This window comes from Scyliorhinus canicula, chromosome 12 (genome assembly GCF_902713615.1).
Source record: "Scyliorhinus canicula chromosome 12, sScyCan1.1, whole genome shotgun sequence".
Classification (NCBI taxonomy): domain Eukaryota; kingdom Metazoa; phylum Chordata; class Chondrichthyes; order Carcharhiniformes; family Scyliorhinidae; genus Scyliorhinus; species Scyliorhinus canicula.
In genome coordinates, this window is record NC_052157.1 from 138,208,428 (window position 1) to 138,452,220 (window position 243,793).

At 43.5% G+C, this 243,793-nt stretch overlaps 2 protein-coding genes and 1 long non-coding RNA gene across 10 annotated transcripts; 2 read left to right on the top strand and 1 right to left on the bottom strand.

Annotated features, from left to right (window-relative positions):
* Positions 1 to 65,490: 65,490 nt before the first annotated feature.
* Positions 65,491 to 111,879, bottom strand: LOC119974931. 7 transcript variants are annotated; one of them, XR_005462614.1, is made up of 7 exons: positions 111,802 to 111,879; positions 98,585 to 98,642; positions 91,844 to 92,052; positions 91,476 to 91,609; positions 80,794 to 80,911; positions 78,979 to 79,039; positions 65,491 to 66,167 (listed from the first exon to the last, which is right to left on the bottom strand). It is a non-coding gene; the product is annotated as an uncharacterized LOC119974931 (long non-coding RNA). The 7 variants fall into 7 exon arrangements; XR_005462616.1 differs by lacking the exon at positions 78,979 to 79,039 and having other exon boundaries at positions 65,492 to 66,167; XR_005462611.1 differs by lacking the exons at positions 65,491 to 66,167; positions 78,979 to 79,039; positions 80,794 to 80,911 and adding an exon at positions 100,517 to 100,620 and having other exon boundaries at positions 89,814 to 91,609; positions 111,802 to 111,854.
* A 156-nt stretch (positions 111,880 to 112,035) lies between these two features.
* LOC119974919 (LIM/homeobox protein Lhx1-like) lies at positions 112,036 to 122,883 on the top strand. The gene is made up of 5 exons (XM_038814266.1): positions 112,036 to 112,880; positions 115,036 to 115,259; positions 115,988 to 116,265; positions 118,063 to 118,228; positions 122,070 to 122,883. Exons 1-5 carry the CDS (start codon positions 112,711 to 112,713, stop codon positions 122,462 to 122,464), a joined length of 1,233 nt encoding a protein of 410 aa, XP_038670194.1. The 5' UTR covers positions 112,036 to 112,710; the 3' UTR covers positions 122,465 to 122,883.
* Positions 122,884 to 125,959: 3,076 nt separating this feature from the next.
* On the top strand, positions 125,960 to 241,361 carry aatf (apoptosis antagonizing transcription factor). Of its 2 annotated transcripts, none has more exons than XM_038814268.1 (12): positions 125,960 to 126,100; positions 138,410 to 138,592; positions 139,805 to 140,128; positions 144,153 to 144,290; positions 178,595 to 178,709; positions 179,569 to 179,758; positions 181,140 to 181,304; positions 183,088 to 183,171; positions 192,718 to 192,785; positions 195,588 to 195,668; positions 202,643 to 202,714; positions 240,559 to 241,361. In XM_038814268.1, the coding sequence occupies exons 1-12, from the start codon at positions 126,016 to 126,018 to the stop codon at positions 240,614 to 240,616; spliced, it is 1,563 nt and encodes a 520-aa protein (XP_038670196.1). In that variant the 5' UTR covers positions 125,960 to 126,015; the 3' UTR covers positions 240,617 to 241,361. The 2 variants fall into 2 exon arrangements, with proteins under 2 accessions (XP_038670196.1, XP_038670195.1); XM_038814267.1 differs by lacking the exon at positions 240,559 to 241,361 and adding an exon at positions 207,785 to 208,234.
* Positions 241,362 to 243,793: the final 2,432 nt, after the last annotated feature.

Below are 243,793 nucleotides of genomic sequence, written 5' to 3' on the forward strand. Positions count from 1 at the left end.
TTTCATTTTTCAGGACTGTTAACCAGAGGCTCTGGAGCTCTAACACTACCATTGGTCTGTCCTGCCCTGGACTCTCCTGGCAGCTCTCTCCAGCAAGTTCTGTTGTGAGATCCTGTCCAATAGGTAAACTGCCTATTTGAGTCTCTGGTCATCTCTTACTTTTTAGAAAACCATTGTTCTTCACCGTTCACTTGTCTTCCTTGCCAGCAGCTGCAAAATCAAAACATCTCTGCTCCCTGCTTTGGCGCCAAAAGCACATACCTGGACGGCGCCTCACGTCAATTCTATGAGCAAGGTGCGTGACCTGCTCTCTGCTGCCACTTCTGGCCAGAAGACTCCATACAGCCTAACATACTTCCATTTAAAAAGCGGCAGCAGCCGCAATTCTCAATGTAAAAGCCAGTACGGGCTATTGGGCACTTCTCCCCCAAATGGGACCACCACGGGAAAGGCAGGGCTAATTGCCCCACGACCCTCTCGACACCAGCCCACGGGCCGCGACCCTGACTTTGAAAAACTCTGCTGTAGGGAATGAAAGCCACCATTCTTTCCAGTCTTGGCCTATATGTGACTACACACCTAACACGCAACATCGACGTGGTTATTTTATTTTACCGGTAACGTGTCCTCTGAAGTGGCCAAGCATGCCACTCAGTTGCATGAAACTGGCACCAGATCCAAGAAAGCCCTCCATCACTGTCACAGACCAAATAGGACTGAGCCGTAAATACCAGTCTTGCCAGTGATATCCACATCCTGAGAATGATTACAAGACAACTTCTTCTGAGGCCAATGTGAGGCCTCTCCTCCCCACACCACCTTCAGGCGGGTGGGATCTCCATCACACAGAGGGAGCCAAGAAAAGAAAGAAGGAAGAAAGACGTGCACTTGCACAGCATCTTTCATGACCACTGGATGTTGCCAAGCATACTACTGCCAGTGAAGTGCTTACTTTTTGAAATGTAATCAGTGCTGTAACATAAGAAACGCAGCAGGTGGTTTGTGCACGGCAAACTTACAAACATCAATGTGGTAATGACCAAACAATCTGTTTTTGTGGTGTTGCTTGAGGGATGAATAGTGGCCAAGGCATTGAGGATATGTCCCTGGCTCTTCTTCATACTGGTCATGAAATATTTTAGACCCACCTGAGAGAGCAGATAGGCCCTCAGTTTAATGCCTCATTGGAAGATGTCACTTCTGATGGTACAGCAGTTCCTCAGTAATGCACTAGAGTGTGCCAGTCTAGATTGTTGTATTCAAGTCTTGAAATGCAAATAAGGAAAAGTTGCTATTCAAAGTGCAGTATCCTGAAGGTGGGCCCTGAAACCTTTATTAAGATCTCAGAATAAGCCAAGGTAAGTGAGGAGATGGGCCATCAGTGGGATTCCTTCCAACTCCTAGGGTTGGCAGCCATGGATACCAGCCTTTTTTCTAGGCCTCACTTCCATTAATGTAACCAAGTGGTGAAGGGTTAGACGGCCCAGATTGCTCGTGGGGGAGCAGAAAGGAGGTTTTTTTTTGTAGTATAATGGGGGGCAAGAACACACTCAACAATGGGCCTCACCATTTCCTTTTCTTATTTATTTTTTTAAATAAAGTTTAGACTACCCAATTCTTTTTTTCCAATTAAGGGGCAATTTAGCATGGTCAATCCACCTAGCCTGCACATCTTTGGGTTGTGGGGGTGAGGCTCATGCAAACACGGAGAGAATGTGCAAACTCCACACAGACAGTGACCCGGGGCCGGGATCGACCCCGGGTCCTCGGCACGGTGGGGCAGCAGTGCTAACCACTGCGCCACCGTGCCACACACCCCCTTTTCTAATTTATTTCTCTGTTGCTGCACTACCTGAAAGCAGAAGTAAAGAAAGGGGCTTTTGCAATTAACTTTGATCAGTGCATCAAGCCCTACATTTTCTTCCTTTCACCCTAACGGATGTGAGTCATATTAAGGTACAATATAATAATCTTTATTGTCACAAGTAGGCTTACATTAACACTGCAATGAAGTTACCGTGAAAAGCCCCTAGTCGCCACACTCCAGCGCCTGTTCAGATACACTGAGGGAGAATTCAGAATGTCCAAATTACCTAACAGCATATTTTTCGGGACTTGTGGGAGGAAATCAAAGCACCCAGAAGAAACCCACATAGACACAGGGAGAGCGTGCAGACTTCGCACTGAACTGGGCACTGAAGCAACTATGCAATAATTAACAATGAATAAAATGCCACTGACCTCCTGGCATCACAGCAAACACTTCCTTGTTTGGAAAATGACAGATACAGACCCATTCTGTCATTTCTTCTTATCAATGTTTGCTCATTTATTTTTCTTTGATGAATTTTCGTCGTCACCATCGTGAAAAATATCAATATATGCAATACTTTTCTGTTCTTTCCTTCCTGAATCTGCAGTAAACCCTCCCAGGTCAGATAGAACATGAGTTAAGTGGGTCATATTAATATTCACAGAACATTCCCACATCAAGCCATCCTAAGCTTCATATAATAACAAGAGGCATTGTAAGTCTCTCTTTCTCTCTCGCTAAGCAACACCACCAATGCACCTTTGCATGGGGCTTACAAATGTAGCATTCTGCCGCACCTGACTGACATTTTGGTTACCTGCACTGCAAACATTTTTGATTTTGCCAAAACTGCAGAATAATTTGTATCCTCGCTTAGTCAACTACACCTTCATGCTGGAGACCCCTATAGCGCTGAGGACCCGGGTTCGATCCCGGGCCCGGGTCACTGTCCATGTGGAGTTTGCACATTCTCTCCGTGTCTGTGTGTGTTTCACCCCCACAACAAAAAAGATGTGCAGGGTAGGTGGATTGGCCACGCTAAATGGCCCCTTATAAAATAACCGGGTACTCTAAATTTATGTTAAAAATTAAATAAATAAATAATGCTGCAGACCCATTTCTTCAAAGGACAGAAAGAAATTCACTGCAAGTACATTCCACTTAGTTAGGAGTCACGACCAGCCAAATGAGAAGGTGACCACTGAATTTCAACCCAGGTCCTGCAAGTGGAAAATCTCGGTTAAACAGTGGGCACCCAAATGTATTCCATGAAATACCCATCTTAAAAACACACACACACACACACACACACACAATAGATCTATTAAAATTCTTATCATTGTCTCTATTGGCTCCAAAACAGCACTCTATTACAGGAAGGTAACTGTGAGCATCATTTTCCATCCTCCTCAGCTGATTAATTTGATGAATACTATTGGACAGTGCATATTAACACCTTATCAATCAGCCAGCTATATACATTTCTAAATATATATAGAGAGAAATAAGGAAGGGAGCAGTTTAAACTCCTTCACCTTTTGGGAATGGCTTTTAAGGCTATGGGCCATCAGACAGAAATGTTGGGCTGGATTGTCCGCCTCACGCCACAAGTAGCTGACTTCCTGGTGAGGCAGAGAATCCCGCATTGGTGAATAAAACGGCGCTGATCCTTTCTGATGTTCCGGCCCCTGCAGGCAGCAGGATTGAGGTTAGCGCCCCATGCAAATGACTAATTTGCATCCACTTAGCGAGCCAGAGATCATATCATCTGGGTCCGTGTGGTTCTCCAGTCCTCTGGGCCGGGAATCATGTGGGAAAGAATCACTACAGGTATGGACAAATGTGTACCAGGCACGGTGAACCTCGCGGTGGATCAAGGGGGGGTAACTCTTTTGGGGGATTGCCCCAAAGGCCATCCGAGGGACCACCCTCTCCCCCCACAATGCAAGTCCCAACCACCCCCTTCATGCTTGAGTGATTTTGAAGTGCGCAGCTGGAAATTGACAGCACTGAATTCTCTTTGAAGTGGTTGATGTTTATAGGCAGTACGGTAGCACAGTGGTTAGCATGGTTGCTTCACAGCTCCAGGGTCCCAGGTTCGATTCCAGGCTTGGGTTACTGTCTGTGCAAAATCTGCATGCTCTCCCTGTATCTGCGTAGGTTTCCTCCGGGTGCTCCGGTTTCCATCTACAGTCCAAAGATGTGCAGGTTAGGTGGATTGGCCATGCTAAATTGCCCTGCGCATCCAAAAAGGAAAGGTTGGGTTATGGGGATAGGGTGGAGGTGTGGGCTTAAGTAAGGTGCCCTTTCGAAGGGCCGGTGCAGACCCGATGTGCTGAATGGCCTCCTTCTGCACTGTAAATTCTATGATAAACATTGTGGTTACAGCACTTCAGAGTTACTCTACTGTGAAGGAAGATGAATGATGCAAGGATGACAGCTGTGTGTTTGTGGAAGCAGACAATCACAGCCCAGTAAGAGAAATGAATGAACAGTCTGTCGCTCAAGGATCTGAGGGCTGTAAACACACCTGCCTGCTTTCTCTTTCCAGGAATTGACACATGCCGCTTCCTGTGTCTGAACCAGCAGGTGTATTTCCCAGGTGAGTGTTACAACAGTAATTATTTCACTGTCTCTGTCTGGTGGACTACTCTCTAGTTTCCAGGCAAGGGTCACTTTTCTGGGGGGCTTCCTGGCAGGGGTCGCTTTTCTGTACGGTCTCTTTAATTAGGGGTTCTCTGCAGGGTGCCCTTATTTAGAGGGTCTTGAGGGAGTCTTTTATTTAGGGGGTTTCTGGGAGGTTCCCCTTATTTTGGGCCTCTGTGGGGGCAGGGCGGGCCACCCTGTTACCTGGGGGAAGGAGAGGGACCTATAAGATCTGGAGGTAGAGGGCGAAAATGTGATGTGGGGGTGGCTGAATTGCGATGCGGGGGCTGGGGGGGGGGGGGGGGGGGTGAGGCCAGCCTTGGGACCTTGCTATCGGCCTCCGCTCAAAATCCCTCAGGAATCCCTTGCAATCAGGGTACACGGTGGCACAGTGGTAGCACTGCAGTCTCACGGCGCCAACGTCCCAGGTTCGATCCCGGCTCTGGGTCACTGTCCGTGTGCAGTTTGCCCGTGTTTGTGTGGGTTTCGCCCCCACAACCCAAAGATGTGCAAGGTAGGTGGATTGAACATGCTAAATTGCCCCTTAATTGGAAAAAATGAATTGGGTACTCTAAATTTGGGAGCGCAAATCATATGCAATTCAACTCCGATGGGAGAATATAGTCTCCCAAACAAAGAATCTCTCCCCCCTTTGTCTATATGATTCAACATTAATAGCTCTACACAGAATAAATTGAAATGTTTGTTTGTTTTTGCCAACATCTCCTCCTTCACCTTCTCCCCAATCCTCATGGAGTTAATGTTAGCTAATTTACCATGGGCATCTGTTACCTTCTAGAACAAAAAAAAGTGGTTATTCGTCAAATGTAAGCGAAGACAGCAAGCTATTTGAGGGAATGTAAAAACTAGGCCCAATGTTAGCCTCTCTCCACACATACCTATGCATCCAAATGTACATGCAACACACTAACACCCAAATCAGCACATGCACACACACTAATATCTTTGCAAAAACGTACACACATGCATACATGCAAACACATGTACACACATGTAAATATGCATGCAAACATGCAAATAGCCATCAAACATACACATTCATGCAAATATCCACCAAGCGCACACACATAAATGCAAATATCCATGCAAACGCAAACAATCGTGCAAATATCCATGCAAACATGCTCAGAAATGCAAATATCCATGCAAACACACAAATACGCACACAATAATATCCATGCAAATGCACACACAAATAAAAGCACACACATGTGAGGACACGTGCATATATGATGTAATTTAGGAGCAGAAATTGTAGCACTTTCTCCTTGTTTCGTCTGGGGACTCTGAGTTTACCTGTGAGGGCCCCTTCTGCTACCCTGCAATCAGCTAATGTTTAACTCATCACATGCCTGAGATCCTCTGTCGTTTGTGAGTTTCTGACCAAATTCTTAAGAAGAAAGTTTTGGCATCATTAGTCACGATGGAGCCTGAATATTTTCTGTCGATTCCTCTAAATAATTGAATAATGATGGATGTTGATGGCACCATTCGGGAAACTAGCTAGGAGGAGTTACTGAGCCCCTGAGTGTGAGGGAAAATCAGCATACACTCAGTCATAATTCAGAACTGTTAATTACCTTGTCATCTCACTGTGCATTGCCCATTTAGATTTCTTAAGAGTGTTGGATTCAGAAACTCCACTGAGCCAGTTTCTGCCAAAAGAGCTGAAGCAAAAATACCAGCTTTCCCCACCCAAAAAAATAACTGATATTGATAGAAAAATGCCATTGTGTTATCATCCAAACCATTTGTTTGTTTTTGTTTAAATATTTTTTATTCTCCTTTTTCACATTTTCTCCCAAATTTACACCCACCAACAATAAACAATAATCAGTAACAAATATGTCAATCCCCCTCTCAATAACAACAATCCCATCCCCCCACCAAACCCCAAACATTAGCCCGCATGTTCCCACAAACAAATGACAAAAAAGAATTAGGGATCACCCATAGCCGCCATTAACACACACAGCCCCCCCACCCCCCCCCCCCCCCCCCCCCACCCACACGCCCCAACTAATGTTCGATGTTATCCAGTTCTTGAAAGTTTATAATGAATAATGCCCATGAATTGTAGAACCCCTCCATCCTTCCCCTCAGTTCAAACTTAACCTTCTCAAGAGTCAAGAATTCCAACAGGTTCCCCTGCCACAAGGGCACAGGGTGGAGAGGATGCTCTCCAACCTAAAAGGATCCGCCTTCGGGCGATCAACAAGGTGAAGGCTATAACATCTGCCAACGCACCCGTTTCCAACCCTGGTTGATCCGACACCCCGAATATGGCCTCCCAGGGGCCCGGATCCAGTTTCACGTGCACCACTTTAGAAATTACCCTAAAGACCTCCTTCCAGTAATCCTCTAGCTTTAGACACTACCCCCTTCCCCAGTCCCCCTGTCGTCAGCACCTCCTCCAGCAATGTGGAGGCCGGCTCCACCGGGAAGCTCTGTACCTCCTTTCTGGCAAAATCTCAAACCTGAAATGAAATGAAATGAAAATCGCTTATTGTCACAAATAGGCTTCAAATGAAGTTACTGTGACAAGCCCCTAGTCACCACATTCCGGCGCCTGTTCAGGGAGGCTGGTACAGGAATTGAACCGTGCTGCTGGCTTGCATTGGTCTGCTTTCAAAGCCAGATTTTTAGCCCTGTGCTAAACCAGCCCCATGCATGTATCTAAACATTTCTCCCTACTCCCCCTGGAAGCGAAGTATGCTCCAGCCCATACTTCGCTTCCAGCTTCTTCAATCCTGCAAACCCGACCCCTAAGAAACAAATATCAAATCCATTTGTAAGGTTGCATTTTAACAAATCCCATTTGAGCTTTTAGTTTAAGGCTATGATAACTTCCAAGATTGTTCATTCTATAACACACCATCAGACAAAAGTCTTCAGTAAATGATGCGAGAAGGTAATACAAGGAAAAGAACTGTGTCTACCACCATCATTCAAAAGGACTAATATCCTCTGAGGTGATGACTGGTCTGGCTGGCAGTAACCTTTGGAAATGTATTGGTAAGTGATAGTTACCCAAGGGTATAATGAATATAGACTGCACTTTTGGACTGAACCATTTATCTCTGGGTAACAGGAAAGAGTTATATTGTACTCTAATACTCCCATTTGTTTTCTCATAAACAAAAACAAAATACTGATTGCAATTCTTTAATACTATTTTCCGTTGTCAATGCCATTCTCCTCAGCCACTTTTATGTCAATCAAAGGGGTTATGAAAACAACCGAGGAAGGGTAGAATTTAACAGAACAATACACAAGTTCGACAAGTCATTCAATTGATGAATTCTCTCCTGTGTCTGCATTTCTGTACCAACTTATATCTTTATGTACGTTGACAATCTTTTTCTAGCTGTCTCACTCTTACTCTTTATCTCTGAATTGTCTCATCATGAATGTTTCATTCTTACTCTCTCACACTTGCATCCCCCACACCACCCCTCCCATTTCTCTCTCTCTCTCTCAAGTAAATTGTTCTGTGTCTGTCCCTTGCTCTCTCCGGAGGGCTTTTTAAACCTTATTTCTTTTTGCTAGCCCTCATACAATAGGCAGGGAGGCGGAAGACAACAGTGTTGCAGGCCAAGCTGCCCCTGGGAGGCAGAGGTGGTGAGGGGCCAGCAGAAGACATTTGCTCAGCCGCGTAGGATTCAGTCAGCAGATCTGCACATCTGTTCTCTCTTCAGGGGTTCAAACTGGTTTGGCTGTCAGACTAAAGGCTGGAGTTGGTCTTTAGTATCAGCCAACTTGCAGCTTGGCACCTTGCCAGCTTAACTTGTAAAAAATAAAAAGGATATTGGGCTTATGATCATTTCGTATTAAGTTTTTTTTGTGTAACTACACAAAGTCTAAGAGGGTCATTAAAGTTCTTGCAAACAGGTTTACACAAGTAGTTCAATAATCGGTGCTTTTCATACATCGATTAATTAACGCAAACAGTAGGAATTATACACGAGTGAGAAATATCAGTTCTCACATCCCTTTCTCCACGTCTACATTGCACAGAAGTGAAAAGAAGAACCAGCATTGAACATTTATCCATTGACGTGACAACAGCAGTGAGAATAAAATGTTCATGATTGCAAATGCTGACCTTCTACCAAAACATTCTTTGCCGCCTCATTTTAGTTTTTCAAATTGATGTGAGGGTCGAACAAAGGAGGCGTTTTAGTTTGTTCCATTTGCGAAAAAGATCGTGATCATTCGCTCAGGCCTGCAATGGGCTTGAGATGGGAGGGGGGATGCGATCAGAACCAGAAGCAAGCCACAATGGGTGCCTGATCCCAGCAGGTGGCAGTGAACAGAGAGGACTGACACTCAACCTGCCGATGGTATTGACTCCCGTTGGAGTACAGTTCCACACAAACCAGCAGGTGCTGTGTGCGAGTGACCATCTTTCAACTGCACGCCGAAACAGCATTTGTCAGCGAGCTATTCGACTGTGGGGGTCTTCGCAGCCAAGCCCAGTTTCATCCTCGCCCAAAGTTCACACCCAGACACTTTTCAGCAGGTGATCCCTGAATAACAGTCAGGAACATGTGCCCGAGGTGGTGTTTATCCCGTATAGCATTAGGATCCACAAGTCAAATGTAGCACCTCAGCTGCTGTCCTGAGATTCAATAAGTAGAAATTTCTCCCCAGACTATGCACTTGCTGCTTGAGCTGTCGGGAGACAATTGCTCTTCTTCTCTTGTGGTTTGCTTTCTTCCCTCTTCCTTCACTTTGCACCACATGTCACATGGCTGAATTAGGTACAGGTGACTATTCCCAGACTCCTGCCAAGGTTGCTATTACTGGCCGATAGTTATTGCACAACATTCATCCTCTTTCCGCCCAACAACTAACAGCTCAGGCACGGATTTTCGTGGAGGCTCCAAAATTCAGGGTGGAACTCGTATCTGGATATCCCACCTCCATTTCCAACAGAGCTCATTTTCACTGGTAAGGGGCAAGGAGGTGGGACATGACTCACACAGGAGGGAAACCATTAGAACTTAGTGCTGAGTTTAAATTGACCCATTTTTGCTGTAGCAAGCGTTTGAATCCACAATGGAGAGCTTTAAATCTTTAGAGTAGTCGCACATGTTCCTTGAAGGAAGGGTGGGGCCTGCAGAACCATCATGCTGTGAAGCTTATTGAATCCCCAGCACTCTAAATATTTTTGAAAAACAAATAGCCTGGATACATCAGTGAGAGTTGAAAAATATCTGTTATTTTACAACAGTTACAACAGCTGTTTGTTCTTATTATCCAATAGGCTTTCATTATATCATTATCAATGCTTGGCAACTTTCCACAGCCTGTAATTAATCCAGTATGGCGACCCAAATGCTTAATTTGATTGACAGCTCAAATAGGTTATTTAAAGGATTAATTCTCTGATGTGGGTTTACAAGTAGAAGTCGGTTTGTTTTTACATGGGTTTAAGTACTTGAGGGGATTTAAATATTTTGAATGGGCTTTTGCGAATGGGAATGTTTTGTACAGCAAAGGTTGTAATAGATATTTAGAACTTCATTTGATTTAATATCAACTGGCTTCTAAGGTCTGATCATGGTTGCTACTGGGGGAGTTGACATGGAGGAAGTAATGGGAGCAAAGGGTGGTGGGTGAGTTGACATGAGTTGCCATTTTTGGCATAGTGAGTAGACTGGCTCTTGGGGGATGCATGGAAGCATGGTCTTGCATGAAGGATATGAGGGCCCATTGGGGTGGGCAAGAGGGTATGAGTTGATATTAGTTGGCATGGATGGGGCATGAGGGGTGGAGGAGTGAAAGTGTGAGGTGGGGGCTAGCATACCTTATATTTAACAAAGCAACTGGGACTAATAACCAATGTGTGCCATTTAAACAGCCCATCCTGGCTCTCGGTAGCCCCTGCACTGTCTCTGATCTGTGTCTGGGGAGAGTGGGCCCAACTACTGCACCCATTTGGGTGGGTTTCTCCCAAAGCGGGTGTGGCAAGCCAGGAGATTTCTCAACTCCCGCTGCTGACTCAGGAGAGAAAATCTGGGCTTCATTCTCATTTTCAACTTTCGTCCACAATGACTAATGATAAACTCTATCAATATCATGACTGGGCTCTGGGTGTCTTTGATCGGAAAGAGCTGGAAATCATATTGTCGCAAACAAGTGATCATTTATTAGCTATTTCCACTAGGATTGGCAGACTTGAGCACTGTTTTGTTATGCTCTTGACTTAGCATAAGCTGCTTCCTTGATGTGCACTCTGACAAAGGAAGGTTCAGACTTGGAGATAGCTTTAACACATTTATTAAACTGTTAACGATTCTCCTACTTGGATTCGACTCTCCTGTTAATTCTGCTATAGCTACTTAGACTGACGAACCAGTCTGCTACAATCCACATGGTGGGTGTAATGCGTTTCAAATCACCCCTGTGTACTCACTTAGTGTCTCCACTGGAAAGAGGAAGATCATGTGTGCTGTGTCCTTTTATATGGGTTGCTGTAATGCCCTCCTGTGGTAGTGTCACCTCTGTGTGTATCGTGAATGCCCATTGGTCGTGTCCTATCTTACTGACCTATTGGTTGAATGTCTGTGTGTCATGTCTCTGGTGCTCCCTCTAGTGTCTAGCTAGTCTACGTGAATTTACATTAACCCCTTGTGTATTTACAGTGATGCATATCACCACAACCACAACTTCATTGGAACCTTCTGGAGCCTTCATTGGAAACACGCTAATGTGACACCCCAATTCAAAAAGGGGGGGAGGCTAAAAGTAGGAAACTATTCACCGGGAACTACGGATGTGATTTATCTAGATTTCCAGAAAGCGTTTGACAAGGTGATGCATAAAACACTGACCCAGAAGGTGGGATCGCAAGGGATTGTGGAGTACTAGATTGGATTGAAGATTGGCTGACTGACAGAAAGCAGAGGGTAGGGATAAATGGATCCTTCTCCAGCTGGCGAACTGTAACTAGTGGGGTGCCGCAGGGTCAGTCCTCGGTCCTCTACTATTTACAATCTATATAATTGATCTGCAAACAAGGACAGAGTTAATGTGGTAAAATTTGGGGATGATACTAAAGTAGGTGGGAAAGCAGGCAGTGAAGAGACGATAAAGAGTTTGCAGACGGATAGAGATAGGCAAGGAGGTTGGTCCAAAATTTGGCAGATAGAGTTTAATGTAGATAAGTGTGAGGTCATCCGTTTTGGCCGAAAAAATAGAAAGGCAAATTATGTAAATGAAAAGCAGATTCAAAATGCGTCTGAGCAGAGGGATCTGGGTGTCTTTATTCATGAATTGCAGAAAGTCGGTATGCAGGTACATCATGTAATAAAAAAGGCAAATGGGATTTTAGTGTTTATTGCCAAAGGGCTGGAGTATAAAAGTAGAGAAGTGTTGTTGCAATTGTATAGGGTGTTGGTGAGGCCACATCTGGAGTATTGTGTCCAATTTTGCTCTCCTTATTTGAGGAAGGATGTGGTGGTAGTGGAAGCAGTTCAGAGGAAGTTCACCAGATTGATTTCAGGGATGAAAGGGTTGATGTATGAGGAGAGATTGAACAGTTTGGGTTTACACTCAGTGAGTTTAGAAGAATGAGAGGAGATCTGATTGAGGTACATAAAATATTAGAAGGGGGCAGCACTGTGGCGCAGTGGTTAGCACTCCTGCCACATGGCACCGAGGACCCGGGTTCGATCCCAGCCCAGGTCACTGTACGTGTGGAGTTTGCCCCCACCCCCACCTCCCAGGCGCTCTCCGCACAACTCCAAAATAAAATGTTGAAGATGGGGGTCAATTGAGAATTTTAAATCAGAGATATTGTTAGACAGGAGTGTTAGGATTACAGGACAAAGGTGGGTAGATGAAGTTGGGATACACATCAGCCATGGTCTAATTGAAGAGTGGAACAGGTTGGAGAAACTCAATGGGTTCTCTTCTTTCTTTTAAACAGCCCACCCACCCTGGGGCCACGTGTTAGACAAACCTTTTTCTTAATTCTTATTGTTTAAATTTAGAGTATCCAATTCTTTTTTTCCAATTAAGGGACAATTTAGCATGGTCAAGGACAGCACGGTGGCGCAGTGGTTAGCACGGCGCCGAGGTCCCAGGTTCGATCCCGGCTCTGGGTCACTGTCCGTGTGGAGTTTGCACATTCTCCCCGTGTTTGCGTGGGTTTGCCCCCACAATCCCAAGATGTGCAGGATAGGTGGATTGGTCACGCTAAATTGCCCCTTAATTGGTTATTCCAAATTTTTTTAAATAAATTTTGCATGGTCAATTCACCTACCCTGCACACCTTTTTGCGTTGTGGGGTTGAGACCCACGCAGACATAGGCAATATGTGCAAACACCAGACTGAAAGTGACCCGGGGCTGGGATCGAACCCGGGACCTCGGCACCATGAGGCAGCATTGCTAACCACTGTGCCACCGTGCCGCCCCTTCTCCAGTTTCTGTATACATATTTTGAAGATTCATTTATGGGATGTGGGCAACGCTGGTTAGGCCAGCATTTATTGCCCTTCCTCAATTTGCCCAGAAGGTGGTGGTGAGCTGTCTTCTTGAACCTGAGGTGTAGGTGCACCCATACTGCTGTTAGGGAGGGAGTTCCAGAATTTTGACCCGCTGCCACAATTTGAGCAGTGTTTGCCTTTGACAAGGACCCTCATGACAGACTGGTACAAAAGGTGAAGTCACACGGGATCAGGGGTGAGCTGGAAAGATGGATACAGAACTGGCTCGGTCATAGAAAGCAGAGAGTATCAATGGAAGGTTGCTTTTCTAATTGGAGGGCTGTGACTAGTGGTGTTTCGCAGGGATCAGTGATGGGACCTTTGATGTTCGTAGTATATATAAATGATTTGGAGGAAAATGTAACTGGTCTGATTAGTAAGTTTGCAGACGACACAAAGGTTGGTGGAATTGCGGATAGTAATGAGGACTGTCAGAGGATACAGCAGGATTTAGATTGTTTGGAGACTTGGGCGGAGAGATGGCAGATGGAGTTTAATCCGGACAAGTGTGAGGTAATGCATTTTGGAAGGTCTAATGCAGGTAGGGAATATACAGTGACTGGTAGAACCCTCAAGAGTATTGACAGTCAGGGAGATCTAGGTGTACAGGTCCACAGGTCACTGAAAGGGGCAACACAGGTGGAGAAGGTAGTCAAGAAGGCATACGGCATGCTTGCCTTCATTGGCCGGGGCAGTGAGTATAAAAATTGGCAAGTCATGTTGCAGCTGTACAGAACCTTAGTTAGGCCACACTTGGAGTATAGTGTTCAATTCCCGTACCAGCGTCCCCGGACAGGCGCCGGAATGTGGCGACTAGGGGCTTTTCACAGTAACTTCATTGAAGCTTACTCGTGACAATAAGCAATTTTCATTTCATTCAATTCTGGTCGCCACACTACCAGAACGATGTGGAGGCTTTAGAGAGGATGCAGAAGAGATTTACCAGGATGTTGCCTGGTATGGAGGGCATTAGCTATGAGGAGAGGTTGAATAAACTCGGTTTGTTCTCACTGGAACGACGGAGGTTGAGGGGCGACCTGATAGAGGTCTACAAAATTATGAGGGGAATAGACAGAGTGGATAGTCAGAGGCTAGTTCCCAGGGTAGAGGGGTCAATTACTAGGGGGCATAGGTTTAAGGTGCGAGGGGCAAGATTTAGAGGAGATGTATGAGGCAAGTTTTTTATACAGAGGGTAGTGGGTGCCTGGAACTCACTGCCGGAGGAGGTGGTGGAAGCAGGGACTATAGTGATGTTTAAGGGGCATCTTGACAAATACATGAATAGGATGGGAATAGAGGGATACGGACCCCAGAAGTGTAGAAGATTTTAGTTTGGACGGGCAGCATGGTCGGCGCAGGCTTGGAGGGCCTGAGGGCCTTTTCCTGTGCTGAACTTTTCTTTGTTCTTGTTCTTGTTCTTTGTTCTTTGATCTTTGTTCTTTGTTCCAGATTTACCATTTCCCAGCTGTTTATTATCTTATACATATCAGGGCAGCACGGTAGCATAGTGGTTAGCATCAATGCTTCACAGCTCCAGGGTCCCAGGTTCGATTCCCGGCTGGGTCACGTGCGGAGTCTGCACGTCCTCCCCGTGTGTGCGTGGGTTTCCTCCGGGTGCTCCGGTTTCCTCCCACAGTCCAAAGATGTGCGGGTTAGGTGGATTGGCCATGCTAAATTGCCCGTAGTGTCCTAAAAAAAGTAAGGTTAAGGGGGAGTTGTTGGGTTACGGGTATAGGGTGGATACGTGAGTTTGAGTGGGGTGATCATTGCTCAGCACAACATCGAGGGCCGAAGGGCCTGTTCTGTGCTGTACTGTTCTAAATATCCCTCCAACGTTCCTCCCTAATTGCCTATTTAGGTGTTTGGTGTAGAGACTGAGCCTCCTATAAATCTTCAATGAACTTATACCGTCACGTTAATGAAGAAAATGAAAATAGATTAACTGCTTAAAGAGTAACAGGTAGGGCAGCACGGTGGCACAGTGGTTAGCATTGGTGCCTACGGCGCTGAGGACCCAGGTTCGAATCCTGGCTCTGGGTCACTGTCCATGTGGAGTTTGCACATCCTCCCCTTGTCTGCGTGGGTTTCGCCCCCGCAACCCAAAGATGTGCAGGGTACGTAGATTGGCCATGCTAAATTGCCCCTTAATTCGAAAAAATAATTGGGTACTCTAAATTTTTAAAAAAGAGTAACGGGAGTATCTTGTTGATTTGCACACACCTACCTCTCAATTCTGTGCACCCAGACTTATTTTAAACAATCATTCTACAGATGTTTCATACACCTCTCAAAATAGACATCTTTTATACATTTAAATATTCAATAAATGAGGATTAACTTGCCCTGGGTGAGATCGTTTTTCTTGCAGTCGTAAGAAAGCCAAATACGATTATGCACATGAAGAAATTATACTGTCATGAGTAAAGTTTAATGTACGCTAACTATTTGAAAATATATAGTTGAACGTTGATTAGTATTACCTCCTGCCGAGGATGAGCAAGAGAAGCAAGTGTTTGGGATCCTGGAAAAGGAAAGGGCGAAAGACAAGCATTTGATGCAGATGGAAGTGTGAAAATGTGAATCTTTAACAAAAACACAGAAACAGCAGTTTTGTTTAATCGTTTTACAAGAATAAACCTTCATGGAAAACTAAACAAAGTTCCTCCAGTGCTTTAGAATCTTTTGGATCACTAGTTTTATTTCGAATTCATTCAAATTCAAAATTCAAAATTCAAAAGGGGCTGGTTTAGCTCACTAGGGGCTGGTTTAGCTCACTCGGCTAAATCGCTGGCTTTTAAAGCAGACCAAGCAGGCCAGCAGCACGGTTCGATCCCCGGACAGGCGCCGGAATGTGGCGACTAGGGGCTTTTCACAGTAACTTCATTGAAGCCTACTCGTGACAATAAGTGATTTTCATTTTCAAATTGTGTTCTAGGTCGAATTATGTATCTAGAAATGAAGGAAATGTGTCATGAAGATAGTTGAACCAGGACTTTAAATAAAAATTACATATCATTCATGGTGAAGAACTGCATTGGCTCTTAGGACATTGCTAACTCAATGGTATTATCTGCACTTAGTGTCTCAAATAGCCACACGACAGATTGAGTATAGCTAATCAAATGTTGCATGCTTTCTGTTCCATGGCAAATATCCACATGTTGCCTACGTCTAGTAAAGCAGATAATTTAACTTTTTTCTTAGGGGAACTGGGTTTAAATTGAAACAGTGCTGAGGGCGCTTAGCAGAATTGACAGACATGGGGCTGCATTCGCACGCGGCGCCAGGGGCAGAGCATCCCTTTTTCCGCATGAAATCGGGACCAGCGCCTGTTCCGCTATTCTCCGCCCACCGAAAAGCGGCGTACTCCACCGAGTATCCACCGCCTTAGGCCATTTCCTGAGGCCCGCTTCACTATTCTCCGTCCCTGACTGGCCAAATTCCCGACGGCGTTGTTCTAATCTGGTCCTGCTGTTCGGGAAACTAGCCGCCACTAGTCGGGGGAGGGCCAATTGGAGGGCAGGGGGGCCTTATTCGGGCCTGGGGGCTATGTGTGCGGGCAGTCTGGGTCGGGCGAGTGGCCGATGCGGGCATTATTTTGGCCGCTCAGGTCCGCGGGCTGAGTCCGTCATGGAGCATGGCGCGCGGCCCCTGGAGGCCGCCGCCATGCGCAAGTGCGACCTCTGACCTGGAAATGCGGGGGGGCCACATCGACAGCTGGAGCTGCGAGCTCCACAACAGCTGCCAGCAAGCCCCCTGCAAAACGGTGAATCTGTGGCCTTTTGACGCCAGTTCTATCGGCGTAAAAGACCACAGTTTTCACAACGGCCTGGGGACATAGTCCTAAAAACGGAGAATCCAGCCCCAGGTATTTGGTGCAAGAATGTTTGCAGTGCACAGAATGGTTGAACTTGTCGCATGGTTCATGCACACCGGGTTCAATCAATGGCTTACATTGAAAATGCATCCAAATTGATATTGGTGTGAAACCAGTTCAGGTTTGTTTCTGAAAGCATTATTATTGAATTCCAGGTTTCAACATAATTTATTTAGGAAGTCACCTACTTTTGGTAAATCCAACACACTATAATGATTATAATGCCTGTAATCACTTTGTAAGAATGTCTGAATCATTAAAACAGATTTATACGGTGTGTTTAATTGAGAAGGTCATTTGCCACACGCCTGTGTAAGAATGGCATATCGTGTGCGAAATCAGAAAAATAAACAACATTTTCCCTGTCTATAGTGAAAGTATTATCCTTGAGGCCAAGTCAGTTCATTATCTTTGATCAAGTTTGTCTAACATGGGCGGCACGGCGGCACAGTGGTTCGTCCCGGCCCTGGGTCACTGTCCGTATGGGGTTTGAACATTCTCCCCATGTTTACATGGGTCTCACCCTCACAACCCAAAGATGTGCAGGTTAGGTGGATTGGCCACGCTAAATTGCCCCTTAATTGGAAAACACAATAATTGGGTACTTAAAAAATTTTTAAAAGGAATTTTAAAAAATGTTTGTCTAATATGTGGCCCGAGGGCCGAATGTGGCCCTCGAAGCCTCTCTATGTGGCCCCTGTAAAACGTTTTCATGATGCCGGTCAAACAGGTAAGTTTGACTGGGAGAATTAAACTCACCAGTGAGCACATAAGCAGCAAATGTGGGAGAGAAACAATTTGTGAGTGGGGGATCTGTGAAAACCAGCAGCGGTCAGTTTGAGACCTGGGGATCTGAGGACAGGGAAGCCATTGAACGGGGCCGGGAGAGCCAAGGACCAGGCCCAGAGAGCAGAGGTGCCAGGGCATGGAGGCTTAGAGAGGGGAGATGTCAGGTTGTGAGCCCAGAGAATAGAGGTGCCAGGGCGTGGGTCCCAGAGAGCAGACTTGCTGTGCATGAGGCCCAGAGAGCAGAGGTGCTGGGGTGTGGGGGCCTAGAGAGCAGAGGTGCCGGAGTGTTGTGAGACCCAGAGAGCAGACGTGCACCGTATGGGGCCCAGAGAGCAGAAGTGCCAGGGCGTGGGGCCCAGAGAGTAGAGGTGCCAGAGCGTGGGGCCCAGAAAGTGGAGGTGCCAGTGAGTGAGACCCATGGAGCAAAGATGCCGGGGGTGGGGCCCAGGGAGCAGATGTGCCATGCTGCAGGGCACAGAGAGGTGTTGGGGTGGGGCCGAGGGAAGGGAGGTGCCAGGGAGCACAGGTGCCAGTTGCTGAGGAGTGGAGCCCACTAGAAAGTGAGTGAGTGAGTGACTGGAGACTGTGGGAGAGAGTGTATGTGACAGATGGATGTGGAGGGGGGTTGGAGAGAGAATATATGGGGGAGTAAATTTTTGAGAAGGAGAGAGTGCCAGTGTGATTAGTAGCGAGGTGCCCGTGGCCAAGATGATCGAGCAGTTGGTGGGGGAGGGGTCTTTGACCCCTCTCCTGAAGTGGATCGGGCTCATCGGTCATTGAGGAAGAAGCTGAGAGCTGGAGAACTGCCACAGGCGATTGTCATACAGCTCCATTGGCATTTGGACAAGGAAAAGATTCTGAGTGGGCAATGGAGATCTGCGAATGTAGCTGGGAAGGCCATACTGTCCATATGTGGTGGAAATCATAATGAAGACAAATTCCTCGAAGTTCGATTTAAGGAAATTTATTTACACAAATATATTTGCGGAGAGAGGATGTTCCAGCTGCAAAAGCCAGTGCACTGCTCTCTGTGATTCGATTTGAAGGAAGCATATTTTTTATAGTCTGAAATAACAGTTTGAAGTAAACAGCCATGTTTATATTAAATGGACTTTGGAAAGTACGTAAGCTGAAATATGTAGGACGTATGTTCTTGCCCGTGGCTAAAAACAACTCGAGTACACATTTTGTTATCTTTCGGAGGACAATGGGTTATCATAATAAGTCCGAGACCAAAATATTAAGCAGTATATTGTTCATGTTACCTGACCTACTTATTATCGCTAAAGAGCAGTGTTAACTATCGTCAAGCATTTTCCAGCACGCTTCTGAATTGGCAACTCATTAATTTCCCTTCCACAGCATATCTATCAGGACTTGGGAGCGGAGCTGGCGAAGGAAAGGGCCGAGTTCTACAAGGCCAAGGCTGCTCTGTTCAGGGGCAAGATGCAGTAAGGCATGACGTACCCGGCTTGCTTGTGTGTCACGCAATGGGGGGAAGAGAACGTTATTTGACACACCAGAGGAGGCAAACAATTTTTATAAAGGATCATGGACTGGGGTACAATTGAGGATTTTGGATGGGTTAATCTTCACGGTTAAGCTATGTAATTGTACTCGGGGGGCGGGGGGGGGGGGGGTGAGGGCTTGTTTCTTTTTGCTTGCTGTTGTTTTCTATTCACTTTGTACTTTGATCGTATAGATTTACAGTTTTGTGATATCTGCCACCCTGCATGTGGGGTGTAGGCATTGGGGGTATTTGTTAGGTATGGTGGGGAGCATGGGCAGGTGGGGGAGGTGATGTGGGATGAAGGAGTTTGGTGGTGCGAGTTGGAAATAGGGTGGGGCGGGGGGGGGGGGGGGGGGGGGGGAGGAAATGTTGGTTTTGGCATCAATAAAATTTGTTTTCAGCCTCAGGTGGGGGTCACCCTGCTAGCAGAAATGCTGGTTAACAGAAGTGAAGTGGCGAGCCACGGCTAGCTATCTGGGTGGGAGGGGTTTTCTGTTTTCTTTGATTTTGTTTGGGATGGGATAATGAGCCTCGGCCGGTGGGGTTTTGATCGTTTGGGATGGGAGATGGGATGGTGGGGGAGGGGTGGGTTGCTGACGTCAAAGGTTTCTTTATGGAGTTATTGGATGGAGGAGGGTGGCGGCGGCCATCTTGAGTGGGCCCGGGAAGTGGATGAGGTTGGGACCTGAAAGAGTCCATTAGAATTTGGATATGGCTGATCAGGGTCGGGGGTGGTTTGGAAGCCCCCCCCCCCCCCCCCCCCCCCCCCCCCCCCCGCCGACCAGTCTGGTCTCAAGGAATGTGAGGGTACTAAAAGGGCCGATCAAAAGATCTCCATTTAAAAGTTTGTAGGCAGACGTGTTCTTTCTGCCGGAGACTCTCTCCTGAGGGTTAAGGACCAAACAAAATTGAGGCAAAGGTGGGTGGAACAAGTGTTCCTTTCGAGGTTGGATACGAAGACGAGAGGGGCTGCGGTGCCTATTAACAAAAGGGTGGCTTTTTCGGCAAGTAATGTAGTGGGGGATCCAGTGGAAGATACGTGATGGTGCGTGGAGGATTGGAGGGGATTCCCGGGTGCTAATGAATATATAACCTCCTAACTAGGATGATGTGGAATATATGAAGAAGGTGTTGGCGAGGGTTCCGGATTTGGATATGCACTGGTTGATTATGGAGGGGGTGGGGTGGATTTTAATACTGTGCTTGACCCTCGGCTGGATCGGTTGTGCCCCAAGTCCTCGAAGATGCCATGGGTGGCGAAGGAGCTGCTTGGGTTCATGGAGTGGATGCAGGTGTGGACCGGGGAGGTTTGGGAGAAGGAATTTTCCTTCTTTTTACACGGACACCATGTGTACTCCCATATCGATTTATTTGTTATGTGTAAGGCACTGCTTACGGGAGTGATAGGATCGGAATATTCGGCGATTGTTATATCGGACCATGCGTCACATTTTGTGAATCTGTGCGTGGAAAAGGGGGGCAAGCAGCAATTGCAGTGGAGGAAGGATGTGGTTAAGGGACATGCAAGAGGATTGGGTCGACCCTAAGCACATATGTTGAGTTTAATAAAAGCGAGTGTCGTGAATTATAAACCTAGTCATTCACACTGTGTGTGATCATATGTATTGTGTCCCTGTGGGCTCTGCATATGAGCCGTTGCGCGGCTCTGCCCATAGGGGGAGATGAGGAGTTTATACTGGGCTCCACCCTTGGCACCGCCCATGGCTCCACCCATGGCTCCTCTGACTAACCGGAAGTATAAAGATCTGCAGTCGTGAGCCTGCTGCCAGTTCATCTCGTCGCAGGCAGGCTCAGTTGTAAGACTATTAAAACCACTGTTCACTTCCGATCACGTGTCTTGTGAATTGATGGTCTCATCAGCGAGGAGGTCTCTTCTTCCATGTTTTGGGGGGCGTTGAAGGAGGTAATTAGGGGGAGTTAATCTCAATCAAGGCGCATAGGGAGAAGATGGAAAGGATGGAAAGACAGAGGTTGGTGGAGGCCATTTTGGCACTGGATCGGCAGTATTCGGCCACCCCAGGGGAGGCATTGTTGAAGGAGAGGAAGAAGGAGGGGAAGGAGGTGTGTTAATTGCTGGGTAAGTGGCCATTTTATCAGCATGGGGAAAAGGCCAGTACGTTGCTTGCACACCAGTTGAGGTGGCAGGCGGCCATGAGGGAGATTGGGCAGATAAAGGACTCTGGGGGCAGAGTTGTCTCTGATCCCAGAGACGGTGAATGGAGGATTTGAGACCTTCTACTAGGGGATGTACAGGTCGGAGCCCTGGGGCTTGGATTTCCCGGTGGTGGAAGAGGGGAAAGTGCGGAGGCTGGGGGCTCTACTTGAGCTGAAGGAGGTGATGAGGTGCATTGGGTCGATGCAGTCTGGGAAGGCTCCAGTCCCGGAAAGATTCCCAGCGGAATTTTCTAAAAGTTTTGTGACAAAGTTGGGGCCTCATTAATCATAGAATTATCATGGAATTTACAGTGCAGAAGGAGGCCATTCGGCCCATCGAGTCTGCACCGGCTCTTGGAAAGAGCACCCTACCCAAGGTCAACACCTCCACCCTATCCCCATAACCCAGTAACCCACCCAACACTATTTGGACAATTTTGGACACTAAGGGCAATTTATCATGGCCAGTCCACCTAACCTGCACATCTTTGGACTGTGGGAGGAAACCGGAGCACCCGGAGGAAACCCACACCCACACGGGGAGGATGTGCAGACTCCGCACAGACAGTGACCCAAGCCGGAATCGAACCTGGGACCCTGGAGCTGTGAAGCAATTGTGCTATCCACAATGCTACCGTGCTGTCCGTGCTGGGAATGTTTAATTACTTGTTAGCCATGGGGGAGCTCCTGCCCACGTTGGCGCAAGCTTCGATTTCCCTCATTTTTGAGCGAGACAAGGATCTAGAGGAGTGTGATTCTTACTGACCGATATCAGTGTTAAATACAGGTGCATAGTGGTTGGCCAAGGTGCTGTCTACTCGCCTGGAGAATTGTGGGCCGGGATGATAGCTGAGGACCAGACAGGGTTTGTGAAAGGGCGACAGTTATCGTCTAATATTAGGAGGTTATTAAATGTGGTGATAACGCCCCACTGGGTCAGGAAACAGAGGTGATAATATTCATGGGCGGGGAGATGATCAGGTTGAATGGGAGTACCTCTTCAATGTGCTGGGGTGGTTTGGTTTTAGGTCGGAGTTTATTGGCTGGATTAGGTTCTTGTTCAGGGCCCCACGGCAAGTGTTCGCACAAACGCAACAATGTTGGGGTATTTTTGTTTACACTGGGGAATGAGGCAGGAATGCCCACTTTCCCCATTGCTTTTTGCAGTGGTGATTGAACCATTGACAATGGTGCTTCAGGCATCAACGGAGTGGGGGGGGGGGGAATAGAGAGGGGGGGGGAATAGAGAGGGGGGGTGGAACTTCAAGTGTCCCTTTATGCGACGACTTGCTGATATATGTTACGGACTCAATCTCTAGTATAAATGGGATTATGGCGATGCTGACTAAATATGGTTCGTTTTAGGGTTAAATGTAGGAAAAGTGAGGCATTCCCGGTACGTTCCCAAGTACAAGGAAGGGGCCTGGAGAAGTTGCCATTTCGGCTGGTTTGGTCGAGTTTCCGGTATCTGGGAATACAGGTGGCACATAGTTGGGGCTCAGTTGGACCAGTTGAATGTGACTAATTTGGTAGACGAGGTGAAGGAGGGTTTAAAGAGGTGAGATGTTCTTCTGCTCTATCTCGTGAAAATGAAGATCCTTGAAGATCCCGTGAAAATGAAGTTTGTATTTATTTTTCAGAATCTCCCGATTTCCTAACTAAATCTTTTTTGGGAGGCCAATAGGATTGTTTCAGCCTTTATATGGGTGGGTGAGGGGCCACGGATTTGGAGAACATTTTTGCAGAGGGGCAGGGGGTCGAAGGGGTTGGCGTTGCCGAATTTAATGAATTATTACTGGGCAGCAATGTTCGGAAATGGGCCATGGAAGAAGCGTCAGTTTGGGGGCAGATGGAGGAGGCTTCGCGTATGGGGACAAGTCTGAGGGCACTGGTAATGTTCTCGCTGGCTAAATACTCGATGAACTCAGTGTAGGCTGCTTCGGTAAGAGTTTGGAATCAGTTTAGGCAATGTTTAGGCTGGAGGGCATGTAGCTGTGGGCACCAATGTATTCCAGCAGGGTTGGATTCAACAAACGGGGTTTGGGAACGGGAGGTGTAGAAAAGTTTAGGGGCTTGTTCGCGGAAAGTAGATTTGCAGAGATGGGGGACCTGGTAGGGAATTTTCAGTTGCTGAGGGAGAACAGGTTCCGGTACTTGCAGATTAGGAATTTCATGAAGACGGAGTTGGCCACGTTTCCATGGTTACCGCCCCCTTTGTTTCTAGAAAAGAGTGTCTGAGGATGAGATGAGGGAGGGCAAGGTCTCGGATATCTATGGGCAGTTAATGGAAATAGAGAGGGCTTCAATGGAGGAGATGAAGAGGAAGTGGGAGGAGGAGTTGGGTGGTACATTTGAGGGGGGTTCTGGAGTGAGCCTTGTGTAGGATAAACTCGATCTCCTCATTTGCGCGATTCAGTTTAATTCAATTTAAAGTGGGGCACAGAGCACATATGACAAAGATACATATGAGTGCAGTTTTTCCAGAGATGGAGGACAGATGCGAACGGTGTTTAAGGGGGCCAGTGAACTACACACACGCGTTGTGGTCCTGCCCAGAATTGGTGGGGTTTTAGGTGTCTTTTTCGGGGACAATATCAGAGATCTTGGGGGTGATGATGGTCCCAAGCCCGTGGGTGGCGGTATTTGGGGAAGAACATAGAACATACAGTGCAGAAGGAGGCCATCCAGCCCATCGAGTCTGCACCGACCCACTTAAGCCCTCACTTCCATTCTATCCCTGAAACCCAATAACCCCACCTAACCTTTTTGGACACTAAGCGCAGTTTAGCATGGCCAATCTACCTATCCTGAACATCTTTGGACTGTGGGAGGAAAGCGGAGCACCCAGAGGAAACCCACGCAGATACGGGAAGGATGTGCAGGCTCCGCACAGACACTGACCCAGCTGGGAATCGAACCTGGGACTCTGGCACTGTGAAACCAGAGTGCTAGCCACTGTGCTACGGTGCTGCCCTGTATCAGAAGATCAGGGAGTGCAGGAGGGAGAGAGAGGCTGATATGTTGACCTTTGCCTCCCTGATAGCCCAGAGGAGGCTCCTGGTAGGACAGTGGGCTCCAGAACCGCCAAAGTCAGCGGGGTGGGTGAATGACCTGGTGGAATTCTTGCATCTGGAGAAGATAAAATTTGCCATAGGGGAGTCGGAGGAGGGGTTCTACTCGAGGTGGAGGCTGTGCATCTCCTCCTTTAAAAGTTGACAACCATCAACGGCAGGGGGTTGTTTTATATTCTAGTTAAAAAACGGGTTTAAGTGGTGTGGTATGGTGGAGGGGATATTTACAGTGAAAAATATATAAGGATGGATGTAACTTGTTGTGTATATAAAATGAAAATGTCCTCAATAAAAATATATATTTTTAAACTGTATCTTTTCAAAATATGCTGATTTGCCCCTTGACTGGGAAACATTTTGAAATGTGGCCCTCTTCGCAAGAAAAGGTTGGACAAGCCTGTCTTAGATCCTCATCAACACTATACATATTAAGATTGCTGGACTGGGAGCAGGGAGGTCTTCTATAAATTGGATTTACCAGAGTATTCCTCTGTTGTGCGTGAATTGTTCCCCCTATTGACAGATGGAACTTTTGATCTGACACATATTAAACATGAAATGCATTGCAATATGAGACTGGGTAAAGCAAATCACAAATGGAAATTAATATACAAACTGAAGAGAATTGAGAATCAACTGAAATTGTAAAAGCATTGTAAATATATACAGTGGCACACTGACACATGAATGTTTTAGAATTCCTTCTCTCTTAACAACAGCAAATCCATCGAGAGCCTGGGGATGTTTTTCTGTCCCGGGGCCATTTTCATCCCCCCTCCCCCTCCCCACACCATAATCCATTCTCCAGCCAAGAGACTGGGCAATCAAACCTCTGCCAGCTGTTTGCTGATGCCAGCCTGTAATTAGTGCGGGCTGGCATGGAAGAGTGAACTCTGGGTCTCTGATCCTCCCTCCAAAACGTAGGACAGGAACCAAGCAAAGTAAAATTGAAATCCTTTCTTCGGGCATAAATTTTTTTATTTTTTTTTAAATAGATGATTTGTTTAGATTAGGTTAGATAAAATACAAAAAAAATCAAAAGGGATATATTTGGACAACAGGGAGGAATAGACTAGAGGTTCTCAAATGGGGTCCATAGTGTTTTTCCAAGGGATCCGCTCTCTATCATAGAATCAACAGTGCAGAAGGAGGCCTTTTGGCCCATCGAGTCTGCACTGGCCCTTGGAAAGAGCAGCCCACCCTAGCCCACACCTCCACCCTATCCCCGTAGCCCAGTAACCCACCCAAAGTTTTTGGCCACGAAGGACAATTTAGCGTGGCCAATCCACCTGACCTGCACATCTTTGGACTAGTGGGTGAGAGAGGAAAAAAAAACCATAAGGGGGGAAAGAGAAAACAAAAGGCAAGATGCTTGGTTTGTATAAATGATCAGAAGTTCTTGTTGACCTCAGGTTGTCCAGAACAGGAACAAATAAAATTAGTCTGACCAGGTCAACAACAAAAAAATCCCTGAACCTTTCAGCATTCTAAAGTTTTGGTGAAGGTAGAAAGGGAAAATAAAAATGAAATTAAGTCAAACTGTCCCTTAGATTTATTGTTTCGTTATTGTTTAAATTGTACCTCACAACCATTTACAGGCACTCCCCTCGACCACAGGTTTGAAGGGGGTGCTCCACTTTGCAGAGAGGTCTCTCTGTTGATGTCGATTGCTTCATTAGAGAATTTTAAAAGTAGGTACATTGGTAATAGAACATAGAACAGTACAGCACAGAACAGGCCCTTCGGCTCTCGATGTTGTGCCGAGCCATGATCACCCTACTCAAACCCACATATCCACCCTATACCCGTAACCCAATAACCCCCCCCCCCCCCCCCCCCCCCCCCCATTAACCTTACTTTTTAGGACACTACGGGCAATTTAGCATGGCCAATCCACCTAACCCGCACATCTTTGGACTGTGGGAGGAAACCGGAGCACCCGGAGGAAACCCACGCACACACGGGGAGGACATGCAGACTCCACACAGACAGTGACCCAAGCTGGGATTCGAACCTGGGACCCTGGAGCTGTGAAGCATTTATGCTAACCACCATGCTACCGTGCTGCCCTAATCTAGCAGTTAAGATAGTTGCACGCTGTGGCTATGGTGAAAGCTTTTAGTTGCCACTTTGCCAACCACGTGTGGTAATGATTTACACCTGTTGACAACCGGAACCACAGATGGAACACCTTGTGGAAACTGGCCAATGGAACGGCACTCTGTAGAAGAAAGCTGGAAGTTGTTCCGAGCTATATTTATGTAACATAAGAGCTGCAAGAAACAGCAAAGGACTTCCTGTCAGACTGCAATTACGCTATAAAACCAACCTGAGACTGGGAGCCGTAGGCTGTGAGGTACCAGACTGTGAGGTCTGTGTTAAATTACAAATTGTAAAATGCTTCAGCCTGCAAGGAAATGGGGGTCAACTCATGCATGTTTTCATTCCAAACCCAAAAAAAGGTTACAAAGCGTTCAGGATGGCCAAGGATAATTTTGTACCACTCTCCAGGCATCACATGGTGCCAAGCACAGTTGGCTGCCTCACATTCACGCATTCTGATGTTAGATGAGGAATGAGCTCTTGGAGTTATGTTGCCGCTACCACCTCAACACACACCCAAAATCATCACACTGTGGGAAAAGTATTGTTGCACCTGCATTCTGTGATTCAATGGCAGAATTTGGCAAAGTTTCGGTTCCAGTATGCAAACCGGTGCGAATCCCGCCAGCATCGTGGGCAGGAAATCTCAGGGAATAGTGAGCCTTTGTAACAATTTCTTTTAGTCGCGTGAATCACACTGCGCTCATGGTGGCCTCACGCTGATTCGCTCACCCCGGGGAAACTTAATTATTCCAATCAGTGGTGAGCTCCATATAAACACCTCCCCAACACTCCCCAGCACTTGTTCCAGATCCATTGGATTGGATTGGATTTGTTTATTGTCACGTGTACCAAGGTACAGTGAAAAGTATTTTTCCGCGAGCAGCTCAACAGATCATTAAGTACATGGGAAGAAAAGGCAATAAAAGAAAATACATAATAGGGAGTCTTAGAATTAAATTTTAAAAGATTAGAACGTGTATACGCTAAGCAAAAAGTGGATCTGTTGGGGAGAGCTCGCAGAGAGTCGCCTCGCTCCGGCGCCATCTTCTGGAGATCCATTCGAGGAGATAGCTGCCAGGAAGCCAGCATTGATCAGACTCCTGGATGGTGTGCAGCAGAGGTGGGATGTCCTCTATCCATGGTCACGCAGACATCCATCCAACAATGTGACCACCCCAGCCCGGAAGGGCATTGCAGCTTTAGTCAGTGCCAGCTCACTGCAGAAGTGCCGCAAAAACATGAATGACCTTCTTTGCGCAGCCAGGGTATGTCTGCCACCTCCAATCTCTTGCTGCACCCCCTCACACACCCGTTGTGCCTTCAAGGTGACCAGCAACCTCACGGCTGGCCAACACCTGTCACGAGGCCCTCCCCCACACCCCCCTCACACCAATCCCCACGGTCTTCCCCAGTATCTATTCTGCTCCTCACATCCCCGCTCCCTCTCAAGTCCCACGCATGTATACCTTATCACCATCTGAACTGACAGGATTCACACCTAAACTCCCCCCATCTGTCTCATTGCAGGGCAAGCTCAAGCATAACAGACGTGAGTTGGCACAGCCACCTGGAATCAGGTGCGAGCTCAGATGCCTCCTGCCCTTTGAGGAAGGAGCCTTTGAGCTGGCCCAGGCGAAGCAAGACCGTGCCTGTGCAGAGGGTGAAATGGGGGCTGCAGACAAAAGTGAGAACCCTCAGGACACACTGTCATTCTTCAAGCTTCACGTGAGTAAACTTTGTCTCATCATCTATCCCCTGTGATGCACTAATGCCACCTCCCTTCGCTTGCAGGGCAAGTAGTCGACCAACCCGGACCATCCTTGCACCCCTTGGAGCAGCTCCGATGGAGACTTCCCAGACACCACCAGAGAAGAAGCTTCACATCTACCACTCACACCCTCCATCAGTATAGATACTCACAGCTTGGTGGGATTCAGTAGTAGGCAGGTTTAGAGTCATAAAATCATACCGTACAGAAGAGGTCCTTCAACCCATTGAGTCTGCATCGATTAAACTACACCAAATTTACACTAATTCCATTTTCCAGCACTTGGCCCATAGCTTTCAATGTTATGACATTTCAATTGTTCATCACGTACTTTTTAAAGGTTGTAATGTTTAGTGTAACCCCCCACCCTCACCCTCAGCCTTCTCTGCTCCAAAGAAAACAAACCGAGCCTATCCAGCCTCTCTTCATAACTCAAATGCTCCATCCCAGGCAACATCCTGGTAAATCTCCTCCACACCCTCTCCAGTGCAATCACATTCTTCCTGTAGTGAGGTGACCAGAATTGCACACCCTTGTCCAGTTGTGGCCTAATCAAAGTTTTGTACATCTCCAACATAGCCTCCCTGCTTTTATAATCTATGCCACGACTGATAAAGGCAAATGTCCTGTGTGCTTTCTTAACTACCCTATTAACCTGTCCGACTGCCTTCAGGGATCTGTGGACAAGCACCCCAAGATCGCTCTATTTCTCTGAGCTTCCTAGTATCCTGCCTTTCAAAGAGTGCTCCGTTGTCTTGGTACTGCTTCCAAAGTGCATCATCTCACACCTTTCAGGGTTGAATTCCATCTGGCACTGATTTGTCCATCTGATCAACCCATCTATATCTTCCTACAGCCTCCTGCAGATATATGTCACAAACAATAAGGGATCTCACACTGATCCCTGTGGTACGCCAATGGACACTGGCCTCCAGTCGCAAAGTCATTTCCCACCACATTCTGTCTCTTACCACTCAGCCAGTTTTGAATCCATGTGCTTTTACCTTTATCAGTGTCCCATGTGGGACCTTGTCAAAGGCTTTGTTGAAATCCATACAAACTACATCAGCTACACAGCCCTCACCTACGCGCCCGATCACTATCTTAAAAAATTCAATCAAATTTGTTCGGCGTGTCCTCCCTCTGGCAAAACCATGGGGCGAAACTCTCCGCCTCGTGACGCCACAAACGTGATCCGCGATCGAGCCAAAATCGAGGTCCACGCCCGGTGTCGATTCGGGCGCCATGCTCCAGTCCCTCTCTGGTGACGAAAATGAGGTTCGCGCCCCGTGCCGGTGGGGCATACAAAACCGCATGTGCATGCATTTAAATGTCATTCGCATGTTTGACCCACTATGCACCGAGTCTCTGCGATATTCCACCTCTCTCAGGCGGAGGTCATGCGGGCACAATTTACTACAGGCATTTACAAATGGAGACTGGGCATCATGGCTGCTAAAGGGGAGAGAGAAGGTAAGCAAAGTTTGAAAAAAACGTTAAAAGTTATACCTTTTGCTGGCGCGTGGCTGTCAGGGCCGGGGGGATTAGCGGGGTGTGACTTGGTAATAGCTCCATGGATTCGGGGTGTTCCCCTCAGGGTCGGGTGGCCTGGCTCAGGCTGCCATTGCTACAGCATTTCTTTTAAACGCGGCCATTTGGTATAAGTTCCAGTCCCCTGGCTGCTCACTCTGCTGACTGCTCACAGTATCCTGTAAATGTTCACACAGTCTCTGGTCATTTGGGAGCCCACCTTGGCCGCCCCTCTGAAAACCCTCAGACCCCAGCTGACCCATCACTGGGATGGGCGTGGCCAAGCTCAATCAGCGGCACACCAGGTGCTGGCACTCCTCAGTGCACTCATCAGAAGCGCAACCCCACTGCAGGGGAAGCAGGGGAATAGCAGAGCTCACCCCAAACAAAGGGCATAGGCACCGTGACCTTTGGCACCCTCTCTGGCACACTGCCCCTCTCAGGGCAGAGGCCTCACCAGTGACACTATCAGCTTACCAACTCCACGGACCACCAGCTGTCTGCAAGCTCTGCCAGCCCACTGTGCCCCTGCTCCCATCCATCATGCCCCCCCCCCGGTCAGGTTGTCACAACCTGTGTCTCACAGCCAGGACCCGCATCACACTGAAGCAGCTTTCCCAGCAGATGCCTGCTTCATTTGCTCACCCCCGTCTGTAGGGCCTGCACACACACACACACAAGTCTCTAAGCATGGAGGTGATTGGTGGCACACCGTGACCCTCTCCACGGCACAACCAGGTGCCACCCTGCTGGTGGCCAAACAAACAGCTCACCCAATGAGAACACCCACTGTAGACACCACTGGGGAAATAGGACAGGGGCCGCAGAGCCTATCGCTGTCATGGGTTTCGGCAGCCACCAGTACCCCTGTTGACATGGATGGGTGGCGAGGATAAAGTCTTCCCGGTGCTACGCACTGCTGAGGACAGAGGTGCAGTGTGGAAGGCAACATATCGGGGGGAACGGCCGAAGGGTGGGGTTGGGATTTGGGGGGACATGTGGAGGGTTGCACTGAAGTGTTGCCTGTTAGATCTCGATAGTCAAGGGAATAAATATCTTGCTGTCCTGTCTTGTCTCCCCTCCCCTGTGTGTCCCCCAACCCCAACCCGCTCCTTCAGAGAAGTAATTGCAGAGTACAGCTAGGGATGCTTGGCCAGAGCTGCCATTGCGGGTGCAATGAGGCTGGAGTCATAGGGCCTGCACAGGGAGGAAGCTGCCCCATAAGAGCTGGGGCTAGCCGTTGAAGCTGGAGATCTGGCTGGCCAATAGGCTGAGTAGGAGGTACCACATCAAGCCACCTTTATACCTTGGGCATCTGCCGTTCGAGGAGCTGCCGGACCAGTGTGCTGCTACCCGCTCCATCAACGTGATGGTCGCCCTGAACATTTATGCCTCTGGTTATCTGCTGAGGTCATGGCTAATGATGCTGTCCAGAGGCCCCAGATTGATGTGGGCAACTGTTATAACGACACCCATGCAGTGACTAGGAGTGTCATTGAGCGGTGCATCAGCGCCCTAAAGATGCGTGGACCACACTGGTGGGGTGCTCCAATATAATGCCAGGAGGATCTCAAACATCGTGGTGGCCTGCTGCACCCTGCGCAGCAGAGGAGGGAATATGCGGGAGGAGGAGGAAGAATGTCAGCCTCATCCTAAGTGGAGGATGAGGAGGATGGCCAGGAAGAGCCGGGCATGCAGCCTGGGCTGGCACGGCAGGCCGCCGAACGTGTGTTCCAAGGCCACTGTATACGGGAAAACCTCATCACCTCCCAATTTTCCAAGGAGGCCTCGTCGCCAGCAGCTCCTCTATTGTGTCCCACTTCTCCATACTCTCCCCCCCCTCAAAGTGCTGCCCCCTTCCTCATAGCCACTCAGAACCTCCCCTGTTCCTCATACCTTTACTCCATCCCATAACCCCAGCTCCAACACCCCCCTCAGAGGGTCCTACCAGCATCACCACAGGGTGTTGGCGCTGGGTTGGCAGTATCAGCGGGTCTTGTCCACGGGACGGAGGATGATGATGACTCGCTGTGAGATGAGCTCTGGTGCTCCTTATTGTTTCACAAAGTCTGACTCCTGCCTTCAGAACCACATTCCACTGTTCTCCCAGATGATCTCTTTATGTATGATGGCCATTCCATCCCACAGGCTCATATACCTTTTTGGATGGGTGGGTGTGGGGAGGCGGTTTTGGAGATGGTGTGTGTTGATGAGTCACTCCAACACACACCACTCCAAACTGTCCTCCAAGCCGGCCTCACACGTCTGGCCCCATTCCCTGCTGCCTCTGAGGGTGACCCCAGGTGGAACATCCAATTCTCCTGGGGGCCCTGCTCTGTGCCATCCTCCAGCACCCACACCCCATACACCAACCTCCCACAACCCCCCACCCAGCACACTCTCTACACCCAGCCCAGCCCATCCCTCACACCCTTCAGACAGAGGATTGAGGCAGATCGGAATGTTGGTGAAAAGATGTTTAAAAGTCACTACATACATTATTGTGCACTGACCTCTACCTCTGACCTATGTGCTGCACCCGTGCCAACTTAACTGGTGTCTAACTTTGTGGCCTACCGCTCCTTCTAGGTGCGACCCTAAACAGCAGTTCAGAAGTGGAAGTGGCCTGCTGCGTATCTCGCTCTCTGACCCGAGGTGCCTTTGACAACCGTCCTCTGGAGGGCCCTGGGCCTGGATGGGCCTGACCAACTTTCAGGTGTCAGGGGTGATGAGGTGCCTCCATCCTCGGGGTGCTCAATGGCACCCAGGCTACTCCATGGGATGGAGGTGAGGCTGGAGTGAGCTCTAGAGGCTCCACCATCACCTGGCACTGCCAGTCCTGGAGGCCCGCTCTCGTCTCAAACAGGGTCTCGAAGCCCTCAACCATGGAGCACAGAGTCTGGGCCACGTCCCTCAGAGAGTGAGTCATGTCCCTCACTGCCTCAGTCATGTCCCTCTGGTACTGTGTAATGTCCCACTGGGACTGTGCCACTGGGACTGTGCCTGGCCCAGGTCAGTAAATGCGCGGCCAATGCTCTCGACACCCTCAGCCATGGCCCTTTGTGACTGGGCCAAGCTCTGGAGCATGACAGCAATGTCCATATGGACCTGGTACATGGCTGCCTGTGACTGGATTCCCTGTCCTGAGCCTCAGCCATCGATGTACAGTGTGCCCCAAGCCTTGGACCTCTTGACGCATTGCTATGGCTTTTTGACCCAAGACTTCCGCCACAGATGCCATCCATTCAGTGTTGGCCTGGGTACCACACATTGTCGACACTGTCTCCTGTGCCTGAAGGCAGTTGGACACCTCCAGCTGCACCTGCAGGTGCTGGAAGGTGGCTGACATTCCCTGCGATGTCACTGCGACGGTGGAGGGTGCAGGTGAATGCAGTGCTAAGGAGTCGGTGTTGACCCGGAATGGTCCTCCATGGTGTGCTGGGATTATGGCTGGGGCGAGGGACCCCAGATTGGCCGGCATCGTCTGATGTTGATCCGACAAGGCAAAAGACAAGACACATGGTGAGATCTTGGGAAGGAGTGGTCTGGGGGAGAGGGGGTGACGCATTGCTATCGGGACATTACTTTGAATTAGGGGCTCACTTGGTTGCTGCCTGCAGACCTCTGCCTAGGAGCTAACCTCTCCTGGAACTCCCTGGATAATGCCATCGCCCTCTGCTTGGCAGGGATGAGAGCCCGGCGGTCCGGGACACCCCTTCCAGTCTTCTCTCACTCCTTTCTGTTATGGGCCGTCTTTTCCTCGGGGACACATAAAAGACATGGTAAGGCGTATGGAGGCAAATTACACAGGGGCTCTGTAGCTGGTGGCATGTGTGTGCAAGGCACCTGGCCAAAGAGGAAGATACAGGTGTTGGGTGGGATGTAAGGGAGATGCAAGCAGATGGGTTTGATTGGCTTCAAGGGGAGTTGGGGGCAGATGTGTGGAGTGAGGGATGGGATCACCCGAGAAGCCTGGGGCACAGAGGTGGTGACTTACCCGAGCTGCCCAAAGGAGGTCTTTCCTCTTCTTGCGGCGCTGTCTGCCAATCCACCTGGTGAGGCTCACAGCACTGACCACCTTTGCCATGTCCGGCCAGGCCTAGTTGACAATCCCGGATGGTAGCTTCCTACCCACCCTGGGAAGAAGGTGGCCCACCTCCCCTCCACCGTATCCAACATTTGGTCCAGCTCCGCGTCTATAAATCAGGGGGCAGCTCTTTGTGGAGCCATCGTCTTGGTTGGAAATAGAGTGTGTGGGGAGTGGAATGCTGAGAAGCAGCTCCAGCTTGTCAAACTCTCCAGCGCCAATTCTGGCCTCAGCAAATCCGACACCAGCAGGAATGAGTGTTGCTCTAGATTCACGTGAGCGCAGAGTGCTGACATATTAGCATGTCATGACTAGCTCCAGAATTAGCGTCCCCAACGGTAATACGAACCACACGCATCAACACATCGTCTCGAAAACGGAGATTCTTGCCCAAGCCACCTGTCCCTGATCAAACCTTGCCTCGCCAAATGGGGGTTAATTCATTCCTACAGAATTTTCTCCGATAGTTTCCGTACGACTGATACTAGACTCACTGGTGTATATGATGCGACCATTAATTCACTCGAAGACTCGTGTCGAAGTAAACAGTGATTTTAATCAGCTTACAACTTTGCCTGCCTGCGAACGGTACATTACTGAAGGCGGTCCCGCAGGTCTGCTGCTCTTATACTTCCTATAAGGGGCGGGGCCATGGATGGAGCCCGTACATGCTCCATATCTCCCCCTATGGGTGAAGCCACACAGTGGCCCATAGATGGAGCCCACAGGGTTAATAGCATGGTATAATGCAACACAGTATACTCGTGAATTAACAGTATTTATACATTCACCACATTCACCCCCTGTAAAAAGAATTAAGTCCGGCGGGGGGTATGGGTTCACAAATTCAGTCGGTCCGGCGTCCGGATCGTACGTTGCGACTGATGAAGCACTGGTGTCGCAGCCGTTTCGGGCGGCTGCGGAAGTGGGTCTGGTGCGGGCCCAGGGGTGGACTCCGGGGGCGGTTCTTCCGGAGCTTTGTTCCTGCGGACTGGTGTGCCGTAGAAGGGAGCACGGAAACCAAATAGGTGCGGGGGCGCAGGATGGGGGGGGGGGGGGGGGGGGGGGGGGGGGGGGCGGGGTATAGTGTGGGGGGTACATTAGTGGTAGAGGTGGGGGAGCTTGCGGGCGCCAGGTCTCAGAGGGAGACGGTATCCTGCCGGCCGTCGGGGTGTTCGACGTATGCATAATGTGGGTTCGAGTGCAGGAGCTGGACCCTCTCTACCAGGGGGTCGGTCTTATGGGTCCGAACGTGTTTCCGAAGGAGGACTGGACCCGGTGTCCTCAGCCAGGACGGAAGCGAGGCCCCTGTGGTAGTTCCCCTAGAGAGGATAAACAAGCGGTCATGAGGAGTCTGGTTTGTGGCCGTGCAAAGGAGGGACCTAATAGCGTGGAGCGCATCGGGGAGGACCTCCTGCCAGTGGGAAACCAGGAGATTCCTGGACCGTAGGGTCAGTAGAACAGTCTTCCAGACCGTCGCGTTCTCGCTCTCCACCCGCCCGTTTCCCCTGGGGTTGTAACTGGTAGTCCTGCTCGAGGCGATGCCCTTACTGAGCAGGTACTGACGCAGTTTGTCGCTCAAGAAGGACGAGCCCCTGTCACTGTGGACATAATTAGGGAAACCAAACAGAGTGGAGACACTGTGCAGGGCTCTGATAACGGTGGGGGTGGTCATGTCGGGGCATGGGATGGCAAACGGGAAATGGGAGAACTCATCTATAATGTTAAGGAAATAGGTATTGCGATTATTTGAGGGGAGGGGCCCTTTGAAATCAATACTAAGTCGTTCAAAGGGCCGGGAAGCCTTTACCAGGTGGGCCTTATCTGGTCGATAGAAGTGCAGTTTACACTCCGCACAGATTTGGCAATTCCTGGTTACAGCTTTGACCTCCTCGGTGGAGAAGGGCGGGTTGCGGGCCTTGATGTAATGGGCGAGCCGGGTGACCCCCGGGTGGCAGAGGTCGTCGTGGATAGCCTGTAGTCGGTTGTCTTGCGCGCTGGCGCATGGAGGCTCGTTGAGCTTCCCAGGATGATATACTATATCGTAATTATAGGTGGAGAGTTCAATCCTCCACCTCAAGATCTTCTCATTTTTGAGAATACTGGGGGACCCACTGGGCGTAATAGGAAAAAAATCCAAGGCACCTCTTGAGGGCCTTGGGACAGTGAGGGAGAGGGAGTTGTAGGAGGGGGCGCATACGGTCAGGGTCGGGCCCTAGGACCCCGTTTTCCATGAAGTAGCAGAGGATGGCTAGCCTGGTAGTGCGGAAAACACATTTCTCCTTGTAAGCGAGGTTAAGTTTTTGGGCGGTTTGGAGAAATCGATGGAGGTTGGCGCCGTGGTCCTGCTGATCATGGCCGCAGATGGTGACGTTGTCCAAGTACGGAAACGTGGCCCGCAGCCCGTACTGGTCCACCATTCGGTCCATCGCTCGTTGGAACACCGAAACCCCGTTCGTGATGCCAAAGGGGACCCGGAGGAAATGAAAGAGGCGGCCGTCTGTCTCAAACGCCATGTAGTGGTGGTCCTCCGGGCGAATTGGGAGCTGGTGGTATGCAGACTTCAGATCCACCGTGGAGAACACGCAGTAGTGCGCGATCTGATTCACCATGTCTGCAATCCGGGAAAGGGGGTACGCATCAAGGTGCGTAAACTGGTTAATGGTTTGGCTGTAATCAACCACCATCCCGAACTTTTCCCCGGTCTTGACGACCACCACCTGAGCTCTCCAGGGGCTATTGCTGGCTTCCATGACTCCTTCCAGCAAGAGACGCCGGACCTCGGACCTAATAAATGCCCTGTCCTGCAGACTATACCGCCTGCTTCGAGTGGCTACTGGCTTGCAATCAGAGGTGAGGTTAGCGAAGAGGGGAGGAGGGTCGACTTTTAGGGTTGCGAGGCTGCATATGGTGAGCGGGGGCAGGGGTCCGCCAAAACTAAGAGTTAGGCTCCTGAGATTGCACTGAAAATCGAGTCCTAAGAGGAGAGAGGCGCAGAGGTCTGGGAGCACGTACAATTGAAAATTAGTATACTCGGTGCCCTGTATCGCTAAGGTTGCTGTAGTGCGCCCTTGGATTTGTACTGAGTGCGACCCAGAGGCGAGGGAGATTGTTTGTTGCATTGGGAATATTGGGAGCGAGCAGTATCTTACCAGATCCGGGTGGACAAAGCTCTCGGTGCTCCTGGAGTCGAACAGACAAGGTGTCTCGTATCCGTGAACCCGGACGGCCATCATGGAGCTCTTGAGGTGTTTGGGTCTTGACTGGTCCAAGGTGACTGCACTGAGTTGAGGGTAGTCGGCGGCGTGGTCGGCGGTGCTGGGGCAGCCCCGCGATGACTGTCCGTGCAGGTCATATGCGTTGAGTGGCGTAGCGGGTGATGGCCAAGGTGGCGGCCCCCATTGATTGCACGTGGCGGGCGGCAAGGAAGATGGCGCCCAAGATGGCGGCCCCCATGGATCGCACGTGACGGGCGGCGAGGAAGATGGAGCCCAAGAGGCGGCCCCATGGTTCTCACGTGGCCGGCCGCGTGGGGGAGGATGGCCAAGATGGCGGACCCCGTGAGTCGCACGTGTTGTGCAGAGTCGGGGTCGGCAGTCACGCTGCCACATTACGGGGTCTGCGGGCCTGAGAGTCGGTGGATCGAGTTTGTGCGTTCGAGTTCGAGTGTTTAGGCTTGGCCAGGCAGACCTTTGCGAAGTGTCCTTTTCGCCCGCAGCTGCTGCAGTTCGCGTTGCGGGCCAGGCATTGTTCCCGGGGGTGTTGAGGCTGGCCGCAAAAGTGGCAAGATAGCCCCCCGTGGTGGGCGGGTGGCCGCGCGGCGCAGGCCTGGGGTAGTCTCTGGTCAGGGGCCCACGAGGAAGTCGCGTGCTCGGCCGGGAACGCAGTGAGACTCTGAAAAGCGACCTCCAGTGAGGTCGCCAGTTTTGCCGTGTCCTCCAGGTCTTGGGCCCCTTTTTTGAGCAGGCGCTGCCTCACGTAGTTCGATCGGACCCCCGCAACGTAAACGTCTCGGATGACGAGTTCCATGTGCTGAGTGGCTGTAACGGCCTGATGGTTACAGGCGCGCGCGAGGGCTTTGAGGTTGTGCAGATAGTCATCTAGCGACTCCCCGGGCCGCTGGCGGCGAGTAGTGAAGATATGTCGTGCGTAGACTTCATTCACAGGCCGCATTTAGATGCGTTTGAGTATCGTGAGGGCCTAAGTATAGGACGTGGCTTCGTCGAGTTGGGCAGAAATGCGATGGCTCATCCGTGCGTGGAGGAGACTCAATTTCTGTTCGTCCGTGATGGATGATGTCGACAACGTGGCCAGGTAGGCCTTGAAACACCGAAGCCAATGTGAAAAAATTTATTTCGCCTCCGCAGCCTGTGGATCGAGTTCCAGTCTGTCAGGTTTGAGGGCTGACTCCATAGTAGTTCTCTAAGCTGATTAAATTGGTGCGACCATCAATTCACTCGGAGACTCGAGTTGAAGTAAACAGCGGTTTTAATCAGCTTACAACTTTGCCTGCCTGCGACCGGTACAATACTGAAGGCGGTCCCGCAGGTCTGCTGCTCTTATACTTCCTATAAGGGGCGGAGCCATGGGCAGAGCCCATACATGCTCCACATCTCCCCCTGTGGGTGAAGCCACACAGTGGCCCATAGCTGAAGCCCACAGGGTTAATAACATGGTATAATGCAACACAGTATACTGGTGAATTAACAGTATTTATACATTCACCACAGTATAATTCCCTGGTTTATCTCTACAACCCTTCTTGAAAAGTCAAACCACACTAGCTATCCTCCAGTCCTCTGAAACCTCTCCTGTAGCCAGAGAAGAATTAAAAATTTGAGCCAGAGCTGTAATGATATGCAGTAACAGTGCATATAACAGTGTATATAGCCTCCGCCCACTAGGTGTCATGCAAGACGACAGGACACTGGAGTCAGACAAGGAGCAGTCTTGATCAGAGTTACAGAAGCTGTTAGCAGCATGTTTAAAAGAGCCACAGTTTGGTTCGCAATAGTTTAGTTTACCCACAGTTTATTCAATATTAAATAACTAGTCTTGAACTAGTTGTTCTGCCGTACACTGATTCATTTATTATCATAGTACACAAACATAACAAGAGCCCCTGTAATTTCCTTCCTTACCTCCCACAGCAATCTGGGATACAATTTAAATGTTCATTGGGATTTGTCCACTTTTAAGCCGCCAAAACGTCCAATACCTTTTCACTCCTTGGGCGGGATTCTTCAGAAACCGGCGGGGCAGGCAACTCAGGCGCGAAGGAGTGGCGTGAACCACTGCGGCGACGGACCGCCCCGAAGGTGCGGAGTAGTTTGCGCCGGCCGGCGCAGAAGGGGCTTGGCGCCACGCAAACCGGTGCCAATGAGTCTCCGCTGGCCGGCGTGAGTTGGCGCATCCACGGGAGCGCCAGTGTGTACTGGCATCATCCCAGCGCATGCGCAGGGGGCGTTCATCTCCACGCCGGCCATCGCAGACCTATACACCAGCCGGTGCGGAGGAATAGAGTGCCCACACGGCACAGGCCCGCCCGTGGATCGGTGGGCTCCGATCGTGAGCCAGGCCACCATGGGGGAACCCCCGGGGGCCAGATCCTACCACGCCCCCCCTAGGACCCCGGAGGCCGCCCGCGGAGCCAGGTCCCACCGGCAAATACCTGTCGTAACATACGCCGGCGGGACCCGCCGAAAACAGGCGGCCACTCGGCCCATCGCGGGCTGGAGAATCACCGGGGCGGCCGCTGGCGCGCCGCGAATCCCGCCCCCGCCAAATCCCCGGCACCAAAGAATTCGGCAGCCGGTGGGGGCGGGATTCACGCCGCTCCCTGGTGAGTCTCCGACCCGGCGGGGGGTCAGAGAATCCCACGCCTCATATCAAACTGTTCAAGAACCTCACAGACCCTGACCCCAAATTCTGTACCTACATCCTCCTTCTCCAGAGTGAAGACCAATGTGAAGTAATCATTTAATACCCTACCAATGTCCTCCAGCACCATACACAGATTTATCCCTTGCTTCCTAATGAGCCCTACTCTTTTCCCCTTAGTGCCTACCAGTACTTTTTCATGCTCATATTTGCTCTCCTAATTGTTTCCTTTTGTACCCCGTGCATTTTCTATACTCCACAAAGACCCCCACTGATTTGCTCCCTTAATACCTGCTGAAATCCTCTCTTTTCTTTCTTATCCAGCCCTGAATATTCTGAGACATCTGGGGCTCTCTGGGTTTGTTGCTCCTACATTTCACCCCAAAGGCAACATTTTGGGCCTGTACCCTCCCTATTTCCTTTGCGAACACTGCTCTGCTGTGGATTCCCCACAAGAAGCTGTTCTCAGTTCTCATTATTTCATTAAAATCTTCCTTATTCTATTAAAATCTGCCTTCCCCAATCCAAAACTCTTCTTTGCAGACCACCTTTTTACTTTTCCATAACAAACATAAATCATACTGTGTTGTGGTCGCTGTCACTAAAATGCTCCCCACTGCCACCTCGAACACCTGTCCAGCTTTGTTCTCCATAATTAGATCCAGCACTGCGTCGTCCCTTGTTGGGCATTCTACATAGTGACATAAAAAGCTCTTGTGAAAACATTTCAAGAAATCCGCCCCATCCATACCCTTTACACTATGACTACCCCAATTAATGTTGATCAAGTTGAAATTCCCTCATATAATTACCCCTTTATTATTATTTTTGCACACCTCAGTAAATTGTTTACATATTAGCTCCTCCATTGCCTGCTAATTGTTTGGGAGCCTATGATACACTCCCAGCAATGATTGCTCCCTTTGTTATTCCTAAGCTTTATCCACAAAGCCTCATTTGGAGACCATTCCATGATATTTTCCCTCCTTACTGCAGTAAGTGACTCCTCAATTAATAATGCAACATCACCTCTTCTTTTACACCCTCCCCTGTCTCGCCTGAAGATCCTATACCTCGGCCCGTAACTTCCTGCAGGATTTGCCCCCCTGCAGAGATGGGACATACTCCCACTCTACCTGGAGTGCAGATGATCAAGATGAACGCACTGCCCAGGTTCCTGTTCCTGTTCAGATCCATTTGCTCTCCATACTCAAGGCCTTTTTCAACTCGTTAGAAAAACTGATCATGCAGAATGGAGGAGAGATAATGCAGGGGGTCGAGATTAAAGGCGCTAGCAACAGCGCCGCTCCCGATAGCCCCGGGGAAATACTCAGAGAGTCCGGCAATAATAGCTTCATTGAGAATTTGGAGGCAGTTTCGCCAACAATTTGGGTTGGGGCAGGGTCATGGGAAATGCCGATCCAGGGGAACCACAGATTTGAGCCAGGCAAGTGGGATGGAAATTTTCGGAAATGGGAGGAGACGGGAATTAAGGCATTAAAAGATTTGTTCCTTGGGTGTCGGTTTGCCGGATTGAAGGAGCTGGAAGCGAAATATGGGCGAGAGCAGTGGGAAATGTTTAGATACATGCAGGTTCGAGATTTTGCCAGAAGGGAGATACAGAGCTTCCTGGTGGAGCCGGCCTCCACATTGCTGGAGGTTTGGGCTGATACAGCTGAAGGTGGTGTACAGAGCACACCTCACAAGGACGAGGATGAGACGATTCTTTGAAGGGGTAGAAATGTGTGTGAACGTTGCGGGAGAGGGAGGGGGGGCGCAAATCACATTCATATGTTTTGGTCCTGTCCAAAGCTGGAAGATTACTGGAAAGAGGTTTTAAGGGTAATCTCTAAAGTGGTGCACGTGAAACTGGACCCGGGCCCTCGGGAGGCCATATTCAGGGTGTCGGGCCAGCCGGGGTTGGAAATGGGCGCTGAGGCAGATGTTGTAGCCTTCGCCTCGTTGATCGCCCGAAGGCGGATCCTGATGGGATGGAGATCAACCTCTCCACCCTGTGCCCTGGCCTGGCGGGGGGGACCTGTTGGAATTCTTGACTCTTGAGAAGGTTAAGTTTGAACTGAGGGGAAGGATGGAGGAGTTCTACAATTCATGGGCATTATTCATTATGCACTTTCAAGAACTGGATAACATCAAACATTAGTTGGGGGAGGGGGTGGTTGGGAGGGTTGGGGGGAGGAAGGCTGTGTGTGTTAATGGTAATTATGGGTGATTCCTGATTCCCTTTTGTTACTTGCTTATGATATGCGTGCTCATGTTTGGGTGTTTGGTGGGAGGAGGTGATTGTTGTTATTTATATGAGGATTGACATTATATTCGTTATTGATTATTGTTTATTGTTGGTGGGTGCAGATTTAGGAGAAATTGTGAAAAAGAAGGAGAATAAAAATATATTTTTATAAAAAGTAAAACTGATCATGATGTTTGTGTGTGAGTGTGAGCGTGGGGGGGGTGGGGGGGGGGGGAGGGAGAAGATTGCAAGGTTCCCAAAAAGAATGAGATCCATGGGGGGACTAGAACTTCCAAACCTGCAATATTATCACTGTGCAGCAACTGCAGAGAGGGTACAGGGGGAGATAAAAGAGCCAGAAGCCAAGTGGGTGCATACGGAGGAAGGCTCTGCAGGGGGATCTCCCTGTGGGCCATGTCCACAGCGGAACTCCCATCTCCACCGAACAAACACTCAACAAGCCCAGTAGTGACAGCAACAGGCCGGTCATGGAACCCACTGTGACAGCATTTCGGACTAACCAACTGCAATAACCACAGGTTCACACTCGCGACAAGGGTGCCACCTTTAAAAGGTGGAAACAGTATGGATCCAAGTAGATCTCTTCTGAGCAAAGATCTCCCTGGAATTGACGCCTATGTTCCATTTGTTGAAGTAAACCTACACGATGTCTTTGAAGAGCTTCCTTTGTCCTCCTCTTGAGCTGGGTTAGGAAGATTTGCTTTGACAGTCGGGACTCTGACATCCTCAGCATTTGGGCGGCCCAGCAGAGTTGGCTTCGGATGATCATGGCCTCGATACTGGTGCTATTAACTCCTTCAAGGACATGAATGTTAGCACACCTGTCCTCCCAGCTGATTCAGAGCTAAAGTACATTTGGAGTTTGCAATGTATTTTAAGCGGAGTTGTTTACGAGTCTCCCTGATGTAATGTTCACTCTTAGAAGCCTCAGTGATTACACCAAAACCTTTAACTAAGTTTAATGCCTTAGTTGGTAAACGCGTGCTTCCTGTAAGCTATGTGAACAATCTGTCTGACAGGTATTGCAGTGAAGCAATTACCCACCCCGAAGCATGTCCTGCCAAAGGACATACCATAATAATGTTAGAAGAGATGTGCACTAGGACACTGCGCTTCAGTGGCTGCTGCTTTCAGAGATTGAGCTTGTCAATTAACAATAATCAAAACCCTCCCCTTCCCCTTCCCTTCCTCCTCTTCACTCCCTTCCCCCCTCTTCCCTCCCTCCCCTCCTTCCTCTCTTCCCTTCCTCCCTCCCCTCTTCCCTCCCTCCACTCCTCCCTCTCTTCCCTCCCTTTCCCCCTTCCTCCTCTCTACAAATAGACGCCACCATTTTGTTTAAGTGAAAAAATATATTTTGTTGCAAGAAATTTGTAAAAGTTGAGTGAGTTTTATGTCATTGTTCAGCTGATGAAGTTAAATTTCAACTGGTTTCAAAGTTTTGTATTCATAAAATTATTTTCGTTTTCAATGTTTTACATTAAACTTTACAAGTTCTACAAATGTCTTACTGAAACATCAGAACACAACATTTAATTGAGATAATTATAAATTAATAAAATAATTGAAGTAAACAAGGCAGAAGCATATTTAACACAGTGGCACTGCTGCCTCACAACACCAGGAACCTGCGTTCAATTCGGATCTTGGGTGACTGTGTGATGTTTGTACATTCTCCCCATGTCTGCATTGGTTTCTTAGAACCATGGGAAAGAACCATAAAATTCCTACAGCGCAGAAGGAGCCCATTAAGCCATCAAGTCTGCACCAACCCTCTAAAAGAGAGTCCATTCCCCCGCCAATGCCCAAAACGTAACATCTACATCTCTGGACACTAAGGGGCAACTTTGCATGACTAATCCATAACCTGCACAGCTTTCAACTGTAGGAGGAAACCCACATAAACATAGGGAGGATGTACAAAGTCCACACGGTCACCCAAGTCCGGAATTGAACCGGGTCCCTGGCACTGTGAGGCAGCAGTGCTAACTACTGTGCCACTGTGCCACAATGCCACCGACATTTCCTCCGGGTGCTTCAGTTTCCTCCCTTATCCCAAAGATGTGCAGGTTAAGTGGATTAGCCTTGCTAAATTGCCCCTTAGTATTCAACGGTTATGTGGGGTTATGGGAATAGGTTGGGGGCATGGGCCTACATAAGGTTCTCTTTTGGAGTGCTGGTGCACGTTCGATGGGCTGAATGTCTTTCTTCTGCATTGCAGTAATTCTATGAACTCTAATCAAAAAGATCACTCATAATATAGTGCAGATTTAAATAGTTTCACAGATGTAAAACAAATAACTCCGGGCTGGATTCTCCGAGCTTCCGCTCCAAAATCACGTCCGGCGCGGGGGCAGAGAATGGCCATTTACCCGGAAATCGGGACCGGCGCCGCTGAAGCGATTCTCCAGTCCCCGGAGAATCGCTCGGGAGTCACTCGTGCCCGATCTACGCAGCGCGGGTAGGAGGCTATTGACAGAGGCCACCCACCATATTCTCCGCGCAAAACCAGACGGCATGGTTCTAACCATATAGTGGCCATCGGGAACCTCAGATTGGCGGCTGCGGACATTGTCCGCGGCTGCCCTGGTTGGGGGAGGGGGTGATCGAGCAGGGGGGGGGGATGATCGGGCGGCACGGACCCACGGACATGCGCGATCTCCAGGAGGGCCTACATTTTTGATGACGGTCTGCGGTGTGAATCAGCCATGTCGCACAGCATGGTCGCTCAGGCCGTCACCATGTGCATGCACGGACTCCCGACCGGAAGTGCGGGGGCCCGTGTCCGCAGCCAGAGATGTGAGAGCCGAATTAGATATAATGGAACGATTTTGAGCCCACGTTTGCCGTGCACAGGATTGGCGAATCGGGCGCGAAATCCAGAGATAATCAGAAACTGTGAATCTCTCTGGCGAGATCTCAATTTCCGATTTTCAACACTTCTCGGCAGAGTAATGCAAAACACGCTGTGGGAGCCCTCATTTTAATACATTAGCATGTCATTAGCGAGCACTCACTCAGGGAACCCCCTCCATCCCGCTCACCCCACCCAACTGAATATTCATTGGGCGCCAGCCCCCTGCAGGTAGGAGAATCGCATAGGACTTTCTTAAGGAAATTCCAGAGTGAAACGCCAGCGTGGGGACATTGTCCCATTTTTAGAGTTGCGGCAGAGATGCAACCCCCACAGAGTCCCCCCACTCTGCCCTTGCAGCTTGACCTCTCATGGAACCCCACCCAAGAACCTCACAGTCGCCCCCAGTGCTGGCCCTCTGTATTCACCTCCTCCCACCCACTTTTCCACCCCCACTATGGAAAGGCATTCCCTCAGTGTCGATTTGGGCACAAGACAAGCAAATGGGAAGCACTGCCTGCATGCCAGCCTTCAAACCCCTTTAAAGCATGGGTTGTCCCGACATGAAGGGTAGGTAAGGCCTACTAGTGACTCCTGTGCTAAGGATTGCAAAACCCATGCCCGGCACATAGTTGAACTTATCTGTGTCCTCCACATCCTCACCGGTGCCCCCGGAGATTTCAACACCCTGGTGGGTGATGGCTGTCTGAGCACTCTCCTGGGAAATCCCCCTCAGAGATGAGGTCATCAGGTTCACGTTTAGGTAAATCTAGGGCGGCACAGTGGCACAGTGGTTAGCACTGCTGCCACATGGCGCCGAGGACCCCGGTTCGATCCCGGCCCTGAGTCACTGTCTATGTCGAGTTTGCACATTCTCCCCGTGTCTGTGTGGGTCTCACCCCCACAACCCAGCGTTGTGCAGGGTAGGCGGATTGGCCATGCTAAATTGGCCCTTAATTGGAAAAAATTATATAAATAAATAAATAGTGCCATCGTGATGTCACGCTGGCGCCCAATGGATATTCAGTTGGGTGGGGTGGGGGGGGGGGGGGGGGGGGGGGGGGTGTGGAGTCCCTGATTCAGTGCTCGCTAATGACATGCTAATGTATTAAAATGAGGGCTCCCACGGCGTGTTTTGCATTACTCTGCCGAGGGGTGTTAAAAATTGGAAATTGAGAGCTCGCCAGAAAGAGTCATGTTTTCTGATTCTCTCCCGATTTTGTTCCTGATTCGCCAACCCCGTGCACGGCTAACGCGGACTCAAAATCGCCCCATTATATCTAATTGGGCACTAGGAGATTTGATCGGATAGTGCGAGTAGACAAGAAAGTAATTCAGATTGAATTCATGTACACATAAGGGCAGATTAATTAGTTTCCAGGCGACAGTTAAAGAATCATTTCTGTTGAAGCCAGTGTCACCTGGGCTACTTTCCCCAAACATTCACATTGCAAAGGGTGGCATGAATTTGAGTGATAGGGAAGTAAAGAGAAGAAAATGCGAACTGTCAGCTGATTTTCCATCCTGCTTTCAATGTGTGTTTGCCCAGATTCCCGAAACTCCACCTTCCTCCCTCCACCTCTCGCTGTGCTGGCAAATGACAGTTGTTATTCCATTATATTGACTCAGTGCATCTTCTAAATTGGAAGTGAGAGCTGCACAAATAGCCCAGTGAAAGCTTCCTACAATACTTAAAAAGTGAAAAAAAGGAACGGTCCTATTTTGAAAATCTGAATAGCAAGAGGGATAATTTAGTGCTATTTTTCAACACCATGGGGTAGAGTCTCCGCTTTGAGGGTAATCAGGAAGTTGCGCAATCATTTGCATAATCACAAAAGCAAAACCTTCTATGAATCAGCACGATTGGGTTGCATCATCGAATGTCATTGTTTCAGTTTTACTTCTTGCTATTCGGAGGTAATCCTTGATATATTGAAGAGTGATTACCCGGCATAGTTTTATTAATTCGGCTGAAAATGGGTTTATCGGTAAAAATATATACTTTTTTTTATATATAAATTTAGAATACCCAATTCATTTTTTCCAATTAAAGGGCAATTTAGTGTGGCCAATCTACGTAGCCTGCATATCTTTGGGTTGTGGGGGCGAGACCCACGCAAACACGGGGAGAATGTGCAAACTCCACACGGACAGTGACCCAGAGCCGGGATAAAACCTGATATTTTGTTCACCTGATTTCATCTGAATTTTGTTGATATAACTAGCGGAAACAGCAGAAGCTTGGCCCCCCCCATATTTTTTTTTCCTTTTCTATCTTTGATAACTTAACCTTCACGGATTCTACCAACATGTGGATAAGGTAAGTGTGTACCAGACCCCATGGCAATCCGGGAAGTGTGTCAGTTTTCTCCGCCCCCCCATGGTTGAATGACCTTCCAGTGTCCCTGATAGAGTGGCTGAAGTGGACAAAAACCTGTCACACACCTTTGTGGCCGCTAAGAATGTCAATGTTGGAACCTGGCCTTGCTTTCTCAAAGGTGTGACCTGATCAGCATTTACATATATATATGTAATACAATAATGTTTAGCCACTGGCATTCATTGCTAATTGCAATCTTCATTTAAAGAGCTAACTTGTATTGTTATTTTTGGGGAATATCAAAACCCCATGACCCTGGTCTATTAAATTGACTTTCATGTACAATGTTTTACCTTCGCCCTGCAAAGTCAGTTATGCAAATGTATCAAATCCACATGATTTAGTTGATTTTGACAGCTAACTGCAGTCTACAGCAAATCCTGCCCCAGAGGATATTAAGCAGAAGATGCATGAGACCATAATTTTCTGCTTCCACTTGTGAAATGCTATAATGATCAAAAGAAAATTACTTTCTAACTACTAGATCTCTTTGTGCTATTTCCTTCATGCCTTCTGCACTAATTGAATCACCACAGAGCAACTGTATCAATTCTAACCTCAGTATTAAGATTTAATCAGGCATGTTGTAAGACCAGCTTGGAGAGGTGAGGGGTCCTTTGTGAGATGCCCATCTGCCTCTGACACCAGACTTGAAATGGAGTTGGAAAGGGAGGAGATGTGTCCCCCTAGGATGGGGATGGGTGGACAAATGTGTGTGGGAGGGGGGGGTGGGGGAGGAGGAGGTCTGCTGAGATCAGGGTAAAGGAGAGAGGCAGCCACCAGTACACACACATTCTCTGAATCAGGGCCTCTTAAGTGTGGCACCATATGCTGACTCTAGATTTCCTATCAAAATTTTTTAACTGATGTCTGCCACACAAATTGGCACAATTCAAATGTAGAGATCCTCAGCTGGTTTCCACACCCTACTTGACATGAAAATGACCTTCCCTCTGTGTTTCAGAAGAAAACTGACATCACGGGAAATGAATTGTAGACTGCTGTACAATGCATTTAAATTATTTTCTTTCGAGGTTGCCTGTGAAGAGACTAGATGCAGCCATGAATTAAATTGAGGAGGCTCAGGCATACTATAAAAAATAATAAATAAACAGCGTATTACAGCCATACATTTTATTTCAGATTAGCGGCGTGTAGTCAAATCACCCAAAATACTCTTCACCTATTTTTGCTCTATATATACCTTTATGCCCATGCTGTATTCATGTTGTATGTTTAACGGGAGATAGACTGCAGTACAGAAATCTGATTTTAATTGAGCCTATTTTCCCCTTAGGCTTTCACTATCATCCGTGTCATCTGACTTCTGATTTCTAGCTCCTGATTATAAGGGTTCACAGGGGTTGGATTTTCCCCACTATGGGAGAGAAAATTATATATTTTAGGCATTTTGATGGCCTCCATCCCTTCCCCAGCACAATTGTTATTATTGTTAATTGATTCAATTTACTTGACAAGTACCAAAGGAAGGGCTTTCCTCAGTGCTGGCAGCCGTTGCTGTTTACCAGCTGGTAATTGGAAAGTAGGCACAAAGCTGAAGGTAAGGGATCAAAGGCCCATAAATGTGTTGCTAAAATATTTTTAAGAGCTTCCCCTGACCATCCAGTGCAGGACTGAGCTGTACTGGCCACATGTTCCTAAGCTCAAACCTTAGTCTACAATAATCTCCAGCCACTATTAAAGAGTGCTGTGGTTGACCTCTGTGCCTGCGAGGTAGGTAAGAAAAAGCAAACAGCCCTCTACATCGACCCACTGCCCAAGTGTGGAATTGCTTTCCATTGTTACAGCCACCAATTGCAGGTTCTCCACTTATACCCACACCAGGCACGGATATAGAGCACTACAAGTACAGAATGAATGTGTACTTTAGCAACATGTTAAAAGTTTACCTAGGGTGACACATTGGCACAGTGGTTAGCACTGCTGCCTCATGGGCAGCACGGTAGCATTGTGGATAGCACAATGGCTTCACAGCTCCAGGGTCCAGGGTTCGATTCCGGCTTGGGTCACTGTCTGTGGGGAGTCTGCACATCCTACCCATGTGTGCGTGGGTTTCCTCCGGGTTTCCTCCCATAGTCCAAAGATGTGCAGGTTAGGTGGATTGGCCATGATAAATTGCCCTTAGTGTCCAAAATTGCCCTTAGTGTTGGGTGGGGTTACTGGGTTATTGGGATAGGCTGGAGGTGTTGACCTTGGGTAGGGTGCTCTTTCCAAGAGCCGGTGCAGACTCGATGGGCCGAATGGCCTCCTTCTGCACTGTAAGTTCTATGATCTATGGAGCTGAGGACCCAAGTTTGATCCTGGCCCCATGTCACTGTCCATGTGGAGTTTGCACATTCTCCCCATGTCTGCATGGGTCTCACCTCCACAACCCAAAGGTGTGCAGGGTAGGTGAATTGACCACGCTAAATTGCCCCTTAATTGGAAAAAAAAGAATTGGGCACTTCCAAAAAAATTTAAATGTTAAAAGTTTACCTACAGGTGCGGTTCTGCAGCAGTTTGTTTCAGTCATTCTTTCATGGGATGTGGACATTGTTGACAAAGCTGGCATTTGTTGCCCATCCCTAACTAGGTGGCTTGCTGCACCACTTCAGAATTAACCCATATTGCTGTGTCTGGAGTCACATGTAGGTCAGATCAGGTAAGGTTGGTAGATTTCCTTCCCTAAAAGAATTAGTGAATAATCAACAATGGTTTTGTGATCATCATCACTGAGATGAGCTTTTCAATTGCAGGTTATTCCTTGAAATCAAATCCCACCAGCTGCCACGGTGGGATTTGGACCCTTATCCACCAAACATTAGCCTGGGCCTCTGCATTACTGGTCCTGTGACATTACCACTGCACCACTGTCTCCCCATCATTTCACACACAAACTGGTTCTGCTTTGAGTAGCCAGGTATATGTGGTAAGCTCTATGGTTTCTTAGTCCCACCATTAACAGTGAATTTGGATGTTATCGAACTCACTGATAAAAATGCCCTCTGTATCCTGATTCAGAGTGCAATCAAACTCGAACGCATGTCGCTTTATCTCCCCTAATGGTTTCATTCATATTTCATATTTTATCCCACTTCCGATGATAATTCAGTCTTTTGCAAAGATCTGAAAGTTAATGGCAATAAGTGTCCCACTGCTGATGCAAACTAGTATTATTAGCTTAAGCGTTTAGTGTAGTATTTTCTGCACTAACACAGTATATACTTAAGCAACAAGCACTGAGGATGTGTTTACTGATAAATGGATTTAACCCTTAATAGCCTACTTTCTTTCAAGCAGAAATTTCTGTTATCTGGCACAGTTGAAATGATTGTTAATACATTTCTAGCAAGGAATATTATGCAAGAGATTTAGAGAATTGCATGGCAACACAAAAGTGACTTGTTTTAATTATTTCCCGGCACTTCTCGTTGGACTAACCCATCCCAATTGGTTTCTGGTTTACGATACAATGCAGTTGATTTCCCGCAAGTGAATACCTGGTAAGTTAATAGACATTGAACACTGAGATACCCATTGTATCCAGTCTTGTGAAGAAAGATTTGCTCAATTGAATGGCAAGTGGAATGTGTGGAGGCTTTTTGTAGCCCTGGGTGATTTTTAAAGTTTTTTGCTTCATTATTTATGCATAGAATTCCCAGAGCCTATATACTGATAACCAGTGACCACAAACACCTGCCAACACAATTTGAAATCAGTTCCTCGTCCCCATTGAAGTGAGGAGAATGCACGGCTCCAAACTGCCTGGTCAAAAGCACGACTCAGTGTTTTCCTTTGTAGTGGGAAGTATATTTTCTCCGAGCTTTTCTAATAGAGAAACCGATAATGGAAAGGGACTTACTGATTAAGCTGCTTGGTACCATTGTGAAATCTCTATTGACGTTGTGCTTCAAGAAAATAAAAAGTTGATTATCACCATGATCTAGATCTTGCTGAATCAATATGTTAATTTGTCAATGAACTTCATATAAAGTGTGCAATTGGGTTACTGTCACTTTTATCCCACAGTTTCTATAAGCATTATAGTGCGATAACATGTTTACCTTTTAGTATAATAAACAGCAAGTCACACAAATCTAGAAATGATAATGTACGATGCTGGTACAATGTGTGTTTTTCATTTTGAGCTTTTACAATCTGCTTGTAATCATTTTTCTATCATTCAAGCTAAATGGGTGCTTCCCTCAGGAGATAATGCTACTAAATAGCAGCCTCTTAGAAGCCAGTATCAGATACTGGGGCTATATCAAAGTGAAGTGTTGTTATTACCATACAAAATAGGCTTTTAATTTTCAGCAGGGGTGTCAGGAGTCAGTACAAAGCCTACATCAATCATCATCATGAGATTTCAGGTCTGGTGTCTCCTGGGTCCTTTCACCTCAAGCACCCCCTTTCTCTTTCTGACTGCAGGCTTCTCCTGTTTCATGGAAGTGCCAAACACTGCCTAATTGCTGACTATCTATTGTTGTGATGACAAAACTAGTGTCGCTGCAGATCTGCACACGAAAGCAGAAATTCTAAAGATGAGCAGATAATTGTGTTTGGACAGTAAGGCATGTGCCGCAGAAGTTTTGCAAAAAAACAAACTAGCTTGGTGCCATCACAGCTTTCCTTGTGTCCATTTTAATGTTTTTTTCCTAAAATTCCTGGTGTAATTTTTGGCAAAACAGCTGTATCGTGTTTCTTCTGAAGGCACCTCTGGGGCACGGTACCATAGGTTCCCGCAACCTTCTAATATTTCATGCAAGTTGCCATTATTTGAGCCAAGGGAAGAATGTCAATGGGCTGTTCCACAATGTAGAGCATCACAGATTGACCCTGCCCCCCCATGCTCACGCATTTCCCTTGGTGACAACCAGACAGTGACTGAGGAGAGAGCTTTGAGCCAATTTTTAATCTCTTCTTCTTAACCCCGAAACAATTGAAACCATGAAACAATTGCTTTTTCAGCTGTGACTGCCTAACTCAGCACAGGTCAGGAAGCAGACCTGAAGTCTCCTTGACCTGTGTGGCCCAGGATAGGACACAAAGACGTATTCACCCATGAAGCCATCATGGGAGCAGCAATCTGTGGGGATGGGGCAGTGGAGTGGGAATAATTGGATTGCTGCCTCAAAGATCCAGCACATACAGAGTGGACTGAACGTAACCTATCTGTGCTTTATTCTTCTGTGATTCAATTCTACTCTTATATCTTCTGTTGGAAAATGTTAAAATATTACATATGCCGAGTATTACACATTTAATTTTAATTTATCTTGCAGCCACTTACACTGGAAGTGAACACACGGTGGAATCGTTTCCTCTGTTTTTATCTGTTATTCGCTCAGTTGGCTGGACAGCTAGTTTTGTGATGCATGGGTTCAATTCCTGTACCGGTTGAGGTTATTCATGAAGGCCCTGCCTTCTCAACCTTGCCTCTTTACCTGAGGTGTGGTGACCCTCACATTAAATCACCACCAGTCAGCTTTCCCCCTCAAATGGGAAAACAGCCTATGGTCATAGAATCATAGAATTTACAGTGCCGGAGGAGGCCATTCATCCCATCGGGTCTGCACCGGTCTTCTGGGACTATGGTGACTTTACCTGCTTCATATGTTATTCCATCTACATTTAGTACAATTATCTATTTCTATACTACAGGAGGGAATGAAAGTTATTCAATAGACAGTAAATGCTAATGCTATGTAAGAAGTAGCTCACTTTGCAGTGCACTAGGTGATAACCAGTTTGCTATTGGTGAATCATTTTTTTCTTCTTGGTTGAAGTACAGTGTGAGCTTGTGAATCTAGCTAAACTGATAAAATCACTCATTGATAACCCAAACTAGAGTTCCACCCTTACAGCTTCTATCGCAAGGTTTTGTTTTCCTGATTGTGTGACAGTTGTCTGAAAAGAATTGGACCTGAGCACATGTTACGAGTAAATTTGGAATGGGAAGCTTCCACACAGGCTATATGGCTGACTGTCAACAATGAGCTATTTGCACAAATTGCATTGTGCAGTTGTAACATTGTTGTAAGTGTCTCTCACATAATTTAGAGATTTAACCAGGTATTGTGTAAGAATGTGGCAATGCTAGAGAAGTCATTGGCTTTGCAAGTACATTCCTTGGCCCTCAGTGCTCATTGCACTGACCCACTCTATTTACGTAAACAAGAATTTGACCAGTTACCACCTGACAAAAATGCATTAAATGCGAAAAATGTACAAAATGTGATTGTACACTCTAAATGACCTCCAGCTCTGTTGGAAAAAAGAAAGACCTGGTATTTCGAAAGATCCCTTCACGGGGAGAGATTTTAATTGATTAATATTAATCTTTATTGTTATAAGTAGGCTTACATTAACACTGCAATGGATTTACTGTAAAAATCCCCTAGTCGCCACACTCCGGCGCCTGTTCTGGTACAGTGAGAGAGAATTCAGAATGTCCAATTAACCTAACCAGCACATCTTTCGGGACTTGTGGGAGGAAACCGGAGCAGTCGGAGGAAACCCACGCAAACACAGGGAGAAAGTACAGACAGTGATCCAAGCCGGGAACTGAACCTGGGACCCTGGAGATGTGAAGCAACAGTGCTACCCACCGTGCTACCGTTTTTCTGGCCCCTCCCACTGGTGGGGTCTTCCAGTCCCACCAAACTCAATGGGGGATTTGATGGATTGCCGCTGGAAATCCCGCCATGGCGGGGCCAGAATATCTTGGCGATGGCCTCAAGACATTCTTAAGTGCTTTACCTTCCAGTCCCAGTGATGTCTGCGGCGTTTCATGTGGCTCGCTTGTCCTATCGTGGGAGTGGGGGGGGGGTGCACTCGGCGGCACCATCAGTGGGAAAGGCTGGAAAACCCCACCCTTGGTTTAAACACCGCATCCAAACATGCTCTTGCAGACAGCCAGCATGAACTGAATGACCTGGTTCTGTGCTGAAACAATTCTATGATTCTCCAACAATGCAGCACTTCCTCAGTACAACGCTAGAACATCAGCCTGGATTCATGTACTCTAACCTTTGCAATGGGTGTTGAATCCGCAACCACCTAACTCCGAGATGATAGCATTACTCACTCAGCCATGGCTGAGACAGAAGTATAGTAAACTTCATTCTGGGCAAGGACATGGGTTACCCAAATTTTAAATTGGTTGAGCTTGAATTCTATGAACTACCCATCAAATGATGGTGATGCATGTCCTGTGGCCTGAATCATGGTGACTTTAATGGGATTTGATATGTTGTTGTATCAATAAACTTTAGATTAATAGTGAAATGACTGCCATTTAATGCATGTCTAAGATTGCACCTAAACTCCAAATTGTAGGATTGGTAGATCTTTGCCGTCATGTTAGTTATAGATTTGCTAATATATGTTCAACACTGGGGCAGCATGGTGGCGCAGTGGTTAGCACTGCTGCCTCACGGCGCCAAGGTCCCCGGTTCGATCCCAGCTGTGGGTCACTATCCGTGTAGAGTTTGCACATTCTCCCTGTGTTTGCATGGGTTTTGCCGCCACAACCCAAAAGATGTGCAGGGTAGGTGAATTGGCCACACTAAATTGCCTCTTAATTGGAAAAAATTAATTGGGTACTTTAAAATTTTTTAAATATATATGTTCAACACTGTGATGTAGCATTGAAGATAATAGGGCTGATTTATTTTGGTCTGTGCTTAGCAGCAAAGAGTGGAAGAAGAAGCGAAGACCATGGCAGCTGTCACCCAAACCCTCCCTGTGTAGTGGGATACTTTGGACTTTTCCTGAGCCATTCACCAAGACTTTCCAACCACGTTGCGGCAGATGCAGCAATCCATTTAAATTCTCCATTTTCTCCAGCGGGACCAGAAGATCCCACCCATTGGGAGGGACAGGAAAATCCCACCCATTGGCCAAGATCAATTATCTAAGCTAGGTGGGGCCTAATTTCAGGGATTCCATTTTGTTTTTTGGGGGGGTTTTTTCCAATTGAGGGGCAATTTAGCGTGGCCAATCCGCCTAACCTGCACATCTTTGGGTTGTGGGGGTGAAACCCACGCAGACATGGGGAGAATGTTCAAACTCCACACGGGCAGTGACCCGGAGCCAGGATTGAACCTGGGTCCTCAATGTCGTGAGGCAGCAGTGCTAACCAGTGCACCACCGTGCCGCCCTTCAGGATTCCATTTTGCCCTCTTTCTTCATCAGTAGGACACTCATTGTAAGGAGCTTTAGCTCCTCTGCTCAGACTTTACTCACGTTCTAAAGCTACCGTGGCATGGTGGGTATGCTACTGGATTACCTATTTAACTGGCAGCCAATGATTCAGAGAGCTATGAGTTTAAATCCCACCATAGCAGCTGGAGAAGATTAAATTCAATTCACTGAATTTGAAAAATCTAGAGTAATTGTTATCATGAAACTGCCAGATTGGCAGAAAAATTGATGGGGTTCACTAATGTCCTTTGGGGAAGAAAATCCACTGATCTTACGCAGTTTGGCCTATATGTGGCGGCAGATGCACAGCAATGTGGCTGACCCTTAACGTGCCTCTGAAATGACCTACCAAGCAATTGAGCTGTATTCATGAAGGTGGTGAGCCACCATCTTCCCAAGGGCAGTAAATGCTGGTGTTGTAGCCACATCCTGAGAGACAATTTCTTATTTAATGTTCGGCTTAAGAGAAACATGTAACATACTTCTGGAGGCATTGAAAGTTAGGGCTTCCTTTCAGGACTAGTAAGACAACCCTCAGGCTTTGAGGGTTTTGACGGCTATTTTTAGACAATAACTGGAAGGCCCCAACACCACTGGCTACTGCAGCGTATCAACTTTCCCCTGAACCTGAAACCATTTCTGTGGAGGATAGGACTGCACAGGGGAACACCCAATTCATGTAAATGACCTGATCCTAAAGTACAGCTGAATTCTGGTCATAGTGGGCAAAAAAAACTATGAAATGGTCAGTGTCCCAGAACATGAGCCACAGGAAAATTGGTCCTATTATCTAGAAAAGTCAATCATCATGAAATGTGTTGATTGCACCTTTTTTTTCCTTCTTTTAGTTTTTGAAGTGTAACATGCACACATGGGCCAGAATTTTACACTCACCCACTGGCAGGTTTTTAGGGGTGGGGGTAGGGGGGAGTGTGACATTGGAGGGATGGAATTCCCACTTGGTTCCCGTCGGCCCCTGACCACACGGCAATTTTATACTGGGGTGGGCAGGTCCTCGGATGAAAAGCCCATCCTTGCCCCAATTGAGGCCCTTAAGTGACCAATCATTGATCATTTAAGGGTCATGTACGCCCAACCTAAATTTTTATGGTGGCTGGAGGATTGAATGTCCATGGAGGAAGCCCAAAAAAGAAGAGAGTTACAACTCAGGTCGGCAGATTGGTGGGTGAGGAGAGCTTGGGCACCCATCCTGATTGCCTCCTTCGCAACTGATCGATTCCTCGCTCTTAATCAGCTGCCCCTTCTTCCTGCTCACAAACCCCTACCATCTCGCCGTCATCTCTCGTCATCATCTTCCCCTTTCCAAACCCTTTCCAAATGGTCAAATGAGAGGATTTGTTTGATACAATTACTTTATTTCTGAAGAATTCTTGTTACTACAGAAACTTATTCAATACATTGGGTTGAAAAAGGAACATTCTTTTTAGGTTTGAATTGTCACAAAAACAATTATACGCAGGTTAGAGTGTGCTGCAAATGCCTCCTAATTGGCTGCCTCCACCGTTGCCATCCTATTAAGGAAGGGTCGTCGGCCCTCAATTCTGCAAACCCAGTGGAGGTGACCTCAGAGGCACTAACGAAATGCAATAATTATGTGGGTCAAAGCCAGTGGACCCCTCTGCCAGATCATAGAATCCATAAAAACGCAACAGTGCAGAAGGAGGCCATTTCACTGCGGCTTCACAGCGCCAGGGTCCCAGGTTCAATTCCCCACTGGGTCACTGTCTGTGCGGAGTCTGCACGTTCTCCCTGTGTCTGCGTGGGTTTCCTCCGGGTGCTCCGGTTTCCTCCCAAAGACGAGCAGGTTAGGTGGTTTGGCTAGGCTAAATTGCCCTTAGTGTCCAAAAAGGTTAGGAGGGGTTATTGGATTACGAGGATAGGGTGGAAGTGAGGGCTTAAGTGGGTCGGTGCAGACTCGATTAGCCAAATGGCCTCCTTCTGCACTGCATGTTCTATGTACCCAATTCATTTTTTACAATTAAGGGGCAATTTAGCATGGTCAATCCACCTACCTCGCACATCTTTGGGTTGTGGGGGCGAAACCCATGCAAACACGGTGAGAATGTGCAAACTCCACACAGACAGTGAACCAGAGCCAGGATCGAACCTGGGACCTCGGCGCTGTGAGGCAGAAGTGCTAACCACTGCGCCACCATGCTGCCCATTATATTTTTTCTTAATGAGTTTTTTTTCTGCACTAATGTTTGGAGCCCCACTTTCCCTTTTTTCTCTAAGTAATTAAAGCCCCTCATCTCTGACATCATTGTCATAAATTTGTTCCCCACCCTCTCCATAGTCTTGAGATCCTTTACTTAATTTGCCTTCAAAGTATCTTAATATTATTCTTTATTTCATACAATCATAGAATCGCTACAGTGTAGAAGGAGGCCATTCGGCCCATCGAGTCTGCACTGGCCCTTGGAAAGTGCACCCTACTTAAGCCTTCACCCTATCGCCGTAACCCAATAACCCCACCTAACCTTTTTTTTTGGACACGAAGGGCAATTTAGCATAGCCAACCCACCTAACCTGCACATTTATGGACTGTGGGAGGAAACCGGAGCACCCGGATGAAACCCAAGCAATGGAGACTGTGCAGACACCAAGCACAGACAGTGACCCAAGCCGGGTATCTCACCTGGGACCCTGGAGCTGTTAAGCAGCAGTGCTAACCATTGTGCCGCATATTTAAGAAAATGTTATTAATACTAAGGCCGAGTTATTAACACACAAACATTTAACATATTTCAACAAACATTTCTTCATATCCACTATTTTAGCAGAATCACTGAATATTTAAAATTAATGGGTTACACATGGATAAAAAGAGCAGACAGAAGAATGTAACATGAATGAGCAGATGAGTGAGACTGACTGGATTGCTCCACGGGGAGCCAACATTGACATGATGGGCTGAATGGCCTCCTTCTATGCCGTAAATGATTCTGTAATTCATTTCTGGACTTATGATTCTCAAGAACAACTCTCATTTGAAGGATTCTTTTTTTAAAAAAACAAAAGCAAATGTTTCCAAAATCGGTATGGCACAAATGTTACTGCTGCCATCATAGTGACAGTGCAGAGAGTCAAACATAAATTGAATATTTGCCATGATTCAATTTCAACAAAATTTCATATCACCTCTTAGCAAGTTTCCAATTAATGTGTCAGGTTACTCGAAGCAATGGAGAACAGAAATTGGACTCTACTAATGTGAGACTGTACTTTAATTCAGATATTCGCTAGTTTTCGGGCAGCACGGTGGCTCAGTGGGTTAGCACTGCTGCCTCACGGCACTGAGGTCCCAGGTTCAATCCCGGCTCTGGGTCACTGTCCGTGTGGAGTTTGCACATTCTCCCCGTGTTTGCGTGGGTTTCGCCCCCACAACCCAAAGATGTGCAAGGTAGGTGGATTGAACACGCTAAATTGCCCCTTAATTGGAAAAAATTAATTGGGTACTCTAAATTTTCAAAAAAAAAAGATATTCGCTAGTTTTCTGGTGCAGGGGCATTTTAATGATGAAGGCAAGACCAGCTATCATTTTCTATGTTTCCCCTGGCATAAACAAACGCTGTTTGGGGAATGTCTTGAGTGTAGTGCCCACAATCTGCATTTCGTAAAAAGGCTCATCTATCGATTAAACTAAAATGAAGCTGGTGCCGTTGACCATGTCTATTGCCACGGAAGGAACTCTTGCAGCTCTTCTGGAAACAAAGGGTTTCTGTCACTGAGAACAAGGGAGCCCTCGGGCATGGTTAATAGGATGGTTGCTGCTTACAAAGTGACTTCCTAATGTAAAGACGAGGTCACTGTAGTATCACAGTCAATCCATGGCATCTTCAATTGGTCCACCCCAAAACAACACTGACAAAGTAGTGCATTTTATTATTCCACAATAGACTCCATATTCTAATATAATTTTTATATGGCATAGGCACAGCTGTTTACAGCAGCATGAATGTATGTTCAATCATATCTTTAGGCATGATGCATATCTGACAGAAATAAATCCCAAGCAACTCACAGATATCACCAGCGAGGTGGAACACATTAAATTTAATTCACTATAAGTTTTACATTTTACAGTATTAAGCCCAGGGAAATGAACAGGGGCTGGGAGCTTGGCCATCACAACTATACCAAACCCAAATAATAAATGAGCTTGTTTCGTGAAACATTGTTCTTCTGCTTAAACAAATACAAGTTACTCTGCTGAAAAATAAATTATCTAACCATATTCATAAACAAGCTTTTAAATAAAGATAATATAATTCTTTTAAAATCAATATTACATTGAAATAATGGTAGACCTATTGTTAAACATTTATAAGATGCTGTCAGAATTTACTCTTTGATTTATTTTAAGAAAGCTTTAATTCTGAAATATTTATAGGACAAAATGTGAACATGGATTATCTAATTATTTAAGTTAAGGCCCATTTTGTACAATATATTAAACATGAAAGTAATTGGAGTACTTTAAACTTGTTTAACAACATATTCAACATGATATTTGAAAATTAATCACAAAAAGAATTGCTTGGAGTCTGGGTGACTAACTGCACTATAGCCCACTGCAAACACTATAAGCAGCCAAAAGTCAACGAGCCATCAGCAGAGATGACGGACAAGAATCTGAAAGTGAGTAATAGAAAAGACAGAGCAACAGAGAGTGAGAGAAGAAAGGGGGAGGGCGAGAAAGACAGAGGAGGAGAAAGGGTGAAGATTCGCAGAAAAATATGGGAACCTGTTTTTTTATATAAACTTGGAGTACACGATTCATTTTTTCCAATTAAGGGGCAATTTAGCGTGGTCAATCCACGTAGCCTGCACATCTTTGGGTTGTGGGGAAGAAAACCCATGCAAATAGGAAGAATGTGCAAACTCCACATGGACAGTGTCCCAGAATCAAATCTGTGATCTTGGCAACGTGAGGCACCAGGGCTAACCCACTGTGCCACTGTGCTGGGAACCTGTTTTAAAGTGTGCAGTTTTTAGTTTGTTTTTTAAAAAAGTACATTGGAAATCCAAACATGTTTCATATATTTGGCCATTGTTCTCTATAATACACAACAGTTGTAATTCATACAGTATCATCATGCACCTTCATACAGTATCATCATGCACCTTCATACAGTATCATCATGCACACAAGCATTGCTAAATAATGTGTGTAATCTGAAATTCTGCTCTGTAAGAGGAAACAGAATCCTTTCATTTGTTTTTTCTGCTGCTGAAAATCTGAGATCAACTGAAAGGAATGTAAAATAATCGCGGTCTAAATAGGATGCATAAGCAACAAAGATTTGGTGCAGACTATCATGTGGTGTATGTATCCGCCATTATTACATCATTGGCAATACAATGGCTCTAAAGTATGATACACAACCCCAATAAGCACATAGGAGAAGTCTCTATGTAAACTAGAATAAATCACATGTCTTTGTAGTATCAAGTTAAAAGAAAAGCCTTACATAAATGCAAGAAAAGATCAAAATATAGCAGACTGGGAGAACTATAAAGGCAACAAGGCACACAAGGCAGGCATGTACAAGGCATATTAAGAGTGCAAAAAAGGAGTATGAGAAATACTTGCAACGGGATAGCGAAACTAACTTTTATAAATACATTCAGACAATAGTAATGGGAAACGTGGCCTGTTAAGCACTAGGCGATACTGTAATTGAAAATAGGGAAATGGCAGATTTGTTAAATTAATACAATTTTTATGCATCTTCACATAAGAGGAAGAGGATAAGATACCAGCATCACAAAGGAAATAAAAATAAATCAAAGCGGGGGATGGAGATAGGGGGGGTGGGGGGGGGGGGGGGGGGGGGGGGGGCGGTCAGCAGGGGGATTTACCGGATTTAATATTTGTTTTAAAAAGCAATGAAGAAAATAATAGTCCCTAAAACAAACAAATCACCAGTACCTTGTGGTTTCAAAAGAATTTGATGAAGGAATTGCAGATGTGGTGCTTAGCATTTTCCAAAGCTCTCCTGATTTGGAAATTGTGTTGTTGGATTGGAAAATTACAAAGGCCACTTTGGGAAGGCGAGAGAAACCAAGTAACTACAGACGTAGCATTACGACTTCAGTTGTGGGAGCAGTACAGGAATGTATTATCAGAGATAGAGTGATCGTTTGGTGAAGTATATGCTGGGCTAATCAGACTAAATCAGCATAGATTTGGAAATAGTCTGATTAATCAAATTACATTTTTGAGAAGGTCACTAACATCACAAAAGATTAGGGCAGCACGGTGGCGTAGTGGGTTAGCCATGCTGCCTCACGGCGCCGAGGTCCCAGGTTCGATCCTGGCTCTGGGTCACTGTCCGTGTGGAGTTTGCACATTCTCCCCGTGTCTGCGTGGGTTTTGCCCCCACAACCCAAAGATGTGCAGAGTAGGTGGATTGGCCATGCTGGATTGCCCCTTAATTGGAAAAAGTTAATTGGGTACTCTAAAAAAAAAAATTAAATGACAAAAGATTTACTATGGATGTTATATATGGACTTCCAAAAAGCATTTTTATACGGTTCTGCACAAGAGAGTTTAACAAAAAGTAAAATCACAGAATTGGACACAATCTTATGATGTGGGTTGGAGGTTACTTGGAAGTCAGAAGGCAAAAAGGAATGAAGGGAACACAATTCTTTTTTCTTTTTAATTTCAAGTACTCAATTATTTTTTTCCCAATTAAGGGGCAATTTAGAGTGGTCAATCCATCTACCCTACACATCTTTGGGTTGGGTTGTGGGAGTGAAACCCACACAGACATGGGGAAAATGTACAAACTCCACACGGACAGTGACCCAGGGCCAGGAGTCGAACCGGGGTCCACCGTGCTGTAGGCAGTTGCTGACCACTGTGCCACATGCCACCCTAAGAACACAATTCTATTGGCAGGGTATGACATGGTCTTCCTCAGGGATTTGTGGTGGGGCATTACCTTTTCACTGTTTATATCGATAACTTGGAAGAAGGTATAGAGCAATACAGATGACACTAACTTTGGAGGTACGGAAATGAGGTGTTGTAAAAGGATATGGACGGATTAAGTGAGTGGAAAAAAACTACATGGGGAAATGTGAGGCCATTAATTTTGGATCCCAGAAAGTCAAATCAGAATATTTTCTGAATGATGAAAAATTACGAAATGAGGAGGAACACCAATATTTAAACATCTATATAAACAAATCGCTATTAACTACTGAACAGGTACAAAAAGTAACAACAGGGTAATGGAATATTGGCCATTATTTCAAGAGGACTGGAATACAAAGAAGAGGAAGTCATGGTCCAGTTGTGCTAAGCCATGTTCAGAGGCCATCTTAAATTTTGCATTTAGTTTGTGGAACCATACCTTAGGAAGGATATATTGGCCTTGGTGGAGATACAGTACAGATTCACCATAATGATACTGGGGCTTAAAGGGTTAAATTTATAAAGACAGGATGCATATCATTGGTTTGAATTTCCTTGAGTTTAAAAGGTTGAGGGGTGATCTATTTGAGCGTTTTAAATGACGGAGAAACCTGAGATTTCTTTCTCTGATGGGGGAATCCGGAACAAATCATGTCGACACCGTACATGAGTGAAATCAGAAATCCCTTTTTCACATAAAGAGTAGTGAAAGTATCAAACTTATTTTTCTCTTGAAAGATTATAGATGATGGGTCAATTGAAATTTTCACGACTGTGATCCATATATTTTATTTCTTGTGAGGGTGTCAAGGGATAGAGGTCAAAGGTGGGTAAATAGATCTGAGGTGAAGATCAGCTGTGATCTGATTAAATGACGGAGCAGGTTCGAGGGGCTAAATATTCGACTCTGTTCGCACGTCCTATGCCTCTGCTGAGTTAGTTTTCCCAGGGGGTACAGCCTTACATTAGGAAAGGTTTCTCACTCCTGATTAAATAATCCATTAACCCTTGCAGGAACTAAGGATTTCACGTGAGACTGTGATGTCTTCCACAGTTGAATAGCTTAATGGAGTTCGCTGTAAAGACTTTTTCTTTCAATATTTTTTATTGGCATTTGAATTTAATACAAACACAGAGCTTTGCAGGTGAAGAACAATACAAGAACGGTAAAAATAGTTGCCACAGTAAAAATGACAAAATATGAGCCCCATGCTGTCACCGTGTCCGTGACTGAGGTCCCAGTATTATTTACAGTAATGTTTATACAGTATCTTGGTTCTTACTGGGACTACTACAGCTTAGCAGCCGAAGTTGCATCCAGCTTTGCCCACATATTAGCATACATTGCTGGGATCCTTCCCCTCACTTGTCGATTGTCTTTGTTCCGCTGGTGGGGGGGGGGGGGGGGGGGAGTCCTGTTCCCCCCTTGAGTTTTCGTGGGAGGACGGATCAGTCCATTTTCCCGGTTTAGCCCGTGTGTTGAGGGTTTTGTGTTCCCTCCTATGATTGTCCCTCCTCCCGATTCCTTCTCTGCTATTCACAAACTCCCTTCCATCCATGCGACGTTCCCCACCCTCCCTTTTCTGCCTCCCCCTTACCTAACTGTCGCCCCCTGCCGCCCCCCCCCCCCCCCCCCCCCCCACACAACGGTCAGATGCTGGTTGCGACCAGGTCTGTGAAGAGGCTGGTGAACTATTTCCACATGTCATGGAATCTATCCTCGGACCCTCTTATTGCAAATTTTTATCTTTTCTAGCCTCAGGAACTCGGCCAGATCAGAGAGGCATTCCGAGGCCCAGGATGGCGCTGCCGACTTCCAACCTAACAGAAATCAGTGCCTGGTGATCAGTGAGGCGAAGGCTAGGTCATCCGCCCCCTTCCCTGTCCAAAGTACTGGATGCTCTGACACCCTGAAGACCACTACAGATGGGCACGGCTCAATCTCGACCCCCACCACCCTGGTCAAACCCTTGGGTTTGTAAGCTGAGAAGGCGCTGAACTCCCTAAGGAGTACAGTTACCTCTCCCATCCTGGCTAGGGGGTTTAACACGTAGAGGAGCTGGTCATCCGTATAGAGCGAGACTCTATGGTCTCTTTCCCTCCCCGAATGCATGTCCACCAATCCGCCAATCTAAGGGCGATAGCTAGTGCCTCGATTTCCAGTGCGAACAGGAGCGTGGATAGTAGGCACCCTGCCTTATTCCCCTGTGCAGCTGGAAGTATTCAGAGCTGGTGGCATTCATCCTTATGCTCGCCATAGAAGTGCTATTCAGGAGCTTCACCCACATGTTGAACCCTGCTCCGAACCTAAACTCTTCAAGCACCTCCTTGATGCACCTTCATTCTGCTCAATCGAAGGCTTTCTCTGATGTCTTCGCCCCAGAATGGGTCATTATGACGTTCAGCAGGCGTCTGATGTTCGCTGTTACTTTTCTGCCCTTAACAAATCTGGTCTGATTTTCCGTGATCACTTCTGGCAGGCAACTCTCCAGTCGCCTCGCCAGTACTTTCGCTAGGGTTTCGCATCAGTATTTAGGAGAGAGACGGTTCTGTATGATCCACTCTCTGTCGGGTCTTTGTCCATTTTGGGGATCAATGATATCGAGGTCTAGGCCAGCGTGGGTAGCAGGGTCACCTTTGACAGTGAATCATTGAACACACTGTAATGACCCTATGGGCGAGGATGCAATTGAAAGCCTTGCCCATGGAGGCCAACTCCAATGAAGGTGGTAGCAGTGTCAGGAACAAAGGGAAGGATAGAAAACTGATGAGAAATTGGTGGGGGTGTGTGTTGGATAGTCAGTGCACAGCGTATTGTATTTTAGTTTACGACTCGCCCTGAAGCCATCAGCATTAAAGCTACTGGTCGTAAAAACTATTAGTTCTATTTATAAATTTAGAATATCCAATTCTTTTTTCCCAATTAAGGTGCAATTTAGCGTGGCCAATCCACCTACCCTGCAAGTCTTTGTGTTGTGGGGGTGAGACCACGGGAAGAATATGCAAACTCTACATGGACAGTGACTCGGAGCCGGGATTGAACCCAGGTCCTCGGCACCATGAGGCAGCAGTGCTAACCACTGCACCACCCTCACTCGTATAATTTAACCAACTGCTACAAAGATAAACGTAGTAGAGAGGCTGGCCTCTACTAAGCTTTTACTCGAACTGGATTCTTACTCTTGAAGTACAAACATCGACATAGAAGTTGCATTATCTTCTGACGAAAGCTACAGAATTACACTGAAGAAGTGCCCGAATTCTTGGAGAGTGAGGTTCGGGAGCTCAGTCGATCCAGGGAGAAAGCTCAACAAATCCATCACGGTAGTGATGCCAGATTCCATTCTCGGCATTCTTTGTAAACTCCCAGGGGTGTGAAATTCGACTTTGGTGGGAATGCAAAGTGGATGATTGTGAAATCGACAGCTCATTTGCACCCTGCCCGATGTGGCCAATGCAAAAGATGTAAAAGAGCTGCCAGTTGGTTATCATCCATTTTCCACTCCCAGCAAAGCCAAATTTCACTCCTGCGGGCTTGGTCTGATCCTGGGCCTCCAGTAGTACCGACCAGTGGTATAATGAAGATGTTCCCGGTGGAATCTGATGGAAGGCCAAGTAATGTTCTACTATCTACTGTACGAGGTCTTGAATAGGAGTTGTAGTTGAAGACCAACAGAGCACCTTCGTCATTTGGTTTGATGGGAATAATGGTCTGAGGACAATCATCTTCTCAAAGTGGCCTGAAGGACAGAATAGAGATGAGATGTGTTAACATTTTAATAAAACTCTCCCTTGCTCTGTAACCATTTACAATCAGCAGCTGCACCTCTTTGCTCCACTCAGTAAGTCTATTGATACCAGGCACCAAGTGACATATTTCATCGTCTTTATAAAAGCGCTACTGTAAACTGGTATCTAAGTGGTGCACAAAAATCATTCACCCTTCAAATGTTTTCTCATTGGCGAAATAGGTTCAACCCCTCGTGTTGCCAACAGTATGGCTAGGCTGGAAACTAGCTGTGCAAGAAGTAGGGGGGAAACCTGTAGCTATTGTTGTACATTTCCTACCTTATAAAAAAGAATTATAAAATATATTGACATTTCTACATCCAAGACAGGACGCGTCCGTGCCCAAATCTGCTATGTCACCAGGGCCATTTTGAGTACCCATCATTTAATCTTGGTACCTTTGCACCTCACATTAAGTACAGCAATGGAATTTCAGCTCAACATTAAGAAATCCTGGTGCTTATACTATGCGAGAAAAGTTCAAAGAAAGTTATGAGGTATCGCACGGTAATGTGCAACAAGTGAGGGAGGCAGGGCAAGAGAACAATGGAAATTGGTCGAAAGAGAAAATGCTGGAAAATCTCAGCAGGTCTGGCAGCATCTGTAGAGAGAGAAAAGAGCTAACGTTTCGAGTCCAATGACTCTTCGTCAAAGGTTTCAGATTCCGGCATTTGCAGTAATTTGCTTTTATATGGAAATTGATCAATAGGCTTTGTAGTGTTGCCAAATCAGGTCTAGGGAGGGACCCCGATAGGTTTGGGTTTTGGCAGACTGTTCAGTTGTGGCTCAGTTAGTAGGATGCTTGTCTCAGAGCCTGCTGGTTCTGGGTTCAAGTCCCACTTCAGGACTTAGCACAAACAGGGCTGATATTCCAGTATGGTACTGAGATAGTGCTGCATGTTCAAAGGTGCTGTCTTTCAGATGAGGTATTAAACCAAGGTGGAATTTTCCCAGAAAATGACCAAGTGTCAGGTTCAGTCAGAAAACTGGCGTGTTTCCCCGGAGAATCAAGCAGGTTCCTGATGGTACCTTCCCACACTTTGCCATTTTTTGAAGGGGATAAATTTCCGGTCACCTGCATAGCAGCCCGAAGGGTAAGACCCAGAGGATGAGAGGAACACAGGCATGTGGGGGAGTGGTGCCAATCAGGATATTACGGAGTCAGTTGAATAATCTCCTCTCCCTGACTTCAAAATAACTTTATTTTAAATTTCAACAATTTTTTTTTAATGTCAGCCACTGCTTAGGCCTCATTTGCTGAGCCGCTGCTGTCCACTGAAATGCTGAATTTTTGAGAACGGCTCCCAAAACAGGCATTAATCTCTTAATTTGTATACCATATGCGGCCTTATGGCCGTTTTAAGCAACTACCAGAGTTACCTGAAAAATTAGGTCAGAAATATTTCAGGTGTGCCTTAATATTGGACATTAGTCCCTTAAATTGGCTCTTGTTGCATCTAGTTATTACCCTTAAAATGAGAACAATGAGGTTACATTTCTAATATCCCTTCCCCATCGTCACTCTCAAGCTCAGGCGCAACATGGTACTTCTGGCCGAACTCAGACAAGTCCCCTCCACTGACCCAGTGTTTCGCACCCTTTACTCACCTTCATTTCAGCCTTAATGAAGAGAAAAGTAACCATTTTGAGCCTAATAATGAGCACTGGCTGAGGCTTGGGGCTTATGCCGACTTGGAATTTTTTTGAGACACCAACAATAGTTACTGCCTGCAAACTATCATTCCAACAATCTGGGTTGATTCAAAGTGAGATCCCTGGAATGAAAGGCCAATGTCTAACTGTGCCACCTAGTCTCTATATGAATAACTTGTAATTAAGATACTTAATGACCAATAGGGAGGTTGTGTTACAGGCAAATAATTTGTTCTAGCTACTCGGTCATAATACCCCATCCACCATACAAGCAGCATAAATTAGGTGATTTAATTAACTAACAATTGTCAGTGCTTTCAAATGGTTGGCCCCAATGTCTTGCCAAGTGAGATATCAATGTGTTCACTAATCATGAGAGGTAAAGAAATTTCCAGTTCCTCGCCTCTCAGCAAGTCTTGCATTTTTACTTTATTTTCTCATCTTCTTATTAGACTACTTCGACTCTTGTACAATAGTTTGGTGTCTTAGATCAGCTCCAATGGGCTGCACGGTAGCACAGTGGTTAGCACTGCTGCCTCACATCTCCAGGGACCCCGGTTCAATTCCAGCCTCGGGTAACAGTCTGTGTAGAGTTCGCACTTTCTCCCCATGTCCACGTGAGTTTTCTCCAGGTGCTCTGGTTTACTCCACAGTCCAAAGATGTGCAGGTTAGGTGGATTGGACATGCTAACTTGCCCCTTAGTGTCCAAAATGTTAGGTGGGGTTACATGGATCGGGTGGAGGTTTGGGTTTAAGTAGGGTCCTCTTTCCAATCTCTGCAGACTCGATGGGCCGAATGGCCTCCTTTTACACTGTAAGTTCTATGATTCTATGAATTCCGCATATCCTTGCGAATATCTAATCTTGTCTTCAGATATAAGTAATATTTTGACAGCACACCCTGGAAAATCAACATTGAATCCAATCTGCTGCTGCTTTTTAACTACTAGCACATCCTATCCCTTCAAAAGATCTCATTCCAGTCTTTTAAGGTGGCAGAGCAACACATCAGACCTTGGTTTAAGTTAAAGATATACAGAAAGTTTATTAACCAAAAGGTGAACATGTAAATAACAGTTATAATGTAGTTGTATAGAAGGTGGCGCAGTGGTTAGCACTGCTGCCTCACAGCGCCGAGGACCCATGTTCGATCCCGGCCCCGGGTTACAGTCCGTGTGGAGTTTGCACATTATCCCGTGTCTGCGTGAGTCTCACTCCCGCAACCCAAAGATGCGCAGGGTAGGTGGATTGGCCATGCTAAATTGCCCCTTAATTGGCCACAAAAAAGAATTGGGTACTCTAAATTTATATTTTTTTTATGTAGTTGTATAGTTCCACTAAACATGCTTGCTGCCTTACTCTTAAATTGACAAAAGTAGAAAAAGATCATCACTCTATAAATTAACATTTTGTACCTAACTTTTCAAATAATTGCATTTCTTTTCCTCTTCTATACTCCTTCTTGGAAGTTCAAAGCAGTATTCTGTCATCAGATCTCAACAATGGGTCTCTGACACCGACAGCAGGGTCACAACACTGGACGAACTGACAGAGAGATTCCAGCTAGCTAAGGGCAACGAACTCAGATACCTGCAGCTTAAAAACTTCCCGTGGAAGGAGACAAGGATGTATCCGTGACCACCGCGACAGGCGCTACCAGAGGAATTATTGGAAGCAAATATTCTAAGTAAAGGAAACTGTAGCGACATGTACGAACGACTGATAGAGAGGGCCAACACTGTACTGGATGTGCCGAGGAGGAAATGGGAGGAATACTTGGGGCTCAAAATAGGGTGGGGAGTCTGGAGCGAAGCACTACATCAGGTCAACTCCACCTCCACGTGTGCAAAACTCAACCTAACGCAACTAAAGGTGGTACATAGAACCCACTTAACAAGAACCCGAATGAGTAGGTTCTTCCTGGAGGTGGAGGACAGATGCGAATGGTGCCAAGGAGGCCCGGCCAACCACACCCACATTTTCTGGTCTTGCCCCAGACTTGCTGGGTACTGGACAGCCTTCTTTCAGGCAATGTGCAAAGTGGTGGGGATGAGGTTGGAGCCGAGCCCGGATGTGGCGGTCTTCAGAGTATCAGACCAACCAGATCTCTTTATGGGGAGGACGGACGCCCTAGCCTTTGCCTCCCAGATCGCCTGCCATAGAATCCTGCTCGGCTGGTGGTCAGCAACACCACCCAAAGCTGCAGACTGGCTGTTCGACCCTATCGGCATTTCTCCAAACGGAGAAAATCAAATTTGCTATCCCGGAGGCGAAAGATGACTTCCTCAGAACATGGGAGCCATTCACCCAACTGTTCTGGGACCCGTTTGTGGCCAACGAACAAACAAATAGATAATCAAGTAGCCAAGAGCCAGGGAAAAGTAGCCAAGACATGAGAAAAGAGAGGGAAGGGAGGGAGGACTCGGGAGGGGGAGGCGGGGAGGCGGAGCAGTTCAACAGGGGGTAGCAGTAACACAGCTGAAAAGAAAGGAGAGCTGCAGAGAGGGAGTGGAGGGGAGGGGGGGGAAGGGGGGCAGGGAAGGAAGAAGGTCAAGGGGAGGAGAATAAAAGAGAGGAACCAGAGGGGAGGAAAGAGGAGGGAACACAAACTGGAAGGAGAGCACGGGAAACGACAACCACCAGCAGGGCAAATGAAGGTAAGAAAGTACAGGAGAAAGGAATGCAGAGGCAAACGCACAAAAACAAAAAATAGAACCGACCGAGAGAAGCGAATAACATCAGGAGCATCACCCAGGCGCCCCTCCCACCCAGGTTTGATGTGCCTGGGGCAGCACGGTGGCCTAGTGGTTAGCACAGCTGCCTCCCGGCGCTGAGGTCCCAGGTTCGATCCCGGCTCTGGGTCACTGTCCGTGTGGAGTTTGCATGTTCTCCCCGTGTCTGCGTGTGTTTCGCCCCCACAACCCAAAAATGTGCAGGGTAGGTGGATTGGCCACACTAAATTGCCCCTTAATTGGAAAAAAATAATTGGATAATCTAATTTTTTTAAAAAAGGTTTGATTTGCCTGTTCTGTATGTATTTTTTTTAAAACAGAAAAGAAGGGAGGAGAACCCCCCCCCCCCCCCCCCCCCCCCCCCGCCACCATGGCATGTATAATTAAATTTTCTCTTTGTTGCTTCTCTGTATATATACTTCCCATTTTTTTATTTTCCCACCTCTTGGTTTTTTAGTTATGTCGTATTTTTGTTATTTCTTTTTGGTTTCTCTGTGTGTACATCTGTAAATATACCATGTATAAAACCCAATAAAAACATTCTTTAAAAAAAAACAATGGGTCTCTGGGAATATTGGTCATCTGACACATCTTAGTCTAGACCTGAAAATATATCGTTACTACTTATTTATATTTTAACTTACTTTATTGGTAGAAATAAAAATATCATCAACTGAGAGTGCAACTTGGGACGTCAGAGTGGCAAAGCGGTTAGCACTGCTGCCTATGGCGCTGAGAACCCGAGTTCGAATCCCGGCCCTGGTCACTGTCAGTGTGGAGTTTGCACATTCTCCCCGTGTTTGCATGGGTTTCACCCCCACAACCCAAAGATGTGCAGGGTAGGTGGACTGGCCACGCTAAATTGCTCCTGAATTGGAAAATAATAATTTGGTACTTTAACTTCAATAAAAAAACAAATGAGAGTACAACTAATTTTCTTTGAGTCTCTCCATAGGTAGGAGTCAGTTATTATCTCTGACAATCCTACCCTATGACTGGATGATCTGAGGAGTCCATGAGGAAGTAGCATGAATGGGGTCACTTTCTGATTTTCCCACTTTGCCTGCCCTGTTTTAAAACATTCAGAAAGCTTGGTGAGGTGCTGCAGTGAGAACGTTATTCATAACAGCATGCCTCTGAATCAGCAGATTACATTTCCCACACTCCATGGAGCCTTGATGACTGACCATGGAAAGTATGAATTCTGCAACTTAACCATAGATGCAGAGGGTTGTTTCCCTCATGTCAGTGGCTACACCAGAGCACCTCGCCTGCACCCCATGTTCCCACAGTTAACTTGGATGAGATTAGACGTTCCACGTGTGGGAAACTCGGCAAATGCACACAAGGGCACAGACAAACCATGCACCAAGGCCGCTTCAGCAACAGCAATTTTTTTGAGAACCCTGGAAAAATACTAAAACAAAATTGTCAATCTATCAGCAGCAAGAATAGCACTGACAGATAACCTCAATCCTGGACTGTGAATTTCATCATAATCATTCTTGGACAGTTTACGGGTTAATTATTATATTCAGACCATTATGAGATTTTCAAAAGATAAAATAATTTATTGATAAATATTGCTTTAAGGACTTTTGTCCCCCACACATATAGATGGTTAAATTTGGCTTATAATGTTTTTATTATGTGTACCTGCAGTTAAAGTGATCAGATTAATTAAGCTCCTATATCTGCATGCAGTATCAGACTTAAAACCTATTCTGACTATAGACAAAATACATATATGTGCTCCTTGGTTTTAATAGAAATACTCAAACAGTATGCTGTCCCAGGTGCCCATATGAAAAATTAAAAAATGGTGGAAAATTGACACGGTTGCCTCCCAAGATCAAATCCCACTTCAATAATTTCTGCAGGATTCTCTCGTCTCTGGTGCAGATAAATTCATGTCAAGGTGCAGCAACACAGATAGCCTGACTCTATGCATAGTAAACGGCTTTCAGAGAGAGGCAATGCCCAGAGCAAGGCCTTATCAGAGCAAGCTGGCTCCCATTTATCTGATCCCTCGTCGAATGCAAAAACAGGGCTTGATCTGCCGTCCCTGGTTTGCAGGGGAAGGCTGGGGGTGGAATGAAGATATAAACAGAAGAAATGAGTCAGGATAGGGAAAAGGGAAATAAATTTGAAAAAATTAGTGGCCACACAAATCAGCAGATGAGTCCGTCACCTAGGCAGCAGAAGGCCCATCTGTTGAACACTGTTTGACACCCAGGGTGTCCGACACCCACCCCAAAGGCTAACAATAAATCAACTTTACCAGGCAAAAAATGGGTACTGTTCTGGACCCTGCTTTGCATATGGGGACAGAAGCTCGCACATTGGCAGTGCGGCCAGGTGCAGACATACAGATTTAAATCTTTGTGATTTTGTGTGTATTGAATCCTCTCTCAGACCTGATGTTTGCACAAACCTCTCTATTAACTATTCGAGAACTGAAGCATTTTCTGTTTCAATTAAATCTGGGAAGGATTTTTTTTAACAAAAGGCATTCTTTTTTTAAAAAAGCAACATTCAGGAATAAGTACTGCAGAACACGGTGTGAACAAAGCACAGAAGCAAAACGGAAATGTGCCTTTTGCCATCCGTCGATTAACCAATTGCTCTGGTAGGATAACAGAGCGACAGTCACATGCAAACACACACAGATCATTTCAAGCAGGCCTCCCACCTTTCCCAGTGAGCAACAAACCGGGTGCAACATCCCAATTTCCACAGTGGAGCAGGGCAAAGGATATCATGGGATATCCCAACTGAGGATCAATCCCTCTTCACCCCCACTGATCACCACAACCATACTTTTATTCTCCCCACAATGGAACTTGGAAGTTGACCTAGCTTCCCCGCCAGATTGAACAGTGAGCTGAGCACGAAAGTACAACACCACACCCCAAGTATCAGTACCCTTTACCTCAGTCATTGGCAACTGAAAGACAGTCACTGATGGCGTGACCTCGGGAGGCTGACTGATTGGAAGGGCATTGGAAGAGGTGAGCAGGAATGAAAAGTTAAACTGGCTGAGAAGAGAGCCCAGAGAAAGCCGAGGCCAGTGAATCGGGCAACATTTCAGTCCACTGTATCCTCGGCTCCTGAGGCACAGCAAGTGGTGCTTTGCACAGAGTTGACCACCATTGTGCAAACCATCATCTTACAAGATGCAAGCTTCCGCTAGCACCTCAGTCACATCTCTAGTCTGTATTTGCTGCAGAGAATAGCAAAATCTTTATTGGCTCCCACCCCGATTCCACCACCCCATGGAGCAACAGCAGCCTTCTGTAAAAATTCAACTGCCAAGCCTGTTCCACAGTCCAGCCTCACATTCCATTCCAAGTAAACTCACAAAACCACCCCAATTGAAGTATTTAAACCACTGAACAGCTAAACCATCTGTATATCAACATGCCATTCATTCCCAACCCAAGTAGCACTATTTACCTCCCCCACCACACCCCTTTGCCATCAAGGCTCCCACCCACTGCAGTGTAACTGAGCCAGTCGACTTCTCTATCCCATTACTGAGCAGCCTTGCTGAACCCACCTTACTCCATCCCCTCACTGCCCCAACTGAGCAGTGAGCCTGCTCTTGTTGGGCATTAGTGCATTTGTCCAACTGAGAGGAAAGACAGGCCAGGGAAATGAAGAAGAGGTTTCCCAACCTCTATCAGCAGAAACTCCAGCATTGAATATAGGAAAGCACTGCATTTACCATCCCTTGACCAACCACCACCACCACTCCCACAACCCTCCTCTCCACCATTCCCAATCATATGAAAACCCAGAACTAAAAGAGGGTCTACTGACACAGGTTCCACTGTCCCTCCTGCTTTTCTTCTCCTTCCTGCCCCATCCTTTTTTCTATTCATTGGATGTGGGCATCGCAGGCTATGCCAGCATTTATTGCCCATTCCTAAGTGCCCTTAAGGAGGCAGTTAAGAGTCAACCACATTGTTGTAGGTCTGGAGTCACATGTAGGCCAGACCAGATAAAGATGGCAGATTTTCTTTCTTAAAGGACATTAGTGAACCAGATAGGTTTTCCTGACAATCGACGGTGGTTTCATGGTCACCATTAGACTTTTTCTGAAATTCCAGACTTTCATTGAATTCAAATTTCACCATCTGCTGTGGCGGGATTTGAACCTGGGTCCCCAGAGCATTACTCTGGGTCTCTGGTTTATTAGTCCAGTGACAATACCACTACGCCACTGCTACCCCCTCAAAGCCATCTTTGCCTGCTCTACTCTCACACACTTTCCCTTATCCCTCTCTCTTTTCCAACCTGGATCAAGTTCTTCCCAAACCTCTCACCAATTTTGACCAAAGAAAAAAGACTTGCCTTTATTTCGCACCTTTCACTGCCTCAGAGCGTCGCAAAGGATTCTCTAACAAAGAAAGTATTTTTGAGGTGTAGTCACGATTGAAATATAGACAACGTGGTAGCTAATCTACTCACAGCAAGGCCCACAAACAGCAGAGGGATAATGAACAGAGAATTTGTTTTTAGTAATGTTGATTGAGGGATAAATATTGGCGTTTAGAAGAAAGAACTTCCCTCTCTTTCTTTGAAACAACAACTTGGGATCTTTTATGTCCACCTGAGAGAGCAGATGAGGCCTCAATTTAACATCTCATCCAAAGAATGCACATCCAATAGTGCAGCACTCGCTCAAGTAGTGCACTTGGAGCATTAGCCTAGAATATGTATTCAAGTCCATTGCTTGAGAATGCTACCATTGAGCCACAGCTGGCACCAATGACCTTAATCTCAACATGTTGTCTGCAACAACGTGAAGATTGACTAGTATAAAATGAAAATAATTGTTGCATTTTATTTTCTGTTTTGAACTCCTCCACCTTCCATTCATTTCTACTAATCCAAACTTCACTCACTGACGATGAATGTAATGTAAGCCAAGCATTAAAACAAAGACCTTTGAGAGGACAATGTTGTACTGCACGTTGATCAGTTCACTAAGGGGAAAATACTGAAATATTACTGAAAAAGAACAGTGCTCCGACAGGTTTGATTCTCGAGTGACATAGCCATGCCTCGAAAAACAAAACTGTGTAAAGCGAAGTGTAATCAGCGATTTGGACAAGGACTACTTTTTGCATGGCATTCATACGTTGCAGCTACAGGTGATTTATTCAAACCATCAAATGTAGCACATTTTGGTAAAAACAACAATAATTGTGCTCTGAATGGAAGTTCTCATTGATGTGGAAGAGCAGAGGGATTTGGGGATTCATGTTCACAGAATATCAAATGTAGCACTTCACATTGATAAAGCTCTAAAAAAAGAAACAGAATTCTAGTTTTATCACAATGGTAAACACCAAGAGGGAATAATAAGCCACAAAAAACCTCAGAAGTGCCCATTAAAACATTGCAGTAGGCATCACACTATAGGAAGGATATCAAAGCAATTGCAGTGGGCATCACACTATAGGAAGGATATCAAAGCTTTAGAGAAGGTTCAATGCAGATTCACTACGATGTTGCCTAGTATGAAGAAATATCAAACACAAAGAAATAATCGAAAAAATGTGGCTTGTTTTGTCACACTAATGCAATTACAGTGCAGTGTGACTGAAGTCTTTAGAATTGTGAACGTAAGGGTCAGAGTAGCTGGAAGCAAACTTCTTCAGTAGTTGATTGATTTTGAACAAAGGATCATATATAAAAGATTAAATATTAGAAATTTATAACAAAGTGGAAGAGAAACTTCTTTACACTGAGAGTTGTAAAGCTGTAGAATTCATTTTTTAAATTCTTTCATGTTTCACGCGATATGAGTGTCACTGGCAAGCCCAGCATTGCCCTCGAACTGAGTGGCTTGCTGGGCCATTTCAGAGTCAACCACATTGCTACGGATCTGTAGGCCAGACCATGCAAGGATGGCAGATTCCTTCCCATAAGGACATTAGTGAACTAGATGGTTATTTTAAATGACAATTGATGATATTTTCATGGTCATCATTACTAAGACTAGATTTCAGTTCACTGAATTTAAATTCCACCAGCTGCCTTGATGGGATTCAAACCCATGTCCCCACAGTATTCGCCTGAAGCTCCCGATTATTAGGTCAGTGACATTAACATAACAGCACTCTCTCCCCATTTCCAAGGTTAGTGGTTGAGGCAAAAACCATCAACACTGAAGATTAGCTTGGAGAAGTAGAATTAAAATAAAGGTTATAGGGATCAGGGTGCAGAGTGGATAAATATGATAAGGCCTATTTGCTTGCATAGATGATAAACACCAACATAGACTGGATGGACCTGCTTCCATGTTGTAACTTCTAGGTATTTCTATGATAACACATAAATAGGTCTAAGTGATGATGTGTCTCTTGCTTTATGTGGCATGAATGATTACTGTGCTTCCCCCATGGTTTGCCCTTTTCGATAATTGGATTACTTTCTGTAATCAAGATCAGACGTTTCAGATGATTTTTCCCTGCCAAGGGCAAGTAAGCTGTGCTTTTTTTGAATGACATACTGTGGGTTTAAATTAAAACTAATATCAAGTTCTTCTTAAATGTGCTTTGTTTCATTTGGTTTAATGTTCTTAATTATTACACCCCACCTCTTTCCACCAGTTCTTACCAACTCTATCAGCCTTAGGTGGAAGGCAGCAAGATCACAGCCCTCCTACAGAACTTCCGCACCAATGCCTCTCCATGATTCAACTTCTGGAACACCCCAGATGGGAAACTCATCAAGTCTCTTAATTATTGGCTGTGATTAACTGACAAACTAACTTCCATCTTTGAATCAATCTCAATCAAATACGTTTACATTTCTTATTCTGGTAAAATGAGTTTTGGCCCAATCTGAAACATTCTGGGTTTGCTGTCGCTGTCTCTTCCATTTGGCCCTGTATCTTCAGTTTTGTTGGTTCTGTACCATTTGGAAGTTTTCCACTAAAAGACTTCCAAAACATTAATGTTTCACTGCTTTGTGTTGTTTACAGCTGGAGATGGTTCCACTTGTATATTTTAGTTCATTGTTTTAATTTTGCAATGCTGTTTCCAACCAATTTTTTTGAGATTCATGATGCTTTTAGGATGTCTATTTTGTTTTGCATGGTCTTGTGTACAATTTCCAGCTCTCTTCAGAGGTTCCATGGTAGTCTTTAAAGGCTTTTCCTGATAATTTTACAGTTATACATTGGTATTTTGCATTTGGCAGCTTAACAGCAGAACCACTTGATTTTCAGGTGATCTGCATTTTGATCTGAAGTTCAGTGCTAATCATTGTAAATACAGCTGCTATTCTATTAAATGAAATGATCATAAAACCAAAATACTGGAAATCTGAAATAAATACAAAAAGTTCTGGGAAAACCCAGCAGGCATGGCAGCATCTGTGGAGCAAGGAACAGAGTTACCTTGTGAAGTCTGTATGATTCTTCTTCGAGTCATTCAGGCTCGAAATTTTAACTATGTATCTCTCTCCACAGATGCTGCCAGACCTGCTGAGTTTTTCCAGAACTTCCTGTACATAAAGTGATCAAACATGCCGCCCATTATAATGTTGTGTTTAAGCAGGCATCCTCATCTTTTCAGAATTTCACTTTGCTTCCCTGCTAAAGTATACATTTAGCTTTTGCTTCTTTATGCTTTGCTCGGTGATGTAAAATTTTTTTTTAGAGTACCCAATTAATATTCATTCCAATTAAGGGGCAATTTAGCATGGCTAATCCACCTACCCTGCACATCTTTGGGCTGTGGGGGCAAAACCTACGCAAACACGGGGAAAATGTATAAAGTCCACTGGGACAGTGACCCAGGGCCGGAATCGAACCGGGAATCTCGGCGCCCTGAGGCAGCCGTGCTAACCACTGCGCCACCGTGCTGCCCTGCTGTGTGATGTTAAAATATTCAGAGCAGAATGCCCATGCACGTTGAGCAATGTAACTGATATCCTGCTGAGCGAGAAGTACAAAAGAGTTAATAGATATATGCCACGTAAATTTTCATGCTCAAATATGCAAAATGTTAAAGAAATAGTTAAAATAAATAACTGGATAAAAGCAAATGCTGGAATCTGAAACCAAAAAGAAAATGCTGGAAAATCTCAGCAGGTCTGGCAGCATCTGTAGCGAAAGAAAAGAGCTAACATTTCAAGTCCAGATGACCCTTTGTCAAAGCGGTTTGGCTTTGACAAAGGGTCATCTAGACTCGGAACGTTAGCTCTTTTCTCTCCCTACAGATGCTGCCAGACCTGCTGAGATTTTCCAGCATTTTCTTTTTGGTTGCTAAAATAAATACATCCCCATTAATTTAATGAAGTTCCCCGAGACATTTTGAATATAATTTCTTAATGTTTATTTTCAGTGCTTGATACTTACAACTTTTCTGGTGTTGTTCCAATCTTGCTAAATGTAATCTGATCCAGTTTATGTGGCTAAACTGGAATGGAAAGTGTGTAATGTTATGTGGGTTAAATATGTGGAGACAGTTACATTCATTCAATTCAATTATAGCAAAAATGAATATTGCTTCTTTAATATATAATATAGATCTACAGTGGCTTGCTTTTTTAAAAAAAAAAATCCTAATGATATATAGATTAATGTGAGAGAACTTAACTGAAAGGGATCATTGCCTATTTGGCTGAAGCTAACCCATGATGTAAATTGGCAGACGAGGAGCTGAACAGTCAATACAGATTAAAATTATGCTCTCCTTGTACACATTTGGATTTGCATTGATTGAATCACAAAGCCAGAAACCTGTACTTAGCCAAAACAGACAGCGGGAGAATGGGAGATGGCATGGGGAGCTGGATGTATGCCATCTCTCTTCCAGGGTAAAATATTGGCACTGCTACGGATGATGTCCTCTCAGCCAAGTGAAGAAAGTACAACTCGAGAGCAAAGCCAGTCCTAGGAGCTGGGAGCTAACATAAATTCTCAACAAGGCAGCTTTACTTCCCAATTTATTTTTGTGTCGCTGCAAGTACAATATTTACTGAAACATTCTTCTGAATACATATTACACTGACACGAGTACAGAATCTTATCTGAGCAAAATAGAAGTGACAACTTCAGTCAGACTGTTCTGTCTTATCCTTCATTCATTTATTTTTATGCTAATAGCTTTTTTTTGCATCAATCAGCTTCCAACTCCAACAGATCGTGTGTCAAGCTCTGCCTAGTTTAGCTACATTAGAAAAAAAATGGAAAATATACTGAATAATAGATTGGATTTTTAGCAGATGAGGCTTTACGTTTAATCTTTGCACGCCTCACCCCAGTCTGTGCTTTATCATGTCTTTACAGCCAACAGCTTGTTTATGAATAAAAAATGTGGCATGAAACCAAAGAGTGAGTTGTCTTTGTTTTGTCAAGTGTACCGAGACAAAATGCTTGCTCTCACAAGTCTTCACTTCTTACAAGCCTTCTGGGACCCCAGGGGCAGCTGGACCAATGCTACCTGCAGAACGGTTGCTATGGCAAGCATGCTTTACCCCATGACAAGTTAGGAATATTCATGAGCTGAAACTCTGCCGAATCATCTGCATGTCTGAGTGTTCTGAGTTCTAATATGCAAATCAAGTGTTTTGACAGGCAGCCACTTTATTAACTCATTAAGCCCATCTTGTCCCTTTAAAGACGGCATAATTACAAATAAAGCCGTCACTCTTTGTTTACAAATGGTGTTCAGGTCGTGCTAAGGACCAGAGTGACCTGCAATCCGAGCCCAGTCGGTCGGGAGAAGTGCTATGAAGGACTGTCCAATGTTTGGCACCGATAAGGAAAAGGTAGATAAACCGCTGAAATGGTCAGGTTGTACTGCTGTGCCTAACAGACATCCTACACCACACTTGATACCTACTACACTCGTGCTGTTTTGACCTTCTATAATCCAGCATCTTTGACAGTCTGACACCATTTTTAGCATACATTTTGTTATTTGCTGGGTATGCTATACCTTATTAATCCAGAAGCCTTGTTTAATCATCTGGTTCACTTAATAGGCTGGTCTGGCACTCTGTGATAAAGCAGTTACTTTCAAGCTGACTGATTTCATTCATTGTTTATAGTGTCTCCTTCTCCCCAAGCTCCTTATACAGTGATTGGCTTGTGGGATTCTGTCAAACAGCATGATTATTTCTGTTGAAAGCAAGAACAATTACCAAAAAAAAAGAAAAAAAAACTTACATGCGAGTATTATTTATCCTCATTTGTTTTTTCTTCTTCTTTTGTTTTCTACTTGCTCATCTCGCTCTTCTGTCTTCCAGTTGCGAGAATTGGCAAGGACTGCGGGTGACTGTATCTGCTGGTGCCAGTAGGTAAAATGACAAGAGATAGTTTTTTTAATGTTAAAAAAATTGCTCAAATATTCCCTCGAAGAACACTGCGTCCAGTGGCTCAACTGAGAATTAATAAAATATATCCTGTTTAGACTTTGGATACACTGTCGCTTCTGCATTCGAACCTGTCTCCAACAAGATACTGAAGTAAATGGAGTGAAACGTCTCAACAATTAAGACCTCAATGCCATTTTTCCGTTCACAGGGGGACAGTCCCACACTGTTCCCTTAGCCAGGATTTTAAGGCAAGTTTGCATTCTTGTCCCCCAGGCTCGCCCCCTTCCCCTCCCTCCCCCACCCGCACCCCCATGTAAATATCAGGGGTAAGCCCAACCCCAGTTTGCCCCGCAGCCATTTAACAGCAGACCGTCAAGTGGCTTGAGGCGAGACATCTACCTGAATATGGGCAGAAAGAGCCATCCCAGGGACCTGTCGGCCAATCTAAAGGGTTGACCAGCTCTCTGGTGCCAGCCGCGCCAGTAAGAGTGGTGGCCACTGCTGGAACTGCACCCTGCGTCCAACAGCGATTGTCATTGGTGGCTGCCAGGCCCCGGGGTGAGAGGAGTGGGGGCTTGCTGGTGAGGGGAATTGGGGGCCTGGCGCACAGGTTGAGGCAGGAGGTGATAGATGGTGCAGAGGAAAGCACCAATAGTCCCAGGAGGGGTTGGAAATAAGGTACCTCCCCCCTCTCCCACCGGTCCAAGCAGTGAAAGATGCGGGCCTTCTCAATCGGTGTGGCCTCCACCAAACTAATGGCCACTTCAAAGTCTTCGACTGGCCCGTGGGTGGGATAGTTGCAAGAAGTTCGCTGTAAGAATGTAACGGGGGTGAGGGTGATGGACAGACACCAGGAACGGCCCCCATGGAAGTGCGCCCAATTTTGCACCCCCCCCCCCCCCCCCCGGTTTGGTAACCCGACCCCAGGAGCTTAACATTCAGCCCCATGTGTTCAGTGGCATGTTGAGAGAATATCCAATACTAAGACTCAGCACCAACGGGTACTGAGAACACTTATTTTTGTACCAGCAACCTCATATGTTTCTTCCTTAAGTTTCCACTTTTAAATTACCTTGTACTCTCGCCTTTCACGAGAATGGCAGTGTAATTGCACAAAAATGCAATGTATGTGTGATGGCCAATAGGTTAACATGGTTTATGTCTCACTGTTTCACACATTGTATTCAAGTCCTGTTCCACAAAGAGATTTTGTAGAGCAAAAGAGGGAAATGTCCAGTGAATTTCAGCATCTGTGTTGCAATTGATTTGCGTCAATGAGTTCCTGACCTCAACAGTGCTACTGTGGGGGGTAAATCAGAAAGCATGGGCTGGATTCTCCAATTTTCAGACTATGTCCGGAGGATCTGAGGCGTTTTACGTCAAAAAAATCCGCAGCGCCCCAGCACCAATCCTAGAGGATAGCAGCCATGCCACGTAAAACGCCTGACCTCCACGACAAAATGGCCATAGAATCGCCGGGTCCGTGGCCGCGCATGCGGATGGCAACGACCTGCAGCGGTCACACCTTACAACATGAAGCCGGCCGTGCACGTGCCCAACCTGCCAAATAGTGCCCCCCTGGACACCCCCTCGCCACCCGCTGGCCACCCCCCACTAGTCCCCCCAGCCCTCACCTACTTAGCAACTGTCTCAAGAAATGCATTAGCAACTGAGTTTAAGCAGACGATCTGTCCGTTTTCTCAGCTGGGTAACAAGGTGGGGTACAGAGATTGGTGGGGGGTGGAGAGGGGAGGAATCTCACCACCTGTGTAGGGAGGGCAATAACTTTTAAAAATATGTGGCGGGGGAAACTTAACCTGATTATTCCACTCACTGGCTTTGCGAGACCTTATTATTTCCTAATGGATTGGCTCACAGTCCATTAATTAAACATTCTTCTTCCAATTTTTGCTGTTATATAAGCATAAAATGCATTAGGTGGATGCTTCTGAAGAAAAGTCCAACATTAAAAGTTAGTCACATATTCCCATATCTTAGTGGTTTCATCAGGTGTGTCAGATCAGCTTTCATTGGAACCAAGAGCCTCAGCAAGCACTAACTGGTCTGCTAAAGTGAGATATTTTTACGCGTGATTGTAGATAATCTGTGTAGGGTGCCAATGGGTGGGCACAAAGAATGTCTGATGTTCTTCAGTTAATCCGCCTCTCCTCATAATGCACTAGATGGGGCAGTTCCTATTGGAAACCCCACCAGTGCCAGTGACGCTACTGGAGACGTGAAGAAAAAATTCGACCAAATGCCTCGAAGGCATATGTAGATTAAGTATCAACAGACAACAAATGAAGTCAAATATTGCAGACATTGGAGAAATCTATGAACCCTTTGAATTGGCACACATGGGACAATAATAACAGAAGAATTGAACTCATCTACTCCCAAATACGATAATTAATGTATCTTCTATTAAGAAATTCTAAAAGTAAGCCTTAGATATGCACTAAATACTTGCTTTGTATGTTTAGTTAGTTTTGTCTAGGGCACAATATTAACTGGCAAATTATTTTACGATTGAAATGTGTAAAAATAGTATACTTTAACATATTTTAATGCATTTGCCATAATTGGTTTGAAATTTAAAATGTTACTATTGAAGCTAACAATGCTTTCAGTTCATCTCAAGATTGTTTAATTTGAATGGCATATTTTTGCTGCTTGCTACTCTCCTCTGGTATCCTAAAATAAAGTGACATTTGGCAGCTGTTGTCTATCAAATTCATAAATATGAGCTTGATTGCAATAATGCCAGAAAACTGGCAGTAGCAACACACCTGAAATAAAGCTGCTTTAACACTTCACCTGATCTAAATAGTCAGTTAATCCTTAGAAATGCCAAACTTTTTGTGCAGTCAAGCATAAGGTGCACAGAGGATAAGCAAGCTTTTCCATTATGCATGGCCATTTAATTTGCAAACCACAATTCACAGTATGGGTGTCTGTGCTGATAGAGTGCAGCATGGATACTGTGGTTAGTTTCTTCAGGATTAAAGCAGCCAAACCAATGGCCCTTCAAAAATGTTCATGTAACTGAATGTTGAGCCAGAAGGAGAGGAGTGCTTCTCCTGGCTCCACATTGAAGCTGTGTGCTTCTGCCGGCCATCAGGTCAGCAAACCTCACCTCTCCATGCCCGCTGTGCCGCCCCCCCCCCCCCTCCCCACACACACACACACACACACACACAAATCCATCCTCCTCCTGCACTTATCATGGACATTGGGTCCCTATCAGCCAACATTCCTGCTCTTCCATTAGCATGTTACCTCTTGGGGTTTAATACAGTAGTATCCCTTGCATGCAGGTCATCTCCAGGTGACACAAAAAGACCAATTTTGCACAGTCCTCTTGCCCATCATTTTGGTCATGCCAGTAGTTGCCATTGTTGGGTTTGTGCCTGTGATCAAACGGAAACCAAATTTCCAGGTTTGTGCCCAATGTTGTAACGTGTAGATGTGTGGGTAAAAGACCTCCCAGTGCTTCTGATGCCTGGTTAACCGCAGGTCACAAACAATGTGAAGCTGGCAATTAAAACGATTCACAGCACGAGAAAAAAATGTATGCCCACAGCATTACTATATGGAAATGATGACCACATACAAAAGTAAAATTAACTTTTTTATTGACAGAGAAATATGAATGAATTGAAAGTTGCCACCTCGCCTCACCTTAATCCATTCTCTTCCAATATTTTATGAGAATACCAGGATTGGAGCAGGTAGTAAAGGATCAGAGGAAAAGTCTTAACTGGTTCTGACAACACACTTCTGGCTTTAATAGAAATGAGACACTAGATTGTGTTGCTAATGAAGGTTGGAGAGAAGCCCAGACAAAAAAACTGCAGTATTGATTATATATTCTATGATGCCTTCTACATCAATGTATCCATAAAAACCGATGGCGCACGAGTACTTCACTATATTACAATAGTGACTACACTTCAATGAAGTGTACTTCATTGGTTGTCAAATACTTTGAGACAGCCGGTGGTCGTGAAAAGCATTTTATAAATGCAAGTCTTTCTTTACATTCCAGCTTTCAATATTTGATACAACTGTATTTGAAAAATGAAATGAAAATTGCTTATTGTCACGAGTAGGCTTCAATGAAGTTACTGTGAAAAGCCCCTAGTCGCCACATTCCGGCACCTGTTCGGGGAGGCTGGTAGGGGAATTGAACCGTGCTGCTGGCCTGCCTTGGTCTGCTTTAAAAGCCAGCAATTTAGCCCAGTGTGCTAAACCACTTCATGTATTTATATTATTTATTATTTGTTAATGGGGTATGAGTATCTTTTCATATTCTCCTTGAGAAGCAATGAGACATTTTCTTGAACCACTGCAGTCCATGAGGTGAAGGTACATTCACAGTGTAGTCAGGGAAGGAGTTCCAGAATTTTGAAGCAACAATTTAAAAACAAATTTAGATTACCCAATTATTTTTTCCAATTAAGGGGCAATTTAGTGTGGCCAATCCACCTACTCTGTACATTTTTGGGTTGTGGGGGCGAAACCCACACAGACACGGGGAGAATGTGCAAACTTCACACGGACAGTAACCCAGAGCCGGGATCGAACCTGGGACCTCAGCGCCGTGAGGCAGCTGTGCTAACCACTAGGCCACCGGGCTGCCCTTTTCTGAAGCAATAATAATATTGCTTTCCATTAGGATAGTGTGTGACTTGGAGGGGAACTTGCAAGTGGTGGTGTTCCCATGCATCGGCTGCCCTTCTAAGTGATGGAATTCATGGATTTGGAAAATATTGTTGAAGGAATCCAAACCTAGATCATAAATGCTATAAAAAAGCAGAGCTCGCTCAAATCGCTTGACTTTTACTGTACTGAGCATACCGTGGATCGGTTTTAGCTAAATTAAATTGACGAGGCGGGGCAGTTGCTGCAGTGCATCCTAAAGATGGTACACATTGCTCCACATTTCTTAATTGCTAATGGCCTAGGATGTTTTGAGGCCAATTAAGGAGATGAGCAACAAATGTTACCCTTGCCAGCAATACCCATAGGCCATGAAACAATAAAGAGGAAAACATGCAGATGGTGGACAGGTTTTGGAGCTTCAGGAAGTGAGTTACTCCTCACAAATCAAATTATCTCCTGCAGTCAGTAGGAGTAGTCACCACATCACTGACTATTGGAACCTAAAATTTCACCAAGTATCAGCTCATACATATGTATCTGATAACAGTTAGACAACGGCTGAAGAAGTAGAGGATGAAACAAAGTTCAGTGATAATGAAAGGATGGAAAATGTAGGCATGATGTTGGGTGAGCAACTGTAGGACACCACCCTGGCAGGTTGCCTGATTCTCTCTGGTAGCCTCAGAACTCAGACGTTCTGGGGTTGCCTCAACCTATAACACTGTTGGACAAGTCCAGAAAAGGAACTTGAGAAAGGAATGCCCACAACTTAGCGTCTAAGGATCCATCCCACCTCTTGGAAACTCCTCTCAAGTGAGTGATTGAACATGCAGTTTGAGAGGGTGGCACGGTGGCTCAGTTACCACTGCTGCTTCATGGCACTGAGGACCCAGGTTCAATCCTAGCCTCGGGCCACTGTCTGTGTGGAGATTGCACATTCTCCCTGTGTCTGTGTGGGTTTTGCCCCCACAACCCAAAGATGTGCAGGGCAGGTAGCTTGACCACACTAAATTGCCCCTTAATTGGAAAATAAATAATTGGCTATTCTAAATTATTTTTTTTTAAAGGAGTGGGAAATTCACCAAGAAAAAACTTTGAGCTCCTGAGGAACATTCATACAAACAGTCCATGTCCTGACCATGCACACTCCAGGGTTATATGCACTAAAAGATGACAAAACTCAGTTTCTTCAATATATGTTGGAGTTTCTCACGCAGTTAGCAATTGTCAGTCCTGCTAATGTCAGAGAAAAAATTAGTTCCTCGGGGAAGGACAGCAGGAAAATGACTTGCATTACCATCCTTGAAAATGCACCCAATCAAAGGTAAAAGCATTTGATGGGAGAAGAATCAGCCAATGGAAACCAACATGTTAATCATTTGGCTGTATATTGTCTGGTGCTAATACCAGAATGGTGAAATGAATGGTCAAAGTGCATGGAAATGACAGTGTGGAAGAGGGAATATAATGTAGAAATGAACAGCACATAAATCCCCGCTGAAACATTCCTGTGGCATAAAGGTGAAGACAGCCACTACTCAAATTGCCACAGATGCCAATAGTTGTCTGTGCCTCCACATCTCAGTCACAGCCTCACCAATATCATGACAGCAGTGATCCCCCTGGTCCTAAATGTTTCGGAGACTTAGACAACCTATAGCATGCACCTCAAAGCACGAGAGAAATTAAAAATCCTCCAAATCCAGTGGGAAGAATGGGCAGTCCAACAACAATGTCCTCTCCGATGCCAGTCTGTCCACCATCAAGACGCTAATCACTTAAAACCAGCTCCACTGGACAGGGACATGTTCATATGACATCAGACTCCCTGAAATAATTGCTCTTCTCGGAACTCGGTCACAGCAGAAGACTCCCAGGATGACAGCAGAAATGCTTGAGGTTGTCCTCAAAACATCACTGAAGAGGTCAAAAATACCCACCATCCTCTAGGGAGCCCCTAGCTTCTGACCGACCAAAATGGAGGAGGTTCAGTCAAGAAGGCACCAAACACGTCAAAAGACTTAGTCGGCAATGTGTAGTGGGAAGTTCAAGGTGTCGGAGGGAGCACACAGTGCTCAGACTCACCTACCCAACCTTTCAACCACCACCTGCCCCATGTAGAATCCTTACAATGCAGAAGGATTGTATTCAGTTTATCAAGTCTGCGCCAACCCTCCAAAAGAGCACCCTATGTTGGCCCCCTGCCCCACCCTATCCCCGTAACCCCACCTAACCTTGCACATCTTTGGACACTCAGGGGCAATTTAGCATGGCCAATCCACCTAATGTGCACACCTTTGGACTGTGGGAGGAAACTATGGCACCTAGAGGAAACCCACGCAGACATGGGGAGAACGTACAAACTCCACACAGTCACCCAAGGTTGGAATTGAACCCTGGTCCCTGGAGCTGTGAGGCAGCAATGCTAACTACGCACAGTATGCTGATTGTGTATTGAACTTTTTGGCCGTCTCAGAATCCATAGAGCCAGGCTGCAAGCAAGTCATCATTGATCCTGAGAGACTGCCTTAGAAGAAGGAGGAGAAACAGCCTAATGTAATGAACTCCATCATGCTTATGGAATACTCTGATGTGGTATAGTTGATCTAGTTTATCGTGTGCCTGTGTTTTCCAAGCTGTATGGACCGTAGCCCACCCCCTGCTGCCTTGCTTGAGTTATAAAATAGTCAGCATAGAATCTGGAAATAAATATTTCTCTTTACAATTCACTGTAGCAATCCTGTGCCAAAATTTACATCTCTTGAACTAACTATCCACTCTGAATGGAACTGAACAACACAATTGTCCTTAATACATCCCACAGAGAAAAACAGCCTTTAGCAAGTCCGTCAAAATTATTAGCAAGTCTTTTACAAGCATTCTTTTCTTTTCCCCACTCTCACAATACCCTCAGATTGTGAGGAAAAGCTGAAATTTTCAGTAATTGCTGAAAAAATTGTCATTTTCCCCCCAGTTTCTACATACCGGTAGCTTATATTTTATACAGAGTAAATACCCCAGCCTTGATGTTTTCTATTGATAGAATGAAAAACTGTTGTCTGACATCCACACCCAGATATAATGGTAGTATTTTGAGTGTAATTCTATGTTTAACTAGGATTGTACTCTGTGGAATTACTTTGCTATTTTGTTTGTTGATTTGGTGGGGGGGTTTCATCACTAAGAAATTGAATTGAAAAAAATGCTGGAGAGAGAAAAGATCGTTTTGACAGTTTCATTAAGCAAGATTGTAAGTTAAAAGTTGACCTCTTTAGGTTAACCCATTGTACAAATCAAATTTAAAATTATTCTATTATTCTCTGGAATACAAGGATAAATTTCATTTCTCCAAGTGAGGGCTTTGTAATTACTGGCACAGAAGCAAGTGATGTTAAGTAATAATTTAATTGAAACAGTGTAAATAAGCTTGATGTTAAATGGAACAAAAGCATTTTTCTGTTTAATGCTTAATGTTTATTCCACGTTTTGTGCTGCTTAAAGTATTTGAAGAGCAACGCTTTAAAATTTAGCTAAAATCCCTTAATCAATGCTAATTAGCCCTAACTTGCATATGTTAATTAAGACTATTTACCAAAATTATAGGTATGAACATCCCCAGAGGGGTTCCTGTTCATTTAATTAGTCCCAATTAGCTCTAATTAACACGTGTAAATGAGATACTGTTGAACCTAAAATAAACATAGTGCTGCCTGCTGTATTCACATGCAATTTGACTTATTGTATATGTTTGTAGAGGGAAGAGGCAGTTGAAACCCTTTAATTAATGCAAATTGCTGTCAGTGCAGCATTTTCATAGAAGGCATTCATTTCTGGAACTGTAGCAGAAATAAAATCTATTACAATGGACCTGGATATTCCAGCTGCAATCGCAGGGAACAATTTCTGATACTGCAGATTGGCAAAACTGCTGCAAATAAACAAGCTGGTATATATCAGGATTGCTAACAGATTATTAATATTAATTTGTGATTCACATTTTATTTTTCTATAAATCTTATTTCCCAAGATTATATTTTGGGGATAACTTAACACATACATATGCCATATAATAAATAGATTAATTTAGTTGATTCTGTGGACCAAAAAAAAAAATCCCTTTGCATTTTTGTACTATTAATGTTATTAAGTTAACATTTACAACAAAAGAAAAATTCTGTGAAAACAACTAAAGTGATAAAATATATTCAGTTTAATTAAATTAAACCATTTGTTGCATTACATTTGTGTATTTCGCATAAATATTAAGCACTGTTGGATAAATGGAACTTAAATGAAGCAAGTATTATTGTTCATTACCATCAATCATACATTTCTTGTATGTATATCAGTCACAACATTACTAATAAGATCTTTGGCACCAAAACTCACAGGTAACTTAAGTTGAATATAATGCAGAATAGACCTGTAATTAGCAAATTACAGTGTACAAATAACAGCACAGTTCACCCCACTGCATTTTACAGCAGTCGGATTGGGATAGCCTAATTAAGTGGGTAAGTCAATTGCATGAACATCATGAAGGTTGAATCTATCTGACCTGTAAACACCACCACTTTGACCAATTTATGAAATTACATATTGCTTTACATACAAATCCAAGATGAAATTGTACATTCTGCTTACATTCAGTGATTATGCTTCTTGCCCATTTATTGAAACAATTATGGGTAGAAATTTGTCTTTTTGTTAAATGTGGTTGAGTGGTGCATAATCTTTGATTCCTGTGAGTTTCGACTCGCAAGCTCCCATTAACTCAATAGAATTTATGAGTGTTTGAATGTATTAGAACAAACGCCAAGATTTTATGGGAACACGGCCACCATAATGGTGCTGAGCTACTTGTTGGGCTGGATCTTCAAATTGCGGTTGGCAAACAGATGCCCAGATCATTTCCAGGCCCCAACGCCTTCCAGGAACATAATTTAATCGGACCCATGCCCATTCCCAACCTAACCAGCAATTGTAAATCCAGCCCTTTATCTCGAACACTTTTTTAAAAAAACTGTGAGAAACAAATCATTCATGCCTCAAAGGGGACATTGCTTTTCTTTTTAAATCTAGAGTACCCAATTATTTTCTTCTCCAATTAAGGGGCAATTTAGCATGGCCAATCCACCTAACCTGCACATCTTTGGGTTGTGGGGGTTAAACCCACGCAGACATGGGGAGAATGTGCAAACTCCACACAGACAGTGACCCAGGGCCGGGATTCGAACACGGGTCCTCAGCGCCGCAGTCCCAGTGCTAACCACTGCGCTACACGTCGCCCTGACAAAGGGGACATTATACGTTGCCTTTCAAAACCTTAAGATATGGAATACTTTTGAAGTATAGGCAATGTTATACATGGGAAAACTTTGAAAAATACATAGAAAATTGAATTTAATAGAAAATCTTAAAAACTTGGTGATGTGTGTGGCATCTTGAAAATATTTACTATTTTGCACTCTAGGTATTAAGAAGTGACTGTTTGTGGAAGTAATTCTGTGCTAGAATGGAAAATGAATAATCACAGTTTTTCATTTCTACTTTTTCCAAGGTATCGTGCCATCATATCAACATGAGAATAGGGCACAAAAGAAAGAAATAATCACAATTAATTTTTCAGCTTACAACTTGTATATTGCACATCCTACATTGATTTCGGCCTCGTATTACTAAATAACTACCACATGAGGGTTAGCATTTGACACAAGTATTCTTATCTTGAAGCCTATCTTCACTCACACACTTCATAAAATATGACCACCATCATTAAAGATCTAAATTCGATTCCGGGAACATCTGAAAATAAATCTGGCAGAGTAAATTATGCACTTGTCACTAGGATGGTGTCTAACTGCTTACTGTTGCAGTTGCTGTGGCAAGGATAGTTACACTAGTAGAAACCAAATTCTTCTGTCACTTATGAACGCCATTTTGATGCATCACAATCTTTAAATGTATCTGATGCTCAGCTTTTCCTTTCGAATGGTTTTGTCCTGTGGATAATTAAGATGCAATTACCCCATGATAATAGTAGGTCAAATAGCAGCAGGATCAGAATATTTCAACATTCCTGTTAGTTATAAATTGATCCAGTATACACAATTGTTCATATTTAAATGTTAATATATGGAATTATGTAATACTACTCTTCAGATCTGTCTTGCAATGTAAAAACAATTGATATCAAGATACGTAACTGATGATTTGATATAAATGTATCACATTACCTACATGATGCTTGTGATAAGTACAGCAGTTTCCCATCCAAATAGTGTTTTCCTGCTCTCATTTCCACTCAGTCTTTGTCTCAGTTTCCTCAATGTATCAGTTTTTTACAAATTTGTTTCACTTCATCATCTGCAACTTGCCATTTCTTCTGCTGTTCTGATTCCAGTTTTGGACAGGCATTGCCTAATGTTTGGTGGGCAATGCAAGGCTGGGAATTTAACACAAGATATATTTAAATTGGCCTCTGAGCAACTTCAACTACAAAATCTTTGTTATTATCCCAGAACTCAGAGAGGAATTTTTGGCTGATGTTGAAAAATGGGTAAACTGAGAGCTCTTGCTCACACAAGAATTTCTAATCAATAATGAGGCTATGCATAATAGTCAAATCCTTCCTTAGTTTCAGCCTGTAGTGCAGCCATAAATACTCAAACATATAAATTAAAATGCATAAGAATTGAAATTAAACTATTCAGCCAACATCCAATTCAAACATGAACATTATTTATGTTCAGTGTGCACCTAGTTTTGAACTATGTTTTTTCTCAGTAACATATCAATCTAGTTCAATACTGATGTAAAAGTTTAACATCATGATTTCTAGCCGATTTGGGCGGCCCGGTAGCACAGTGGTTAGCACTGCTGCCTCACAGCACCAAGGACCCGGTTCGATCCCAGCCCTGGGTCACAGTCTGTGTGCAGTTTTCACATTCTCCTTGTGTCTGTGTGGGTCTCACCCCCACAACACAAAGAAATGCAGGACAGCTGGATTGGCCACACTAAATTGCCCCTTAATTAGAAAAAAATTAATTGTGTATTTTAAATTTTAAAAAATGATTTCTAGCCGTGTCAAGTCACCATCTTTTCCCAGGGAAAAGGTCATGCTAAACCTATTTCCCAATAGACTATTTCTTAGAAGTCAAAGTTTCTATGCATGCTAGGCAGTTAACAATCAGAACTTCACCCCAGAGCAGTGTCCGCTGTGGCTCTGTTGGCAGCACTCTGGCCTCTGAATCAAGGGGTTCTTGATTCAAGTCTGAGTGTCAGACTTGGGCACAAAATTCAAGACTGATACTCTAATGCAGACTGAGTACGTGCTGCAGGTTAAACCTTTTGGATGACACATTAAACAAAGGTTGTCTCTATTTTCTCAGGTTGATGAAAAAGATCCCATGGTGCTATTTTGGAGAATTTGTTTGTTACAAATAAAAGAGATTATCTGGTCATTATCACATTAATTCACTGCCACTTCCCTTCCAGGAATGCCTACCCTAAAGAAGAACTGATCTTCTCTCCGACAGGACTTCGGTTGCACCATTTAAATTTCCTTTGCCTTTCTATCCATGACCACTTTGTTAATCTCCTCCTATCGCTAGCACTCTATCCAGCCTCATTGCTCCACGCTACACACACACCCCGCCCCACAACAGTATAAATCTGACCCTATTTCCAGTTCTCTCTAGCTTTGAGAAATTAGCCATCTAGACTCAAAACGTTAGCTCCCTTCTCTCTCCAAAGGTGCTGTCAGATCTGCTGAGATTGTCCAGTATTTTCTGTTTTTGTATCACATTGCTGCTGGTCGGGGTGTGCTGTCCATAAATTGCAATGATGGCTACATTTCAAATGCACCTCATTGGCTCTAAAGAATTTTGAGATATCTGGTGGACATGAAAGGCACTATATAAATGCAATGCTTTATTGTTTCTCCACATAGAATATGCAAATAGTCTTTGAATAATTATGCATGCAGGTCACATCAGGAACTGCAGAGGGCAATTGTGCTCGGTGTTGCCTAAACAAGCCATATCTTTTCTGGTTGACAGTGTCACAGCAGCAAAGTCTCACAGCAAACTATATTTAATTGATAACAGAGCAGACGAACAGGAATTAAAGAAATAGCATGTGAAATGGATATATGCAACTAAAACTGCTTTTGGAAGCACAGTCTTTAATTAAACAGTAAAAAAAATGAAAATTTTAATGCACATTTGTAATTGAAGGAAACATATCTCAGAGATGATGATAATTGGTTGAGTAAGCAATTAACAGATATGCAAATATGTGGGACTCGCTATAATACAATACTCCACAATAACGCAACACAATACAACGCTCATGGCAGCCCCTGACCTCCACCATTTCACTGACGAAAACAAATATTATATGCGTTTACATTTAAAATTTATTATGGAGAGCAAATGGTGATACTTCATTTAGGTGTATAAATTGCCCAACATAACCACAGTATCAAAATTAACCACAACAAACCCCATAACGAATACCTTCCGGTTAAGTACAGCTATCCCCGATGAAAATGGAAATGTTTTCATATCTTATCACCAGATTTGTTTCCACCTGGCACCGGATGAGGAAGACCACCAGGTGGAAATGTAAATCAGTCATGGGTGATGTGGCATTACTCTCCCGAAACTTTTCCTTCAGCTTATAAGATGCTTTTAAATTAAATGTTTATCAGCAAAAGGATGGCTGTATTCAACAAGAGGATGCCTCATTACTGGCCTATGTGACAACATTCACAATGCACTGTAAATGAATGACAGTAAAAAAAGAAAAAAAGAAAAAATGTACATTTACATAACCGTGGTTTGAGGATATCCCAAAATGTTTTGCAGCCAATGAAGTACTTTTAAGATGTGGTCACTGGTGTAATGCAGGAAATGCACCAGCCAATTTACTCACAGTAAGCTCCCACAGACAGCAATACGTTAATGAACATTTTAGCTGTTTTAGTTACATTCGTTGAGGGACAAATATTGGCCAGGACTTGGGGATAACTTTCCTGTTGTTCTTTGAATTGGCGGTTGAGATATTTTATGACAACCAGTAAATTATATAAAGTGATGGGATTGGACTCACTACTAGCTATTGTATCTAGCAAGGAGATCATTTTAATCAGTATGGTGTTGATTTGGCTCAACTTAAGTCATTGGCTAGCAAAATACTGGTCAGCGGAAAGATTTCTTCTGCGCGCAGTGTAGAACAAAATGATAAAATAGTTTAATTTTCTGCTGTTCTGGCTGAGATCAGCTATTACGTCAGAGACCAGGATTATAAACTGTAATCTTCCTGGCCTGTGTGACTTGGTTCCAAAGTAAAACATGCACTGACAAGCTGAGCTAATGGGGGAGGCTGTCTGTCATTTTTGTATGAAGTTGTGGACTAAAGAATAAAGTGGGAAGAAGGGACTCCATGTATCTGCAAGGAAAAATGCAGAGTTCTGGTTTCTGATGAAGACTGTTCAAAATGTCTTTCACACTGAGAGGGTGACAGTAATAGAGGCTCCACTTGAGAATATTAAACGGGAAGACAAAAATAATGGATGTCATAGACATATATAAACAGAGATGGAATATTTGCCTTTAGAGATAATTAACCAAACGTAATCCCAAAATCTAGTAATTCCCAATCATTTCAAAGATTTTCTGAATCACACAATAACAAGATGCATGTTTAGACACATTGGGAATGAAGATATGTAGAACGTCTAATATGCACGTCATTCAATCTATACATATAGTCTATTTGGCTATGTGTTTCTTTTACATTATATGGGATTTATATTTTAAAAAAAACACACCAGCTCCAATGGGCAGAACCAGCGCAATTAGGACAGTTTGAATTCAGACTTTGGACTGTTTAAATCTGTAATTACGCTAAAATATGGGATTACAGAAGATAGTGATATCATTCTCACTGATAACTTGTGCAGTCCTATGCTTCAATGTTAACATTGTTGTAGTCAAGATGCTGATTTCATTATATGCCATTGTACTATAGCATGGAACAATAAGATATGGATTTATGCCCATGGTTCTCTAAGTGCCAAATAGAAGAAAGTGATTTCAATGACAAAGTAAAATTGAAGGATGCTTCATCCCAGCCTGTGTTTTGCACCTTCTAACTATCGTTTACAGGGCATCTTTCAGACAAGGAATCAAAGCAGGGTACCTGACGTTCTTCCTTACTCAGCTGAAATTTTGAGTGGCATAAAAGAGAGGGTAACCAGAAAATAATTTTAAAATGTAACACAAAAGATAGAAAATAAGCAGTGAATATGTCAACCCCATCTCCTTTGATGTGTGAAATATTCAATGTGTCTCAGGGTTATCTTTCTAGCTGAATATGTATATCAAAACACATGTCATTCACAGATTCACTAGTGTACTGCAGCCTTCAAGAAAAGTTCTTGTTCTTTGCACTGTTGAAAAGAGCATGAATTGTATAATTGTTTCAAATACAGAGTGGACACACATAAGCATCATCTAAATATAGATACAGCCATTACTTTGGAGGTCAGCTGCAAAGGCTTCATAAATTAACTCATATAACTCTTCCACTACTACATTCCCTCTCTAGGTCCAACACTTGTTCACTATGAAATTCAATGCATTATACTGACTGCTAAATAATTAGATCACTGTAAACATTGCAAAAGAAAAAGGTTTAAATAAAATACAAAGCAACAGGAGCACAACTTCAGGCATCATTCCATGCTTGTAATGTTCTGTCTTGTAATTTCTTCCCATCAAAAAACATGAATGTTCTCCGAAAATTGTTTAAACTTGAACAAGCTTAAGGATTTTGAAAAGATTAAAAGACTTAACCTTAGTAACTAGTGAATCTTCTAATGTTATTAAGTTCGAGACTTCTGACTTGTTGAATCAGTGATCAACAACACTTGCAGTTATGTTATGCCTGTAAGATCCCAAGGTATTTCACAGGAGCATTATCAAACAATATTTGACATCAAGCAACGTAAGGAAATCTGAGCAAAAATTAGTTTCTTTAAGTCATTAATGCAATAGGGAGAAATGTAATTAACATCTTTGGATTCACACAAATATGTCAATGTTATGGTATTTATACCTATCTGCATATACTTACTCACTTACTAACATGAGGCACTTTAAACCAACTTACTAGATGTGAAGTATGATAACACGGTTTGGAAAGGGATGAGAAGGCATTATATTGATCCAGGTGTTGTTTTTTAAAATAAATTTAGAGTACCCAATTATTTTTTCCAATTAAGGGGCAATTTAGCGCGGCCAATCCACCTACCCTGCACATCTTTTGGGTTGTGGGGGTGAAACCCACGCAGACACGGGGAGAATGTGCAAACTCCTCACGGACAGTGACCCAGGGCCGGGATTCGAAACCGGGTCCTCAGCACCGTAGGCAGCAATGCTAACCACTGTGCCACCGTGCTGCCCTTCAAGTGTTGTTTTTGTGAACCTCCTGTAGCATTATTTGTGCTAAGTCAAATGATGTGCTGTTTCATAACAGTATGTTCAGCAATAACCTTCCCTCCTGCTCATAGCAGAGAGGTACCTCTTTGAATGGAAAAATAGTTATTTCCTTGCAGGATACTGCGAGGCCTGGATAGAGTGGACGTGGAGAGGATGTTTCCACGAGTAGGAAAAATTAGAACCAGAGGGCACAACCTCAGACGAAAGGGACGATCCTTTAAAACAGAGATGAGGAGGAATTTCTTCAGCCAGAGGGTGATGAATCTTTGGAACTCTTTGCCGCAATAGGCTGTGGAGGCCAAATCGCTGAGTGTCTTTGAGACAGAGATGGATAAGTTCTTCATTAATAAGGGGATCAGGGGTTTTGGGGAGAAGGCAGGAGAATGGGGCTGAGAAAAATATCAGCCATGATTGAATGGCGGAGCAGACTCGATGGGCTGAGTGGCCTAATTCTGTTCCTATGTCTTATGGTCTCTTTCCACTTTACAACTGGTGTTCTCCTTGCCCCCACCCCCACCCCACCACAGAAGGTTTACAGCCCCCATTCTGAGAACAAAATATATCTCCATCTCTATTTTACCCTCCCAATCCCTGCCCCAATGAACAAAATCCTATTCATTTTTTTATTCAACCAAACAGGATAGACAGCATAAATGCATATTTTCTCTTTGAATTCTGTATTCTATTTTTGTTTTCTATATGTTCCTCCTTCTCTATCGCTACAGTTTCTGGAATGTTTTCTTCCTCTTTCTCCAGAGGTACTTATTTCGCTGCCTATGTACAATTTTGTAATATTTTCTCGCTTTGCCATCTGTCTGCGTTTCTCATTCTCTGCAGTTTCTAAATATTTTTATTCACTTCCTTATTATGTCATGACATGATGTTTTTGTAATGTTTCTCTGATCTTTCTATACGTGTGTGGCTCTGGCAGCACGGTGGCGCAGTGGGTTAGCCCTGCAACCTCACAGCGCTGAGGTCCCAGGTTCGATCCCGGCTCTGGGTCACTGTCTGCATGGAGTTTGCACATTCTCCCCGTGTTTGCGTGGGTTTCGCCCCCACAGCCCAAAAATGTGCAAGCTAGATGGATTGCCCCTTAATTGGAAAAAATGAATTGGGTACTCTAAATTTTTTTTAAATAAAAATAAGTGTGTGTCTCTTACTTCTACTCTATTGTTTCAAAAGGATTTTTTCTTTCTCTCTGCTTCCCTCTTTCTGTGTTTTACTTTAGAGTGATAATTTTCTCTCGGGATGGCACTTTTTATTCCATTCTGTTTGATTTCAATATTTCCGATATCTTTTACTCTCTAGTTTCTTTGCTGTTCTCTATTTCCTGCCATTTTTTGTACCCAGTCCTTTAACTCTCCTGATCCTTTCAACTTTCTACTCCCTCTAAGACTTTCTCAATTGTTCCAGGCTCTCAAATTAAAAACAAAAGGGGAGAATTTCCACCCCCTGATATTTTTTACTCACCAGAAGCGTGTATTTTCAGTCAGCTGCTCTCATATTTCTGCCTCCTCCCAATCTTCTCCTGAAATAATGTTCAGAGTATATTCATTAGAGACAGACCTCTGTACATTGGCAGATTAGGGTTGTTTTAAAATAGTGATTCTTGGAACAGCCTCCCACCTTTTCAATGAAGATTGAACTGCACCAACAAGATCTCATGTTTTTCTTAGATTCATTTTTGTTCTACAGAATAGGTTCTTTCACTTTCTCCTTCACACATTTCTATCAGTCCTCCTTTACTTGTGCTTCTGTGTACATTTATTTTCATTTTTCCTCTCTTTGCTTCTTTTCTCCCTTCTCTTATTAATTGTTATTCCTCCCCAGAAAACAAGCCAAGCAATAATACTTCCAGTCAATGGACCATTGGATATTGAGTCCAGTGACCACAGTAATGGTCATTGAGTAATGACCAAAGAGACTAGGAAAGAGCATCAGTTGGTAAATCCTGGGAATTACAATCTTAAAGATCAGAAGCTGACTCTTGCAATATACACCTTGCTTTCCTTCAGACATTTTACTTTGTTCCAAGCATTCAGCTATCCAGGTGAGGATTGTAAAGTATGGGTCGGGGGTGTACCCCGAGTCCCAAATGTGCAGTGTTTTTTTTGGGAGGTGTGCTTTTTTAAATTCATTCATGGACCTTGCTGACTGCGCCAGCAATCACTGCCCATCCCTAATTGCCCCTTGACCTGAGAGGCTTGCTAGGCCATTTCAGAGGGCAGTTAAGAGTCAATCACATCACTGTGGGTCTGGAGTCATGTGTAGGCCAGACCAGATAAGGATGGCAGATTTCCTTCTCTAAAGGACGTAAGTGAACCAGATGGGTTTTACAACAATGGTTTCATAGTCAACATTAGACTTTTAATTCAAACCCGGGTCTCAAGTGTGTTACTCTCGGTCTTTTGCTTACTAGTCCAATGACTACCACTATGCCACCACCTCCTCCTTCTGCTCATTATAAAAGTAGAAGGGAGTTTTGTGGAGGAAATTAAATAGGTACATTTGTAATCTGGTTCTGTATTTTTGATATGTTATGTGAGGAATTGTATTTGGAAGTCGACGTCAGAAAGTATTTTTTTTACTGAAAGATAGGTTGATTTGGTGGTGGGTGGAGGAGGGCAGGGAAGCTGTTGTGGGGTGAAAATTGAACGAAGAGGCAGTGGCATTGTATAAAGGTGAACAAAAAACAAAACATGAACAATTAAAAAGGAGAAAAACACACAGATTTTAATAATTCATTCGGCAGAAGAATGGGGCCATGGTCGTTTATGTTAGCCATAAGTTATGTTATTGCAAAAGTAAATGCAAGGTTCATAATGAAGATTCTAGAGAGCTAAAGTGGCTGTTCCCCACAAATTATTAGCATTTATGATGGACTCGTCAGTCTCCCTGTACCGAGTGTCCCTCTGGCTTTCGGGATACTGTGTGATTTGCCGAGTGCCCCTGTGGTGCTGTTTACCCTCGCAGCTATTGGGTATTTTTAGGTTTGTAGAGATCATCCTGAGATGCGATTGAACTCTTCTGTCACTGGCTCTGTGGGGCTGCCCCACGGTACGTACCCGAAGCAGCGCCCGAGTCCTTGTGTTGTGAGCAGTAGAAACCCTTCGAAGGCGCTGATTAACCCTGAGGCGGGCATTGGAATTCGGCCTAGTTTCTGGGCTGTTTCAAAAGCCAGCACAGTGCTCAGTAAGAACACTCGGTGACTAGCAGTCGGTGCGAATGGAGTGATTAAGTCAAACCTTTGGTTTTAACTCCACTGGCTCAGTTACCAGCAATTCCGTGAGCTGTATGAAGGCAGGGGGAGTGAGATAACGGAGCACTTCTCGGCACAGGACAGGACCTATGAGTGGGACTACGTTATTCAGCCCTCATTTTCCGTCAGAATTGGCAATTCACCTTTGACTGTACTTAATAGCAACTTGCATTCCAACTAAGCTTGACAATGCGGTCATGCCGTTACCGCCTAACGTCCGGAATCGTCATAGCTTGAGTTCATGCCTCTAAAAAAAAAAGCAAATGTAAAGTTAACAATCTGATATTTCGGAGCAGATACCTGGCTTCGTGTTAGAATTCGTGCCTGTGACCGAGGTGTCATTACCACTGCGGGGCGAGGTGCTGTAGCAACTTGAGTCAGCCTGAAGGGTTGTCACTGGCGATGCAGAGCACAGCCGGGGAGCTAATGGCTGAATAATAACATGCTCAAAGAATTAAATCATTGTAATGATATCCAAAGTAAAGATGACTCCGTTGTGGAAAATGTTGCAAAATTCATACTTTACTCCCAATAATTAAATGCTGCATAAAGATATTTCTACCAACGTATAAAGGCAAGCTTGAAAATTAGATGTTAATTATTATTTGAAATTATCTTTTCAGTGATTTCAGAACTTTAGGTTGTGGGAATATTGCGCTGTTTCTGTTATCAATTTTTATAGCTGTACATCGATTCTGTTTATTTGTTTTATTTCCATTTCTTCTCTCCTGGTCCTCCCTATTTACATTCTATTAATATTCTTCCTCGTGCAGATTCTTTCATAAGGCGTTTTGATTTGTTTATGTCGCTTGGGAGTTGTTCGTTTGGTAAATAAGAGACCAGGAAGGTGAATAAATTAGGACCCTCTCTTTCCTAAAAAAAAGTCTGTGTGTCAACACTACTACTTATAAATCGCCCAACACATCAAAGACGGTGCACCTTTAACCGATTGTTACCAAGGCCAGATTCGAGGCAAAGGCCAGATAAAGGTTAAACTGACGCCTGACATCGCCACCACGAAGTTTGGAATGTCACTTGCTCCACCTCAACACTTTCCCTCAACTTGACACTCATTCAATTCTGGCCAAGTGGCCACAGATCGGCCCTGCAGTTCTCTCCTGTTACCTCGTCATCCAACATTTAGACCAGGCTCCCCAGTCAAGGTGAGAACTACGACCCACCCACAATCCACTCAACAGCCTTTTGTTTACAACCCGCACTGAAGAGGTGTCTGCAAAACAACCAGTCGCACACACGACGCAGTTTATTGCTGGGCGGTGAGAATCAGCAAGTCCTTTTAACTGCACAAATATGATCGCTGTAAATAACTTTTGCAATTAAAGAGACAAAACGACACATATATTTAAGACCGACATAGATAGAAACAATGCTATTAAGTATCCTTTAAAAAAAAAACAATCACGCTGGCTTCTGCACACTTGTGTTGCAGAGGAAAGGCTGCAGAAATCAAGTCCCTCTTCAAATTAATTTAAGATGAATAGTGTCGTTTTATTCCTGGTTATTTTGTTTAAGCCGGCAAAATGTGAAGTTAGACAACATCGTGATGCTATAATACTTCAATGCTACTTTACGCGGTGTGTTTCCTAGTCCGTGCCAACCCTGGAAAATAGGCAGAATTCATTTTACTACAGCACAAAAAAAACATTCGCTAGGCAGATGCGCTATTTTAGGAGGTTGCAGATTAAATTTCAAGAGGTTTAATACAGTCTTTTAGGACAACCACCGCAAATGTCATGCCTATTTGTATGCAGTTATTCAGGTGTGCAGTAAATTCAAATTACCCCTACAGCTCCTTATTTTACACGTATGAAATATGAGATGGAAGCCTTAACAGTTGCAGAACCATTTGTGCGCCTGTAACATTTGGGACACAAATGACAACAGGAGCATGAAATATTGCCGCTGTCTGAAGTTTCCTTGCAGAGAAAGCTCCCCGGCAGCAGCTCAGCTGAGAGAGGGAGCCGCTGTGTGTGTCAGTTGTTGAGTTGCACATGAGTTTGCACTAATCAAGTTGAACAGCATTAAACTTGATCTGACCAGCGTGGGCACATGGCTGAAAGGTGCCCACTCTATGGAGTCGCCATTTTATTTCATTCCTATGCTGGAGTTAATGCATTGTTTTGGGGCCAACCTTCCTGCAAACTGAGTATTTTTGTTAAGGTGTATTAATGGTATGATCTGCATAAATTCCTTGCGATAGCTGTCATTGCTTTTGTGCTGATAGTTGATCGGTAGACTACCCCTACAGTACAGGTGCTTAAACAAGCATTGTGTTGGACTGCAGTCCCGTGTTGCCTCTTGAACGTATGGACACAGTGTCAGGTCTTTACATATATCTATATGTATATAAAGGCCGTAGTCTTGAACTGTAATTTGCATGAATCTGATGGGTTTTGCAAAAAGGATAATTCTTGATAACATAATCACATCATAGGCCAAGGCGAAATCCAGGAGGTATTGGGAATTTATTTTGTCAGCGCCTATTCTTCTGTCAAACTGCCCTTTCTTACCGAGTGTTCCCTCTCTTTTCTTTTAGTAACCCATTCTTTTGCCCTAGGACCAGCACTTTCAAATGCAGTCAGAAAGCCCATCATCAGTCACTGATTTTGTCCAGGAGAGAGTAATTTCCAACTTAAATCCCTCAGAGCCTCCCATCCGTTCTAAATCCCATATCACCACTCCTTCCACACACACACACAGCTGACACGCAGCAAGCCAAAGCAGTCGGGTTTTGCTTATGCATTAGCAATTTATTCTGTCTGTCTGACACGTCGCTAACATAAAACCGTAAAATATAAATAAAATATCTCTCCCCCAGCACCAGTTCTCAGCGAGAGAGAGAAAAAACAGCTCTATCTCTCCCCCCGCCCGCCCCGATGTAGAAGAGATGGAATAAAAGCTGTGACTCCGCCAGTGCCTGTTTTCCTATCGCGGTGGCCACTAACACGCACACACACATTCAGACAATGAAGATGGATGAGCTGGGATTGGGATCAGACTCTTCGGGGACTCCGTTCTCCTCTCCAATATACCCCCCCCCCCCCCCTCTCGCTCTCTCTCTCGCATTCCCCTCACTCACTCTCTCCGTGTAAAGCCATTGATAAGCTACTAAAAGTCATTTGTATTTCTGCGGCTGCCGTTATTCCCAAGCCTGCGGTGGTGAGGTGCTCAGGCTGATTGCAATTTATCAGGCGCTCGCATCAGTTTGTAGCATGTGTTCTCTTTCCTCCTCGACACTGCACTGATAGTATCGTCAGCGACGACGGAATCAGTCTGCGAAGCTCAATATCGCGTGGACAATTTGCCACTTGCCCCGTTATGTTTTCCGAAAACATGCATTTTAAGCGCTTTAGTTCTATCTGTTGGCCGCGATGATTAATTGGAGCATTTACTAAAACGTCGTGGAGAGTAGCATGAGGTTCCTGGTGGTGAAATGAAGTTGATCGATGTCATAGCTGACCTAAAAGTTTTTATTTCCCCCGCTTAAAGTTTGGCGCTGGACCTGGACTTAAATGAGGGGAGCAAAACAAACACAAAAACAAAAAGAAATGACATTGTAGATTATTGGGTTTGGAGCTAAACTAGCAGCTGGCCCAATGACATGACTACAGGAGGATCTATAGACTTCATCGAATTTCTAACCCCGGCTGTCAGTGAGATTTTTGGTCGGGGGAAATATTTCGCTGTTTTTGGTCAATACCTCGACCCGACTGGCAGATGTTGTGATTTCTACTATTCCTATCCTGAGCAGACAGGAGTTGCAGGGGCCTCGCTGAGTCGCAGGAAATCGGGGAAAAGTTCCTCCTGGAAGCCCGAACACAAAATGCACGCGAAAAAACACAATTAATGTGTGACACTAAATTCCAATAATGGTGGTTCTACAATGACCCATGTAATGTTTAAGTTATGCACGGTAATTGGTTTTTTTAAAGAATACAATAAAAAGCAGACATTCCTTATTAACATGCTGTGAATTTCAAACACACACAATAGTTCTGCGAACAACATATGGCCGTCTGCATGAAGGTTCAATATCCTCCGAGATAGTTAACTTAACTCAAACTTCTTTCCAAGTTTGAAAAACGTTGGCTATATGGAGCGATGTTGCACGATTTATCTAGCCCCCCCCCCATCGCTCACCATTTGACTTGGTCTAGTTAAAACGTATTGCTAACCAGCCCCCTGCCGCCACCCCACTCACCCCACCACTCATCCAACCCAGCCGAAAAAAATATTGTTTTTAGATCAATCAAAAGTATCACTGCCGGTACATGTTTGCTGTCTATGCTTTGGGAACCAAACTCTATAGCCTAACGACTGTGCAATTTCACTGTTGATATATTAGCGTAAGCAATAGTATTGTTAAAATCATACACTGTTGCGCCCTACTGTAATTTCTAGATTTAACATTGATAATTGCAGCTTCTTTGGTTTGCGAAAAGCCGATTGATTTGCACATTAATTTTCCATTTATACCTGGAAGGACCAAAATTCTATTTAAACCTATTATCTGATCGACCTTCGCAAGCTAAAATTGTAATTTTACATGCAAGATTCTAAATAATTAACTGTTTATATTCTATATACCGTTTGAATTGTTTGGGTGAAAGAGGAACATGTGATTATCGAGAGTGGTGTACACAATTCGACTTTATAACTTCCTGGAAATATGTATTATTGGCGTCTTATTGGAAGTGCCAGCAAATAGCTCGCTGTTTCTATTAATGAAATGCTACAAATGGGTTTCAAAAATGTTGACAGGTCCATAAGTGTTTGAAAAGCAATAATGCAGATAGATGCCCATGTGTAGGTGGCAGAATTTTGCTCCAGAAGTGGCCTCCTTGCTGTGGGAAGTTACTCAGACTTAATCTGTTATATAAAGTTATGCAGTCATTTGCTCCCAATCATATCGTTAGGTTCGAACATGTCATGTTAACTGGATCAAAATATTAAGCCTGTTGACAAGGTTCCTTGCAGTCACCTCTACAACTGCTTCCTGTCCAGCCGGTGTGTAAATCACACTTCCAGAATACGTCTGCCCATGTGTAAATCACACTTCCAGAATACGTTCTGCCCATGTGTAAATCAGTTCCAGAATATATTCTGCCCATGTGTAAATCACACTTCCAGAATGTATTATTCCTATGTGTAAATCACACTTCCAGAATACATTCTGCCCATGTGTAAATCACACTTCCAGAATACATGCTGCCCATGTGTAAATCACACTTCCAGAATACATTCTGCCCATGTGCAAATCATACTTCCAGAATGCATACTTCCTGTACCGGCCTCCCCGAACAGGCGCAGGTATGTGGCGACTAGGGGCTTTTCACAGTAACTTCATTGAAGCATCCTTGTGACAATAAGCGATTATTATTATTGTTACATTCTGCCCATCAGTAGTTTCACTAAGCTCCTGTGTATTCATTTTCTGTACTTTATGTAAAACCTTCCTGCCCCTCTGTATTTTCTCTTCCTGATAACCGCGCTTGTTGGAATCAAGATACAGAAGGAGAACGGTGTGAGAAAAGCCAAATAAGAGTCACATGTTGGCCAAAAGCCTCAGTGCACAAGCATGGTTCCGTGCTATTTTGCTCCGTTTTTGTCACTGACCCACGTTTGAGTGTGTTGCAGCAATCGCGCACGCGAATTGTGTCCTTCCTTCTACCGCCACAAGTAAACCGTACTCATTTACTCAGATACACTAATTCAGCAGAATTGCAAGAAAATTCTAGCAATACCCTTTTACCACATGGGAACATAGAACAGTTACAATGACAAAGAAGGCCATTCAGCCCATCGAGTCCATGCATGCTGTCTGCAAGAGCAAACCATAACCCCCCCCCCCACCTTATTCGCTTCAACTACTTATCTAATTTCCTTTTTTTTTCTAAATTTAGATTAGCCAATTCATTTTCCCAATTAAGGGGCAATTTAGCATGGTCATTTCACCTAGCCTGCACATCTTTGGGTTGTGGGGTCGAAACCCACGCAAACACGGGGAGAATGTGCAAACTCCACACAGACAGTGACCCAGAGCCGGGATCGAACCTGGGACCTCGGCGCCGTGAGGCAGCAGTGCTACTCACTGTGCCACCGTGCTGCCCTTATCAATTCCCTTTTGATAGCCACGATTTAATCGTGCGGTTAAAACACTTAATCCGCGAATACAGTAAACGTCCAATAAGGTCGCCTGCGTTTTACTTGTGCAGGGGCTATTGGCGTGCTATTGGAGAGCAGTGTTCGCTGAAAGTTCGCGAACAGTGCAGATGGAAAAAGTTTGAGAGTAATCTGCGTCCTTTCCGTCTGGCCAGCCGAGGTTGACAGCAGAGTGCTCGCCAAGTGGATCAACTCGTGGTCCATTCGATGCCGAGCTGTTGTGATACTCACTGCTCCGCTCATAGGGAGTCATTTCACAGTCGTTTGTAATCCCCGTTGCACTTGGCCGATCACAGCCCCATCAGCCAGCGCTATATATCTCTCAGTTCACCACAGGTGTCACCCGCATCTTCCGACAAAGAGGTCAAGGTGGGGGTGCCTCCGGATTTTGACAACCCCAGCAGCCAGTGTGATCACGGCGGACACAGTCACGTGTGGCAACGGGGGGGGGGGAGTGGAGAGGAGCCGGTGGGTTAAAAAAAACATGACCAGAGAGGGGGAAAGAAACCCCAACCTGAACTTCCCCTTCCACTTTATCCACGCTCTCTTGCCGCGTCCAGAGTTGCCGCGCTACAATTTCCGGCCCTCCGGTACGGAAACCTCGATTCCCGCGGTTCCGGTCCTTACATAGTTCAATCACTCAGTGCAGCTATTCACTGAGGCCTCAAGTCTGAACAGAAAACAAGCACAAACCCTCGGGTTGCTTGATTTAAATTGTTTGCAGAATTGGCAAAGAGAGGTTTTGTTTCGTGTGTGTGTTAAATGTCCCCGTAAAGCAGATAGTAAAATTAACTTTTGAAATGGTGTATTCAAGTCCCTCAGGTGCTGATAATAGGACAGATTGTTGTGGGTTTTTTTGGAATCGTGACAATTATTAATTTTGAATGTAAAGACTATTCCGTGCAAGTGGCAGTATTTCAATGTACTACTACCCCTTTCACAGTATTCAGGTAAGGTTGTAAAATACCAGATTACACCGATCCTAGCCTTAATTCTTCAATGCATGCAATTCTGAACTGAATGTCCTTGGGGGAGGGGGCTAATTTACGGATTGAAAGTCTGGAGGTCAATTGTCCCCCTGGTTACTATTAAATGAATCACCGTCCTCACGGAGCGACGTTACGGGGCAGAAGGAGGCCATTTGGCCCACCGTGTCTGCGCCGTGCCTCCAAAGGAGCTGGAGGATGTGATATGCAAAGTGCATCTAATGTTTCAAGAAAAACGTGTTCTTTTTAACATTTTTGAAAGAACAGAACTTTAATAAATGTGTTAGATTAACGACGTCTATATTATCTGTATTTGATAACAGGCAATCGTTGTATAACTGTTCTAGCGTACAATATGTCCAGTATGCAGTGGCCATTAGTTAGCTGTATAAATGGTATGTTCGCAGAGAAGCATGTCATACCATAACAGTGCTGAGCGCTCACAGATATTGATGTTAATATTATCCTTGGATGCGCGGGTTAAGACACCGCACGGGACTTAACAAGTGACACGTTAGTCATAATATGAAGGTAGAATGTAATTAAAAATGCACAAGAGAGAATTGGAGTAGTGGCACCTATTTTGCGTGGACAAGGTCGAGAAACTTGTGCCCTGCTGTGCGAAGGAAAAAGCTGAGTTTGTGAATTGTGTTTTGGCCCGTGAACATTCATACACATTGACTGGGTGCTCACTTCCAATCGATATCTCCCTCCATTCCGCGCTGACAGCCACGGGCTGTGACACCGGCTGCTCTGTCCTTGTTTTCATGAAGCTGAAGAGATTCTAGATCTGTTAATACTCCCAGCCTTTGAGCCTGCTGCTGATAATCTTCTTCTCCGGGCCATGGCCATTTCTTAGATGAAGTGTTGTCAAATCTCAATGATTGTCGCCCTCTAGATTTTGTGTGTGGGAGGGTGGGATGGGGGGGGGGGGGGGGGGGAGAGTGGCGGGGGTGGGGGAGGGGGGGGGTAGGGGTAGGGTTTAGACAGAATTCACGCGCCGCGGTTGGAAGTTGAAGTGTCACGCGAATGATCATTTGTGTCAACTTCTAAACGCTATCCACCTCGGGACATGGGTTCGCTGTGATGTTTCCAATTGTATCAGCTCAGCCGGTTCATTTAAAATGCATGCCAGTGTAAGGGAAGATGTTCTGGAGTAAATTGGGACAGACTACTTTGGCCTACATGCATATTCTATCTGGCAAGCTGCTCAAATTCAAATCTACCCAACAACCCTCTGCAGCGTGTCCAACAATCACTTCACACAATCTCCTTTGCCAGCTGAAAGTGGATGCTTAACATGGGGAAGTCCGCTTACAATGCCGGGTCACAAAGTGCACACTATTTGCAGCGTTGTTACACTCAGTTGATTACATTTCACTTCAGTAATTTGAAGAGTGAAAGGATGTTGCCAGTGATCGTCGCTCCTGTCCACATAGATTCAGTATGCTTTATGCAGAACTGGAAAACGAGGCCTGATAAGTTAACCGCCCCCAGCCCCCACCACCACACACACACAAATATTCGCGCTCGCCTCTTTTACGATTTTAATAAATACCTTGACGTCAAATTGTTCCACAAATTTCACTTTTTGCACCCAATCACGTGATTTGAAGGGACTTATTTCAAGTCAATTTCACCTTTATAGGCGGGCCGAGAGGTTGCCGGATGTTGGACTTCAGTTGTGATTAGTTGCAGAACGCTATTAGATGCACAAACTGGGGAGCAGTTTCATGTTAGATTCTGCTGGTGTGGGTTGTACAGGGTGGCTGAGTGAATTACTTCTCTCACCCAACTGCGAACTCTATGTGGCGGTGACAGAAGCTTGCGGCTGCACTAATATAACCAGATGCTTTGCAGCTGAATAAAATTTTGGGAGCGGGAATATAAACGATGGTCGCAAAGATGTTGCTCATCTCTTATCTCTATTCATTCCTGACCAACACATGTCATCTGGGAGAGTCAAAAGGAAAAAAAAAAGGTCCCTAGATAGAAGGCTACAGCTGTCACTGTGAAGTCTGGAGGGCCACGTCCATACCCAGCCAGGCTTCTCTCCCTTTTGCATGAGAAGGCCTTCATGTGCAGAAGGGGTTTATTGATTCCTTTAAAAAAAAACGTTTATCACACGGATGGTGCGTGGGAGATAAATTGGGAAGCGTCTGTTTCAGGAAATACTGTTCGGAGGGGCAGAGGACGTCAAATCTGACGCAACCGTGTAGCAAAGAAAATGTTGGCGCCCACTAAATGTTGCGCCTTTACCGCAGAACAGGATGAGTTTTCTGCTCCTTAATTCTGGGAGTTGTCAGCCGGATGGCCGCATGTCAGCAGGGAATAAGGCACATTTATCTGCACTTTTCGGATCATTCATCTGTCAGAAACTATACTGCTGTCTATTTGGTTTCCCGGTTTCCAATTAGAAAAAAAAATAACACTGGAGATTATTTGGAGACTTCGATATATTTCAAGCTAATGGTAAAAGAACAGAACCTTACGAAAAATGGTCCTGTTCGAAATCGTAAACCTGTAGGTGTTGAATTAATTGACGACTTCAGTACGGATTGCGACACAGCAATTGTTACCCAAATGTCAGAAAACGATTCTCCGGGTGCTGGTGGTGCACTTAAGATTTGGAGTAAACAAGTTCAACGCGGGGAAGCGATAAAGTTGTGTGACATTGAATGGCAACGCTCTGAGCATCATTGGCAGACGATAATTCCGGACAGAAAATAGTAGACTATTTTGTCAAAATAAGGACTGCGTAAAGGTTGTTCGGCGCTGTTTAAAGCATGACGATGTTAAAAGTTCAAACAATGTCTCGCAATCGAGTTGATTCGCTGACTGAGGTGTTAAGACGCTGCAGTGGACACGTTCACATGTTTTATAGAATACTCAAATGAATGCACACCAGCAGTATGTGTGTGTGTGTTCTAAGCAATCTGTGTCCTGGATGAGCTCGCGGTTCCAGCTATCAAGGCCGACTGGGATGGAGGTGGTGAAAGTGCTGTTTCCATGCAGTTTTTCATGTCTGAGGATCCTGTCCGTAGAGATCGGTCACTTACAGCCTCCTTCGTGATCCTTTGCCGTTCCTCTCTGCCTATGCCTAGGCGAGACATAAAACGGATGGATGTGTCCCCCCCCCCCCCCCCCGCCCCGCCTCCCCCCAAAAATGCACTATTCTAGCCGCAAGAAAATATTTAACTCGGGCGGACTGTAGTGCTGCAGACATTTTGTTTTGAAAAGTATGGGAATCGTCTGAACCGAATGCAAATGTTCAACTTTCACGGCGCCCACAGAGTTGGCAGCTGAGATCTGTCAACTGCTCGAGAGGCTGACTGGAGGGTGAGCCTTTCTTGTCTTGCTTCCGTCCGCGCTGACGCGAGACGCAATACACACATCAAAAAAAGTCAAAACTTTCATTCTAGCACTCAATATGCAAATATGGGCAACCACTATTTGGTGTCGAGTTCAAGATTAATGGGGGAGGAGGAACGGACGGGACGTCCATTAAACATTGCAAGTAAGCATTTCCCTTTAAGTAGAGCATTCATCAACAAGTGCAGAGGTGAGAACATGACTTGTTAGGTCTTTTCTATCGTCTCTCACGTTTTTAACAGATATCACTTCAAAGTTAAGACGCGTTTGCAGGCAGGGGAAAAGGCTCATGCATATGCAGGTTATTTATTGACTCACCCCACCGTTGTGTTTGCACCAAACGTCATATACTCGTTTTCCATTTTCACCTGATGATGGGTATCTACACAGCAACACCCCCCCCCCCCCCCCCACCACCACCACCCCCAGCGAATTCACCCTGAAAATAATATGTTGATGGAATCACCCACGTACCTTCTTTTCTTGCAAATTGATCAGGCTGACCGTTTTAATAATCATTCTGCAGCCTTATTACAGAACAATCGGCCGAAAAGGACACAACAAACTCGTGAAGACAAGCAACGCCTGGATTTTAAGTTGCTCGCCGATACAAAAAATGCTTAGGACAATCCGGCCTGGAGAGCAAGCCCGGGAACCCCCCCAAAGGAAAAAAAAGGGTCTGAACACACAAGGTTGCCATTTGGTTTCTCTCACCCCCACCACCCTCTCTTCAGGCGGACGCATTCCCCGCGGAAGAAAAGTGCAACATTAATACTGCGGCTGGATAAATAAACAACAAAAGAACAACAACAACAAAAAGGAAACGAGGGAAGGGATGCAGAACAGGACAACCCCAAACATAAAACATAACAGCAATGTAACTATACCTAACCCCCCTCAGGAAAGCGGCCGCGGCTCCCGTTATGAGGCGAGATGCAGCGAGTCGATGGAAGGCAGAGGGGGGGGGGGGGAGAGGCAACACAAACGCAGCTGTAATAAATTAGCGGTTGCCATGGCGCCGCGGCGGCTGATTGGACGGGGGCGCCGGTGACGCGGCGGGACGCGTGACGGCGATGTGAATAAGGTGTGCGCCAGCTCCAGGAAACATGCAGTGGAGTGAGGGGCGCGTGCGGCGGGCAGAGCGGCAAAGCAGCTGGCTGATTGGCATGTTTATCCACACAACTACTCTAGCTGTACAGTAAACACGACTGGGGGGAAATATCTCTCTCTCTACCAGATCAGGAAAGTTGAACCATGAAATCAAAATCAATGCTTGCCATAGGCCTGTCACCCATGTTGTGCGTCTGGAGTATTTAATATCTATGTATTATTATTATTATTTTGCTAATGGTACTCAATACAAGCAAACCGCAGTATTTATTATTAAATCAAAAGCCGGCCAAAATACTTATGAGGCAAAGTTGGCGGCACCTTTGTGCATCATGTTGAAGTAAAAAATTTAATACTCCGGAGTGAGTGACAGCACTGTTGCTTGTTGATCGGTGTGGTTTCTTTTTTTTATTATTTTATTTTCATTTTGTAGTCGTTCCTTTTTAAAGAGGGCGATTTGCTGCTTTAGGAGCACGCCTGCAATCGGGTTTTCTTTGACTCATATCAGCTACCTCAAAAGAAACACACAAAAAAAAAACCGCTGGCCACTTCATCCGTTGGAAGCATCGCCCTTTAACAAGAGCCATTCTAAGGATCAGCCTGCTGGACGTTCGAGGACCTCATTATTACCAGCCAAATATCTCTAACCGTCAGCTATCTCATAATCGGGGAACAATCCAAAGACAATGGTGCACTGTGCGGGGTGCGAGAGGCCTATTCTTGATAGGTTTCTGTTAAACGTCCTGGACAGAGCTTGGCACGTGAAATGTGTACAGTGCTGCGAATGTAAATGCAATTTAACAGAAAAATGCTTTTCACGGGAAGGAAAGCTCTACTGCAAAAACGACTTCTTCCGGTAAGTGTCATTTGGGTCTGTTCTTCTTTAAATGCATCATCAGATGCCTTGTTATATTCATATTGTGTAAACTTCAAGTTTGCTTTATATTATCCTGTTCATTCAATTTATTGGGGCATTATTTAGTGAGTGCAACTGATTTTTCTGGCTTAGTTTAAAAGCAGAACTGTTGGGTAACTTTCAGATTCATGAAGGCTGGCCCAAAGATATTGTGAGCCAAACAATATGTAGCACCAGTCGCTGGAATAACTTCAATTGCTTCGCAATTTGGTGAAATAACTGGATTGCGTGAACATAGAAATTCGCCTACTTTCGTTCGGCTCTGCCCGGCAACTTTGTTGGTCTGAAATACAGAAAATGTGTATTCAGCGGGGATAAGACACGGCGGGAGTTTGCACGTTTCCACCGCTGAGGCAAAATTACAGCAAATATCAGTAGCTACCAATCCTAGAGGAAACCCATTCGTTCTGTCTGCCTCCTCGGTGTTTTTGCTTTATTGTAACGACGTGATAAGTGGGTCTGAATAACACAATGAAGAGGAAACCATGGACAAAGGGTTTATGGACAAACCTTTTGTTAGCAAGCACCTGAGCTGACTGCACAGCTACCTGAATCAATGCAATTCCCCATGCTACGAACTCAACCCATAACCAAATGTGCAATGTGAGTCAGATAAGAGATACATTGCATGATGCAGGGTAGTGATGTATTTCCTCCTGCTTCCTAAAACAAGTTATTCTCATCTAACTTTTAATTGGTCACATTAAATTCCATTTGCAACCGTGCACGCTGTCTTTTTCAATCAACCACCCTTGCATCCTTTACCACCCAGAGAAAAGTTATAAGATTTCACCTCTTCCCTCAAAACAAACTACCCGCCTGTTTCAACTTCCCGATGCAAATATGACAGCAAAGTATCCTTTAACTATTGCTTACACACCGGAACCATTGATTGAACTATAGCCACCCCCTCAGTTATTATTAATGAATGGCTTAATGTCAAGTTTGGAGACCTTTCTAATCAGGCTCTCTCCTGAAGTTTCCTTCCTCCTCCGGGATCATACACCGTCATCACTTCAATCTGCCGTCACCTGTAAATGACGTAACGTTTATTAATCCAATGATTTTTACATCCAACTTGGAGAAGATTCTTTTTAAAATTTAGTTTTCAGTAGAATGCCATTTTACTTTATTCCCGCAGCAATCGCTACGAAAACATTTTCAGCAAAATTGACGCTCCTGCTACATTTTAACGTCCTTTTCTCGAATAGGTTGGTTGGTCTTCACTCTCCTTTAAAAGGAGTTGCAGGTGAACCTCGGTAAAGTTCCTTATTCTCGCCTGTCACACGATTTCGTTAAACCCCATCTTAGCCAAGAAGTGCGTTGACATTCAATCATGTACCGAAGTGTCTTTAGCATAAAAACGTGGAATATCTTAATGGCCAGCAAACTTTATATCAGGCTGAACCAGACTCGAATAGGAGACGCGTTCGGTGACCCTTACAAATAAACTGAAGCGCCTTCATCTTCTGGAAGGTAGTAAGGTGACACTGCGACCGTGACCACCTTTATTTTTACCCGATAATTAAACTTATCTAAGAACCCTTTGCGTGCTCTCTGACGTTTTGAATCGAAATGGACACATTAATATCAATCCAATTGATGCAAATAAATACTGAAGCCCCTCTCACACTGGCTGAGCTTAACATTAATGCAAATCGGGTTCAGTTGTGAGGCAGCCCCCACAACATTTGGGACACTTCTTGACAGTTTGCTGGTATAGATTTCTCATAAACGCTCGCACTGATTTTCAATCGTTTTGCTAGAAAAAAAAGCAATTAATGGCCCAGCAGCGAGCAATTGTTCCACGCTGTTGTCTGAGCCCCGATTGTTCGGTGACTTTCAGCCACTTGCTAATGCGGGCCTGTGCAATTCTAGATGGCTTTTCGTTCGCGTTTGTGGGCTGGTGAAATATTAACACTGATCCGCCCTGTATAAATGTAAACTAGTGCCTGCGCGTTGCTGTTCTGACCGGTTAGGGTTCAATAGTTAACTGTACTGAATGAAATTGATCATTTCTTTGACCTTTTTCTCTCTCTCTCTCTTTCGCTCCCCCCCCCCCCCCCCCCCCCCTCTCCTGGATGGTGCGTTTCAGTCGTTTTGGTACCAAGTGTGCCGGCTGCTATCAGGGTATCTCCCCGAGCGATCTGGTGAGGAGAGCGAGGAGCAAAGTCTTTCATCTGAACTGTTTCACTTGTATGATATGCAACAAACAACTTTCCACTGGAGAAGAGCTCTACATCATAGACGAAAACAAATTTGTTTGCAAGGACGATTTTTTAAACAGCAATAATTCGAGAGAAAACGGCGCGCTGTCAGGTAAGGCCAAATACATTGTGTGTGTGTGTGTGTGTGTCTGCTGGGTGGGGGATCTGGGCGACTGTGTAGCCAGCCCAGTGAGCAGATTATCCTGAATGTTATTGTATCAGTCGGCGGTGGCATTGCCCTAATCTCGCCGCACGTGTTTTACACAATTCACCACCACAAAGCAGGGCTTGTGCCCAGCAGAAAATGAGAAGGGCTGTAAAGTATTCGGAAGTGGGGCTGTGCGTGGATTTGATTACAATGGCGAGTATGGCAGGCACCTCGCTTAGTCTTGAGCCTCCCGTCTCCCATTTTCGGAATTATTGGCCGATTAACTCCATTCAATTCTCCATAAATCCCATGTGCTGTATTTCCATATCACGGCGAGCAGCCAGATTTGCGGCATTTGTCCAGCCTTTCGACCACCCTCTCTCCTTCCTCCGTCTATTCTATCATTTTATTCCGTTTTACTTTCTCTCCCGCTTTTACGTCTTAATTTCAATGTAACCGATAATGTGCAAATGATCCGTTTAGGGGAGCATCAAGTAAGGATATTTAGAACGCCCATCATTGTATCATTTAAACTTAAATCCTATTTTAGTTCATAAAAATCCCCTAATTTCACGATCCAGCGGGACTATATATCAGTGACTGATACGTTCTCAGTAATTATCATAGTCTATACTCTTATTTATGTGATGTGAGCTCATACATCATTCCATTTCATTTTGTGTGTTGTACAGTAACGGCATGTAGTGATCAAAGTTTATCACCGGATTCTCAAGATCATTTACAAGATGACACAAAAGACTCAGAAAGCGCCAATATTTCAGATAAAGAGACTGCCAGTAACGAGAACGAGGAACAGAACCTAGGAGCCAAGCGCCGGGGTCCCCGCACCACCATCAAAGCAAAACAGCTGGAAACTCTCAAGGCGGCGTTTGCAGCAACCCCTAAACCCACCAGGCACATCCGAGAGCAGCTAGCTCAGGAAACCGGGCTAAACATGAGGGTCATTCAGGTAAGGGACACACTTGGAAATGTGTATAACTGAAAACAAAAGCATGTAGACAGAGAGAGGCAGTGGGCTGGCACAGTTGGAATCATGTAGGGAGGCGCTAATTCGGGGAGTAAACGGCGAAGAATGCTTCAGGAAATTAAGCCAAATGGGGGTATTTAAAGGCGACGATTCCACATAATACAAAGAACAGTTACATCGGGGAAACAGACTAAATGTGACAGTGGAGGAGGGGCGTGGGAGTAAAAATGGTGAAGCGACGGGTACAGCTAATTGATACCATTGACCCGGGATAAATCCTCACAGCACATTATTACACAGAGGTAGATTATCGAGATGGCCAATCCTCAGTGGGGGGAAAAAGTTTGAAGCTGGGATAAATAACCAGAAGTATGTAGCACATGAAGCAAAGCTAAAGCGAGGGGAGGTGGGTAAGCAATCCGTTTTAATCGGGTCAGATGTGAGAGGGTGAACACAGGAAACCGAGAGAAGCCAAAAAAGTCTGCACCCAATAGGTCAAGCATTGTCCAAGCAAACATAGAGACAATAAAGCGGGTCAAATGTAGCAATTACACCGTCAGGGCGACACAAACCACGGGCAATTTCGGAACAAGTGTACAGCAGAATAGCTGGACTAGGAAGTCTGGTTAATCACGGGAATTTTACTCAGAATCACTGCTGAGGGAACCAACCCGACAAACCCAGCCAAAGGTGCACGGGAAAGCTGGGTTAAATGGAAGGGCAGCTGATGAGACCGACCTGCAAAATTAAATTGCCATTTGTGTGAGTGTAAAAAAAAGATCATGCTATGATCATGATATGCCCGCTTCCTCCAGTTCCCGATGAATTAATGCCCAGCTTTGAGGCAACTAAGAGAGGGATTTCGGTGTAAGAGAGGGAGGGAGGGCAATGGCACCACATTGCAGCAAGGAAGCATTTTATACATGTATTCAAATTGTAAGGCCAATGAGCAGACTGAGGATCCTGAAATGAGTTCCGAGAGGGTAAAAGGCCGTCATTTGGAGTTAACCCAGGGACACAGCAGTCCCAGGTCCCAGGGATGACAATTACCTCTCACCTTGCAGCGCAACTGGACTAATTTTCACAACCCTTCACCTGCCTACAAAGCAAAATGTACTGGTGCAATTTAAAAAAAAAAGAATGCGGCAGTTCTGTGTTAGCTGTCTTTGAATCATCAGTTTGCCTCATTCGGTGCAACCTTATTTAGTTACCTCAGCCATAAAGTTCAGAATTGAACTGATATTCAATGCGCCCATTGTCTTGTTAACGGGTGTTTCAAAGGTAAGCTGACCAAGATCCTTAGGTGTCACTTTGTTTAAAATATTAAGCCCCCCGCCCAAAATAAAATGGCACTCGAACCATTATTCCACCGCACAGTTAGGTCTATTCTGCATGTGGACAGCTGAAAAGAAGGAAGTTGAGTTTTCATTTTACGGACAATTTGAATTTTAAGATATACATAACTGCGGACCTGAAAATCTGGAATCGGGGAAATTGTTGAAATGCTTTGCATGAGTATTGTAAATGTGGGTTCCCTTCTTAATTCTGGGCAAGCCTTTTTGGTCTCTTTCAGGTTAGACTAGAGGAAGGTGTAAATATTGGCATTCAAGACCGGTTCGAGATTAATGTTGCAGTCGAAAATTAAGTGGAAGCTTTTATGTGCTGCAGGTTCGCCCTGGTTCTGGGCCTGGAAGGGTATTGTTTGCGTTGCATGTATGGTTTAATATTAACTCGGGGTTGTGGAAATAAACGGAATCTTGCGGCTGCTGTGTGCCCCAGGTCTGGTTCCAGAACAGGAGGTCTAAGGAGAGGCGAATGAAGCAGCTGAGCGCTTTAGGGGCTCGCAGGCATGCGTTTTTCCGCAGCCCCAGACGGATGAGACCCCTGGGAGATCGCCTCGACGGGGCTGACATGATGGGAAACGGCCCTTTCAATTACTACGGGGGTAAGTCCCAATTCATTTCTGCTAAACACTCCCCAGGATGTGCTTAAAAACTGATTACTTATTTAATGAGAAGGACGCTGCAAATTCAGTTTTACAGTCGTGTATTGAGGGACAATTGAAATACTGTATGAAGTTAGCCATCTATTGATTTATTATTGACTTATTCAATCACTGATTACACGAAGAGTCTCTCCGTGCTATTTTAAGGCTAAAGTATCTCTTTTCCCTCAACGATCTACTTGTCAATGTCAGATCAGTTTCAAATACTGGATCAGCCAAGCAGTGTTTTCTGCGTGTGTGAACCGAGAGAGAAACAGGGAAGCCCAAAAAAATAGCCTGCAAACCAGCCAACTACAGCAATATACAAAAATGAATTAAAATAACACAGCACACGTGCATATCCGTCCATATTAAAAAATAATCAGAGAATGACATAATTGATGCATTGCCATGGGGTTGTGCCTGCCACTGACATTTATGCTGGGTTCTTAAACAGACATCCGCGGCTTAAATGTATTCAGTCTTCCTATGAAAACTAACCCACGTTGCTGACAGTAATGGATTTTGTTTTCCGATTTGGAGTTGAACAGAGTGCAAATAAAACAGGGTGCATTGTGGAATAGAAAATGCCCCAGATTTGAGATTCGTTGTTTTGTGGCTAGGCCTCACTTGATAACTTTATTGGCAGGTTTTACTAGATGATACTAGAGGTTATATATTCAACATTTACCTGTTTTAACGCCCCCCCCCCCCCCAATATAAACATCACACATTCTATGTAACACGGACATTGCAATGTGAAACAATTCCTTCCGTTTTATTTATTATTTACTTATTATACACTTGCAAACGTTAGAATTACAAGTTAGAACAGGGCCTGGAATTGCTTAGTTTGTATCTTGTAATCATTACAACTGGCTTAATTTTAAACTTAAAAAAATTAAGAATAATTGTTGCGCATTACAGATTTAATAATAACATAATACCGAGATAAGGGGGCATGGTGGTTAGCATAAATGCTTCACAGCTCCAGGGTCCCAGGTTCGATTCCCGGCTGGGTCACTGTCTGTGTGGAGTCTGCACGTCCTCCCCCTGTGTGCGTGGGTTTCCTCCGGGTGCTCCGGTTTCCTCCCACAGTCCAAAGATGTGCGGGTTAGGTGGATTGGCCATGCTAAATTGCCCGTTGTGTCCTAAAAAAAAGTAAGGTTAATGGGGGGGGGGGGGGGTTGGGTTACGGGTATAGGGTGGATACGTGGGTTTGGGTAGGGTGATCATGGCTCGGCACAACATTGAGGGCCGAAGGGCCTGTTCTGTGCTGTACTGTTCTATGTTCTATGTTATATGAGATATCTAAAACATCCATTTTGTAGAGTTCTCCAATACAGTCAACTGGAATAACATTGGTGAAGTTTTTTGAAAACAAAGTTTCCACGTTTATGTTTAATGAAAGGCTGGTCGGGGCTTCCAGTGGATTGGTTGTAAACAGCAGACTTGCTGTTGTTTGACGGCGAGAACACATTGAAGACAAGAAGCACACAGGAGGGGCTGGGGTTAATTAATGTGGTGTGAATGTATAGCAGAGGTGGGAGGCTCTGAACAAAACCATAACTCGAAACTGAAACTCCATCAACCCTGAAATCCACCCCCCCCCCCCCTCTTCCCCTCCGCGGTAACAACTAGTTCCTCATCTTTGCCATTCATTCGGAAAGGAAGAGAGCTGTACGCTTCGAATGGAAACGTAAATGACCGCGCTTTGTTGTGTTATTCATCAAATACGAATCATGAGATAGTGTAAATTTAGTTTTAACCTCGTTGACATTGGGTTGTGCTGGCAGCTAATTGCTTCTGCATTATCATCGAAAGCACCTTTAAAGTCCAGCATTTTGGAAGAGATTTTACTCGGGGCAATAAGCGGGTCAAGCTGCGGGGGCGGCGGGGGGGGGGGGGGGGGGGGGGACTTCATTCCTCCCCCCTGTTCGATTTTACTTTGAAACAGAACACATTAGGTCGGGCTTGACCGCGTTTGTATGTTTTCTATGCAGCTATTGGACAATTTTGAGGTGCCAGCATCTTTTCCCACCCATATTTAGCTTACACTTAGTGGCCAGTTTCAGTCCGCATATTCTCCATTTCGTTTACTTATGTAAATGAGCATGCATTCAGGCAGTCTCGAAAAGGCACCTGGCAAAAAAATACAAAACCCTGCAACGGCGTTTGAGTTTCAAAATATATTGTGCAAGAGAAGAACTGTCCCGAGTGAATTTCAGAAAACCCGTCAAAAGAACTAAGTGCACATTTAACATCCAACGACGGTTTAAAAAAAAAGACCCTAATAAGATTTTGTGCTGTAAATTATGTTGGTCCATAAACCACTGTTTCTCATACTCGGAGGTTTTTAAAAAATGCCCATTGGGAGTGCTTTACATTAGTACCCGTGGAGCATTTAGGCAGCACGCTATTTTCCGAAATATTTATTGAATTTTGGTAGCTAATAAGTGCGAGCGCATGACTTAAACTTGGATTCTGAACAATAAACTATCTCACAAGATCTTCCCAGCTACAGTTATGTGACGGCAGGTTGTTATTTGCCGAATGCTCTGCAATGACTCGTTGAGTGGTAGTTTCCTGAGAGCGGTTGGGTTTGTGTAAAATGAATGAGCATTATTCAAAAAGTGGGACCCTGCTGCGCCAGACCTTCTGTGTGATAGGGATTAATAACACAGAATAGTTTCCCAAGCGTTTGTTTGCAATCACATCTGCTTCATTTTTCACTTAAGAGATGAAATCTTGAGGGGAGGGTGGAGGGGGGCAAGACATCAGCCTGGTTTACAAATGGGACATAAATTAGAACAAAAACGTTTGATTGTGTTTGCCTTGCACGTTGCGCGTCACACTGTGAACTCTCAGAGTAATTCTGATCAAGAGAGTTTTGGGACGGTAGAATGTAAGGGTCATTAGCTAAAAGAGAAAATAATTCAGTGTGTCACAAAAAATGTTCTGATTTTATTGCCCGTTACACGGCTCTGAAATAACTTAGCGAATCTCTGCTTTAGGTGCCAAAAATAACATTTCTAGAATTTTGTACATGTGCTATTTTGTCTTCAACATCGCAGCAGAGGCATTTTTTAATCGTAGGGCATATCATTGGACCCAGAAAGGATCATTACCAGTTTTACCGCGCGGGCCCTGTGTGCAACAACGCCGTCTTATTTCACATTGGCACAGAGCAGCCCTGTAGGTACCTCTGAAGGTTTAGTCTTTGATCACAGATTGCGTATTGACAGCAGATCAACTTGAGTAGTTTATGAAGAATAACAGTGAATGCAATAATTTGTAACGGAATGTGCATGACTTTTTATAGGCAGGTGAATCTATGGACCAGTTTGTAACTCTGTGTTGTGTGTGGGTGTGCGTTGGAGGAAGGGATGAACAAGTTTCGTGTTTGGTGCCTTTAGAGGCCAACTAATGTTAAAGACGGACCGTTTAACAGGTCCCCAAATGCAGAAAGGTGATAAACTAAAGTCACGATTTCAATTCTAACGTATCCACAAGTTGAATTCCAAACTGCATACTTTGTGAGTTTTGATTTGTTTTGCATATTTTTAACGTGTAAGAATAATAGATTTTTAAAAAACTTTGATTCACATGGTTCGCGGTTTTTCCTTTGAATAACGCTGATACACTCCAATAAAATCTGCCCAATCTGATTGCAAAGTTTATTTATCCCTGCTCTTATTTGTATTTGATTTCTCGAAACTGCAATGTGTGTGTGTGCCAATGTTTAAGATGTGACGGCTTGCATTTATATTTAGTTGCTGTTTTTTTCTCCCCCCTTTCCCAGATTATCAGACTGAATATTATGGGCCTGGAAGCAATTATGATTTCTTTCCTCAAGGTCCCCCTTCGTCTCAAGCTCAGACACCAGTGGATCTGGGCTTTGTGCCCTCCTCCGGGCCTGGGGCGACCCCACTCGGCGGACTCGAGCATCCACTGCCCGGCCATCACCCAAGCAACCTGCCGGGGCCAGGCGACGGCCAGAGGTTCACCGATATGATCTCTCACTCTCACGGGGACTCTCCGAGCCCAGAGCCGGGCCTAACAGGACCGTCAATGCACTCGATGGCGGCTGATGTGTTCGGGCCGGGTCCCAGTCCATCTTTCTCCCTCACCAATGGGGGATACACCAGCCACTTGTCACATCCGCCTCCGGAAATGAACGAGGCTGCCGTTTGGTAACGACTTCCGATTTAGTGGAAATTGCTGAAACTAACATCAAGGGACAATATTGACAATGATGTCCCTCCGTCACTCCCCCCTCACCCCCGCCCCTCCCTCTCTCTCTCCGCTCCATCCCAACCCCAAAGACAATGCGTTGCCCGGACAGCAAGAACAAGGGGAGATCTTCAGAACTCGTTGCAACAGATATTAAAATCATAATTTAAAAGAAAACTTCAATCAAGGAGAAAGTTTGAACGAGCTAAACACCACAACGTTTTAACCTGGGCGACAAAGCTGGGATCCTAAAACCCAAAAGGAACACATTTCAGAATGACCTCTAAAAGACAAAAAGCGTTTGGGAGCCCTCAAGACTTCAACGCAAACTACTCTACCTACACAAAGCTGAACAACAAATAAAGCTCATGAATGAACTGAAAGAGTCTACTGTTTACGTATTATATTTAATTCAGGACTTTAATGTTTTAGAAAACATTTTAGAACCTCTTGATCTGAATTGAAGAAACGGGCATCAAAGTAACCAAACTTTTTTTTTGTTTCTTAAAAAAATGTACAAAATGTTTGTTGGAGTTGTGGTTCACAGCTCCAGTTTGTACAAAGTGTTTCTTTTTTTTGCGTATGTTTACAAAAGTGGAAAACAAACTAGAAAGGTGCCAAATAGATAAGTCATAGCACAATTACTGTAGGTGCACTGCACCATCCACTGGATAAAGTGTTCAGAAGAGAGTGTTAAAAATATACTTTCTGCTAATTTTTAGCTCTCTCATAGGAATCATTCATATTGTTAATAATGCCCATATAGATTCATACAGGATTTTATTTTTGTGTCTTACAGAAACAAAAGGTCAAATATTTAAACAATTTTACTACATGGTCAAATATGCAGTCGATAGCTGCTACTTTTTGCTTTATACAGTATAGAATTCCTCATGATATCATTTTTGTCATAATAGGCCTAAGCTTCTGTGACCTCCGTTGCATATTAGACCATTCACTGTATAAATGAAAAACATGTTGAATAAATTTGTGACTTTTTAATAAAAAAATTGATGTTTTAATGTCTTTAAATTTACTGCTTTGTTTATGATCAAGTTATGGTGGCAGGATTAACTAGATGTTTCTTACTTCTGCTTTCACTTATCTATCCATTAAATGTCAATTGCTGCACCAGAATCACAATCTGGTTAAACTCCAAACATTTAGAAATTAACCATCCCAAATTATATTAGAACAACTTTAAAGCTCGCATAACTTTGATTTCCTTGCATTGAAATTGATGCCTACTGCTCTTTCCAAATAGTTAGTTTAATTGTGTGACTTTAAAGCTAAAGGGAAAATATGGAATTTCAGATAGGATCCAATTCTTGTAAAATCGTACACCGGAGTTGACGTTTATAGCAGTTTGGTTTACTTTGTGATAAAACATCATTTTAGTATTAACTTTGCAATGACATTGAGTTGAAAGTAATATGGCATTGCATTAAAAAAATTGAAATTGAACCATTAATTGTTTTTATTATCAGTGAAAGCAGAAGTAAGAAACACGGGGCAGCAGCACGGTAGCATTGTGGATAGCACAATTGCTTCACAGCTCCAGGGTCCCAGGTTCGATTCCCGGCTTGGGTCACTGTCTGTGCGGAGTCTGCACATCCTCCCCGTGTGTGCGTGGGTTTCCTCCGGGTGCTCCGGTTTCCTCCCACAGTCCAAAGATGTGCAGGTTAGGTGGATTAGCCATGTTAAATTGCCCTTAGTGTCCAAAATTGCCCTTAGTGTTGGGTGGGGTTACTAGGTTATGGGGATACGGTGGAGGTGTTGACCTTGGGTAGGGTGCTCTTTCAAGGAGCCGGTGCAGACTCAATGGGCCGAATGGGCAGACTCAATGGATTGCACTGTAAATTCTATGATCTATGATTAATAATTCTTGGCATTACTTTTAGAGGTAATCGCAATTGCTTACATACAAAAATTGGCTTAAACCAATTTTAGCGATTTATCAATATGTCATTTCAGAAGTAAAGTAAAACTTCCACTTTGATCAAAAGTAATTCCTCAAATTTTTTTTGTTGACGAGGGGACAGATTTACACTTGGAAGACCAACAGATTTGGTTTTATATATCGCTTAAAATAATTTATGGAATTGGTACCGACAATATATAAGAGATGTTAAACACTTGTATACATCATGTGGGTAACTTAAATGTAGCACCTAAATATTCATCCAGTGACGTTATCGATGTTCATTTTCTGCATTTGTTTTATCACTGAAGTACATATTAATATCCTTTCAGATAATACCCTTGGAATGATTTTCTACATAGGTTAGACTTAGAAACTGATTTAGGAAATGTGCAAATATGCAGAATATTTCTCAAAGTTTGATATTACCAACCCACTGGCCTCCCAAACTTTGTATTGTTGATTTTGTCACAGAAATGTGATTCCAAGTTATTAAGGAGTGCCAGTTTAAAAATTCTCTTAGCTGTAATATAAATCCAACACCATATTAAGAAAGACTTTCAGTAATAACCCCATAGGGATCTGTCTACTTTTTTTGGATGCCAGATTACACTGCTATATTTTATTGTAATCATTTTATATACTTGAATTGCAAAGTGTTCTTCAACCCTCCTGGTTACAATTGTGACACAAGTGAATTTCTTATTTCCTGTTGAGAGTTTTCACGCCAATGGAACACATCTGACTTTTGCCTCTGTCCAAAATATTTTATATATCTTAATAGAATTCCATTATATTTTGCACATCTTCCAATCATTCCACAGAACCTATTAGAAAGTTAAATTTGTAATTTCTGTGTGTCCACTATGACGATATTGTTACATTTAAAACAATTTTATTAACATTAATACAACTGGTTGATTAATCAAAAAGTGCATTAAAATTATTAAATGTAACGTCAAAAGATACATTTTGAAACATTTATTCACTGTTTACGAATATTTTAATACCTTAATAATAGTATGTATCATGATTCGAACTGGTGCTCTGATGTGGAATAATGTGAAACAAAACAATACATTTGATCAATTTTCATGATTTGCATCACATGCATGTATTATTGAACTAATTCTACTGTACTTCCACAGTCACTAAATATTAATAAAGCCATGGTTGTCAATTAGGACATCAGGTAAACTGAAGAGTGGGAAAACATAGGAGTGAAACGGTTGTCTGTCAATCTTAATCGGATTCAGACTGCTGGATTTTCCAGGGATAAGGGATCATTCAATATGTTAACACTCTTTCTCATTCAGTGCAACAGAATTCGAAAAAAAATGAACTGCCCTACACCACAAAATATTTCGTTTTTAAACATTATCATCTCAGTAATGCGGTTTCTCATTCAGGAGAATGGAACAAAAAAAAATCCATGTTTCAAAAGAAGGCTGTTTGCAACAAGGGGCATGGTGAAGCAGCTGGACATTGTCAGCAGATGTGAGAGCCAGAGAGAACCGGAAGCGGAAGTGCACTTTGGCACGAGAAGTACGTCATCCCGAATAGGCTCAATTCGAGCTGAAGGGTTGGAGGCAAGATGGCGGCGTCCATCTCCCGGCAGCTGGAGGATTTATTAAACCCTTTGCCCGCCTTTAAGGACCCGGAGGACGAGCAGGATGAAGGTAAATCGGGCCTCCGGGAGGGAGTGTGTTCGGATGCTTGCCGCTCCGCGGGGAGGAGGAGTGGAAATTGCCCATCTGGCCGAGATGAGCGAATGTTTTCGGTGGCGTCGTGTGCGAGAGGCCGGCGGTGGTTGCTATGAGTGTGCCGTTCCTGACTCCGGCTCGCGAGGAGTTCGCAGCGGGACCCGGGGTACAAGGGGCTCAGGGCGCAGACGGAGCTTTTAAATGTTTGCTCCAGCGCCGAGCGAAGATGGACAGCCTGATCGCTCCTGAGTTCTTTGGTTTTAAACGCAGTTATTTTGTTTGCCGAGATTCTGCTGGAGGGTTTTGGGGGCGTTTAGACCGTGTGTGCAGAGTTTGCGAGCCTGGCGCAGTCCGAGACCAGCAGCCGACCGCGGGGTTGCGTTAAGAAGCCTCTCATTTTCAGGGAAGGTTTACAATACCTGTTTGGTTTGTCTCAAGCAGCTGGAAGCGTACATGCATCTTATTGGGATGGGGCTGCACACTACTTTCTCCCAAGAGTTAAGACATTACCATCAGTTAAAAAGTACGACCTCAAAGGTAGTAATCTCAGGATTGCGACCAGTGCCACAAGACAGTCAGAATAGAAATTCAAGAATAGTGGCTTGAGAGATGGTGCAGGAGGGAGGGGTTCAGATTTTTGGGACATTGGAACTGGTTCTGGGGGCGGTGGGACCACTACAATGGTCTGCACCTGGGCAGGACTGGAACCAATGTCTTAGGGGGTGCTTTTGCTAATATTGTTGGGGAGGTTTTAAACTAATGTGGCAGGGTGATGGGAACCAGATTAGGGAGGTAGAGGTCAGTAAAGAGGCAGCAACTAAAGCCAGTAAGGTACTAGATAATAAACTCAATGTGACTCAGGGGAAGAGTAGACAGGGAAGAAATTATGAACGGTAAGGAACAGATGGTCTGAGGTGCATTTGTTTTAATGCGAGAAGTGTAGCAGGTAAAGCAGATGCATTTAGTGCTTGGATTAATACCTGGGAATATGATGTTATTTGTATTACTGAGACTTGGTTGAGTGAAGGGCAAGACTGGCAACTAAATATCCCAGATACTTCAGGAGGGATAGAGAGGGAGGTAAAAGGGATGGAGGACTTGCATTACTGGTCAGAGATGATATCACAGCTGTGATTAAAGAGGGCACGATGGAGGATTCGAGCACTGAGGCAATATGGGTAGAGCTAAGAAATAGGAAGGGTGCAGTAACATTGTTGGGACTTTACTACAAGCCTCCCAAAAGCGAGCGTGAAGTAGAGGTACAAATATGTAGACAGATTATAGAAAAATGTAGGAGCAATAGGGTGGTTGTGTTGGGAGATTTTAACTTCCCCAACATTGGGAGTGTTGGAGGTGTAGATGGAGCAGAACTTGTAAGGAGCATCCAGGAGAGTTTTTTTAAAATAAATTGAGATTACCCAATTATTTTTTCCAATTAAGGGGCAATTTAGCGTGACATACTCTGCACATTTTTGGGTTGTGGGGGCGAAACCCACGCAGACACGGGGAGAATGTGCAAACTCCACACGGACAGTGACCCAGAGCCGGGATCGAACCTGGGACCTCAGCGCCGTGAGGCGGTTGTGCTAACCACTAGGCCACCGTGCTGCCCTCAGGAGAGTTTTTTAGAGCAGTATGTAAATAGTCCAACTCGGGAAGGGGCCGTACTGGACCTGGTATTGGGGAAATGATCCCGGCCAGGTGGTTGAAGTTTCAGTCGGTGATTACTTTGGGAATAGCGATCACAATTCCGTAAGTTTTAGAATACTCATGGACAAAGACGAGAGTGGTTCTAAAGGAGGAGTGCTAAATTGCGGAAAGGCCAAGTATACCAAAATTCGACAGAAGCTCGGGAATGTGGATTGAGAACAGCTGTTTAAGCTTAAATCCACATTTGAAATGTGGGAGTCTTTTAAGGAAAGGTTGATTAGAGTGCAGGACAGACATGTCCCTGTGAAAATGAGCGATAGGAATTGCAAGATTAGGCAACCATCGATGACGGGTGGAATTGTGAGACTAGCTAAGATGAAAAAGGAAGCATACATAAGATCTAGACGACTTAAACCTGATGAAGCTTTGGAGGAATATCGGGAAAGTAGGACAAATCTCAAACGTGCAATAAAGAGGGCTAAAAGGGGTCATGAAATATCTTTGGCTAACAGGGTTAAGGAAAATCCCAAAGCCTTTTATTCGTATATAAGGAGCAAGAGGGTAACTAGAGAAAGGATTGGCCCACTCAAAGACAAAAGAGGGAATTTATGCGTGGAGTCAGAGGAAATGGGTGAGATTCTTAATGAGTACTTTGCATCGGTATTCACCAAGGCGAGGGACATGACTGGTGTTGAGGCTACGGATGGATGTTTACATACTCTAGGTCAAGTCGGCATAAGGAAGGGGGATGTTTTGGGTATTCTAAAAGGTATTAAGGTGGACAAGTCTCCTGGTCCGGATGGGATCTATCCCAGGTTATTGAGGGAAGCAAGGGACAAAATAGCTGGGGCCTTAACAGGTATCTTTGCAGCATCCTTGAGCACGGGTGAGGTCCCGGAGGACTGGAGAATTGCTAATGTTGTCCCTTTGTTTAAGAAGGGTAGCAGGGATAATCCAGGGAATTATAGACCTGTGAGCTTGACGTCAGTGGTAGGCAAACTGTTGGAGAAGATACTGAGGGATAGGATCTATTCACATTTGGAAGAAAATAGACTTATCAGTGATAGGCAGCATGGTTTTGTGCAGGGAAGGTCATGTCTTACAAACCTAATAGAATTCTTTGAGGAAGTGACAAAGTTAATTGATGAGGGAAGGGCTGTAGATGTCATATACATGGACTTCAGTAAGGCATTTGATAAAGTTTCCCATGGCAGGTTGATGGAAAAAGTGAAGTCGTATGGGGTTCAGGGTGTACTAGCTAGATGGATAAAGAACTGGCTGCACAACAGGAGACAGAGTAGTGGTGGAAGGGAGTATCTCAAAATCGTGAAAGATGACTAATGGTGTTCCACAGGGATCCGTGCTCGGACCACTTGTTTGTGATATACATAAATGATCTGGACGAAGGTATAGGTGGTCTGACTAGCAAGTTTGCAGATGATACAAAGATTGGTGGAGTTGCAGATAGTGAGGAGGACTGTCAGAGAATACAGCAAATTATAGATAGATTGGAGAGTTGGGCAGATAAATGGCAGATGGAGTTCAATCCAGGCAAATGCGAGGTGATGCATTTTGGAAGATCTAATTCAAGAGTGGACTATACGTTCAGTGGAAGAGTCCTGGGGAAAATTGATGTACAGGGAGTTCAGGTCCATTGTACCCTGAAGGTGGCAACGTAGGTCGATAGAGTGGTCAAGAAGGCATACAGCATGCTTGCCTTCATTGGACGGGGTATTGAGTACAAGAATTGGCAGGTCATGTTACAGTTGTTTAGGACTTTGGTTAGGCCACATTTGGAATACTGCGTGCAGTTCTGGTCGCCACATTACCAGAAGGATGTGGATGCTTTAGAGGGGGTGCAGAGGAGGTTCACCAGGATGTTGCCTGGTATGGAGGGTGCTAGCTATGAAGAAAGGTTGAGTAGATTAGGATTGTTTTCGTTGGAAAGATGGAGGTTGAGGGGGGACCTGATTGAGGTCTACAAAATTATGAGAGGTATGGACAGGGTGGACAGCAACATGCTTTTTCCAAGAGTGGGGGTGTCAATTACAAGGCATCACGATTTCAAGGTGAGAGGGGGAAAGTTTAAGGGAGATGTGTGTGGAAAGTTTTTTACGCAGAGGGTGGTGGGTGCCTGGAACGCTTTGCCAGCGGAGGTGGTAGAGGCGGGCACGATAGCATCATTTAAGATGCATCTAGACAGATATATGAACGGGTGGGGAACAGAGGGAAGTAGATCCTTGGAAAATAGGCGACAGGTTTAGATAAAGGATCTGGATCAGCGCAGGCTGGGAGGGCCGAAGGGCCTGATCCTGTGCTGTAATTCTCTTTGTTCTTTATCATGCAAACAGATCCATTTGGCCCAACTGACCTTTGACCGTCTTTTATGCCTACCCCACTAGCATCCTCCCACCCGACTGAATTTACGTGATTACAAAAACAATTTGGATTTGTGTCTTTAGAATGGTTTAAAAACAAGTCACATAGCACTTTGTAGAAACACACTGAGCCACATAAAGAGACAACGAATAAAATCCTGAAGCTGGTAGCCTTTCAAATCATTTAAATCGAGTTTAAATGGATTTAACCCAAATGTTTTGTAATGTAGCAACAGTTGCTGGTGGAAGACTCCGGGTTCATCCAGCTCACCTTTACACTTCAACTAATAATTCATTAATCCCCCCCACCCCTAATAGATTTTGTTTCCAAGTGGCGTGACAACATAGTTTCCAGTTTCTGCTCTGGGAATCGCGGTGCTAATTTAACCTTGCTATGCAAGTAAAATGGCACTACAAAAAAAGACATGGACCAATTAAAGGAACAAATATGGAAAATACCCTTTAGGCAAGCAAAAACTATTTCAGTTCTTGTGTCATTTGAGATTGTGACTCTTGATTATCCCTCATCTGTTTTGTTAAACTGGACTGTAAACACGAGCGCAATTTCTCTCATTATCTTTTAAATCTATTTGAATACTTAACTTATGTTTGAGATTTCAGTGCTGTATCATTAGAGGTACCAGTATTTTGAATAAGAGCATTACAGCACAGGATCAGGCCCATCGACCCTTGATGTTGCGCTGACCTGTGAAACCACTCTAAAGCCCATCTACATTATTCCCTTATCATCCATATGTTTACCCAATGACAATTTAAATGCCCTTAATGTTGGCGAGTCCACTACTGTTGCAGGCAGGGCATTCCACACCCTTGCTACTCTCTGAGTAAAGTACCTACCTCTGTCCAATATCTATCTCCCCTCAATTTAAAGCTATGTCCCCTCATGCTAGACATCACCATCTGAGGAAAAAGGCGCTCACTGTCCACCCTATCTAATCCTCTGATCATCTTGTATGCCTCAATTAAGTCACCTCTTAACCTTCTCTCTAACAAAAACAGCCTCAAGTCCAATTAAGCTATGACTATTTCTTGGTTCACGTGAATATAAAAACATCTCCCGTTTTTCAAAGGAGAGTATGGGAACCATCCTTGGATCCAACACTTAACTTTCACCTGATATAACCAAAAAGGGTTATTCTCAATGCTGCCTGTAGAGCCCTGCAGTGCACAAATTGGCTGCTGCATTTGCATCTATTTTAAAAAAAATTTGAGTACCCAGTTATTTTTTTTCCAATTTGCAATTTAGTGTGGCCAATTCACCTACCTTGCACATCTGTTTGAGGTGAGACCCACACAGACACGGGAAGAATGTGCAAACTCCACGTGGACAGTGATCCAGGACCGCGATTGAACCCGGGTTCACAGTGCAGTGAGGCAGCAGAGCTAACCACTGCACCACCGTGCCACATTTGCATCTAGAACATAGAACATACAGTGCTGAAGGAGGCCATTTGGTCCATCGAGTCTGCACCACCCCACTTAAGCCCTCACTTCCACCCTATCCCTGTAATCCAGTAACCCCTCCTAACCTTTTTGGTCACTAAGGGCAATTTATCATGGCCAATCCACCTAACCTGCATGTCTTTGGACTGTGGGAGGAAGCCGTAGCTCCCGGAGGAAACCCGCGCAAACACGGGGAGAACGTGCAGACTCCGCACAGACAGTGACCCAGCAGGGAATCGGACCTGGGACCCTGACGCTGTGAAGCCACGGGTCTATCCACTTATGCTACCCTGCTGCCCATAGAGTCAGCACTGACTCTATATCCAAAAACATATTGGTGGGAAAGCATTTTGGGACATCCTAACTGTTAATAATTCTATATAAAAATGTCTTTTCTCCCCCTTGGCATCATGTAAATTTTGTTGCCAGTGTCCTGACTGACGCAAGTACCATTAACCCATCATAGGTAGCACAGTGGTTAGCACTGTTGCTTCACAGCGCCAGGGTGCCGGGTTCGATTCCCCGCTGGGTCATTGTCTGTGCGGAGTCTGCACGTTCTCCCCGTGTGTGCGTGGGTTTCCTCCGGGTGCTCCGGTTTCCTCCCACAGTCCAAAGATGTGCAGGTTAGGTGGATTGGCCATGCTCAATTGCCCGTAGTGTCCTAAAAAGTAAGGTTAAGGGGGGAGTTGTTGGGTTACGGGTATAGGGTGGATACGTGGGTTTGAGTAGGGTGATCATGGCTCGGCACAACATCGAGGGCCGAAGGGCCTGTTCTGTGCTGTACTGTTCTATGTTCTATATCCTGCGCTAACTAATCTACATCAGCTCCATGGCCAATTCCTATCTCCTCCATCACCATGACCCTCTGAGATATCTGCACTTTATTTCTGACATCTTGAGCATCCACAGTTTTAATTGCTCACCATTAATGGTCATGCCTTCAGGTTCTGGAATTCTCTCTCTAAACCTCTCTGGGCTCCTTTATCTCTCTCTTCCTTTAAGACACTCCTTCGAGCTTACCTCTTTCACCATGCTCTTGGCCATCTGCCCTAATATTTGGCTTGGTGTCCAATGATGCTTTATAACTCTGCTGTGATGTATCTTGGGACATTTAATTACATTAATGGTGCCATATAGTTACAAGTTGTATCACCTGTGGCTCAGCAGGTAGCACTCTTCCCTCAGAGCCACAAGGTACTGGGTTTAAGTCTTTTTCCAGGTCTTGAGTACTAAAATCTGGGCAGACGCTCCAGTTCAGAAGTAGGGAGAGCTGCATTACCAGAGATGCTGTCATTCAGATGACACATCATAGAATGATTACAACACAAAGTGGCAATTCGGTTCATTGTGTCTGTGCTGACTCTGAAAGAGTAGCTCATTCTGTGTCACTTCTTCCCCCTTCTCCCTATAGTCCCGCACTTTTTCCTTTTCAGATAATCCAATTCCCTCTTGAATGCCTTGATTGAATCTGTGTGCAGCAGATTCTCAGGCAGTGCTTTTTGGAAATTTGGATTTGTTTGTTGGTGCATGTACCGAGATATAGTGAAAAGTATTGTTCTGCGAACAGCTCAGACTGATCATTCCGTACATGAAAAGAAAATGCATAGGGCAAACATAAAATACATAGGGCAATGTAAATACATAGACCTAAAAACCTCGCTGAGTAGCAAAGCTTTTCCTCATGTTACCATTGCTTCTTCCGCCATTACCTTAAATCTGTGCCCTCTGGTTCTCAATCCTTCCACCATGGCAACAGATTTCCCCATCCACCTATGTCCAGGTTCCTCACAGTTCTATTTGGCCCTATCAAATCTCCTCTGAACCTTCTCTCTTTCAGGAGAACAGCCACTGCTTCTCTAATCCATCCATAGAACTGAAGTTCCTCATCCTTGGACTGACTCTCATGAATCTTTTCTGCACCATCTCTAATGTCTCACATCTTCCCTAAAGTGTGTTGCACAGAACTGAAAACAAGGGGCTTTTGACAGTAACTTCATTGCAGTGTGTTAATGTAATCCTACTTGTGACAATACAGATTTATTAAAAATTAATATACCAATTGAATCCAAAACCAATATTTCGCACAGGTTTATCACAGCTTCCTTACTTTTTGTACTTGATTCCCCTATTTATAAATCCCAGGATCTTGCATGGTTCATTAACCACTTTCTCAACTTGCCCTACCACCTTCAATGATTTCTGCAGATGATACACCAGGTCCCTCTGCTCCTGGGCTCACTTTAGAGTTGGACCGTTTTACTTTATATTGCGTCTCTTCATACCAAAATGACTCCACATTTCTCTGCATTAAACTTTATCTGCAGCTTGTCTACCCATTCACACCAACTTGGCTGTATCCTTTTGAAGTTCTATCCTATCTCACTGTTCAGATGTTACCTGCTTGGCTATACAAAGGCCCCATGGCACTATTTTGAAGAAGAGCAGGAGTTTATTCCAGGTGACCAGGCCTCAACATCACAAAAAAACACAATGTGGTCATTAGCACATTGCTGTTTGTGAGAGCTTGCTGTGTAAATTGGCTGCTGCATTTCCTACATTACAATGGTGACTACACTTCCAAAAGTACCTAATTGAAGGCAAAACCCCATGAGTCATTAGGTGGCTGTGAAAAGCGCTTTATAAACATAAGTCTTTCTTTTCGTTTTGATTAGAATTAAACAATTTTTCCTTCAGCCTTCTCGCATCTTCCCGTACCAGCTTCCCCGAGCAGGCGCCGGAATGTGGCGACTAGAGGCTTTTCACAGTAACTTCATTTGAAGTCTACTTGTGACAATAAGCGATTTTCATTTTTCATTTCATTCTAGCTTCTCCATCAGTTGACCTGAAGTTGACTTAATCTTGTGTGGTTTTCTGAACAGAAGTTGGAACTATATTGTGGTACCAATGCTAGACTTGTAAATGGATTGTTTGCAGCTAAAGCCTACCAGAGATGTGAAATCACATAATTGTTTTAATGTACATTCAACAAAATGGTTTCCTGATTTTATATTTATAAATGTGGAGGTGCATGCTGTTAATTTGTACGGATGGGCAGTAAATGTTGGCCTTGCAAGTGACACCCACATCCCATGAAATAATTTTTAAAACCGTTTTTTTTGTTTGCATGAAGTTCAGCTTTGGGGCTTTTCCCTATGCCCTTCTGAAAAATGGAAAATAAATACTTGCACGTGTGTAATGCTGTTATGGCTTTGGGATGCCCAGAGTGCTTCCAGTCTGTGAATTACTTCTAATATAATCACTATTATGGTATGAGGAAACATTCAGCAAACTAAAGTCACCCAAACAGCAATGAGAAAACCTAAGCAGTCTTAGTTGTGTTGATTGAGGATAAGTAATGATACAGGATGCCGGTTTTTCTTCAAGTTGTGCCAGGACATAGCTCATTTCCACTTGAAAGGATAGTTGTTACCTTGGTTCAATGTCCCATTGAGAAACGACACCCAATGTTACACTCTCTTTTTCAGCATTGGAGTGTCAGCCAAGGTTCTGGAAAAACTAACTTTCAGATGGGCCAGAACTTTCAGCTTTTTGTGCACTGAGCTCTGTGAATCACTGACAATCTGAAGTATCATCTTGCTTCACAGCCTTTCCCAATTAAGTCTGAAAAAAAATGTTAAAGTGGGAAGTCTATATCTGCTTGGTATTAAAGCGGCGTATTTGCATTTATTTTATAATATTTACAGTTCCAGTGAATCACAGAGCTAAAAATTAAACTAGCTTCAATACATTATGAAAATATAGGGCAATTGGGGCTGTGCCAGGTCATAATTCCTAACTGTAATTTCCACTAATGTGATTTTCATGATGGTGGACCAAATTCTCTAGAGGGATTTGGAAGGCACTTTCAATAAAGAGATGGGAGTCACTAAAGTGCCCTCTGTGCTAACAATAATGCTGACAAAATGTAATAAATGGAATTTTTATTCTTCCATAAACACAATATTTAATTGCAAGCCTTTTGAGTATTAAATTAATTCTAATCGCAACTCATTTTCACCTGTGCTTGTCAGTTTCTCACATTTTCATATTTAACAGCTTGGCATTAAGTGTTTTCCATATGTTACTTCACCTTGATCTGTTTCCTGTTGGTGATACATATACACACTGGAGGGAAGATGGGATAGTCGGGGTGTGTTTTGTGGTCTAATATATGTCTCTTGCTTCATTTTGGAGACTCGAGAAACAGTACAAAATAACCAATAGAATAAGGAACAGCTCCCTGCATTTGCATTCACAGCTTTTCTAGTTCAATTTTGTTCTTTCTGCTTCAGCTTTTGAAACCTTTCACTATTTTAAAAATTTCTTCTCGCAACAATTTTTAAAGCTAATTATCTTAAGGCTTCATAATTTTAATGCTACTTTAAAATCAAAAGATTATTTTGATACTAATATGCTGCATACAGTTTGGTGATGACCTATGATCAAATGCTATGGAAATGTCAACTAATAGTTCTATTCATTTGTTAGTACAGAACTTCAATATTGCTGAAAAAAGAGATATGCAGACAAAGCTTATTGTCTTGCACTTTCAGGGTGGTTTTCAAGAATACCGATTTGTAAAGGACACAGTAATTTATTTTGCATGAGAGGAGAATGCTGGTTGGTTGGCCTGTTGACTCTGATTGGTAGAGGCATTCCATTGACAATGCACCAAGGGGGCAGTTAACTGCCAAGTTTTTGTTCAGATTCAGACTGGCAGATTGACTCTGGTCAAGGCATTGCTGTGGGGAAAGGGAATGGCTGTCCCACAAGCTTTTATTAAGTTGGAAAAGGTGCAAGCATGGACAAGCTTTTCTGTCTGCAAACGAGACCGAATCATCGAGTCCACTTGCCAGCCAACAGCATTCTCTTCTTGGGTAGTATAAATTGTTGTCCCTTTGTTTTGGTATTCTTGCAAAATGTCATGATGACTAACCGGCAAAAATCTTTGACAGCATGTCTTTTTTGTTTCAGCAATAATAGTTTTGTTACTGAATTTGAGATAAAATTACAAAATTGTACTAGTTTCACGGAGGTGATCGACTGCCTTACAGTTACCACATCTGTGGTCAATTATGCAGTACGCTGTATAATATGTATATGCTAGATATGGGCGGCACGGTAGCACGGTGGTTAGCTCTGTTGGTTTACAGCGCCAGGGTCCCGGGTTCGATTCCCGCTTGGTTGGCTGTCTATGCGGAGTCTGCACGTTCTCCCCATGTCTGCGTGGGTTTCCTCCCACAAGTCCCGAAAGACGTGCTTGCTAGTGAATTAGACATTCTGAATTCTCCCTTTGTGTACCTGAACAGGCACCGAGAGTGTGGCAACTAGGGGATTTTCACAGTAACTTCATTGCAGTATTCATGTAAGCCTATTTGTGACAATAATAAAGATTGTTATTATTAGTAGTATTGGCCACTTCATATACCCCTGCTGTACAGAAAAGTTTAATGATTCTAGGATGTTGTGAATGAAGGGACTTTGTTAAAAATTGACGATAAGCATTTTGCTCAAACAATGCAAGTATCTTAAGAAGTAGGGCCTTGAAACTAAAAGAAGCGCAAGTATGTGAAGTAGTTTTAAACAGGCTTGTGATTCCATGCATAACAGTTAACCATATCATGCTGAAAAATTAGGTTAGAAGCATTTTAAACATACTAAAATTATATATGTATTAAAACGTTTTGCATACATTGGTTACTTTCCACCACATTTAAATTTGCTTGTTTGAACCCCAGCTCCTGAAACAAACTCTGGTTAATTATCCCCAGGTGACTCACTGGTTCTCCATGTTGCTAAATTGCACCTCTGAACTAGGTGGGGCTGTTTACAGGAGTTCCACACACCTAAACATGAGGCGCATCATAGAAAGCTATTGCTGGTCCGCTGATGTGGACTTATTGTGTTACGCTACAGTCTGCCGCAACCTGTTCTGAGAATCACAATATATCCATTTGGGATTTAGCCATTGACAATGCTGACAAAATCCATTTTAAAAAAATATAAATTTAGAGTACCTAATTATTTTTTTCCAATTAAGGGCCAATTTAGCATGGCCAATCCACCTACCCTGCACATCTTTGGGTTGCGGGGGTGAAACCCACAGCAGACATCGGGAGATTGTGCAAACTCCACACCGTGATTCAGGACCGGGATGACAAAATCCATTTTAACACATTTTGGGCAGCTGTAATTCTAATATGTCAGCACAGCAAATTTAAAAAAATGGTGAAAAAAGGAATGAGTTGAGTTGCAGATTTTATGAGCTGTTTGTGGAGCTTTGACTGTAGTAATTACATTGTACCACATACCAATTCACAAAAAAACTTTTTAAAAAACTGATATAGTATTTTTTGGAAATTATTGACTGTGTCTAGGGTACTGTGAAGGTTTATTTTAGTGTAGCTCTAAACCAGCTCTTCCCTTAATTTGGCTGGAGTGTCAGACATAGTGCTGAAACAAGCTGTCCTATGGTCAGATATTGATGGAGAATCAGTCTGCCGATTGAAGCAACACACGACTGCAGCCCCACACAGCCATCAACTCTGTAAATGTCAGTCCTAGCAAGGTGGCAGAAAACCTTTAATCACTAGAAGTAGTAATCACTAGAAGTCAATAATAACTGTCACGTATGTCAATTAAGGAAAATTTCATCCTTAACAATTATATAATAAGACAACCTTACAGCATTTATTGTCATGGATTGAGTTGTTTGTATCTGAGCTAGAACTACTTTGTCTTACTCTTAAAACCAAATGCATGCCAGGGCTAACGTTTTCCCTTTGCTTTGCAGCAACTATTGCCAAAGTCATTGACAGATTTGATGAGGGTGTGGATGACTGGACATTTGACAGTAAACTGCGGAAACATGCTTCAGTTTTGCTGTCTGATACAGACAAGAGATATGCTGGGCAAACAACCTCTCGAAAGGCATTGCGGGAAGAAGGTGGGGAGCATTCTTTGCCTGGCTCCTCAGGTAGGTGATATGCTTGTGCACTGTCATAGTTTCAAGCAGTTCTCATAATGCCATGTATCTTTGGGATTCTGATCTAATAATAGCTGTAAAGTTGATATGATTTATACTGTTGCACCCTTATGGGTGGGCAAGTGATTTATTGATGTCACAAAGTTATGCCTTTCTCCGTTTTCTAACTTTAATATGAGAGAACAAAAACTTTTTTAAAAGTCTTATTGCTTGAAACTACATTGGCAAAAATACAATAATGTTCATCCGTTGTTAGGAATTCAGGCAAAATATTCAGTGACCATTTATGTGCAGATTTCCATTTGTTTTTAGCTTCTGTAGATTGATTTCTAAAATGTGGTGTTCTAATTTTAATGGGCTATGTTTGGATTACGCACAAATAAATGTTGCGTAATTAACATGGTATGTAACAACTGGGGATAGTATGGGCTTTAAATATAACCGCAGTGAGAGTAGAATTCACTTGACAAAGTAAGCAGCCGACAATTAAATATAAATTATTTTAATGGTTGTTGGTCTCAAGTACCTTGTAATTGACTTCAAGTCACTTTTTAAATAGAGATGAGCAGAAGCTGTTCCTGTGAATATTTATGAAATATTTGCTGCTCACAAGGCTGTACAGCGCATGACTTTGCCTTTTGGAAGTTGTCCAGTGTATCTTGCTCGTGGAAATAATAAAAAATACTATTTCAAGAGAGGACATTGAATCTCCTTGAATTTCACCTTGTGTATTATGCAGCTCATATAGCTATTTATCAATGTTTGCACTGTTTGCTTTGAACATTTGATGGTGTCTGTGACGATGAGTTCCCTTCATGTAAGCCTACATCTTGAAAATATGCATGTACCTCATAGCAACCTAACTTAGCAGCAACATTCCTACCAAATTGGACCAGCTGGTTAATTTTATGGTTTCAATTTGTATAGCTGATTACAAATTAATCTGAGTGCTGCCAGCCTAAAATGTTGAGGAATATTATTTCATCTACAGTTTTAACAAAGTCTTACAAAGAAGGAAATTCAAAGGAGGTCATGCAGTATAAGCAATTAGATGGGGAGTTGTGAATTATTTTATAGAAACATTTTGTGTACACATTGAAAGGATGTTTGAGTTATGTAAATTTTCCTAGGCAAGAAGGCGAAAGCATGAAATCTTAAGAAATCAGTTTAAAATTTTTAATATTTTGTGTTTGTAATTATTAGATGAAGCGGAAGAGAAAACTGAGGATTTGGAAAGCACTGAAGACGATGAGGAAGAGGAGACTGGCGTAGAGCCTTTGTGTAATACGATGAAAGAATGCAATTTTGACTTCCAGAAAATCAAGGATTTTGAGAAATTTACAGAAGGCATGGATGATATTGGAGAAAGTGACGATAGTAGTGAATTAGAAGACGAGGAGGAGGAAGATCAAGATGATGACAGAAATCAAGATGATCTGGAGAAAGACAATGTCACAGTAATGAGGTTCTCCAAGGAAAAAGTCGCTGCAGAAGTGGCGAAGGGGCAATCAGTAAAAAACCAAATAGGTAAATTATCAGCAGTACTGGGGAAACACTAATGTGGTTATTGTGGTCTTGTGATTATTGAAGAAATATATGTTTGGTAAAGTAAAGAAGCATAATTTTCCTTTCCTTGGTCTCTTGTCAGCTATTTGTCACTCGCCACATCCTTCACCTGGTAGAAGAATGTTTGAATTGATCTGTGTCATAACCAATTTCATTATATGATCAGTTGATGGGAGTTTTTTTCTTCCTGGCAGAATTGATTCTGCTAATCTTCAATTATGTATATTCTTTAAGTGGGCAGCACAGTGGTGCAGTGGGTTAGCACTGCTGCCTCATAGTGCCGAGGTCCCAGGTTAGATCCCAGCCCTGGATCCCTGTCCGTGTGGAGTTTGCACAATCTCCCCGTGTTTGTGTGGGTTTTGCCCCCCAACAACCCAAAGATGTGCAGGGTAGGTGGATTGGCCATGCTAAATTGCCCTTAATTGGAAAAAATGAATTGGGCACTCTAAATTAAAAAAAAAAAGAATATTCTTTAAGGAGGCTTCAAAGTGTAATGGTGTTATGAGCGGGGACAATATATTCGGAGCAACCATGAAAATTGAATCCAAGCTTCCTGGGGATGTATATTTTTCGTAACTTTCCGACCCAAGAGACTAGTTTTTCTTTTCAAATGCGAGTGCATTTGAATTGTTCTATTGATTCATAACTTTAAACTTGTTCTCTCATCACCTCTTTCTCTCACCCAGCCACAAAAAAGCCCTACAATGTGTGGCCATGTTTTCTGATGCAGTTTATGTAGTATTAGAATGTAACGGAATCCTGAGGCTTGCGTTGAACCTAAAAGGAATTCCTGTTTTGACAGGTTGGCTTTCTTTTAATGATGCAGTTTTCTACTTTTAAGTAGGAATTGCCTCTAGCGGAACCAAAATGGCATATCTGCTGCAGGCTATGAATATACAATTATTCTAAACTTCCATTGACAATGATCTTAATACATACTGATACCTATGACAAAGGAATTTGAATTCCTCTTTTAAAGGATCCCACATGATTTCACATTCTAAGACTTTTACAAATAAAAATCAGCAGTGACTAAACATTACTTTGTAGGCAACTGATGCTTAACCTACGGAAAAGAAATTCTCTCAACTTCCGAACGCCACGAAAAATACCCCTGCCGTGTTTGGATACCACCATGCTCTCTATAGAATTGTGGTCTTTATAAGAACTAGTCCAAAGTTACTCCAAGCTTCCAACAGGCTCACTTCTCCCTGCTTTACTGAGTCATCATGTCCAGTGTCCATTTACAAGTTGTTTCCCTCAATCTTTTGAGAATTATCAAACTAACTTCCAGCAGCACGATGCACTCCAGAACCACCTCCTCTTGGCCACACCTTCCAATATCTTTAAATTTCTACTGGTCCCATCTCTTTGACCAGAGAACCTGTCCCACCCTCACTCTGCTTGATGACCAACAGAGAATAGCCTTTCCCCCTGCTGGGCTATTCTTAGCAGTGTCTCTTACTCTCTGTTGAAGTAGGATCATTATACTTGCTAATGTAAACTTCCTGTGTATCGACATTGTACCTTCTGTGCTAGAATTTATCCGGGGGGGGGGGAGGGAGATGAAGGAATAGGGCAGAAATGCCAAGTTTTAGAGACAGGATTTCTGCAATCTGCCAATTAATGAACCTACTCAGTATTTACTTAACATCAACCATGTTTAAATTGACTTCTATAAGCCCAATGTTTGCTTCATAGTAAGTAGATTTGTAGTCCTTCATGGGGCACATGCCTACACCTGTACACCGATCCAATATTTACCAGCTGTTTGAAGAGAGCAGGGTGTGATTCGCACCGGAGGGAAACACAAACTCAGCAGGACCATTTGAACTTAGTGCTGAGTTCAAACAGATCCCATTTTGGCTTTGACAATGTCCCTAATGGTCACTGTCCGTGTGGAGTTTGCACATTCTCCCCGTGTTTGCGTGGATTTCGCCCCCACAACCCAAAGATGTGCTGGGTTGGTGGATTGACCAGGCTAAATTGTCCCTTAATTGGAAAAGAATGAATTGGGTACCTAACAATGTTCCTAACCTGTAGTGTAGAAGTCACAAATTTATGAAATAGGTATAAACACTCATGATCTGGAACATTTTTAAATCCCTCCCTCTTTAAACATGAAAAATAAACTATTCATGAGTTTTTGCATTGATTGACAGACCACCTGTTGCAGGTCAGAAAAAAATATTGTCTGGTTGTGCAATTTCATTCGAGGTCTGCATTGACATTTAGCCAAGGACTATTGTTGTGACTACTTGGCTGAGTTTCAAAGCTGAAATTATCTAAACTGGTGATTGAGTTCACAGTTTGACAGTTCAAAGGGATATTAAAGGAGTAACTCTCTTTATGTGATTTGAATAGAAGTTTTTAAAAATATGAGATTAACCACTTTAGATTTAAAAGATTTGAATTGTTTCAAGAATGGGATTTATTTTATTTTATAATCAAGTAAATATGAGTGAAAGCTGTTTTTGAAGTTTGGTTTTTTTCACCTCCACATGGATCCTGAGGCTTTCCCAATGCGGATACTATGTGAGCAGCTGTGGGGGTGTAAATGGGGTGACTGGGGTGGGGTGAGGGGGTGTAAGGGTTGAGGGCTACTGAGCGAAGAAGTCCAAGAGAACTGAGATGGACCTTCTGATCAACCTGCCTCAGCATTCGCCCACCCCCTAGACTGCCTAGGGGATGCTTCTGGGTTTGGCAGGCCCAACTCAATCTCCCCCTGCCTTCTGCTGTGTTGGCAAATTTCCCTACTCGAGCTACCTGCCTTGACAGTGGAAAATCCAGCCCAGTATATCCAACGTATGCTACTTGTCATTTTCAGTGTCGGAGCTGAATTTCTTTGTAGCTCTCCCTTCAGAAAGTCTAAAAGTTCTTCATGAATGCAAAATACCAAAGCTAATATATTTAGAGACTTTCAACCTTTTGTACAAGCTCTCACTTAGTTTACGTAACCGTAATTATACTTTGTCACCGTAAGTAGACATATCAACACATTAGCAGAGAAATAACACATGGCTTTCCATCCCACAATTAAACATGAGACTACTAATATATTAAAAACTAAGTCCATGCACGTATATATTACTAATGCAAAATCATCTGATTTTCCTTCTTTTAATCCCATCTTTTTTCCCCATTTTTCTTTCTGTATGTATCTTTGCATCAAACTAACTATTCGGACACTTCCTGTTTTAGACTGTGCTGGGTTAAGGAGACACACAGTTGTTTGCCCTGTTCAGAGGTTCGAAATCCCCTGTCGAAGGCACTGTACTGAAATGGATTTCTAATTGCTGTCAACATTAATTCCCCAGATGTTAGCTCATGTTGCTGGGCTTGCCACTAATTCGTCTTGGGCCAGGGAATTAAGCCAATTTTTCCCTGGCTAAACAATTGGGTGCCTCGCTCAAATTGCAATTTGTTGTGCTGAGTCACTCCAATTTAGGCTGGGAGAAAGAGTGCAACCTGAGATAGTAGAGACTAAGGTATTAGCAGATTTATAGCCCGTGTTACTAAAGTTACCAGTAACCTTGCTGGGCTGTGTGGAACACAAAATAAATTGGGTCACAACTTGCAGGCATACTGCAGTTTGGAATCGAAGACAACAATTGTCTCATTGCTTGATCAATTTTCTTTCTCCATGGGCAGCACGGTGGCGCAGTGGGTTAGCACTGCGGCCTCACGGCGCCGAGGTCCCAGATTCGATCCCGGCTCTGGGTCACTGTCCGTGTGGAGTTTGCACATTCTCCCCGTGTTTGCGTGGGTTTCGCCCCCACAAACCAAAAATGTGCAAGCTAGGTGGATTGGCCACTCTAAATTGCCCCTTAATTGGAAAAAATGAATTGGGTACTCTAAATTTATTTTTAAAATTTCTCCATAATTGTGATTAGCTTTGTATACATCCGTTTATTGTTTAAATATCAACAGGGCAACCATACTGAATTAGAAGGAACTAAAATAATCTGCATCCTCTGTTTTAAAGCATTATGGGATCAAATACTTGAAGGACGAATCCAAATGCAGAAAGCTCTTGTGACTGCCAATCAGCTTCCACAGCCAGACTGCTTACCTACTTTCAAGAAGGAAGGTGGGGCAGATTTTGCAACCGCTTTGAAGGACAGTAAGTTGTGATTTATATTGATCACTTTCATGTCTGGTTACTCCCAGGCAGAGATTTTCATTACTTGTTGACACTGATTTTGTTTCTGACTTTGGGGGAGGATGGGGGGCTTCTGGAGTTTTTTTTTTGGAGCTTGCCTCATTTCATCCATGTTTTCCTGAGTGTCTTCCTGCGTTGTGCCTTCTTCCTGGTGCTATCTCCTCTACTGGAATCACTGTTCATAGACAGGGAGAGGAAGTTGAACCATGGCCTGGGGGGTGTTAGAATCTTGGGCTAGTGGGGGGAGGTGCCATGACCTGGATTTTGAGAGTTGGTGTGTGCGACAGGCTGAGGCCTGGGGATTGGGATCCAGGGCCTGAAATTTGGGCTCTGGCAACCACTTCTCTCTCACATCAATGTTTCATAAAAGTTAAGACTTTGAATGTATTTTTAAAAATGTTTCCCTTTTTTATCCCTTTTATGAAACATCATTATAGCTGGTTTTACATTCCATCTGCCCCACGTCCACGCAACGTGGAACAGTCCAGCACAGGAACAGGCCCTTCAACCCTCCAAGCCTGTGCCAATCATGATGTCTGTCAAAACTAAAACCTTCTGCAATTCTGGCGCCCATATCACTCTCTTCCCATCCTTTTCATGTATTCGACAAGATACATCTTAAACACCGCTATCGAATCTGCTTCCACCACCTCCCCCGGCAGCGTGTTCCAGGGACTCACCACCCTCTATGTAAAAAAAAAAAAGCCCATCTCCTCTAAACTTTCTCCCTCGCACATTAAATGCATGTCCCATGGTAATTGACTTTTCAACCATGGGAAAAAGTGTCCACTCTGTCCATGTCATAATTTTGTAAACCTCTTATCAGATCACCCCTCAACCTCCGTCGTTCCAGTGCAAACAATCGGAATTATCCAACCTCTCCGAATAGCTAATGCCTTACAGACCAAATGGCCTCCTTCTGCACTGTAAATTCTATAATTCTATGAGACCAGGCAACATCCTGGTAAACCACTTCTGTACCCTCTCCAACGGATCCACATCCTTCTGGTAGTGTGGCGACCAGAATTGTACGCAGTATTCCATCTGTGGCCTAACTAGGGTTCTGTACAGCTGCAGCATGACATGGCAATTATTATATTCAGTGCCCAGACTGATGAAGGCAAGCATGCCGTATGCCTTCTTTGTATTTTTTTTTTTAGTTTTTTTGCCTTGCGCCTTTTTGACTACCTTCTCCGCCTGCGTTGCCACTTTATGATCTGTGGACCTGTACACCCAGATCTCTCTGCCTGTCAATACTCCTAAGGGTTCTGCCATTTACTGTATAATTCCCACCTACATTAGACCTTTCAAAATGCATTACCTCACATTTGTCCGGACTAAACTCCAACTGCCATTCCTCCGCCCAAGTCTCCAACTGATCTGTATCCTCTGATAATCCTCTTCACTATCTGCAACTCCACCAATCTTTGTCATCTGCAAACTTACTAATATATATTACGAATAACAAAGGTCCCAGCACCGATCTCTGCGGAACACCACTAGTCACAGCCTTCCATTCACAAAAGCACCCTTCCACTGCTACCCTCTGTCTTCCACGACCGAGCCAGTTCTGTATCCATCTTGCCAGTTCACTTCTGATCCCGTGTGACTTCATCTTTTGTACCAGTCTGTCAAAGGCTTTACTGAAGTCCATGTAGACAAAATCCACTTGTTGACTTTTTGACTTGGCTCAGAATATCCCTCGTTATCCAAGGTTCCCGAAACTTGTCAGTATCTTCCCAGGAACATGCCAGTCCTGAATTCTTTTTTGATTCCTTTTTCAATCATTTTCATCACTTCCTCACAAAACCCAATCAAGTTAGTGAGACACGACCTCCCCTTCACAAAACCATGCTGCTTATCGCTAATAAGTCCCATTTGTTTCCAAATGTGAGTAAATCCTGTCCCTAAGAATCTTTTCCCATAATTTCCCTGCCACTGACATAATGCTCATTGGCCTATGATTTCCTGGATTATCCCTACTATCCTCCTTAAACAAATGAACAACATTGGCTACTCTCCAGTCCTCTGGGACCTTACCTGTAGCCATAGAGGATACAAAGATTTCCGTCAAGGCTCCAGCAATTTCCTCCATCTCCTCCTTCAGTATTCTGGGGTAGATGCCTCAGGCCCAGGGGATTTATCTACCTCAATGCTTTTTCAGACGCCCAACACCGCCTCCTTTTCGATATCGACACACCCTTCGCTAAACTCCTCATCCACCAAGTCCTTCTCTTTGTTGAATACTGATGCTATGTACTCGTATCGTACTGTACCCATTTCCTCTGGCTCCACGCATAGATTCCCTCCTCTGTCCTTGATGGGCCAACCCTTTCTCTGGCTACCCGCCTGCTCTTTACATACATATAAAATGCCGTAGGATTCTTCTTAATCCTGTTTGCCAAGGACTTTTTATGACCCCATTTAGCTCTCCAAACTCCTTGCTTAAGTTCCTGCTTACTTTCTTTATATTCTTCAAGGGTTTTGCCTGTTTTCAGCCTTCTAGACCTTATGATTGCTTCCTTTTTTCTTTTTGACTTGGCTCAGAATATCCCTCGTTATTCAAGGTTCCCGAAACTTGTTAGTATCTTCCCAGGAACATGCCAGTCCTGAATTCTTTTTTTTGATTTGATTTATTATTGTCACATGTATTAGTATACAGTAAAAAGTATTGTTTCTTGCATGCTATGCAGACAACGTATATCGTACATAGGGCAGGAAGGAGAGACTACAGAATGCAATATTACAGTCATAGCTAAGGTGTAGAGAACAAATCAACTTAATACGAGGTAGGTCCATTCAAAAGTCTGATGACAGCAGGGAAGAAGCTGTTCTTGAGTCGGTTCGTACCTGACCTCAAACTTTTGTATCTTTTTCCTGATGGAAGAAGGTGGAAGAGAGTATGTCCGGGGTGCATGGGGTCCTTAATTGTGCTGGCTGCCTTTCCGAGGCAGTGGGAATTGTAGACAGAATTCTAATCAACTGATATTTGAAAGACTCCCACATGTCAGATGTTGATTTGCTCTCAAACAGGTGCCCGCAATCTAAATTCTTCCGTACCTGCCTAAAGCTGTTCCTATTAGCCTTCCCCCATTTTATCACCTTCACCTGAGGGTTACTCTTATCCATGAGTACCTTAAAACTTGAGGAATTATGGCCACTATTCCTGAAATTCTCCGCTACTGAAACTTTGATCACCTGACTGAGCTCATTACCCAATACCAGTGCAGCCCCTTCCCTAGTTACATATTTACATATTGTTTCAAGAAACTGTCCTGGATGCTGTTTACAAATTCTGCTCCATCTAAGCCTCTAGCATGCAAGTGAGTCCCAGTCAACATGGGGAAGTTAAAATCATCCATCACGCCAACCCTGTTGCTTTTACATCTTTCCAAAATCTGTCTACATATCTGCTCCTCTCTCTGGCTGTTGGGAGGCCTGTTTTAAACCCCAACATTGTGATTGCACCCTTCCTAATCCTGAGCTCTACCTATATTGGCTCATTGCATGAGCTCTCCACGACGTCCGCCCTCAGTACAGCTGTGATGTTCTCCTTAAACAGTAAAGCAACTCCACCACCCCTTTTACATTCCCCTCTATCCCGTTTGAAGCATAAATCATGGCATCATGGAACGTTTAGCTGCCAAACCTGCCCCTCCCTCAACCAAGTCGCTAATAGCAACATCATCACATTTCCAAGTACTAATCCAAGCTCTTACACTTCTCGAGTTGAAACAAATGCACTTCAGACCACCAGTCCCTCTGTGTTCAGCAACTTCTCCCTGCCTGCTCTTCCTCTTAGTCTTACAGGCCTTAGACTCTTTCAGTTTCCTCACTGCTGGCCTACTGCCGTAGTTCCCACCCCACTGCCACAGCAAGGTGGAGAAATCCAGATGGAGGTAAGGTTGGAGAAGGAGGGGTGGGTGAGTGGGTGGGGAGGGAAGGCATGAGTGAGTGAATGGGGGTTTGGAGGGAGGGCACGAGTGAATGTGTGGGGGAAGGCTGCGGATGTGAGGGGTGGAATCACTGAATATTCAGTTACCATAGAATATTGGGAGTTTGGCTGAAAACTACGACTACAAAACACAGGTGTTCATATTTATATGATGTATTATACATTTATACTCAATTTTGCTACGCTGTTTTATTGATGTTTTGTCTTTGCTGATTTTTGTGGTTGTTGATTTTCAAATACTTTTTTTGTGTATATATATTAATTCATTCGATTATGGGCATTGGGGGCAAGACGAGCCTTTGTTGTCCACCCCCAGTACTCTTTGGGAACAGAGTGGTGAGTTAAATTAAGGTCATATTAGAAAATAGTTTGCGCAGCACTCCTATAGCCCTTTGCTTTGTTTCACATGTGTATATAATCCAGACAGGTCATCTTCTGTTGGTATGGACTTTACCCTGCATGTGCTAACTGCATTGAATGTTGAAATCCTGAGGTCACTAATGGTGTTTTTTTTCAAACACGTTGGTCCACTGCTTTGATGGTATTGGTGTTAAACAAAGACAAAACCAATGGTTTTGCATATAAGACCATAAGACATAGGAGCAGAATTAGGCCACTTGGCCCATCGGGTCTGCTCCACCATTCAGTCATGGCAGATATTTTTCTCATCCCCATTCTCCTGCCTTCTTCCCATAACCCTTGATCTCCTTATTAATCAAGAACCTATCTATCTCTGTTTTAAAGATACTCAGTGATTTGGCCTCCACAGCCTTCTGTGGCAAAGAGTTCCACAGATTTACCACCCCCTGGCTGAAGAATTTCCTCCTCATCTCTGTTTAAAGGATCGTCCCTTTAGTCTGAGATTGTGTCCTCTGCTTCTAGCTTTTCCCACTTGAAGTCTAATAATTTCGTCCATTTGAAACAGCCTAGAAGTATTTGCATTTCACTACAGATCATAAAAAGTGCTAAATTGCATGATCTCTTGTGACAAAAAAATTCAGGCTTTTTTGTCTTTGGCCACTCTCATCCCTGTAATTAGCAACCCTCAAACAGTGAGAACAGTACATGAAGAGAAAGAGGGGTGAGTAAGATATTAGAAACTATAATGGAGCAAATCAGCAGGTCGGGTGGTTTGAGTTAATTAAGGACAGCCAGCACATATCGGTAAATGGCAGATTGTACGCTACTAATCAATTTGAATTTTTGCTGAAGTATCAAAGAAGGTGACCAAAGGGAATAATGGATGTTGTGTATATGAATATTAAGAAAATATTTGACAAAGTAAAACAAAAAGGTGGAGGCTCATGGATTAGCAGGGTCTGTGTCAGCTCAGCTAAAAATTTGGCTTAAGGCCAGAAAACAGTTGTTAATTCGTTGTTTTCCAGACTGGAGGATGGTAGACAGAGAATGGTGTTCCAGTTAGGATGATGCCAGTTGACTGCAATAGGACATGGGCTAACAGAATGGACAGACAGACATGGCTGGTGAAATTTAATACAGAGAAGCGAGGTGCTGCATTTTGGCAGATGAGATAAGAGTCAATAGCAACTAGATCGCTCCATTCTAAGAAGTCTGCAGAAACAAGAGGGACCTGGGGGTTCATGTGCATATATCTTTGAAGGTAGCAGGACATATCGAGAGAGTAACTGGCAAAACATATGGGATATTGGGCTTCATGAATAAAGGTATTGAAGACAAAAGTGGGGAAGTCATGCTGAAACTGTATGAACGCTGGTTAGGCTTTAACTAGAGGATTGTGTCCAGTTCTGGTAGCCACACCAAGGCATATGTGAGAATCCTTGAGAGCACGTTGACCAGAATTAATTCAGGGATGAGGGATTTTAGCTGCAAGGTTAGGTTGGAGAAGATGGGGTTGTTTTCCTTGGACCAAAGAAGATTGTGGGGACATTTGGTGGAGGTGTACAAGATGGTGTTGATGGGTTTATACAATGTATCCAAAGAAAAGGCCTGATGGTACAAGGACTAGAGGACATAGATTTTTTAAAAATAAATTTAGAGTTCCCAATTATTTTTTCCAATTAAGGGGTAATTTAGCAGGGCCAATCCACCTACCCTGCACATCTTTTGGGTTGTGGGGGTGAAACACATGCAGACACGGGGAGAATGTGCAAACTCCACACGGACAGTGGCCCAGGGCCGGGATTCGAACCCGGGTCCTCCGTGCTGTAGGCAGCAATGCTAACCACTGTGCTGCCATGCTGCCCCTAGAGGACATAGATTTGAGGCTTGCAGCAGAGGAATTGTTAACCTAGAACTTGCAGCATGTGAGGGTGGTGGAGGCGGAGATGATGGACTGCATAATATGAAGCTGATGAATTTGGCAACAAGCCTATTGACCCGTAATTCATTTAAATATGGTGGGCGGATTTCAACACCTGCCCACTCTCGTAATATGGGGGTGAACTTGGGGTGAGCAGGAAGGTGGTGGGGTGGGCACCCTCCTCGTTTTATGCCCCCCCCTCTTTATTGCGTGCTCTCCCTATGGGAAGCCCACCCGCTGGAGCCATGTTAAATTTAGCCTCAAAAGAAAATTGGATTGGCACTTGAGAGGAAAGTTGCAGTGGACCAAGCGCTGGCATGGACCTGATGTGCCTTGATTATTCTAAAGCATTAAACGGACTGTCTAATCAGTAACCTACCTAAGCACGCGCTAATCTTTGAAAGGTTCTGAATGCTCTTGTAAACCACATTGTCTATTGCTTGCACATTAAATACTATTTTTGGTAGATTATTTTATTCAATATTTGCCAATTCCTTTTAAGTTAACTGCGACCTGCCTGCCTCAACCCCAATGATGAAGCAGAGCACTGCTTCTGAGTTTCAATTTTATGATATATTGGTTAAAGGTAAAAGTAAGACTTTCGAAACTTGGTATTTTGAGTGATGTGCATATTGTGTTGAATGAAGGTGATTGGAAGGGTCAAACTGCATAATAATTATTTGACCTTATTTGTAAAATACATGTTGTTAACTTATTTAATGAGCTACATTACAAGCTGTGGAAAGTGCCATGTTTCATTACCGGCCAGGAATGCAATATCATTACAGAGGTATGGCAGAATAAGCAGTTGGTGCTTTGACTCGTCAAATTAGTCAACTGTGTCCAATAATAAAAACAGCATGCACTGCAACTGAATGTGTATTGTGAGGTAAACTGTTGCTGCATAATTGACAGCTTAGTGACTAAATTGCCAAATGGTGATATGAAAAGCCATTTCTGCAACAGTATCATTTGACATGCTGTAAAATGCCCTGTTTTACACCTGGGGCCACCTATAATGCCTTTCTATACATCTTAATGTCTCATTTTTCAAATTGTGTTTTGCTATTAAAGCTGGTTTCGTATTTCTATACAGTACATGTGCATTCAGAATAGATCTAAATAAATCCAAAAATGTTTTGATCAGCTGGACAGTTATATAGGCACAAAAATTGTTTAATGCTGTGGTGCACAAATTAAACTGAGAGGAGCTTTACACAAGTTATTCAATCAATTATTGTAAATTTGGAGATATTATCCTGGCCCTTTCAGATTTACCTCTGGCAAAAGGTGTCCCTGAATACTGTAAACTCCTCCAGATTACGGTTCTCATGAATAATTCCAGCCTCTCAAATTAGAGTGGAAAAATGTAGATGCTTTGGAGTTTATAGAATCACACCATAACTGGAGATAGACAATTTTTGTAATGTCTGAAACTGTTAATTATCCTATGATTTTGACTGTAATTATACTGATCTGAGTAAACTGCGTGTTGCGTTTTTTATTTGTTTCATTGGATGTGTATGTTGCTGGCAAGGCCAGCACTTATTGCCCATCCCTAATTGTTCGTGTAAATATGGTGAGCTGCCACCTTGAATCGCTGCAGTCTGTGTGGTTTAGGTACTCTGTGTTGCTAGGATGGAAGTTTCAGGATATTGACCCAGTAATGATGAAGGAATGATCTATTTCCAAGCCAGGCTCTACCTGGGGGGGGGGGGGGGGGGGGGGACTTGCAGATTATGGAGTTCCCTTGGGCCTACTACCCTTGTTCCAGTTGGCAGTCGAGACCATAGATTTGCAAGGTGCTGTCAAAGAAGGCTTGGTGCATTGTTGCAGTATAACTTGTAGATGGTAGATATAAAAACTGCAGTCACAGTGCAGCAGTGTTAGAGGCAGTGAATGCCTTAAGGTGGTGGAATGGGTGCACTGAGGCCAGCATTGAAGGTCTGCACGTATGCTCTTGGATGACTGTGGAGATGACTGTGGAGATGACTGTGGAGATGACTGTGGAGATGACTGTGGAGATGACTGTGGAGCTATTCAACCCAGATTGCTAATTTTAAATGTAAGAGAAGATGCATGGATGTTGGCTTTCTTGCTGTAATGAAAATAATGTTTTTGTGTGGGTCTACTTGGTATTTCTAACTCCAACCCAGGCAGTGGTCATGTTGCATCTGGTGTAAACTCAAATTCTTTGACATGGTTTCCTGGATGAAATCTCGTATTGCTTGAGTTTACTATTCTAGCTACTTGGGGACCATCTCCCAAGTTACACTACAATTTTTGCATCAATGCATGAAAGCTCATCAGCGTTGACTTAGAAATGGCAATGTAGATGACTTGGGACAAAAATAGTGCTTTTCTGTTTCTCTGATGTACACTGATATAATAAAAGAATTTATTCTTTACGCGTTGTGTTTTGATCTGTTTGTCTGTGGTGTAAACTATTTTTTAGTGTTATTATTGCTCAGACCCCAAAAATGTTTGGTATCGTGGCTAGTTCTCCTCTCCAAATTTCACCCGTGCTCTGCTCGTGTGCTGACTCTCTGGTATTTGGGTCCAGGGATGGTGGTGATGCTCTGCTACCTCAAGTCAAGTGCTGTCTTTGTATGAGCCTAAACAATGAACAGATGACGGTGTTCTAATGGAGACTGATCCTGTCTTAACCTAACATCTATCCATGCGCATTATAGCAGTGACACAGGTCCTCTAATGCACAGAATCCTGGCTGATTTCTTTTCTCTCTCTATCTCAGTCCAGTTGTGCCAAGATGTTTTGAGACTCCTATTTTCCTGGCTGCGATTTGCTCAGACTGGGAATTGAACATGGCAGCTTCATGTCTGCACAGCTGTTAGATTGATGGAGCAGTCCCACTGAGTCATCAGAGTTCATGTAACATTTTCATAAATGTTTCTTTAAAATACATAATTTTATCAATTCTAATGTCTGACTACTGTGGATGACGCTGTATAAGTTGATGTCTGAAGCCCCAAAGTTCCTTTTTAAAAAAAAAGCAAACAAGTGTAAAAATGAATTGCCGCTGCGGGCTATCTTTTACCTTCTGCACATCTTCGCGAAAGTCTGTATCGCCCTTCATCCCTTGTACCCAGTTGTAAGGTAACAGTAAGAAAAATATCCATCAATGGGTGAAAAATTGAGGTTGACTATTCATGTGAGTATGGCCTTTCTTGGTCAAAAAAGGGGGTTGACTTATGCCAAGTATATGCAAAAGCATGAGTCAAAAGAATGAAGATGTCTTAAATGCCACAATCTACGGTAAATTAAATGACCGAGTTCAAACGTTACCATCACAAAATAACTCTTGTACTGTAAAAATGTTTTTGTATTCCTAACCTATCTCTCTAATTATGATTATTTCCAATATTTGATTTAATATGACTGTAAACCCAAAGATCACGATTACTTAATGAAACTTGAAATGTTTACACCCTCACCTGCAGTTGCTCTTCTTCATAATTTGTGTATCTGCTTGCTTCCAGGTTGAGAGGAGGAGCATAATACATTTGAGGCTGATGCAAATGAATGCTATATTTGATGCACCATGCATGTAATAATAATAATCGCTTGTTGTCAGAAGTAGGCCTCAATGAAGTTACTGTGAAAAGCCCCTAGTCGCCACATCCCAACGCCTGTTCGGGGAGGCTGGTACGGGAATTGAACCGTGCTGCTGGCCTGCCTTAGTCTGCATTGTTCTGCATTACAAGCCAGCTGTTTAGCCCTCTGTGCTAAACCCGCCCTTGATGTTATGTTAGTGCTAAGTAACCTTCCTGGCTGACGATGTCAAATCTGCAAAGGGATAGTTTAACAGCAGAATTTATTTTCTATTTATTTTATCTTATCCATGAATATAATTAAATTCAAGTGAAGGCAGCAGCTGGTTATGGGCAGAACAGAAAATGGATTTGATATGTGAAATGAGTTAAATTTGAAACTGTTATTTTGAAGCTGCTAGTGTAGATTCAACCAGAGGGCTGGTTCCAGGTCATTCTTTAATCAATATAAAGTGTTCAATAATTACCTTTTTGAATGCTGGTGGACTTCTGCAGTCCATATACACTATAAAAATGACCATGGTAATATCCTAAATCCCATTATTAGAGAAAATTAGTGTGAAATCTGTCACCTCCGATGTAGTTCCTACACTACTGTTCTCATGTCCCCCAACCCCAAATTGAATATTCATTTGCTGAAATTTAATATAAACATTAGTTTGAAATGTGCTTGGTTTGTTGCAATCACTAATTATGATGGCGCTGCCATGATTGTTATTGTTTTTGTTGTTCACTGCGTGAGGGAGGTTTCTTGTGGTGTGCACTGTCCTTGTTATTGCCTGTAGATGCTTTGGCTACTGGTTCCCATTTATCTAATGTACCCAGGATAATTGAAAGAAAAACTATTGGATTTTGCTTGACCTGCAGCTCAGAAGATCTGTTTTCACTGGACCCGAATGCCAGGCTACCTCTGACCAGAGTGTTTATCCATAAATAGCGTTATTTTGGAACACTTCATACATACACTATCATTATGATATAACTGGCTGTATTTAGATGTTTTGTATTGTCATGACATCTGTGATTTCTATGTTGCACATACATCATAGCCACTTGGTCCTGGCTACTGTACTCTAGAACAATGCTTTTAAGCCAGTGTTCCAGGATGTGCCTTGCATTATTAGAAATGGGTCTCTGTAAGATAGCATCTGATTTTGTTTTTTGCTGGTTGGTTTGGAAATGTGTTCCTTGAAGGACACCGTGCTTTTGTATTTGGAACATTGCTAACCTGAATTCTGACAGAAAAACAATTAGTGCCCTCGATATTCTTTTTTCACTGTGTATTAGCTCGTGCAAAATGTGAAAGTAAAATATTTGAACTGTTAGTGGCTCTTAAAATAGTTACTTCCTGGTCGGACGTTAATTGTTGTCTTAATTTGTCCGTGATTCATTATTTGTTTACAACTGGCTCAGTCTAATGTATCGAATAATATGACCTGACCTTTTGTAAAGCTCAAACTTTTGAACCAGATCAAAGCCCTGTGCGAACCCTTAATAAAGGAAAACGCTATGGCCCGAAAGTCCTTTCAACAGAGAGGTCTTTACCTCATGACTACTAATCTGAATTTCTTTCACACAGGATTTACTTGGTTAACCACTGGAAAGAATTGGCTCCACATAATGTAAAGTTATAAATATTGTGCAATTTTCACCTTTTATCATCATAGGATTTCCCAAATATAGTCACTGTTGTGATATAGGCAGCCAATTTATCCATATTCACAGATAACCTGTTTTACCAGATAATCTGTTTTACTGGTGTTTGGTTGAGGGATGTATGTTCATTGGGGTATTGGTTAGAATTCCACTGCTCATCTTTGAATAGTACCGAGAGTTTATGTCCACTTGAGAGGCCAGATGGGTTTAAAGTCTCACACCAAAAACAGCATCTCAGGCACTATACCATTCCCCAGTCCTGCACTTGAATGTCAGGCTAGATTCTGTGCTCAAGATGTGAATGCTGGTTGAGCCAGAGTCAAAAGTGCTACCACTGAACCAGGGCTGACACCCAAGTTCAGTTTTTAGTTTGTAATAATATAGCTTGTTTCCTTGAACATAGTTCAATATTTGTCCAACAGAAGTGCAACAAGTAAAGACAGAGGTGAACCCGTTCTCATTTACACTCTCCAGTGGCACTTTCATTTACACCAAGGGCAGAATGAAGTTAGTTGACTGGGAGGAGAAAAAACACTTTCTGAGAATGTGCCTTTGATGACATCGATTTTGTGCTAAAGGGTTGTTTAGTTTGGTTGTTCAGATAGACCAAAATGTAGTTTTTCAGCTTTGAGTTTTGCTTTTTCTGGCAAATTAAATGGGCAATTGATTAAACTATTTTTTTCCTTTTATTTCAACTCTACAATCAACTTGTAGAAAACAAAAGTTATTTCCTTAATTCACCTCTTATTTTGTGTTTTTTTCAGTGAACTTTATCAAGAGCTGATGCTGCCATTAAATAAACTTGACTTGTACCTATGGTACAGATACCTTGGGCGCAATTCTCCCAACGGGAGACTAAGTGCCGACGCTGGAGTGAAAACCAGAGTGTTTCACTCTGGCGTCAGAGGCTGCTCCTCGCCCCCTATTCTCCCACCCCCAGGGGGCTAGGAGCGGCGCCACATCAATTTCGCGCGCCGGGCCTTGGCGCCGCGTCAAAGCGGCACAGCATAAATGACGTGGCCGGCGGCGCTTAAATGACGTCACCAGCGCATGCGCAGGTTGGCTGGCGCGGTTGCCGTCCTCCCCGCGGGCGCCCCGCAAGACATGTCGGAGTGATCTTGCGGAGCGGCGGAGGAAAAAGAGTGCGTCTTTTAGAGACGCCGGCCCACCAATCAGTGGGCACCGATCGCGGGCCAGACCCCTCCTGAGCAGCCCCCTGGTACTCGATCCTGCCCCCCCCCCCCCCCCCCCCCCCCCCCCCCCCCCCAGGCCGCGCACACAGCATTCGCGCGCTGTTCACGCCGGCAGCGACCAGGTGTGGTTGGCGCCGGCGTGAACCGGTCGGATTGGGCAGGCCGCTTGGCCCACCCGGGCCGGAGAATCGCCGCTCGACCGTTAGAAACGGCGAGCGGCCTGTCGTAAAACTCGGCACGCCGTTTTGGGGGGGTGGGAGAATCGCGCACGGGTGCCAGGGTGGCGTGGCGGGAATCGCCCGGCGCTCCCGAGATTCTCCCACCCGGCGTGGGGGTCGGAGAATCGCGCCCCTTGTATTTAAATTAGCAACTTCCACTTAATGTACTGCGATTTGGTATCCTATTGGAAAACTTACCCTATCAACAATTCTGTAACTTTTTTCATGAGACATGTATAAACTCCCATGTAATTTCCCATTTCCCACATGCGATAGGTTGACATTTAATTTCTTGCTGAACAAAGACGTGCTGTTGAAGCTTACTAGTTATACTTACCAGGGCAGATGTAAAAATGCTGAATTTGAAGGGGAACAATGATTTATACTGGATGAGAAAAGGATGCTGATTGGTTGGCAAGTCGACCCCTTGTCATGGAGAATGCACCAGGGATCTATTGTTCCCCGTGCTTTTGTTTAATTCAAAAAATGCACAATGCCGGGACATGTTTCTTTTGCTTGCAGAGGGATGGTCCCTGTATATAAATATATGTAGCTTCTAGCAAGCCTCTAAGTGAGCCATATTGCAAACAAAACTGATAAATTTGTTAAAGTAATGGCTGCCTGATCAGATTTGTGTTTTGAGCTTACCATTTTCTAATTTTGTTCACTGATAGTAAGATCACCTGTTTCATATAAACTTGATACTGGCACAAAAAGGCTCCAATAAAATTCTGATAAAAAAAAATTCTGAGCAAGCAAGAATATAAAGAACAACAAAAGTAATCCACCCCATCTTGCATAAAAGAGAAAATGCTGGAAAATCTCTGCCAGTCTGGCAGCATCTGTAGGGAGAAAAAAGAGCTAATGTTTCGAGTCCAGATGGCCCTTCGTCAAAGCTTTTACAAAGGGTCATCTGGATTCGAAACGTTAGCTCTTTTCCCTACAGATGCTGCCAGACCTGCTGAGATTTTCCAGCATTTTCTCTTTGGTTTCAGATTTCAGCATCCGCGGTAATTTGCTCCCATCCTGCAGTCAGTTGGCCATCCAGCCACTATTGTGACTCAATCTATTTTTGGTCTTTATCAAGAAAAAGCTTTCTGTTTCATAGTCAAAACCCACTCACGTTGACCGAAGAACATTTCTTTTCTCTATAAATTTAAAGCGCCCAATTATTTTTTCCCCCCAATCAAGGGGCAATTTAGCGAGACCCAAGCAGACATGAGAAGGATGTGCAAACTCCACATACAGTGACCTGGGGCTGAGATCGAACCCGGGTCCACAGTGCCATGAGGCAGCAGTGCCGCCCTCTTGACCCAGGAACTTAACCAGTTCCTGTCACAACTTCATGAAATGTTCTGCTTTGGCCCTAATTGCACTTGGATGAGGATTTCTGATTGATCATGAACAGTAAAATATTTACCAGAAAATATGTAGCAGAATCAAAATTAAAATACTTTGTTTGTATGTAATGTGCAAAAGAGGATTGACAACTGCTTGACTGAATGTGTGTGCAGAGCAATGAAAATCTAAATAGTTTGGGGAACGTTGTATGCTTAGATCAGAAGTTCTGAATATTGGACAGATGGATGTTGATTTGGTACATTAGAATTCTATGATTGGGTCAGAATTGTTATGCAGAGTCAGCTCTAATAGGTTAATGCTCCTTCAAACTTTGTGAACACAATTACGGGTATTTGATGATGCTGCAGAAAGCACGATAAACCTGGATGCCCCAGCTCGTTTGAGCAATGCAAGAGGAGGTCTTGAAATATGCAAATTAATTTTCTGGGTTTCCCATACGGCCAATGGTAAAAGCAATGCCCACTGAGACGAGCTCCTTTAAGGTTCTTCAGATGTCCTTCTCCCAATAAAGTGTGGTTGTCTAGTCAGGATGGTGTGTGGCTTGGCTGTGATTTACCCTTTCCCTATTGCTGGTTAGTCTGCCAATGCTCTCATGAAATGAAATGAAAATCGCTTATTGTCACAAGTAGGCTTCAAATGAAGTTACTGTGAAAAGCCCCTAGTCGCCACATCCCAACGCCTGTTCGGGGTGGCTGGTATGGGAATTGAACCGTGCTGCTGGCCTGCCTTGGTCTGCTTTCAAAGCCAGCGATTTAGCCCAGTGCTAAACATGTTTGGATTTGCGCTTATCTATCTGATCGGGGTGCTGGAAAGAAAAAGAAAGACTTGTATTTCTGTAATGCCTTTCACAACTGTGGGACATTCCAAAACGCTTTAATGTCAATTAAGTACTTTTTGAAGTATAGTCACAATTGTAATATAGGAAATGCAATAAACCAGTTTGCACGTGAAGCCATAACCGTACATTAGTTCGGACCTTAAGAGGCAGAAAATTGGGTAGGAAATATTCTGCACAATGAGAAATATTTTGATCTTACCTGGTATTTGATTTCTGAACAGAGCGTTGAATAAAATGGGTATTTGTTTCCCATGCATTGGAGTGGAAAAATATTCCAGTGACTAATTAGGGAAACCCTTCACCACAATATTGATTGTAGTCTAGATTATTTGTCCAGTGTACGGTTCGGCTGCTAGATACATTTGCATCTTCACGTTGCACTTTGAGATTGTACGTGTGTCCGTGTAGTGAGTCTTTAAAAGGATATCTCCCTATGTTGTGTGTGTTCTGATATCTGAATATCTGTTTCTATTCACACTTAGTCATAGAGTGACTGCAGCAAATGAAAGGCCCTTCAGCCCATCACATCTGCGACTGTCAAAAGCAACCACCAAACTATTCCAATTCCATTTTCCAACACTTGGCCCATAGCCCTGTAAGCCTTGGCATCGCAAATGCACATCTAAATACTTAATGTTATAAGGGTCTCTGCCTCCACCACCCTTTCAGACAGTGTGTTCCAAACTCACACCACCCTCTGGGTAAAAAAAAGTGTTTCCTCGTATCCCCTCTAAACCTCCTGCCCCTACCTTAAATCTAAGGCCCTGGTCATTGATCGCTCCGCCAAGGGGGAAAAGTTTCTTCCTGTCTACTCTATCTATGTCCCTCATAATGTTATGTATCTCAATCATGTCTTCCTTCAGTCTCTTCTTCTCCAAGAAGGTGGCACAGTGGTTAGCACTGCTGCCACACAGCTCCAGGGTCCCGAGTTCAATTCCGGCCTCGGGTGACTGTGTGGAGTTTGCACTTTTTCTCCGTGTCTGCGTGGGTTTCCTCTGGGTGCTCCGGTTTCCTCCCACAATGCAAAGCTGTGCAGGTCAGGTGGATTGGCTATGCTAAATTGCCACTTTAGTGTCCAAAAGGTTAGGTGGGATTAAGGGGGTAGGGTGGAGGTGTGGTCTTAAGTAGGGTGCTCTTTCCAAGGCCAAGTGCAGACTCGATGGGCCGAATGGCCTCATTCTGCACTGTAAATTCTGACTAGCACAGTCTATCCAATCTCTCTTCATAACTAAAACTCTCCAGCCCAAACAACATTCCAGAACTGCACACCGTACCCTAGCTGTGGCCTAACCAATGTTTTATTCAGTTCCAGCATAACCTCCCTGCTCTTAAACTATGTGTCTTGGCTAATAAAGACTACCTTATGTCTTCTTAACCACTGTATCCACCTGCTCTGCTACCTTAAGGGACCGATGTACATGTACATCAAGGTCCCTCTGATCCTCGATGCTTCCCAGGGTCCTAACGGTTATCATGTATTCTCTTGCCTTGTTTGTCCTGCCCAGGTGCATCACCTCCTACTTTTCTGGATTGAGTTCCATTTGCCACTGATCAGCCCGTCTGTATCCTCCTGTGATGTAAGGCTATCCTCCTTGCAATTTGCCACCCCACCAATTTTTGTATCATTTGGAAATTTGCTGATCAACCCTCCTACATTCCTATCCAAATTATTTATATAAACCACAAACAGCAAGGGCCCCAACACTGATCTGTTTCTTACCTGCTGTCTTCAAGTTACTGCATAGAATTTTTATTATTTTGTCACCTATTGATCGCAACACTGTGATAATGTGGGTTTTTGTTTTTATTTTAACAGCTTGTAAATTGTCAGTTAATATGCCCAATCTACAATCTATTAACCCATGTGGTTTGCCATCCATTGGAGATCTGAAGTACGGACTGTAAAATCTTGTTTGTATTGTGTAGCAGAAGTGGGTTTGTAGTGGGGTATGTGCACTGAGCTTGATATGTCATATTTAAATTACATAGTGGTGTCTCAAAAGTTTTCTTTGTAAATACTGTCTTCCATCCCTTTTGGTGATATTTCAGATTTGTGAAAATGAAATTGTTCATTGTGCGCACACTGGAAATATGACGCACATCCCTCATTCTTAGTTACTACAAATGTGGTTTTAAAAAATCTTTCCCCAGCCCTATTTCAAAGCAGTCTACGATATTTATATAATTAGAAGTGAGGGTTTGCATAATTTGAGATTTTAATTAATATTTCTTCTGAATTATAGTTGTGCAGCATGGAGCAAGTACTGCACCAGTAGTAGTGTGTTACGTATATTTTTTTTGCGAAAGGCCTTCATTAATCACTTGCTCCCTCCTGCATGCATGAATTACAGTTCTCTTGCACTTGTGAATCTTTTGTATTTTATCATAACTGATACTGTACTTTTATAGTACATGTGAGCATAACATTTTAACAAGTGAAATTAACCGCCTCAGGGAATTGGTGGTACAGCGGACTTAACACCTTTGGGAATTGGAATGGAATCTAGCACCGATCGATGGAATAAAAGGCTGACTGTAAGCATCTAACGGGAATAATTTATAGGTTTTCAAGTTGGGGTTTCTGTTGAGGCTGTGGCTGTCTGGGGTTAGGCATATTGCATGCTGAGAATGCAGTATCGCACATTCTGTTTTCAGTACTTTCTTTTTTGCATTTGTTGCCTTCCTTTATGTTGTTGCCATTATTGAACAAATATTCAAAAATGTCTGAATTGCTAAATGTATACCTTTAGGTAGCTGCTGCTATCATTTGCAAGTTAGAGTGGAAAAATGACATAATCTAATCTGTAAACTGTTTTGTTTTGAGGCCAAAGATGTTTTGTGTTCAACTTTTGGGTCTCTTGTCCAAAGTCAAGACTGTCTTAGTCGTTGTCGAAAATGTGCAGTTACTTATTTCAGGACATAATTTCTAACTGCAGACTTACTTATGAGTCTTACTCAGGTGAGAAACAAGTAGGGGTGACACGGTGGAGCAGTGGTTAGCATTGCTGCCTACGGCGCTGAGTACCCAGATTCGATCCCGGCCACGGGTCACTGTCCGTGTGGAGTTCGCACATTCTACCCGTATCTGCGTGGGTTTCAACCCCACAATCCAAACATGTGGAGTGGAGGTGGATTAGCCATGCTAAATTGCCCCTTAATTGGGAAAAAAATAATTGGGTACTCTAAAATTTTTTTTTTTAAAGTGAGAACCAAGTGGTTAAAATTTGAGGATACCATAATGGGTCATCTGGACATGCCTGATCTGATGCAGCTAGCTGGCTTCAGAAAGGTCCAGTCGTGTCTCGTCAGTTTGAGAGGTTTCTTTGGAAGATTACAGTTCTGCAGGGCAACTACAAAAACAACATGCATCAATATAGCACCTATACTGTAGCAAACAAGTTCCAAACCATAAGCAAGAGGGTTATCAAGAAAAACATATTTGACATAGAGCCACAGTAATGTCAGAGAATTTCGAGAAGACGCTTGACACCATCTCGCCTGCTACTGATTCATAAGGTGTGTGCTAGATTGAAGCATGGCTGGGAATGTGGGAATAATTGGAGTGAAAACCAGTTGTTGGCTAAGGAAATTATGTTGGGCTGATGATTTTTAATGTATCAATTATGTGGAGAACAGCTTATTTTTTAAAGTGGCAACGTTTGTAGATCACGTCAACTTTGGTGTAATAGCCAGTGATACTATCTGATGTTTGATGCTGTAATGGGTCTCTATGTCCGAGAACGAGAAATAGCAAATGGATAAGCACGGTAGCATGGTGGTTAGCATAAATGCTTCACAGCTCCAGGGTCCCAGGTTCGATTCCCGGCTGGGTCACTGTCTGTGCGGAGTCTGCACGTCCTCCCCGTGTGTGCGTGGGTTTCCTCCGGGTGCTCCGGTTTCCTCCCACAGTCCAAAGATGTGCGGGTTAGGCGGATTGGCCATGCTAAATTGCCCGCAGTGTCCTAAAAAGTAAGGTAATGGGGGGGGTTGTTGGGTTACGGGTATAGGGTGGATACGTGGGTTTGAGTAGGGTGATCATTGTTCGGCACAACATCGAGGGCCGAAGGGCCTGTTCTGTGCTGTACTGTTCTATGTTCTATAAGTGTCAAATCTTGAGATTGAATCCAGAACTAGAGCACCGGGAACCCAGCTTAATTTTAAAGTTAAGGAGTGTCAAAGGAAAATAGATGTTTCAGCATTTTTTGTTTGGAGGCGGGTAACTGAATTAAAGAATTGAATACCAACAGGGCTTGTAGAATAGAAAGCAAAGCAATTTAAAAAAGAAAATAGATTTACAAAATCACGGTAAGGAGACTGATAGGACGTTTTGAAAAATGGACTAGGTGAGCCGAGGGTCTTTTGCCTAAAACATTGTCATTGGAATCACAGAGCCTCCCATCGTGCTTGCTTTGTACAGGTCTGGTTCTGCTTATCACTTCACATAGTTTCATCTGCTACCTCTTTAAAAGAATAGGCATGTTGGGAACGCACTTTTATGTTGCAAATTTACACTATACAGCAATCTTGTAGCCTGCTACTTGGAGGAAAGATGTCAACTGGAGTTCCTGATTGCTGATGGTAAGTATGAGCATACTATATAATAAGATTTGGCTGTCATGCTTCCCAAAGTCCAAGTCCAATAGTTTGACCGCCTGCACTGTCTCGGCTGACGCATGAAGAATGGCCAAAATGCAGTCGTCGCCTGAATCAATAGCAAGAAGTGGGGAAAAATACAATTATACAAAATGTAAGAACTTCAGTTTTCGAAGTTGTTTGGGGGGGAAAAAAATTTAATGATTTGACTGTCCAACAGCCCAATTTGTTTTCCCAATTTCTCTTCACTAAATGAGGCTAGTGTGCAAACTACAAAACGGGGATATAATGGAGAGGGAGAGAAATTGATAAAATTGATGGGGTGGGTAAACAGCTGTGTGCCTCCTGATGTAAATTTCTGTCGCTATACTGATTACAATGTTACTTTCAAGTAGGAAGAGAATTTTGCCGAGGTAGCGTCTTTAGAATGTTCCAATCATTTGTCACCCAATAGATCTGTTTCGTATCTGCAATAATTAATTAGGCTGTGCTACTGGATAAAATTAGGGTCATTATTTATGTATACTGCTTTTATCCTTTGTTTTATCAATTATAAACGGATAAAAGTTTCAGCAATTCTAATTAAAAGATGTTAAATTTTCCTTAAATCTAACCTTTCACTTCAAAGCACTACAAGGTATTGCACTGATTTGTGGTGTAAAGCAATGTGACCTGCTGTACCTACAAAGGCTTCATATTACTGAAATAATCTACCACTTGCCTATACAAAATGATTACATTGCCATGATTTTATTTTGGTTTGCATTGCTAAGATAACAAATTGCATGTTTTTTTGCCTCTGAAGAGATATACATTCAGACCAAAACTGTAAATTCGATCTCCTTGACACATCTCAGCACAGAATTTAAAGCTTTATTATATAGTTTTATATAAGCATTCCAAAATTTAAACTTTTGAGTATTACTATTCTAAATCTAAATGTCAGCATAGATCAGTGGTAGGACTCTCATCTGAGACTGGAAATTGTTGATTACAGCCCTGCTCCAGGACTTGGCGCGCACAAATCTAGGCTGACACGTCAACGATGCCACACTTCTCCAGCATTGCACTGGAGGGGCTAATTTTCAAATTAGACGTTAAACTGGGGTTCTGTCTGCCTGTTCAGGTGGACCTGTTCGGAGAAGAAAAATTAGTTTTCCCAGTAACCCAGGTTAGTTAACCCTCAGCCAACACCATCTAAACAGATTAAATTGGCCATTGTTTTCAATGCCATTGATAGAATTTTATGTGCTCAAAATATGGAACCAAAAACTGAGATATCTGGAGAAGGCCCAAATTAAATGCAAGTTTTTGCCTTAACTACAAAATCTTTTGTGATTTAAGCATAGAGAGATGGCTAATCATCCTTTTCAGCAAGAGACCTAGATGGCACAGTGAGATTGTAACGTTCTTTAACCATGAGAAGTTGGGTTTGATTCTTTCCTGTAATGAAATTGACAGGGATGGGAATCTCTTTGCCCTTCTGCTGTGTTTGTTTAACCTAGTTCCATTATAGGTCGGCTATAATTACTTTGAACAAATGGAGAACTGACTTTTTGCTGGACAATGTGCAATACTTTACAAGGCTAGTTCAGAGGTGTAGATTTAATTTGGAAAATCTTGAAAACCATATACTTATAAACTATAGAAAATTATTAAATTTCTATTGGACATTTTACTTTTCGGTTGAAGCCCTTTACTACCTGCTTAAAAAAAGACGCAGTTCTCTGATTATTCCAGTCTTATAATATACTGATATTCTGTTCTGCAAATTAGGGGAAAAGTGTCGAAATTCTACAGAGGAAGTTGATCTTTGTTGGATCTCTTTTTTCAGCAGTTCCAATATCATTTTTGTGAAGCGCTTCTTCTATTTCCTATGACCATTATGACCAAAGTCTAGTTTTATTCACGCAATGGATTGAAGGTCCTCTCTCTTAGGACTTCAGTAAGATCCAGGATCTTGAAGTCATTTTTTTGTCTCAATGTCTTCCTTGAATTATGCAGATTCTCAATCTCTTCTTTTTGCAGTCCAGTTTTAGATTTTTGTTGGAAACCTGCTCATGTTTTCTCTTAGAAAGTTGACCCACCTTAACTTCTGCCCTACTGTTTTTATATTAGTTATTCCCTTATGGAAGTTGTTATTCTGTCTCAAATTATCCGTCACCTTGAAAGTTCTCACTGAATCAGTAATTAATAGTATAGGTTTCAGCATTGCCATTTAATTGGAGCATGCAATTCCTCTAGAATTCTACTCTTGAATTCTGATCTATTAGCCATCGTTGGTTTGAACACCCCCAAAGCCTTTTGTCTGGTGTCTATTCCTGTGCAGTTCCAAACTAGTAATCATATCGTCTCTCACCAAAGCTACGAACATGGCAATTTAGTTTACTTCCGTTGTTTTTTGAGCAGTGGTTGATGGCTCATATTACTCGGACACCCTCGGTATTTTATACACTCTCCTAGTTGATCTGTCATATTGTCCTTCACTCATTAAATTCCTTCAATTTACAGCATCCAGTACTTATGCAATTCAGTGGCTGGATCACTATTTTGATCTTTTCCATGACCTTAATGAAGAAACTATTTTTCAGATCTTCAAATGCACTAGGCTAAATCTGAACTTCCTAAAATGAGTGGTTTGGCCATTTAAAGATTATAATAAGGCTGGTTGCCCTAATTTTAGCAGTCATTCTATTTTTAACCACAGGCAGCCGTGTTTTCCGGAGTTCAGGAAATGTGGCAGCTTATTATGCGGGTAGGACTGAATACGTGTTGGCAATGCTTTTACAGTGCTGCTTGTGGTCCAGGAGCAGCAGGAATGCTTTCTCCAGGCCCAAAAAGCTTACCCAGTAAAGAGCCCCACCCGACTGATTACAGACGACCCCCCCCCCCTCCCACAGACTACCATCTGACTGTGCCCTCCGCTCCAGCATCTTGCCCTCTCTTCCTTGACATGTCTACCTGCGCCCATAGGCTTTAGCCTACTGTGAAGTAGGTGCAAATCCTGTAATGGCCACTGAATCCTGCGAGAAACCAAAAATGGGACTTGCGCCAGTGAGAAGAACCCCCGCCAATGACACAATCAGGTTCATGAAGAGCCCAGGCCTGATCAGCATAATTTTATAATAAATTTAAATATGACTAGCTACAGCTACCTCTGCCTTCACTATGTTCCCACCCCACCTGGTGGGATGTTGCACAGGTGCAATTCACTACTGGTTTTCAAAATTGAACACTAGTTGTAATGACCATGCCGGGGTCAGGGGTGCACAATGAGGCATAGACCACAGGTGATGCGGGACATGGCTGGGCAACCCCCTTGCAGTACCAGGAGCGGGCCCATTCGGGAACCCTACTGGGGGTGTTTCCCTTGTGTTTGTCAAGGAGGGGTCCGATGCTTCGGGGGTGGGGAGGGGGTGGCCTGCATTGGGTTGGTGGGGACCCAGTGCATGTGGAGGGGGTTTGGCTCCCCGGTCTGGGGGTTTGTCCTGATGCTTGTGGGTGACAAGTTGGGACCGTGCCAGTGATACGGAAGGGGGGGGGGGGGGAGAACTGTGTATTCCCCAATGTTTGGGGGGGGGGGGGGGGAGAAAAATGGTGGCGTGTGCCCTATGCATTGGGTGGGAGGAGGTGTGCCCCGATGCTTGGGGAGAGCCGGGAGGGTGGTGGTGTGGGGGTTGGGGAGAGCCAGGAGGGTAGTGGTGTGTGCCCCAATACTTTGTGTGGGGGAGGAGGGGGTGTGTCCTGATGCCTGGGGGTGGGGGGAGGCTTTGGTGTTTTCCCCGATGCTTTTGGGGGGTCGCCTTGATGCTTTGATTTGGGGGGGGGGGGGGGGGAGCAGCGATGTCCCTGTGGGGCCTTTAATTTAACTTTGGTATCGGGTGCCCTTTAGAAATGGCGCTCCAATCTCACAAATCTGGCATGTTGTGGGTCTGCCCTCCAGCTGGCTGCGTGATCTTCAGCCCTGTGAAGTAGCATGGAGAACTGTTAAATCAGACAAGAAAAGGTGTCTGAGAAATCGGCTAGTTTCGCACAGCTTTTCTTGTCTGATCCAACACTCTGGGCAATTTGAGGAAAAACTACCCCCTGTCTGTCCAAAAGGCCTCCAACCTGCTACTCGGGCTTGTTGTCGGGAATCCACTTGAAGAAGCCCTGTAGTTAAATTCTGCAGAACATGGAAGCATATATTTCCAGGTTGTCTCTCAACTAAAGTTCAGATCACGTTTTCTGTGCCAAGTGTAACCAACAGCTCTATTTTTTGCCTTTTGTGTTCTGCCCTCTTGATCTATTAATATTCTTGACCTCACCATCTTCTTTGATCTTAAAGCTACTAGATTTCTCCGAATGCCAATGCTGCCTCCAAAAAACTTGGTGCCAAACACTGCTTTTGCATCAGCTGCTCTTAACTCCACAAAACCATGCAATGAAACCCAAGACCATCAAAAACTTGATTGCTACTTCGTTTTCTGGCAAGATTCTTATAGTAGTGCTATGCCATTCCTGGGCAGCAAATAAGAAAATCTTGCATGTTGAGTATTTCTTCTTCTCAACTTCATTATCATGAGTCTTCTAGCCTCTCTAAAATATTGTACTTAGTGCTGCTCTTACCTTTTCTTTGTGGTTTCTTCTAAGCTCATGATGTGGAAATTTACATTTTTTTTCTTTACATTTCTACTCTGTTGGAATCGAGACCCATTGCAGTTTCTTTTTATAATCAACACTTTTGCCTGACCTAGTGTTTCATATGTTCCCCCTGTTATGGGGCAGGGTTTAGAGAACCCCAAAGTATATCATGGAGTTCACCTGACCACAATTTTTAGATTGTGGTTATGGGGAGCACACAGGCCCACTGTGCAAGTGTGACGCAACAGAAATCTACTGTACTTTTAAATTAAAACAATGTTTATTTATGAAACACAGTAAACATCTTAACAACAATCAATACCAATAAATCCTCCAAAGAATACAGTACTCTCTGAGTAACTCTTAATCTTTCCTTGCAACATCCATAAGACAAGAAAAACCCTTTCTACAGAAAGACATCCAATTTAACTTCACTACTGAGAACAGTTACCACTTTGAAATCGCCAAATGAACATTCATAAGCTTGCAGAGATTCGTACACATCTTGCTGTGACTGCAGCTTCTCCAAATCTAAAACAAAACTAAACACACCCTGTATCTGCGAGCCCAAAGTGAAAGTAAAATCAGACAGACAGCCCAGCTTCACCCACACTCTGACATCACTGATAAACACCCATTTCTTAAAGGGACATGCACTACAGCTATTTTATAAACCCACATTTCTTAAAGGTACTCTCACATGACCCCCCCCCCCCCCCCCCCCCCCTTTCTTGCAGTGTTAAGACTTTTTGAAACATAAGATTGGGCAATCATCATTGACAAACGCAAAATAATAAAGGTGCTGGAAATATGAAATAGAAACAGAAAATGCAAACGCATTCAGCCGATCGGGCAGTATCTGTGAAGAGAGAAACGAGAGTTAACCTTTCAGGATTGTGAACTTTCATCAGAACTGATAACTAACGAATTCTTCTTGAGTTTTGCATCTTATTACTCTTGACTGATCTAATCTATTTACGTAAATGTACTGTAGTGACTTCACCTTGAATTCTGAAGTTCTTTGGCAATCACTGGCATAGACATGTGACAGCAGTTTTACTTTCATCTGAGGCCAGCGACCACTTGAGAATAACATGGTACCAAGAGAGAAACATTTATCCTTGGCTACTTTGACACTAGTTGTTTATGAGGAATTAGACCCATGGAAAGGAAAGTGATCCAGTAGGTGGTGTCAGTAATTAAACACAAAATTTACTGTCAATGATTTTGTTGACATAATTTCAGCTGCGAGTGTAGGATTGTCTCATTTTTTTTCTTGTCAGCTTGGGGAATGAAGCCCAAATATCAGAGTTCCACTGGCATCCAAGCTGAGATGAACTGACTTGGCAATCTGGGTCGTATCTCCAAGTCCTAATGGGCGAGTTACCTTTTCAGATGCAAGTAATGATTATCCCTCGGACTGAAATTGGCAAGATAATATATTAGATTTGATTTGGACCATATTCCTGACGACAAGGTTATCAAAATTGTTGATTGGGGAAATTTATGTTACCGGGCAAACCTATTAGAAGGTTAAGAGAATAGTAGAAAAACATTGCGGCTCGTAATTAAGCTATTTTCTCTTAATATCGCTTTTCATGTCATTTTGCACCAGAGATAGCAAAAGTCAAGTTTTCTCTACAAAACAATGACTTGCCAGTAATATCAGCGATTCATTCTCATAGAATTGAAAGTTAATTGTTCAAATACGGAACACATTTACCATTGAACAGAGTAGTTTATGCATAATATGTGATAAATAACATTGTTTCCCCCCCCCCCCCGCACATTTATCCACCATCCTGCTCCCCCCCCCCACACACACATTTATCCACCATCCTGTCCGCCCCCCGCACATTTATCCACCATCCTGAAAAGTACATTTCACATTGAGATTTTTCATGCAGTGATGACGAGCCATCTTTTCAATATTTTCTCCTTTCCCTGACACCAGTCCCCACAGGTCTCTGGAATGAGCAAGTGGTGTGAACGTATGCTGTTCATCCTAACCAATCACGACTGCAGCTTCATAGAATCCGTTCCATTGTGTGATCTAACCATGCTGAAACTTAGTGGAGGCCAAGCTATCTTATAAAGTATTGATAAGACTACAATTGTCGCAATGGAAGTCAACCGGATCAAATTGGTAGAACGTGAACGGTATGTATTTCATAAGTTAGTGGATGTCAGTCCATGTGTATAAATAGAAAACCATCCCATAGTTACGTATTGATGGAAAGAATGGAGACTCGTTTTTAACTGTGAACTTCCAGTGATGACAAAGACTTTAATTTCTGCTGCAAGCTCTTGTGCAGAGACATGTCTCAAAGTGCATCATTAGGTGTTGTTCTCACATTTCTGCTAGCATGTTTGGAGCACCTCAATTAAATAACTAATGGATCGTTGTGAGATAGCAACACGTTCCAAAACCAGAGAGAAAGGGAAGCAGTAGTTGAAGAGAATTGAGGGGGTGAGTAGCTTTTTTTTTCAGGATGTGGTGATTTATACAGCAGTTTTGATAACTATATATAGATTGTATCACAGAATGGAGGCAGCTTGATGTTGGCAAACATTGGGCTAAGAATAGGAAGCTGAGTACTTAGAGGGGGTGAATGGGAGCATATCGAGAATGGAATTAATGAGTGAAGGCTGGATAGGATAGTGGGAAGAAAACTCTGGTAAATTGGTGGCAAAAATTCAGCCCTTGATGACCAGTGACTTCTAAGTAAGAATGTTGTGGGGGTTCAAACCCAATGTTGGACTGAGTGTATAGTCTACAGTTATACTTGAACAGTATTAAATTGGAGTTCTACATTATTACAGATGCTATCTTTTGGATGTTAAGTCCAGGCTTAATCTTTTCATAGAAGAACAGGTCATTTTCCTGGTGTCCTGACCAGGATTTATCCTTCAGGCATTACCTGATCATTTCTCATTAGCTGTTTGTTGAGCCTTACCCTCTGCAGATTCTTGGCTAATCTAATGAATACTGTCTGGTTGTGAATTCTTTGGGAATTTCAAGGATGTAATGAGGTGCTATATATAAATGCAAACACCTTTTTGGCTTTGCAACAGAATGGCAAAATTCAAGTCCTTTAAAACAAGTTTGTAAAAGAGAAATGGAATGTGCAATTATAGAATTATTATTATAGTACTATACCTATGTTTGCAGTAGAAATGGCCAATGTAAACTTGTCACACTTTAATCAGATTTTCCCATTGCTCCAATCAACTCACTCTGCTCTTCGCATTACCACAAGTTTTGCTATTTAACTGCAAGTAATATAAAATCAAAATATTACTTCATAGGACAAATAGCAACTAAATTTCATCTGCAAATCCTGGTTCGATTATTCCCCATTCTGTAACCTGAAAACCATATTTGATCCTTATTCCCCATGTTCAATGTCAAAATATATTTTTTTAAATCTCGCTGCACTCTGTAGAGTGAGCTAATGAGGACAAAGTGGAAGAGTAAAGTAAATGTATTCAGACTCTTTATGATGTTTGCATTACATGATGTCTTGGGCATAATTGAAGTTCAGAATATCCATCCTTTATGTGGACTCTTGTCAGAAGTAATACAGAAATAATACCACAAAATTAATAACTAACCAATGAAAAGTTAAAACTAATTATTCTAAGTATTTTTTATCAGATGTCCACATGATTAGACAACTAATTGTATATATTTTAAAAATCAAAATTCTGAACATTTAATAAATATCCATCTATAAATCTATATTTTGTGTACATGGTGTGCAGGATCTGTAATAGTAACTCTGGCATGCTTTGCTGCTTATAACAACTCATTTAAATGGCTGATTACCTGCTAATAAAGGATTTTTGCTAACTATATATTGGCATTCAAATTAAGTTTGATAAGGTATTAAAGACGCATAAGGTTGGGCTGAATTAATACTTTCAGCACTCTTCCGTCAATCGGATTGAACAGTCTAAATTCATCAGAGCTTCTTTCTGTCAGAATTACAATTCTGTAGGGTATTACAGGATAAACTGAAAAGTACCACTAGTGCGCTTTAGGATTATGGAATAATGCTAATTCAGCAGCAGAGCAGTTCATATGTTATTCTTTGTTAAGGAACTTTGCAGAACCTTAATGTTGAAGCTTATTGTCATTCCGAGTTGATAATCTTCGACTGGTTTAATAATTTTTTCTCATGCCTGGATAGTCTGCAAGTTGCACAATAATCACTCAGGCAGCTTTGTAATCAATGCCCACAGTAATAGGATTCCTCTGGCCACTGGCAATTAATAAATTTGTGTCTTTTTAAAACACTAGCAAGTTGGCCTGAAATACGAGTGACTAGCTTCTCATTTGCATATTTATTGCAGTGGAAAAATTCACAAGGAATGATTGATGGGGAGCCTGCCTTTTGAATTCCAAACAGCACATTATTATGAAATGAAAAATGCTGGTGTACAGTTGATTAAAGTTGAAGACGGCAGGATCGGTGTTTTTTAGATTGTAGGAGAATTAAAGGCATACTTTAATGGATGTTGACAAGAAATGAACTAACAAAAGCAAAGCAAAGGATTTGCTTGAAAAGATTTAATCAAATGTATTCTTGGGATTAATTGCAGGGGACGACTAGAGAAAGCAGCAGGCTTGTGGATTTGAATGAAAACCATTGTTCTCAGGTCACAGATGTGGGTTTCCTGTCATATTGAGCGATAGACTTGCTATCCTAAGAGTGATGGTGGACGAAGCAGCTTTTTTTGAAAGTCATTCCTCCTTTGCTTAATAAGTAACAGTCATACTTCCCTTCACCATCTCCGAAAGTAGCTGAAAATGATTCGAAAAGCAAGGATGTATAGAAGGCTTTGCCCAACCATTTCAGGGACCTATATTCAGCCATGTTCATCTCTCATTAGCTCTCAAAGAATTACAGATGATGACATGTAATTTAAAGAAAAAATGCATTTTAGTGCCCATCAAAAACATTTTTTCCCTCCATTTGATATTCAGAAATAGAAATGTAATGAATTTTTGTGGATACACAATAAAAGCTTTGCACATTTTACAGGTTGTAAGAGGCATGTGCTCAAATAGTTTATCAAAGGTGGCAGACATTTACTGTAAACTATAGAAAATTGAGTCACCCTGCTGAATATAAACAAAATACTTGACACAAATATTGCAATAAATACCTGAATACTTAAACTCCTAAACACATGACACTTTATTTTTCCATAACTTTGATTAATTATTTTCTGTGTTACCGTCCTGCAAATTATTGGGTTTATTCTGGATAGTGCTTTAAGTTTCATTTAAAGGGAAAAATATCCACTGGGCACCCTTCAATGTTCTAAAATGAGTGGCCAGGTATTGAATATTTATTAGACTGTGTGCTCTTGATTGTCATTCATCTGCAGTTCTGATTTTCAACCATTTAAGGCTGCTGTCAGCACTTTGTGGGCTTCTTGCTTCTCACAACTACATTCCTCCCCGAAAAAGCCAAATAGTACTCAGTTTGACATGTGAGAAATAAATATGGAAATTGTGGAAATGCATTAACACCCAGTAAAATAGCAAATTTTTCAGAATATTAAAGTTGACATTTGGTAAACTTAAGAAACAGATCATACAGTGACACAGGGTGAACTAGTTGCCCAAGGCAGGCAGATTTACAGTGCAGTAAGTGGCAATCAATTTCTATATGAAACCAGAATACAAGAAATCATCAATAAAATAGATATGTAGCCATTTCTAGTTTCCTGCACAAATTCCAGGTCCTTAGTTCCCCAATTTGTCTTCTCTCCTTTAACCCTTTCTCGTTGCCAATTCGTAGTGCTCGCAAGGTTTGTCACCTGAATTGATTAATGTCTCTATTATACATTTAGTTAACGTAAAAAAAACTTTATAGGGAGAGGGCGTGTTCTAATTTCTGTTCCCTTTATGTTGTCTGGTCATCATATCTCACGGCTATTGCACTTTAATCAGGGTGTCCCAACATTCAGCACCATTGAGAAGAGCAGCAATGGTGTGCAACAGCCCCATTCTAACCAATTCAGTTGTTTTAGTAGTACAGAGAGAGAAAAAAATCACCTTGCACCAAATCCTGAACTGAATTCCACCATATTTGTAAGTTGAGAGGTATGCAGGTTTATGTGCTCACACAAATGAATACTGCAAACAATTTATATTTTCCTCATGTGCAGAGTCAGCAATGTTTGTGCATGTGGGCCCTTTTTTCTCCGTTGTTGAATTGGCAGCTATGATGAAAGGTTTTACCACTACGCCTGATATCTCATATTGTCATTTACACGTGTAAGCAATTGGAAATGTTTAAATGTTAATGATATTGACCAAAACCAAAACCCGGATTTATACATATTGACCTACAACGTGGGCACTAGTGCTTCAATTAATACAATTAGCTGCTTAACCCTTTCACCACAAGTAATGGACTTGACTGACTATTAAGAATTTAAATTCTCGTTCATTGTCCTTCCATGACCAGTGGATTAGGCCCAGGCAATTTGCAATGTAGCAGCTTCACAAGTTTTTCGTTCTTGCCTGAATTGACAGTAAATTCCTAAAACCTAAAATTGATTTTTTTTTTTTTTGAAATGCTGCAGGAAATCTATAACAAAAACTGAAAATGTTAGGAATGTTCAAAACTTGGTTAGCACTGCTGCCTACGGCGCCGAGGACCTGGGTTCGATCCTGGCCCTGGGTCACTGCCCATATGGATTTTGCACATTCTCCCCGTGTCTGCATAGGCCTCACCCCCACAACCCAAATATGTGCAGGTTAGGTGGATGTGCAGGTTAGGTGGATTGGCCACACTAAATTGCCCTTAATGGAAAAAAATAATTGGGTACTCTAAATGTTTTTTTAAAAAAAAGGAATGCTCAAAACTGCTGCTGGTTCACATCTGAAACATTCTCTCCGTAGTTGCTGACCGGCTTACTGAGTGTTTTTGTACTTTCTACGGTTTAATAATATTTCAGTTGCCCTTCGGGAAAAGTTTGATTTAACTCTTTGCAGATAACTAAAAGTATCAACTTTTATTCAAGTAATTTATCAAAAAGCCCAAGATCATCTTCGTCAACTTTGTTGCCTGGTTGATGTGTGCCAGCTTGTTCATTGAATTGAATTTCTGTCTCGGGGTATTTTATTGTTTGGTTATAACCCACAGTTCTGTACAATGGGTAGAACTATTAGTGCCTTCAGTTCTGATGATAGTTCCCAGCCTTTAGATAAATTCCTGTTATTTGAAATCCCAGAAAAGTTATTTAGCACCTCCTGCTGATTTGGCGTGTGAAATTCTGAACGTAAACACAGCAAATTAAAAGTGTAAATGTAGCATCCATCTTGAGTTTTTTTTCAAGCAACAACCAACTACAGTTGAGGTCCTTGGTGGATGATAACTGAGGACTATTTCATTCTTTCAAACCGCAATCTGCATAAATGGTTGAAAAGTTGTGTACAATGAAAGGGCAATTATTATTGCACATCAAGTGACCTCTCGATGTTGGGATGCATTTCAAATCCAGGTTTCATTGTAAGTGAGCTACTCAATCTTAAAATTGAATTAAACTTCATGGGGATGGGGCGAATGTATATGATTGTTAATATTATTGTTATTTTCGGTATTTTACTAAGGTGCGTCCATGTTGTATAAAATCAAAATTTCTCAATAAAAATTATTTAAAAAAAAAAAAAAAATTGAATTAAACGACAATAACTTGTCTGTACTTAGGTCTTTTAATATTGTTAAATATCTGACAAGGTGTTAAAGATGTTACCAAAGGCCTGAATGAAATAGTAGGTTTTGAGCATTTCTTTTTTGGATGGCATGGATGATTGAAAATGTGATCCACTAAAAGGGTGTGATAATTTTCATTCTTCGACATTAGTGAGAACGGGGAGATTTCAAGATGGAAGGAGTATGAGGAGGGTTATTGGGAGCCTTTTAAGGAAAGGTTCACAGTTTTGAAGTGAGAAGACTACTTGAAGTAAAGAAACGGCAAAAGTCTGAAAAGGAACAAATTAACTCTGTTCAAGTGCCTTGCAAATTCAGTGAAAGGTCTAAAATTGTCCTCCCATGGAATTCCCTTGATCATTCGGAATTGATCATTCAAAATTCAACTGCCCTTGGAAAGAGCACCCTACTTAAACCCACACCTCCACCCTATCCCAGTAGCCCCATACTAAGGGCAATTTAGCATAGCCAATCCACCTAACCTGCACATCTTTGGACTGTGGGAGAAAACTGGAGCACTCTGAGGAAACAGACGCAGACACGGGGAGAACGTGCCGACTCCGCACAGGCTGCGACCTGGGGCCCTGGTGCTGTGAAACAAATGTGCTGACCACTCTGCTACCGTGCCACCCCTATCTTTGAAAGGTTTTATTTTTGTTGCCATTCATTAAACATTAGAATAGCAAGTTTCATTATAATAAGTCTGGCTTTAGAATTAATGGCATTAAATATAATTTAGGCATAATGTACTCAGCGTGCATGTTGCGCAGTTTCACGGCAACACTATCTGGAGGTCTCCATTTCCTGGGTAACATTTGAGGGCTCCAATTTTTCTCAGTTCAATGGGACTTCCAGTTGTTTTTGGATGAGGAGTTAAGTTAATATAATTACTAATTAATATAATATAATTATCCTAAGACATTTACGTGTGTGTATATGTGTAGATTTGTTTTCTGTTTGTGTAAGCTGAACAAGATTTAAATTGTCGTTAGGCCTATATAACATTGGTTCGATATTGTGGATGGATATTAACTGGATGTCAAAACATGTGCAGGTTAGGTGGATTGGACATGCCAAATTGCCCCTCGGTGTCCAAAAAACATGTACAAGTTAGGTTAATTAGGTTATTGTGATGGGGCTGGGGAGTGAGCTTGGGTGGAGTACTCTTTCAGAGAGTCGATGCAGACTTAATGGGCCGAGTGGCCTCCTCCTGCACTGTAGATATTCTATTCTGTGGAATGCATCCATTTTGGGAGGTCAGAACATTTGTCATTCTTCGGCCATGCACAGTCATGATATGGAGTTGCCAATTGGCTATGGCTGTGAAGGTCCAGTGTGCATTATAAAATAGTTGACTTTGTTTTACTTTTAGTTCTCCAATAAAGTTAGAAGACTTTAGGGCAATGTTCCTTCCTTGCTTAGTCTCCAGGCTGCTGCTTGTCCTCATAGTTTGTTTCTCCATTTTGGCACAGTGGTTAGCACTGCTACCTCTATGTCCTGGGTTCTATTCCAACCATGGGCAACTGTGGAATTTGCAAGTTGTCCCCATGTCTGTGGGTTTCCTCCGGGTGCTCCGGCGTCCTCCCACAGTCCAAAGATGTGCAGGTTAGCAGCATTTGCCAAGCCAAATTACCCCTTGGTGTCCAAAAGTTTAGGTGGGGTTACGGGGATAGGGCTTGGGGGTGTGGACTGAGTAGGGTGCTCTTTCAGAGGATCAGTGTGAACTCGATGGGCCGAATGGCCTCCTGTACCATAATAATTCTATTATTTCCCCTTGGGTCACTGCCTCCCACCCCTTCCTTTTCTTTTATAGTAGCATGAATGAGGTGCATGTTTATATAAATAAAGCTGATGAAAAATATCTCTGATCACCTTACAGGGTTGGCTTCAACCTTTAAGTTTGCAGGATTGTCATTACAGCTTGTGTTCTTAAGCTATGCCTTGAGCACAGGACTTAACAAATTCACCACGTAATATGTTTATTAGATATTTATAAGATTTCATTCTTGTGAGGCTGCTTTTCAGGGATGATCTCCATTTCAGACCGATGAGGACAATTTTAGGTGAAGTCTTTAAATGTCTCACTAGTTTAAAAAAAAATTAAGTAGGAGCTTAATCCTATGCTAATTCCATATTTTCTCTATGAATTGAAAAGTTTATCTCTGAAGTGACAAAAACGGTTCGGCTAATAACTAATTATAGTCCGATGTGTAAACTTTATGCATGCATTTTCCCCCATAGGTTGCAAGGCACTGAAGGCGCTCCTGAGGTCTCTAGTTGAGCTACAGGATGAACTGCTTTTCCAGTATCCGGGCACACACCACTTTGTCGATGGCAAGAAGCCAGAACCAGACAGGTAAGTGTGGTGATGGAAAGTGTACAGCAATAAGTGATTTGATAATGGGATCTTTCAGTCACTTGTTTTCTGCTCTAAAATGCTGCCCATTCTGTATTCCGACTAATTACAGCAGATGTTGAGCAGGTGTTTGTGAAGCTGTTGGGAGTTGCAGCCGACGAGATTGTGTTGGCAGACCAAGAACAGTCCCAGTGGACATGAATTTGCAGCCTTTATTTGGCTGTCAAAATGAATGCTAGTCATTTCAGACTCAAAAGATTTATACGACACTTCCGATGAGTTTTGTAGGTGCCAAATCTTTCTTCAGTTGTTTTAAGTATCTTCTCCATGTGTAGTACATCTTAGGAGTAACTCTCGGTTGTCTCTTTTTTCATATTGGCATTTTACTGCTGTATAAATATTAGTCAATATTCAAATTTTTTCCCTCCGTTCTTAAATAAACTGGATCTATATCCATTAAACTGTTAGTACTTGACAGTTAACAAGGTTGCTGATCTATTTTCCAGGGAGATTTAGTTAGAGCAGGAGGTATTATTGTTTCAAAGGGGGTGTCTGTTGCTTCCCTAAGAAGCAGATTGGTTTGATTCTCTGGATGAGCATTTCCCTTCAACCTTATAGAACTCAAACCTGTGAAATAAAAATGTCAAACACTTGAAATAAAACCTGAGAAAATACACCTCCAAATTAGTTCAAAGGTGCATCCCACAATGATGTCAAGAACTTTCATTGCTAATAATAAGAGCAAGAAAATTGGGCATTGCCAAGAATTAACCAGGATTGTGGTTGTTAATTGTGAATTTTGTACTTGTGCAAGGAAGACCGAAGATACTTTTATCAGGTATCACTTCTTTGTTTCCAGTGAAGAGATTCCCAGTGATGATGAAATGGAGGAAGTGCAGAAGAGGGAAAGACCACAGAAAAGGAAGCTTGAAATGGATGAGTACCCTGAGTTCATGGCCAAGCGGTTTGCTGACTTCAAAACATATCGGAACAGTACATTGCAGAAATGGCATGATAAGACAAAATTAGCTTCGGGCAAAATGAGCAAGGTGAATTGATCTTTCGTTTCTGTGTTGTTTTTGAGACTTTCTCAAAGCAAGAGGGAAGATTTATTTTTAACAAATTAGTAAAACTGCTTGCAAGGATGTTGCAGCCTGTACAAAATGAAGCTTTGTATTTGCACACATACCCAGCAGGTTTGGTGTTTGGTTGCATCAAAAAAACAATTAATTTGTATGAGGATCTTTATTGCCTTGGTCTCATTTTTGTTCGCCAGCAAAGAACGGCAGCAGATGATCTCATCTGACTTCACCAAAGTTCTGAGCCTGCATTCCCATCATCTCTGGCAGATGGAAGGATTCTGACCTAACCCTTTGTCTTTCACATTATTGAAATTGTTATTGGTGCAAGTGAGGCCAGCAATATTTTTGTTTAGCTTATGATGGCAGCATCCATCTTTCTTCACGGAATGCTGCTGGATCAAATATCTTGGAAATTATGTTTAATTGAATGCTATTAAAGCTTGCGGAACCCCTATAAAATTGATAGTCGTCCTATTTCATCGGATACATTTTTCAAATTTCGATTGGCGTATTATGATTGCTCACAACAAACACAATCCTATTTTTCTTCTCTTCCCATGCTAACTCCTGGCCTCTGGACCTAAAACCAGAAACTAAACGCCAGACCTACCTGGATTCTACCAGATAACTAATCCTTCTGGATCAACTACCCAGATTCCAAAACATTTCAATTGAAGTCGCTACATTTTATCTGGTTTATGCAAAAATTAATCTCTCACTCCTCTGAACATTTGGCAGTGTGGATAACTGAAGTTTCACTGCGTTTTATATTTTGTTGGCTGGACTACTCGGACAGCAGTGGTTAGCACTGCTGCCTCACAGCTCCAGAGACCCAGGTTCAATTCCAGCTTTGGGGTCACTATATGTCGAGTTTGTACGTTCTCTCCGTGTCTGCATGGGTTTCCTTAGGTGCTCTGGTTTCCTCCTGCAGTCCAAAGATGTGACGGTTAGGTGGATTGACCATGATAAATTGACCCTTCGTGTACAGGGATTTGCAGGTTAGGTTATGGGGTTACAGGGATAGGCCGGGTGGACAGGGGAGTGGACGCGAGGTGGACTGGTGCAGACTCGATGGGCTGAATGGCCTCCTTCTGCACTGTAAGGATTCTATTCTATTCTATATTCATCTGTAGTAGTTATCCTGAAACACAAGTAGCTTTTTATGTTTCACGGATCCTATAAATTTGCTTTTAATAAGAAGATAACCGATGAGGAAGGATCATTAAATGAAACTGAATGATAATTTGGGTCGTAACCCGGTTGGGAGGAGCATTCAAAACTGTCAATACAATATATTTTTGAATGGAATGTTATTTGACTTCTTGCTGTCCTGATATTGGTATTTCAGGGATTCGGTGCTTTTGAGCGTTCAGTCTTGACACAGATTGAGCAGATTATGATGGATAAAGAGAGGTTGCTACAACGGACGCAGACCAAAAGATCCTTGTATAAAATTCTTGGCAAAGCGGAAGATGATTCTCAGCAGATTCCAGAAACTGTGCCTGGGGAGATGGTACGTCAATTTAAAAAAAAACAGAACTCTAAATTTGTATTCTGAAGAGGCTGTTTTTTTAAAAGAAAAATAGCTTCTCTAGTTGGATAAAGACTGAAGTCCTTCTGTATATTTAAGGCTGAAATAGTTGATTCTTGATCAGTAAGGGAATTAAGGGTTACGGGGAAAGGGGAGGAAAGTGAGCGGGTGGAATGTCGGACCGGCCATAATCCTATTGAATGGCGGAGCAGGCTCGAGGGACCGAACAGCCGAATCCTGTTCCTATTTCTTATGGTCTAAAGTGTAACTGGGTGTCTCAAACCAGAAGGTTCCAATAAACAGAAGAGGCTGGAAATAGATCAGGTCAACTAACATCAGTGGAGGGAACAGACAGTTGTTGCTTCCGATTTACAACTTGCAGGTAAACCTACAAATTGGTGAGTTTCGATGGAGGGTGCAAACCTAAAGCACCCACTGCCTAATCACTAGCAGAAGGTTTATTTGCCATGTGTTTCCAGCTGTTTCTGTTTATGATTTGCAGCATGTGTTTTTTTTAACAAGAATATTTCAGGTTCAGTCCCAACCTGTGCTATGTTTACTGATCTCAGCTGGAACAATTGAGGGAGCTCTGTGGTTTGACTCACTGCCTCAGGCGGTAGAGAGAAAAGCAGTTAGGATTCGTAGTACTGATCATTATCCAGTGACACCTACTGGAAAGTGTGTCATGGTGTGAACAGGTTTGGGCTTGACTGGTAATGCCTGACCCCCACCACACACACACACACACACACACACACACACACACACCAGCCACAACGCCTGCCAGCACTAACTGTTTAAGTACCACATGAAGAATGACCCCTTGAGTGAGGTCCCAGGGAGGAACCACTAACTGTAATCCAAGATAGCCATGATGTGGAGATTGATTCACCTGAAGAAGGAGCCGTGCTCCGAAAGCTCGTGTTTGAAACAAACCTGTTGGACTTTAACCTGGTGTTGTAAGACTTCTTACTGTAATCCAAGAGGCAAACACTTTCAGGAGGGTAAAAATATCCTCAACCCTTTTGGGACGTTTGGGATTTTGAAACGAGACAAGTTCAACACCATTGCTTAAAAATTTCACTTAAATTCTTTGGGTCTCATGTATCATTCTGGTATTGTGTCTGGTATGTATTGATCGTTGAATGAATTGATGATTGGATGTCCTTTTGAAGCTTTCAGAATGCATTTTTTGGGAACTCTTTAACACTTTTAGTGTTGGTTGCTTTCAAAAAGAATTGAAACAAAAGATTGAGCAAATTATACTTGTTTTTAAGCATAAGCAAATCCTAACGTGCTCAGAAATACCTCAAGTTTAGAAACAAATGGTGGCGGCCTTAAAAGGTCAGTGGACAAGTGCATTGTGTGAGCACAAGGCAGATCAGCAGTCAGTGTCATGTTACTGCATTTGAGCCATTGCCACTTGTCACTCATAAAAAGGGCACCTGTGTGAACATTGTGTTTGGATGGTCTTAGCTTTGGTGCCTCTTTTGGATTGATCGTTGGCCAAGTCATCTGTGCCGCAGTTGAAAGGTGGATATGCACTGGACGTACCCGTGAATGTATTGGAAAATGAGCCTATGCCTTCAACAATGAAAAATATCAGGAGAGGACAAGAGTGGTAAACACCAGAGATTTGTTAAAATGTACAACATTTCTTTTATGTATCTAGGCAGTAAGAGTAATGTGACGATGCTTTCAGTGAACTTGGAATTCTTTTATTCCTGACCTCTGTAATGGACAGACAGATTATTTTTCTCCACAGGAGACTGTGCCACAAGGAAAGTCAAATGCACATCTGAAAGACATAGATGAAGAGATTTTTGATGATGACGACTTTTACCATCAGGTGAGTGTTCGTTAATAGAACGAGGGGTTCACCTACCGAAGCTACTGCTTGGATATCAAAAAAGCATCTAAATTGACGTGAGTAACCTAGAGATAGAGGAGACACAGGTCATTGTAGTTCAGGTTGTTCCAAATCTGAGAAACATTTCAGTCAGCAAGTCTTGCATTAAGAGACATTTTGCAATAAATCATTTCAGAAAAGATACGGTGCTGGCACTTGTTCTGGATGAGCAGAGTAGTGACCTGGATAATAGACATTGTTATCAACTCCTTTTTTTTTCAAAAGCTGGATTAAAATGCCAAACACAGTGAGTAACTGTGATCAAGTTCAAGTAATGTCACATGGCTAAGCATTTTTTATTCTGGGGGATGCAGGGGATGTGATCTTCTAAAGTCACGTGAAGTGCCACTAAGTGATGTTGTGTGAATAGTTCAGCTGGGGAGGTTTTGCTGCATCTCGGAAAAGTACTCAGTGCTCACTATGAATATGATTTATGCCTATGCAAGATGGGAGGCTACAATGTACCTTAACCCAACCAACATACTGTCAACAATTCAAGCGAGTTGCTTTTATAATATGCTGGGAAGCAGTGCACCGTACAGTCAAAACCTTATAAAAGCTCAATTATCACAAGCTGCCTTGATTAACACATCTTTTGTAATGATTGCTTCAGATTTTAGATAGTTCAAGTGACAATGTGGAGGCAGGAAAGTTGAAATTCTCACTGATTTCAGTGACTGCTGACCTGTGAAGGAATCCTGCACGATAGACGACAACCTCAGGATTCCTGGCCCAGTCTGCCCATGCCTGACCTCCTGAAATCGTGGTCATTTTCAAAGGGCTAATGCTGTTGAATGCTGCCAGTTTGCCCGCAACCCCTTCCCCCACCCCCAACAAAAACTGGATCTTCAAATGATTCGCCTTTCTTTCTTTCCATCTAGATGAAAATGTTTTATACTCCCATGTTGGTGTCACAAATGTTCTGTCACTGTGTTCTTGTATTGTGTCGAATTAGGGTATAACCCTGCTTCAGGTAGATAATGGCAGCTGACAGTGACTATGCTTTGGTGCTGTAATTTGGAAACAGGAAAACAAATTTCAAAATGAAAGTGACGTTCTTGAGTTTTTTAGAAAACCACCGAATTTCGAAAATCACAAAGGTTGAGCAGCAGTGTTGAATTATCCCCTTGTGTGTTTAAATATTAAGAGATCCTTTCTTAGTGTTTCAATTTTTGAAACTGAGAAGAAAAATGATTTAATCTAGACCATTGCTAGTGCCTCTAAAGTCTGCATTTTGGAGGTAGAACAAGTGCTGTAACACGTACTACTCTCCTACTTCGAAATAAAGGCTGTTCCAAGCAGAGGAAAGCGTTTTTAAAGAAAAGCTGACTGGTCTGGTTGCTAAAAAATTAATGCACGAAAAGAAAAGCTTTTAAGAAAGATGTTAACCAATACAAATGAGACATTAATCACAGAGAGGAAGCAATAGAAAGAGTTCACCCCATTTTTCAATTATTTGAACCAAGCCGTGTTCTCATCCTGCTCTCATTTCTGTACTTGGCCTGCTGCAATACTCCAATGGAGCCCAATTCAAGATCTAGGAATAGTGTCCCATCTTCTGACTTCTGGGCTCAACGTGGAGTTCAAGAATTTCAGACCATGACTCTGTCCTCCATTTTGAACCCCGCCATGCACCCCCGACCAAGTGCTAGTCTGTATCTCATAGTTTTGCTTTAAGACAGCTGACCATTATTCTGCTATTAACACCTACTCTGGACTAGGCTGGGGGGGGGGGGGGGGGTGGCACAGTAGTTAGCACTGCTGCCTCACAGCGCCAGGGACCCAAGTTCAATTCCAACCTTGGGTGACTGTCTGTGAGGAGTTTGTACATTCTCCCTGTGTCCATGTAGGTTTCCTCCCACAGTCCAAACATGTGCAGGTTAGGTGGATTGACCATGATAAATTGCCCCTCAGTGCCCAAGGACGTGCAGGTTAGATTTTGGGTATAGGGCGGAGTGGATCGGTCAGACTCAATGGGCCGAATGACCTCCTGCACTGAAGGGATTCTATGAATGGACTTGTTTCTTCACAACTGCAATTACCACTTCCTCTACCTTTTGTTCCATGACATCTTTGACATTTAATCTCCCCATCCTCTAGCCTATCGCTGGTTTTCCTTTTCATTTCCATCTCTCCTTATTGGACTCAAACATAACTCTGTTCCTCTCTCCACTGACCCTGCCAGACTAAACTTGGCACTTTCTGATTTTATTCTAGATTTCCAGCATCCATAGTATTTTGCTTTTATTATCATGTTCTTTAACACCTGTTTATAACAAAGTTAATTGTTTTAGCCAGATTTTTTAACACACACAATTTTTATATACAACAGATTTTTGAGAATAAAGATATTTATTTGCCAAGAAATGCTTTATTTTGCATGTAATGGGGGCAATTCTCCAAAATGGAGCCCAAGTGTTTGCGCCGTCGTGAAGGCCGTCGTGTTTCAAGACGGCGCGAACAGGGCCCAGGTACGACCGATTCTGGCCCCCATAGGGGGCCAGCACGGTGCTGGAGTGGTTCACGCCACTCCAGCCTCGCGCCGCGCCAACCTGCGCATGCATAGTTGGGCCGCCCCAACCTGCGCATGCGCAGAGGACTTCTTTAGCGCGCTGGCCCCGACTCAACATGGGGTTGGTGTTCAGGGGCCGGCCGCGCCAGGAAGTAGGCCCAGAGGAAAGGGGGGGGTGGGGGAGAGAAGCTGGCCTGCCAATCGGTGGGCCCCGATCCCGCAGAGTTCCTACCGGCAGCGTCCGGGGTGAACGGCGCCGGCTGGACTCTGTCGTATCGCGTGGCCGCTTGGCCCATCCGGGCCGGAGAATCCAGCGGCCGGTGCAAATGGCTCCGATTCTCCGCACCTTGAAGAATCACGTGGCGGCGTCGGGACGTTGTGGTGCAGTCGCAACGATTCTCTGGGCCGGAGCGGGGCTCGGAGAATCGCCCCTATGTGCTTGCATTTATATAGCTACTTAAAATAATCCTTAAATTGGGAAAGTTGAGATGGATTACCCAGTACCTTCTGTTAACGCATTTAGTATTAGAAGTAATTATATTGAGACATCCTTTCTTAAATTCCAGGTATTAAAAATATAGCCCTTTTTAAAAGGGTTAATAAAGCTGAAGGAGTTAATTTACAGAAGTAACACATTACTGAATAAACCCAGTGTGTCTAGGATGCGGAAACTTCATTAGTTCCCAAAGGATCCGACACATCTGAAACAGCAGCAAGAAAGAGAGATTTTGACGTTCTTTTGGTTGAATGATGGTTGACACTTGTTAACGCAGCAACTGCAGAATGTTCCAGATTGTGTGGCTGCTGTGCCAGCTCATTCTGTCCAAGTGAAGTAAATAGAAGCTGAAACGTTAGCCAACATCTGGCATCGCAGCAAGGAATGGGTGCAAGTCTTGACTCCTGTAGACTTTAAATATGGTGCTTACACTGTGGAGGCTTTAATCACTTAGCCAAACCTTGACAGATTTCTACGACAGCTCATCCCTGCCTTGTACATCACCCACAGACATCTGCTGAGCTGCAAGGCAGCAGCACATTCATTTTCCTTTGCAGTTTTCAATACATTTCTTCAGAGAGATGATCTGTAAAGATTACTGCTTCATTGTGTACAAGTAATTGTGGGAAGTGAGTGGTTGATAGACATAGTGTTGCACCTGTTTCGCTGACCTGGTTAATTTCTTCTGTTGAGTGGGATTTGGCAGGCAGAGCCACTGTAAGTTGCTGCAGTGATTAAGGGCACACGTTTACTGAGCAGCAGTAGTATGTGGGTTTACACAGTCATAAGCCCGTGCATTGGTGGATTTGTATCTTTTATTTTGCTGCCAGAAGTGACTATGATGAACAACAATAGATAAACTGGCAGATTGTCTGCCGGAGAGATGTTGGAAGTAGGTCAGATGAATAGAGCTTTGACGGGAGGAGTGCTTTCTAGTGATACAGTGAGTGCAGTTGTTTATTAAGTTAATGAAATTATACTTTCAGAATAGACCTGCAAATTATTGGTATCCTAAAAATTCTGTTGAAAACTGTAATGAGTATTTGTCTACTGTTTTAATAATAAAATTGACTGACATTAACAGAAACTATTCAGTTCATGGGAAAACTGTGGTATTGTAGTGTATTTTGATCAGCTGAGCTCCAATAATTAGTTACTTTTAAAGTGCACAAATTTGGTTAATTTGTTCATCAGAATGCTGAATACTGGTGCTGAGAAATTGGACATACTCAATCTTGTCTGTGTTTCAGTCTTGAGCACTTCAGGTTAACTATAATTCTAACAGATTTAGAGTAAAGTTAAATCCTAGTATCAACAAACTTCTGTATATTTTCTGCCACCGATCTAGTGATTGAATCTGTCTGCATTGCTTTGAATAATGAGCTGTTCTGCGTTGTGACCCTATTGTGAATTAAGTCTGTCCAAACCCATCTCACAAAAAGCATCCTCACAGCCTGAAAAGACAGGAGGGGAGTCATTTATCCTATCATTGAGTCTCAGTCAAACTCGGAACGTAAGAGCGAGGAGTCAGCAATTCAGCCCCTCGAGCCTGCTCTGCCATTCAATATGATTATGGCAGATCTTAGCTCCGCCTCAACTCCCCTTTCCTACCCGTTCTCCATAACCCTTCAACCCATTACTAATTAAAAATCTTTCCTTTCTCTTCAAATTTACTCAATGTCCCGCACTCTGGGGCAGTGAATTCCACAGATTCACGACCCTTTGAGAGAAGTAATCTCTTTAAATCTGCTACCCCTTATCCTAAAACCCCTTTAATTGCTCCACAAGAGGAAACTTATGCTCTACATCTAAATTGTCAATGCCTTTTATCATGTTATATACCTTCATGAAATCACTCTTGTCTTCTAAACTCTAAATTATATACATCTAAACTGCTCCATCTTTCTTCTTAAGACAAACCCCCTCTTCTCTGGAATCAATCTAGCGAACCTCCTCTGAACTGCCTCCAATGTAAATACATCCCTCCTCAAGTAAAGAGCCCAAAACTGTGCGGTTTCACCAATGCCTCGTGCTGTTTCAGCAACAATTCCCTACTTTTATATTCTATTCCTTGAGCCATAAATGTTAAAATTCGATTTGCTTTCCTTAATACCTGCTGCACCTGGATACTAATTTTCTTTTTTCCCCCCCATTTTAAAAACATTTAAAGTACCCAATTCATTTTTTTTTCCCAATTGAGGGGCAATTTAGCGTGGCTAATCCACCTACCCTGCACATCTTTAAGTTGTGGGGGCGAAACCCACGCATGCACAGGGAGAATGTGCAAACTCCACACGGACAGTGACCCAGAGCTGAGATCGAACCTGGGACCTCGGCGCCGTAAGGCAGCAATGCTAACCACTGTGCCACCGTGCTGCCCTGGATACTAATTTTCTGTGATTCATGCACGAGGGTACCCAGTTCCCTCTGCACCAAAGCACTCTTGAGGTTTCTGTTCACTTAGACAATAAGTTGGCTTTCCATTTATCCAACCAAAATGGGTAACCCCTCACTTAACCGTGCTAAATTCCATCTACCAAATTTTGACTCACTCGCCTAACCTATCCAGATCCATTTGTAAATTTATTTTTTCTTCATTACAACTTGCTTTCCCATCTCATTTAGTGTCTGTAAATTTGCCTATAGTAATTTATTTCTCTGCATCCAAGTTATTAATATAGATTGTAAATAGTTCATGCCCAGAGAACTGAACCCTGTGGCACCTGTTTATTCCCATATTTCCTCTTTCTTATTGCTGCTATCATTTTTGATCCAGGGTGATTCATGGACAAATACTAATTTGAGCATCAGAGAGAATGAGGGGTTCAGAAGTTACAGGAGAGACCACTCTGCTGGTTTGAAGAGGAGGTTCAGACTTGTCGGCACCAGAGCAAGAATGGGGTGGGACTCGGTTTGATTGATTAACTGGTGGCCAATGATTGGGCCAAAAGGCCATACTGTGCCCAATAACAGGTGATGATTGGATCCTATTCCAGTGGAATGATTTTCAGAGTCCCAAGCAGTTTCAGTTTGACTCCTGGCAGCAAAGGGACAAGATCCTACTCGCACTCCTCCTTTGGGGAAGTAAAAAGCAAGGTGGATAAAGGGGAACCTGTAGATGTGGTGCACTTGCATTTCCAGAAGGCATTTGATAAGGTGCCATATTAAAGGTTACTGCACAAGGTGATGCTAACAAGATAAACCATGCACATGGTGTAGGGATAACATTAACATGGCTAGAGGATTGGTTAGCTGAATGGAAGAGAGTAAGGCAAAAAGGCCTTTTTTGGGTTGACAAGCTGTAACAAGTGGAGTGCCACAGGAATCAGTGCTGGATCCTTCACTATTTACAATCTACACAAATGGTTTATTTACAATCTACATCAGTGATTTGGATGAAGGAAATAAATGTATGGGAGCTAAATTTGCCGATGATGCCAGGGTGGGTAGGAAGCTAAGTTGTCAAGAGGAGGTGGAGTTTGAAAATGGATATAGACAGATTGTTAGTGGGCAAAAATTTGGCAGATGGAGTATAATATGGTCAAATGTGAAATTGTCCATTTTAGTCAGGAAGAATAGGAAAGCAGGATACTATTTTAAATGGAGAGAGAGATTACAGAACTCAGTACTACAGAGGGATTTGAGTGTCCTGGTCCAAAAAGTTAACATACAGGTACAGCTAATGATTAGGGAGGTAAATGGAATATTAGCTTTTATTGCAAGAGGAATGGAATATGAAAGTGGGGATGTTTTGCTGAAGGTGTAGAGAGCATTGATGAGATCGCAACTGGAGTATTCTGTACAGTTTTGGTCTCTTTATTTGAAAAAAGGTATATTTGCATTAGAAGCATTTCAGAGACCCATTCCTGGGGTGAGGGGCTTATCTGACAAAGAAAGCCTGAACAGGTTGGACCTGTACCCATTGGAGTTTAGAATGAGAGGTGATCTTATTGAAACGTTTAAGATCCTGAGGGAATTTGATCGGGTGGGGGGCCAGGAGGATGTTTTCACTTGTGGGAGAGAGTAGAACGAGGGGGACACATTTTAAGGATGAGGTTTGCAGTTTAAAACAGGAATTAGGAGAATATCTTCTCTCTCAAGGGGTCGTTAGTATGTGGAATTCTCTTCCCCAGAAGGCAGTGGAGGCTGGGTCGGTGTTTTATTCAAGGCAGGGTCAGACTGATTTTTAATAGAAAAGAGATTTGAGGGTTATGGGAGGCAGACGGGAAAGTAGATTTGAGATTGCAACCAGATCAGCCATGACCTTACTGAATTGTGTGGACCAGGCTTGAAGGGCTGACCAGCGAACTGCTGTTCCAAAATCCTGTGTTGACTCGGTTCAAAACGACTCTTGCATCTCAGATTCACAGTAACTTACTCTGTATCGAAGGTTTGTTGTTTCAGTCGTCCTCCTACCAAGTCATGGGTATATGATTCTGGTTGACACTTCACTCTGGTGATTCAATGTCAGATGAACTGCCTTTCAGATGAGGCCAAGACCATCAAAGATTACAGATGTGTGTCCTTTTGCATTTTAAGTTGGACTGCAGAGTAAAATTAAGTTTCTGTGGATCTTGATCTAATAGGATTCAACTCCGACCAATCATCACTAAGACCCTATGTGTCTGCCCAGTTGGACAGAGAGGCTCCCAAGCTACTTTCAAAGAATAGCAGTCTGTTTACCTGGCAACCTACCCAATGTTCCTGTCTCCATCTGAGACAGCAAAATGAATTAAATGGCCACTCCCATCTGATGTGTGGGACCTTCTTGTGTGCAATTTGGCTGCTATATTTTATTGTAAAAGTGTACTTCGAAAAGTAACTCATTGTTTGGAAAGCCCCTTTGGGACATCCTGAAAATATGATCTTTCTCTGCTGGAGGAGTGGAATTGTGCATACCGCTCCTCCCCAACCTTGGAATACAGTCAATCTCTGTTGGTAAAATATTCTATTTGCTTGGGATAGCTAAGCAGGCAGCCCTTTTGTGTTTAAAGCTAGTTTGTTTGAGGTTTAGCCTGAGTCTTAAACTCTGTATATGTACCTGTCATTGAAACTAATCTTTTCAACGCCTTAACTTGGGTCAGAAATACAGCATGTACACTATCTATTACAGTATCAGGCAATGGTGTGTCCCATAGTTGCTTATTCAGATAAAAGCAAAGTACTGTGGGTGCTGGAGATCTGAAATAACCACAGAGCGCTGGGAAAACTCATCAGGTCTGGCACCATCTGTGGAGAGAAAAACACAGTTTCAAATCCAATGTGGCTCTTCTTTGGAACTGGACAGTTTGTCATATTGGACTCTAATGTTAATTCTGTTTCTCCCTCCACAGATGCCAGATTTCTGAGTTTTTCCAGCACTTTCTGTAGTCGTTTATTCAGATTCTGCCTTAATTCAGGAAGAATATAAAAAGATTAACAAAACTTTGATGAAGAGGCACACTGTGCGGGATTCTCCCAGCCCGGGGCTGGGCCGGAGAATCCCTGCAACTGGGCCGCGCCGCCCCGACTCTGGCACGCCAGCATGTTTGGCACGGCGCCAGTCGTGGGCCGCTGTATGTGCCCCCCCCCCCCGGGCGATTCAGCCCAAGATGGGCTGAGCGGCTGCTCCAAAAAGGTAGAGTCCCGCTGACGCCGTCTACACCTGCTCTCGGCCGCGGGAACTCTGCGCGCAGGGTCGGGGGGCGGCCTGTCGTGGGGAGGGGGGGTCTCTGATGGGGCCTGGCCGGTGATCAGGGCCCACCAATCGGCGGGCCGGGCTCTCGCTCCCCGGGCCTATTTTCTTCCGCGCCGTCCCCTGAACTCCCGTACCATGTTGCGTTGGGGCTGGCGCGTTCAGGGAGGCCACAGTATATGCGTGGGCTGGCGCTGGCACCACAGCGCATGCGCGGATCCCACGGCGGACAGTTCTCACCGGGATGGGAGGCTGAAGCGGTGTGAACCGCTCCAGCGCCGTGCTGGCCACTTGTAGGGGCCAGATTTGGTACTCCCAGCGGCCCGTTTATGCCATCGTGAAACGCGACTGCATTTCTGACGGCATGGACACTCTGCCGCCGAATGGGAGAATCCTGCCCAAGATGTACAACAGCGAGTTACACACATGTCCAGAAACTACAAGTACACTAATAGGATAATTGCCTGTTTTATCAGCATCTCACTAACCTCTCCCACTTTCCTTCTCACACAAATCCAAAAGTATTGATCTTAAGTCCTATTTAAATTATCATGCAAGTTGTGGCGCAGCTGGCCTTTTTAAGGGATAAAGTTTTCCCATTGGAGTATGGTTGGGGTTTGGCTTGTGGCGGTAATTTAATTTTTAACCTATTTTGGCTTCCATCTTGGATGTTTGCCATGAATGAAAGAATTGTTCTATCCCAAAAGGCAATAGGTTTGGAGAAAACTAAAGAGATATAATTTCTACAATTGGTAATTTGAAATCTAATCACTTAATTTATCTTAATCTACTATTTTTGTGCAGCTCCTCCGAGAACTAATCGAGCGAAAGACTACTTCTATAGATCCAAATGATCAGATTGCTATGGGCCGGTAAGTGTTTAAAGATAATGCTCACTATTAAAGCGGGTAATGTTTGTGGTGAGAAATTAATTCTCCAAACATCATATTTTGTATAATCATCCTCATTTGTTGGATTAGGTCTACTTCAGTGTAACTTTATTTCAAAATTAATTTATTTCCTAAAATTCTGTGTCCTATCTGGAATGAATAGTAACATAATAGGGAGGCGGTGGGGTCGAGGGTTCAGTAAAACCACCACAGACCGAGCTGGCCAAATCCTAAAGGGCATGGGTGCTACTGGTCTGGAGACACACCAACCTACCTGCCGCAGTATTGGGAGGAGTGACCTCCGCACAGTCCTAGTGGAGACAAAATCCCAACTTTCACATTGAGGATACCTTCAATCATGTTGTGTGGCACTAGCACTGTGCTAAATGGGTTAGATTTTAAACAGACCTTGCAAAAGATTGACATCAATGAGATGAAGTCGGCAACCACACGTGTACTTTTAAAAAAAATATATTTTTATTCTCCTCCTTTTGCACATTTTCATCAAATATACACCCACCCACCAATAATCAACAATAACAAATACAATGGCAATCCCCTGGCCAACATTTTAAATACAGAACAAGATAGAAAAAAGATTTGAGAATCTACAATCATCCTGTACGTAATCATCAATAACCTATACATTCCAAACACCAACGCCCCCCCTAAAAAAAATGTTCGACGTCATCCAATTCTTGAAAGTGCATGATAAACAAACCCATGAGTTGTGGAATCCTTCCATCCTTCCCCTCAACTCGTACTTCACCTTCTTGAGCGTTAAAAATTATAGGGTGGAGAAGCTGACCTCCACTCCAAAAGGACCTGCCTTCAGGCGATCAGCAAGGCAAAGGCTAAGATATCTGCCTCTGACCTGCCTCCAACCTCGGCTGGTCCAACACCCCGAATATGGCTTCTAGGGGCCCTGGTTCAGGCCTCACGTGCACAACCGTCTGAAGACCTCCCTCCAATGCCGTTCCAGTTTTAGACAGGACCAAACATATGAATGTGATTTGTGGAGCTCCTCCCACAGCGTTCACATACATCCTGCACCCCCTGAAAGAGTCTGCTCATCCTTGTCCTCGTGAGGTGCACCCCGTACGCCACCTTCAACTGTATCAGCCCCAACCTCGCGCAAGAGGTTGAGGCATTCACCCTCTGGAGCACCTCCCACCACACACATTTGTACTTGATCACAATCTGTAACATCATGGCCCGACATATCCCCTGCTTTACCATTACTACCAAGCAAAGGGATCAACCCTGGTTTTAATGAAGAGTGCAGGAGGGCATGCCAGAAGCAGCACAAAATATACTTGGTGAAGCTACAACACAGGACTACTTGCATGCCAAACAGCATATGCAGCAAGTAATAGACAGCTAAGATATTCCACAAGCAACAGATTGGATCAAAGCTCTACAATCCTGCCACACCCAGTCATGAAATAACTATGCAAGTGATCAATTTTGTATTTTGTAAAAACGCATAGGCCAAATATTTGTGATAGTAATTGTTAATTCTTGTTTCTAATTGAGCAAATGCAGTGTAGCGCAAAGCAATAATAACAAAGTCCCAGATCCCAGGCCTTATCTGTACTGTAAGAAGTCTTACAACACCAGGTTAAAGTCCAACAGGTTTGTTTCAAACACGAGCTTTCGGAGCACGGCTCCTTCTTCAGGTGAAGGAGCCGTGCTCCGAAAGCTCGTGTTTGAAACAAACCTGTTGGACTTTAACCTGGTGTTGTAAGACTTCTTACTGTGCTCACCCCAGTCCAACGCCGGCATCTCCACATCATATCTGTACTGAGTTAGTGGTCATAGTTGGGGATCTACAAGTGCAGTTGGCATCAGTGTCCCCGGACTGAATAAAGGGCTTTCATTTCTGATGGCTATCCCATTACCCTTCAGGAAAGCATGGGTATTGTTTAACAGCAGAATTATGCGGTTCCTGTTACAATCCATCTTCCAGCTGCTGCCACTTACTATCTCGACATGAGGAATAGCTCCAAAAAAATGCTGTAAATACTCAGGTTAAGGAGCAACTGTGATGAGTGAAGCAGAATTAACGTTTCAGCTTGATAGCTTGTCAAGAGGTATCATTGACCTGAAACTTTAACTCTCAAATCAAATCCACACTCTCTTAGTTAAAATTAAATTTAAATCAAGTTGCCTGACCTGCTGAGTACCTCTTGAATTTTGTTTCTATTTCAGATGTGCATCATCTGTAGTATTTTACTTTTGTGTGATTGATTGCTCAGTCGGGCTGCTGCTGTCCCATCAAAAGTCGGTATCTTCAAAAAAGGGAGAGTTTGGGAGGGAATTAGTACTTTTAACATTGGAATATCATTAACAAGAAAATTCCTGTATCCTGTCTGACCTCTCAACTTCTTTGCATGCTTATTTCTCCTGTTAGGAGGCATTTGATAGCTTGATTCTTATCTGAATTCCTCCTTGGGAGATAGATAGCTGGATCATAGACAGATAGCTGGATCATAGACAGATAGCTGGATCATAGACAGGACAGAGTTGGGCAAAATGGGTACAGCATGGATTGGTGAAAATTTGGAAGTGTCAGTGCTTGGTCCGCTTTTATTCCAGTATCTATATAGAGGTCATTTGCACTTAAACGAAGTCTCAAAATTCACTGACAACGCAAAGTAGGCACATGTGTAGAGTGAACATCAAACTTGTGCCAGTAATACTCTTCCAACTAGTTTTGTGTGTTTTGATTTTTTGCATTTTTTCAGTCTAATTCTAATGATGTTTTGTTATTTCTTCATATAGACAATGGCTTGCTATTCAGAAACTACGGAGCAAGATTAAGAAAAAAGTAGATACCAGAGCAAGCAAAGGCAGAAAAGTAAGGTAAGTATATCCTGGTGATTTTCCAACAAGGACAAAATGCCAAGATCCATTAGAAATATCCAGAGTGGTAATCTGGTCAAATTACCAAAAAAGAGGACATGTTAACACCTATTTAGAAGGGATACAGTAGTTTCTATAAAGATGTATATTTTTTCTCCCTTTTTTCTTTTGTTGATTCTTTTCCTTATCATTTTCTCTCTGCCTCTCAATCTTCTCTCCCCTTCCTCTTTCATCTTGTTCCCCCCGCCCCAAAAGCTTGCATTCAAAATAAGCCCCAAGAGATATGTGGCAATTCCTTCTTGAGAACAGTGTTTTTGCCTCAACTGCTTTCTGAGGTAGAGAAATCCACAGGATCGCCACTCTCTAGCTGAAAACATTTCTCCTCATCTCAGTCCTAAATGGTTTACCACGGATCCTTAGACTATGTCCCCTGGTTCTGGGCTCCCAGCCATCGGGAGCATCCTTCATGCATCTACCCTAGCTAGTCCTGTTCGGTGTCCATGAGGACCACCTCCCCAATTCTTTTTAATTCCAGCGAATATAATCCAAACCAACTCAATCTCTCCTGGTAAATCTTCGCTGCACTCCCTCTTTAGCAAGAACATCCTTACTCAGATAAGGAGACCAAAACTGTAGACACTATTCCAGATGTGACCTCACCAAGGCCCTGTATAATTGCAGCATGACATCCCTGCTCCTGTGTTCTACTCTGCTACTATGAAGGTCAACATACCATTTGCCGCCTTCACTGCCTGCATTTGTACTTTCAGCAAATGGTGTACTTGGACATCAAATTCTCATTGTACATTCCTCTCTCCCAATCCCCAACCATTCAGATAATTTGTCTTCCTGTTTTTGCTGCCAAAGTGGATAACCTCACATTTATTCACATTATACTACATCTACCATTCATTTGCCCACTTAGCTTGCCAAATCACACTGTAGCATCTCTGCATCCTCCTCGCCACTCACTCTCCCACCCAGCTTTGTGTCATCTGCAAATTTGGAAATATTCCACTTAGTCCCCTCATCTAAATCATTAATATGCATTGTGAATAGCTGGGGTCCCTGCACCAATCCCTGCAGTACTGCGCTCATCACTGCCTGCCACTTGGAAAAAGACCCACTTATTCCTACTCTTTGTTTCCTGTCTCCCAAACAGTTTTCTATCCATCTCAATACACTATACCCCCAACCCCATGCACTTCAATTTTACATGCTAATCTCTTACGTGGGACTTTGTGGAAAACCTTCTGAACGTCCAAATGAGCCACATCCAATGGGTTCCCCTCATCAACTCTACGAGTTACATCTTGAACCAATTCCAGTAGATTTATCAAGCAAGACTCCCTTTTGTAAATCCATGCTGACTGTGTGATCCTGTCTCTGTTTTCCAAATGCTCTGCTGTTAAATCTTTTATAATAGACTCTAGATTTTTTTCTCACTACCGACGTCAAGCTGGCTGGTCTATAATTCTCTGTTTTCCCTAAACATCCGCTTTTTAAATAGGTTACAGTGGCTATCCTGCAGTCTGTAGGAACTGTTCCCAGAGTCTATAGAATCTTGGACGATGAGCACCAATGTATTCACTATTTCCAGGGCCATTTCCTTAAATACTCTGGGATACCGATTATCAGGCCCTGGGATTTATCGGCCTTCGATCCCGTCAATTTCCCCAACACCATTTCTCTACTAATACTGATTTCCTTCAGTTCCTCCCTCTCACTAAACCCAGCGTTCCCCAACATTTCAGGAAAGTTATTTGTGTCTTCCTTTGTGAAGGTGGAACCAAAATAGGTATTTAGTTGGTCAGCTATTTCTTTGTTTCCGGTTATAAATTCCCCTTTTTCTGACTGTAAGGCATCTACATTTGTCTCCACCAATCTTTTTCTCTTCACATGCCGATAGAAGCTTTTACAATCAGTTTTTATATTCCCCGCAGGCTTACTTTTGTACTCCATTTTTCACTTCTCAATCAATCCCTTTGTCCTCCTTTGAATTCTAAACTGCTCCAAATCCTCTGGTTTGCTTTTTTTTTCTGGCCAATTTATATGCCTCTTCCTTGGACCTAACGCTCTTTTTCCTTAAGCCATGGTTTGGTTACCTTTCCCATTTTATTTTTGCGCCAGATAGGAATGAATAATTTTTGCAGTTCACCCATGCGCTCTTTCAATGTTTGCCATTGCCTATCCAAATCATCCCTTCAAGTAATGTTCCCCAATCCATCATAGCCAACTTGCACCTCATGCCATTGTAGTTTCCTTTATTTGGATTCTGGACCCTAGTCCCTGAATCAACTCTGTCACTCTCCATCTTGATTAAAATCATATTATGGTCGCTCCTCTCCAAGAGTCCTCGCACAACTTCTTATACACAATATCCAGTCTAGGATGGCCTATTCTCGAGTTGGTTCCTCAACGTATTGGTCTAGAAAACCATCCCGTTTACCCTCCAGGAATTCTTCCTACTCCAGTATTGTTGCTAATTTGATTTGCCCAATCTATATGCAAATTAAGTTGCCCATAATTGCATACATCTCTAATTTCCTGTTTAGTCCCATCCCTAACATCACCACTACTCTTTGTGGGTTTATATACAACCCTCACTAATGTTTTTTGCCCCTCGGTATTTCTCTGCTCTACCTATACAGGTTCCACATGGTTTGTGCTAATATCCTTCTTTAATATTGACTTAATTTTCTCTTTAACCAGCAAGGCAAAGCCACCACATTTTCTTTTTTGTCTGTCCTTTCTAAATATCGAATACCCATTTAGTTCCTATCCCTGGTCACCCTGCAGCCAAGTCTCTCTAATCCTGACTATATCATATGTTTGTATCTATTTGCACGATTAATTATCCACTTTATTGCGAATACTTTGCGCATTAAGGGACAAAGCCTTAAAGATTTTAACATTACGTATCCCATTCCCACTATTTTTCACTGTGGCCCTGTTTGACTCTGGCCCTTGATTTTTCTATCTATCATTTTGCTTATTTCCCTGTGTATTCTGTTCTTATCCTTGTTTCCCCCTCCTCTGACTCCTTGCATGGTTTCCCATCCCCCTGCAATTTTAGTTTAAACAATTGCCAACCATTCTAGCAAATACTCCCCAAGGACAGCAATCCCGGTCCTGCCCAGGTGCAACCCATCCAGTTTGTACTGATCCCACCTCCCCTAGAACCGGTCCCAATGTCTGAGGAATCTGAAACCCTCCCCCTCGCACCATCTCTTCAGCCACGTATTCATCTGATACATCGTGTTATTTCTGCTTTGACTAACATATGACATTGGTAGTAATCCTGAGATCACTACCTTTAAGGTGATGTCTACAAAGACCAGTGGCTGTTCGTCCTCCCCCTCCAGAATGTCCTGTAGCTGCTCTGAGACATCCTTGACCCTAGAACAAGGGAGGCAGCATACCAAATTGGAGTCTTGTTTGCGGCCACAGTAAGGCCTATCTATTCCCCTTGCAATCGAATCCCCTCTAACCGTTGCATCTCCAAACCTTTTTTTACTTCTCCCCTGAGCAACAGAGCCAAATGGTGGTGCAACAAATTTGGCTGTTGCTGCTTTCCCCTGTGAGGCCCCCCCCCCCCCCCCCCCCCATCACCACCAACAGTATACAAAGCGGTCTAGCTGTTTTGCAGGAGAATGGCCACAGGAGAATCCTGCACTGCCTACCTAGTCCTTATACTCTGCCTGGTGGTCACCCGTTCCCTTCCTGCGTGTGGCGTCTTAGCCTGCCATGTCACCACCTCTCTATACGTGCTACCCATGATACTCTCCATCCCAGCCGCTGCTCCAGCTCCGAAACCCAGAGTTCCAGAAGCTGCTGCTGAAGACATTTCCTGCGCACATGCTGGCCCCAGGTGCTAGAAATGCTCCCGGCTTCACACACAGCAGGAGGAGCACACCATGGCTTTGAGTTTCCTGCCATGACTTACCCAATTAAATTAAACCTTGTGAAAAATACTTAAAATCAAATAACATCAATTACTCTAGGGCCTTTCTTCCCTAGTTCTCATTACTGCAGAATAAAGCCCTTGTAATCTATAAGCCACAAAATAAACACCTTGCAGGTTATAAGCGATAAAAGTAGTAAATACTTATTTGACCGTACTCATCCAATCAGCTGCTCCCACTTGCCCCACCTCATTTTGAATCCTACGTGACCTCAGGAGCTCCAAACTGCAAGTTAACACACTATTTCCCACTGTACTTTCATACTGTTTTCAACCTCCCGACTGCCTCTCCACTCGCACTGTTTCCAATCTCCCGACTATCCCTCCACTTGCACAGTTTTAAATCTCCCGACTATCCCTCCACTTGCACAGTTTTCAATCTCCCGACTATCCCTCCACTTGCACAGTTTTCAATCTCCTGACTGCCTCTCCACTCGCACTGTTTCCAATCTCCCGACTACTTCTCTACTCGTGCTGTGTCCAATCTCCCGACTGCCTCTCCACTCGCTCTGTTCTCAATCTCCCAACTGCCTCTCCTGCTGATTACTGATGCTATTATTGTTATTATGCAAAAGCCAAGTTTTACATTATTCCCCCTTTTCAGAACTAATCACTATGTGCTATTTCCTTCTCCCAGGCTTTTTCTTCTGTGGCCAGCCACGAGGAGTTGCAGGGAGGCTTCTAGTTTTACAATTTAACCCTCCCCATGTGATAACAGTCTTGGTCTGCTCTGTGTCCTACTCTTGAATTCCCAGCTGACCTCAATTTCACTGGGCTAGAATTTACTATCGGAGGCGAAGCAATCGCGCTCACCACTGACCTCAATGAAAGTTGCTCACAAAGATCTAGTGGTCTCTCTGGCGTGGACTTCCCCTTTCTAAATGACATTCTAACTCCAGCACCCAGTCAGGGGGTCTCTTGGCATGCAGCAGCAGTGATGTCAGCAAGCGAGATAAACAGCCATTGAAGTATTCCCACAGGCAGCAAATCAGGAAATTAAAAACACTTATGCCTTCCATTTTAAGTTAAATTTTCAATTCATAAAGTATATAATTTTGATGTGATTAAGGTAGAAGCTAAAGCACTATAAACAAACTTAAAAGCTACTTTTAAAATGTCAGTTTTCTAACTTTTTTAACATAAATTTTCAGTAGCCAATTAAGTTTTCCCAATAAAGGGGCAATTTAGCGTCCCCAATACACCTATCCTGCATATCTTGGGGTTGTGAGGGCGAAACCCACGCAAACACGGGGAGAATGTGCAAACTCCACACGGACAGTGACCCAGAGCCGGGATCAAACCTGGGACCTCGGCGCCGTGAGACTGCAGTGCTAACCACTGCACTACCATGCCATGCCGCCCTTCAATTTTCTAACATAATGGAGAAATTTGACATTCTACAAATATAAAGTTAACTATGGTCGGGTGCTTAGCTATCATTATGAAATTGGAACACTTTCGAGACACCCAGGTGTTGCTTTTTCACAGGTTTTTATTGCAAAACCTAGCAAGGTAAAAAGTTTTGTCAATTTACTAATTGCTAAGAGAATGAGGTGGGGGGGGGGGACCTCAACCACACGCCCTCTGGAGATGTGTAGAATAATTGTCAGCCAACTTTTGGGTTTCCCTCTTTTATTCTGCGCACACGCAGACCCTTGCAGTTGCTGACAGTTTCAGTGGAGCACTGACAGTTTTGTTATCATTGCTGCCATAATGTCTGTTATGAGAATTCTGGGTGTACACCTGCATCCTAAAACTGCAATATTATTAATATTTTTTTGTTTTAAAAATGTGAAGTACCCGATTCTTTTTTTCCCCCAATTAAGGGGCAATTTAGCATGGCCAATTCATCAACCCAGCACGGTAGCATGGTGGGCAGCACGGTAGCATGGTGGTTAGCATAAATGCTTCACAGCTCCAGGGTCCCAGGTTCGATTCCCGGCTGGGTCACTGTCTGTGCGGAGTCTGCACGTCCTCCCCGTGTGTGCGTGGGTTTCTTCCGGGTGCTCCGCTTTCCTCCCACAGTCCAAAGATAGAACATAGAACATAGAACAGTACAGCACAGAACAGGCCCTTCGACCCTCAATGTTGTGCCGAGCCATGATCACCCTACTCAAACCCACGTATCCACCCTATACCCGTAACCCAACAACCCCCCCTTAACCTTACTTTTATTAGGAAACTACGGGCAATTTAGCATGGCCAATCCACCTAACCCGCACATCTTTGGACTGCGGGTTAGGTGGATTGGCCATGCTAAATTGCCCGTAGTGTCCTAAAAAGTAAGGTTAAGGGGGGGGTTGTTGGGTTACGGGTATAGGGTGGATGCGTGGGTTTGAGTGGGGTGATCATTGCTCGGCGCAACATCGAGGGCCGAAGGGCCTGTTCTGTGCTGTGCTGTTCTATGTTCTAACCCAGTGCATCTTTGGGTTGTGTTGCGATACCCACGCAAACACTGGGAGAATGTGCAAACTCCACACGGACAGTGACCTGGGGTCAGGATTGAACCCGGGTCCTCAGCGCTGTGAGGCCGTAATGCTAAACATTGTGCCGCCGTGCCAGTCCACAATATTAATTTAAAGGTTAATAAAAACTATATTTTCTGCAAGCACGACTTGAATTTAAAATGTATGATGTCAGTGTCAGACTAACCAGACCCTTAATTTGTTCAATTGTCAGCTTCTAATTTATTGGAAGAAACAACTTAAATTGGTCTTACTTAGGCTATAATAATCTATCAAAAACTGCACCTATGTCTAAATCTGTGAATGGCAGATGTGTACGAACATGTTTCAACGTTGCCTGTCCTTCTTGAACTATAGGATCCTATTTTGGAGTGTGCTGGATAAGGGAGTATCTCTGAAGGGTTAAAGCATTATACGTTTTGTTTACTGGTGAGAGAGGAATAATGGCCCAATAATACAAATACTCCATTGTTTTTAGGACAATTAAGCAAAACAAGTTAAATTAAAATGAGATGGAAATAACATTTTTGTTTCTTTCCTGCCAGATACCACGTTCACAGCAAATTAGTGAGTTTCATGGCACCTATTGACCATAGTGCAATGAACGACGATGCAAGGTAAGTAATAAATTATGGTCATCAAATGCATTCCATGGCACGGTGATATTGACCTGTTCTTCAACCCATCACCCGCCCCTTCTCTTGCTATCAGATCACCATTTGTCACTGGCATCAAAGTATAGCCATGCCAAATCTCCCAAAGTGATCTTGCTTCTTCCATTTCTCTAATTATAATGTTACTGAAAGAGAAATCATTGGAAATTTATGATTGGCCTGAGGTACATTCTCTTCTCAGATTGACTGCCATCAGTGGGCTTTAATCGCTTTTGTACTAGCCTGCAGAGTGAACTGAGATATCATAGAAAATGTATGTGGGATTTGGAAAGCCATAAAAAGGCTGCTCTTCTCCATAACGGATTTTTTAAAATGCTGGAGTAAAAGCTTTATATTGCAATCTAACTACCCCTTTTGGAAGGAAGGTTTTGAGAGCCCAGTCAACTTTACGTAAATAGGTGTCTTTGTCTAAATGTGTAACTTTATGGGGAAACCTAGTATTTGTAGATTCTGCAGGGTTCAAATTAGTGGTATTAACGGGCACTAAACTAAGCATACTTGGCTTGTTACTTTTGTAATTTTGAAGGGTGATGTTTTGATAAATGAGTAAACTGCTGTTTGCTCACTCTCGCGAGGAATAATGAAGCTGGAGACATTTCATTTGAAATCCATAACCAGAGGGGCAATAATGGTTTTCTTGACAGTACAAGAAATAAACCCATTTATTTAGCTTTCATACCCACCTCTTCTTTTCCTCTGCTTGTCTTTTATATTTTTGGCACGATTAGCCTTCCTGAGTTCTTAGAAAGTGGCATTTGCAAATAAGCGCTGAATCTAGTCCATTAATAATGGCCAGCAGTGAGAACAGAGTTTTACTTTTCTGGGATTCGGATCTCCGGAGATAAAGGAGAGCAACAGAGATTTCTATTTATCGGCTATGACTCGTCACTAACTTAACCACTTTGCTCCAAACCATAATACAACTTAATTATTTTCTTAAAATAAGTCAGAGTTTTATTCAGAAATGTGAAGTATTTATGTTGTGATCTCTTAATAACCATGGGTCTGCTGCATACACTTACTTCAAAAGTCCATTGTTCTCAACAAAGTAGGTTCAGAATAAGTGGGAACCCTTAAATGTAAATGTGTAATATATTCATAAAATATAGCTTTTGCCATTCATTTTAATTCGGTTTGATTAATTCTGACAAGTACAAAGGTAGCTTCCACTAAAGATTAAGGTGAGAAGTTTCTTGTTACTTAACTCTTTCCAATTAATTGTCATGTTCTTCGAGTCCTCTTGAGAAAATGTTGGCGCTTAAGATTTTGCACATAAAATGATTAGCCATTGACGCTACATGTAGAGACTATTTGGAGAAATCACCAGATGTGCCAGCTTATAAAGGTTGTAGTGAACCATATAAAATCTGATACTGAAGTGGCAACTGTCATGTTAGGTGCACTGGAAGTGGAAGGGGTTTCTCTCCCTTCCACATCCTTCCCTACCCGACAAAAGTAAAATTTGCTTCCCTGTAGCACTCTGACATGTAAGGGAAGCAAATGAACTTGATTGACAGGAGTCCAGTGAGGTGAGCTCTCAACCTTCTGGTTGGGAGACAAATGTTCAATCATTTTTGCTGTCTCCATGCAATTGAACCTACTTGTTACATAAACAATGCATCGCTGATCCTAGGAATAGAAGCACTCAAATCTTGAGATGATCTCTTGTAAAGGATTAATAAAAAGTTTTTTATTCATTGTTTTTTTTCTTTCTATTGCTCTTTTGGCTTATTCTCTTTTCTTTACCTACTTCCCTCTTAATTTTTTGGAACCCAAAACATGAACTGAAAATATGGTAGGCACATGCAAAGAGGTGATTGTGTTATAATCCAATTGTGTATTTTTATTTGTGAATTACTCCTCTGTGGCTAACTTTTCAGTAAAACTGATCGTACAGTTATTGTGGGCGGAATCGTCTCAGAATTCGGCAAAGTTTCAGGTTCAGACTAAATACCGGCATGCACCTCTTCAGATACACAGCTGGATTTTCACTCCAGATTTTTTGACACTCTGTGCACAGAGAATGTGGCACTGTGGCCTGGGGGCTATATTTACCTCTGCACCCCCAATGTGGTGTCACAGCTGGTTTCGTCTTTGAAAACCAGTAGTGATTCGCGTTGGCATGACATCTCGCTGGCTTGGTGGGACAGTATATCCAGGGTGGAAGTAGAAGCCCTCTGATCGTATTAAAATATAGTATAATGTTAATCAGGTTTGCACCCTCCTGGGCATGAGCCTGATCGCATCATCGGAAGGGAGGCTAGGAAGATCACGATCGGAAATCTCAACGGCACAAATCTCGCCTTTGGCCCCTCGCAAGATTTAGTGGTCATTATGGGATATGCGTCCGTGGCTAGCGCAGCTGCTAAATTGCAGCCTGTATTTCTCAACTATATTGCATTTGTAACATGTAGTGTACCAAGTTAATTGTAATGGTCAACTGATTTGGTTTGTATGCCTTCGCTTATCACTGACCTGGGGAGTGATTGTGTGATGTGGTGATTACTGTGCTTGAATACAGGATCACATGGATTTGGTTGCATCGCCATCTTTTGACAATCTGGGCATGAAGAAAAATGCCCCAGCACTCCTAAAATCTCCACTGGAGCCAAGTTGCTAACTGGGAGCCACACGTTCTCACCCAAGCAACTATGCACGTTTGCACCCAAGCAACTAAACTCAGATTTCCAAGCCTTGGCCTATATGATGAGGTGCAGTATTGCACCTTTCTTGACATTAGATTCGTTGAAGGAAAGAGAAACTGTCTCTAAATATATGCAGATTCTAAACAAAAGCCCCATCAATTCTTTTAAGTCAGTTCACTGTTGTATCACAACACCGTGGGCTAGTGTGTGGTCAATTCCAGTCCCACTTGACCCAGAGTTGCAAAACAGGTGAAATTAGATTTTATTTAAAATACCAGAGGTCCTTGGTTGAACCCAATAAACTGCAGTGTCTAGATTTGTAACTTAAAATGCAAGTAACCTTTTATTATGTATAGTATAATTAAGTGGATTGCCTATTACCCCTTTCCCAATCTCCCCCTTCCTAATTTACCTCACTCTCTCTATATAAAATACACACACACACACACACACACACACACACACACACACACACAACAAGAGGAGAAAAGGTGATGGAAAGTGAAATAAAATATTAATTTAAAAATAAAAGGATAAATTTCTTGAATGCACTTTCAATGTCTTTCGAAAGTTCAGGCTTTTGTTTTGGTGGTGCTTCTTTCTTGGCTTGAAATTATTTTCTCTGGCAAGGATGTCTACGTTCTCTGCCGCCTCAGCATCATTTCTGGTTCACAGCAAAAGATGTGCCAGGCAGTCACTGCTTTCAGAACAATAGAGCAGTTCTTTCACATCAGCAAGGAAGAGAGAGAGAGATTTCCTATCACTTACCAGGTCTAAGCACATCTGCCCAATTCTCTCAAAGCATCACGCAGGAACTAATCACTAACCGTTGTCAGGCAGAACGCTGTCCCTGGCCAACCCACCGGTTGCCAATTAACCAATCGAACCGACTCTCTACAAACTTGCTTCCTGAGATACACACGGTGCCGAGGAGTCTGATTTCCCCTCTCCAGAACACAAAGCCTGTGGACACTGCCCTGCAGGCTGTTTCAATATTGAATCTTCTGCTTAAAGGCACATTCTATTATGGCTCCACGGACCAGGATAATAAGGGCAGCATGGTGGTGCAAGTGGTTAGCACAGTTGCCTCACGGCACCGAGGTCCCAGGTTCGATCCCGGTTCTGGGTCACTGTCCGTGTGGAGTTTGCACATTCTCCCCGTGTTTGCCTGGGTTTTGCCCCCACAACCCAAAAGATGTGCAGGGTAGGTGGATTGGCCATGCTAACTTGCCCCCTAATTGGAAAAAAAAATTGGATACACTAAATTTAAAAAAAACCAAAGAATAATAAAAATAAAATAAAAGAAGTGGGAGCAAAGGAAATAAACAGGAAGGACTCTTACTATTTCAAAGCTGTATAATTGAACTGATTGGCGAGGCTAATCTTTTTGTATGCAAGTATGAAACCTGTTGAGTTAGAATAATAAGGGAAATGGGTGGCACAATGAGTTTGGGACTTTACTTGACCTCTTGATATTCATTTGAATATAACCCAGACTGAAATGAGAATATCTTCCCTTCATTGGCTTGAAGTTCAGAGGGTTGGTCTGCTTAAGCTGCTTAAAAAAAATCAGCCACAGTTTTAGTTCAGTAATTAGAGACCTTTCATTATGATTTCTCCCATCACCACATCGACATTTGAGTATTAGAAACTGACTTAAACCCCCTCTTCTATTCATTTCATCATGTTCTCATTTGTTTGAACTCTGTTTTTGTTTTTGAATAAATTTGCAGTACCCAATTCATTTTTTCCAATTAAGAGGCAATTTAATGTGGCCAATCCACCTACCCTGCACATCTTTGGGTTGTGGGAGCAAATCCCAAGCAAACACGGGCAGAATGTGCAAACTCCACATGGACAGTGACCCAGAGCCGGGATCGAACCTGGGACCTCGGCGCCATGAGACAGCAGTGCTAACCATTGCGCCACCGTGCTGCCCCTTTTCAACTCTGTTGACTGATATATAGGAATGTTATTGAAAGTTGCACTAACTTGGTGCAAAAACTGCATATCGATCTATACCATAAACATTCTTTGCAATTAGCTGATTATAATGCTTCAACGGTCAGTTGTCTTCCCTGTACCCTCACCTCTAGTCTATCAGACAAGTAGCAATAGACTGGCCAAGTATGCAACATGGATTTAATCAGTTTTTACAAGAGCAATATTTTAAGTTATTTTACCTTTTAACAGTGTCATTAAGGAGCCTCATTACTCTTTTATTAGAGCATTGTAACTCACTCTATTCTTATCAGATTATAAAATGAACATAACTCATGCCACATATTAGATCTCTTGTAAAGGGATTACAGCCTTGCATTAACTCAGATTGACACGGTTTATAATTTGCTTGTTGATACACATGCAGCGATGTCATGCATTTGACCTGCAGCAGCGTGGAGGAAAGGGACACCCATACATCATCATTAAAGATGGCATCCGCTAAAGAATCAGAGCCACAGGGTCTTCCTGCAGTAATTGTCACGAAGGACAAAGAAGGCACTTTCAAGTGCAAGCTGAAATCTAAAGTCTAGTTTAAACATGAATGCTTGAGAATTATGGCAGCATTGGAAGTCTACAGTGGATTCAGTAGAAGCATTTGAATCTTTAATTATGACTTTGCTGACAGTATTAATAATCTGGTATTTTGCTTTGAAACAAGTTTGCTTTCTCAAAATATTGATGAGCTTTTGTTGTATTCCTTCATATGGTAAACAATTTCTTGTATATCAGTCTTTCAGTTTACTAGTGATCTGAAAGTTCTTTTGAACCCAAATACATTTTATTTACAGCTATTAAACAGTACATTCCTATTTTACTCCATTCTATTTCACAAATTTCTGTTCAAGTAGTGGGCCAGATTCGGCTGTCAAAACAGTGGTGAAGTTGATGGCGCTCACTATTATTTATGCATAAGTGATACAACCTCGGGTGAGAGGCAGCTGTGTGGTTAAATCCCAATATCCAAAAGTTGCTGTCCATGTTGCAATGCTCCACTGTTTAACTGCAAAACGGAATCTTCCGTTTGCTCACCGTTAACATGCATTACTGTTTTTGGTATTTGTGCGGTATAGATACAATCTAAACTCACTGTGGATATTCATGGCTAGTAATTACATGAGTAAGTACATTTAAAAAAAAAAAAAAAAAAATTCTAATTAAGGGACAATTTAGCGTGGCTAATCCACCTACCCTGCACATCTGGGTTGTGGTGATAATACCCATGCAAACATGGGGAGACTGTGATTAAGTACCTTTTTAAGTAATGTTGCGGGGGAGGCATTCATATGTTTTGGTCCTGTCCAAAGCTGGAGGATTACTGGAAGGAGGTGTTTAGGGTAATCTCTAAAGTGGTGCTTGTGAAACTGGACCCGGGCCCTCGGGAGGCCATATTCGGGGTGTCGGACCAGCCGCTATTGGAAACAAGACGGAGGCAGATGTAGCCTTCGCCTTGTTGATCGCCCGAAGGTGGATCTTGTTAGGGTGGAGATCAACCTCTCCACGCTGTGCCCTGGCGTGGCATGGGGACCTGCTGGAATTCTTAACGCTTGAAAAGGTTAAATTTGAACTGGGGGGAAGGATGGATGGGTTCTACAATTCACGGGCGTTATTCATTATGCACTTTCGAGAATTAGATCACATCGAACATTCGGGGGGCTGGGAGGGTTGGGGGAGGGGGACTGTATGTGTTAAGGGTGACTATGGGTAATTCCTGATTCCTTTTTGTCATTTGTTTATGTTAACATGCAGGCCAATGTCTGGGGTTTGGTGGAAGGATGGGATCGTTATTATTGATATGGGGATTGACATTACATTTGTTACTGATTATTGTTTATTGTTGGGTGTAAATTTGGAAGAAAATGTGAAAAAGGAGGAGAATTTAAATTAAAAAAAAAAAGTACCTTTTTATAAGGATGTGATGTGGTAATGACTGGGGCACCAGAATTAACTTTTACAAATTTGGAGTCTCATTTCTTCAGTTTGTGAATTGTTTTGAGAAATATGTAAATTCCGGTTTATTTCTACTTTTCCCTCTTTCTCTTTCTCTTTCTCGCTCTATCTATCCAATATTTTATTTCCTCTTGCACAAAAGAAAAACACTACTGAGCTACAAATCTTAAATATGAACAAAAATGCTGCACATGCATGACTTGTCAGGTGGCATCTGCTGGAAGACCTCCAACCAAGTTCACAGTTTCCCTCGTGACCGATGCTGCCTGACTTATGGAATATTTCCACCATTTTTTTTTCTTTTCCCCCTCTTTATTTCTCTCTCTGCACCTGATTTAACCCACCCTCCTTCTCAGTCCTTCCATTGTTTAATCCTTAAATCTCATTGTTTAAGAAGATACTCTGTCGGTTACCCTATTCATTGAGATTCCAGATGCTCTCTTTACTATGTCATTATCAGCATGTACTTTTAACAATTTGGGCAAAATGTATTTTGAGCTGAAGTGTTGTAAGGGCAAGTATAACTAATGCTGGATGCTGTTAGATATCCAGGTACAATAAAATGGCTCAGTTTTGCATGTCAGCCAAAGAGTGTTGGATACAATATAATTTTCAGGCCATCAGAAAAGATGGCAAGTTGCTGTGGTTGACTTCATAAGAGATATGGTTGAATCAGCATAGACATTCCAACATAAACTTAATGAAGACAATTGACACTTAATTTAAAAATGACATTCAAAGCTAATTTGTGATTACAGATCTAAACGTAAAAGTTATTGACTCTATTTATGGGTAACCAAGGACATGACCAACTTAAAAGATCAAGTCCAACTGAAGTATAGTATTGGTAGTCAGTCATTTTCCAGAATTTTCTGGGAGATGATATGGCTGTGCCAAGGTGGGAAATGTCTAGTCACGATGCTTTCGCCATGAACAAATGCCTGGAACAATTATTTTGTATCTGCATGGTAGAAGACACTAAAAGCGTCCCAATAATAGTAGAACATCGAGGGCAAAAGAACGGGAGGAACTTGAAGCAAAATGCAAACTTGAACCACTAGAGAAAAAGCACAAGGAAAACTAATGAAACTAAAGGCTGACTAGTCCTCTGGTCTAATGGCTGCAGGGATATGGGTGCACTGGTTGTAATTTTCAAAATTTTCTAGATTCTGGGAAGGTCCCAGCAGATTGGATAAACGTAAATGTCCTATTGAAGAAAGGCGGGAGACAGAAAGTAGGAGACGAGAGGCCAGTTGGGATGACATCTGTCATTGTGAAAATACTGGAATCCATATTAAGGGGAAAATTAGCACGACATTTTAAAAAACATTATACAATCAGGCAAAGTCATTGTGGTTTTATGAAAGTGTTAGATAACAATCAGTAGATGTAGTGAATTTGGTTTCCTGAAAGGCGTTCGATAAGGTGCCACACTAAGTTGTTGCACTGGATAAGAGCTCCTGGTGGTGGGGTGATATATTAGCATGGATAGAGGATTGGCTAACAGGAAACCAAGTCAGGAGAAATGGTCATTTATAGATTGGCAAGCTAACAAGTGGAATGCCACAGACATTGGTGCTGGGGCCTCAGTTATTTGCAATCTATATTAATGACTTGGATGACGGGTACTGTAGTCAAATTTGCTAAAATACAAAGATGGGCAGGAAAGCAAGTTGTGAGAAGGACACTAGAGTCTGCAATGATCGGTTAAGTTAGTACACCAAAACTTTGCAGATGGAGTATGATGTGGGAAAATGTGAGGTTGTTCACTTTGGTTGGTATTAAAGCAACATGTTATTTAAGTGGAGAGAAGCTTCAGAATGCTGCAGTACAGAGGGATCTGGGTGTCCTTGTACATGAATTGCAAAAAGCTAGGATGCAGATACAGGAAGTAATGAGGAAATCAAACGGAATGAAGGCTTTTATTGCAAATAGTGGAGGGAAGAGGGGAGGGATGGATAATAATAGCAAAGCTTTGCTGCAACTGGCAGGTATTGGTGAGACCATACCAAGAGCCTGCACATAGCTTTGGTCTCCTTATTTAAAGATGGATATATGACTTTTGGAGGCTGTTTGGAGAAGATTCACTGAGTTGATTACTGGGGTGAAGTGGTTGCTTTGATAAAAGGTTGAGCAGGTTGGTCCTTGCTCATTGCCATTTAGAGGAATAAGAGGCAATCTTATTGAAACGCACAAAGTTCTGAGGGGATTTTCTACTTGGGGGAGGGTGAATCTAGAACCCAGGGGTGCAGTTTCATCTGATGAGAGCTGCACCTTTCAGTGGTTGAAATTGTCGGAACCTAGCCAATCTTTATGGAGAACTGTTCTTCAAATAGACGATAATTAATTGTAGCTAATTAGATTGATTTTCCTTTGCGTTCTCTGGAAGTGATGTTTGTTTAAAAAGTGAAATCTGCTTCAGCCAGAAACAAATTTTCTTTAACCAGTCGGTGCAAAGATGTACTGCCCAGGTAATCCAAGTGGCAGAGGTCAGTCGGTCTGTTGGTAGTGAAGCTTTATTCCAGTCAGAACATTCCAGTATCCCTATTGCATTATGCCTAAATGGAATAATGGCCTTGTGATGAAATTGCAGCTCGCTCACTGTCAACTTAGTGGGAAAAGCTTGCTGCCAACCATTTGTTGTTTGGCTCATTGCTTCATTATCTTCATGAATTTAGAATGTTCCCCAAGACTAGTTTGTGAGCCAGTCAGTGCATGGTGCTCACACAAACGGCCATTCTGATTTTATGAACATTCCTGCAATTCGAAGCCATTCCAAAGACATGATATGTCATAGGATATTGACAGTGCTGACATTTAAAAATTAGCCTGGGAAGTTGATGGTGGGCCTTGTCCTTGCAATACTCATTTTAATAGTGTTAGGGAATTTGTGGATATTGATCTTGTGACAATGCCATGTTGGTGTGCACCTGAATTTTAGGAGACCTGAATTTTAGGAGACCAGATTTCATACTGTGTGGCCTGCGAGATGGAAAATGAGTTAAACCACGACCTCCGAACTGCTGTATCTCCCCATTTCTCCAACATGACTGTGGTACCCAGTCAAACAGCTGGCCTGATTTCAAGGTTTCATGGCAGTATAGCTGTGAACTAGATTGCAAAGTTTTTTTTTACAACATGTATTTGGCTGCAGCAAATATCCAACTCTAAACAATCATCCTGGGCAACAAAAGAAAACAGCCATCTTTGGAAGAGATATGTTAGTCTACCCAGATCCCGGCTATAGGCTGATGGCATGCTTTACTGAAACACAATGAGATTGGCTCATTTAGTTACATAGAAATTACTACATGATTGCAGGTTGTTGAGCCAACCCATCTATTGATGTTTATTCTCCACATGGGCTGTAGCCTAACCCTGTATGCTGACTCTCATTCTATTTCCCTTTGTTCCGTATTACATGTTTATCTATTTCTATGTTGACATAGTTAATTTTTCATGCACAGGTTCCAGTAGTGTATTTCACAGCGCCTCAATCATCTGTAAAAATAAAAGTTTCTCCTGCCTTCGGCCTTCACTTCTATTCAGTTTAGTTTACATTCATGTTCCAGATTCCTCAATCTAGATTGCAAACAATTTATTTCTATCACCCTGTTCGATTTCTTCATAATTGGAGCTGAAAACTGATCACAATGTTTTCTTTGTGTTCTTGGGAATAATTTATATATTTCACAATTACGTCTGACTTTAATGTTCTATACTTATTACTGTAAAACCTATTACCCATTAGTTTTTTTTATGGCTTTATTCACTTGATGTGTTGCTTTTAGTTTCTTATGAACTGAAATCCCAAAGTCCAAACCATCAACTCGACCCAACGCTTCCACATTCCAAGTAAGTTTTTTTTTAAACCAAACAGTATTTCCTCAAACTTACTGACATTGAATTCCATCTGCCACTTTTTTACTTGAGAAAATTAAGTTCACCCTGAAAGGATCAATGTTGGGGTTTGTTCGGAGGTGGCAGCCATTTATCGACTTCTTCGGGGATAACAAAACTATTAGCAGATATAATGGTGGGGTGGTAGGGGGAGTTAGTTTAGTTCAGTTTAGGTTTGGCGGGATCAGCGAGAGGAGATGGAGGGCTTGGGGAATTGTGTGTATAAGCCATTTTGGCTGGTTGTTGTTGGGGGGGGGGGGGTGGTATGCACTGAACTGTGTTTACATTTGTATTTGCATTTTTTGTTATCAAAAATGCCTTAATTTTTTTTTTAAAGGCTGAAATAGATTTTAATCAGTCAGGGAGTTGATGATTATGGGGAAGTGGAGATGAGGATTATTATACCAGAGCAGACATGATTTTATTGAATGGTGGAGCAGACTCGATGCTCCTACGTCTTATGGTCTTCCAGTATCATATGAAAATTTAGTCAACCGGTTGCTAAATCATTGACACACAGCAGAACTGAACTCCGATCAGACCCTCCAGGACACCTTTACCCCCTTCCAACCACTGAGAAATTCTTACTCCCGTTTCCATTCCTCTTCACCAGTTGTTAATCCAATTTTTTTGCCCTTGCCCTTAATTTTATATCCTTAATCTCCTCTAATAGCCTCCATGTGGTACCTTGCCAAAGATTTGTGAAAGTCTATGTCCACCATTGCATTTGCCCCACCTGCTTTATCTGTCACTTCCTCAAAGAGCTCACTCAGGTTGAACTTGAATTGAACTCAGGTTGAACTCAGAATTCACCTGAAGAAGGAGCCGTGCTCCGAAAGCTCGTGTTTGAAACAAACCTGTTGGACTTTAACCTGGTGTTGTAAGACTTCTTACAGGTTGAACTTGAACTGAGTTACTTCACAATTTTACCAGATTTGGCTGTTAATGGTCCTCTGTCACCCCATTTCTGATATATTGTTGGACATAGTGTGACATTTTTTTAAAAATATGTAAATTTGTCATGTAATAATGCCCTTTGGCCTGTTGATGGAACGCATAAGGCATAAGATTTTTTTATGGAACTATTTGAGATGCTGGCATTTCAATTTGATTGCCTCGTGAGGAAAAATCCCCCTCGGCTGTCTGTTTCTTTACTGATTATTTTTTTACATTTTTTTTCTTCATGGCAGAGAGAGGTACAGATTGTCTGGTGTGCACGATATTACTTCAGAGGCAGTAATCTTTATTGTCACAAGTAGGCTTACATTAACACTGCAGTGAAGTTACTGTGAAAATCACCTAGTTGTACCCCATAACAAATAGTGTACAGAGCTATTTAACACATGTGCCTGGAGTAGCTGAGCACAGCCAAACTGTAGCCATTCTGATGCTCTATGCAGTTCATTGACATTACCAGTCACACCTGGTCCAAGGTATCCACTATAAGGGAAACATTTTTAGATGCATTATTTCAGGCAAAGTTTTTCTGCATTCAAATAAGTTTCCAGTACTCGGAGATTCCAATGAAATGAAATGAAAATAGCTTATTGTCACAAGTAGGCTTCAAATGAAGTTACTGTGAAAAGCCCCATGTCATGAATGTTACTTAATAATTACAGGACTGATATTTTATAGTTCCCAATGCAACCACACATGCCAAACCCACTCAAATAATGTTTCCTTGTGAAACCATCCATTCCCAGATAGCATCGATTGTTTGGATGTTGATTTTAAACCTTGTAATAATTATTTTATTGGTGTCACAAGTAGGCTTACATTTAGTTACTGTGAAAGTCCCCTAGTCCCCACATTCCGGCACCTGTTCGGGTACACTGAGGGAGAATTCAGAATGTCCAGTTCACCTAATAAGCGCGTCTTTTGGGATGTGTGGGAGAAAGCCCGAGCACCCGGAGGAAACCCACGCAGATACAGGGAGAACGTGCAGACATCCGCATAGACAGTGACACAAGCCAGAAATCGAACCCGGGTCCCAGCGCTGTGAAGCAACAGTGCTAACCACTCTACTACCGTGAGACGATCATGGGGATGTACAGGAGGTAATTTACCACCACCCTGGCCATTACATATCATACTAACAACCATTATATCCGTGACAATATCACCACTCTTTGGGAAGAGACTTCGGCCAAAGGTAGACAAAAGGGCAGTTCGCCTGGTTGATCAAATCAGTCGGAATCAAAGACATTAATGCCAAAATTGGAATATTTCCAAAGCATAGTCCAAAGCAAACCAGTGTGCTTGAACAAGAATGCCCCATCAACAAGGAGAGGAGTGGGGGTAGTGTTCCGAGTTTCTTTTGAGATATGATTCTGCAGGTGTGTTTGTGCCACTAGATTATTTTCATGGCTGATTATTCAGTCAGGGTGGAGAACATAACTGCAACCGCTCTCTCACATAACAATAATAATATAATCTTTATTATTGTCACAAGTAGGCTTATATTAACACTGCAATGAAGATACTGTGAAAATCCCCTAGTCACCACACGCTGGCCCTGTTGGGTACACTGAGGATTTAGAATGTCCAATTTACCTACAATCACATCTTTCGGGACTTGTGGGTGGAAACCGGAGCACTCGGAGGAAACCCACGCAGACACTGGTAGAATGTGCAGACTGCGCACAGACAGTGACCCAAGTGGGAATCGAACCTGGGACCCAGGTGCTGTGGAACAACAGTGCTAGGTGCTGTGAAGCAATAGTGCTAACCAATATGCTACCGTGCCGCCAGTTCATTCCCTGGATTAGCAGATCCATCCACAATATTTTGGGAGTTGTGGTGTGTCTGGAGGCTCACCAGGCAACCATCAAGTCTTATATTTCTGCTTGAGGAGAAGAACTTTCTCAGCTTGGAGGATGGACAGTCTTTTTTCTCTAATGCAGATATACCCTGATCCCATACGTAAGGAATTTGGGTCAACTGGATAAAATCATTTTGTCACTATAGCTAAGATCAGTAACTCGTTACATACCATGGATCAAGCTTGCAGTCTTGTTTTCTGTGTGACTTGGTGCCACACAGGAATAGCCATTGTATTTAATTAATTGCAAAACGCACTCTAATCTTGGTGAGATAATTTTGATAAACAAATGGTGACATCAGTTATCTCGTTGGATTGGTGTACAAGTGGAATATAGGCCCTCAAGTGCTCTCTGTGGCCTTTGCGGTGATTCAGTGGAATTGTGAACTGCATTATAAACATCTTTACCATTACATGGAAATATTTCACCTAATTTAGGGTTCAAATTTTCCCAGCTGGCTGGAATGAAAGCCCTGTTTGTGCGCTGGTCATTGAGTCCTGAGGGGGAGTGTTTCGGGACAGTCTGGATTGAATTATTTAAAATAAATAAATAAATTTAGAGTACACAATTTTTTCCAATTAAGGGGCAATTTAGCGTGGCCATTCCACCTACCCTGCACATCTTTTGAGTTGTGGAGGTGAAACCTACACAAACACGGGGAAAATGTGCAAACTCCACACGGACAGTGACCCAAGGCCGGGATCGAACCTTGGACCTAGGTGCCGCGAGGCAGCAGTTCTAACCACAGCGTCACCATGATGCCCCGTCTCGATTGAATTCTTGATTGAAAAAGAGTCAACAGCATGAAAGCATGAAACAAACCTCATAATTCAGCATCATTGGTGTCTGAGTGAAATAACTAAATTAACACCATGGGTGTAGCCAGTCTGCTAAATTGAAATCCAAATTGGTACACTAGAAGATGTTCCTCAGAAGTTAAAGTTGCACTAACATCTAACACAGCTAAACCTAATAATGGCACAATGGTTTAGAACCTTAGAATCTCTACTGTGCAGAAAGAGGCCTTTCGACCCATCGGGTCTACACCCAACCTCTGAAAGAGCATCCTACACAGGCCCACGTCCTCACCCTATCCCCATAACCCCACCTAACCTGCATATCTTTTGGACTGTGGGAGGAAACCAGAGCACCCGGAGGAAACCCATGTAGACATGGGAAGAATGTACTAACTCCACACAGACAGTGGCCCAAGGCAGGAATTGAACCCAAGTCCCTGGTGCTGTGAGGCAGCAGAGCTAACCACTGTGCCATTGCCACATTGAAACTGCACCAAGCAAGTAGCCATAAATGGTAATGATTACTATTTAAAATTCCTATTGTGCTTGGGCCTGGAGTGCAAAACGTGTTGGATTCAATCTAGAAGGTTCATTCATAATACCGTTACATTATACACAGTAACCTCTCCAATCTGGAAATTATTGTTCAGAAGTACCAGTTGTCTGGAAATCCTTTGAGCAGACCCAAGCATTCCCTTGGTGTCATCTACATCATTTTAGTACAGGTACTTTGGGAGCATACATGTGGAAGTTACAATATTTGAATAAATAAAACCATTTTTATTGCTGCTTATCACTGTTTGTTTCAGGTAAATATTTTTATCTGTAATGTTTTCCAGTTCTTTCACTTGTGGCTAGGTATTATATTCTATAATCCAGAAATTATTTGGTCCCAACCATTCTGGACTGGAGAGGTTATACTGTATGTTGCTTTGAATACTGTGATATATTCACATATCTAACAATGTTGTTTAAAAGGCAAGAAACCTCAAAACAATTCGAGGCATGTGTGGGTGGTGCTAATCAAAGTTGGCTGTTTTTTTTGAGGAGTGAAGTGTTATACTGTGTAACACACTGGCCTGTAATCTCCTGGTGCCCCAGCGTCAAACTTGGATATGTTGGGGAAATCCCTCTTGCAAATTCCCAGGTTAAGTTTTAGATGGCAGTTGTCCAGAAGCCATAACATTCCCTGGACAATCGCACTGCGCTGGGTATCGTGACAAAGCAATTAAAATCGCTAACTTTGATTGGTTCTGCCGATCCTACAGTGCAGAAGGAAAGGTCATTTGGCCCATTGGGTCTACACCAATCCTCGGAAAGAACACGCCATCCAAGCCCACTCCCCCGCCCTTTCCCTTAACCTAACCTACATCTTTGAACACTAAGGGCAATTTAGCATGGCCAATCCACCTAACCTGCACATCTTTAAACTGTGGGAGGAAACTCAAGCACCCGAAGGAGACCCATACAGACGCTGGGAGAATGTACAAACTCCACATGGACAACCGCCCATGGCCGGGATTGAACCAAGTCCCTGGCGCTGTTAGGCAGCAGTGCTTGCTACTGTGCTGCCGCAGTGTGACACTAAATATTACTCTGAAAGAGTACCCCCCCCCCCCCCCCCCCCCCCCCCCCCCCCCCGTCTCGCCTCCGACAATGGGACTGTTAAACTCATCTGCTTTATGGAAGGTAGCGCTGTCCTCCCCTTCACTGTTTACATTTCGGCGCTGGAACCAGGATGCGCTGCGCTTCCTGAATCTCACCCAGCCTGAGTTGGGCAAGACAGGCACTTAAGAATTTTAGCACAGCTAAGTCGGTACGGACTGGCAGCACACCACTGATTGCCAATCCGAGTAAGTTATGGTCCATTGTGTTATTTTGCTGAAATGGAGTTGAGTGTAACGTGGTGCGTTCATTTAAGGTTCAACGGTTGTTATGATTTCCTGAAAGGTGAACTACTCGTGATCCTCTGGTCACGTAGAAGTCAGCCTAACTTGGTTTTTATTTTATACTCAGGTGTGACTTTAAGCTTAAAGTTAATTCAGCACCAACTTTGGTTGCTGCAAAGTTTGCTGTATATACAGGTTACCCAGTGGTTCAGATGAAGAGTCATCATCCTGAAGCATTTCTCCCTGCAGATACTGCCATACCTGCTGAGTAATTCTGGCATTTTCTGCGTATATTTCAATGTTTTAATGTTCTCCATCTTGCAGACGGGAATGGCCCAGGTTCAATCCTGATCTGTGTTGAGCAGGCTGGTCACAATCCAATTACAAGTATAGAGGGTAAAATAGGCCTTTGTGTGGATGCAAAGTTCGAGCAAGATTGGACTGTTTTGCTGCGATGCTCCCACCCCAAATTCAATAAAATATATTTGCGGCCAGAGTAACCCGCATTGATCTGGACAGTTAAAAAGTGTAACTGGTGCCATGAAAAGGAGTCAACATCATCAGAAAGCAGAGAAAATTGATGAGGAAAGAAAATGCTGCCCAAAATATATTTATCTTATAAATTATTTGATCAAAATGTTAGGAGAGGAAAGGTAGTTTTAAGGGATTTGTATTGGTAAACATTAAGTAAGATGTAGTTTTAACTGGGTTTAATGTTTATTTGCCTGGAAGGGTAAAACCTGCAGATAGATTAAGGACTCTTTGGCAGGAGTTTGAAAAGCATAATTCCTTAAATGAATGGGGAACTTGTGACTTTTAAAAGTTATGAGAGTGAGGAAAATGTGGATCCAAGTGAGGAGGTGTGTAATTTAAAACAAAGTGACTGCAACATGACTCTTGCAATGGCTAAGTTTTGTTTGGGAGTAGACAATATAACCTGGGGTAATTGAAAGAATAGTGAAGCATTTAAATATACAAGAGTTGTCAGATAGACCAAGTTCTTTGAATAGTGAGGAAATTGAAAGTTCAATTACAAATGAACCAATTTTCTTTAAAAAAGGAAAGAGAAAGAAATAGGAATTAAGAAAATTGAATTGGACAAAGAGGTAAAAGACAAAGAAATAGAACTGAAGAAATTTGAAAGTCAGGAAAAGCAAAATGAAAGGGAAAAAGAAAAGAGACAAAGATAATTTGAACTTAAAATGTTGGAAGTTAATGCAGAGACACAAGTAGGTTGAGGAAAGGCGTGCATCTAGACATAAACCTAGCGGTGAAATGTTTAAACATAAACAAGCACATCCAAATTTTGAGGAAAAGGATGTGAAGCATTTTTTATTTATTTTGAAAAGTTAGCTTAACAGATGAAATGGCCAAAAGAAATGTGGATATTACTTTTACAAAGTAGATTAGTAGGTCGAGCTAGTGAGGTGTATGCATCATTGTTGGAACAGGTAACTGTAGATTATGATGTACTAAAGTTATTCTTAGTGCATAAAAGTTGGTTCCGGAGGCATACAAACAAATTTTAAAACGTAGGAAAACAGTCTGGACAACCTTGTATTGAATTCAACAGGGTGAATCAAAATAATTTTGACGGTTGGGAATAAGCGTCGAAGATGGAGAAAACCTACAAAGCCCTTGGAGAGGTGATTGTTTAGAAGAAATTAAAGATTTGCTTCCCTTGTTTATTAGGATGCAGGTTGAGAAACAAAAAATAAAACTGCTAGATAGGCAGCAGGGCTAGCCGATGATTACGTACTGTCCATAGCACTAAACCTTTTTCCGTCTCCTTTTTAATATGCAAACGTTAAAAAGGGGAGGGTCAGATGAAAAGAAAACTAATAGTCAAGAAAGAGATGGAATATTTGGAATGGTGAGGAAATTTCACTTCTGATCAAAAGGAAGGTCCTGAGGGGGGGGGGGGGGGGGGGGGGGGGGAGTGACAAGTGGAGGCCTAAATATTTCCATTGTAACAAAGTGAGACACATTAGGGTAGATTGTTGGAAATTAAATGGAATACAAATTGCAGTAGTAGAAGGGGATGCATCTGAAAAGGAAATGGTAACCTGTAGCAGTGGTGCAAGTGAAACATGCCCTCTTAGAATCAATGAGAAAGTGTGATAGATCAGAGAATTATTTGAGTACTGGTGAAGAAGTCAGGCCATCAGAGGCTATGGAAGTTTTGTTTCAGAGGCCGAAGTATTCCCTTACTCATCTAACAAAATATGTAAACAAATTAAAATTTTGAGTTACAGGAGCAGATCAATCTTTGATGGCTGATACAATTTGTATTTCAGGAGATTTTGTGACAGAAAAAATATTCGTAAAAGTTATTAATAGAAGGGATGAAACTGTTTATTTGTGTAAAGTTATTTTAAGAAGTAATTTTATAAATAGAAATGTTGCCATGGGAATTGTTCCTAAATTACCTATCGGAGGAATAGATTTCATTCTAGGTAATGATTTGGCTTGTGGAGGCAGTTATGTGATGACAAATCTATTGCACCAGGCAGTTGATCATAATCTTAACAAACTTGAAAACCACAATGGAGAAAAATGAGACACTTATTGCTGATTCCAAGCAATTGAAAGAAACCCTGATTCACACACAAGATCAACTTTCACATATGAAAAAGGAGTTTGTGAATGAAAAGAGAACGGAGGAGAACAATTGAGAATCAGTCGGGGAAAGTGCAACATTTGACTGTGGACTTTAGCTATCTAAAGGATAAACCTGAAAAGGCAAACTTGGCAAAGGTTGATCTTCAGTTAAGAACTTCAAGCATCAGAAGCTTTTTGGAGTATCGTGGAAAATGCCTTAAACAAGAAAGAGGAGGTTCTGGTTAGTCAGAATAATTGGTTGAATGCAGAATTTTAAAAAAACAAAGCTAGCGAACTGATAGAACTTCATTGTGATACGAACAATGATATTTTGGAATTTCCAAGCAAAATGGATAGTGGGGGGGAGAGAGAGTAACGGCGGATTGTAACTTCTGATCTTTCTCATGTTTAATGTTCTTTTTTAAAAATAATTAGTGGTCCACTCTGGGATCCCCTGCCCAATTATAACACTAACTGGGACTAATAGTAATAATTGACTTTCAATGTTGGAATTTTCACTTGGAAGGAAGAGGGAAATTTTGACCCTACTAAATATTTAGGAATGTACAGTCTCTGATTAGCCTATCAAATGATTCTCTTGTGTCAAGATGTAACTGCTATTCATTTTGTGCCATCTATAGGTATCAGGTATTCTATAATTTGAAGGTGAACAAGTGTGCCCCAGGGAGTTCCCAGAATTCCGTTTCTCCCTGTGGGCAGTCTGATTTCCACTTGCACTTTCCCTGAACAGCATAAAATGTTCATTTTCTACAGCGCCTTTGCTACTTGATTTACTGGCCGTTATATCGCAAACTTTTATGCTTAATTTTTGTAACAATCAACCTTTCCTCTGGCCAGTTAAGCTCAGGTGATTAGACCATGGTGCTAATAAAGCCGAGGACGTGAGTTCAATCGCCATACTGGCCAACTAGTCTTAAAGCAAGCATGGCACATGCAGTGTGCAGTTCCAACCGTTTGGGGGTGGGTTAGCTCAGTTGGCTGGATGGCTGGTTTGTGATGTGGAACGACACCAACAGCGTGGGTTCAATTCCCTTACCAGCAGAGAAAACACATGAAGGCTCTGTATTCTCAATCTTGCCCCTTCCCAGAGGTGCGACCCTGTGGTTAAATCATTGTCAGTAGCTTTCAAAGGGGAAGAACAGCCTATGGTCCTTTGGGGCTGTGGTGACATTTTTAATCAATCTTTCAAAACAAATTGAATAATGATGTTTTGAATAATGAAATAAAACATCATATAGGTCATGCAAAGAAAAAACCTACAGGAATTCTGGTATCATACAGATAATTTTAGCTTTGGCTAATTTTGTAAATGGTTGAACATTTTAAAATTTTTGTTTCTTCCTCGAACTGAGTCAGCTTTGCTTTTAATAAACTTGCCCTTTTGCTCATGATGCCTTGTATGGGTATAACTAACTGTAGCTTAGGTTTCAGAAAGCAAATGTACAATGACATATCCCTGCTAATTAACATAGGCTGAGTTCCACGGTTGACAAGGCTGCCCTCACTGGGGAAAAGGCATAAGTTAAAGAGCGTGGCTTCCCTACTTACTAATAATCTTTATTAGTGTCACAAGTAGGCTTACATTAACACAGCAATGAAGTTACTTGCACTCTTGCGCCGAGGTAAATTTCCTAAATGTGCTGTTTGCCTATTTACAGTGGGGGATTACCTCAAGTGCCTCTCTGGTAAACTTTTTACTGAAATTATGTTTGAGCCATAAGATGTCTGTCTTGGCCATCAGGATCCAGCAGCCATTTTGGCACAGTCCAAGATAATTGCTTTTATCTTGCTCTGAGGTAATTGTTGATGTTTAGCTTGATCAAAGTGATTTTCTTCATTAATGTACCTAGATTATTATTTTAATCTAATTTAGTTTGGTCGATGGTCTATTTATCATCTAAACAAAACCACATTCGGATTCATCTACCTCTTGGTAATAATTTACAATTACCGTTAATTGTTTTTATTTTGGAGCTGTCATCTTGTATGTACTGCTTTCGCTTCATCCAGTGTTGGACAGGGCACAGGGTTTTAAGTTAGCTAGTTTCTGGAGCTCAATTTCACTCTTACAGTTTGGCATATATTTGTGAAATGCACCTTTTATCAAATTGTTTTATATTTCTGTGGGAAGTAGAAGAGAGCAGATAAATGTTCATTTCACAAGAATGTAACTTCCTGGTCAATTATATTCTACTACCTTCTCCATAGTTCTCTCTATTTTGAAATGGCTGGTTAGAGACAGGCTGTCAAAATTGTGGTGCAGCACTTCCTCCACAGTAATTTTAGAGTTCCATTTCAATGTTGCAAGAATTTGCTAATCATTATTTGATAGGGGTAGAGTATACTTGAGCTATGTCGCGCAGGAAGGTTTTGATTCAGTTTGACCACTCTGCTTAGGTAATTGATCTTGCCCATTGTAGCTCAGTGACGCTCAGATTGGACTCGTATCTCGTTAGTTTTGGAGAAGAAAATCTGCGAGGTACCTCATTGCTAGTCAGTGTGCACGAGCTGGAAAATGCACTTAGGATCAAGCTTGACTAGAATGACCTGAGAATTGTCTAGCGGCCCAATAACCAATATTTGGGTTCAGAAATGAAAATTTAGCATGCATTGTCTTTCTCCATTCTTCCTACCAAAATGTCACACCTCACATTCCTCATTGAATTTCATCTGCTATGCGCCCATTCGAGCAGCTTCTCCATGGCCTTTTGAAGTTTATGGTAATCTGCTACACTTCCAAGTTTCACGTGCTGGCTTTTATGCACTTGAGTACTGGTTGGCTGAGTGAGGGTGCTTTCGGAGTTGGATGGAAATGGGGAGTTAGGTGGAACTGAGAGAACAGGCTACAAGAGTGAGAGCTGCTTGGTAAGTAGTGGGTAAGGTGGGCAAGTCTTTGCAACTTCTATCACTTTTACAATTTGAAAATCAGATTTGTGGTTCGTAATCTGCATCTGTAATAAATGCGAGGTTATCCACTTTAGTAGCAAAAACAAGAAGGCAGACTAATATCTGAATGGTCATAAATTAGGAGAGGGGAATGTGCGAGACCTGGGTGTCCTCGTACGTGGGCAGCACAGTAGCATTGTGGATAGCACAATTGCTTCACAGCTCCAGGGTCCCAGGTTCGATTCCGGCTTGGGTCACTGTCTGTGCGGAGTCTGCACATCCTCCCCGTGTATGCGTGGGTTTCCTCCGGGTGCTCTGGTTTCCTCCCACAGTCCAAAGATGTGCAGGTTAGGTTCGATTGGCCATGATAAATTGCCCTTAGTGTCCAAAATTGCCCTTAGTGTTGGGTGGAGTTACTGGGTTATGGGGATAGGGTGGAGGTGTTAACCTTGGGTAGGGTGCTCTTTCCAAGAGCCGGTGCAGACTCGATGGGCCAAATGGCCTCCTACTGCACTGTAAATTCTATGATAATGATAAGCATGCAGGTGCAGCAGGCAGAAAAGAAGGCAAATGGTATGCTGGCTTCGTTGCGAGAGGTTTCGAGTACAGGAGCAGGGAGGTCTTGCTGCAATTATAAAGGGCCTTGGTGAGACCACACCTGAAATATTGTGTGTGGTTTTGGTCTCCTTATCTGAGGAAGGATATTCTAGCAATAGAGGGAGTACAGCGAAGGTTTACCAGACTAATTCCTGGGATTGCAATGCTTTTAAAAAATATAAATTTAGAGTATCCAATTATTATTATTTTCTTCCTATTTCAGGGGCAATTTAGCGTGGTAAATCCACCTAATTTACACATCTTTGGGTTGTGGGGGTGAGACCAATGCAGACACGGGGAGAATAAGCAAACTCCACAACAGACAGTGACCCGGGGCTAGGATCAAACCCAGATCTTCAGCGCCATAGGCAGCAGTGCTAACCATTGTGCCACTGTGCTGCCCACCTGGGATGATAGTACTAATGTACGAGGAGTGATTGAATCGGTTAGGATTGTATTCGCTGGAGTTCAGATGAATGCAGGGTGACCTCATAGAAATCTAAAATTCTAATGGGACTGGACAGGGTAGATGCAAGGAGGATGTTCCTGATGGTGTGAGTGTCCAGAACCAGGGGTTACAGTCTGAGGATACGGGGTAGACCTTTTAGGACACCGATGAGAAATTTCTTCACTCAGAGACTGGTGAGCCTGTGGAATTCATTACCACAGTTAGTAGCTTAGGCCAAAACATTGTATGGTTTAAAGAAGCAGTTAGATATTGCACTTGGGGCGAAGGGGATCAAAGGATATGGGAGAAAGTGGGATTAGGCTATTGAGTAGGATGATCAGCCATGATCATAATGAATGGCGGAGTAGGCTTGAAGGACCGAATGGCCTCCTGCTCCTATTTTTTTCTATGTTTCTGCACCCTTGTCCAATTCATTAATGTATATCAAAAACGGTACTGGCCTTGGTGCTGAACTTTTGGGAGTGCCGCTGTATATCTTCAGTGTGCCTGAAGAAAAGCCATTCGCTGCAAATCTCAGCTTTAATCCTTTAGCCAATTTTTTCCTCTTCTGTCACTGCCTCTTCTGTGGGCTTCAATTATGGTAACTAACGAGCCCAATATGTAGTACTTCATCAGACAACCTTTTGCGAGTCTATGCACACATTAACTGCATTGCCTAATCCACTCTGTTTGTTACCTCATCAAAGAACCTCAATCAAATTCGTCAAACACCATTTGCCCTTGAATCTTGATTCTAAAAGTTTTGTCACAACTGATTTTAAACTGGCTGGTCTGGTCTGTAATTGCCAAGTTGATCCTGCACCTTTTTTTTTACTCTGGATGGGGCGTGGAATAGAATTGCCTCCGGAATTCCTGCAGTGCCTACCCGTGTCTAAGGAAGACTGGAAAATTGCAGCCAGCATCTTTCCAATTTCTACCCTTGCGTCCCTCAGAAACTTATTATGTGTCCCATCTGAGCTGGGTGACTTATCTACTTTAAAGCACTGCTGGCCTTTCTAGTACCTTTTTTTTTTACTTTTACTGCCTCCAATTTCCCAACTACCATCTAATTTATCATAACCGTGGCAAAATCCTCTTCCTTGGTAAGCATTGCAAGTGCTCATTCAGTAATTCAGCCAAACCTTCTGCCTCGACTAATTATCTCCATTTTAGTCTGAATTGGCCCCGCCGCTTCTTTGACAACCCTTTTACTGCAGGTACACCAACAGAATACCTTTGTATTTCATGATGTGTTAATCGCCACTGGGCTGGAGGAGGGGTGGGGTAGGGGGGGGGGGGGGGGGGGGGGGGGGGGGAGAATCAGCCAGGGTCTCTGCTCCCAAATATTGATCCATGTCTTCTGTTGTTGAATGAGTGTGTGCACTGGATCAAGCCTAATTATACTGCGTTGACATCTCCTCAACCACTGTTGCATAACTGAATGACGCATTTCACTCTGGTCCGAGTGCCCACGTGAAAAACAGCCATTCTGGCAAGGTGCAAGGAAAATTGGGGCTTGAAGTGTGAATAACCAGCACCGTGGCACACTTTGGCGTCTTCAGGGCGGGAACATTGAAGGTGCGATTTGTAATAAAATTTCAAATCAGTCATTGGAATTTCTAGAAACGACTACAAATTTGTTTGATGAAGGAAATTTCTAAACCTCACAGGCTGCTCATGAGAGGAGAGATTGCTTGTGAAATGCTCATCGCTTCTCTTTTATGCTTGAAAGCAAGCAGCTCAAGGGATTTGCTAAAAAGCCCACAAAAGAACATTTCCACCCTTATTTTGTAAGTGCTAAGTATTGTCAGACTGCTTAGCTTTTTATGTTTTGACTTGTGCAGCATTCTGGCAAACTTGGATCCATCTCAGTTAATGGAGAAGCCATTAAATACTGCCATCCGGTGGTCATGATGTGCACTTTATTGATTCTAGCATCTTATTGAATACGTACATGAATACCTTAGTTTTGGAATTTGGTTAAAACTATAATAGACTGTTGGAATAATCTTGAGAGAATGCCTTCAAAACTGCTTGATTTCTTTATCTGATTACAGCATGTCCTTCAGAAATCTGAATAGTAATTCTGTTAAATGCTCTTCCCCCAGCTTTCTGTAAAAGTGGATATGTGATGAGCAAATGTTTCTGGTCTATGACCAGTAATTGTGGAACAATGCATATCTGTTCCCAGGATATATACAATATATATCTGTTCCCTGGTGATGAGATTGTGAAAGGTGTTTGAAAATAATCTTGGTGCCAAATATTTATTTCCCATTTTGTCATTGTATCTTTATTTCCATAATTTTTCTACCCTCTTGTCGTCTCCTGCAGTTATTGTCTGGGGTTCTGTCCCGTGGATGCTGGGTCATCTTATCTTGGGTCTCTTTGGGCCTATGTAACCGTTAATGAGAGAGTACAAGCACTGTGCTCCCAAATCCTTTCCAGTGACCTTTTGGCTAATCAGAAACAAGTGTAAAGGACATTATAACAGCTGGAAGGGGTATGGGGAAAGAGCAGGGAAATGCACTAGGTGTTGAAAATGAAATGAAATGAAAATCGCTTATTGTCACGAGTAGGCTTCAATGAAGTTACTGTGAAAAGCCCCTAGTCGCCACATTCCGGTGCCTGTCCGGGGAGGCTGGTACGGGAATCGAACCGTGCTGCTGGCCTGCTTGGTCTGCTTTAAAAGCCAGCGATTTAGCCCATTGAGCTAAACCAGCCCATCACATATGCTCATCACATATCCACTTTTACAGAAAGCTGGGGGAAGAACATTTAACAGAATTACTATTCAGATTTCTGAAGGACATGCTGTAATCAGATAAAGAAATCAAGCAGTTTTGAAGGCATTCTCTCAAGATTATTCCAACAGTCTATTATAGTTTTAACCAAATTCCAAAACTAAGTATTCATGTATGTATTCAATAAGCTGCTAGAATCAAAAAAGTGCACATATGACCACCGGATGGTCTTGTTGCTTCTTTGGAGAGCGAGTGCAGACAGGATGGGCCAAATGGCCTCCTTCTGCGCTGTAACAATTGTGTGATTCTGTGCAAGAGGTCCTCTGGATCCACCCGGCCAGTCCCATTGAACTGCCCAGGAAGGATATTCCCTCGCTGTCTTCTCCCTGCCGTCATTTCCAGTCTCTGCTCACCATTTCCCAACCTGACAGCACTCGATCAAAAAATAAGTTGAGGAAACAAGTTGAGATGGCGATTGAACCAGCAACCTTGCAGCTTTGTAATGGCTCATGTTAACACTTATTCCACACCACTGCACTGCCCCATATTAAGTTTTTGAACTCCTACAGGAAGCACCAAATCTCTCAATGCACTGGCGGTAATATGCTGCCTAATATGAATCTGTATCAACCATGAAATACCTTACTCCAACTTACCTCTACTAATGATATTCTGAAAAAATGCTGTGAAGGGGAGGAAACCTGTTACAAATCACTGGCTCAAATCTACTTTTAATACGAAAAATCAAAGAATCATGGTTCATTTTGCATAGCCTTAAGGGAGCTGAAAGTATTAAAATGTACCCTTACCCTAGTGAATTTCAACAGTGACAAGGTTAAACTTGCAGGATTGATGAGTTTCTGTTTCCGCATGGTGTACCTGGCCAAAAAAAAAAACATTGCAGCGATAGAAAAAAAGAGAGAAGCAGCCAGAAATACTGTTTGTAACCCATGCCTGTGTATTGCTGGACTGAACTGAAATCGCGCTTAACGTTTTATTTTTGTAATGGACATTGGTGGTTTGTATTCCTTTTTATAAAGGTGAACAGATCCGAATGAGCATCATATCAGAATTGCCATGTAATTCATGTCCCCTAAGTTCTCAGATCTGCGATCCGCTCCCATCTTCTCACTGCGTCATCTTAAAGTGTGTTGGAGATTTACGAACGGTTATAGTTGTAAATTAATTTTGTATGCTAAATACGGCCTTGTATAGTAATTGTCTAATTTATATGTAAATCACAAATCAATTGATGCAGGAAAACACAATAGTGCTAACAGCGAGGATGTTAGTGGACCAGAAATTAATCCACCTCTGGAAGTTCTTTAAATTTGCTGGGAGCAAGGGGGTTACCATGTTGCTGGGGAAGCACATTATTTGTCCTCATTCTTGTTCCCCTCCCCCAGTTGTTTAATGTGCAATGTAAGATTTGAGATTCTGCCCTAATGTTGCTGGATGCCATAAAGTCACTGCCAATTAATTGTCCACTGCATATGAATTGAACATGATGACCTAGTAATGTTTGGGGCAGGAGATCATTGATCCACCTAGGCTCCCATGCTAAGCTGGCCGCCAATGTTCCTTACTGTGATTATTCAAACTTTACTGTCCTGTGTATGATGAATTCATCTCGTCCTTTTTTTAAAAACGTCTCATCATTAAGCAGGTGGGTTGCAGACTGAGTTGTTTTGCATCTGGAGCATGGACTTCAATCCTGTTCTCCGGCCCTCTCAGGTGTACCTGTGAATGTGCAAAAATTGAACACTTTTATTTTTCTTTGAAACAACATTGAAAATTGGCAGTCTTTGTTGCAAAATTATGGAATCAAAGGGGGTCAGGTGAAGCTGTCCAAGCCTGCTTGCCTGGATAGGACGTTGAAATGTAAACCATGTTGTTTTTTATAAATGTTTTTTATTCAGTTTTCATGTTTTATATTGAACAAATTACAAATTGTTAGAGAGAGAAAAAAAAACACGCAAAAATTAACATATATATTTACAGGTGAGCATCTTCGTAGTAATAACTGTGGCCTCCCCCTCTTTGCCGGCATACATATTTTACATTCCCCAACATGTTTATTGGCATTTATTTAGTTTGGTTTTGGGCCTTAGCTAGCCATCAAACCCCCGTAACGAGCCCGTAGCCCCCCCCCTCCCCGCCGGCTACCTTCCCCCGACTATTCTTCCTCTTGTACGTTGGCCACAAACAGGTCCCGGAACAATTGCATGAATGGCTCCCACGTTCTGTGGAAGCCGTCGTCCGACCCTCGGATGGCGAATTTGATTTTCTCCATTTGGAGAGAATCCGAGAGGTCGGACAGCCAGTCTGCAGCTCTGGGCGGTGCTGCTGACCGCCAGCCAAACAGGATTCTACGGCGGGCGATCAGGGAGGCAAAGGCAAGGGCGTCCGCCCTCCTCCCCAGGAATAGATCTGGCTGGTCTGAAACCCCGAAGACCGCCACTATCGGGCATGGCTCCACCCTCACCCCCACCACTTTGGACATAGCCTCGAAGAAGGCTGTCCAGTACTCCACAAGTCTGGGGCAAGACCAGACCATGTGGGCGTGGTTGGCCGGGCCTCTTTGGCACCGCTCACATCTGTCCTCCACCTCCGGGAAGAACCTACTCATACGGTTTCTCGTTAAGTGGGCTCTATGTACCACTTTTAGTTGCGTCAGGCTGAGCCTTGCGCACGTGGAGGTGGAGTTGACCCTATGCAGTGCTTCGCTCCAGAGTCCCCACCCTATCTCCATCCCCAGGTCGTCCTCCCATTTCCTTCTTGTTGCGTCCAGTACGGTGTCGTCCCTATCTACCAGTCGGCCATACATGTCACTACAGTTCCCTTTCTCTAGGATACTTGCGTCCAGTAGGTCTTCCAGTAGTGTCTGTCGTGGCGGTTGTGGGTACGTCCTTGTCTCCTTTCGTAGGAAGTTTTTGAGCTGCAGGTACCGTAGCTCGTTCCCCCCAGCTAGCTGAAATTTCTCTGTCAGTTCGTCCAGTGTTGCGATCCTGTCGTCCGTGTATAGGTCCCTGACTGTCAGTGTCCCCCCGTCCTGTCTCCACCTTTTGAAGGTGGCGTCAGTCAGTGCTGGTTTGAACCTATGGTTGTTGCAGATGGGAGCCTTGTCCGACATTTTGTTCAGGCCAAATTGCTTAAACCATGTTTTTGGGACATTCCTTTGAAGGGACATTAAAAAGATGCAACAGATCTCCACTGGAGGTAACAGCTACAATTATCTAAATGTCTACAAAAACTGATGCACAATAGCTGCACAATCTTAGGAGCTGCAGAATGAAATTAAGGGGGCTGAAGGAAAATCTTATCAGCAGTTGCAAATGACTGAATCAAACCCCATTGTGCGTCAGTGCTAATGCCATCGGGGACCATTTGTTTGGGCAATGAAAATACCAGGCAAGCATTATGGTCACCTTGCAGAAACCAGCTAATGATAAACATTTATTAACACCCCTTGAGGGCAGAGGGAGACGGATGTAAAGGGTGGAGATCCCTCCCAGCAAATGAAGAATCCTTCCTAGAAATTCCCTAACTGGAAGAGAAGTGATGGCTATCCTTTTTACCTGCTATGATGAATATAAGAAAATGATCATACTTGACCCAGGTTAGAATGGATATAGACAGTATAGAGGTAGAGCTGTGATTAAAGGTGAGATAATCAGTGATTGTTACAAGTTCTGCTAATGGATATTAAAACAATTTTACCTATTACAGATAGAGAGCTAATGTAATGTTGTTACAATTTGAGCCTGGCTAAACAAATCAAGGCACATCGTTTTACAAGAGACAAATGAATGCTGTCTGCTTTGAGTGCAGCTGGTGTAGCTAATGGGGAAGGGCCAGATCTGTCTGGATAGAGAAGTTGTTTCCCGGGTTCTAAGCTGAGCAGAAGGTTTTCAGCTTCGTCCTTAATTTTTAAAAAAAGGTTTCTCTATCCAAGGACTCTACACCGATAAGCAAGCAAAACCTGGTTAAAGTATACAAAACTGGTATTTGAAAAATATGGGTTGCTTAATTGGAATGTAGAGGCAGGTTTCAGGAAATGAGTTAAAATAATGTAACTGTTAAAGGTCACATGACCTCAACCAAATTCAGATTGTGAGTTCTTTTACTCCCAGAAGCAGGGAGGCACGGACCAGTCTGCAAACTAACCGGTCAAGAGGGCCCATCCTCAAGGAACTCTGCCTAGCAACCAAACAACCCAGGCAGTAAGAGTGTGCCAATTCAATTTCACCTGCAAATCCATGTCTCTGCTAGATTTGGCCATGACTTTGGATCAATGGAAGTTGGAAGCCTCTGGGTTTCCAGACAAAGAACCACAAGGGTTCTCCATCCAGGCCTGTGGTGCATGCATTTTTAAAGGACTGAAACTTGGATACGTGATTTACTACTTGCTAATAATCTAAATGCGTGCTTTGTCTTAAGAACCCATCCTTGATTGCGTGTATGTCTGTGTGCATGGCAGAGTGAATGCATTTCGGGCATTGAGTGAGTAAACATTATCCTTCTGATTTTAATTTAGTCGAAAGCTTGTTTTCCGTTCATTACTGCAAATCGCAACACTGAAAAGCTTTTAAACACTCCCTCTAAAACACACCTTGTTGCAGACAACCAGGAACTGAGGAAAATCTGGGAAAAGTTATCCCACCACCTCCCTCCTTGTCCGTTACAAGTGACTTTATATAGCAAGTGGATGGTGTTCCAATTTCACAATACTTTGACCTGTAAATTGATGAATAAGGAGACCTAGATGAGGAATGTCAAAAAACTTTCAATTTAGGCCTTCAGCAGCCCTCGGCGTAAGGGGACCTTTTTTTTAAAGTCATCTACCTATAGTGTGCTCAAGCCCACATTCCATCAATTTAACACATTCTAATGTACAGCATCACCTGTTACCAAACTGATGCTCCCAGTCTTGAGTGCATTGTACCATTTTCTATTTCAATATATTGTAGCTGAAGCAGGGGCAAATGTTAGGATATCATTTCATAACTGCACATCCCCCGCCAGTCGTTTTCTAGCTGTGTTGTCTTTGCAGGCAGAACTTTTATTTTATGCAGCAACTTTCAAAGTCTTGGGCTACCCGCATATACTTCCTCGCCAATTGGATGCTTTTTTTTCCTGAAGTGTAATTACTCTTATCTTTGCAAACATGATAGCCACTTTGCCTCCGGCAAATGAGATGAATGATGTTGGTGCCGCTGATTAAGAGGGAGTTGGTTATTGACCAAGACTCGGGCTAAGTTCCTTGCTTTTTCATTTACTTTTTTCCCCTTTTCTTAAACAGACCAATTTAAAGTGTCATCGAAAAGACCACCCTCTAATGATGCAGAACTCCTTCAATTCTGCACTGGGGCCTCAGCCCAGATTACATGTTCAAGTCCTGGAGTGGGGCTTGTACCTGTGAACTCCTGACTCAGCCACGAGTGCAACTAATTAAGCTAAATTCAAATGGATGACAAATGCCTACTGCACAAACATAATCCGTGTATGTGCATCTTAATTTCATGCGGATTTCCTACAATTCCTCTGCTTATCCAGACATAAAAATCAAAATTTTTAATCAACCTTTATGTAGCAAGTCACTGATCAGCCTGACCTTTATAAACTCAATTCAAAAGTTTGTGCATTGGGCCTTTTGCCCTTTAATATCAACTAGGCTTAATTATATATACTCGCAAATTAATCCAGGCTTTTAGCATATACACTGCTAGTGTTTGACCCTGAAAGTGGACATCACATCTTGGGCCTTTTGGCTAAATCAAACGTAGAATCAATCAACAGATCTGGTGTAATGCCTTTTCTTGTCACCTTGGCTCAAGTATGTCTCTTGTGAATTGGATTAAATTTGAATTGGGTTTTTTGGAACATGCACGGAAATGCATCAGGGCAGACATTTTCAAACTTAGGGTCGTGATCCACGGTCATTCGTAGCGTTCCCCATCACGGGAAGAACGCCGACCAAAACTGGCTTTCAAGAATGCCAGCCATCCCGCACATGTGTGCTCCCTCAGCTGGATCTAGCAGACCACAGGCCTGCAGCCCCGCGGGGCAGACTGCCACCTCCTGACCTCAGCACTGTCCCAGGACCAGATTATTTTTTTTCAAGAATCAATGGGAGTCTTCCAGCCAGAAGCGATGGCAGAGAGCAGGTCACGCACCCCGTACACTGACGTGCCGTAGCTCTGAGCGCGAAATCACTGAGCAGGGATGCCTCTATTTTGTAGCTGCCAGCAAGCAAGCAACAGGAATGTGTGAAGAACTGAAGATAGATCGTTTTGTAATAAAGGAAGAGAGGGCCAGAGTCACAAACAGACCAGGATCTTGCAATTGGATCTGCTGGGAAAAGCTACTCAGGAGAGTGTCCGACAGGACAAAGCTCTCCTGGTGTGTGTGTGGTGTCCAAAACTCCAGGGTCTCTGGTGAACAAACAATTAAGAAGAAACTCAAATCAGGAACAAAGCAGGTGATGGATGACGCCGTGGGTCCCGAAGGTCGGGCGGCGTGGGCCCCAAAGGTCGGCCAGTTTGTAAAGTGGTTCCGGGGGGGGGGGGGGGGGGGGGGGTTTGAAAAACACTGGATTAAGGGCTTGCCATGTCAACTCTGCGCTTTGGAAATTAGGAAATTAAAAGGAAAATAATTTTTAAAACATTAAATCACATCCCTGATGTTTGAACATCACAGCTTGAGAAATTTAATTTTTATTTAACTTGCCAAAACTTCCCTCAGATCCACCTTGTTTACAGTAATGACCAATGAGCCCCATTTTCTGAGTGTTTATAATGGGATGACCTACTGGCATTGCTGTATGAAAAAGAAAGAGAATGGCATGCCCGGCTGCCACCTTTTGGAAATCTGGTGTGTTTACTGTGAAGTTGCTCGTGTTTTTGTTAAAGTGCCATCAAACCCAATATACATGTGGACATGCCAAGGCAGTGAATCCAGTTGGTGAAAGTCTCGAAGGGGAAGTCATCTCTGTGCAACCATTTGCAGCCCACTTACCACCTGTGGCATGTGTATCTGACCCTTGCTGCAATGAGTGAGAGTACCTGGTATTGGGTACTGTGAGGAATATTGAACCAAAGCAGTGGTTGGGCTGCTACAATTGGGTCCCTGAAATAGGGGAAGGAAAGCATCATTTTAACATTGCTGCTGCATGGCTCTCTCAGCTGTGGCTGTTAATAATAATCATCACTTATTGTCACAAGTAGCCTTCAATGAAGTTACTGTGAAAAGCCCCTGGTCGCCACATTCTGGCGCCTGTTTGGGCAGGCTGGAACGGGAATTGAACCCATACTGCTGGTCTTGTTCTGCATTACAAGCCAGGTGTCTTAACCCACTGTGCTAAACCAGCCCCTGTTAAGCAGAGACCAGATGAAACCCAACCCTTCTGTAGTCAGATATTCAGCAAGCACTTGGTCAAGCCATACATGCATGTTATCATTATTTGTGCAAAGTATCAGGCAACCGGTATTCTTTGCACTGTATTCCAGTAAGGGTCTAAAGAGAGGAAGAGCATTGAATAAGAAATGGGCTAGTGGAGGGGGAGGGGGGGGGGGGGTTGCTTAACAGGGAGATTAAAGGACGGCACGGAGGCACAGTGGTCAGCATTGCAACCTCATGGTGGCGTGGACCCGCGTTCGATCCCGTCCCCTGGTCACTCTGTGTAGTTTGCACATTCTCTCCATGTCTGTGTGGGTCTCGCCCGCACAACCCAAAGATGTGCAGGGTAGGTGGATTGGCCATGCTAAATTGCCCCTTAATTGGAAAAAAGAATTGGGTACTCCAAAAATCTTTTAAAAGGGGAAATTAAAATATTTACAACTTGCCAACTAGTACTGAATCACTGCTGAACAGGACACCCACCCCAATATCTGACCAGCTTGTATTTATTACTGTAAAGCTCTTTTGAAGCTATGACCCAGGTCTGAAGATTTGGATGACACAAAGATAGGCCGAATGGTTAACAGTGAAGCTGAGAGTCTTGGGTTGCAGGAAGACATAAATGGGATGGTCAAATGGTCAGAAAAGTGGCAAATGGAATTTAATCCTGAAAAATGAGAGGTGTTACACTTTGCAAGGAGCAATTTGACAAGGAAATATTCAATGAATGGCCCCACATTGGGAAGTCCTGAGGAACAAAGAGACCGTGGCGTGTTTGTAAAGAAATCTCTGAAGGCAGACGAGCAGGTTAATAGGGTGGTGAAAATGGCTTATGGGACATTTGCCTTTATCAATCGTAGCATAGATTACAAAAAGAAAGGAAGTCATGTTGGAGGTATATAGAACTTTGGTAAGGCCACAGCTGGAGTACTGTGTGCAGTTCTGGTGGCCAATTATAGGAAGAATGTGATTGCACTGGAGCGGATGCAGAGGCGTTTCACCAAGATGTTACCTGGGATGGAACATTTTAAGTTATGAAGAGAGGTTGGATAGGCTTGGGTTGTTTTCGCTGGAGCAGAGAAGACTGAGGGGTGACCTGATCGAGGTGTACAAGATTACATGGGGCGTGGATAGGGAACAGCTCAACTTAGTTGAGTCAACTACAAGGGGTCACAAGTTCAAAGTGAAGGGGGGAGGTTCATGGGGGGGAATTTGAGGGAAAATGTTTTTACCCAGAGGATGGTGATGGTCTGGAACACACTGCCCGGGAGGGTGGTAGAGACAGATTGCCTCACATCCTTGAGAAAGTACATGGATGAGCACTTGGCACGTCTTAACATTCAAGGCTATGGCCCAAGTGCTGGCAAATGGGATCAGCTGCCTTTGATCTGGCAGTGCAGACTCGATGGACCGAGGGGCCCTTTCTGCACTTGTATTTATCTGTGATCCTGTTCACTTCCACCTGATCCACTTATACCAAAATGGGATAACGTTTTGTTTCAATGGCAGTAGGTGAACCAGCAGTGATTTTAAATTATTGTGGGTTTTCATTGAAAACTGATTGTAGCTAGTTCCATGAACCTTCTGCTGTTTATTTTTTGTCGGAAACAGAATGTTTCATAAGAACAAGCAATGCTGGAATAGGAAGAACCCAGTAAACTAAGTTGTTGAATGGCCGGACGTAATTGGAATCTTATGTCAGAGTTGCTCCCATTGTCTTTGAAGCATTATTATTCAAGTCCAAAATATACAGTCCTCTTATTGCTTGTTTGATTGAATTCCTCGAATCTTTTCAGTGCCTGTGAGATTTTTGTCTATCCTATTAAAATATTCCATCTAGTTTCCCCTGTTGAAGGACCTGGCTGAAAGGAACATGCCTCTAGAAAATACTTGATTGCTTTGGAACATGGTAACCAGTCAGGGTGCACCTTTAGAATATTTGTTATTTAATTTGACAAGGTTCTTGGAGAAGTTGGTGCAGTGGCTTTGCCTTCAAAAAGAATTGAAAAGAGGTAGCATCAATAATGAATAGCTTTGTAAAATGAGATTTCATTTAAAAAATAATAATTTTTTTTTCATGTTTCTGGTGTTCAGACTCCATGCTATTGACATGCTGCAGTAGCTGTGGCTTGCCAACCTAGAATAGTGAACAATTGCTAAAGACAGCTGCAATCTTTACAATTTTGGGTTCTGCTAGAAAAATGTTTGTGATATTTTGAAGGCTGCTTAAATTCCTGATTTAGTTATTTTAAAACTGTAATTATTGGAAAATATCTTGCAGGTTTATGGTGGGTGGAAGCAGTGCTTGAGCACAGAATGCAGGTTCAGTGCTATTGTTTCAGTGCAACTACAATGTTAAAGCCTCTTCTTTTATGTGGAGAATTTGACTTTACTTTGGTCGATTGCAGAACAAAGGCAATTAATGTTGGATACTGACAGGAGATTATTTTTCCCTTATTACCATCCCCATGAGGAGTAATCTGGTTTGTTCTGTTGAAAATTGCAAAGGAAAGTTGACCCTAATTAAAATTGTGTGTCTGCTTGAAGCCCACTTAGTGATTGTGTTGGTTTTTTGTTTGTGTCCAGCTGTGCTGCACGGGTGATGCCAGGTTTCACATGCAGGATTTGGGCGAGTGTGTGTTAATGTCTGCTTCTGCAATGGTGTTGCCTTGTGTTGCCAAGTACAACATTTGCAATTTTGACGGGCTGTCTCTGACATTTTGAGGAACTTTTTTTGAAAATTTAGAGTACCCAATTATTTTTTCCAATTAAGTGGCAATTTAGTGTGGCCAATCCACCTAACCTGCACACCTTTGGGTTGTGGGGGTAAAACCCACGCAGACATGGGGAGAATGTGAAAACTCCACATGGATCGTGACCCAGAGTCGGGATCGAACCCGGGTCCTCAATGCTATACATTGCGCCACCGTGCCGCCCACATTTTGAGGAACTTGATGCACGTAAAGGAAAAGTGCCTGCAAAGTGAATTTGCAATTGTTGTTTCTACCTATGTGCCTATGTTAATTTCTGGCCTACTCCATGGACCCAAGTGCAGGCACAGCCAGGTAACCCATCTGAGTCTCTGCTGAAGCTGTCTTAGAGTTGATTAGGATCAGGTGCACCAGTACTCTGGTTTACTTGGCCATCTAACTTTTAAGCAACCCCTTCTTGTGCTGCAATAATCTCGGACAATATTTTGGTGCACCAATATTGCCGTGTTCCGGAGAAAGGTTTTTTGCTTCAATTTGCACTACAGGGTGACTGCCCCAATACACTTTGTCAGTAGCATCTTTGTTCCAATCAAGTGTAGATCGGCCCTTTAATATAATGAACGAGCTTTGGGTTTAGCTTTCAATATCCGTGTATATAATTGAAGTGTTTTTCCGTGGAGTCAAATATTTTTGATAGAAGTATTTTGGTTTGCCTCTCTTATTCCTCTCTTTCTGTATCTCCCTCCTTCTGTTTGCCTGCTCCTTTTTGTCTCTTTACTTACCTCGGGAAAACCTGGTAGGGTAGATAAGGTGGCCCTTAAGGAAGATCCCAAATATGTCCTTCCAGTCATTTCAGCGGAGGGTTCTGTTAGCCAGTGTGAGAGTCCCCTCGCCAGAATTGTGTTTTGGGGCTACACCTGATGATGTTTTACACCCAGGTGGTGACAACAAAAATCTACCCCAAGATGTGCGTGCAATGAATAGGAATTCTAATTTTGAAGATTGTTTGGATTGGAAATACTTCACATCCAAACAATGTAAGTGGGGCTTGCAGTGTGTCCTCAGGCTTTCATTAACGATTAAAAATTTGGAACAGAAATTGTCGCAATGTGACGATGAATAAATTGAGGAGATCGGTTTCGCCGTTTGCTCCAGGGATTAAGCAGATTGTATGGAGCGGAGATCAAAAAGTTATATCGTAGCTGAAGTTCAGACAAGGTATAAAATGGGTGATCATTGGTGATGCATTGAGAACTGTCATTCATGAACAAAAATAACCTGTGCCATTGAAAACCTAAGCTAAATTTAGAATTTATTTCTTTACAGATTCCTACGGACAGATTTTAATTTCATCGATCCTGCATAAGCAGTGTCCAGAAAAAAAATAGCTTCCCAGTCCATTTTGGCGAGCACTCTGACTGTTACTGTTTCAAAGATATGTTGGGCAGCGAGATGCAGGGATGTCACTCCAGGCTCTGCAGGAATAGTAAAGGTTGCTGGTTCACCCGTCCCCCTGACCATATCTTGCTGCTGTCTGGATGTCCGCTGGACAACTTGATATTGCAATGACTTGGACACGTTTGGCAAGCCTTGCTAGTGACAAAAGTATTGGGCCTGGCCCTCCCAAGACTTGAACTCTGCGCCTAGTATCTTATGATTGAACTCTACACTGTTGGCTTGAGTTCCACTGATGTCACTGTTGGAAACTCAGGCAGCTCGCCTAGGCTTGCTTTTTTAAAATAAATTTAGAGTACCCAATTCATTTTTTTTTCCAATGAAGGGGCAATTTAGCGTAGCCAATTCACCTACCCTGCACATCTTTTGGGTTTGTGGGGGTGAAACCCACGCAAACACGGGGAGAATGTGCAAACTCCACACGGACAGTGACCCAGAGCCGGGATCGAACCTGGGACCTCGGCGCCGTGAGGCAACAGGGCTAACCCACTGTGCCACCATGCTGCCCCGCCTAGGCTTGCTTTGTGTGTGGACCTAATTTATCCAATTTAAAACAATGGCCATATACATTGGAGAAGTGAAATGTGTCGGGATGTTAATTTTAACTGAGTAGATTTAAGACATTGTTGAAATTACAATATTATGGAAAGTCCCTAAATTAAATATTATTTAAGGAATTTTGTCCAATGACAACGTAATCATTGGAACTTGCCCCCATTATGGCCAGCAAGACCTCCTCACCATTTTCCTTCAATGGTGTGATCAGCATTCATCGTCTTAAAACTGATGTTTGGAAACTATTCCATTCCAATTGCTGTGAATTGAGAGACTCCCTCACCAGGCCACCGTCAGCTAACCAGAGGTAGAGGTGCATTTTTTTTCGACAGCAGTGTTCTCAATGTTTTATTTTCCTCCTATCCAGGTCAGAACTGTACAGATCTCTCTTTGGAAAAATCAAGCAAGTTGAGGATGAGCAATGATCATCGCTACTGGACCGTTGAACATTGGTTATAATGACACAGAAAAACAGCAGGCTTGATTGTTACCCATTTTCTGCAAGTCAGGATTACATTTCCCAATCGAATTCTGTTCACGGTGAAAAGATTTTTATAAATGTCAGGAACTATATTTTGAGTCTATCCCCAATCCCCTCACCCTGTAACTTGGAAATTGTTATGTTGAACCATTTTGCTTTTTGGTGGAGAAGGGGCATTGTAGCACAGGTTACAGCAGGTAGAAAACACTTGCCCAGCCACCTGTTTACTAGAAGGGAAGAAAACAGTATTCGCTCCCAAGCTTGGATTATCCAAGTCTATCTTTTTCCCAATAAATGTCATATTGCCATTATAGCATATTTATTATTTTTTTTAGAGAATGAGGTGTTTATTGTGAGAGCAGCAGGGCTGACCTTTTATACAAGTTATTGATATCCTCACACTCGTGACATATTTTCTACAAATACACTTTTAAAGCTAATGATACTTGGAGCACGAGCTACAGGAGAGCGTGGTGTGCAAGGAAGTGATTAACTGACTTTCACTAATCTTGTGCCAAGCTTCTCTTGTATTTTGAAGTACGGCCATCTCATGATGGATTAAATAAAATGTATTGCTGTTATAGTACGATGCTGGGAGTAAAGTGAACTTTTGCACAACTTCACGTGCATTGTTGAGTAGGCTACATTGAAATGTCCTGCTAAAATAAAGACTCTTGCTCCCTATCACCAACCTGGTGGAGTGCACTGATTTTTCTGGCAGACTGCAGCGTTTGCTTTGAAGGTAAACGAGCACCTTTCACTTGTACTGGAATGTAATATTTTAGCACCTGTAGAAATATTTCTAATGCCAGCCTGGGGGAAGCTACAATATAAAGCAGTGTGCTTAGACAGAGCAAAGTGATCCCATAAGAAACAGCTTAGATTGAGGTTCTGCAGTCCCGCAGCATTCTGTCAAGAGTGGTGATGGATAACTAAAGATCAGATAGAAATTCTTCAATGATGGCAAAGCAGTGTGTCATTGGAAAGGACATCTTTAGACACTCTAGTGGATGGTCTCGAGCTTTGACAAAGGGTCATCTGGACTCGGAACGTTAGCTCTTTTCTCTCCCTACAGATGCTGCCAGGCCTGCTGAGATTTTCCAGCATTTTCTTTTTGGGGTCAGTGGATGATCTATTTTATCCTGAGGAGCTCAGCATCGCAGATGCCAGCCTGCAGCCATTTCAATACACTCGCACGATTTTTTAAAAATGGCCGCAATGCATAGAGCACAGGCTATGAGGCGAGACAGCATACCAGCTATTGTGCTCCAAAACTAGTGCCGCACAGCCAAACTGTTACAGCTTCAAACCTTGACAAAGTATGTCTTGTCCACAAAAACAATAGGACAAATCGGTTTACTCTTGACTATCAGCAATGTGATGGAAGATTACCTCAACAGTGCTATCATACTGTACTTACTGATCAGTAACCTGCTCGCCAATGCTCAGTTTGGATTCTGCCAGGACCCCTCTCGGCTTCAGATCTCGATAAAGCCGGGGTTCGAACATGGACAAAAAAGCTGAATTCCAGTTGAGTTGAGTGACTGCCTTTGACATCAAGGCAGCATTTGACTGAATATGACATCAAGCATCCATAATAAAATTAAAGTCAATGGGAGTCAGGTGGCAAGTTCTCCACTGGCTGGTGTCAGACCGACCACTAAAGAACATGGTTGTGGTTACTGGAGACCATCATCACCTCAGCTCCAGGTCATCGCTACAATGATTCCTCAGTGTAGTGTTCTAAACCATGGGACCATAAGATATGGGAGCAGAATTAGGCCACTCAACCCATCGAGTCTGCTCTGCCATTCAATCATGGCTGATACTTTCTCATTCCCCTTCTCCTGCCTTCTCCCCATAACACCTGATCCTCGTATTAATCAAGAACCTATCTATCTCTGTCTTAAAGACACTCAGTGATTTGGCCTCCACAGCCTTCTGCGGCAAAGAGTTCCACAGATTCACCACCCTCTGGCTGAAGAAATTACTCCTCATCTCTGTTTTAAAGGATCGTCCCTTTTGCCTGTGCTTGTGCCCTCTGGTTCTAGTTTTTCCTTCTTGTGGAAACATCCCCTCCACGTCCACTCTATCCACGCCTCGCAGTATCATGTAAGTTTCAATAAGATTCCCCCCTCATCCTTCCAAACTCCAACGAGTACAGACCCAGAGTCTTCAACCGTTCCTCGTACGACAAGTTCTTTGAGGGCAGCATGGTAGCATAGTGGTTAGCGCAATTGCTTCACAGCTCCAGGGTCCCAGGTTCGATTCCCGGCTTGGGTCACTGTGCGGAGTCTGCACGTTCTCCCCGTGTGTGCGTGGGTTTGCTCCGGGTGCTCTGGTTTCTTCCCACAGTCCAAAAATGTGCAGGTTAGGTGGATTGGCCATGCTAAATTGCCCTTGATGTCCAAAATTGCCCTTAGTGTTGGGTGGGGTTACTGGGTTATGGGGTTATGGGGATAGGTGTGGGCTTGGGTAGGGTGCTCTTTCCAAGAGCAGGTGCAGACTTGATGGGCCGAATGGCCTCCTTCTTCACTGGAACTTCTATGATTCCAGATTCTGCCTTTCCTGCCAAACCCAATCATCTTCAGTTGCTCCATCAATGACCTTCCCTTGACCATAAGGTTAGAAAATTAGATGTTCACTAATTGTTGCTGTGTTCAGTACCATTTGCAACTCAGATGAAAAAAACTGCCCTGCCAAACACACAGTAAGACCTGGACAACATTCAGACTTGGGGTGATAAGGGGCAAGTATCATTTGAGCCACCCAAATGCCAGGGAATAATCATCTCTGCCAAAGTGAGTATAATCAACTCCCCATGACATTGTACGGTATTACCATCACTCAATTCCCCCACCATTAACACTTTGAGGGTTACCATTGGCTGGACCAACCACCTAAGGTAAGTGGCTGGAATTGTGCAGTGAGGAACGCACCACCTGACTTCCCAAAGTCTGTCCACCAGCTACAAGTGCAAGTCAGGAGTGTAATAGAATATCAATTTGCCTGGATGAGTGCAGCTTCAACAACCATCAACAAGCTTTATACCACCCAGGACCTTTAAACACTCACTCCTTCCATCATCATGTGTGTATCAAATGCAAGATGCCTTCGACAA

Bases quoted from the DNA above. Each gene is read 5' to 3' on its own strand.
- LOC119974919 (XM_038814266.1), top strand. From the start codon at position 112,711: ATGGTGCACTGTGCGGGGTGCGAGAGGCCTATTCTTGATAGGTTTCTG. The intron at 112,881-115,035 runs GTAAGTGTCATT...GGTGCGTTTCAG, and splicing joins TGCAAAAACGACTTCTTCCG to TCGTTTTGGTACCAAGTGTG. The intron at 118,229-122,069 runs GTAAGTCCCAAT...CCCCTTTCCCAG, and splicing joins CCCTTTCAATTACTACGGGG to ATTATCAGACTGAATATTAT.
- aatf (XM_038814267.1), top strand. From the start codon at position 126,016: ATGGCGGCGTCCATCTCCCGGCAGCTGGAGGATTTATTAAACCCTTTG. The intron at 126,101-138,409 runs GTAAATCGGGCC...TTTGCTTTGCAG, and splicing joins GGAGGACGAGCAGGATGAAG to CAACTATTGCCAAAGTCATT. The intron at 192,786-195,587 runs GTAAGTGTTTAA...TTCTTCATATAG, and splicing joins GATCAGATTGCTATGGGCCG to ACAATGGCTTGCTATTCAGA.